Raw genomic sequence first — 270002 nt, 5'->3', positions numbered from 1 at the left:
ATAATGTATTATACTGTGTTCAGTCAAGAAATATGTTTTGTAGGGAAACATTTTCGTCTTTGATATCTTTACTTAAAAACTGGTATAAATGTTCATATATCCATACATACTATATAAGAACTCGGTGTTTTAAATTTATTCAGACATAACAAGAGTTTGTGCAGCGGTAGGATTTATTGCTGTTTCCTCCACTGTTTCACGAAATTGAGAAATTTGCGCTGTGCCACAGCTTACTGTTGTGTCTAGTTCGTCGTTTCCTACGCGTCCTTTGCACTCGCGCGGCGCGAGTCAAATGCCACGAGCTTGTTCGAACAAGATCGATGCTGTATCGAAGCTGTGGCGCATCGGGACATCTCTAGCACGTTCGAACGCTAGCATCCTTTGCCCAGCCCTAGGTTTTACCCTCTACAGCTCCCTGTACTGCCATACAAATTATTCCTGCGATCCAGTTCCTTCCCCTCGACAGCGTTTTCCACTCGTATATTCCTATTTTCCTCGATTCTGTTGAGAACCTCCTCATTACTTATCTTATCAGCCCACCTAATTTTTAACATTCGTCTATAGCACTACATCTCAAACGCTTCGATTCTCTTCTTTTCCAGTTTCCTCGCAGTGCATGTTCCACTACCATAAAACGCTGTCTCCAAATGTATATTCTCAGAAATATCTTCCTAAAATTAAGACCTATGTTTGATACCAGTAGACTTCTCTTGGCCAGAAACGCCCTTTTGCCAGTGTTAATCTGCTTCTGATGTCCTCCTTGCTACGTCCGTCATGGATTATTTTGATGCCTACGTAGCGCAGTTCCTTAACTTCATCTACTTCTTGATCACCAATCGTATGTTTAGTCTCTCACTGTTCTCACTTCTGCTACTTCTGATTACTTTCATCGTTCTTCGATTTACTCTCAATCCATATTCTGTACTCAGTAGATTGTTTATTCCATTCAGCAGCTCCTGTAATTCTTCCTCACGATGTGGAGTAAATATCGTCTTTTGCTGGGGGTTGAACACGCGTCTATTTAAGTAGTTCACAAATAGCAGCTGCCACTCAAGGGCTGCTAAACGGTCGTTTTTCTTTTAATGTTTTTGGGGTTAACCAAGTAAATATAAATTTTACTGCGTAGTTGGCCGTGGCCGTTCTGAATTTTTGTATAAAGAAATAATAAATCATCTCAAGCGCGAACTCGTCTTAAGGCAACGGTTTTTAAGGTAACTTGCCTGTGAACGCCTGGAGAAATACCAACAATTTTCATAAAGTTTACATGGCACTAACTAAACAACGTGAACTCTTCGTAGGATGAAAATTGTAGGACAATAGGAGTGTTTGTTGTTCACATGCAGCCGCGCGGTCTCGGGCGTCTTGTTACGGTCCGCGCGGCTGCCCCCGTCGGAGGTTCGAGTCTTCCCTCGGACATGGGTATGTGTGTCGTCCTTAGCGTAAGTTAGTTTCAGTTAGATTAAGTAGCGTGTTAGCTTAGGGATCGATGACCTTAGCAGTTTGGTCCCATAAGACCTAACCACAAATTTCCAAATTTCCTCAAATGCAATTAATGACAGTAGCTCTCTTGTTGACCTTGGCTCAAATGGCTCTGAGCACTATGGGACTCAATATCTGAGGTCATCAGTCCCCTAGAACTTAGAACTACTTAAACCTAACTAACCTAAGGACATCACACACATCCACGCCCGAGGCAGGATTCGAACCTGCGACCGTAGCAGTCACGCTGTTCCGGACTGAGGTGCCTAGAACCGTCATGTTGACTTTGTTACAGTTTTTTGTGAACATAAGTAAATTACATATCGATATGCCGGTCCATACTTGGTATCTATTCTCTGACCAGCTATTTTACTTAAATGCTCGAAACCATATGTAGACATAAGCGTGTCTATCTAAAAATAGATTACAATCATCTCATTCCAGCCACAAGTTTTAAATCTGATAATCAAAACTCTAAAATCTTAAGTCCGTCCGAACAGTCCTTGGAAGACCCAACGGTACCGACCGGCCGCCGTGTCACCCTCAGACTACAGGTGTCACTGGATGAGGATATGGAGGGGCATGTGGTCAGCACACCGCTCTCCTGTCCGCTATTTCTCAGTCAAGTAGCTCCTCCGTTTGCCTCACGAGGGCTGAGTGCACACCGCTTGCCAACAGCGCTCGGCAGACCGGATGGTCACCCATCCAAGTGCTAGCCCAGGCCGACAGTGCTTAGCTTGGGTGATCTGACGGGAACCGGTGTTACCACTGTGGCAAGGCCGTTGGCTAATCAAAACTAAGGTTACTTTTTCAAACAGTTTATATTTTCCTTCCTGTTGATACTACGTTATCGGTGTAGTCTACCTTCCTCCAAACAGTACCCTGAAACACCCAAAGAAGTTTCAGAGCTGTATTTCAAATAGATTTTTTGTGCGTAAAGTAAACGTTTCTGAAAATTTGACTCTCGGATAATTCAGTGGGGCGAGATCCCATTCTTCCAGTCTTGGAGAGGCACAGGAGTCGTACTCCTGGCATTGGGGAGTGGGGAGCCGTCGGGTATGACTTCAAGTCACAGCCCGTAACGACTGAGGGAATTCTGACGACGCAACGATACGTCGCGGACGCCCTGCGTCTTCATGTGTTAAATCCGTTGTGCGGATGGTATCGTGGTGTCATTGTGCAATAGGGCGGTGCTGGTCCTCACATGACAACAGTCTATACAGACGCTGAAGTGCTCTCGTCCTCATGACCGTCACAGATAGGATACGTGTTGGACCACCCCGGACGTTAAATCCGTCCCCGAGCCACTATGCAGGACATCAAGGTCCAGTTCTTTCTAAATGTGACTTGAGCTCGTTAACACTGCAATAACACCACATATTCTTTCAACGTGCGAAGGTTCATTCCGTTTCCCCCGTTCATTCCGTTTGCTCCTCCCGTTCTAAAAACTGTCACTGTCTGTGTCTGGTATTGAAGTTTAAAAAATTCTGTTGACGATATTTAACAAGCCACACGAAGAACCAACGCAAACAACAAAAACGAATCAGCATTGTGTAAGATGGCTATTTTTTATGATGTTTTTGGACACGTTAATATTTGTAAAGGAAAATGATATATTTGAAGAACTGTGGTCAGAGAAATAGCTGTTAGGCAAGAGTATGTGTCTGCGATGGCAGCACTGTGGAGTAGTAGAATCTTTGACAGTCAGTAATGGAAAGCTGTGGTGTGCAGCAGGCGGGATTCGTCGAGTGTACAGTGTTATGCACGGGCACACTTTGGGATCTATGTCAGTTGCAGAATTATTACGAGGATGAACGATGACTCAGAGCAGTGGCTGGATAGCATACGGACATAAAAAAGCTTTTGAAATGAAGAAGGTATTATTTGATGAGGCAAATAGTTTATTTTTATGTTTGTAGACTTCACCCCTCGTGGCAGTCGAGTTTTGATAATTGTTCTAGCGATTGATCTTCTGAGTTAATTCACTGTGCCATGGAAATTATTAGATTAAATGAATTTTCATATTAGTCTATAGCGGTTGTTCATTGATAAGTTCCTTCCTAACTGAAATTTCAGAACTTAAAGGCTGAGTCATGAGTTTCATTGGCATTTTCTATCAAGATTATGAACCCAATTTCCCTCGTCCATCTGTAGTTAGTACTAAGCAGTATGTTTTTAACTGTTGCGGAGTCTTACAGGTTGTTGCTTCTACCAATGCTTCATTTTACAAATGAGATTCATAATCCATGACTGTTCAGTTTCCTTTGCCATAATGTAGGTTCTGTCAGCATCTTTATTTTACCAGGTTCATATGTCACTGCAGAAATTTTCGTATGTTTCAGGTTACATTCTTATACAGGTCGACATTACAGGGTGTTTTTGTACAGTTATATTTTTTTAACAGTTCGCACTGACCAATTCTACTGATCGTGAAATAATTGGTTTGCTTATTTATTTGCTTATGAATGAGATCGGTTTTCACACAAACAGGATTCTTCTCAATTTCGTGTAAGTGATGTGGCTTTGAGCTCAGTAGCATATTTAGGTTGTCAGTTCACATTCTCTGGTTTGTACACTCCTGGAAATGGAAAAAAGAACACATTGACACCGGTGTGTCAGACCCACCATACTTGCTCCGGACACTGCGAGAGGGCTGTACAAGCAATGATCACACGCACGGCACAGCGGACACACCAGGAACCGCGGTGTTGGCCGTCGAATGGTGCTAGCTGCGCAGCATTTGTGCACCGCCGCCGTCAGTGTCAGCCAGTTTGCCGTGGCATACGGAGCTCCATCGCAGTCTTTAACACTGGTAGCATGCCGCGACAGCGTGGACGTGAACCGTATGTGCAGTTGACGGACTTTGAGCGAGGGCGTATAGTGGGCATGCGGGAGGCCGGGTGGACGTACCGCCGAATTGCTCAACACGTGGGGCGTGAGGTCTCCACAGTACATCGATGTTGTCGCCAGTGGTCGGCGGAAGGTGCACGTGCCCGTCGACCTGGGACCGGACCGCAGCGACGCACAGATGCACGCCAAGACCGTAGGATCCTACGCAGTGCCGTAGGGGACCGCACCGCCACTTCCCAGCAAATTAGGGACACTGTTGCTCCTGGGGTATCGGCGAGGACCATTCGCAACCGTCTCCATGAAGCTGGGCTACGGTCCCGCACACCGTTAGGCCGTCTTCCGCTCACGCCCCAACATCGTGCAGCCCACCTCCAGTGGTGTCGCGACAGGCGTGAATGGAGGGACGAATGGAGACGTGTCGTCTTCAGCGATGAGAGTCGCTTCTGCCTTGGTGCCAATGATGGTCGTATGCGTGTTTGGCGCCGTACAGGTGAGTACCACAATCAGGACTGCATACGACCGAGGCACACAGGGCCAACACCCGGCGTCATGGTGTGGGGAGCGATCTCCTACACTGGCCGTACACCACTGGTGATCGTCGAGGGGACACTGAATAGTGCACGGTACATCCAAACCGTCATCGAACCCATCGTTCTACCATTCCTAGACCGGCAAGGGAACTTGCTGTTCCAACAGGACAATGCACGTCCGCATGTATCCCGTGCCACCCAACGTGCTCTAGAAGGTGTAAGTCAACTACCCTGGCCAGCAAGATCTCCGGATCTGTGCCCCAGTGAGCATGTTTGGGACTGGATGAAGCGTCGTCTCACGCGGTCTGCACGTCCAGCACGAACGCTGGTCCAACTGAGGCGCCAGGTGGAAATGGCATGGCAAGCCGTTCCACAGGACTACATCCAGCATCTCTACGATCGTCTCCATGGGAGAATAGCAGCTTGCATTGCTGCGAAAGGTGGATATACACTGTACTAGTGCCGACATTGTGCATGCTCTGTTGCCTGTGTCTATGTGCCTGTGGTTCTGTCAGTGTGATCATGTGATGTATCTGACCCCAGGAATGTGTCAATAAAGTTTCCCCTTCCTGGGACAATGAATTCACGGTGTTCTTATTTCAATTTCCAGGAGTGTATTTACGATAACACCCACACGCACGCACGCACGCACGCACACACACACACACACACACACACACACACACACACACACACACACACACACACACACACAAGTAAAGGCTATTCCCCTACAGTTGTTACGCTACCAGCTACAAGCGCCGTGTGCGACAAATTGTGGCAACTGGCAGCTGAGGCAGCAGACCGATACAAGGGTGAACACAATAGAAGGTGCGACTAAACTCATTCCCTGATTCGCTGTTGCCGTGGTAGCTGTCCTGCAAACAACTAGCTGTCAATCACTTTGTAATTCTGATCCATATAATTATACAGTTGATGGTTGTGACTCTGTGACGGATGATGTGTTATGACACTACTTTTATCTGAAACGGTCGGATGACTTTTGTAAGTTGTTGCGGGTGCTATGAATCGTCTTCAGCACTAGCCTCAGAACCGTACAGTCTCTTCGATCGAACCATAATACGCACAAAGGACACCGTGTATAAGCCACTGAAGTGATGGCAGATGTGAAAGCATACTGGAAAATAGTGTTTTCTCTTCTGGTTGTTGTCGAGAAAAGTATGATATCGGCACCAACAACCATCCACTGAACCCTGTTTTCATATAGATGGTCTAATGGCTGAAACACTGCCTTTTTATAGAGCAGCAGCTATCTGGTGTCACTGATTCAGTGACGACGTGTAAGTAAGGAGTGTTTCCCTCCACGATTACTTTTCACATTAGCTCTGCGTTTTTTATTTAATTTCTTTTCATTGTCTACACAGAAATCAATAATTTTTCATTATTTTATAGATTCAGGTTACATAATATTGAGAATGGTTGTAAACAAACGTTGGAAACATTTTAGAGTAGCTGGCCATAGAACTGGAGACGTGACTTTATTCGTCGAAGATGAAATATATGAAAACCATTTTACAACGTTATCTTTCTGTTGGTTACTATATCTATGTGTTTCTCTCCTTGAACCGTAATTAAAAAATTTAAACATAATTTCAACTGCAGTCACATAATCTTCCCTGGCCAGTATCAAATCTTGTTGTTGTTACCGTTGTGGTGTTCAGTCCAAATAGTGGTTTGATGCAGCTCTCCATGCTATTCTATCGTCTACAAGCCTCTCCATCCCCGAATACCTGCTCCAAGGTACAACTGTTTGGATGTGCTTACTGTATTCAAGCCTTGGTCCCCCTCTACAATTTTTGCCCCTCCCCTCTCACACACCTCCCTCAAATACTAAACTGATGATTCCTTGATCTCAGAACATGTCCTATGAGCCAATTCTTTCTTTTAGTCTAATTCTGCCCCAAATTTCAATTCACTCAGCATCACCTCATTTAATTCGGCTACAGTAACGCATTTTCGGGGATACGGCGTCTTAATTTAAATTATTTTAATCATTAAAACGACCGGCATGTCAGCCTTGTCATACAACACAAGTAGAGATGCAATATATGAGTAATCGCATCCAGCGGTGTGTGTGTTTTGAGGAATGACGCTGTAATGTGGTCGAAACGTTGGTCATTTTTATTTTCACTGTTTTATGTAATGATGCGCCATTACTCATAGGAGGAGTTAAGTGAGTAGCTCTAATTCTGTAATGAGAACTATTTGCTTATTTCACTATTTATTTGCTATTATGTCTTTCGGTGTCGTCGAAACGATCTTCAAAAATGGTTCAAATGGCTCTGAGCACTATGGGACTCAACGGCTGAGGTCATTAGTCCCCTAGAACTTAGAACTAGTTAAACCTAACTAACCTAAGGACATCACAAACATCCATGCTCGAGGCAGGATTCGAACCTGCGACCGTAGCGGTCTTGCTGTTCCAGACTGCAGCGCCTTTAACCGCACGGCCACTTCGGCCGGCGTAAAACGATCTTCGTTTCAGAAATTACCTGTCTGTGCGCAGATGACATTGCAAACTTATTTGCTGTAATTTTAATTATATCTGGGTAACATGCAAATACATTACGTTTTTGTTGCTCAATGGGCTTCAGAAAGCCGTATCTTTCCAATGTTAAAATAGCGCTTGTAAATTACATGTTTACTCAGAAAGTATTTAAACTAAGAAGTTGAAATTTTTACCGGTTATTTACTGGAGTATTGGCTAGAACTTAAGATAGGGATTTTTGAAAATTTGAATTCAGTTGTTAGAGATTAATTTTTTCTGTTGTAATGAAAATCCGCTACTTTTTGTGCCATTCTTTGTTTATAAATCAACACTAAACCTATTTCTGAAAAAAGGCTGTGTTAAGTTACGCAGAAGAGGCTGTGTAACATTTCCTGAAAATATGAAGGAAACTGGTTTTGTAGATCCTGAGAAAACATGTATTTTGTATGAAAAATGTAACTTTTGGGCATCGAGTGATAGAGATTGGATTACCTTTTTGTGCATTCCAGGTCCATACGATGGATTGTCTTCATCTTGTGCAAAATCCTCCGCCAGCTTCCTTTTGTCCTCCTCCTGTTTACTCTGGCTTTTATTTCTAGGTTATTTACAGTCCTGTCAACAGCCCGATGACTTTCTTTGTCTAAAGGAAGCATCGTTCGTACCATGTTGAAACCTATCTTCATTTAAATATTTGAAAATACTTTGAACCTTACAACGTTGCCATCATTGAAAGTAGCAATACCGTCATACACAGCAAAGTGAAGTGTTTCTATACCAACAAACAGACATGGGGATTCTTGAGCATATAACATAACTCTATTTACACTTTCGTTGGGGTTTTGAGTTCTTCCAAGACCACGCTTTTTCAACAGTCCATTATGTCATCAGGCAGACTATGTTTATGAGTGTTTTCTCCTTTGAGACAGAAGTAATGATGTGGACATTCATCGGTTGAAAAAGTATGAAAAAAAGAGCCCAAAATAGCCTTCTCCATTTCATCGACACTGTGTGTTTTAATTAATAGATATTCCATAATAGTTCTGTATTTTGTCAATTATACTGTCAGTTAAACTTCCCTTCCCGTACAACCCTTTACCATCACTGAGCGTTTGTTTTTTGTACTAAGCTTTCAGTCGCCAAAGTCTTGATCTCATTCGTTTCTGTGCATGTACAGTATACTCAAATTTCTGCAATACATCACCATAGGGCTTCAGTTCTTGAATACATTTGAAACATCTGCTGTATGGGAAACACCCATGGGAAGCTGTATAGAAGACTAAGAAAGAGAGCAGCCTCCCCCATTCCTCCCCTTAGCGTGGGAAACGTCACTGCTAGGCTTCAGAGAAAATCATTCGCTGCCAGGCCCGAGGTACGACACTTCAACGTTTGAGAGAAGGAACTGTATGACTTCGCTTATGGGGGCAATTGGTGACTGCCATTCCGCCGCCACCACCACCAGTCGAAGACGCTGCTCTTCTCCATACAGTATAGATGTCATGCAAGCGACACAACGCAATAACCGAGAACCCAGAGAAACAACCCTGATATTTTCATTAATATAATGGGCATATTATCATTTTCTTTTAATCATAGTGAATGGAAGATATTAATTGCCTTCTAATTGTGTTTTTTCCAGCTTAACAGATACTGACTAGCTGTGGTCCATAACAGTACCTTCAGCGAAACTAAAAAGATTGTAATTTACTCTTTATACTCCTGCTGTTGGTGCGCTTAATCACTTGCCTTTTTATTATTTTTAAGTGCCACACTCATTTGCAATAGGGCCGGCCGCGGTGGTCTAGCGGTTCTAGGCGCTCAGTCCGGAGCCGCGCGACTGCTACGGTCGCAGTTTCGAATCCTGCCTCGGGCATGGATGTGTGTGATGTCCTTAGGTTAGTTAGGTTTAAGTAGTTCTAAGTTCTAGGGGACTGATGACCATAGATGTTAAGTCCCATAGTGCTCAGAGCCCTCATTTGCAATAGTCTTTTAATTAATAAATATGGTAATCATTAATCAGCTCATAGCTGCGAGCCTTTAAACTGAATGCATCATTACAATGTATAGTGGACAATTTTAGATAATATCTTAAGCTACATTATAAAATAAGAATATTGCTTCGGTCACTTTATATATACACTGAAGAGCCAACGACACTGGTACGCCTGCCTAATATCGTGTTAAACCCCCTGGACCACGCAGAAGTGCCGCAACACGGCGTGGCATGGACTCGATCAATGTCTGAAGTAATGCTGGAGGGAACTGGCATAATGAATCCTGCAGGGCAGTCCTCAAATCCGTAAGAATACGAGAGGGTAGAGATCTCGTCTGAACAGCACTTTGCAAGGCATCGCAGATAACCTCAAATAATGTTCATGTCTGGGGAGTTTCGTATCAAACCTTAGAAGGGTGTTCCTGGAGCCACTTTGTAGCGATTCTGGACATATTGAGTGTCGCTCTGTCCTGATGGAATTACCCAAGTCCGTCGGAGTGCACAGTGGTCATGAATGGATGCAGGTGATCAGACGGGACGCTTACGTACGTGTCACCTGTCAGTGTCGTATCTAGACGTGTTAGGGGTCCCATATCACTCCAGCCGCACACGCCATACACCATTACAGAGCCTCCACCAGCTTGAACAGTCCCCTGCTGACATGTAGGGTCCATGGATTCATGAGGTTGTCTCCATACCCGTACACGTCCATCTGCTCGATACAATTTGAATCGAGACTCGTCCGACAAAGCAACATGTTTCCAGTCATCAGCAGTCCAGGCGAGGCGTAAAGCTTTATGTCGCGGAGTCATCAAGGGCACGCGAGTGGGCCTTCGATTCCGAAATTCCATATCGATGACGTTTCGTTGAATGGTTCGCACGCTGTCACTTGTTGACGGGACGGTTAACCTCAGCAGTTTGGTCCCATAAGACCTTACCACTATCACTTGTTGACGGCCCAGCATTGAAATCTCCAGCAATTTGCGGAAGGGTTGCACTTTCGTTACGTTGAACGATTCTCTTCAGTCGTCGTTGGTCCCGTTCTTGCAGGATCTTTTCCCGGCCGCAGCGATATCGGAGATTTGATGTTCCACCAAATTCCTGATATTCACAGTAAACTCGTGAAACGGTCGTACGGGAAAATCCCTTCATCGCTACTTCGGAGATGCTGTGACCCATCGTTCGTGCGCCGTCTGTAACACCTCGATCAAACTCACTTAAATCTTGATAACCTGCCACTGTAGCAGCAGTAACCGATATAACAACTGCGCCAGACACTTGTGTGCTATGGGCGTTGCCGACTGTAGCCCAGTATTGTGCCTGTTTACATATCTCTGTATTTGATTATGCATGCCTATACCAGTTTCTTTGGCGCTTCAATTTATGTGGTGTCCGTTCTTTCCGCCATGTCCGAAAGAAGAGTCACCATTTTGATCCTGCATTCCCTATGAGTGAAGACAGATTGGTATTGAACATTAGTTCCGGTGGTCATTGATTTGTATCAGTGAGGAGAGCTGAAAATTTGTGCCAGACCAGGATTCGACCCTACTTCTCTTACTAGGCACTGACCACTGCGCCATCCGGACACAGTGGTGAACAAAACTGCATGGACTACCCTAGCACACTTCCCATCAGACCCAACTTATTCACACACTACAGATGTAGTGCCCCTGGTCCATTATCCTCATTACTCGCGGCATTTCGCCGACTCCCGTAAGAGTTCAAGATTAATGTATCTGCACTGAAGGTGTCATAGGCCGTCGTGGACTTAATTATTTTGCGTGGCGTCTCTTCTTTTGGACATGTCCGAAAGGGTACTCCGTGCAGCCGTGTTGATCACCAAGTCCGGATGGCGTATTGGTCAGGGCACGTGTCCAGTAAACAGGGAAGCTGGAGTCCAGTCCTGGTCTGCCACCAATTTTGAACTTTACCCATTGATATAAATCAATGCCCAAAGGCAGCCAACGTAGTTAATTTCTTTGTGTCTTGAGCAGTCACTTTAGTTTCCCAGAAATGACCTAAAGTAGATAATACAGTTTTCGCAACAGCGAAAAATAAAAGATAGAAAGAAAAACGCCGCATCATCTACATGTGTGTGCAGTGTTTCCAATATCACATCGAAGATATTTTTCCACACTATCAACTCCTTACTTTGACTCAGGAGGTTAAAGGTAAATCACATGCCAGCAACAGCTAGAAAACGCCCCGTGCTGACGCAAACACATGTCAGAACGTCAAAGCTATGAAAAAAAAGTGTGCAAATGCAGGTTATTACAAATTCAGAACTGTGATTTGCATGACCCCTACTGGCCTCAAATCTGCTGTATTTAATACATCGATAACCACTTATCACATCTACTTTGACGATGAACGTCATGACATGTGGGAACATGTAATGTCAGTCTTTGTTCTACCTGTTCCGTCGTTACATCTATCTTTTCACTTTTAATTTTGACTCTTTTCGTTTGTTTGCGTTTGTAAATAATTAGTCTAAATTAATTTTCTTATGTATCACTAAATGGTGAAGGTAAGATAAATGTTTGACGTATGCTTTTGTTACGTCTATACTATCAGATGAAAAGTTTACGGACACCACAGGGTAATGCAGAAATGACCGTCAGATGTCAGGAGAGGCGGGTCTGCCAGTATAAAAGAATGTGCATGGAATGTTTCGCAGTTGCGAATGACGACAATGGGAATCTGTGCTTTACGCGAGTTGTCGTCTTAACCGCATTGGCCAACCGTGCACGGCTCATGGGCGGAACCAAACTTCCATATATCGTCATCCCTGTAATCGCACACACATTATGTACTTCCTGAAAGGGGAGGACATCTTTAACTGAAAGTCGCTGTCCGGTATCCATGGATAAATACGATATTGAAGTGCCTGTATTGCTAAGAACAATAATGCTAGAAGGAAAGTTGCCGAGTCCTTACTAACAAGAGGTACTGCACTATCGTATAGTATAAAAGGAGGCCAGGATTATTGTGTTGTCAATATAAAAACATTAACACCAGAATGGTCGCTCAAGAGAGCGCACTAACTTCGCACGTAGACTAGCTTTGGATCTCGCCCCAGTAACACATCTATTAGGGATATTTGAATCCTCCAAGATCTGTTCAGGTGTAGTGTTGGTGATTGCGAAGTGGACACGCGAAGGGACAAACCGCAGCTAAATCAAGACCAAGCAGACCACGTGTACTGAAGGACAGGGACCGTCGATCATTGCGGGGGGAGGCTGTAAAAAATCTTATGGAGTCAGCGGACGGGATCATTCGTGAATTCCGAAGTGCTACCAGCAGTTCAGCCATTACTATGACTGTGCATAGGGAGATAAAAATAGCGTGCAGTATTCGAACAACCCCTCATGGGCCACACATTTTTGCAGTCAATGCTAATCGAAGCTTGAGGTGATATAAAGGCCCCGATACTGGGTAGTGAATGAGTGGAAACTGAATGGCTGGAAACTAGTGAGGCAGTGCTGAATAGAATTGTACTCTCTGGCAATCCCATGGAAGGGTTTGGGTTTGGTGAATGGCTGGAGGGTATTACCAGTCATCATGTGTAGTGCCAACAGTGAAGTATGGAGGAGGTGGTCCTACGGTATTGGAATGTCTTTTGCGATTAGGGCGTCGTCTACTCAATGCCTCTAAGAAACTGCTAAATGCAGAAGGATATAAACTTTTTTCATAGCATTACGAACCGAGTACAGGAGAGTAACAGGTCGAAGAGGATGAGCATATAAGCATTATAACCCACCCTGTCATAAAGCACGTTCTGTGACGCATTGGTTTGTGAACAATAACATTCCTGAAATGGATTGGCCTGCCGTGAACCCTGACCTGAGTCCAGTGGAGCACCTGTGGTATGAGTTAGAACATCGACTTAGTTTCAGAGCTCAGTGTGCAAGATCACCACCTTCTCTGGTTCCGGCTCTTGAGGAAGAAAGGACTGCCATTCCCCCACAGACATAAAGATATCTCATTGACAATGTTCAGCAGAGCTCAAGCCATCATAAAGGTGAAGAGGGACAAACGCCATATTAATGTTCGCTAACGCGATTAAATTTTATCATATGAGAACTTAGAAGGAGCGACCTATGTTTTACGCAGAAACAAGCTTTCAATACCCAGGATCGCATAATTTAGTCTTCATTGTTGACGATCTGTTTCGATAGTGGCAACTGTCACCTTTTGCTCTTCAAGTAATTTTTGTTATAAAACGTGTTTCATTGTCAGTTAGTGCCTCATACTACGTTGTCATTATGGTGAATGAAGTACAGTACATTATACATAGGTCTGTCGACAGTAAAACTATTTTTAGTTAAGGACATTGTGCACATGGGTATGTTGCCATATGTAGCACTCACATAGCCTTGTTAATTCGTGCGTTTTAAGACTGGCATGAGACACTAATTCACAATGGGACAAGTTTATAGCAAAAAATTTTTGAATACCAGTAGACGACAATTACAACTGACGAAACCGGTTGTCAACAGTAAAGACAAATTTATGCGATCTTGGTTGTTGAAAGAGTTTTTCTAACGTCCATCATTTAGCGGTTATCCACAGTGTAAAACAGACATGAACTCCAGAAGTTACGCTTCGACAAACCGTACACTCCTGCACGTGCAGGAAGCACAGCAGTTACAACGTGAGCGATAAACCCTCTCAACAGTAACTCTGCCGAGATGACAGTATTTGATTTAAATGTCGCACCGCGACCCTCTCAGTTGTGTAGTCTTTGATTTCTGCTATTCACCGATGATGGACATTACAGAATGGTTCCTTCAACGCACCGACAGCGTACACTGTGCATTATCGAGGAGGATATGTCATCGATGGGAAATAGACAGCTCTCTGCCCAACAATCATTATGTTTAGAGGTCAAATGTTGCAGAGAAGGCATTATTTCAGGTTCAACAATAAAAAATGGTTCAGATGGCTCGGAGCACTATGGGACTTAACATCTGTGGTCATCAGTCCCCTAGAACTTAGAACTACTTAAACCTAACTAACCTAAGGACATCACACACATCCATGCCCGAGGCAGGATTCGAACCTGCGACCGTAGCAGTCGCGCGGTTCCGGACTGAGCGCCTTAACCGCGAGACCACCGCGGCCGGCTCCAACAATAGAACCGACGTGCAGGTTTGTAAGCCATCCATAAAGTCCAGAACACGATGCAGCTTAGGGAAACATTAACTGTAGGGCAAAAGAAGACATTCTAAGTGACAAAGGCAAGTTTGCGGCCAGAGTATTTTAAAATGTGGTAAAAAAACGCATCGTAAGTGTGACAGCAAAGGAATTACTGGAAGATAAAGGTCGCTGAGAGAAGGGCAGAGCAAACAGAAGACGCCACAGAAAACCTAAGAATGGAATAATAAGTGAAGAAGGAATACGAAGATTAGAGCAAAGACGTGGCAAGCAGAGATAAGAAAATAAATTTCGTGAAGGGATAAGCGTACTGCAGTGCTGGGAAAGATTAAGAGACTCTTTTGTTGTTGGTGGTACAGCAGTTACCATACCTAGAGTCAAACAGCATCGAATACTGCTTTCCATTCTGCTAAAAGATATTTGTTATCCTTTTTCGTTTTGGTTTGTAGTTTAGCTACGCAAACTCTTCTGTAGCTAATCCCAGAAATCATATCTTTTTCGGCTTTGTCTTGCTGTGCTGCTACCAGCAGAGAAAGCTGGTAACTTGGTAATTTTTAAGATGTATGTTTATCAGTTAGAAAAATCTGTGGTAAGGCCTATGGAACGAAACTGCTGAGGTCATCGGTCCCTAGGCTTACACACTACTCAATCTAACGTAATCTAACTTACACTAAGGACAACACAGCCACCCATGTCCGAGGGAGGATTCGAACCTGCGACGGGGGGAGCCGCGTGAACCCAAGGCGCATCAGACCACACGGCTACCCCGCGCGCCTCCTAGTTAGAATCTTTTGTATCCAACAACTAGTACCCGATATGTGTGTAATAAAATCTGTAAGAGTGCAAAAGGTCGCTGTTATGTAAACTTTGTAATTTACTTGTGGGACTGAGTAACAGATTATAAACATTACAATGGCGGTATATCATATTTGAGCGCGAAAGTAACGCTAAAAAATTGCGCTTTAATTCGAAGTTTTAAACTTTGTGTTGTGCAACTAAATGGAAGCCCCATACCGCTGAATATTTTATGTGAAAACTCTTACAACGTTTTAAATAAAACAAACGTATTAATATTCTACATCTTTATTCTTCATATTACATATTTATTGCTAAACTTAGTCACCCTGGCGATGAACTTATTTTCTACAACGAGAGACCAATTTGTTGATACCGTCTCTGCAGTATGTTTAACCTTGTTGACGGTGGCACGACTCCACCGCTGCTCGCACCGCTTCATCACTATCAAAGTGAAGTCCTCGAAGGTCTTCCTTAAGTTTTGGAAACAGATGGAAGTCGGATGGGGTCAACTCGGGGCTGTACGGAGGACGATAGATCACAGTGAACCCAAGCATCGGATTGTTACAGATATCACTCGTGTGTGGTCCGACTTCGTCATGTTGAATCAGAGGGTGATCCATGTCTGGACCAAGTCTCTGAATTTGTGCTACGGTCGCAGGTTCGAATCCTGCCTCGGGCATGAATGAGTGCAATGTCCTTAGGTTAGTTAGTTTTAAGTAGTTCTAAGTTCTAGGGAACTGATGACCTCAGATGCTATGTCCCATAGTGCTCAGAGCCATTTGAATCATTTTGTGAATTTGTGTTTTCAGTTTCCCTGCGCCCAGACGTAGTTACGTCTCACACTGCCATGTTACACACTACAGTTCTGAGAAATCGAGCGGCAAAGGGTTGCAACTTGGGTCAGCGAAGCGAGAAAGTAATGAGCATGTCTTGTAACCTCGACCGGTATTAAGAACAGAATAAAAATTTGGAGGCATCAGTTTTCAGCACACCTTCGTAATTATTATATACAGATATTTGTGAGTGGAGGTAATAATCTGAAAGTGTTGAAGTATTTTACTTCGCTTTACAGAGGGCTGACAAGACAAAATTGCCCTGGAAAATGTTTGAAAGACTGAAACGGAACTGATCCTTGTTAAAGAACAGGAGAACTACCCATCACAAAAAATGCTGGAAGTCGTGTTATAGATGCAACAGTCGGTTGCTGTCAAATGTCTATGTATGCGAATCTCCCACTTGCTCCTAGTACTTTGCTGTGTCATTACTTTTGAGTTAGTGGGAAGAGCAGACATGTTTAGTGAGCAATTGAATGCGATATACGGAATGGTATTCATGATAATACAGCACTTGTTGGTTGTGGAGTGTTATACGAAGCACATAGAAACGTATGCAGAACTGCGCGTGAGTTTAGGACTGAAAGTGTTTTGGTAAAGCCTCCAGCAAAGTCTGTAACGCAAAACGCTTTGGGAAAAAGGCTCTGTAGCGAATAAAACTGCAACCATCCGAAAACAGTTCGAAAACCACAAAACATTGCTCGAGTGGAGGAAAGCATAAAATAAAGTCCGACGAAAAATCGACGCCGTTTATCTGTACAAGTGAGAATTACCAGACCGTCGTGCCGAAACATCCAAAAGTACCTGCATCTGTATCCTTACAAATTTGCTATTGTGCCTGAGTTAAAGTGTCTAAGCGAACTTTAGCACGTTGAGTTCTGCCGGTGGTTTTGTGAGTGAAGTGGAATCAGGACCTTTGAGTCCTCAGTTTTTAATTTCTTCAAATGAGGCATGGTTCAACCTGTCATGGTATGTCAACCTGCAGAAAATGCGCCACTATGCATCAGAAAATCCATATCGCTACTTTAAAGAGCCATTGAATTATCGTAAGACTGATGTTTCGTGCACATCGTAATAAGATCTTTTTCGCCACACTGTTAATTCTAACCGGTGTGTAAATAGTTTAACCCATACTTGGATCAGCTCACAGAAGAAAGACTGTTTGGATATTTTCAGCAATATCGAGCAACATCACACACCGTCACAACGATTTTGTCACGAGTGAATGAGGTGTCTGGTGCAGATAGGATAATTAGTGGTAGTAGTAGTGCCATCTCCTGGCCAACTATGATATTTACCTGTGGAGCAAATTGAAGGGAGGCTTAAGTGTACTGAAATAGGCCTCACACAATTGAAGAACTACAGCAGAACATTGAGAACGCTATTGCTGTTATCCCTCAGGCGGAGCTGCTACGCCTTGCCCGCATCTCGTGGTCGTGCGGTAGCGTTCTCGCTTCCCACGCCCGGGTTCCCGGGTTCGATTCCCGGCGGGGTCAGGGATTTTCTCTGCCTCGTGATGGCTGGGTGTTGTGTGCTGTCCTTAGGTTAGTTAGGTTTAAGTAGTTCTAAGTTCTAGGGGACTTATGACCACAGCAGTTGAGTCCCATAGTGCTCAGAGCCATTTAGCCAGCTGCTACGCCTTTCCCACAGTTTGATAACACGAACACAGCGCTGCATTCTCGATGGTGGCCATTTCTGGCGTCTTCTGTGACGTTCACCAAAAAGAATCGATCCTGTGTCAGCGTTATGTAACTATTTTCCTTGCTACATTTATTTTGCCCACCCTGCATTTTTATTATCCTGTACGTTGACGTTATCTCATTATATGAAACTAATTAATCCATATGTATTAGCAGTCAGCCAGTGTCATACGCTCTTTAGTCCATCGCAAATTCCAAATTCATTGGAGATGTTGTTTCGGTCTTATAATTTTTCGTTCTTGCATCGCTCGCTACATCACAGTTCAGGAGGGTGCAGCGTCGAGCGTGGCTGTGGATGAATCTCATTTGTTTCTCACGGTCTGGTGGTCATCTAACAAAAATAAACATCTCTTATACACAGGTAGGACTAAAATTCGTGCACTCTGACATCACAGCACTATTCCTCACATAAGAGTCTGCAATAAAACTTCGTCCCGTGAAAATTTCCGAAAAGAAGGACGCAAAAGAAAGGCAGTTTGGCAACACTATAATCACAGATACAACAAGCATCTTCAGGCATTACTGCGTAACTCTGTTGGCCAGTTAGTGCAGTGGGTAGAGTTTTGCGTTAGGACATTCAGTTTTCAGAGTTCGATTCAGGGCCTAGATGTAATTATTATTTTTTTATTTTTATTTTCTGAGTACTCTGTAGCCTACTGTTTTTAAGGGGTACATGGCTTACAACTACGGTTTTTTAACGTTGAACATAACAATTACAGTTCAAACTGTTACGTGGCAGTTGGCACAATGGTTCAGATGGCTCTGAGCACTATGGGACTTAAAATCTGAGGTCATCAGTCCCCTACAACTTAGAACTACTTAAACCTAACTAACCTAAGGACATCATACACATCCATGCCCGAGGCACGATTCGAATCTGCAACCGTAGCGGTCGCGCGGTTCCAGACTGAAGCGCTTAGAATCGCTCGGCCACAACGGCCGGCGGCAGTTGGCATCCAAACTATCACATGATATGTTTTATAATTTGATATGCAGGAGACAGTAGTCGGTAAAGTTAAATCATTTACGCTTCATGAAAAACTACAAACTATATTCGTTACTGCCAGTGACTGCATTGCTTATTGTTTAATTTTTCTCCTTTTTTCTTGATACAGCGAGAGAGTCTTGTTATTTCAGTAGCCTTGCAGGGGCCATAAGCTGGTTCGTGGAAGGGAAAAGGAGTAAAGTTGTTTTGTCACTGAAATCCATTCTTTCGCTTGTATAGAACGGAGGGAAATAGTCTGCTTTGTCCGCACATCCGAAGCGTCCAGAGGGCTGGGCAGCTCTCATTAAAAACTGCATTTTGCGAGAAGAGAAAAGGAATCCTTAACCTTCTTTACCTAGATACGAATCTGAAGGGCAGGAGAAAACATGAGTTTTTGTTGCGTGGGAGCAGCTGTTGAGCTCTGGTGTATCTTGCTGGAATGTTTGTTCAAATTCTATTAAGGGATCTTCATATTGGTTTAGAGAAATTATTTTGGTAGAAAGGGGGAATTCCCACGTGCATGAACACTCAGTACTTTTGGTTGGCCATGACTAAAAATCTGGCATGTAGTGAGAGAGAAATTCTGCCCTCTTCCTCGTGCAATACCTTATTGGTTAAACATGACAGAATCTAGAAGAGGAGGAATTTGTTAGACTTGTTTACAAAATTACACTTGGTCAGAACTCATAATGTCTGCTGTTGCCAATCAGCTGGCAAGAGTCTGACGCTGGCGGAACCAACTAAGTTTCTGCAGAGTAAAGTCAGAACACACTTAGCCTAGGGATGTCACAAACTGTTTCTAGGACTCGAGGCAGAGCTGCTGAGAGTGACAGAAATGTCTCTAGCTCATAGCAGAGTACAGAGGTTGAGATGCACTTGGAATTTTAAGCCACTACTGCAGCTGTCTTCCACATTCACATAGCTTAAGAGCGGTAAGCATGCGCTGTCTTTGTAGCCACCGAGACGAGGGAACGTGAAGTTTATTTGTTTGCATCAGCGTTGCATTTCACAGATCTTATTTTCACAGCTAGCCAGCTGTACCCATCGTGTGTTTGTTCAAGCTACTGTGAGACATTTTCTTTAAATCGGTATCCTTTCTCACAGTCATTGGTCGCATTCCAGATACCGCTTCATTTTGTTCATTTACGTGTCCATCCACGATCCGGAAGCTATAGCTCGTATTTCAGTTCCCTTGACCACTTATTAAATGTTTATGTACTTGATTCAATGGATAAATCGTAGTTTGATTTCTTATGACAATAAACAAATCTACTGTAGAGATCACTAGTTCCCTTTCGTAGGTTGATGGCTCCCTTCACTAATATGGACAGCACAGTTACACAGTACTGAATCAAGAAACCAGTCTTACATGTGATTTCAGTGTTACCAAATTGCTTTTTTCTGTCGTCTCATTTCTACTGAAAATATGCATGGGAAGAAATTTTGTTACAGACATTTTTGTAATGTTAGTATGCAAAAAAGAGCGCTGTGCCATTAAAGTTCGCGGATTTTTGTTCACTTTGTACAGGGAGATTCTGAATTATACGTGCCCTTTTCCACATTTTATTTTAAATATAATTTATAGATCATGAAATGGAGAGCAATGTTATGGTATGATCATAATATTAAAGTGAAATATTTTGCAAAGCCACGAAGAGAGTTATTGTGTTCACAGAAAATACTGCACGGCAAGAAGCCAATCAGGTAGTGTTGTAATGAGACGGATGAAGAAATTTGCATTTGAGAGGAAATCGTGGTTGGCCCACATCAAAGTGGACAGAAGGCTTCCAAAGGAAAACAGTATCCATTGCCACATACCGATGGCTTGCTGAGTACAGATCAAGATTAATTGTAATTACCATAAGGCAGCTGAACCCTATACGGCAGCAATTCTCCAGTTAGAGGCAGCTGGGGAGTGAACCTTTCCTGGACCTTGCAATACTACATTTATTTTATCAGGGAATCATGCTAGAAACCAAAATAAAAATAAAATCCTGCCTCCAGACTTTGTATGTGTCCCGGAAACGCCAGTGATAAGGAAATCCTTTTATTCCCGCGCCCCTCTGTACAGGATTGATCCCGAGTAAGCGTAATTTTAAGGCAATGTCTGTAAAATTATTGGTTATCATCAGGATCGCAGTGATCCTTTGAGAAGCTATGTTGCAATGACACCAGGAGTGCAGGGATGCATTAGTGGGAGATAGCTGGCGGTTGGAACCAGCCAGGTAATGGCCAAAACATTCTTCATAAGTAATGCTTACTACACCGTTAAGTATTACTTAAATGGTTCGGTGCAGTGGTTAACAACGAAAGGGAATAACCATAACATCCCTTCTCATTCCAATACATGATCACAAGAAAATCAATTGCCGAGACGTATACTTCAGGATAGTAATGTCTTATCATTCTCCCGAGTTCAAAATCTTGCTCCTCACGTGTGTGTGCTGGCGCAGTTTTTCAGGTGAGCGTAGTAGAGGACATGTGCACGGGGGTCTTTTCTGTGGGCCTGGAGTAAGTTTTCCGAGCAGGATGAAGTGGGTACAAGCGGGACAGCAGTATTTTCATGGTTCAGGAGTCGCTAGCAGATGTCTTTCGTGAACGCCGCGATGAAAATCTGTGTTTATTTTATTCGTTATTTGGGGCAAAGATCATTTTACAATTAGGACCAGATGAATGACGCAGTGCAGTTGCTGAAACACTGTTCTCAGATTCGGGAAGACGGAGTTTGCTCTGTCCAGCCATCCTGATTTCGGCTTTCCACAGTTTTTCCGCTTAATTTCAGGAAAATACTGGCCATGGCCGACCACCTGTCCTATACTCATAAAAGCATGCTTGCGTTGTTGCGTGTATGCACATTTTTGAGCTAATTATTTTCGTTGTATTACAATGATAACTCATTTGTAACTGTCAGATGATCCCTGAGTGAATAAATAAATCCACACATATCATAAAAATGTATGTTCTACATCTTCTCCTAAACCAATTTACCGATTTCAACCAAACGTGGTACACATATCATTCACCGCGTGGAAAAGAATCGCTAAGGAGGTAAAAAGCATTTACCTATCAAAAGCACTGAGTGTCCGGCGATAAAGAAGTGCAGCCTATCATGCGTCAATACCCAGACTTTATTCATCCAGTATTTCAGAATGAGAGCAATTACTAATTTTCAGTCAACTTTGCACATAATTTCAAACCTTTACCAAACTTTTTTCCGTTGACGATCTCCACAAAATGATGAAAGGGATGAAGTTCATCGCTTATATCATTTTCGTGCACCAAAACTGCCGCATCAGACATGCTCTTTTAATTTATTATTTATTTACTACTGACACATTTTGCAGATAGTATTCAAATACTCCACTGAATGTACCTACAAAATTATATCATTTTACGACACATAATTCAGGAGATGTGACGTGATGAACACTCACGTGTGAGCAACTGCAGCATAACGCATGTTTGTTGATAATTCAGGAGATGTGACGTGATGAACACTCACGTGTGAGCAACTGCAGCATAACGCATGTTTGTTGAATGAAGGGTTTCACGACCGGGTGACATGGCTGTTGATGTACTTTCTGGGATGTGAGGTCGTGGTCCAAGAACTTTTCTGCTTCTGGACCACGACCTCACATCCCGGAAAGTACATCAACAGCCATAACGCATGACTTTTAATTTTATTACTTCTTTGTTACAAACTCTAGTCACAAAACATTCCACATTCAGCATCCACACGTGCTGCTGAATGCGCAACAAAATTATATCATCCTACGACACATAGTTCAGAAGGCACGTCAAAAGTATTGGGCTACGTGAAAACTATACTGCTGGGCAAAATTCGCTGAAGGACAGATGAAACCTATGTGCAAATACGTCTGAAATATTTTAAATATGTATGAGATATATGTGACATGTGCGTATGGGAGCAAATCCAATGATGTAAAACTGCTCCTGAACTCCTGGATCGATTTCAGACAAACTTGGTACACACATTACTTACTATCTGCTAAGAAGGACATGGACACAAATATGAGGGAGAACGAGGTGGACAGAGAGGTGGGAGAAAATGGACAGAGAAATAAAAGAGGAGGAGATGGACAATGAAAAGGGGGGAGAAGGAGATGGACTGATAGGTGGAGCAGGAGATGGATAGACATAGGAGAAAATGGACAGAGAGAGTGAAGAGAAGAAATACAGATAGAAGGGGGAGTGCAGGATGAGATGGACTGAGGTTGGGGGGAGGAGGAGATGAACAGAGATGAGAGTGAGGAAATGGACAGAACTGAAGAGAAGATGGACAGAGAGAAGAAGGAGTTGCGGAGGAGATGGACAGTGAGGGAGAGGAGGAGATGAACAGAGATGAGGGTGAGGAAATGGACAGAACTGAACAGAAGATGGACAGAGAGAAGAGGGAGTTGAGGAGGAGATGGGCAGAGAGGGAGAGGAGGAGATGGACAGAGATGAGGGTGAAGAAATGGGCAGAACTGAAGAGAAGATGGACAGAGAGAAGAGGGAGTTGAGGAGGAGATGGACAGGGAGGGGGAGATGGATAGAGAAACGGAACAGAAGATGGACAGAGAGAAGAGGGAGAGGAGGAGGAGGAGATGGACAGAGAGGGGGAAGCAGAGATGGACAAAGATGAGGGTGAAGGACATGGGTAGTGAGGGGGTGGGTGGGTGGGGGAGAGATGGACTAAAGGAACTGGAATAAATACATACCTGGGGAATACTGGGTCCTCGCTAGTAAATAAAAAAAATGAACCTAACAGATCTATAGTACACCCTTAGAATTCTCTGGTAAGACGACACATAACTTTTTGTAGTACGCCCATTTGGGGTGGTAATAGAAAATATTGCTTGCCCTTGCTACTGGGACCTCGTTTTGAAGTATGTCCCAGCCGGAGATTCATCTTCACTTTTGTCTGTCTCCTGGAGCCATCAACACGTAGCTGCTGGTTACATGACACAGCTGGTGAGTGTTCATCGGAGGTGAGGGTATCATCTGCAGTGCCCCAGGGAAGTGTGGTAGGTCCGCTGTTGTTTTCTATCTACACAAATGATCTTTTGGATAGGATGGATAGCAATGTGCGGCTGTTTGTTGATGATGCTGTGGTGTACGGGAAGGTGTCGTCGTTGAGTGACTGTAGGAGGATACAAGATGACTTGGACAGGATTTGTGATTGGTGTAAAGAATGGCAGCTAACTCTAAATATAGATAAATGTAAATTAATGCAGATGAATAGGAAAAAGAATCCTGTAATGTTTGAATACTCCATTAGTAGTGTAACAATTGACACAGTCACGTCGATTAAATATTTGGGCGTAACACTGCAGAGCGATATGAAGTGGGACAAGCATGTAATGGCAGTTGTGGGGAAGGCGGATAGTCGTCTTCGGTTCATTGATAGAATTTTGGGAAGATGTGGTTCATCTGTAAAGGAGACCGCTTATAAAACACTCGAGCGTTTGGGATCCCTATCAGGTCGGATTGAGGGAGGAGATAGAAGCAATTCAGAGGCGGGCTGCTAGATTTGCTACTGGTAGGTTTGATCATCACGCGAGTGTTACGGAAATGCTTCAGGAACTCGGGTGGGAGTCTCTAGAGGAAAGGAGGCATTCTTTTCGTGAATCGATACTGAGGAAATTTAGAGAATCAGCATTTGAGGCTGACTGCAGTACAATTCTACTGCCGCCAACTTACATTTCGCGGAAAGACCACAAAGATAAGATGAGAGAGATTAGGGCTCGTACAGAGGCATATAGGCAGTCATTTTTCCCTCGTTCTGTTTGGGAGTGGAACAGGGAGAGAAGATGCTAGTTGTGGTACGAGGTACTCTCCGCCACGCACCGTATGGTGGATTGCGGAGTATGTATGTAGATGTAGTAGTAGAACATAGTGGACGATCGCCAGTCATCACCACACGTCGAGCTGCCTACAGGCTAGGCAATGCGCTATCATGCTCTGCTGTTGTTTTTCATTGTTAGCATCTCTCTCTCTCTCTCTCCTCCCCTCCCCTCCCATCCCCTCCCCTCCCCTCCCCTCCCCTCCCCTCCCCGCTCTCGCTCGCTAACCCACCCGCTGGTGTCAACCTTACAGAGATTTCTTTGTTTACATTTTTCTAACTCTTATTTTAATTTATACTTGATAGCATGTGAGCTTGGTATTGAACGTTAGTGCACTCTTTCCTCCTGATTACAGTGCGTAACATTCGTTCCCTTGCAAATATTGAATATAGAATATTTTTGGTTGAAGAGTCGAATTTGGACTCTTCCCGGTGTTGTGTTTGTGGTACTGCGCTTCCTGTTCACCTACATCTATTAGTCAAAGTGACTGGTTGATTAGCACTCGCAAGTAGGATCGAGTCACCTGCTTCTAAGGCCACAAGCTGGGATACGACTTCTGTTGGATTTCATTTGTTAGCGGAAGCGGCGGGCAGCCGAAGTGTAACGCCACAACCTCACCACAGACCTAAAGGGAGTATGACAACATTCTCTGTTTGGCGACGGGATCTTTCGAGAGGGGACTTTACTGCCCTGGCTTTGTGAGTGGCTGACGCGATCTGGCGAGCGGAAAATGCCCTCTTGACATCATGCCTGCAGATAAACCGAAGAGATGGCGGCCACGTGTGAGTGCGGCCTTTATCAGATGAAGCATCGCGGCCGTCACTCGTCTGCACACTCGACTCCGGTTCGCGCTGTCACAGGACTGACGCACCCCTTAAGGACAGCGTCTTCGTCTGCCGCTCCACACCCGGACGCTCTCGCCTCTGTACAGAAGGACGACAACCCTGACACCCAAAGGTCAGTTACCTACCTACTTACTTACGTCTTTACTATAGCCAACTAGCCACAGAATGGCCTGTTGTGGAGGTCGCCAGCTTCATTCATCCGACTTCCTGCGCCATTCACAGACCATCTTTCCGAAGTTATTTGCCTTTCCATTTATTGCTATTCTCTAATTTCTTTAATTTTGCTGTCTTCATTCTTTCCATTTTCTATGCCGTGTCTTAAGACAGGTCCTGGCTGTGATTAAAGCCATCTCTGTGTAAGTATATTCCTTCGTAAATCTGTCTTTCTTAGCAGCAAAGCAATGTTGTTTTTCTGATGCACTGATGAATAATAATCAGTAATTTGATGAGCAACAGTTCTTCTTCTTCTTTCTGCACATCTTAGGCATTTGCTTATTACGTTCTCTTTGTTGAAATTACTGATCTTTCCATCTTTTCCTCCGTCTTCCTAAAGGTCTGCCCACTGTGTAATAATTCATCATTAATTTTGGTATTCTGTCGTCTTCTATTCCTGTGACGTGATCCTTCGAGTTCCTCCTGCATTCCTTAAGCTGCTCGTTTCAGATTGTCATTACCAATTCTTCTCTGATATTAGCATTCCTCTTCTTGTCAGAGTGTACCCAGCTACTCACCTTAGGAATCGTGTTTCCAATGCTTGTATTCTTTGTTCATTTCTTTTTGTTAGTCCTAAACTCATTTCCACATGTTATTGTTGGTGCCGACATTGTTTTGTAGAAATTCAGTAGAACTTACTTTCTTACTTTAGTTCTGAGGGTTCTGTACATTGTTCTACTAACGTAATTCAGTCTTTCTACTTCCTTTTGTACGTCCCTTACTGTCACGAATGAGATAGTATTTCCTAGGAAGTTGAACGAGTTTACTTTTCTGTTTTTTGATTATTTACTATTATTTTTCCGTCAATTGACTCCTGGTTAATGAAAACCATAAGTTTTGTTTTCTTTGAAGATAATATCTTTATAACTGAGCCCTTTTTGGATAAAATATGGCAGCTCTTTGGAGAGTGTTCCTGCTATCGGCAGTCAGCAAAGTATAAAGTCATACAATAATTCCCGCTGTTGAAGTCACAAGTATAAAAAGTTAATTCACTTGTCTATTGCCTCAGTATATTCACTATAAATATTAAAAAGAATTGGAGACAATCTGTATCCTTATTTTACTCCGAAATTTATCCTGGTCTTAGATTTTCCAGTTTCTGCAGTGTCGATTTCTGATCCTCGTATTATCTCTGATAGCTTTTCCTATGCACTTTATCGAAAGCTTTCACATATTCTACGAATGATAAAAATGCGTCTCTATTGCGCTCTTCCTGTTTCTCAGTTATTTGTCTAGCAGTGAACTTATTGGCTGCGCACGATCAACTTTCCCTCAAACCCGTTTGGCCTTGTATCAGAAAAATATCGACAGTTACTACTAGTGTCTATGTTACTACTTTAGAAGATATTTTATACCCTGTGCTGAGCACAGAGATGCTCCTATAATTTATTTGCAATTACTTCTGTCTCTTTTCTTGTTTTGTTTTGAAGTTATTGTTCCATTGTTCCAAATTTCAAAGATTTCTTGAATTGTCTTATTTTTCAGCATGTGTTAATATATATTCAGCTCGTTGCTAATTCCATCGCTGCCAGGTGTTTTCCTATTTTTCATTATAAATACTGCATCTTTTATTCCTTCATTTCCATTCTGTTATATCTTCCTCTTCTTTTGTTTTTTTATAGTAGTCCATCCATTGCGTCTTAGTTACCACTTCTAATATTGCATCATTCTTCACCTTTTTATTTACGTTCCTCATAATTTTAAAAGCAAATTTCTGTAAAATATCGATATCTATTTCCACTTCCAATATAAAGCTAGCCCAGTTTCGTGATTAATTTTCCTACATACTTCTTTAGATTCTTTCGACAGTGTTCTACATTCCTCTCTATTTTCAGTCGTCCTGCTTTGTAATCTCTTCAGGTATGTCTCTTCTGTTCCTCTTCATCAATCTATCTATTCGTCTTTCCAGTAGGTCAGTATTTGATTTCGATGTTCTAGAGACTCTGCAGAAGTCTGCACTATTACAGTTTCCATTCCTTCTCTAGATCTTGGCTTTCTACTGTTTTATCACACAATTTATCCAGCTTCTACCCATAATGATTCTTTACAGAATTTGGTTTTAACAAATATGGTTTCCGATTCTTATTCTTATGGCTTGATCTGTATAGTTCATAGACCAAACGACACCTTACGAGTCGCCAGTGAGTAATATGGGACAGTGTCAGCTCCGCTTGCGCAGCGAATTGACTTCAGTGGGCTCCGCTCAAACGTTTGCCGAATTCACTCCACTATGCCATCAGAAGTGGAAGGCCGACTCTTATCTTTTCACAAGCATCCTATCTCTTTAGACTGGCGATACCAACTACAAATATTTTTGGGTGCACACGGATCAATACCAAAACGCCAGCGAAATGCACACTGGGCCGAAACTGCTGACTCACTCTTTGCAAACTGCAACACAGAAAATGCCTACAGTTGAGCGGACGCCATCTCACTTCTGACTGGCTGCAAACTGAGAAGACACATTAACTGACACCTAACGGTGATTTTCTGAAACTCCAGGCCACGCTCACTCAAACACACATTTCCCTGCCCGCACGTCACATGTTTCGTAATTATTACCGTCCAAAACAAGGTCGTTATTTTTTAAACAGCCCGTATTAGGGACCCTTAGTGTCCGGTGGCGCGTTACACAGTAATCGCATTTTATTTGATTTCCTTACTAGATTGCACTGAAAATATCTGCACAATGGTGCAGATCTCAAAGGTATCTTCTTTGTGTCTTGTTCAACAACAAACTTCTTCCATTCAATCGCGGAGCGTGCTGTTGACAACAGTAATTCCTGTTTTATCCTTCACCCACAAACTTGCTTTCGGTATTGCTGGGTTATGTCGCGAGTTTGTTTATTTCTGTGTTAGCTGAACGTTTAGAGACATAGGGTGAGTCAGGAGGATAAGCACATCCTTTGAAGGGTAGTAGTATTAGTGATTTTGAATTAAGACGTCATGTGAACATATGTCCCGTTCTTAACATTTTCTGGGGAAACGCATAGAAAATGAATCATTGTGATCTAGTATTTTGTTACATTATGCACATTTCCTCAGAAAAGATGTTCAAAAAGTCCACCGTCAACTGCAATGCATTCTGCAGCTCTTTTAAAGGAGCCACTGTGTTGCTGATGTGAGCTTCATTCATTCTGTCCTGTACTTGAGCACACGCATGTTAAATACGAGCGAGAAGTTCCTCCTTAGTGTCCGCTCACACATATAGTCACAAACAGAAGTACAAAAGTAAAATATTTTGCGGCACTAATTTCAAATCAGTAGGAAAATAAGCCTGAACCATTTTTTTTGTTGCCAGATGAGTTCCGGTATCCGGCCACTCAGCCCCCAACTGGAGGTCGTCGCTAAGAAGGAACTGGGCGAGGAGCCGAAGAGGAGGGCCAAGGACATCCAGCACATCAGGGACTGGATGAAGAAGCAGCCCCACCTCAAGGCGCGCACGGGTAAGCTCACCCCTCAAGCCAGTTGCCAAGCTGCATTCCCCATACACGTGTTCCTGCGTACTGGCCTTCAGATTAGGTACAGGCCGAGCGTGTCCCTGGTAAACGCGTTCTTTTAGATATCCCCAGAGCCAAAAGTCACATGGATGTAGATCAGGTATTATTGCAGGCCGTACATCTGGAAAACCTCTAGAGGTACCACCTGCGTGGAACATTGCATTAAGCAGACCTTTCACTGGGCGAACGACATGATGTGTCGCCCCATCTTGCAAGAAAACAGCGCTTTCCACAGAACTGCGCACTTCCAAAGAAGAAATCACCTGTTGTACAAGGTGTTCTCCATAACGTGCATCTACATCTACGTCTACATCTACATGATTACTCTGCAATTCACATTTAAGTGCTTGGCAGAGGGTTCATCGAACCACAATCATACTATCTCACTACCATTCCACTCCCGAATAGCGCGCAGGAAAAACGAGCACCTAAGCCTTTCTTTTCGAGCTCTGATTTATCTTATTTTATCTTGATGATCATTCCTACCTATGTGGGTTGGGGTCAACAAAATATTTTCGAATTCGGGAGAGAAAGTTGGTGACTGAAATTTCGTAAATAGATAGTCTTTGGGATCCGTACCAGATCGGGTTGACGGAGGAGATAGAGAAGATCCAAAGAAGAGCGGCGCGTTTCGTCACAGGGTTATTTGGTAACCGTGATAGTGTTACGGAGATGTTTAGCAAACTCAAGTGGCAGACTCTGCAAGAGAGGCGCTCTGAATCGCGGTGTAGCTTGCTCGCCAGTTTCGAGTGAGTGTGTTTCTGGATGAGGTATCGAATATATTGATTCCCCCTACTTATACCTCCAGAGGAGATCACGAATGTAAGATTAGAGAGATTCGAGCGCGCACGGAGGCTTTCAGACAGTCGTTCTTCCCGCGAACCATACGCGACTGGAACAGAAAAGGGATGTAATGACAGTGGCACGTAAAGTGTCCTCCGCCACACACCGTTGGGTGCCTTGCGGAGTATAGATGTAGATGTAGAAAAACGTCTTTGCTTTAATGACTTCCATCCCAACTCGCGTATCATATCTGCCACACTCTCTCCCCTATTACGTGATAATACAAAACGAGCTGCCCTTTTTTGCACCCTTTCGATGTCCTCCGTCAATCCCACCTGATAAGGATCCCACACCGCGCAGCAATATTCTAACAGAGGACGAACGAGTGTAGTGTAAGCTGTCACTTCAGTGGACTTGTTGCATCTTCTAAGTGTCCTGCCAATGAAACGCAACCTTTGGCTCGCCTTCCCCACAATATTATCTATGTGGTCTTTCCAACTGAAGTTGTTCGTAATTTTTAACACCCAGGTACTTAGCTGAATTGACAGCCTTGAGAATTGTACTATTTATCGAGTAATCGAATTCCAACGGATTTCTTTTGGAACTCATATGGATCACCTCACACTTTTCGTTATCTAGCGTCAACTGCCACCTGCCACACCATACAGCAATCTTTTCTAAATCGCTTTGCAACTGATTCTGGTCTTCGGATGACCTCACTAGACGGTAAATTACAGCATCATCTGCGAACAACCTAAGATAACTGCTCAGATTGTCACCCAGGTCATTTATATAGATCAGGAACAGCAGAGGTCCCAGGACGCTTCCCTGGGGAACACCTGATATCACTTCAGTTTTACTCGATGATTTGCCGTCTATTACTACGAACTGCGACCTTCCTGACAGGAAATCACGAATCCAGTCGCACAACTGAGACGATACCCCATAGGCCCGCAGCTTGATTAGAAGTCGCTTGTGAGGAGCGGTGTCAAAAGCTTTCCGGAAATCTAGAAATACGAAATCAACTTGAGATCCCCTGTCGATAGCGGCCATTACTTCGTGCAGACGTCTGACGGTACACCTCACAGGCCTTCAAAGAAGAACGGACCGAGAATAAACGTGCTTCTGAATACAGACCATATAGTCACATACTCACACCGAAAGATATAGGTGTTCGGTTTTTCCGCGCGCTCTACGAGGTTAGAATAATAAAGAATTATTGTGAAGGTGGTTGGATGAACCCTCTGCCAGGCAATTACATGTAATTTGCAGAGTATCCATGCAGATGTAAAAGCAGATACGGCGAGAGTAATGGGTCTTTGTGCACTCGGTTTAACAGTACCCTAGATTCGGCAGGTCTGTGTAATCAGTACACCCTGTAGCGTAAAATGTACCTCATCACTCCATGGAATATTGACCGACCACAACTCATCAACTTCGATCCGTGTCAGGAACCAAACAGCAAATTCAGAACGTTGCTGCGTATTATGAAGTTTCAGTTACTGCAAAACTCCCCATACTGTTACTGTGGGATGGACAATTCTCGTGACACTGCAGGAGCACTAGCGCTACCAGGGGCACGTGCTGCATGGTCAGTTACAGCAAGAGCAACTTCGTCAGTAACTCCCATCGAGATAGGACGCCTTCCTCTTCCAGGTGACACACCAGGCTCACCCGTGTTTTCGAATTTCATGATTATTTTTGTTGTGGACTGTCAAAACAGCCAATCCACAATGACGGGTAGCCGAAAGGCACGCGTTTAAACTCACGCAGGCTGGCGTGTGGTCTGGAACAGGTAAAGGAGTTATACTAGCAAGAAAAGTACGTAGCTGCTGGAATACTTAACTTTAATCCATAATTGGTGAACATCGGTCTGACGGTACATGCACCACAAGATAAATAGCAATTGATAATGGCGCCTTGCTAGGTCGTAGCAAATGACGTAGCTGAAGGCTATGCTAACTATCGTCTCGGCAAATGAGAGCGTAATTTGTCAGTGAACCATCGCTAGCAAAGTCGGCTGTACAACTGGGGCGAGTGCTAGGAAGTCTCTCTAGACCTGCCGTGTGGCGGCGCTCGGTCTGCAATCACTGACAGTGGCGACACGCGGGTCCGACGTATACTAACGGACCGCGGCCGATTTAAAGGCTACCACATAGCAAGTGTGGTGTCTGGCGGTGGCACCACAATCTTCTTTAAACCATTGGATGACATTGGGCCCATCCTCAGACTTTTGAGTCGGCGATACTCTCTCAGTGCAGCACCGTAACTGCTGCTGTTCACCCAAAACGGTTCCATTAGAGATGTTCGATCTCTCCTCTCGATATCCGTACTTTTCACTCACGTTATGGCTTGTCAAATGACAGCGTGGTTGAAATACCGTCATACAAACAATGTACAGCGCCAAATTTGCACATGCTGGCCAAATCTGGAACTAAATTTTTTGTCGAGCGAAATTCAGTTCTACGTTAATACACTGAAACGCCAAAGAAACTCGTATAGGCATGCATATTAAAATAGAGAGATAGGTAAAGAGGCAGAATACGGCGCTGCGGTCGGCAACGCCTATATGAGACAACACGTGTCTGGCGCAGTTGTCAGATCGGTTACTGCTGCTACAATGGCAGGTTATCAAGATTTAAGTGATTCTGAACGTGGTGTTATAGTCGGCGCACAGGCAATGGGTCACAGCATCTCTCAGGTAGGGACGAAGTGGGGATTTTCCCGTACGACTATTTTACGAGTGTGCCGTGAATATCAGGAATCCGGCAAAACTTCAAATCTCCCACATCGCAGCGGCCGGAAAAAGATCCTGCAAGAACGGGACCGACGACGACTGAAGAGAATCGTGCAACACTTCCGCAAATTGCTACAGATTTCAATCCTGGGCCATCAGCGTGCGAGCCATTCAACGAAACATCATCGATATGGGATTTCGGAGCTGAGGACCCACGTGTGTACCCTTGATAACTGCACGACACAACGCATAATGCCTTTTATGCCTAACCTGGGCCCTTCAACACCGACATGGGACTGTTGATGGTTGGAAACATGTGACCTGGCCGGACGACTCTCGTTTAAAATTGTATTGAGCGGATGGACGTGTACGGGTATGGAGACAACCTCATGAATCCATGGAACCTACATGTCAGCAGGGGACTGTCCAAACTGGTGGAAGCTCTATAATGGTATGGGGCGTGTGTGGTTCGAGTGATATGGGATCCCTGATACGTCTAGATACGACTCTGTCAGATGACACGTACGTAAGCATCCTGTCTGATCACGTGCATCCATTCATGTTTATTGTGCAAAAGGACGGACTTGGGAAATTCCAGCAGGATAATGCGACACCCCACACGGCCAGAATTGCTACAGAGTGGCTCCAGTTGAATTCCGCTGTCCACCAAACTCCCCAGACATGAACATTATTGAGCATGTCTGGGATACGTTTCAACGTGCTGTTTAGAAGAGATCTCTACCCCCTCGTACTCTTACGGATTTATGGTCAGCCCTGCAGGATTCAGGGTGTCAATTCCCTCCAGCACTACTTCAGACATTAGTCGAGTCCATGCTACGTCGTGTTGAAGCACTTCTGCGTGCTCGCGGGGGCTCTACATGATATTAGGCATGTGTACCAGCTTGTTTGGCTTTTCCGAGTATGTTAGCATACTAACAATAATGAAGTAACCGACGAGGTGGAAACCATTACAATGTCCTTCAACAAATTTACAGTTGTGGTACCTTATACGCAGAAAATGATATGAACTAAGACATAAGCTTTCTTTAGTGTGCAACAGATTCACCGCACAGCGCAAATATCAATATCGGGGGAATGTCAGAGAAATGTCGGCCTCGTTACACGACTGCAGTTTCCTCTGCGCAGCGCGACGCCGCCATCGGGGCATGCCACGTGGAGCGTCCACTACCACGAGGGTGTCCGTAGACAAAGCGGTGCAACACTTGTCCGACAGGTCTGGCAATCGTCTGTAGCCTTCAATGGTAGTAGGGTGACTGACCTAGCCTGTGTTTGTTTCTCGATCACTTCCTGGATGTTTGTGCACTGTAACTTGTTTTGTCTTATGTTGTCGCGTATGTAAACTCGTTTTAGAATAGTAAACTTTCGTGTACGTCTGCTTTGAAAAGTGAATCAGAAAAGTGAAAGTGGTGTGCTTTCGTAAACGCTATCTAATGAAATGAGTTGACAGATCCAACTGGAACCGTGTAACTTATTGCAATTAATTTTTAACAAAAATAATGATAAGAATTCTGCATAAAATTAAAAATCGAGTGTTGAAAGAATAGATGTTCAGAATGCTTTTGTTAAAATGCCTTACAGTTTTGCGTACATAAACTAAGTAAAATCTCGAAGACTAAATGTCACACATACTCATGCGTAACACTGCACTGGAAGAGTAACATTATCTGACAAAGCGAATTATATATGAACTAAAATTTGCTGAATTGTACCTGCTAAATTTGAAATGACAAGCTCGACTGTAAACAATTTTACTGTGCCTCACTGATTTTAAACTGGCCCTTATAAACTTTGGCAACTTACCTTGCAGCATCAGAAACATGGCACTGTTCGAAAGTGGTGGATATTAAAATACAGCATAAAAAAACAGCTAAAGAAAAATCTTGCCAAGTGCAATTCAAGGAAAAGCGACTATGCTATGCACATCATGCTTTATCTTTTGAGCGACTATTTTTCGCTAAATGCAATGTGACAATACTCAATTAAGAAAGTAAACTCTCGTGAGGGGAAGGTAGCAGAAATTCAAATTACTAAATGACTGAAAAGAAAATGGCATTCAAAACTGTATTGTAAATGTCATTCCTTAACAGTTACAACCATCTTTATGAAAATAACTTCCTATTAAAAAAAAAAAACAATACTCTGCCACGAAATCAGTTAATGAGATATTAAAGGCGTGGTGAATCTGTAAGCTATGTGAACTGATAACCTTGTTTAATCATGTCTCGACAATCGAACTAAGTAATCCGAACCAATAAAGGAAAATCATAGACATTTTCTTTCCTTTTCCGTCGTTCCTCAGTCGCTTGAAAATTCATGGGGATGTGTTCCGTCTATACAGCTAAATGGAAGGCAGTGCTACTGTCATCTTTGACACGGTGGAGAACGAAGACAAGATGAAAGAATTATTAAATGATCCCATCTACAAAGAACTAAAGGCGGACCCTACGGCGAAGATAATTGGAAAGACGCAGGCCTCGATTAAGAACTCGAGAATTTACGCTGACACAGCCAGGGGTCTTACTCCCAGAGTACCATTCTCTCCTAGAATTAACGGTGTTCCAAAGATACATAAGGAAAGTTATCCTTTGATGCCAATAGCGAATGGGATCAATTCGCCTACTTACAATTTGGCAAAGAATCTAGCGTGCAAATTAAGACGTCTAGTTGGCAAGACGGATTCTTATGTGAAGAACTCGACGCACTTTATAGAACGACTAAAGGGACAAACAATTTTACCTAAGGACATCATGGTCAGCTTTGACGCGAAATCACTATTTACGAACGTACCAGTAGATGAAACTACCCGCATCTTTCAGGAGCATGGTCCACCAGACATATGCAACCTGGTTGAGTTGTGCGTGACTTCAACGTACTTCAAATGGCAAGGAAAATACTGCAAGTAGACAGATCGTGTAGCAATGGGGTCTAGCCCTATCTCCGCTGGCAGCTGACATATTCATGGAAGCCTTTGAAACAACGGCCCTTGGTTCAGCTCCTTTACGCCCACGTTGCTTGTACAGATACGTGGATGACACGTTCGCTTTATGGCCTGATGGGGAAGAGGAGCTACACAAGTTTCACGAATATTTGAACAATATGCACGGGAAGATACAGTTCACGCTCGAAGTACAGAAGAATGGTGCAATTCCATTTTTAGGCGTCGACGTATACAGGACAACGGAGGGCACACTGGAGCACAGAGTATATTCCAAGCCCACACATACAGACAGGTATCTCAACGCCCAATCCTATCACCACCCAGCGCTGAAGAACTCGGTCATCCGTTCTTTGGCAATCCGTGCACAGCGCCTAAGTGATGCTCAAAACACAACACCTGAACTTAAAAGGCTACGCACAACGTTTCTAGTCAATGGCTACAGCCAAAAGTCGACCCACACAGCCTTGTCGACGAACACAAGCACGAAAGATAAGTAATAAATAGACAAACTGCAGCCAACAGTGCGCTTACCTTATGTGAAAAATGTTACTAATCGAATAGGCAAACAGATTCGCCGCGTTGCGGTGCAACCTGTCTTCTACAGTGGTCGCAGGATCCAGGACGTGCTAGGCTCCACTAAGGACAAGGTGGATGCACTACACACTGCAGGCGTGTACATGGTGGAATGCGAATATGGAGAGGCATACATCGGCGAGACTGGCAGGCCCATAGCAACGCGCATTCGGGAACAAGAGCGCTATATTCGTCTGTGGAAACACAACAAATCTGCAGTGGCAGAACATCAGCAAGACTGCGGAAAAGAAATAAAATTTAGAGAAGCCTGTGTGTTGACCAAGCAGCCGGTTATGACGAAACGCAAAATCAGAGAGGCCATCGAAATACTTAAACACCCTAACAACATGAACAGGGAGGGTGGACTCAGGCTTGCCCCATCTTGACTGCGGGCAACCAGAGCCCAACAGGCCGCACTGTCAACACGAGGCACGAACACTACCGGCGAGTAACTGCCGCCGCGCGGCCGACGTCCTGCATTCGGTAAACGGAAGCCAACTTCTCATTCGTCGGTGGCCACCAATCATGGTACATAACACAAGAGCCAATAGACAACAGAGGTTGCGTTCTCCCTCCACCGCAACAACCTATTAAAATAAAGTTCCCTCTCTTTCTTCCTTAAGTGACCAATGAAAAGAACTATCTTATTAAAATTACGACGTAATGGCATGCGCAGTGAACAATTATAACAAAATATAAGATCTAGAACGCACCAGTAGACCCAGAAGAAGGCCGCTGCAACCGTGGCCGAAACGTTGGTTTTTCTCCAGCAGCAGTAGTTTTATACATTATGACGCGGTACCACATCCAGAAGACTTTTATGTCGACTGACTCTGGGTGCCGAAGGCTACGCAATTAGAAAGGCAGTTTGTTTTCTGCCATATGCGTTTCGCTTTTTATTTACGAAGCATCTTCAGTGGCATATAATACATGTTTCTTTGCACATAAAATAAATGTATTGTGTAGTAGTTACAGTGTTATATTTTGCCATGTTTTTCTCTTGTTTTTCAGATTAGAAACAACTATTGTAGCACAAATATCGTGATGTTAAATTGGTGTTACTTACGATTTCCAGTGTTGTTAGTCCATATGTGTAATCCTGGAGATGTGCTCATTCGGCCCCCATGCTCCAGCTTTATTGATTAACATTTATTATAACACATCACCTGTACTTTTCATTTTGTGGTCAACATTTGTGTGTTTAGAGTGTGTAGTGTTGTCAACTGTCGCTATGTGTTTATCTTTAACCTTTTGTTTGTGTTGTGTGTGTTTTGATATTTTTCATAATATGTGAAAAGCACTAGTTCGCTTTTGTATAAAAGTAATACTGTAGAACAAAATCTAACTAGCGATTTTCATTTATTATAATGTTGTTCTACAAAGAACGTACGAAAGATTCAGTAAACATGATATTTTTCATTTCTTTTGTGTGTGTGTGTGTGTGTGTGTGTGTGTGTGTGTGTGTGTGTGTTTTGAGAGAGAAAGAGAGAGATAGGGAGAGAGAGACAGAGAAAGAGAAAGAAGGGAGGAGGGGAAGATTCATTGATTATTTACTCTGGTTATGTTACAGATGTCCGTTTGTTTTTGTTTTTGTGGCTAACGTGATTAGGAACTTATTATTTATATTCATCTGGTCATTAATTTCTCCCTTTTTCATTGCAAGAGGTCTTTGTATCTGAAAGCTTCTCTGTAATGGAAGCAGTTTCTTGTTGTGGTTGTTCACTCTAATAATTTTCACACTAAAAATTTGCCTTTCTCGAACTCACGATAATTTATATGCGTGCATGCAGCACAGCGACAGCATTTTCCGAATATCTTACCACTTTTCAACTAGGTCTTTTACAAAATCATATTTCCAAAAACCAAAATCCTCTGCCTTAGCATCTCTGTGGTTTGCTAATTACTTCCAGACCACTCGGCAGAGTGACGAACGCCCGACCCCCCGACCCCCCGACCCGCACTTACCTCAGTGTGAATGCTCCACTGGCAACGATAATGCTCAAAAAAATGTTCAAATGTGTGTGAAATCTTAACTGTTAAGGTCATCAGTCCCTAAACTTACACACTACGTAACCTGAATTATCCTAAGGACAAACATACAGACCCATGCCCGAGGGAGGACTCGAACCTCCGCCGGGACCAGCCGCGAACGATAATGCTCCTGAGAACAAAAGACACTACTGAAGACTTCTGTTTGAATAATACCCTGTGTACGAATGTGAAGTACGTCACATCTAATGAAAAGAGAGCTCACATCACTTTCACTGAATACCAAAAATGAGCTAGAAAACTTACAGTACGCCTACGACGACTTTAGCTACGCTCTGGACGTCTTTTACAGCCAACTGTTCACTTTCTGAAATCCGCCTTCGTCGTCTGCATTAACCCCCTTATTGTCCTACTGATCTCTGTGTCACTGCAAGTGTTCTGTGTCAGTACGACAGAAAACAAAGTTATTAAAAAAATTCCATTTTTCATCTTTGATTTTTATATATCCACTGTATTTTATACAGCACATTCAGCTGATATCCGTTATCTGCCGTTTTCTAAGACTACTGCTACGGTCGTACTTTCGTACCGTCACCCTCTGTGGATATCGTATCAACCTGTGTAGAGCAGTGTTGTGTGTGATATTAGTCATAATGTTTATGCATGTATCCCACAACGGCGGTAATTTTATTTTAAATCGTTGACAAGTATGGAACGTTGTTCTCGCTCGGGTCAACTATTTTAAATGAGAACGCACATCTGTGTACACACACACACACACACACACACACACACACACACACAGAGAGAGAGAGAGAGAGAGAGAGAGAGAGAGAGAGAGAGAGAGAGAGAGAGAGAGAGAGTGTAAAATTATCACGATAGCTTCAAATGGCATATCACCAATATCAGGTGATCGTGATATCTAAATAACATGACTGTATAACAAACAAGGTGGAAAATAGAATTGTCTTAATAAATTTTTGGCTGTGAACCCGATATGAAAAAGCTTTCTTACAGTAATTACTGATTTATTCCTGTCTTTGGATGAAATTAACACATATTGCATCATAACATGGATTTCCTTTCCCAATATAACGACTTAACATAAGGAGTCTAATCATCTTAGTATGCAATGGCAGATTGATGCCATGGTGCACTGAAACCGAACAGGTGCGTATCCCTATGAAAAAGAAAGTGGAAGAAGCTGGAACGAAGAAGAAAGTAAGGAATGATAAGGAACAGTATACTATGTTGAAGAACCAGAATGAGAAATCTGTACGTGGGTGCTTTACTGAGTAGCCAGTAAAGAAGAAAAAGAGAACCAGAAATGGGAAAACACAACCTAACGAGCAGGCAAGGAGAAAAAAAATTGTTTTGCACGTGTGTTGAGTGCCCTGTTTGAAATCGTGCCGGATGCACTACAGAAGACATGGAAAGTCTACGTTTGTCGTTACTACTTATCCAAGAAATGAACACCCTAAAAGTTGTTGAAACAGTAATGTGGAACTGATTACACATTTCACGTTAGTGACTAAGTTTATTTCAATATTCTAATTTCCTAACAACAAATGGCATGTAATTTAAGTGTCGAATAGTTTACTCACGTATATTTTATACATATTTCCTTCTGAAGCACACAATTCCCAAACCACCGCAGATAATTACACAGGGGGATGTGGAATGGTGTGCAATCTTATCTTTTTGATAATTACAGTTAACTGCATTGTACTGCGCTGCACAGACTTTTTCGGAAACTAACTTCCTCGTGGACGTCCGACACTTGGCGTGCAGTAGGCTTGTATTCCACGACAATTCTAGGTAGACGTTCTTGTTGTATTCTTTCTAAATAGCTACTCAAATAACTTTGTTTTTTAATTTTGCTTTCCAAATCTAAAATCGGTAGCTCTTGTCATTTATCTCTATTTAGTACTTTGTCCATCAGTGAGCAACCTTTTTCTGCCTTGAGAAATTCATCTCAACTGACCTAATGTTTCTTCTTCGCTTCTTCGATAGTACGCACTTCTCACTTCCTGAAAATGCAACCAGTTTCGTCATTGTTTTATAAAGATTCAGTTTATTTTCCTTTCTAATTTTGTATTTCAGAGGTCTATAAATCGTTCCACATGTTTATTTAAATTTGTTTCTGTGTCGTAATCCATTGTTGGGTATTTTCGCATTCTGCTCCTATATTTCCTATTTCTCTCTATTTTTCCCTTTTCGGCTTTTTCCTCAGAAAAGCCATTTTTAATTATGTGGAAATATTACCAGCCTTGTTCTTCTATCCTATTTCTTAAGATGTATATCCTCCTTTATAAATTATCTTCGGTTTGTTGCACATTTAAATTTATTTAGAATAGTAAAAGTAGAGGAACTACAGAATGTTGCATGTATACTGAGTGACTGAACCGCCCCTACCGATGTTGTTTTATGCGACCTGTAATGTTACATCTGGCCTTCATAAACCACGCGTGAGATTTTCATGTTCTCTAGCTCGCTTCGCACAAACTATTAGTCCTACTGAAAAAATGAACAGCACATTTTGTTAGGAACTTAAATGTAGTTAAATTTTCATGATATGAATTTTATCCATAGTGGATGCTGTTGATCTCCGTGATTGTTCCCTTATAGGGTGTAGAAAAATTTCCGCTACCAGTCACAATAAAAGGTTATTTATTTGTCACACGACCGGTTTCGGGCTTGCGCCCATCCTCAGGTGTTTATACATTCAATGTACATGTTTATATTGCTGGAGATCACTGTATAAAAACAAAAAAATTACTTGCTGGTGACTAAACAGATACAAGTGGGACGATTGTAAGAGGCAAGGCTGCATTAGTCGAAATATATATCTGTACTTACATAAAGATGAAGCATCACTATTAGTTTAATTTTCTACTGGTACATGTTTTCGCTAGAGGATATAGTTTCCAAGTTATTCAAGAACAACGCACAAAAGTGACTGTCACACTCCCACGCTCGGCTCCCACCTATCAGAATTTTTGTTATGCGATTCATGTCACTTTCTCCTGCCACTATACAACAATTTGCGACTGCACGAATTACACTCCTGGAAATGGAAAAAAGAACACATTGACACTGGTGTGTCAGACCCACCATACTTGCTCCGGACACTGCGAGATGGCTGTACAAGCAATGATCACACGCACGGCACAGCGGACACACCAGGAACCGCGGTGTTGGCCGTCGAATGGCGCTAGCTGCGCAGCATTTGTGCACCGCCGCCGTCAGTGTCAGCCAGTTTGCCGTGGCATACGGAGCTCCATCGCAGTCTTTAACACTGGTAGCATGCCGCGACAGCGTGGACGTGAACCGTATGTGCAGTTGACGGACTTTGAGCGAGGGCGTATAGTGGGCATGCGGGAGGCCGGGTGGACGTACCGCCGAATTGCTCAACACGTGGGGTGTGAGGTCTCCACAGTACATCGATGTTGTCGCCAGTGGTCGGCGGAAGGTGCACGTGCCCGTCGACCTGGGACCGGACCGCAGCGACGCACGGATGCACGCCAAGACCGTAGGATCTTACGCAGTGCCGTAGGGGACCGCACCGCCACTTCCCAGCAAATTAGGGACACTGTTGCTCCTGGGGTATCGGCGAGGACCATTCGCAACCGTCTCCATGAAGCTGGGCTACGGTCCCGCACACCGTTAGGCCGTCTTCCGCTCACGCCCCAACATCGTGCAGCCCGCCTCCAGTGGTGTCGCGACAGGCGTGAATGGAGGGACGAATGGAGACGTGTCGTCTTCAGCGATGAGAGTCGCTTCTGCCTTGGTGCCAATGATTGTCGTATGCGTGTTTGGCGCCGTGCAGGTGAGCGCCACAATCAGGACTGCATACGACCGAGGCACACAGGGCCAACACCCGGCATCATGGTGTGGGGAGCGATCTCCTACACTGGCCGTACACCACTGGTGATCGTCGAGGGGACACTGAATAGTGCACGGTACATCCAAACCGTCATCGAACCCATCGTTCTACCATTCCTAGACCGGCAAGGGAACTTGCTGTTCCAACAGGACAATGCACGTCCGCATGTATCCCGTGCCACCAAACGTGCTCTAGAAGGTGTAAGTCAACTACCCTGGCCAGCAAGATCTCCGGATCTGTCCCCCATTGAGCATGTTCGGGACTGGATGATGCGTCGTCTCACGCGGTCTGCACGTCCAGCACGAACGCTGGTCCAACTGAGGCGCCAGGTGGAAATGGCATGGCAAGCCGTTCCACAGGACTACATCCAGCATCTCTACGATCGTCTCCATGGGAGAATAGCAGCCTGCATTGCTGCGAAAGGTGGATATACACTGTACTAGTGCCGACATTGTGCATGCTCTGTTGCCTGTGTCTATGTGCCTGTGGTTCTGTCAGTGTGATCATGTGATGTATCTGACCCCAGGAATGTGTCAATAAAGTTTCCCCTTCCTGGGACAATGAATTCACGGTGTTCTTATTTCAATTTCCAGGAGTGTATTTCCCACATTCGACCAGCTTTTGGTATACGTTGACTGGTCTTGTTACGCCACTGGATTAGTTGCGCACTTACAAGTTGTAATATTGGTGTTTGTGAAAATTTTACGTAAAAATTTTGTGAATTCTAACGGCATAAAGTAAACAATTACATCGTTGTATTCGTCAGGCTTTCTGACTATTGAACTACTGTGCTTGTAAGGGTTAAGTATGGTTCGAACTGCCAACGTAATTAGTTTTAGAGTAACGTTTACAAAAATCGTTTTTCTTTCAAAACCCTTAATAAAGTTAAAAAAATATCCGACAATGCTAGTGACGTATTAGCTCAATCAAAGGTCGAATATCAAGAATAAGTAGTACATGTAATCGGAAATTTTTGTACAGTCGTAGATGGGATTGCCACAAAGAATATGCTGTACACCCTGACCAATGAGGGATGAATAAGGGGTGGCGGTGCGTTTAAAGAACATTTTTTTATGTTTTTCTCGAATAACACGGAAGCCCTAGTCTCCAGCGAAAATACATCCCCGCACAAAATATAAATATATTAAGCTCTCTACAAAAAGTTCTCTTCATTTTTTCCTGTAGGACTATTACTCTGCACATGTCGAGGGAGAGAATATAAAAATCTCGCTTCTGGTTATTCGAAGGCCAGGAGTTTCGTTGCGGGTTGTATAAAACGAAATCAGTAGGGGTAGCTGACTCACCCTGTACCGTTTTAGTTTACTTCTTATGAATTCCATCAAGGAACAAGAAGGTGAATCAGACACGCGTCGAATCCGCACGGTGGACTGACCAGCTTCGTCGCTGCTTTTCCGTGCTTGAATGTGCTTTCTGGGCAGTTTCCCACTCTTTTAGAGACAGATACTAGGTTGGTCCTCAATTTCGTCCTAGTTAATTGTGGGTTTTACTCACGTACCTTTAAAGATATAAAGGTATGTAAGAAGGATCCATAATTTGAAAATATGAGTATAACATTTGTTCTGAAAAGTCAACGTTTACTAATAAGACTTGAATTTTTTACCTTTTTCTGAGAAATTGTGCACAATTACAGAACCTTCCATAAGGAATCACTAAATACATTTCTCAGTTTTAAAATGTAAAGTACATGACCAGGTTACAGTATTTTCAAAAGGTAGGCATTAAGTACCCCTTACTCCCTTATATTGCGAGCGTTTTAGTTTCCATGGATTTTACTAATAAAAATAACTGCGAAACACGGACTGCGATATCGTCTTCGGCGCAGGTCATAAGTAACAACAGTAGCTAACAAATAAAAGATTGCTAACAACTCGTTATTAAGTGTGAAGAACTCACCAAGAATACATTATTGTAACAGTGCTAAACCACGATCATTTGGATTATGTTCAGATAGACTCTTATGACAGTAACGTATGTTCTACGTTTAGTATGTCGTACTTGACGAAAATATGTGTCCGATCTCTTCTCTGAAGATGATTCTTATAACTGAAGCCTATGGAGAATAAGTACACAATTTTACAGCTGATGGCGCAGTTATCCTATTTTAGAAATACTCAGCAGTCGTAGATAGTCACCTACAAGAGTTCTCGATTATGCTGTTCTAGAAACTTGGGGTTAGCCCCACGAAACTGGTCTCGTCGTATTTTATTTCATGAAGGGTTCAATCGAAATAACTACGCCAAAAACATTAACGACAGGGCTTGAGATCCAGCACTGTGTTCATTAAGCTCTCGCCGCTCAACACATCCACCTGCAAACGTTAAAAGGGCGTCACCTGTGGAATCGGATTCGGCTATAAATAGTGGCGCGAGACGAACAGTAGCTCATACTCTTGCTGGATTCGGGGCAGTGAATACAAATAACAGCAATACTCGTAGCACCTGAAAATGTATGGGTCGGTAATCGAAATATTGTGCATGAGGGAGAAACAACTGTTCAGTGGAAAACCGTACATCTACATCTACATCTATACTCCGCGAGCCACCTTACGGTGTGTGGCGGAGGGTACTTATTGTACCACTATCTGATCCCCCCTTCCCTGTTCCATTCACGAATTGTGCGTGGAAAGAACGACTGCTTGTAAGTCTCCGTATTTGCTCTAATTTCTCGGATCTTTTCGTTGTGATCATTACGCGAGATATATGTGGGCGGTAGTAATATGTTGCCCATCTCTTCCCGGAATGTGCTCTCTCGTAATTTCGATAATAAACCTCTCCGTATTGCGTAGCGCCTTTCTTGAAGTGTCCGCCACTGGAGCTTGTTCAGCATCTCCGTAACGCTCTCGCGCTGACTAAATGTCCCCATGACGAATCGCGCTGCTTTTCGCTGGATCATGTCTATCTCTTCTATTAATCCAACCTGGTAAGGGTCCCATACTGATGAGCAATACTCAAGAATCGGACGAACAAGCGTTTTGTAAGCTACTTCTTTCGTCGATGAGTCACATTTTCTTAGAATTCTTCCTATGAATCTCAACCTGGCGCCTGCTTTTCCCACTATTTGTTTTATGTGATCATTCCACTTCAGATCGCTCCGGATAGTAACTCCTAAGTATTTTACGGTCGTTACCGCTTCCAATGATTTACCACCTATGGCATAATCGTACTGGAATGGATTTCTGCCCCTATGTATGCGCATTATATTACATTTATCTACGTTTAGGGAAAGCTGCCAGCTGTCGCACCATGCATTAATCCTCTGCAGGTCCTCCTGGAGTACGTACGAGTCTTCTGATGTTGCTACTTTCTTGTAGACAACCGTGTCATCCGCAAATAGCCTCACGGAGCTACCGATGTTGTCAACTAAGTCATTTATGTATATTGTAAACAATAAAGGTCCTATCACGCTTCCCTGCGGTACTCCCGAAATTACCTCTACATCTGCAGATTTTGAACCGTTAAGAATGACATGTTGTGTTCTTTCTTCTAGGAAATCCTGAATCCAATCACAAACCTGGTCCGATATTCCGTAAGCTCGTATTTTTTTCACTAAACGTAAGTGCGGAACCGTATCAAATGCCTTCCTGAAGTCCAGGAATACGGCATCAATCTGCTCGCCAGTGTCTACGGCACTGTGAATTTCTTGGGCAAATAGGGCGAGCTGAGTTTCACATGATCTCTGTTTGCGGAATCCATGTTGGTTATGATGAAGGAGATTTGTATTATCTAAGAACGTCATAATGCGAGAACACAAAACATGTTCCATTATTCTACAACAGATTGACGTAAGCGAAATAGGCCTATAATTATTCGCATCTGATTTATGACCCTTCTTGAAAATGGGAACGACCTGCGCTTTCTTCCAGTCGCTAGGTACTTTACGTTCTTCCAGCGATCTACGATAAATTGCTGATAGAAAGGGGGCAAGTTCTTTAGCATAATCACTGTAGAATCTTAAGGGTATCTCGTCTGGTCCGGATGCTTTTCCGCTACTAAGTGATAGCAGTTGTTTTTCAATTCCGATATCGTTTACTTCAATATTTTCCATTTTGGCGTCCGTGCGACGGCTGAAGTCAGGGACCGTGTTACGATTTTCCGCAGTGAAACAGTTTCGGAACACTGAATTCAGTATTTCTGCCTTTCTTCGGTCGTCCTCTGTTTCGGTGCCATCGTGGTCAACGAGTGACTGAATAGGGGATTTAGATCCGCTTACCGATCACGCTGAAAAACCTGAGAGATCAAATAACAACGAGCTTGATCGAGAGAGTATGTTTCAAGTTGCAAGAAATTTCCGAAAAGCAGGTTGAGGGTTGGAAAGAAAATCTCCTGACGACCTGTTGGTTGGTTGGTTGAGTTGGGGGGAGGGGACAAAACAGCGAGGTCATCGGTCCCATCGGATTAGGAAAGGATGGGGAAGGAAATCGACCGCGTTCTTTCAAAGGAACCATCCCTGCGTTTGCCTGAAGCAATTTAGGGAAATCACGGAAAACCTAAATCAGAATGACCGGACGCGGGTTTTAACCGCCGTCCTCCCGAATGCGAGTCCAGTATGCTAATCACTGCGCCACCTCGCTCGCTGATCGACCTATAAGAGTTGATACGCCTGCGATTATTAAGGCTGCAAGAGGGTGTGTTTTTCAATCCCCAAAATCGTCTGCAGCGAAACGTGCTGTATCTGTTAGGCCTCCTAGGAGTGGTATCAGAAGGGTTTCACAAAAACAAAATGACGGAAATGAGCATGCGGTATTGTTGGCCGGGAGGCCTCGTCTGAGGAAGTTCGGCCGCCGAGTGCAAGTCTTATTTCATTCGACGCCACACTGGGCGACTTGCGTGCCGGTGATGAGGATGAAATGATGATGAGGACAATACAGCACCGTCCACGAGCGGAGAAAATCTCCAACCCGGCCGGGAATCGAACCGGGACCCGCTGCATGTCACCACTCAGATAAACAGGCGGACTTGACAAAAACAATTTCTGTCCCACACGTGTAAAATTATGACCACATTGTAATTATTTGAAGCCTATATTCCTCAGCTGGCAGGTCGCTGAAGTTTATCTTAAAGATAAGATTAACTATTACTTGCCACCTGCAAAAGACGAGTAATAATTAGTCCTATCTAAGAGATAAGCAGCATCCGGTTTTGTAAAATACTGAGATGGCACAATGCTGTGTTGACGATGGCGCTGAATGGAGCATTGAACCTTTAACGTGTTGCCGTCGGCGTAATGCATACTTGAACGTGTGCCTACCAGTACAGAGAAACTACACTACTGGCCATTAAAATTGCTACATCACGAAGATGACGTGCTACAGACGCGAAATTTAGCCGACAGGAAGACGATGCTGTGATATGCAAATGATTAGCATTTCAGAGTATTCACACAAGGTTGGCGCCGGTGGCGACACCTACAACGTGCTTCCTCATACACAAACAGCAGTTAACCGGCGTTGCCTGATGAAACGTTGTTATGATGCCTCGTGTAAGGTGGAGAAATGCGTACCATCATGTTTCCGACTTTGCTAAAGGTCGGATTGTATCCTATCTCGATTGCGGTTTATCCTATCGCGACATTGCTGCTCGCTTTGGTCGACATCCAATGACTGTTAGCAGAATATGGAATCGGTGGGTTCAGGAGGGTAATACTGAACGCCGTGCTGGATCCCAACGGCCTCGTATTACTAGCAATCGAGATGACAGGTATCTTATCCGCATGGCTGTAACGGATCGTGCAGCCACGTCTCGATCCCTGAGTCAAGAGATGGGAACGTTTGCAAGACAACAGCCATTTGCACGAACAGTTCGACGACGTTTGCAGCAGCGGTTACCCTTGACGGTGCATCACAGACAGGAGCGCCTGCGATGGTGTACTCAACGACGAACCTGGGTGCACGAATGGCAAAACATTTTTTCGGATGAATCCAGGTTCTGTTTACAGCATCATGATGGTCGCATCCGTGTTTGGCGACATCGCGTTGAACGCACATGTTGTTGTTGTTGCGGTCTTCAGTCTTGAGACTGGTTTGATGCAGCTCTCCATGCTACTCTATCCTGTGCAAGCTTCTTCATCTCCCAGTACTTACTGCAACCTACATCCATCTGAATCTGCTTAGTGTATTGATCTCTTGGTTTCCCTCTACGATTTTTACCCTCCACGGTGCCCTCCAGTGCTAAATTTGTGATCCCTTGATGCCTCAAAACATGTCCTACCAACCGATCCCTTCTTCTAGTCAAGTTGTGCCACAAACTTGTATTCGCCCCAATCCTATTCAATACCTCCTCATTAGTTACGTGATCTACCCACCTTATCTTCAGCATTCTTCTGTAGCACCACATTTCGAAAGCTTCTATTCTCTTCTTGTCCAAACTGGTTATCGTCCATGTTTCACTTCCATACATGGCTACACTCCATACAAATACTTTCAGAAACGACTTCCTGACACTTAAATCTATACTCGATGTTAACAAATTTCTCTTTTTCAGAAACGATTTCCTTGCCATTGCCAGTCTACATTTTATATCCTCTCTACTTCGACCATCATCAGTTATTTTACTCCCTAAATAGCAAAACTCCTTTACTACTTTAAGTGTCTCATTTCCTAATCTAATCCCCTCAGCATCACCCGATTTAATTTGACTACATTCCATTATCCTCGTCTTGCTTTTGTTGATGTTCATCTTATATCCTCCTTTCAAGACACTGTCCATTCCGTTCAACTGCTCTTCCACGTCCTTTGCTGTCTCTGACAGAATTACAATGTCATCGGCAAACCTCAAAGTTTTTACTTCTTCTCCATGAATTTTAATACCTACTCCGAATTTTTCTTTTGTTTCCTTTACTGCTTGCTCAATATACAGATTGAATAACATTGGGGAGAGGCTACAACCCTGTCTCACTCCTTTCCCAACCACTGCTTCCCTTTCATGCCCCTACGCACATTGGAAGTGTGTATTCGTCGTCGCCATACTGGCGTATAACCCGGCGTGATGGTATGGGGTGCCATTGGTTACACGTCTCGGTCACCTCTTGTTCGCAGTGACGGCACTTTGAACAGTGGACGTTACATTTCAGATGAGTTACGACCCGTGGCTCTACCCTTCATTCGATCCCTGCGAAACCCTACATTTCAGCAGGATAATGCACCGCCGCATGTTGCAGGTCCTGTACGGGCCTTTCTGATTACAGAAAATGTTCGACTGCTGCCCTGGCCAGCACATTCTCCAGATCTCTCACCAATGGAAAACGTCTGGTCAATGGTGGCCGAGCAACTGGCTCGTCACAATACGCCGGTCCCTATTCTTGATGAACTGTGGTATCGTGTTGAAGCTGCATGGCCAGCTGTACCTGTACACGTCATCCAAGCTCTGTTTGACTCAATGCCCAGGCGTATCAAGGCCGTTATTACGGCCAGAGGTGGTTGTTGTGGGTACAGATTTCTCAGGATCTATGCACCCAAATTGCGTGAAAATGTAATGTCATGTCAGTTCTAGTATAATATATTTGTTCAATGAATACCCATTTATCATCTGCATTTCTTCTTGGTATAGCAATTTTAATGGCCAGTAGTGTAGTAATATAGCAGTAAGTTTCGTAAAATGTTAGCTCCAACCTGTTTTCAGCACTATCTTCCGATTTAGAATACATAATCCATCTCCAATTCACTGAGGTGGCAGAAGTCATGGGTTACCTCTTCATATCATGTCGGACCTCCTTTTGCTCGGAGTAGTGCAGCACCTCGACAGGGCGTGAACTCCAGAAGTCGCTGGAAATACCCTCCAGAAATTTTGAGCCATGCTACTTCTGTAGCCGTGCATAATTGCTAGTGTTGTTTGCTCAGGGTGTTCTGCACGAACTGCTCGATTATGTCCCGTAACTGTTCGATTGGACTCAAGTCGGCGGATCTGGGTGGTCAAATCATTCGCTCTAATTGTCCACAATGTTCTTTAACCCAGTCGCAAACATTTGTGGCCCAATGACGTTACATCGTTATTTGGGAACATGAAGCACATTAATGGCTGCAAATAGTCTCCAAGTAGCCGAACATAACCATTTCCAGTCAATGATCGGTTCACTTGGAGCAAAGGACCCAGTCCATTGTATGTTAACACAGCCCACACCACTGTGGAGCCACCACCAGAGTCTTGTTGTGTACCTGAGTTCACGGATTCGTGGGCTCTGCGTCACTCTCTAACCCTACCATCTACTCTTACTAACTGAAATACGTATTCATCTGACCAGGACACGGTTTTCCACTCGTCTAGCGCCCAACCGATAAGAGCAAAGAGTCCGGGAGAGGCGATGTAGCCGATGGCGTGCTGTTAGCAAAGGCACTCGTGTCGGTCGGCTGCTACCATAGGCCATTAAAGCAAAATTTCGCCGCACGGTTCTAACGGATATGTTCGTCGTACGTCCCACTTTCATTTCATGACTGCAGCGTCCCAGACCTCTCGGCTAATCCCGCGCGGCGCGGTTATTTCACGCCGTGTTGCTTGTCTGTTGGCGTTGATAACGCAACGCAAACGCCGCTGCTCTCGATCGTTACGTGAAGGCCGTCGGGCACAGCATTCCTCGTGGTGAGAGGTAACACCCGAAACGTGATATTCTTAGCAGACTCTTGACGATTTGGATCTCAGAATGTTGCATTCCATTACAATTTCCGAAATGAAACGTCCTACGCTTCTAGTCCAATTAACATTCCGCATTCAAAGTCTGGTAATTCCCATCAAGTGGCCATAATCACGTCGGAAACCTTTTCACGCGAGTCACCTGAGCACAAATGTCAGGTCCGCCAATGCACTGTGTAACGTTGCTACTTTAATTTGCTATGAAAGCGGTACTGATAGACAATAAAAGCAGGTTATAGCTGTGAGCTGTCTGGGGAAGTTAACCTTGCATTACTGAGCAACTGTTTCACCAGGCATCCAGTCTAGCTTACCGAATTCCCAACCAGACTAACATTAATTATAATCTTTTAATAGTCATACGACAACCGGTGATATATATATATATATATATATATATATATATATATATATATATATATATAAAAGAGAATTTAAATAAAAAGAAATAAATCAGTTTATATTTGGAAATTTATTTTAGCATTGATCATTGAAATTTCAGCATATTAAACGTGAGTCGTAACTAAACTGGTGCCTTATTTAGGACTGTGAAAATGTGAGTTTGTAATCTTACGGAACACATCAAATAGGGAGCCAAGATTGGGAGACTACATACAACACTGCATTCATAAAATAACACACAAAGAACGTTGAAACATATGCAAGAGGAAATTAACCACAACCAACCGATTCAATTTTCACCCAAAGAAGTTGCGTTCGTAGCGCAATCCTGTCCGTCATGCAATTACCACACACTGGTATACTAAATTCATACTAACTCTCTGTGAAATCTTCCCGAAAAGAATAGCTGAGGGCTACGTTGATGCTTTCACCACATGCTTCACGTGGTCAACTTGGTTTACACAAAGAGTGTAACTCCACAATAATTTTGATAATTAAAATAAATTACATCGAGACGCAATTTACTAAAGAAAAACCTTGAACTCGTTACTATCGTCTTACTATTAACCTGATGGGTCAAACAGTTATATAAGCACGTGGTACTGGTCTCGCAAAGTACACCCCACGTGGGTTGAACATAAAGAAAGGGTGCTATATTGAAAAATATTGTCAAGACGAGACGTTATAATCACACAAGCATTCGCATTTAAGATTGATGATCTTAGTTAGAGTTACTGATCAACACGTGGTTCCACTTTACTCACAAAGTAGTGACAAAGCAACTACCGGAAGATATTCTGATATTCACACGCGAATTTAAGATAACATTAGATATTTTAGAGCTAAACCTGAAATAAAGGTGATTAAATTTTCAGTTAGGCTGAACTTAAGAAATCCATTGTCCTGCGGACTTAGCAGACACGCGCTTAGCTGGAGACCTTACCACTTCAGACGCTCGCCGCGGGCAGACTGACCTGCGCTCCTACCGAGCGTGCTTCCCAAATAGAAACGGAAGTGACCAGAGAGGCAGCTTCCTATACCAACATGACAAGGGACAGACAGGACCATACTAAGCTTAGAAACCTCTCTGCTTTTAGAAAGCGTAGCTACCTGTTCCGACGTTGGTCCTACTGTTCTCTAGCAGACAGGCTTGTCTGCTACCATCCAGCATGCAACTACAAATACATTTGCTCATTCATCCTCTCACACAGAAGGGAAGGGGGATGACAGTATTTTATCATATACAGTACATAAAAGAAAACGGATGTAGGTTCCGTATGAGACTGTGTGACATGAATTACATATAAACTGTGTTTTAAAGTGTAGTAGTGTGACAGATCATTCTTGTTTATGTGTAAAAGTAACACGTTTCACTGCTCAGTCTCCGCCCAGATAGTCAGAAACACCACAGTAAATTTAGAAGAGGAATTTATGCCGTAAATGACAACAGATTTAAGAAATTAACATGAAATGAATCCAACAGCGACCTTTCAACTGTCCTTTTTTCACCTTGCGTACGTGATGCTACCTCCATCTATATACGTCCATATCACTACCCTATGATTTATGTCACCTCTGTTCTGTTACCCTTTAAAAATTGACAGGTATTCGTGTGTTACCCTTCATTAAACCAAAATAGATATAGCATAGTGTGATAACAATGTACTCCACGTTCTGAGGTCTTCCTGGTTTCTCAAATGAATGCCACTTAATTGAGTATACAATGTATTACAGCAAACATTGTCTCTATCGGTAGGCTTTGGATGACCCTGACCAGGTCTCCCTCGCCAGTAGATAGTACATGTTCACTCTGAAAAGACTGGTTATCAGGAAGTTCTCAGAACTGCACCTGTTTATCTCCTGCAGAGACAGGTTCTCTTTCTGCACGAGCGTGATAGGTCAACACGTGGCACTTGAGCAAGCAGTGACTCAGCTCCTAATATGGTTCTCTGCTTCCCTTCAGAACAGAAAGACAACAGGTTCCGTATCTTCACAAACAAATTTCCAACGAGAAGTTGATCTCATATTGAGTAACAGTAGTTAATGTAGGCAAAGATTGATACAATTATGTGTACTCCATCCCCACTAGTACTATTAATTTCATATAAGTGTGTATCCACCAGTTGAGCAGTTTATGGATATGCGATGGTTCGAGAATTAAGTTTCAATATGCACGAGTTTCCATATTCATCAGAGTAGCTACTGTGGCGTTACAGGTGCCCAAAAGGGTTGAACCATAAACGAAGTGACGGAAGTCAAAAAAATTTCCATTTCTTGAATTGTGATGTTATATGCAAAAGGACAAAATGTTTTGGAAAACCAGTGATCACTTCTTGTTGTAACAGATGCTTTATTAAGCGATAAGATCACAGCAGTAATTTTTGGTTGTTTCTGTGGTTGACTTGTCCGAGCGTCACTCCAAAAGCAATGCACACTATTTTTTTTAAATCCATCTTTTATTCTACATGTTTGAAAGTTTTACAGTGTGTAGATACATACTTTAGGAACAATATTTTCATTTCTCCACATAATTTCCATCCCTCTCAACTGTCTTACGCCATCTTGGAACCAGCGCCTGTAAACCCGCACGGTAAAATTCTGGACCAACCTGTTGGAGCCACTGTTTGGCAGCGTGCACAAGGGAGTCATCATCTTCAAGCCTTGTTCCACGAAGAGCGTGTTTCAGTTTCCCAAAGAGATGATAGCCACATGGAGCCAGGTCAGGACTGTAAGGCATGTGTTTCAGTGTTGTCCATCCGAGTTTTGTGATGGCTTCCATGCTTTCTTGACTGACATGTGGCCTACATGTGCACTGTCGTGCACCAGCAATACATCCTGCTTTTGCCGATGTGGTCGAACAAGACTCAGTCGAGCTTGAAGTTTCTTCAGTGTCGTCACATATGCATCAGAATTTATGGTGGCTCCACTTGGCATGATGTCCACAAACAAGAGTCCTTCGGACTCGAAAAACACCACAGCCATAATTTTTCCAGCAGAAGGCGTGGTTTTGATTTTTTTTTTTCTTGGGTGAATTTGCATGATGCCACTCCATTGATTGCCTCTTCGTCTCTGGTGAAAAATGATGGAGCCGTGTTTCATCACCTGCCACAATTCTTCCAAGAAATTCATCTCCACCATTCTCGTACTGTTCCAAAAGTTCGCTACATACCGTTTTTTGTGTTTCTTTGTGAGCCACTGTCAACATCCTGGGAACCCACCTGGCACAAACCTTTTTTAACGCTAACACTTTCAGTATTCTGCAAACGCTTCCTTCCCCTATCCCAGCGTAGCGTGACAATTCGTTCACTGTGATGCGTCTGTTAGCAGTCACCAATTCGTCAACTCTCTGCACATTGTCTGGAGTGTGTGCAGTACGAGGCCTGCCACTACGAGGACAATGCTGTGCCCACTTTCATCACGTAACCTGCTTACCCACCAACTAACTGTACTGCGATCGACAGCAGCATCTCCATACACCTTTCTCAACCTCTTGTGGATTTTTCCCACTATCTCGTTATCACAGCACAGGAATTCTATGACAGCACGTTGCTTCTGACGAACGTCAAGTGTAGCAACCATTTTGAAGACATGCTGTGACGGCGCCACTCATGGGAACAGGTTGAACTAAGTTTGAAAACAAGCGGGAAGGATATATGTACACACTGTAAGACTTTCACACATGCAGAATAAAAACTGTATTTTTACGAAAATAGTGTGCATTTCTTTTGGAGTAACCCTCATAACACTACAACACAGTGCCTCATGTATTTTCAGTCACTTGAGTCTACGGTTTTAAAACTATTTTTTTGTAATTACATGTAGTTAAGATCTTTATCGGTAGTGTTGAAACTGTAGTATGATGCTACAAGAACAAATAAGGAATAAACGTGTCAAAGCTCTGTAGTAAACACATTGGTAACGTCAGGTAAATTCATACTGTACAAAGCCGTGAAAAATCTTAATTAGTACACCTCGAAAGACAACGTTGGTTTTGATCCGATGATGACATATGCCACCTGGGAGATAGTAGATGATAACAGTTCCAGTGTCGAACGCCAACAGATAGCGAAGTGGCGTAGCTACCATTGCGCCATCTGTGTCTATCCTTTAATACGGAATGCTCACAGTCATAAGGCTCAATGTGGTGCAAACTTACAGTGTGAAGCAAGCAGGCAATCAAGCCACAGGCACGCACTCGTGCTTCCTACAGCCAACTGAGCGAGTTTGAAAAGTGTCAAACTGTGACCTCCCGACCGGCGGGATGTTCCTTTCGGCGAACTGCCACACAAGTTGGGCGTGCTGCGTCAGTTGTGCAACGATTCTGGTGTCAATGGTCATGCGAACATTCTCACACCCACAGACGAGGTTTCGCACGTACGCGCAGCACAGATGCCCACCAGGATCGTCGTATTGAAGCGCAGCAGTGTCAGCTCGTACAGCTAGCACATCACAGAAAAGAGCGCCTGTGAGAACAGATACATCAACACGGAACTGTGCGAATGGGACTACGGGCATGCAGACCTCTAAATGGTTCAAATTGCTCTGAGCACTATGGGACTTAATATCTGAGGTTATCAGTACCCTAGAACTTAGAACTACTTGAACCTAACTAACCTAAGGACATCACACCCACCCATGCCTGAGGCAGGATGCGAACCTGCGACCGTAGCGGTAGCGCGGTTCCAGACTGAAGCGCCTAGAACCGCTCGGCCACACCGGCCGGCATGCAGACCTCTAGCCCATCTTCCACTCACGTCACAGCATCGACGTCCATGCCTCAACTGGTGCCGTCAAAGGGTCACTTGGAAGATGGAATGGCGCGCCGTGATCTTCAACCATGAAAGCAGTTTTTGCCTCAACGCAAATGATGGTCATTTGTGAGTAAGACGTAGACCTGGTGAGTGCTGTCTCGTAGAGTGCATTTGTCCAAGACCCCATCCCAGATATTACTGTCTGGGGTGCGATAAGTTACAACTCCCGTTCATCTATAGTGTTTCTGGTAGTTTCTGCGGTCGGTACGTGCAGAAAATTGTTGGACCAGTTCTTTTGCCGCTCTGCTGGCTGGGGTGGCGGAGTGATTCTAGGCGCTACACTCTGGAACCATGCGACCGCTACGGTCGCAGGTTCGAATCCTGCCTCGGGCATGGATGTGTGTGATGTCCTTAGGTTAGTTAGGTTTAAGTAGTTCTAAGCTCTAGGGGACTGATGACCACAGATGTTAAGTCCCATAGTGCTCAGAGCCATTTGAATTTTTTTTGTTTTTTTTGTTTTTGGCGTTCTGACAACAGGAAGGTGACGTTGTTCCAGCAGGATATGCTAACCCACACACTGCTCGTGAAACTCAACGTGCTGTGCAAGACGTACAGCAACTTCCCTGGCCAGTATGATCTCCGGACTTGTCCCCAAGCGAGCACTTGTGGAATATGATAGGGATATGATGGGGCGAGAAGTAACTCGTTCAACTCGACAACCAACAACTAAGTGAACAGGTGGAGCAGGCGTGACACAACGTATCCCAGGACAGTATTCGCTATCTGTACGATCGACTGGATACCAGTCAGGCCTGCGTTGCCGCCCGTGGAGGCTGCACCACGTTCTAATATGCGTGTTTCAGTATGGGTCGGTACCTGGTACTTCTGAACCACTTGTGCTATTGATCGGTAAATGTAATTGTTTCATGTGCTCTATACGCATTGTTGCAACAAGAAAGCTTGAGTAAAGTGCGAACGCCTGAAAGGCTGTACTAATTTTTTCCGTTAGTCTATAACAACAACATCGTGGGAGCAAAAAATGGTTCAAATGGCTCTCAGCACTATGGGACTCAACATCTTAGGTCATAAGTCCCCTAGAACTTAGAACTACTTAAACCTAACTAACCTAAGGACATCACACACACCTATGCCCGAGGCAGGATTCGAACCTGCGACCGTAGCAGTCCCGCGGTTCCAGACTGCAGCGCCTAGAACCGCACGGCCATCGCGGCCGGCTCGTGGGAGCAAGCGAGCGCAGTCATAGTAGTGTAGCCAACGTGATGAGTTGTGAATCATCTGTGGTGGCATACGGCTGCAAAGTGTTGGCGTGTTAATGCAAAATGGGGATTGTCCTGGAGTTGGTTCTGTAGTATGTGGCTAGGTAAAATATATAACCGAGCGAGCACGTGTATGGGCACAGTATATGGTTATACTTGAAAGAAGATTTGGTAAGTAAAGAAGATAACTGTGTGCATCAATGTTATTCAAGCTGCTCGCTAACCAAAGAAGTGCCTGTTGCCAGTAATGGATACCATAAAAAGTATTACGTTGCACCACAAGGAACAGGTCGTAAAGGTCAATGCGGATATACTAGGTTTTCCAGCGTAATTATTAATTTTTTTGAATATTAGCGTGTTGTGTAGTCAAATCATAAACTTAGGGAGTGAACATAATTGATCCAAGTCATTAACCATCATCAGGGTTCCCTTGTTTCACCAAAACCTTCAAGAAAGTCACAACTGAAAGAAATAGTTAAAAGAAGATAAATCCAATTACCTTTACAGTTACCTTTCATTCAAATAATTATTTGAAGCTGAGGTAGAAGTAATTAAGGTTCTTCATACAGTGTTTTACTATTACTGCAGACAATCAATCAAACCAAAAGTTATTTAAAAGCAATTTACATTTCAGTGCCAATAGTATGTTGACACTTTTGCGAACAAAGTAATTTATGGTATTATGCTGTTTTTCACAAATAATTTTATGTGCTTGTATCTTCGTAATACTGACACTGCCAATTTACTATTGCTATAAATGAAACCATTTACGACCTTAATTTGAGAAGTAACCATTAAGCAACAATAATTAGTTTTTGGTCACGTTTCTGCAAATTTCCAAACAGGTTGCATTATTGTGAGTTACGTAATTCACTACAGTTACCATAAAGTGTTGCTGGTCATTATCTATTATTTGTTAATGTAAGTGTACTCTAAATGAGCATCATTTTGTTCATGTTACAAGTCTCTTTAAACTCTAAGCTTGCGTAAGTGCATTTTGTTGAGTTGCTGCGTTATTATCCACTCCCAGCTATCACGTGACTTCAAGGTAGTGTCAGTCCTTAACAAAATTTAACTTTTGCCCTTCATTGAACTGGTTACCATGATTATTCTAGAATGTAATTTGTCTCCTCTCGAACAGGCCATGAAGGCCCAACGGTACCGACCCGCCGCCGTGTCATCCTCAGCTCATAGACGTCACTGGATGCGGGTATGGAGGGGCATGTGGTCAGCACACTGCTCTCCCGGCCGTATGTCAGAGACCGGAGCCGCTACTTCTCAGTCAAGTAGCTCCTCAGTTTACCTCACAAAGGCTGACTTCACCCCGCTTGCCAACAGCGCTCGGCAGACCGGTTGCTCAGCCTTACAAGCGCTAGCCCAGCCCGACAGCGCTTAACGTCGGTGATCTGACGGGAACCGGTGTTACCATTGCGGCAAGGCCGTTGGCAAATTTAATTTTTCAAAATTATTGCTGTCTACTGAGAACCAATGACTTATTATCATTTTTGTACTTCGGTCTTCGTTGAACTTCACAAAACCCTGGGCAGTAATGATCAAGATATGTCTGCATTTTTTGTCGTTATACATTGTTCTTCGGAACTGATAACTTGTTTCCATTAATAGCGGAACATTAAGTATAAGTGTCAAACATATTTTATACAGCAGAGACTATAGGTGGGTCACAGTCTGTTTAAAAGTACAACCTATACCGACTCAAGGTAATAACCATGCTGATTCCTAAACAATGGACACGAGTGCAGCAAATACGTACAAATATCTTGCGGTTGAAACTCACTTTTTTGTTCGTGGTTGCTTCCGTAATTACGGATATAGGATTCTGCGTTGAAGAAACACAAATTCTTCTCGCTTAACACCGAATTATGTTTCAGTAAAGTTTCACCATCGTTAATTTTCTGTAAACAAGTAAAACAGTTCTGCCTGATAACATATACAGGTTTGAGATTATAGTAGCAGTCGCATGGTTCCGGACTGCGCGCCTAGAACCGCGAGACCACCGCGGCCGCCTATTCTTCACTTCCAGAAAATTTGTATCCAAAACTGTTTGGCAACTCAAACACATAATTTACTCTGTTTTATCACTAAAATATCAATTCTCATTAAATGTAACAATACGTTCTGAGCGATGGCCTATCAACATGTCCTCTTTCCACAAAAAACAGATTAACAGTCCTCTTTTTTTAATAAATAAATTGTCTTTTTTTTAGTGCCCATACTCAAAGATTCACAACTACTATCGTTGCGGGGATTGCGCTTCACTTCACTTCAAGTACTTTTTGAATCAAATTTACATTTATGGTATTTACATACATTACTGAGCTTCTCAGAATAAAATCAGACAGAAATTAGTTAAAAAAAGGGGGGGCAGTGAGGCTCACATAACATTACAAACCGGCGAATGGTCTATCCGACGGGAGACCCTAGTCACACGACATTTACATTTTACCATCAGTTCCTGTGTCATGGAACTCTCTGCCCACATGAGGTTCCAGTAGTGTTACTAGTGTACTAACTGGTTTTTCTAAATAATCTTCACTGATTATTGTAGCTGTAGTAGCACCCCTGTAAGAAATCGAGTTACACAGTCGTACAGAGCAAATGTTTTTATGCCGGAGAGCTTCTTTTCGACTGCATTTACTGCTTGAAAATCCGGCACCTATAGAACAGTGAGAGGGCTTTCGTCACTACATACGTTTTGAAGGAAGAGTACACTGGATTCTCTATGATTTACCTAATAGCAGACTTTATGTTGAACATTTTCACCCCTGGAATGTAAGTGCAAGGAACGTGAACAAAAAAATTTTCCGTCTCGAGATACTGAAGACCAGGGTCGATCATAGTCCTAGTAATATTATCTTCTCTACATCAACAGCTCCATTCCATACACCGCTCGGATTATATTCGCCGCCACGCTTGAAGATTATCTTACACATTATTGTTTCTGAAGCCTCTTTAGTTATAGAGTCCTAGGATGCGGGAGTCTGGGACAGAACTTTAGTTTCGTCAAACAGTATTTCGTGTCTTTTTGTGAGGTTGTGCACTACAACTGAATACTTCTCCACCTCTCGATTTTTAATACGCCGTTGTTCTGCACAACGGTCGGAAACGATGCAGATGGACTGACCGATGTAATTGCTTCCGAGATCACAAAGAATGTTGCAAATTCCAGGAATCCTGAGGCTGAGACTGTCCTTAATAGGGCGTAGCATCTCCTTTATAGATCTGATTACTTGTCTTCCCAGCACTCAGCCTATTGTACTGGATGTTGCGCCGCAGAGGCGAAGGAATGCAGTCGGTGGCTAATCACGGGAATGCTCAACACTTTTACGTTTCCGTTTCTTGGAGAAAGCTGACTTCATGTCAATGGACTCTTAGCCTTTCTTTCAGAACACATACTTCAGATGATTAATTTCGGAATCTAAGTGGTCGACGTCAAAAGGGTTTTTGCTCTGTGTAACAGTGTACTTAAAGCTGCTCTCTTCTGGATTCGATAGAGAAAACTTTGGGCGTTAAGATATAAATCAGTCTACGTCGGCTTGCGATACACTGAGTGACCTGGTTGTCCAGCCGAGTTCCGTTGTACAAAAACATCTGATAACGGCTGCCTTCTCTCTTTCTATGTCTCGACGCTGAACTGGCTGTTTGGGTGCAAGCTGTTCATATGTTCCTGGAAGTGCTCAAGAGCTACTGCGTAGCGTGGCCAGACCACAAACGTGTCGTCAACGTGACGATAAAATGAAGGTAGACGAAGGGGAGCCGAATTTAATGCACGTTCCTCAAAATGGGAGCGAGCTCTGGATGTAGAGAAGAGCCAGAAATATTGTCGCAATGTTTGCTCTACTGCGGGAGCGTAGACGCTGACACCATCTGGGACAGTATGACATAATTACCAGCTAATCAAAAGCCGTCTTTGGGCGGTGCAAGGCCACCACAGCAACGGTTTGTCAGTCACATTTGTACGTTCATTCACACATAGCAAAGAATTTATTTAACTTTTATCTCCCACGGATCGTACGTTTCTCTTTGCTAGTGGTTTCGTCTATTTACAACATGTACTCACATACTTATCCATGCCTACTTTCAGTTTATTTCAATTTGTTCATCTGCATGCCCGAATTGAATTATTTACGTAACACTTTGATCTGACGAAGACGATGGAGGTAATCGTCGAAAGGTCGAGGTTTTACTCTGAACTGACATCGCAAGAAGTGCGAGAATTTTTCATACAACTGTGGTCGCCAAACTTTGTTCTCATCATTATATATACATCCGATATTCGCGTTCCTGTCATTATTGACTCTTCATGCACATTACGTTAGTAGCGCAGGGTGTACGCAAATTCTCGACGAATATATGCATCGCAAGCAGTAAAAGGGTTAATTGTTCTGCCGATGACAGAAACGATAAAACATACGTTGCCTAGTTCTTGATGGAAATAGGCTATAAACTGATTTTTAGTGGCATGAACTATTTCTGTGCCTACATACGTACTGCATCTTTTGGTCGAAGGAAGGGAAGGAAGGAAGCTTAGAGTATGTCTCGTCGACAGCACCGCTGTCAGAGACGGAGCACAAACCCGGATAACGAAAGGAGGACGAAGCTAGTTAGTTACGTGTTCCACTGATCAATGTCACTGAAAACCGTTATGATGTGGAACGTGTCAAATTCACAAGAAATGCGCACAGGAAATAAGTTTTTTTTGTTTACATTATAGTGTTATACCTAAATAATTGTATTATCTATCCCATTCCCTTAAATGGCACAGAATTCATGCATTATATCTCCAGATTTATTTACGCATATTTAAGAATTCATCTATGGTATAGAAGGAGTTGTCATGGAGGTATGATTTCAATTTGTTTTTGAAACTATTCCTGCTGCCTCTCAGACATTTTATTTCATGTGCTAATTTATCAAAAAGTTTTATAGCAGCATATTTTACCCCTTTCTGTGCCAAAGATAGGTTAAGTAAAGGATAGTGTAGGTCTTTCCTTTTTCTGGTATTGTAATCATGAATGTCGCTGTTGATTTTAAACTGGTCCATGTTGTTGTGAAAAAACTTAATTACTGAGTAAATGTACTGTGAAACAGTTGTAAGAATGAGATTTTCGCTCTGCAGCGGAGTATGCGCTGATATGAAACTTCCTGAAGTTCGAGTCTCGGTCGGACACACAGTTTTAAACTGCCAGGAAGTTTCAGTTGTAAGAATTCCTAGCCCTTTAAACAGATGCCTATAATATGTGCGACTATGAACCCCACACATTATTCTAACTTCTCTCTTTTGAGCAGTGAATACCTTTTCCCTAAGTGTTGAGTTGCCCCAGAATATTATTACTTATGACATCAGAGAGTGGAAGTATGCAAAGTATGTTAGCTTACTAATTTCTACATCCTCAAAATTGGTAATTATTCTGATTGCAAAAGTTGCTGAACCTAGTAGCTTTAGGAGATCCAAAATATGAATTTTCCAATTAAGATTCTCATCTATATATATATACCCAAAAACTTAGTATGCTCTACCCTGGCTACTGTTATGTTTATTGAAGTAATTACACTTTTTGCAGCAGAAAATTGAATGCACTGTGTTTTTTCAAAGTTCAGAGCAAGCCCCTTCGCAGAAAACCAATTAATAACTTTTCCAAAGATCTTATTTCTATCATTTTCCATCGGACTTTCTTTTACTGGATTATGCTTGTATCATCAGCAAACAGCGTCAGTTCAGCATCTTGTTTCGCATAAGAAGGGAGGTCATTCAATATATCAAGAACAGGAGGGGGCCCATGATCGAACCTTGTGGAACACATAATGAAATTTCACCCCAGTTAGATGAAGTGGCAAGCTCCTTTGAATCACTTGAAGCATATAAAGAGACTTTTTGCATCCTGTTCTGTAGCTATGACTTAAACCACTCATATGCTGTTCCATTTATACCATAGATCGGCCGTGCTTTTTTCAAATAAACAATCCTGACATTTGCCTGGAGCTATTGAGGGAAATAATGGAGAACCGAAATCTGAATGGTCGGACAGGGATTTGAACTGTCGTCCTGCCGACTGCGAGTATAATGTGTCTTTCGGTCGATTCCTTTTTCCAACACAGGGCTCTCGTCTCACTAAATATTACTTTGCATGATCATTTTAGAAGGTGCTGTATCGCTTCACACATCTCGGCTTTGCGCTTCATACTACCAAATGTTGAGTACCGTTACACGGACGTTAATCGGCTAGAACGAAGACACACCTTCATCTGGTGAGGAAACTGAATTTCACAGCGGTTAAAATTTTGAATGTGTGCTAAAGATCTTAAATCATATTGTCACTATTCAGCAGATGGTAGTCAAAATGTGAAGAAACTTTGCGAAGTTATGAATAGAAATCAGAAAGGGTCTCTTTGAGAATGCGGGTATTGCTTAAGCAGCCACGTGCCAGAGAGTAGGACGTCCAGTTACTGATCATTCTAAACACAATGCCCATTGAAGTCAATATACTACTGTCACAATGCAAGGAATTATCTGACCTGCATGTGGTGTGGTGTAACTCCGTTTGTTAAATTTACCGGTCATTTTATGTTTCTAAGATCAACATAAAATTAATTTGTTGTTCATAACATAAATTTTCACTCAAAAACAGTTGTTTCTAATGAAAATTATGACACTTTCTGCTGCATCAATAAATTGTTTGAATTTAACTGTCTCCTTTCATACCAGTCACTTTTACCCTAGTAGCTCTTAACATATCAGTCATGTTTTCACCTTTCGTTTCATGTTTATAAATTAAACGTAACATTGTTAACACTTATTGAAAGTCAGTGCCACCTCATTTTAGCTGTGACGTATAGGTTTTGTGGGAGATATGTTCCACGAACTAATCCTATCAGGTGTCTTCGAGACACAGTCCAAATTTCTTTTCAATCCTTTTAAGAAAGTAAGTTTCTTGTGCTTTCCATTTTCGCAGCAGCGGTATATAAATTGGGATAGTTTACGGGAAAACCGCCTTTTCCCGTTTTTCCACGCTGCACGTTGTTCTTTTTATTTCACTTACGCGCCCAGATGCGTTCCGCCATTTTAACGAGGCGTCTTCAACGTGTGTTCTGGGATATTAAACGATTTTTTCTCACGTATTGGTTATAGCATTAAAACAGTTCTTGGGAGTTTTTTCCGTAATAAAACCAGCTTAGGGCCCGCTGCTTCGCTCGCGTAGACACACACACACACACACACACACACACACACACACACACATATATATATATATATATATATATATATATATATATATATATGTATATATATATATATATATATATTCAGTCGACATTTTAAATTGCAACACCTAAAATGTTCCCAATAATTAAGGCCTTAGAAGCATGGTCTTTCCCGAATGTAATTCTGATCAAAAAGCGATTCTGATAGGTGGAGTCCAAGGTTTTTGTTAATCATTCTCTTTACTTTCTTGTGGCGATATTTCCATAGAAACTTTCATCCCTAACACATATTTACGAGGTGTGACAATAAAGTAATGAGACTGAAGTGAAAAAAAATGTTGCCTACCGTTTTAGTCAAGTTTAGTGTTGTCTCCTTCAAAGTAGTTCTCTTCTGATTGCACACACTTTTTCCAGCGCTTCTGCCATTGATGGTAACATTTCTGGAACTCATCTTCTGTAATATCCTCCAAGTCCCTCGTCACAGCTTTTTGGACATCTTGTGTTGTTTGAAAATGGTGTCCCTTGACCAACGTTTTGACTCCTGGAATAGAAAAAAGTCGCACGGAGCGATATCCGGTGAATAAGGTGGCTGTGGTAGCACTGAAATTTGTTTTGAGGTTAAAAATTGTTGTACTAACAGAGCAGTATGGGATGGCGTATTATCGTGATGCAAAATCCAATTATCAGCAGTGTTGGCACGGACACGAATAACTCTTTTACGAAGTCTTTCTAAAATTTCTTTGTAGTAATATTGGTTAACTGTTTGTCCAGGAGGCACCCACTCTTTATGAACAATTCCCTTGGAATCAAAGAAGCCCACAAACATGCATTTCACTTTTGACTTTGACATGCGAGCTTTTTTTGGTCTGGGTGATCCCTTTGAGCACCATTGCGAACTTTGGCGTTTTGTCTCTGGATCGTACTGAAAAAAACCAACTTTCATCACCACTGATAACACGGCTCAACAGTTCTGTATAGATTTCCATTTTCTCTAAGAGATCGGCTGCCACATTTTGCCGTGTTTCTCGCTGTTGTGGTGTGAGATTTTTGGGGACCATTTTTGCACAAATCATTCTCATACCAAGATCTTCAGTTAGACGAACCGTTTCTCAACTGATGTTCAGTTCTTCCACAATCATTTTCATGGATAATCTTCGATCAGATCGTACGAGATCATGCACCCTGGCCAAGTTGACATCCGTCCGTGAGGTTGATGGTCGTCCACTGCAGTCTTCATCTTCAGTGTTCGTTCTGCCTTCACTATACATTTTATGCCAACGAAAAACTTGAGCTCTTGACATAACCTCATTTCCAAAAGCCTTCTGAAGCTTACCGTAAGTTGTTCGTTGCGTTTTCACCAAATTTAACGCAAAAAGAAATGTCATACTGTTGCGCAATATTATGCAGTTCCATTTCCGTGACGAGAGACCCAAACACATGTTAACGTATTACAGCACAACTCATGACTGAGCAGCTGCATCGATGTGCCGCTTGGACTAGAAGCAGCTTATAGACCAAGGTCAAATATATTGTGCCTACACAAGCCTGCAGTGTTACCATATCTTGCAAAGAAAATCAGTCTAATTACTTTATTGTCGCACGTCGTATATCTAATTGAGAAGTGAAGTAACATTTTTTGTAGATTTAGCTTTGAGAACGGTTTTACAATGAAATAATTTTGCGCAGCTTTTCTACACCCATTTCACTCCCTTCAGGAGGTGAATTTCCAAAAACACCGAAATATGTAATTTTTAATTTCTAACAGAGAAGTCAAATATCAGTTTTCATAGATATAAGTTTAAAATGCTGTAGCAGTTTTTTAATAATTATTTATTTTAATAAACTTTCACCCACACTTTTATTCCCTTGGTGGCTGAATTTCAAAAAATTGCTAAAACACGTATTCTTTTTAAATTTCTGACTGAGGTGCCAGATACCAATTTGCATAGCTCTAGCTTCAGAATTACCTTCACAGCGACGTATATCCAAAAAGTCATTCTTCCCCTATTTCATTCTATCAGGAGTGGAGTTTTGTACATTCCCTTCTTAAACGATGGATAAATTATAAGATCTACATCCCCTCTAAATCTTTTGATCATAAAGAATCTTCCTTGCAGTCTTCAGACAAAACTACACGACAAAGTATAAACTGGAAAAGAAACTATATATTCATTAGCAGCTCTTTGGGGCTTCGTAATGACGTGATTCAAGTACTTAGCTGCAAGTATTCAGCCGCTCTGGAACACTGTTGTAGAAGGCAACGTAGATGCCTCCTAACATGTAACCGGCGTGTTAAAGAACTAGCAGGAGCTTCACTGAAACAAGAGGTTTGGAATTCTCTTCTACTCAGAAAGTTTTATCAGAGTGCTTTTCGAAAGACATGTGCTACACGTCACGGTCTCTTCACGCCTGAAGCCCACTGGCCTCGATTAAAACGAAGACGAAAGCAGAATTGATAATTAAATCAACACTCTACACTGCTGACAGGCGTTGATATACATCAACGGGGACAGTTGAAAATGTGTGCACCGACCGGGACTCGAACCCGTCGGTTTTTGTTTGGTCGTTGCGGACGCCACATGACATCCGGTCAAGTTCGTTTGTTGATCTGTCCACTCAGTTTTTTTATTACAGAGGCCAAGCAGCTCTCTGACTGAACACGCCGAGCTACTGTGCCGGCTATCCATCTGAGTTACCGAGGGCACAGAGGATAGTGCGACTGCAGGGACTTATCCTTTGCACGCTCCACGTGAGACCCACATTCCCAACTTAATGTCCACACACTACATTCGTGGTGCCCCTGCCCATTACACTCATTAAGGCTAATCGGCCATTGACCTTCTCCTCACACATATTGCCCGAACTCTTACGGCACTCAGTAAGATTGCCTGCCGCGAGTCATGAGTGTAATGGGTAGGGACACTACGAATATAGTGTGTGGACATTAAGCTGGGAATGTGGGTCTCACGGGGAGCGTGCAAGGGATAAGTCCCTGCAGTCGCACTATCCTCTGTGCCCTCGGTGGCTCAGATGGATAGAGCATCTGCCATGTAAGCAGGAGATCCCGGGTTCGAGTGCCAGTCCTGGCACGTATTTTCAACTGTACCCGTTGATGTATATCAACGCCTGTCAGCACCGTAGGGTCTTGATTTAATTATTACTTCGTTCTAGAGCGCTGCATGGTCACCGATGGTATCTGTTCTTTCGCACATCGTTAACGGTACTGGAACGCATACATTATGTTTTCCCGAGTAGTGCTTGCAGCAAGAATAAAAGCAATGCCCGACCCCCACAATACTCGAAACTAAACTGTATCATCTGATGATGAATCGCCAGGCGATTCGAAACCGGTCATGAGCAAATAAAAAGTGAAGAAAAAACGGCGATTGGTTGCAGTAATTCCTAACACCTTTAACAAGACAGTCGCAGTGCTCCAAATCCAGAATGGATAAAAGTTTTACAATGATTTCACTTTGCTGTTTCAGATGACCAGTGGATCGTGACGTTTCTGCGAGGCTGCAAGTTCTCCCTGCAACGCACCAAGGAGAAGCTGGACATGTACTACACCATGAAGACGGCCGCTCCGGAGTTCTACAAGAACCGAGATCCCTTCGATCCCAAAATTCAGTACATGCTCGACGCTGGGTAAGAACACCTACTGCAACTGGATCCAGAATTAATGGTCACTCTGCAGCGGAGTGTGCGTTGATTTGAAACTTACCGGCAAATTAAAATTGTGTCGCAGTCTGGGACTCAAACTAGCAATCTTTTCCTCTGCAGGCCAGTGCTCTGCCAGACATTACTCATAATCCATCCTCACAATTCATTTTCATAACCCCTTTCCAAAGTTTCGGCTTCGAATCCCGATCAGAAGCTTCAAATCGGTCCACATTCCACTGCAGAGAAAAGAATTAATTCTGGAAATGTTCTTTAGGCTGTGGCTAAGCCACTCACCACAATTATCCTTTATCTCAGGAGTGCTAGTCCTGAAACATAGGCAGCAGAATTGCTATGGTTTGCCAAGCAGAAGAGAGGTACTGGGGAAAGTAAAACTACGACAGCTGTACGTGAGTGTATCTGGACCTATCAATCGGTAGAGGATTTCCATCGGAAGTCCGTCCTCTTGGCTAAGTGGTCAGTGTGTCTGACTACCATACAGTGGGCACGCGTTCGATTCCCAGCAGGGTTGGAAAATTTTCTCCGCTCGGGGACTGGCCGCTGAGTAATCATCATTTCATCATCATCGACACGCAGATAGCCCAGCGTGGCGTCAAGTGAAAAGACTTCCAATCCAGCGGCCGAACTTCTCCAGGAAGGAGGATTCCCGGTCATCAATTCATTTTTACCGCGAAATGCCAGGGTACCTGATTAGGGTACCTGATCTGTCAGGACGATTCCTCCTCAGTCTCAACAGGAAACCTGTTTTCATGTAATTAAACTGTATGCCCTCATCCGATACACTATAAGCCAAAACTGAAAGCAGTTTAACTGCGGGAATCGTCAAACGGCCTTTACCCATAAATGAATACAATGCCTGACAGAAAGAGTGAAATACCCAGAAGCAGAAGAGGAAACGAAATGAAACTTGACACATTGCAAAGGTAGGTGATGTTATGTCAGTGATTACGGTATCGAGTCCAGGATACAAAGGACATGGCAGTGTGACACAAAGCAGTTTTATTCTCTTCTGAGGCAAGCTGCCCCTCAGCTGTTGTAACTGCTCCTTGATATAGTGGATACTGACACTGCCAAGCAGTTGACATCACACACGTGTTCCATCACATCTACATCTACATCTACATGATTACTCTGCAATTCACATTTAAGTGCCAGAATGAGATTTTCACTCTGCAGCGGAGTGTGCGCTGATATGAAACTTCCTGGCAGATTAAAACTGTGTGCCCGACCGAGACTCTAACTCGGGACCTTTGCCTTTCGCGGGCAAGTGCTCTACCATGTAGAGCACGTAGAGCACTTGCCCGCGAAAGGCAAAGGTCCCGAGTTCGAGTCTCGGTCGGGCACATAGTTTCAATCTGCCAGGAAGTTTCACATTTAAGTGCTTGGCAGAGGGTTCATCGAACCACAATCATACTATCTCTCTACCATTCCACTCCCGAACAGCGCGCGTTAGAAACGAACACCTAAACCTTTCTGTTCGAGCTCTGATTTCTCTTATTTTATTTTGATGATCATTCCTACCTATGTAGGCTGGGCTCAACAAAATATTTTCGCATCGGAAGAGAAAGTTGGTGGCTGAAATTTCGTAAATAGATCTCGTCGCGACGAAAAACGTCTTTGCTTTAATGACTTCCATCCCAACTCGCGTATCATATCTGCCACACTCTCTCCCCTATTACGTGATAATACAAAACGAGCTGCCCTTTTTTGCACCCTTTCGATGTCCTCCGTGAATCCCACCTGGTAAGGATCCCACAACGCGCAGGAATATTCTAACAGAGGACGAACGAGTGTAGTCTGCACACCAGTGGCCGTTCTGCCCTTCACTCGGAATTGCAACTCTAATCAGGGACAGACCTGAGGATCTTGCTGGCTACGAGAGTACCGTTGAGTCGTGAGATTTCCTTTTGTCACTACCAGCCATGACTTGACAGTATGGGAGTTTTACATCTGCATATATACTCCGCTAGCCACCAAGCGGTGTGTGGCGGAGGGCACAATTCGCACCAAAGTCATATTTTCCCCCCTCTGTTCCACTCGCGGATCGCGCGAGGGAAAAACGACTGTCTGAACGCCTCAGTACGAGCTCTAATTTCCCTTATCATTGAAAGGTGATCATTGCGGGATTTTAAAGTTGGTGGTAATAATATATGCTCTACATCCTCGGTGAAGATCGGATTTCGGAATTTAGTGAGCAGCCCCTTCCGTTTAGCGCGCCATCTGTCTGCAAGTGTGTCCCACTTCAAACTTTCTATGAGATTTATAACGCTCTCGCGATACCTAAATGTACCATTAACGAATCTTGCCGCTTTTCTTTGGATCTTCTCAGCCTCTTGAATCAGACCCAACTGATAAGGGTCCCATACAGACGATAAATACTCTAAGACTGGGCGAACTAACGTATTGTAAGCTATTTCCTTTGTTGAAGGCCTGCATCGCTTCAAGATTCTCCCAATAAGCCGCAATCTAGAGTTCGCCTTACCCGTTACTTCTGTAATCTGATCATTCCATTTGAGATCATTTCGAATAGTCACACCAAGATACTTGACGGATGTTCCAAAGACTCGGCATTTATTTTGTACTTGTACATTAATGGGGATTTTCGCCTTGTTATACGCAGTATGTTGCACTTAATAATATTGAGAGATAACTGCCAGTCATTACACCACGCATTTATTTTCTGCAAATCCTCATTGATTTGTTCACAACTTTCGTGTGACACTACTTTCCTGTAGACTACTGCATCATCGGCAAACAGTCTAATGCCGCTGTCAATACCATCAACCAGATCGTTTATGTAAATCGTGAAAAGCAGAGGACCTATTACGGTGCCCTTGGGCACACCTGAAGTTACGCTTGTTTCTGTTGAAGTCACCCCGTTCAGGGCGACATACTGCTCTCTGTCTGCTAGAAAACTTTCTATCCAACCGCATATGTTATCGGGTAGACCGTAAGCGCGCACTTTTTGTAGCAAGCGACAGTGCAGAACCGAGTCGAACGCCTTTCGAAAGTCGAGAAATATGGCATCAACCTGGGAGCCTGTTGTATATCATGCACAAAGAGGGCCAGCTGTGTCTCGCATGACCGCTGTTTCCTAAAACCGTGCTGGTTTCTGCAGATGAGCTTCTCAGAGTCTAGAAAGGTCATTATGTCTGATCACAAAATATGTTCCATGATTCTACAACAAATCGATGTCAGTGGAATTGGCCAGTTATTATGTGCATCCGATTTTTTACCCTTTTTATAGATTGATATTACCTGGGCCTTCTTCCAGTCCCGTGGAACTTTCCGCTGTTTCAATTATCTCTGATAGATGATGGATAAGAATGGTACTATATTTGTTGCATAGTCAACTTAAAATCTGATGGGGTACCGTCTGGGCCAGATGCCTTCCTGGCGTCTAAGGATCTTAACTGTTTTACAATCGCAGATACACGAAACACTACGTCAGCCATCCTTGCGTTTGTTCGATAATTGAAAGGGGGACTGGTGCTGCAGTCCTCTACCGTAAAAGAGTTTTTGAAAGCTAGGTTTAGAATCTCGGCAGACTATAGTCGTGCGGGGTAGTGCAGAACTGAATACGCTGCGACTCCATTCACCAGCAGTCCGTGCTTACCGTTGACGGCAACACTCCAGGCGTACCGATTTCTGTCGTGGTGTAAATGGCAGCCTAGCTGTGGGACAGTAATTGGCTAGCGCGGCTTCTGTTCGTCTCTGACCAATGGTACGAGGTGACAAAGAACGTTGCAGGGCGCCCTTTACTTGGTCTCGGATGGCAGCCGCAGATGCCTGGTGCCAATACAGTGGTTCTCTCTTCTGACGGTCACACACTGCCGACGAGAATCTTGGCGACTTGTGCGCCCGTCCTCACTCTCCCATGCAGTCCAGTACTGCGCCACGGTCACATTCCAATGCCCCACAAATCTGCATATTGCACGAGTCGACCAGCCTGCCAAATCGAGACGCACAATGAAGCCCCATTCGACCTCTGTCAGTTGCCTATAACACTGTCTCACGCGAGTACGCGCTATCTCCGTATTCTTTACAGTGATCTCTCAAAATTTCTCGCTGGTGGGCCCTTTTTATACTCAATCAGGTCTCGTTACAATGCTAAATACCAGTAATGCACACTGGTGGCCGTTCTACCTGTCACTTGGAATTGCAGCTCTAATCATTTACGTACCTGCCGATGGTGTGAATGGGTACGAAGTTACATTAACATGCGACCATGTATTCTGGGTCCTTCATTTTTTTTCAGGCAGTGTGCATAAAGAATGTCCCAGGAGGAGTGGTCAGTATTCATGGCCGTGGCGGGAACGCTCCCGCGAAGCAAAAAAGTGTGAGTAGGCTGTTTATGTTTTCTTATTGGCAACGTTACGTAGCGGTCTGTGTGAGAATCACTGGCTGTGCTGTGTGCAGTCTGTGGCTGGTTTGCGTTGTTGTCTGCCATTGTAGTGTTGGGCAGCGGCAGCTGGATGTGAATAGCGCGTAGCGTTGGGCGGTTGGAGGTGAGCCGCCAGCAGTGGTGGATGTGGGGAGAGAGATGGCGAAGTTTTGAAATTTGTCATGAACTGCTATATATATACACTCCTGGAAATTGAAGTAAGAACATCGTGAATTCATTGTCCCAGGAAGGGTAAACTTTATTGACACATTCCTGGGGTCAGATACATCACATGATCACACTGACAGAACCACAGGCACATAGACACAGGCAACAGAGCATGCACAATGTCGGCACTAGTACAGTGTATATCCATCTTTCGCAGCAATGCAGGCTGCTATTCTCCCATGGAGACGATCGTAGAGATGCTGGATGTAGTCCTGTGGAGCGGCTTGCCATGCCATTTCCACCTGGCGCCTCAGTTGGACCAGCGTTCGTGCTGGACGTGCAGACCGCGTGAGACGACGCTTCATCCAGTCCCAAACATGCTCAATGGGGGACAGATCCGGAGATCTTGCTGGCCAGGGTAGTTGACCTACACCTTCTAGAGCACGTTGGGTGGCACGGGATACATGCGGACGTGCACTGTCCGGTTGGAACAGCAAGTTCCCTTGCCGGTCTAGGAATGGTAGAACGATGGGTTCGATGACGGTTTGGATGTACCGTGCACTATTCAGTGTCCCCTCGACGATCGCCAGTGGTGTACGGCCAGTGTAGGAGATCGCTCCCCACACCATGATGCCGGGTGTTGGCCCTGTGTGCCTCGGTCGTATGCAGTCCTGATTGTGGCGCCCACCTGCACGGCGACAAACACGCTTACGACCATCATTGGCACCAAGGCAGAAGCGACTCTCATCGCTGAAGACGACACGTCTCCATTCGTCCCTCCATTCACGCCTGTCGCGACACCACTGGAGGCGGGCTGCACGATGTTGGGGCGTGAGCGGAAGACGGCCTAACGGTGTGCGGGACCGTAGCCCAGCTTCATGGAGACGGTTGCGAATGGTCCTCGCCGATACCCCAGTAGCAACAGTGTCCCTAATTTGCTGGGAAGTGGCGGTGCGGTCCCCTACGGCACTGCGTAGGATCCTACGGTCTTGGCGTGCATCCGTGCGTCGCTGCGGTCCGGTCCCAGGTCGACGGGCACGTGCACCTTCCGCCGACCACTGGCGACAACATCGATGTACTGTGGTGACCTCACGCCCCACGTTTTGAGCAATTCGGTGGTACGTCCACCCGGCCTCCCGCATGCCCACTATATGCCCTCGCTCAAAGTCCGTCAACTGCACATACGGTTCACGTCCACGCTGTCGCGGCATGCTACCAGTGTTAAAGACTGCGATGGAGCTCCGTATGCCACGGCAAACTGGCTGACACTGACGGCGGCGGTGCACAAATGCTGCGCAGCTAGCGCCATTCGACGGCAAACACCGCGGTTCCTGGTGTGTCCGCTGTGCCGTGCGTGTGATCATTGCTTGTACAGCCCTCTTGCAGTGTCCGGAGCAAGTATGGTGGGTCTGACACACCGGTGTCAATGTGTTCTTTTTTCCATTTCCAGGAGTGTATATATGATGACTATTAAGGTAAATACATTGTTTGTTCTCTATTAAAATCTTTCATTTGATAACTATGCCTATCAGTAGTTAGTGCCTTCCGTAGTTTGAATCTTTCATTTAGCTGGCAGTAGTGGCGCTCGCTGTATTGCAGTAGCTTGAGTAACGAAGATTTTTGTGAGGGGGGGACGTTTCAAAAGTTTAGTCAATATGGGCTCTAAAAATAGCTGTGAACACTTCCTCATCTTCGACATTGTGAAACAAATCTCCTCTACTGCAAGCCCTTTCCATTCTATATTTTGGGAGACGGCACTATGTTGTGATCAGTGACATTCATGGCAGGACATGTATCACGTACGTCAAATGTAGAGCTCAGAGTGAGAATGCGCGCGCCGCGCGGGGTTAGCCGAGCGGTCTAGGCACTGCAGTCATGGACTGTGCGGCTGGTCCCGGCGGAGGTACGAGTCCTCCCTCGGGCATGGGTGTGTGTGTTTGTCCTTAGGATAATTTAGGTTAAGTAGTGTGTAAGCTTAGGGACTGATGACCTTAGCAGTTAAGTTCCATAAGATTTCACACATAGAGTGAAGACGCGCGCGCTATTATTTTGTAAAAATCGGGCAGCATACTGTGGGAAAGTGTTACTCAACAGGTGCGGAGTATACCTGCTGGAGAGCATTTGTAATATCCGTGAGCAAGGAGGAATGAAAAATCTTTTGTACCGTGAAAGAGCTCCGGCACTAAGGAAGATGAATGTGATGTTACACACTGTTTACAGTCATGTTAATGAGAGGTCTTTGAGATAGTAATTTAAAAAGTCCTAGGAGCAATAACTTCCCATGTAACGTGTAACTTTCTATGAAAGTTTGTGGCAATATACAGAGTTAATTGGAAACAATGAACACTTTATTTAAGTAGAGAAGCAGTGTTTTGTTTTATAGTTACTTCATTTATAGAAACCGGTACGGAAGAAAGAGATTCGAAGCTGAGGAAGAACAGGGCACAGCATAGATGGACCCTCAGATAAATCACAAGAATTCTAAGGCTGAATCTCTACACCAATCTAGTAACGGGGTGTTGGCACAGCACAGATGGATCCTCAGATAAATCACAAGAATACGGTTATACCTGGTGGGGACTTCAACCTTCCCTCGATATGTTGCAAAAATACTTGTTCAAAACCAGTGGTAGGCACAAAACATCTTCCGAGAGTGTCCTACATGCTTTCTCCGAAAATTATTTCGAGCAGTTAGTCCACGAACCCTCGCGAATTGTAAATGGTTGCGAAAACACACTTGACCTCTTAGCCACAAACAATTCAGAGCTAATAGAGAGCATCATGACTGATACAGGGATTAGTGATCACAAGGTCGTTGTAGCTAGGCTCAATACCGTTTCTTCCAAATCCACCAGAAACAACAGCAAAATAATTTTATTTAAAAAAGCGGACAAAGTGTCACTGGAAGCCTTCCTAAGAGACAATCTCCATTCCTTCCGAACTCACTATGCAAATGTAGACGAGATGTGGCTCAAATTCAAAGATATAGTAGCAACAGCAATTGAGAGATTCATTCCTCATAAATTGGTAATAGATGGAACTGATCCCCCATGGTACACAAAACAGGTCCGAACGCTGTTCCAGAGGCAACGGAAAAAGCATGCGAAGTTCAGAAGAACGCGAAATCCCGAAGATTGGCTAAAATTTACAGACGCGCGAAATTCGGCACGGACTTCAATTCGAGATGCCTTTAACAGGTTCCACAACGAAACATTGTCTCGAAATTTGGTAGAAAATCCGAAGTAATCCATCGAACTACAGACCCATATCATTGACGTCGGTTTGCAGTAGGGTTTTGGAGCATATACGGTATTCAAACATTATGAATCTCCTCAAAGGGAACGATCTATTGATACATAAGCAGCATGGTTTCAGAAAACATCGTTGTTGTGCAACGCAGCTAGCTCTTTATTCGCACGAAGTAATGGCCGCTATCGACAGGGGATCTCAAGTTGATTCTGTATTTCTGGATTTCCGGAGAGCTTTTGACACCGTTCCTCACAAGCGACTTCTAATCAAGCTGCGGGCCTATGGGGTATAGTCTCAGTTGAGCGACTGGATTCGTGATTTCCTGTCAGGAAGGTCGCAGTTCGTAGTAATAGACGGCAAATCATCGAGTAAAGCTGAAGTGATATCAGGTGTTCCCCAGGGAAGCGTCCTGGGACGTCTACTGTTCCTGATCTATATAAATGACCTGGGTGACAATCTGAGCAGTTCTCTTAGGTTGTTCGCAGATGATGCTGTAATTTACCGTCTAGTAAGGTCATCCGAAGACCAGTATCAGTTGCAAAGCGATTTAGAAAAGATTGCTGTATGGTATGGCAGGTGGCAGTTGACGCTAAGTCACGAAAAGTGTGAGGTGATCCACATGAGTTCCAAAAGAAATCCGTTGGAATTCGATGACTCGATAAATAGTACAATACTCAAGGCTGTCAATTCGACTAAGTACCTGGGTGTAAAAATTACGAACAACTTCAGTTGGAAAGACCACATAGATAATATTGTGGGGAAGGCGAGCCAAAGGTTGCGTTTCATTGGCAGGACACTTAGATGATGCAACAAGTCCACTAAGAAACAGCTTACACAACACTCGTTCGTCCTCTGTTAGAATACTGCTGCGCGGTGTGGGATCCTTACCAGGTGGGATTGACGGAGGACATAGAAAGGGTGCAAAAAAGGGCAGCTCGTTTTGTATTATCACGTAATAGGGGAGAGAGTGTGGCAGATATGATACGCGAGTTGGGATGGAAGTCATTAAAGCAAAGACGTTTTTCGTCGCGGCGAGATCTATTTACGAAATTTCAGCCATCAACTTTCTCTTCCGAATGCGAAAATACACTCCTGGAAATTTAAATAAGAACACCGTGAATTCATTGTCCCAGGAAGGGTAAACTTTATTGACACATTCCTGGGGTCAGATACATCACATGATCACACTGACAGAACCACAGGCACATAGACACAGGCAACAGAGCATGCACAATGTCGGCACTAGTACAGTGTATATCCACCTTTCGCAGCAATGCAGGCTGCTATTCTCCCATGGAGACGATCGTAGAGATGCTGGATGTAGTCCTGTGGAACGGCTTGCCATGCCATTTCCACCTGGCGCCTCAGTTGGACCAACGTTCGTGCTGGACGTGCAGACCGCGTGAGACGACGCTTCATCCAGTCCCAAACATGCTCAATGGGGGACAGATCCGGAGATCTTGCTGGCCAGGGTAGTTGACTTACACCTTCTAGAGCACGTTGGGTGGCACGGGATACATGCGGACGTGCATTGTCCTGTTGGAACAACAAGTTCCCTTGCCGGTCTAGGAATGGTAGAACGATGGGTTCGATGACGGTTTGGATGTACCGTGCACTATTCAGTGTCCCCTCGACGATCACCAGTGGTGTACGGCCAGTGTAGGAGATCGCTCCCCAAACCATGATGCCGGGTGTTGGCCCTGTGTGCCTCGGTCGTATGCAGTCCTGATTGTGGCGCTCACCTGCACGGCGCCAAACACGCATACGACCATCATTGGCACCAAGGCAGAAGCGACTCTCATCGCTGAAGACGACACGTCTCCATTCGTCCCTCCATTCACGCCTGTCGCGACACCACTGGAGGCGGGCTGCACGATGTTGGGGCGTGAGCGGAAGACGGCCTAACGGTGTGCGGGACCGTAGCCCAGCTTCATGGAGACGGTTGCGAATGGTCCTCGCCGATACCCCAGGAGCAACAGTGTCCCTAATTTGCTGGGAAGTGGCGGTGCGGTCCCCTACGGCACTGCGTAGGATCCTACGGTCTTGGCGTGCATCCGTGCGTCGCTGCGGTCCGGTCCCAGGTCGACGGGCACGTGCACCTTCCGCTGACCACTGGCGACAACATCGATGTACTGTGGAGACCTCACGCCCCACGTGCTGAGCAATTCGGCGGTACGTCCACCCGGCCTCCCGCATGCCCACTATACGCCCTCGCTCAAAGTCCGTCAACTGCACATACGGTTCACGTCCACGCTGTCGCGGCATGCTACCAGTGTTAAAAGACTGCGATGGAGCTCCGTATGCCACGGCAAACTGGCTGACACCGACGGCGGCGGTGCACAAATGCTGCGCAGCTAGCGCCATTCGACGGCCAACACCGCGATTCCTGGTGTGTCTGCTGTGCCGTGCGTGTGATCATTGCTTGTACAGCCCTCTCGCAGTGTCCGGAGCAAGTATGGTGGGTCTGACACACCGGTGTCAATGTGTTCTTTTTTCCACTTCCAGGAGTGTATTTTGTCGAGCCCAAACTACATAGGTAGGAATGATCATCAAAATAAAATAAGAGAAATCAGAGCTCGAACAGAAAGGTTTAGGCGTACGTTTTTCCCGCCCGCTGTTCGGGATTGGAATGATAGGGAGATAGTATGACTGTGGTTCGATGAACCCTCTGCCAAGCACTTAAATGTGAATTACAGAGTAATCACGTAGATGTAGATGTAAGGCTGAATCTCTACACCAATCTAATGACGGGGTGTTATGGTGCCGGCGTCAGATATAGCTTCTTGGAGTAACAGGTCTAGAAAAGACGTTGCTCCAGCAATCAAAACATCGCCACACAAGATAAGTACAGCAATCATCACCCATTAAAACACACTCCATAATGATCAAAAATTTGTAGTAAACATGAACTCTAAAATCCATATCTCAATAACTACCACCACTTTTTCGTCTTCGCTACTGTGAAACACATCTCTTCTACTGAACAAGTGCTCATAATTTATTACAGGAAGAATTTTAGAGCCCATGTGTACTTTTCAATTTTTCTTGTTTATGTCTCTACTACCTCCTCTCAAAATACAGAAACCGAAGAGCTGTCAGTAGAAGAGATTTCTTTCACAGTATCGAATAAAAAGTGCTCATAGCTCTTATGGGAAGCATTTAAGAGCCTATGTTTATCAGACTTTTTTGCTTCGAATGGTCGTCCATGTCATATTCCTGAATATTCACCATTCTTCCTGGGACGCCTCGAATGCATATGGTCTGCCTCTGTAACTGAGGAGTCAGCATGCCTATTGTGATCGCTTTCTGCTTTTAAATATTTTAGCGATGACAGACGTTTATAACGTGCTGAGTTTTTTCTACTTAACATCTAGTGCATGAGGTTCAGCGAAAAACGAACGTGTTTTACTACAAAAAGATGTTTAAGACCTTAAGATGACAGTAAAGACTGTTGAAACTGGTTGTCTTGAATAAAAAGTATTTTGTGCGATCTTGGCTTTTTAATGGTTTTTACGAATGTCGAATGGTAAGTTGACTAGAATGGATCGTAGCTATTGGATAAAGTTGTGTTTCACTTATTGCTTCACGTTGTTGTGTTTTATTTATTGTTTCACGTAAACCAGTTCTTATTCTACAATGTCCTTGTATTTTAGCACTCAAGATGCCTATTTATAGCCGAAATCTGGATATGCAAGATTAATAAAAAGAAAACCAGTGGGACCGCGGTTGATTGCTGTGTTGCTATCCCTTCCTTAATTAAGAAAATTGTGTTTTTTATTTCTTTTGCCGGAATTTTATTAGTAGACAGTCATTTCTATATACAGAAAGTAATACAACATCCTCAGAAGAAGCAATGAACACAATTTCCTTATCTCTGTACCAAACATAAACATACCCTATCATATCGATATCATCTGACCTATCCTGGCCTCTCTCTCTCTTTCTTTCTTTCTTTCTTTCTTTCTCTCTCCCCCCTGCCGCCCCCCTTCCAGGCGCCTGCCTACCTTTCACCAACCCCGAGATCGTACTTACCGACACTTTGGAGGTAGTTTCATTTCATTTGTACGCATCACTAGAATAACATGAAGTTATTACTACAATTGTGTGCAAAACTGTAGTACGATAGTAGCTTTCGTTTCACTGCTAAGTACCATAACTCGATTAAACTTGGATTATACAGGGCTATTACAAATGATTGAAGCGATTTCATAAATTCACTGTAGCTCCATTCATTGACATATGGTCACGACACACTACAGATACCTAGAAAAACTCATAAAGTTTTGTTTGACTGAAGCCGCACTTCAGGTTTCTGCCGCCAGAGCGCTCGAGAGCGCAGTGAGACAAAATGGCGACAGGAGCCGAGAAAGCGTATGTCGTGCTTGAAATGCACTCACATCAGTCAGTCATAACAGTGCAACGACGCTTCAGGACGAAGTTCAACAAAGATCTACCAGCTGCTAACTCCATTCGGCGATGGTATGCGCAGTTTAAAGCTTCTGGATGCTTCTGTAAGGGGAAATCAACTGGTCGGCCTGCAGTGAGCGAAGAAACAGTTGAACGCGTGCGGGCAAGTTTCACGCGTAGCCCGCGGAAGTCGACGAATAAAGCAAGCAGGGAGCTAATCGTACCACAGCCGACGGTTTGGAAAATCTTACGGAAAAGGCTAAAGCAGAAGCCTTACCGTTTACAATTGCTACAAGCCCTGACACCCGATGACAAAGTCAAACGCTTTGAATTTTCGGCGCGGTTGCAACAGCTCACGGAAGAGGATGCGTTCAGTGCGAAACTTGTTTTCAGTGATGAAGCAACATTTTTTCTTAATGGTGAAGTGAACAGACACAATGTGCGAATCTGGGCGGTAGAGAATCCTCACGCATTCGTGCAGCAAATTCGCAATTCACCAAAAGTTAACGTGATTTGTGCAATCTCACGGTTTAAAGTTTACGGCCCCTTTTTCTTCTGCGAAAAAAACGTTACAGGACACGTGTATCTGGACATGCTGGAAAATTGGCTCATGCCACAACTGGAGACCGACAGCGCCGACTTCATCTTTCAACAGGATGGTGCTCCACCGCACTTCCATCATGATATTCGGCATTTCTTAAACAGGAGATTGGAAAACCGATGGATCGGTCGTGGTGGAGATCATGATCAGCAATTCATGTCATGGCCTCCACGCTTTCCCGACTTAACCCCATGCGATTTAAACCTCCTCTACCAAGAAACGTGCCAGAACTGCGAGCTCGCATCAACGATGCTTTCGAACTCATTGATGGGGACATGCTGCGCCGAGTGTGGGAGGAACTTGATTATCGGCTTGATGTCTGCCGAATCACTAAAGGGGCACATATCGAACATTTGTGAATGTCTAAAAAAACTTTTTTAGTTTTTGTATGTGTGTGCAAAGCATTGTGAAAATATCTCAAATAATAAAGTTATTGTAGAGCTGTGAAATCGCTTCAATCATTTGTAATAACCCTGTACATGGAGAGAACTGCTTCCGTATAGCACAGAAGATAACTGAAAGAAATACGCAATGAAATGAACAGAAATGGTTCCTTTATTCGTTTTATAATCACACTGAAGCCACCGTGATTAATTATGGTTTGCTGGGCATTTCAAACGGCGGGACATGGTTCCTAATGGGTTGTGTGGTCGCATGCTCTGCAACGTGCTCCCAACCTGCCCAAAAGTTGGATAAGGAGATCTTGTGGCAGGGCGTTCCAGTCTCAACCAGCGTGAGCGACAACTATTGGATAGTCACATGTTCCACACCCACGGGAATCATGTCATATTTTGGGTCTGCGGAACGTGACCTGAATCTAATCTAATTTAGCACATCCCTAGGATGGCGTGACTACGTCTCCCTCCCGGTTCTCCGGCAGGTTCATCAGTTACCTGCCCAAGGTGGACAAAGAAGGGCGGCGCATAACGGTTCTGCGCCTGGGCAGGCTGGACCCCAAGAAGGTGACCGCCGACTACCTATTCCGGCTGCTCTTCATGGGCGGCGACCTGTCCCTCAACGAGGACGACTCGGCCATCGTCTGCGGCGCCACAGTCATCCTAGACCTCAAGGACACCACGCTGGCGCACGCCGCCATCTTCACTCCATCCGCGGTCAAGAAATCAATGGCAGTCTACCAGGTGAGATATAAATAAAAACGTAAATGCTGATTTGTTCAAAACTGTTAATCTCCGACCGATTGCTTTCAAATTTTTACGCAACATTGCATTCTAATTTCTAATAGAGGCGTGTTGTACTATACCCATTTCTTTAACATGTAATGTAATCGTATTGAGATTCCCTATTATTAAATTTATAAAAAATTATTTATTACATATTATTAAAAAAGGTATATAAAATGTTGTGTTACTAGCGGGGGCCGTAATGTACGCGTTTTAGGTCACGCAGGCTGACGTGAGGTCTGGAACATGACAAGGAATTAGAATTCAGAAAGCGGACGTAATTCGTTTGATACGTAACTTTATTAATGATGAACGTCGCTTTTGACGGTACATATTCACAATATTATCTGTTCAGAATACATTCATACTAACTGTATATGGCGCCTTGTTAGGTCGTAGGAAATGACGTAGCTGAAGGCTATGCTAAACTGTCGTCTCTGCAAATGAGAGCGTATGTAGACAGTGAACCATCGCTAGCAAAGTCGGCTGTACAACTGGGGTGAGTGCTAGGGAGTCTCTCTCGACTAGACTTGCCGTGTGGCGGCGCTCGGTCTGCAATCACTGATAGTGGCGACACGCGGGTCCGACGTATACTAACGGACCGCGGCCGATTTAAAGGCTACCATCTAGCAAGTGCGGTGTCTGACGGTGACACCACATAAAACACATGCGTATTTGAATGCAACATCGTGTCGAAGTTGCAAAGCATTCGGTCAAACACTTTAGGAGTTTTACAGTTTGTATGTAACTACAAACGTAGATGTTCCTTTTTTAAAATGTTCATATCTCCGAATGTCCTTCTCCGATTGCTTTCAAATTTTGATACAACATTGCATTCGAATACTCAGGTGTTTTTATATACCCACCGAAACGTTATCTGATATGTATGTAATACGAAAGGAAACGTTATAAAAAATGTAAATGTTGGTTTGTTCAAAATAATTAATCTCTGAAAGTTCTTGACAGATTGCTTTGAAATTTTGACACAAGGGTGAATAATAATAAGGGCGTCATTTTAGATACCAAATTCTTTAATATATGGTGTATAGTATATGTCATGTAACTTTTCAGTTTTTTGTTTCAACGATTCTCTATGATTAAATTTATATAAAATTATATTGTTGTTGCTGTGGTCTCCAGTCCTGAGACTGGTTTGATGCAGTTCTCCATGCTACTCTATCGTGTGCAAGCTTCTTCATCTCTCAGTACTTACTGCAACCTACATCCTTCTGAATCTACTTACTGCATTCATCTCTTGGTCTCCCTCTACCATTTTTACCCTCCACGCTACCCTCCAATGCTAAATTTGTGATCCCCTGATGCCTCAGAACCGATCCCTTCTTCTTGTCAAGTTGTGCCACAAACTCCTCTTCTCCCCAGTTCTGTTCAATACCTCCTCATTAGTTATGTGATCTACCCATCTAATCTTTAGAATTCTTCTGTAGCACCACACTTCGAAAGCTTCTATTCTGTTCTTGTCCAAACTATTTATCGTTCATGTTTCACTTCCATACATGGCTACACTCCATACAAATACATTCAGAAAGGACTTCCTGACACTTAAATCTATATAAAATATATAAAAATAAATCTATATAAAATTATATATAATGCATATTTAAAAATAGGGAAATAAAAATCACGCATGTACCAATGAAACGTTGTCTAAAAATTTCAAAGCAATCGGTCAAAAACTTTTGGAGAATTGCGATCAGCAAATCTGCGTTTTGTATATAAGTAGAAACGCAGTAGAAATTTCAAATCTCCGAAAGTTCTTCATTAAAGTCTTTTAAATTTTAACACAACATTTCTTTCGAATACCCGCGTGTTTTTATATACAAACTGGATCGGAATCTGGTAAATATGTAATAAGTGTGTAATGAAAAACGAAACACTGTAAAAATGTAAATTTTGGTTTGTTTAATGTCGTGTTCTCCGAAAGTTCTGGACCAATTAATTTGAAATTTTGGCATAACGTTCCACTGGTATACACGCTTGTTTTTATTTACATATTTTAAAATATATGTAATACAAAAATTTCTATGAATTTAATAATAATAATCTGTTGCAAATATGCAATAGTGAAACGATGTTAGCAAACAGGAAAATTGTATTTATGCCGTATTGGTTGAAACGTCCCCTTTGAACAATTATACATGACTGTGCTTAAACTGACATAAAATATTTTTAGCGCAACGCAATCTGACTATCAAAGATCCCTGCAAAAGAATGGCCCTGACTAACATTAAACTATACCTTTCACAAATCACTTACCTCACAAAAATCTTCGCTGCTCAAGCTACTGCAATACAGCGAGCGCCACTACTGCCAGCTAAATAAAAGATTCAAACTATGGAAGGCACAAACTACTGATAGGGATAGTTAGCAAATGAAAGATATTAATAGAGAACAAACAATGTATTTACCTTGATATCATCATATATAAATATAGCAGTTCATGACAAATTACAAAACTCCGCCATCTCTCTCCCCACATCCACCACTGCTGGCGGCTCACCTCCAACTGCGCAACGCTACGCGCTGTTCACAGCCAGCTGCCTAACACTACAATGGCGAGTATTACAACAATGCAAAGCAGCCACAGCCTGCACACAGGTGGCGTTACCAATAAAAAAACCTAAACAGCCTACTTACATAGCCCCCATGCTCCCCACAAAAAATTTTGCAAATTTTTTTGGGCACTGGCCAATACATATTTGTTAAAAATTTTTTCACAATTACAATAACAAAGAAATCAAATGCACACACTTATTGATACAATGTTGGTCAAAAGCTAAAATTTTGTCACAGTCCATAAAGACAGTCCTGATCATTCATTACGGTAAAATATAGTGTTTTTCTCAAAGTCTGAGCAGTAGAAGAAAATGCACACGGAAGTAGTGGATTTCCATGCAGTCTTGAAGAAGTAGTGTTGTCCTTCCAACGGAAAGACAGTGCTGACTCTTGACATGCATACAGGTAATGGGCCACAACAGAGCAAACCCACAGCAGAGTCAGTCGTAGTTTGGAAGAATATTGGTAGGTAGGTCATCACAGAGCAGACCCACTAGAGTCCTGGTAGAAATTACGGTACTGGTGGGCCACCAGAGGTGCAGACCCACTGCAGGCCTTGTAGAAATAATGGTACTGGTGAGTCAGCAAAAGTGTAGACCCACTGTAGTCCTTGTAGAAATGGCCAGCAGCCATCTGTTGCAACTGTGCAGGTGCACAATCACCATCGAAAAGTCTTGCAGAGAATATAGCAAGTCCATAAACCACCACTTGTGCACTCACAAAGTGTTTGGAATTGTCCTTAGAACCAGCAATGCTGTTATCCAGTCCCTTGCTGAATTATTAACACACGTGCAAACACTAACAGTCCCTACTTCTCACATATTGTCCATATACTATGACCAACAGAAACGTGTGCAGTGAAATGTAACTTAATTTGAAGAACTGGTGTCTGTACAATTATAAATTTACAACATGAAAATACAATTACAAAGGTACAAAATACATCATTAAAGAACATAACAATACAGATAACATTTGTAGTAACAGAGGCTTTACAAAAGAATTGAACTAACATATACATCAGTGCAATTATGACATGAGTACATACATAAAAGATCACAATAACTTTTGAAACATCAACTTCACACATGAGCATTGAACAGAACAGAATTAATAATATCTAACATCTTTACAAAGTAAATAACATATTATTAACGCAAATTATATTTGAGGATAACAGTATTCCTCATCATAGTGAATGTAGCTTAATATTAAAAGAAGAAAAAATTCTATGAAACTACACAGAGACAGGAAGAAAACAAATACACAAGGGTACACAAACACATAGTGGGATAACACCAAAAAGAAAGGACAGGGTTTGTTGTACTGCAGTATTTTGAATTATTTCTCGGAGATCTCCCTTCATTTGTCATTATTCCCAAAGAGTCCTATCTATACCTGCTTTCTGTATTCTATTCATATTTCTTTCAAAATAATTATTTCTCAGTGTACAATACTTATTTAGGCCCAAACCGTTTTCATTTAACTTTCAAAGCATTCTTCCCCTATTCTCCATAGTTCGTTTCTTATATAGTCTACCCCCTCTTAAGCTAACTTAAATCTACTGAGCTCAGATATTAAACTAAGGGACGAGGCAATGCAGCAGCACAATATAAGTAACACAAACAGCAATGATAAAAAATACAAAAGGCAAAGCAAGCAGTATAAATTACAACTGATATAATGCAATGAGCAGCAAAAATAAAAATAAATCAATAGTAAAACTAGCTTAACAGAGTAATACAAAGTGAAATTTAGTAGCACTATGCCTGGCAAATAGCAGCAGAAATAACTTATATCTAAACATGACATAGCTCAAGCAGAAAAGATATTACAGTAAAAACAACAATGCAGATAAGGGAAATGTATATTCACATCTTAATGTCTAAGTAATTAAAGTGGTGCACCACAACAACTGATTGTAAAAAGAAATATTACCATGTACTTGAAAAGAAAATTACGTGTTACTGTTACTAGTTCCTTCTTATTGTTCTTTCCTTTCCAAGTGCTCCTTTTTTTTAAAGAATGTGGATCATAAAATAATTATTTAATAGATCTGTTGACAGAAAGTGTTCACATTAGCAAATGCATTTCATTTTATAAAAGCAATGCTGCAACACAGCTGGAAACCAGATATCAAATGAAATAAGCAATTATGTACAAAGCATAAAAATATCGTTCAATAGCTATGTGGCATTTCGTAAGTCAGTAGCTCTCAATTCTCGTAGAAAGACACTTGTCATTATCAGGTTTGCAGATGTAAGAATGTTTCCAAGTTATTATTAGCGTGTCGTATTTGCGATGTTTTCTACAAAGGAATGTCAGAAGCGAGGTTAATGGCCTCTTTCTTTTTTTTTTTCTCCACCTAATGGCTTTTTCTCCGGGCGGCTGGCCCAGCTGGGCGCCACAACGCATTACGTGCAGGTGGTCACTTAACTTTCGTACGGAAATATTTACGACAGCAGTTTCCGCTACAGTGACAGTCTCACATAGAAATATTTCACAGGTCAAGAATTAGCGTTGCAAATCTATAGAAACAAAATGCTATTGATATAACAGTGTCCAAAAAATTTTCGCCAGCATTGTGATACATTCACTCATATACACACATTTCATAACTCTTAAAGTACGATTCTTGGTTTCCAACAACCTTTTTCACAAATCAGAGTCCCTAACCACTACTCATTATTCCTTACCTTATTCGTCGACACTTCTTCAGTATTTCATCATAAGAAATACGTAGCATAATCAAACTCCTCATATACGGTATCATCATCTTATTAATCATAAACATACCTCAACAGTATAATACACATCATCGTCGTAATAATATCATAACATCTTAGTCAACTCTCAAAATCGTCGTAGCTTCCTCCAATAATTTCAAAACCTAAAATAAATTCTCTACTCATGTCAATAGTGTCATCTACCTCAAACGTACTTTAAAATCATGCTCCCTTACCAAATATATCATTCAAAGCTCTCATAGTATCACAATGATTCCAAAAAAATATGAACAGTTTACAAAGTACAGACAAAATACAGTTTCATAAGTGTGAAGTTATCCAACTGTGTAATTGCATAAACATCTGTCACTGATGTAATAAAAAAGTTTATCTCTCAGTTACATGATCAGATAGCTGTGTAATTTGTGTGTTAGAGAAATATGGTACCGATGTGTAAAGTTGTATAAGCAAATACCATATTAGCTAGGGTTCCTTGTGGTTGCCAAACACATGGTACACAAAGTAGGCGTGTACCCCCCTGAGGATTATGTAATTATACCCTCAGGTGTTACAGATTACACCAATGGAATGAAATATATCACGGAAAACTTTCTTTGTATTATTGTACTCCAAATACCTTTAAAAATAAATATTTTTAAGTACAAAATCAATCACTCAAATACGTGTCCTGTAGCGCTAAATGTGCGTCTTGTTGCAACATAATCTCTGTGGAAGTGTCGTAGTTATCGTCCTCCGAAAGCTAAGTTCTGCAGAAGTCAATGTACTTACCTCATGATAAACAAAAGTGAAATGCTTTATGTATAGATATCTTAGTTATTACGCTTATTGCCATGATGAAGAAAGTACTGTGCTGTAACGTATTGTTGTGCTACGGAAAAGGCAATCTCATTGTAGCTACACCACAAAAGTTACTACTAAAACCTGTTTTACTTTCCAGAATAAAACAGAAAACTGTGCAGATATAAAACAGATACACTGCAAAACCAACATTGTAAATTGTCACTCATTAATAGCGTCGTGATAACATCGTGTAGCTGTCACATAAACTAACCACTGTGTCCTCTGGTATCTCACAGAAAGTACTTTAAACCCAGAATGTATTTTCAAGTAAACCAAAATGTTGCATTAAAATCTCATTAGCAGTACCAGTATGTGTCCTAAGTATGTAAGCCTGATAGTCGTTACGTAATCGTGCAACTAACAAGCATGAATGTACAACTAACAATACTGTGTCGTCTGTTCATTATAACAATGCATTCGTAATTTCTGTTTCAATAAGTTCTCTTGGTTCTTGATTGGATATTTAACTTCAAACATTGTTGCATGTTAACAGATTCTAAGTCTGGCAAAGCATACTAGAAATGTGAAGTGAAACGTTTTATGGCAAAGACAAAGTTAAAAAGCAGATTATCTTTCAATAATCGGTTTTACATGTGAAATGTGGTACAATCTTTTACTCTTCAAAGTACTCAGAATTTCAGCTTGAACGCAATTATCATGCAGTATACGTCGGTAAAGAATACTGGAATTTTTCACAGGGTTAGCGTCAATGTTATTTTTCTCTGAGCCAGCCGGCGCACGTGGGTGCCTGCGGCGCGAGTCATTGTCTGTCTCTTTGTTGCCGCGCGTTGTTATTGGGATTAGGAGACCTAACTTCTACAAATTCACCGTGACGAGAGGGCCCTTCTCTGTTTGAATCCCGCCAGTTCTGATGCAATTCAGGTCTGTCGTTACGATCATATCGTCTGTCGTCATGTCGGTAGATTCCATAGTTTCTTTCTTGTCGGTCACATGGTGGAGAATTTCTCCTTGAATCGTAACTGCGCGCTGATCCGTTGCGTCTAAAGTTATTCTGTCTCCCTTGATAGTATTTATTTTGGTTCCCATAATGTCTGTTTCTCTTATTGTCTCTGTGATAGTCATTACCACGGAGAGGTGATCTTTCCCTGTAGTTATTACTACTCTGCCAACGGTTGTCATACGGGTGGTGTCTGTTTTGGTCACGATTTGTGTTGTGATAATAGCCTTGTCGCGTCCTGTTATCATTTCTTTCGTCACGGAATTGTGACGGATGTGACCTGTAGTGATTGTTTTCCTGTTTTCGCATCCCGCGACGGTATGTGTCAATTTCCAGTTCTTGTAACAATCCCTGAAATGCTTCAATGTCGTCTTTGCAACGTCCTGCTAAAATAATATGTCGTAAATGTTCAGGCAATTTGAGTAAGCAAATGCGGATGAGTTCTGAGGGGCTGTATGGGTTTGAAAGATATTGATTCTTATGCAACATGTCTTCAAAATATTTGACAAGACTGGAAAATTCAGATTGTTCAAAGTGTTTCATCATCATGATGCTATGTTTTACACGGTCTTGTGTAGCTTGAGACCAATATGCTGAGAGGAAGGCATGGTAAAACTCTCCTTCACTGTGGCAATCGTGAATTACCGATCGCATTCTTACAGCTGGTTCATTCTCTAAGTAGCTACACATAAATTCTAATCTGTGTTCCAACGACCAGTTGGGAGGAAAACAATGAGAGAATTGATGGAGCCATGCTTGTGGATGAATGTCGTTGCCAGAATTCTTAAATGTTTTGAATTTACGTGTAGTAATGAACAGCTTATAGTCAAAATCATCATGTCGGCGAGTCGCATGTCGGTCATCGTTAGGTCGTGTCGGCCGTTCCATCTCAAAATTCGGTGCACATTGCCAATTTCTTTCATAACTTCCGAAATGCCCTGTGTTATTATTTTGCGGCTTTTCCGTATTTCTAAGTCCCTCTTCCCGTGTTGGAGCGCGAGTGTCCTCTGAAATACGTAATTCTTGTATTACCTGTGTCAGCTGATCTTGTACTTCCCGGATTTCTCTTTGGTGTTGTGTATTAATTTGATTCTGATTTTGTTTGAATTTTCTTATTTGTTCATACTCTTCTGTGTCAGTGAAGGCTACGGGTCTTGTGTCATTCAGATCATCATCTACCTTTGTAGATAAGTTAGTGACCTGATCCGAAAGTTCGGCTACTTTCTCCAATAGTGAACACATTTCCTCAATGTGTTTTTCTGAACCAAGTTTCAGAGTGTCCATTTGTGTTGAAATCGAATCTACTGTGTCCTTTAAGTTTTCCTGAGTTATTGCAAGTTGTGTAACCGAATCGGTAGATGCAACTGAGTCAATTTTAGCCCACAAGGTCTCATGATTTTCATGAACAATGGCTTGCAGTTCTTTTATGGCTGCTTCGTGATTCTGTAATGCATTTTCATGCCGCGAAAAAATAGGTTGGAAATGCTCACAAATTTGTGTTTTTACGTCATTACAGACTTTTTGACATTTCGATTCAATGTGATGTAACTCAGTAGTTAAATCCTCACGTGTTTGTTCAAGAGTTTGCTCCAATGAGTCTAACTTTTGAAGATTCTGTTCCATTGCGTCTAACTTTTTAAGATTTTGTTCCATTGAGTCTAACTTTTGAAGCTTTTGCTGTGTTTGTCCCATTTGTTGTATTAATTGTAATAACAATGCATTGGTGTCTGAAACATGTTCCTCAGTGCTTTTCGGCAGTGAAGTTGCACCGGCAACATTCACATTTTGACAAGCGGAAAATGTGTCTTGACTCATTTGAGAAAACGGTGAGAACCCAAAAGCTGAGTCTGCAGTATTTGCAATATTGTGTTCTGTCATTCCCGATTCCTGAGGCGAGCTGTTGCCGACCAATCGATCGATAACGCTTCCCTGTTCACTACCTGTTTCACTGTCTACACCATTGTTTGCCGCCCGCTCCATTTCCCTATGCGCAATTACCAAATTACTACTTTGAACATTAGTTAATTCATTACTCTGCGGCGCTAACACACTGCCTTCGTCTTCACTGTCATTTCTCAGTTTACTTTGGAGCCTAGTATTACGTTTTTCACACGCCATAATTGTCACAATATTTCACACGATAACACAGAAAAGCACAATTTGAAGAGCAAAATAAAATAACATAGCAATGGAAATAATGTCTACTTAATTACCAGCGCAGCTGCGAAATACTTGGTGCAAATCTACATGCATGCCACAACTGTTTTACTGTACAACAATGAAAAACTACAACTACAAAGGAAATTCTCTCTATGATTACGCGCTACCAATAAACAAAATCTACACTAATTACACAAACTACAAGAAAAATCAGAAGATTCCAGTGAGGTATCCTAGGCTAAGGGTCGACATATGAAACGTCCCCTTTGAACAATTATACATGACTGTGCTTAAACTGACATAAAATATTTTTAGCGCAACGCAATCTGACTATCAAAGATCCCTGCAAAAGAATGGCCCTGACTAACATTAAACTATACCTTTCACAAATCACTTACCTCACAAAAATCTTCGCTGCTCAAGCTACTGCAATACAGCGAGCGCCACTACTGCCAGCTAAATAAAAGATTCAAACTATGGAAGGCACAAACTACTGATAGGGATAGTTAGCAAATGAAAGATATTAATAGAGAACAAACAATGTATTTACCTTGATATCATCATATATAAATATAGCAGTTCATGACAAATTACAAAACTCCGCCATCTCTCTCCCCACATCCACCACTGCTGGCGGCTCACCTCCAACTGCGCAACGCTACGCGCTGTTCACAGCCAGCTGCCTAACACTACAATGGCGAGTATTACAACAATGCAAAGCAGCCACAGCCTGCACACAGGTGGCGTTACCAATAAAAAAACCTAAACAGCCTACTTACATGGTTTACTATTACAGAATCTAAATTTCCAATATCAATAAAAACGACTCCAGATTAGAGAGAGGGAGGGGGGGGGGGGGGAGAGCACATGGACAGAGGAGTGGAAAGAAATGGACACAGCAAATGGGATGTAGGAGATGGACAGAGAGGGGAAGAGAGAGGAAGTAGATAGAGAGACAGAGAGAGAGAAGAAGGAGCAGAAGATGGACAGAGAAAGGGGTAAAGAGGACATGGATAAAGAAAGTTAGAGGAGATAATGGATAGAGATAGGTGAGAGAAGGAGGTTAGGACATATATTCAATTCTGATACGTATTAGAAACGTGACCTTTCTCTTTTGTTTCTTTTCCGCTTGAACAGACTGAGCCACAGCAAAAAGTGGATGGCTGCAGTATTACAGATAAGTCATTTTGTGTCATAGAAATGGTTACAAATATAAGTAATTAATACCTCGCGACCCCATTGATTCTTTTGTTCAAATATTATCGAGATATCGATAAAATTATAGATATTTCTGTTGGTACCACATAACGTATGGAACACCCCTCAGATTGGTTAGTCCACCAGAGCGCTCAGCTGTCGATGTTAGTCACCTGCCCAGGAATTTCGTAGTATCCCCTCGAGGACAAGTCTGAAGGTGTGAAATCGGGCGATATCGGCATCCAACATATGGTCCACCACGACCTACTTTTCCCCGGATACTTCAACGCACACAATCACATTGAAAAGTCAATTCTTCGTGAGTCTTTAGTGGTACACCTTTCACCAGTTCTTCCTGTAGGAAAATCAGAAATATCTATGACCTAATCAAACCAGTTATACTTGCCCATTGGCCAAACACATCCATGGGCATGTGTGGAGTAAGGATTTACTTAACCTTCTTCTTTTTATCTATGTTGGGTCACGCAGCATGAAACACTTCGTATACAGCATCTGAAATTTAATCTTCCAATTTACCTGCAACTACTTTTATAATATTTCGTACTGCAGGACTATTTCGGCGGTACTGCCTTTGTCAAGTATACCTGCGAGTATTGCAGTTGGTACATTTCATTTACTTTTGCGGCATTTTAATATGGAGCTAACTGTACATGTATACCTGGGCGAGAAGTACATATTGTATTACCGATTAATGCTTTGGTCAAGTACTTGTAGTTTTTATGATGATAAAATAAAGTCGGGTAGTAATTTGGCAGCTAGATGAACGTCCTCAATGATGCTGTATGTTTACAAAGTAGTTACAGCTAGCCAGCGGTACTGTTCGAAGTGCAGATAATTTAGTTGTTTGTGTAATTATTCGTTGTTTATTTTTTGCCTGTTGTCATATTCCAGAACGCCTGTAGAATTTTCTCGGTGATATTTATGTTTGAAGACTGTTCATTTAATATGTCGTGCCGATAAATTTTCATGTTTATAGAAATATACAATTCTTTCGGAATGTTCATGGTGAATATTTTTGGTATTATATGTAAGATTTGAAATGCAGTTTTAGTTTTGTCTGCTTTATACTTTTGGATTTCTAAATGCATGAGGAGGCTCGACTGACTGCTCTCATTTTCTCTAGTACGTTTTCTAAAACTGTTGTTAAAATTTCATCCTGTTCATCCAATGTACACTCCTGGAAATTGATAAAGAACACCGTGAATTCATTGTCCCAGGAAGGGGAAACTTTATTGACACATTCCTGGGGTCAGATACATCACATGATCACACTGACAGAACCACAGGCACATAGACACAGGCAACAGAGCATGCACAATGTCGGCACTAGTACAGTGTATATCCACCTTTCGCAGCAATGCAGGCTGCTATTCTCCCATGGAGACGATCGTAGAGATGCTGGATGTAGTCCTGTGGAACGGCTTGCCATGCCATTTCCACCTGGCGCCTCAGTTGGACCAGCGTTGGTGCTGGACGTGCAGACCGCGTGAGACGACGCTTCATCCAGTCCCAAACATGCTCAATGGGGGACAGATCCGGAGATCTTGCTGGCCAGGGTAGTTGACTTACACCTTCTAGAGCACGTTGGGTGGCACGGGATACATGCGGACGTGCATTGTCCTGTTGGAACAGCAAGTTCCCTTGCCGGTATAGGAATGGTAGAGCGATGGGTTCGATGACGGTTTGGATGTACCGTGCACTATTCAGTGTCCCCTCGACGATCACCAGTGGTGTACGGCCAGTGTAAGAGATCGCTCCCCACACCATGATGCTGGGTGTTGGCCCTGTGTGCCTCGGTCGTATGCAGTCCTGATTGTGGCGCTCACCTGCACGGCGCCAAACACGCATACGACCATCATTGGCACCAAGGCAGAAGCGAGTCTCATCGCTGAAGACGACACGTCTCCATTCGTCCCTCCATTCACGCCTGTCGCGACACCACTGGAGGCGGGCTGCACGATGTTGGGGCGTGAGCGGTAGACGGCCTAACGGTGTGCGGGACCGTAGCCCAGCTTCATGGAGACGGTTGCGAATGGTCCTCGCCGATACCCCAGGAGCAACAGTGTCCCTAATTTGCTGGGAAGTGGCAGTGCGGTCCCCTACGGCACTGCGTAGGATCCTACGGTCTTGGCGTGCATCCGTGCGTCGCTGCGGTCCGGTCCCAGGTCGACGGGCACGTGCACCTTCCGCCGACCACTGGCGACAACATCGATGTACTGTGGAGACCTTACGCCCCACGTGTTGAGCAATTCGGCGGTACGTCCACCCGGCCTCCCGCATGCCCACTATACGCCCTCGCTCAAAGTCCGTCAACTGCACATGCGGTTCACGTCCACGCTGTCGCGGCATGCTACCAGTGTTAAAGACTGCGATGGAGCTCCGTATGCCACGGCAAACTGGCTGACATTGACGGCGGCGGTGCACAAATGCTGCGCAGCTAGCGCCATTCGACGGCCAAGACCGCGGTTCGTGGTGTGTCCGCTGTGCCGTGCGTGTGATCATTGCTTGTACAGCCCTCTCGCAGTGTCCGGAGCAAGTATGGTGGGTCTGACACACCGGTGTCAATGTGTTCTCTTTTCCATTTCCAGGAGTGTATAATTTGTTAAAACTGTGACACGTAATTCTGAATGCGCTTGGATTAAGCGTATTGTGGTATTTTCGTTCCTCCAGAGTGGAGTTCCGGGTTTAGTTTGTTGGCAGTCCTGAATGCTTTCTGAATCCCAAATTTGGATGTTTCTTCTGGTGAAAACATATTTTCTGGTGAAGCGTCGATTCCGTACTGCTTGCCTCATCCCCAGATATGTGTTCTTACAAAATTTTTTGTTACTTAAATTGAAGGCGGAGGGGTGGGGAGCAAAGGAAAGGAGGGATGGATGGTCTGGGGGAGGGGATCAAACAGCGAGGTCAGCGGTCCCACCGGATAGGGAAGGAAATCGGCCGTGCTCTTTCAAAGGAACCATCCCGGCATTTTCCTGAAGTGATTTAGGGAAATAACGGAAAACCTAAATCAGGATGGCCGGACGCGTGTTTGAACCGTCGTCCTCTCGAATGCGTGTCCAGTGTGCTAGCCACTGCGCCACCTCGCTCGGTATCTGTACGAGCTGATGATATCAGCCGCATCCAGACTTTATCCAGTCTTCTAACTTGTTTGATGCGGCCCGCTGAGAATTTCTCTCCTGTGCCAGCCTTTTCATTTCAGAGTAGCACTTGCAAGTTACATGCTCAATGTTTTGCTGGATGCATCGCAATCCCTGTCTTCCTCTACATTTTTTACGCTCTACAGTTCCCTCTAGTACTGTGGAATTTACCCCCTGATGTCTTAACAGATAGCCTACCATCCTGTCCCTTTTTCTTGTCAGTGTTTTCCATGTATTCCTTTCCTGGAAGATACCGCGGAGAACCTCCTCACTCCTTAACTTACCAGTCCACTAATTTTTCAACTTTCTTCTGTAGCACCGCATCTCAAATTCTTCCATTCTCTTCTGTTGCAGTTTTCCCACAGCCCATGTCTAATTGCTACACAATTCTGTGCTCTAAACGTACGTTGTGAGAAATTTCTTCTTATATTTTAATCCCACTTTTCGACGTTCCTCTTATATCCGACTTTGCTTTTTAGATGTATAGACTGAACAGAAGGGGCGAAAGATTGCACCTCTCTCTCATACACTATTTAATCCGTGCACTTCGTTCTTGGCCTCCCACTCTTATTGGTTCCTTGGTTGTGGTACGTTTTGTATTGTAACAGAGCATTAAGTGGAAGGGCTGGGGGTGATGAGGTAGGAGTAATACAACAGTTCTAAGCATAATTTTATTGTAACTAACCATCCAGTAAAATCCACTGAAACTCTTAAAACCGAACTTTTAACAGCAACACGAAATAATTGATTTAAAACAATTTGTCAAAAAAACTTTACAATGAAACGTTTAATTTAATTTAATGTGGTACCTTGGCCAAGGAAAACTTTACAATCAGAAGTGAATATAACACATGCGCTCATCCTATCAAAATTGCTGCAGTTCCTCAGTCGTCTATCTTTGCTCAATGCAAACAGTTACAAAAGGAAACACAACTATCAGGATTTGTCTTTGGAATGAACACGAAAATAACTATCTGAGTACAGTACATATGAGTAGCATAACTAGTTTTCGAACTCCCTGTACCGCAGAGTTCCCTTAGTTAAATATACGTCACAACTGAGCCACATAGAACACGCCCGGTATTCAGATCCCTGGCCGACGACCGTTCCAATCACCACAGTTCACTGTAACTCAAAAAGGTTAATGATCGGTACTATCCACGGTGTCACCGATACCGACCAAAGGCATCTTCTGTGCGGAACACGCTGTGCAGCAGGTTGACGCAGTCCGAGGCTCCGCTCTTCCGTCTCGCTTCCTGATTGGAACCGTTCTCCACGTAGACATTTCGGATGGCTGAACGGAAAGCCTCTCCAGTTGTCTGACGAACGGGTTTCAAGCTCTGTCTCCGGCTGATACTGATCTTCGGACAGACATGGCTGCTTGTCCAGTTCCAGAGGTTGCCCCTCAGTCTGCAAGATTCGGGCGGTCGCAGAGGGTGGGCTTACTGGTAGTTGGGAGCTCCAACGTCAGGCGCGTAATGGGGCCCCTTAGGCATATGGCAGCAAGAGAGGGGAAGAAAACCAATGTTCACTCCGTGTGCGTACCGGGGGGAGTCATTCCAGATGTGGAAAGGGTCCTTCCGTATGCCATGAAGGGTACAGGATGCACCCATCTGCAGGTGGTCGCTCATGTCGGCACCAATGATGTGTGTCGCTATGGATCGGAGGAAATCCTCTCTGGCTTCCGGCGGCTATCTCATTTGGTGAAGACTGCCTGTCTCGTTAGCGGGATGAAAGCAGAGCTCACCATCTGCAGCATCTTCGAGAGGACTGACTGCGGACCTTTGGTACAGAGCCGACTGGAGGGTTTGAATCAGACGCTGAGACGGTTCTGCGACCGTGTGCGCTGCAGATTCCTCGATTTGCGCCATAGGTTGGTGGGGTTTCGTGTTCCGCTGGATAGGTCAGGAGTCCTCTACACTCACCAGGCGGCTACTCGGGTAGCAGGGGTTGTGTGGCGTGGAATGGGCGGTTTTTTTTAGGTTAGATGGCCACGAGCAAGTACAGAAAGGGCAACAGCCTCAAAGGATGCGGGGCAAAGTCAGGACATGCGGGGACCAAGCAGCAATCGGTATTGTAATTGTTAACTGTCGAAGCTGCATTGTAAAGCACCGGAACTTCAAGCGCTGATAGAAAGCACCGAAGCTGAAATCGTTATAGGTACGGAAAGCTGGCTGAAGCCAGAGATAAATTCTGCCGAAATTTTTACCAAAGGCACAGACGGTGTTTAGAAAGGATAGATTGCATGCAACCGGTAGTGGGGTGTTGGTCGCTGTTAGTAGTAGTTTATCCTGTAGTGAAGTAGATAGTTCCTGTGAATTATTATGGATGGAAGTTACACTCAACAACCGAACTAGGTTAATAATTGGCTCCTTTTACCGACCTCCCGACTCAGCAGCATTAGTGGCAGAACAACTGAGAGAAAATTTGGAATACATTTCACATAAATTTTCTCAGCATGTTATAGTCTTAGGTGGAGATTTCAATTTACCAGATATAGACTGGGACACTCAGATGTTTAGGGCGGGTGGTAGGGACAGAGCATCGAGTGACATTATACTGAGTGCCCTATCCGAAAATTACCTCGAGAAATTACACAGAGAACCGACTCGTGGAGATAACATCTTGGACCTACTGATAACAAACAGACCCGAACTTTTCGACTCTGTAAGCGCAGAACAGTGAATCAGTGATCTTAAGGCCGTTGCAGCATCCCTGAATATGGAAGTAAATAGCAATATAAAAATAGGGAGGAAAGTTTATATTTAGCAAGAGTAATAGAAGGCAGATTTCAGACTACCTAACAAATCACAACGAAAATTTCTGTTCCGACACTGACAATGTTGAGTGTTTATGGAAAAAGTTCAAGGCAATCGTAAAATGCGTTTTAGACAGGTACGTGCCGAGCAAAACTGTGAGGGATGGGAAAAACCCACCGTGGTTCAACAACAAAGTTAGGAAACTACTGCGAAAGCAAAGAGAGCTTCACCGTAAGTTTAAACGCAGCCAAAACCTCTCAGACAAACAGAAGCTAAACGATGTCAAAGTTAGCGTAAGAAGGGCTATGCGTGAAGCGTTCAGTGAATTCGAAAGTAAAATTCTATGTACCGACTTGACAGAAAATCCTAGGAAGTTCTGGTCTTACGTTAAATCAGTAAGTGGATCGAAACAGCATATCCAGACACTCCGGAATGATGATGGCATTGAAAGAGAGGATGACACGCGTAAAGCTGAAATACTAAACACCTTTTTCCAAAGCTGTTTCATAGAGGAAGACCGCACTGCAGTTCCTTCTCTAAATCCTCGCACAAACGATTCTACACAGAGTACGCAAAAAGACTTGCCCCCATTCTAACAGCCGTATACCGCAAGTCTCTAGAGGATCGGAAGGTTCCAAATGATTGGAAAAGAGCACAGGTAGTCCCAGTTTCCAAGAAGGGTAACCGAGCAGATGCACAAAACTATAGGCCTGTATCTCTGACATCGATCTGTTGTAGAATTTTAGAACATATTTCTTGCTCGCTATCATGTCGTTTCTGGAAACCCAGAATCTACTCTGTAGGAATCAACATGGACTCCGGAAACAGCGATCGTGTGAGACCCAACTCACTATATTTGTTCATGAGACACAGAAAATATTAGATACAGGCTCCCAGCTAGATGCCATTCTCCCTGACTTTCGGAAGGCGTTCGATACAGTTCCGCACTGTCGCCTGATAAACAAAGTAAGAGGCTACGGAATATCAGACTAGCTGTGTGGCTGGATTGAAGAGTATTTAGCAAACAGAACACAGCATGTTGTTCTCAATGGAGAGACGTCTACAGACGTAAAAGTAACCTCTGGCGTGCCACACGGGAGCGTTACGGGACCATTACTTTTCACAATATATATAAATGACCTAGTAGATAGTGTCGGAAGTTCCATGCGGCTTTTCGCGGATGATGCTGTAGTATACAGAGAAGTTGCAGCATTAGAAAATTGCAGCTAAATGCAGGAAGATCTGCAGCGGATAGGCACTTGGTTCAAATGGCTCTGAGCACTATGCGACTTAACTTCTGAGGTCATCAGTCGCCTAAAACTTAGAACTAATTAAACCTAACTAACCTAAGGACATCACATACATCGATGCCCGAGGCAGGATTCGAACCTGCGACCGTAGCGGTCCCTCGGTTCAAGACTGTAGCGCCTAGAACCTCACGGCCACTCCGGCCAGCGGATAGGCACTTGGTGCAGGGAGTTGCAACTGACCCTTAACATAACAAATGTAATGTATTGCGAATACATAGAAACAAGGATCCTTTATTGTATGATTATATGATAGCGTAACGAACACTGGTTGCAGTTAGTTCTGTAAAATATCTGGTAGTATGCGTGCGGAACGATTTGAAGTGGAATGATCATATAAAATTAATTGTTGGTAAGGTGGGTACCAGGTTGAGATTCATTGGCAGAGCCCTTAGAAAATGTAGTCCATCAACAAAGGAGGTGGCTTACAAAACACTCGTTCGACCTGTACTTGTGTATTGCTCATCAGTGTGGGATCCGTACCAGGGTTGACGGAGGAGATAGAGAAGATCCAAAGAAGAGCGGCGCGTTTCGTCACAGGGTTATTTGGTAAGCGTGATAACGTTACGTAGATGTTTAGGAAACTCAAGTAGCAGACTCTGCAAGAGAGGCGCTCTGCATCGCGGTGTAGCTTGCTGTCCAGGTTTCGAGAAGGTGCGTTTCTGGATGAGGTATCGAATATATTGCTTCCCCCTACTTATACCTCCCGAGGATATCACGAATGTAAAATTAGAGAGATTCGAGCGCGCACGGAGGCTTTCCGGCAGTCGTTCTTCCCGCGAACCATAAGCGACTGGAACAGGAAAGGGTTGTAATGACAGTGGCACGTAAAGTGCCCTCCGCCACACACCGTCGGGTGGCTTCCGGTGTATAAATGTAGATGTAGATGTAGATAGATGTAGCTGGCTCCAGCCGTCCCTCATGGCAGTCGGCAGAAGGCGACACCTGAGTGGCGCCCACATTGTAGTATTGGCGCTGGAAGGTTGCGCGCGGAATTCAAAGGCGGCCGATATGTAGCGATGATACCATTGGCACAGTATATTGCCCCTATTTTTCTCAGGATTTAGAACATCTTAGGCCATTTTGAATAGTGGAACCCTGTTTCCAGTTCGACAGATCCTACGAACGTCTTACATTTTTTGTCAGACTTGCTTCTATTGTCAAGCGCAACGTGAGAACTGCCTCTGGTGCTTTTATTTATTTTTATTTATTTATTTATTGTTCCGTGGGACCAAATTAAGGAGAAGTCTCCATGATCATGGAACGAGTCAATACATGAAATTATAACACGATATTAGAAACAGATGAAATGAAATATAAAAAAACATATTCAGGTGACAAGTCGTAAGTTTAAACGAAGAAAATCAACAATGTAACACTGGAATTTGCTTAATTTTTTAGCTCTTCCAGGAGCTCCTCGACAGAATAGAAGGAGTGAGCCATGAGCAAACTCTTCAGTTTAGACTTAAAAGAGTTTGGGCTACTGCTAAGATTTTTGAGTTCTTGTGGTAGCTTATTGAAAATGGATGCTGCAGAATACTGCACTACTTTCTGCTCAAGAGTCAAGGAAGTGCATTCCACATGTAGATTGGATTTCTGCCTAGTATTAACTGAGTGAAAGCTGATAACTCTTGGGAATAGGCTAATATTGCTAACAACAAACGACATTAAAGAAAATATGTACTGTGAGGGCAATGTTAGAATTCCCAGACTATTGAATAGGGGTCGACAAGAGGTTCTCGAACTTACACCACATATAGCCCGAACAGCCCGTTTTTGAGCCAAAAATACCCTTTTTGAATCAGAAGAATTACACCAAAAAATAATACCATACGACATAAGCATATGAAAATATGCGAAGTAGACTACTTTTCGTGTTGAAGTGTCACTTATTTCAGATGCTGTTCTAATGGTAAATAAAGCAGCATTCAGTTCCTGAACAAGATCCTGGTCATGGACTTTCCACAACAGCTTACTATCTATCCGACCGCCTAGGAACTTGAACTGTTCCGTCCTGCTTATAATACGCCCATTCTATCTGATAAAAATATCGGTTCTTGTTGAATTGTGAGTTAGAAACTGTAAAAACTGAGTCTTACTGTGATTTAGCATCAAATTATTTTCCACAAGCCACGAACTTATTTCATGAACTACATTATTTGATACTGTTTCAATATTACACACAAGATCCTTCACTACCAAACTGGTGTCATCAGCAAACAGAAATATTTTTGAATCACTTGTAATACTAGAAGGCATATCATTTATATAAATAAGAAACAGCAGTGGCCCCAGCACCGACCTTTGGGGAATGCCCCACTTAACAGTGCCCCATTGGGACTGAATATCACTACCACTCTCAATATTACGGAGAATTTCCTTCTGCTTTCTGTTCTTAAAGTAAGAGGCGAACCAGTTGTAAGCTTCTCCCCTTACTCCATAATGGTCCAACTTCTGCAGTAATATTTTCTGGTCAACACAGTCAAAAGCCTTCGTTAAATCAAAGAAAACACCTAGCGTTCGCAACCTTTTATTTAATCCGTCCAAAACCTCACAGATAAAAGAGAACATAGCATTTTCAGTTGTTAAACCATTTCTAAAACCAAACTGAACATTTGACAGCAAATTATTTGAATTTAAATGCTCCAGTAACCTTGTATATACAACCTTTTCGATAACTTTAGCAAACGATGGCATAGAAATAGGTCTAAAATTGTCAAAATTATCATTGTCTCCCTTTTTATAAAGTGGCTTCACTACCGAGTACTTTAATCGGTCAGGAAACCGACCACTCCTAAAGGAAAATTTACAGATATGGCTAAGTACTGGGCTAACATACGTAGAACAATACTTCAGTATTCTGCTAGATACCCCGTCATATACATGAGAGTTCTTGGTGTTTAGTGATTTAATTATTAACTCAATCTCCCTCTTGTCAGTATCATGGAGGAGCATTTCAGGTAACAGTCTCGGAACACTTTTTTCTAAGAGCGCTATATGATTCCCTGTTGGGACTAGGTTTCTATTTAGTTCACCTGGTATATTCAGAAAGTGATTATTAAATACTGTACATATATGCGACTTATCAGTAACACGGACATTCCCACTACGCACTGACTCTGTATCCTCGACTTGTCTCTGCAGACCAGCCACTTCCTTTACGACTGACCATATGGTTTTAATTTTATCCTGAGACTTAGCTATTCTATCTGCATACCACATACTTTTTGCCTTCCTAATAACATTTTTAAGCACCTTACAATACTGTTTGTAATGGGCTGCTGCATTTAGATTTTGACTGTTTCTAACGTTTTGATATAATTGCCACTTTGTTCTACAAGACATTCTTATCCCTCTAATCAGCCACCCAGGCTGCCCGTTTGTGCCAGTACCCTGTTTTGAACGTTCTAACGGAAAGCAACTTTCAAAGAGCACGAGAAAAGTCTTGAGAAAAGCATTATATTTATCGTCTACTGTATTAGCGCTATAATCATCTTGCCACTCTTGTTCCTTGAAAAGGTTTACAAAGGTCTCTACAGCAACTGGATCAGCTTTCCTAAACAGCTGATGACTATATTTAACACGTGTTGCAGCACAAAAATCTTTTAGATTTAAATTTGTGCATCATGATCTGAAAGGCCATTCACCTTTTTGCTAACAGAATGCCCTTCTAGTAATGAGGAATGAACAAAAATGTTATCTATGGTTGTTCTACTGTTTCCTTGCACTCTCGTTGGAAAGAATACGGTTTGCATAAGATTATATGAATTAAGGAGGTCTACCAGCATCCTCTTCCTTGCACAATCACTTATACAATTAATATTGAAGTCACCACATATAACTAACTTTTTGTATTTCCTATAAAGTGAACGAAGAACGTCCTCTAGCTTTCGCAAAAATGTTGTGAAATCGGAGTCTGGGGATCTATAAATAACAACAGTTAGAAGTTTAGCTCCATTAAATTTAACCACACCTGCACAACATTCAAACACCTTTTCAGTGCAGTACTTTGAAACATCAATTGACTCAAATGGGATGCCGTTTTTCACATACATGGCTACTCCCCCACACCGCAAAGAGCTCCTCGTAAAGCTGCCAGCCACCCTGTATCCTGGTAAAGGAAGCCTCTGAATTATCTCCTTATTTAAAAAGTGTTCAGATATACCAATAATTTCAGAGTCAACATCTATAAGCAGTTCACTAACTTTATCTCTAATACCTTGTATATTTTGATGAAATATACTAATTCCCTCATTACTCGGATACCTAAGCTTTGTCAAAAGTGGTTCCTTTGTTAGAGAGACTTCCCTTAAGCAGGAATACCTATCAGCTGACTTCAATCTAAAAAAGGTGCAGCTCTAACACCCACTACTGCAGGAATTTTCCTATGAGTGATCCCACCAACCCAACCTATGCTGTCACCTATAAGCTTTGCCAACCTCCCCTTCCCATACCTGTTGAGGTGCAGGCCATGTCTAGTGAAACCCGTCCTGCTGATAGACTCCACCGACACCACTGAAATGTGACCCATGCTTTCTGTCATCAGCGCACCCCCAAGTCTCATGTTATTACGCCTGACGGCTGTATTAAGATGAGGCCGATCGTGACGCTGAAACAGTTCCACGAAATGCACATTCGTGTTGCCAGTCTGAGGGGCTATCTTTTCCAGGTCACCATCTATGTCATACTCCCCATCCCTATCAATACTATTACCAGCCCCACCTACAATCACTACCTGATCCTCTTTAGTAAAATCCCTACATAAACCCCCTATGTTAACAGTCACCTGAGCCAATCCTGCATTAGGCTTCACAATGCTGGTGACCTGGTACTCACTCCCCAGCACTTCCTGCAACTTCTGGCCTACACCTCTGCCATGAGAACTACCTAACAGCAGAATCTTCTTCTTCCTCTTCGACTCTGCTACTGTTCTAGCCACCATAACTACTGAGGTCTGCTGCATACGTCCTACATCTACAGCTACTAGAGATTCCTCTCCATTAGACTCTGACAGCTGGTCATATCTATTGTAAACACTAATAGTAAAACTGTCTGAAAATTTTCTTCTCCTAACAGATCCCTTGCCAACAGCCAGCTCCCATTCCCCAACCCCCTTCTCCCTCCTCATCCTATCTAGCTCCTCCTGTGCGTTTTTCAACTGCACCTGAAGGGCACAGATCTTACGCTCCTGCTCCTCTATCAACTTACTCTTGCAACATAACCTGCAGTTCCAGGAGAGGATCTCACCAGAATGCCCACCGGCTTCCCCACTGCATTCCCCGCAGTGAAAATACTTCGAAAAAGTCTCACACCGCAATCCACTACTCACGAACCTACGGCAAAGCCCACACTTGTCACTCATGGTAAAATTTTACTTTTTCTATGTTCCGCTACTGCAATAAGAAGATGTTAAAAACCCGACTACGATAATCACAAACTTACTCTACAAGGGAAGTAACTACTATTATTAACAGTATTAATAAACAACAAATGTGAATATAACAAAAGACTAATACAGAAAGAGAATCAAACGTCTAATGACACAGTAACGAAGCTGAAAACAGTTCCCAAAAGGTTCTTTTGAAATTATTTCACCAGAAAACACAAAAAACACCGGTTGAAGACTACTAAAGTTCCTAAATAAACCACTATACACAAACAATTAATTAGTACTTAGACTATACACAAACAATTAATTAGTACTTTTAACCCTCCTAAAGCCAAACTGATCGTCATCTATCACATTCTCAATATTCTTTTCCATTCTTCTGCACATTGTTTTGTCACCAACTTGGATGCAAGAGCTATTAAGCTGATTGTGTGATAATTATCGCACTTGTCATGTCTTGCAATCTTGGGAATTGAGTGGATGATTGCTTCCGAAAGTCAAATGGTATGTCGAGAGTCTTATACTTTCTGCAAACCAACGTGAACAATCGTTTAGTTGCCTCTTCCCACAATGACTTTAAATATTCCGATGGAATGTTTTCCATCGCTCTCATCTTGTCTGATTTTAAGTCTTCCAAAGCTCTTCTAAATTCTAGTACTTGATCACCTATCTCTTCTCTATCGATTGCTGTTTCTTCTTGTATGACGTAGTGAGATAAGTCCTCTCCTTCGTGGAGTCCCTCAGTGTTCTTTCCACCAACCACTCTATCCTCTGTATTTAATGTTACAGCCCTTGCTTTTAATTTCACCGATGGTTATTTTGACTTCATTATGCTGAGTCACCTTCTAACAAACATTTCTTTTTTGATTTCTTCACATGCTTCCTGCAGCCATTTCGCCTTAGCTCCCCTGCACTTCCTATTTATTTCAGTCCTACGTGACTTGAATTTCTGTATTCTTGAATTTCCCTGAACATTTTTGCTTTTGCTTCTTTCGTCGATCAATTAAACTATTTCTTCTGTTATCCATGGTCTCTTCGCAGTTACCTTTCTTGTACCTACGTTTCTCCCTGCAACTTCTGTGACTGTCCTTTATAGAGATTTCGACTCCTCTTCAATTGAAATGCCTACTGAACTATTCATTCTAGCAATATCTATAGCCTCAGGGAACTTAAAGTGTATCTCTTCATTCCTTAGCACTTCCGTATCCCACTTCTTTGCGTATTGATTCTTCCTGACTGGTATCTTAAACGTCAGCCTACTCTTCATCTTTATCAAATTGTGATGAATCTATATCTGCCCCTGAGTACGCCTTACAACATATTATTTCGGAATATCTCCCTGACCATGATGTAATCTGACTGAAATCTTCCTGTATCTAGCGGTCTTTTCGAAGTGTACCTTCTCCTCTTTTGATTCTTCAACAGAGTATTCGCTGTCAACATCTGAAACTTATTGCAGAACTCAATTAGTCTTTCTTCTCTCTCATCGCTACGACCGAGGCTATATTCTCCCGTAACCTTTCTTCCACTCCTTCCTCTATAACCGCATTGCAATCGGCCATGACTATTAGATTTCCATCTCCCTTGAGGTACTGAATTATCCGTTCAGTATCCTCGTATACTTTCTCTATCTCTCCATCTTCAGATTGCGACGTTGGCATGCGACCTTTTGTTGTCGGTGTTGGTTTGCTGTCGATTCAGATGAGAACAACTTTACCACTAAACTACTGATAGTAACTCACTGTCTGCCCTATCTTCCTGTTCATAAAGAATCCTACTCCCGTTATATCATTCTCTGCTGCTATTGACACCCGTCTCACCAAAAATCCTTGTCTTCTTTCCATTTCACTTCATTGACACGCACTGTATTTAAAGTGAACCTCAACATTTTCTTTCTCAGATTTTCTAGCTTCCTCGCCGCGTTCCAACTTCTGACATTTCACCTGCCGACCCGGAGTACCCTATCTTTCCTTTCGTCGGTTATTCAATTTTTTTCTCATGGTCCCTTCCCCTTGACAGTCCCCTCCTGGTGACCCGAAAGGAGGACTAGTCCACGATCTTTTGCCAATGGAAGGTTCATCATGGCACTTTTTCAATTACAGGCCATACATCTGATGGATGTACAGTATCTTTCTTTTATGCAGTGATTTCCTTCTGCATCCTCATGCCGTTTATCATTGCTGATTCTTCCGACTTTTAGGAACAGTTTACCACCCCAAGGGCAAGAGAGTGCCCTGATTCTCTGTCCGTTACTCCATCCTCTTTTACAAGACCGTTGGCAGAACGAGGGTGACGTCTTATGCCGGAAGTCTTCGGCAACCATTGCTGATGGTTTTGAATCACAATTTAAGCATCCGGGGCCGAGACGTTTTGATTACTAATCACGCCAAATTAGTGTGCTCCTATACATGATATGAGTGTGAGCTATTTGAAGTGATACAGGGTACTGATTCCTCTGTTACGTTTTTGATCTGATACCGAAACAAGTAACCTATATGAATAATTAAAGTACGATCCAGCACGACTTTTTGTATAAGAACGTGATGGTCACAGACCTCTATAAAGACTTCATGTCTTCCTTTACCATGTCGGTCCACGGATAAATAACGAAAACTATCTTGGCAGAGGTCTGACGACTTTTGTAAGTGCATCGATGATGACACACAAGCACATCAAGTCTCTGATAGCTTCACATAAACGTCTTAGTTCAGGTCGGGTCTGTCGACGGGGAACACCATACAGTGGAAGCTACGTAGTTAGACTGTTCTTGAGTTGTTCTGCATAACAAGTAGTAAAATGCAGCGCAGTTCATGTCATTTCCTTTCGTTTTGTAGTACATATGAGATATCCATCAAAGCTACGTCCGCCCCCGGTAGCTGAGTGGTCAACGCGACAGAATGTCAATCCTAAGGACCCGGGTTCGATTCCCCGGTGAGTCAGAGATTTTCTCCGCTCAGGTACTGGGTGTTGACTTGTCCCAATCATCATCATTTCAACCCCATCGATGCGCAAGTCGCCGAAGTGGTGTCGTAATCGAAAGACTTGCACCCGGCGAACGGTCTACCCGACGGGAGGCCCTGGTCACACGACGTTTTACTTTTATCAAAGCTGAAGGGAAAAACAGACGTTGCAAAGGAGTAAACATGCTGTGGCCATTGCTGCAGTTTCCTGTAAAGAAAGAGATAGTGACCTATTTCAGCGTGAGGGAATTTGCGAAGCTGTTTGACTTAGAAGCGCGAAAGACAGAAGTCATTCACCACAGAATATTTATCCATAATTGTCAATCAACTATAAGGAAATCATTCTCCTCCCCCTCCCCCCAATGCTGACAAATAGTTTCTGACAAGGTGACAGCCTCTTCACCGTTTTGAGGTTTGTCCTGATTCTGATTACCGTCCTTTCTGGTGGCTCCATGTTACTTCTGTCTGACTCTTCACGAGGAGAACAGCGTCAAGTAGAGGCAAATGATCTATGAAAAGAGTATGAAAAAGGCGCTGTAGCGTAATTTTCAAAGCTACTGCGAATAAGTCGGCTGCCAAAGAAAAGAGCGCTTCATGTCTAAGGCTGCCCTCTCATATTGCTTCTTGTTGTTGTCAAAAAAAAAAAAAAAAAAAAAAAAAAAAAAAAAAAAAAAAAAAGAAACCGGCTCTGAGCGCTAAGGGACTTAACATCTGAGGCCATCAGCCCCCGAGAACTTAGAACTGCTTAAACCTTACTAACCTAAGGACGTCACACACATTCATGCCCGAGGCAGGATTCGAACCTGCGACCGTAGCGGTCGCGCGGTTCCGGACTGAAGCGCCTAGCGCTCGGCCACACTAGCCGGCATTGTTCTTGGTGTTGTTGTTGTCATAGACCCGAAGACTTGTCTGATGCAGCTCTCGGTGCTAGTCTATCTTCTCTACAAAATTTCTGCTCTCTACGTTCATTTGAGCTAGCTTATTGTAGTACATTCATGGTCTGCCGTCACAATCATCACCTTAACAGCTACCAAATTAACTATTCCTTGACACCTCAACCGACCCCTTCTGCTAATGAAGTTTTACTATAAATTTATCTTGAGTTTTCATTGTAGTGAATGGGAAGATAGCACCCGTGTCGTTATTTGCAATTATGAATAAACTGGCCTCTGGCTACAAGGATGGTTATTAATTTCTTTAAAGGCTAATTGATTTCGGGAGGGCGAACTGCATCTTCTGGGGCATCTTGAAATATACATGTAACCGATGTTAGGTATTATTTTCTCGATATCACAGGCAGCTGTCATCACCGATCAGCAAACGTGCAAGACCCGCGTCCACAACACCACTCAAAATTACACCTGCCGGCCACTGAGGTGATACCGGAAAAAAATAATACTTCACATCAATGAAACGTATCTTTGAAGGTGCATCGGAATGTGGAGATGACAGTCCAGAAATGATTTAGACGTTAAAAAATTAAAAACCATCCTTACAGCCAGAGGCTAATTTATTTATGAGTGTGTCATAAATTTCTTTTCTCTCCGATTCCACTCATTAGCTTTTAATTAATCATGCGATTTTCTTATTCATTTTTCATCATTATTCTGTAGTTTCACATTTCGAAAACTTCTCTTCTTGTCTATTTCTTACCCCTCCTGAAAGCTTATTAAAAGCGGAATTTCTGTTACAGTGCGCATGAGGAAGCATATGTTATGAAAGAGCACACCCAATCCTGTCTCCTTTTATCAGTTACAAAGATTTGTGAAAAGCATTTGAGAAGTGGAAACCGTCTCGCAAAACGCTCATACTGGCCCAGTGGTACAGTGTCGAAATCAACAACCTTTGTCATGGACATTAAAAGAGAATGGTCTTGTGTTTATAGTCCGTGTGCCGCTATCTACATGGCAGGTGTTCACTTGACACCAGATATGTGCCTTTTCGAATAAAAAAGGGAAATCTTATCATTGATAGTGTGGCTGGATAACAGGTGCTGCAGACGCCAATTCAGGCGAGTCTTTGCACAAATACACTCATGTTCAGAAGAAAAGCTGAACACCTTGAACAACTAGAGCTAGGACATTCATATTCACAGGACATGTATGTACATTAGTATGTTCTGCAGTAATCATTAGCATTTGACCCATGTCGACATCACGGCGCAACACCACTACCGGTAAAATGTACCTACGGCCCTAGTTTTTACTAGAAAACCGAAGTTAATGGATCAGTGTGACTTGGGCAGATGTGCAGGATGCCTCGCAGACGTATACGCGAACCGCACCGCCAAATCAGTGAGTTTGAAAGAGGGCGCATTATTGGCACGAGAGAGTGTGATGCATTCACCTGCGAAATTGCTGCTCGTGTGGACGAAGTGTTTCAGCTGTGCAACGAATGTGTTCAGAATGGTTCACGAAAGCCGCAGAACACTAAGAGATGGATCTGCATCCTCCTCTGGCGCCACAGTGGAACAGTCTAGCATCGTACACTATCAGCGGTTACAGTAAGTCGCCGATTACTGCGACATGGGTTAAGTGTTCGTCGTCCACTTCTCCGCCTACCGTTGACGAATGTGCAGAAACATGCTAGACGGCAGTAGTGAATGGAAGGACGTCACAGGAGACAGGAATGGCATCAGACGGTGTTTTCGGACGAATCCAGGTTCTGTTTGTTTGAAAATGATGGACGTATTTTGGTTCGCTGCTGACATGGTGAGCGGCATCACAGTGAGTGCATTCGCACAAGACATACAGCCCCAACTCAAGGCTTTATGGTACAGGGTGCTATACCTGCGGAAATAACTTCCTGCTACCCTTAGCCATACCCTTTCTGTACAAAACAGCAGACGCAATTTTTCATCAAGTCATTGCACGACCACGTGCTGCTGCACAAACACATGCCTTATTGTGTGTCAGAGGATGTCAATGAAAAATGTGTGGGATATGGTGAAACGACGGGTGCAGCGCTGTGACCCAGTGCCAACCACCACAGATGAACTTTTGGAGCAGTTGAATGTAGCATGGATGGCTGTACCACAGGACGCCATTTGCGCCTTATACGTGTCGATGCCATCACGCGTGGAACAAGTTATCAGGGCCCATGGCGGACCCTGTGCCTGCTACGCAACAGGACACGTGCTGAACCGTACTGAAATACTAATCATTTCTGCAGATCATACTAATGTAGAAGTCCTGCGAACATGAACGTCCAATCTCTTGTCGTTCAAGGTGATCTGTTTTTTTTTTATGAACATGAGTGTAACTGTAATACTTGAAGTAGTAGAGTTGATTCACGACTCACGATGCACTGAACTCGGCTAGCTACAGAAATGCTGTGTTCTTTAGGGAGAAAATGCACTTTTTTTGCTTTTAGCCTCCTATCAGATGGTCAGTGCCCTTTGCCCAACTTTCTGAAGTGATCTGTTTCCATCCCTGGGAGGTGTGCAAAATATTAATCTATGCCTCTCTTTGCCTTTTCATCCGAATAGAAACGTATTCCAACCACAAGTTTATTTGTATGTTAAACAAAATAACTGCTTGTATCCGTACGGCGTACTTACGCTGTCGTAACGCTCAGCCGGTGCACGCCTATCATCGAATGCTGTGCATGAGTAATACACATCTGTAGGTGTTAACTGTTCGCTGATTAGATTTCATGCTGTTCTTCTTTCCTCTTCGCTGCTCCTTCACAGGGATCCCTCAGCATCTGACGCCGTTCACGCCGCTTATGTGCCCTACCAGCCTTGGTAACAACACTAAACGCGAGGAACACTAATACACTCTGGTTGCAGCTCTAATCATTTTCATACCGGCCCACGGTATGTACGTGTACGAAGTTACATCGAAATCCCAACATGTCTTCTGGAAGTTTCACTTTCTTTTTCAGGCAGTGTATTAGGAACTCACGTATTTCCGGGACCGATTAAGATGTCATAATTTTGTTTCAACTCAGGAAACTTGCAAAAATGTCATGAATAAATGACATAGTCTCTGCTTGTAGCTATTTTTATTACAGATAGCTGGACATACTTTGCTATTTCAGATGGACATCTGGGAACTTCTAATTCTGGGATTGTGAATTTTAGTGAGATCCACTTGTGCAGATAATAAAAAAAGAAGTATCAAATCTCCTTCGAGATAAGTGGGAGCATGTACGACCAAGAATCGGAGTATCTCAAAACGTTGATTAGAGATCTGAAAACATACTGTCAGTCTCCGCGCGGCGTAACGGCGTGGTCTAGGGGAGCAGCTCGCCACGGTTCGCGCGGCTCCCTCCGTCGGAGGCTCCAGTCCTCCCTCGGGCATTGGTGTGTGTGTTGTCCTCAGCGTACGTTAACTTAAGTTGGATTAAGTAGTGTGTAAGCCTAAGGACCGATGACCTTAGCAGTTTGGTCCCATAGGAATTCACCACCACTACTGTCAGTCGGTTTAAAGATAAAGTCAAATACTGTATCGAAATATTTCAGTCTCTAAACCAGTTTCCACTCATCAGTCACTTTGTAGCCCATGGAATGATTCTTCGCTTAAGGCTCTGTCAAAACATACGTACGTTTGCTTTATGAGCGTGGCGCCTACCCGTGGAATCTACTTATGGATATAAAACTATTGCGAACACAAATTATTCAAATATAACTCCTGCTCATACGAAACAAAATTTTGTTTCTCAGATTTGCATATATCATGGCAGTATTTAGAAGTGCCTTTTTTAGTTCAAATTTTTTCAATCAGTGCTTTCCAGCCTGATTTCTAAAAGCAGCAACATCAGAAGTGGTAGACATACTGTCAATGACTTTTTGTGACTGTCTTTGTTTCAGGACGCGTACCCCTTCAGGCCAAAGGCGATCCACTTCGTGAATACTCCAAGCTTTTCTGAAGCCATCACAGGACTCTTCCTGCCACTCATGAAGCCCAAGCTCAGAAAGAGGGTAATTATTTTACAGAAGACTAGTTCGAGTACTCAGTTTCTCCCGGGTATAGTTAAGGGTCACTTTTACATAAATGTTACGTTTTATGTTACTAAATAAGCCAGCGCAATGCCGGTAGTTCGTAATTGCAATTTCTGCGTGCTTCGATTCGTCGATTCCCGGGAAGAGCGTTCATTGTTTCATTGTTTCTTTCCTATCGCAACTGTTCTTTTCATAATGTCTCTTTTTAATACACGGTGGTGACTCACGTCAGCCGCGCGGGCCTAGCCGAGCGGTCTTAGGCGCTGCAGTCATGGGCTGTGCGGCTGGTCCCGGCGGAAGTTCGAGTCCTCCCTCGGGCATGGGTGTGTGTGTTTGTCCTTAGAATAATTTAGGTTAAGTAGTGTATAAGCTTAGGGACTGATGACCTTAGCAGTTAAGTCCCATAAGATTTCACACATTTGAACGTTTGAATTAAAGTCATGGCAGAGCGATATGCACTTATACAGATGACGGTAGGTATAAAAGGACATTGCATTTGCGGGGCTGTCATTTGTAATCAGGTAATTCATTCGAAAAGATTTTCGACGTTACTATGGCCACATATAATAATTCCAATCCCAAAGAAAGCAGGTGCTGACAGATGTGAAAATTACCGAACTATCAGTTTAATAAGTCCCAGCTGCAAAATACTAACGCGAATTCTTTGCAGACGAATGGAAAAACTGATAGAAGCCGACCTCAGGGAAGATCAGTTTGGATTCCGTAGAAATGTTGGAACACGTGAGGCAATACTGACTCCACGACTTACCTTAGAAGAAATATTAAGGAAAGGCAAACCTACGCTTCTAGCATTTGTAGACTTAGAGAAAGCTTTTGACAATGTTGACTGGAATACTCTCTTTCAAATTCTAAAGGTTGCAGGGGTAAAATACAGGAAGCGAAAGGCTATTTACAATTTGTACAGAAACCAGATGGCAGTTACAAGAGTCACGGGGTATGAAAGGGAAGCTGTGGTTGGGAAGGAAGTGAGACAGGGTTGTAGCCTATCCCCAATGTTGTTCAGTCTGTATATTGAGCAAGCAGTAAAGGAAACAAAAGAATAATTCGGAGTAGGTATTAAAATCCATGGAGAAGAAATAAAAATTTTGAGGTTCGCCGATGACATTGTAATTCTGTCAGAGACAGCAAAGGACTTGGAAGATCAGTTGAACGGAATGGACAGTGTCTTGAAAGGAGGATATAAGATGAACATCAACAAAAGCAAAACGAGGATAATGGAATGTAGTCGAATTAAGTCGGGTGATGCTGAGGGAATTAGATTAGGAAATGAGACACTTAAAGTAGTAAAGGAGTTTTGCTATTTGGGGAGCAAAATAACTGATGATGGTCGAAGTAGAGAGGATATAAAATGTAGACTGGCAATGGGAAGGAAAGCGTTTCTGAAGGAGCTAGAAGTGTAGGGATATTCCACTTCGGAAATCCTTGGAGAAGTCAATATTCCGAGATCCACAGTGTCAAGAGAGTGTCGAGAATACCAAATTCCAGGCATTACCTCTCACCACGTACAACGCAGTGGCCGACGGCCTTCACTTAACGACCGAGAGCAGCGACATTTGCGTATTGTCAGTGCTAAGAGACAATCAACATTGCGTGAAATAACCGCAGAAATCAATGTGGTACGCACCCTTTAGGACAGTGCTGCGAAACTTGGTGTTAATGAACTATGGCAGCAGACGATCGACCTTAGGGCCTTTGCTTGACAGCAAGAAATCGCCTGCAACGCCTCTCGTGTGGTCGTGACCTTATCGGTTGGGCCCTAGACTACTGGAAAACCGTGACCTGGTCAGATGAGTCGAGATTTAAGTTGGTTAAAGCTGGTGGTGGCGTTGTAGAGTGGCGCAGACCCCACGAAGGCATGGACCTAAGTTGTCAACAAGGCACTCAAAAACTCGTGGTGGGTCCATAACGGTGTTGGCTGTGTTTACATGGAATGAGCTGGGTCCTCTGGTCCAACTGAACCGGTAATGGACTGTCAAAAGTGCGTGTTCGGCTACTTGGATAGCTTTTGTAGCCATTCATGGACTCGATGTTCCGAAACAACGATAGAATTTTTGTCGAAGACAATGTGCCGTGTCACTCGGGCACAGTTGTTCGCGATTGGTTTGAAGAACATCCTGGACAGTCCGAGCGAATGGTTTGGCTACTTAGATCGCCCGACGTGAATTCCATTGAATATTTATGGGGCACAATCGAGAGGTTAGTTCGTGCACAAAATCCTGCACCGACAACAGTTTTGCAATTATGGCCGGCTATAGATGCAGTACAGCTCAATATTTCTGGAGGGGTCTTTCCAACGGCTTGTTGCGTCCATGTCACGTCCAACTGCTGCACTACGCTGGGCAAAAGAAGCTCCGACACGGTATTAGGAGGTATCCCATGACTTTTGTCTCCTCAGTGTATAGTCACATTGTTTTACACTTCGAATTTCTTTTTCTTCCTTTTAGTTTCCCAAGCCGTCTTATCTCTTTGCTGTTTCAGGCGAGATTATGTAAATATTCTCTAACGCTTTGTTCTTTTAGCGACGGATTATCAGTTTTTATTGGTTCCTAAAATAATTCTGACAGAGCGTTATATTTAGAACAAAGCATTTACAATCCCGGTTCCAGAATATTCCTAAAAATGCTAGAACTTTCTATCTTGCTCGCAGTGCTTCTCCTTCTCTTCTCTTCTCTTCTCTTCTCTTCTCTTCTCTTCTCTTCTCTTCTCTTCTCTTCTCTTCTCTTTTCAAACAATAGGTGATTCGACTTCTTCGACCACAGAGGAAATTGTTGCTATCCTTTCCTTAGTCTTCCACTGTATCCTTTACCGACTGTATGTTAAAATTTCTTCTGGTCTTCTTCCTTCTTCTATTCTGCCCGGATGTGAGATGCATCTTTCTTCACTTTCATTGATTCTGTCTCTATTTTAAAAATATTCAATTTTCCTCATTTTTAAGTCCATCCGGTCTAATGTAGCCTTTCATAGGTTTGAAGAATTTCATTTCGGTTTTTCTGGATGTTACCGAAATGTTCAAAACTCGTTACCCATGTGTCTGTCACAGCGTTCACTTTGCAAAATTTCATACGCGTATGTTTCTCATTTTTGTAGATAATTTCCTTCGGCTAGTTCGGCGTATGAGCTAGTACTTATCCAGTTTGTGACCGATGTCACAAAGACCAGAAATTGGCTTTTACAGGCTAATATCCAGTACGAACAGAAATAAGCCTTGGTCACAGACCAATTGAACAAGTGTCTTACTTCCAATGCCTTGTCTGTGACATGACTTACTACAATGATCATGACGTCGATCATAAACTGAGTAAATATCAGGGTATAACATCGATCAACATCTAGGAAAAAACATGAATGAAATTTTACAAAGTGAAGGCTGTACCAATTCAGATCTATGGTCCAGTGTCACGGATAACGAATTATAAATAGTAGTAAGATGGAGAGACCAAAAATTAAATTCCCGAGATCCCTGGAAAGCTGTACGTGTGAGATGTGCAGGAATAACTTAATATTATCCAAACAGAAGACACAATCTTCGAAAATAAAGAAAGAAGGATTTGTTTATGAGTTTTTTTCCTACCACTCATTATTTCCTTTTGTTCATCCTTTTATTCACATTCTGCAGAACATGTTTCGGGAAATAATTACCAATTTCACATGTTTTTACCGTGTGTTATGCGATTTATTAGTGATGCTTTCGATGTATGAGGTGCTGCATTGTTCTGTTATCCGTACCGTAAAAACACGCACAATTTTTAATCCATGATGGATTTTTACATAGAGTTCATTGCGGATTCGGAGAGAACTTCTACTAACGGTTTTCTTGTGGTCCACTTGTGCAGAAACTCACAGATATTAAACATCACATACAATTTTCTGTGGATGGTATACAACAGCAGCAGCAAACGTACTAAAAAAACAGTTACAAAGATATTTTTACATACAGTCAACAAAAAGAACGCTATGGGTCGCCCGCAGTCTGTGATATACTATACTTTCGTACAGATGTTCACCTTAATAATCGGAATCATTATTTGGTACTTATTTCTGTGTATCAGCATTTTTGTTTAGGCATATAATGAAAATCACTGATTCACTTTCCAGTTTTTCAATTAACATTTGGTCTTCACGTTTTTTTGTCTACAGTTCTTCTAACAGATCCATTTTAGACCTTTACTTTGTCGGTGGAGTACTCTTACATTTTGTCATTTTTTCCATGTTAGTACCCCGTATTGTGTGTGTGTGTGTGTGTGTGTGTGTGTGTGTGTGTATGTGTGTGTATGTGTGTATGTGTGAGTGTGTTTGTGTGGCTATTGCTGATGTCGTGATGTTGTAGGTGTGAACTTTACAGTGCTCTGTAGACGTGTCGTAGAAGTCTCTGCCAGTTTGTCCTAGGTGGAAAAAGTAGCAGTTCTGGCACGTTATTTTGTATATTCCAAAATCTGAATACGGGTCACGATTACAGTTTATTTTTATATTAGTTTCTCTTGTAAGTTGTTAGATTTAAAAAATTGAGCTTTTATTGAGTGTTTTAACATATTTGTAGTCTTTCATGCTATTGTACCAATGTGTGGGATGCCAGATACGCATTCGTTTTTATCCTTATCATCTTTGGCGTCGTTTTTGTATGGTAAAAATGGCTCTGAGCACCATGGGACTTAACTTCTGAGGTCATCAGTCCCCTAGAACTTAGAACTACTTAAACCTAACCAACCTAAGGACATCACACACATCCAAGCCCGATGCAGGATTCGAACCTGCGACCGTAGCGGTCGCGCGGTTCCAGACTGTAGCGCCTAGAACCGCTCGGTCACCCCGGCCGGCTCGTTTGTGTATGGATCTTTATTTTGCGTAGTGCTGAGTCAACGATGGAAGCAATGAAGCCATTGGCAACTTCAATCTGTTTCGCTATTCTTATTTCCTGTTGAATGTTTCAACGATATTTTAGTTTCCCTGCGCAGCGTTAACCTACACTGAAGTGACAAAAATCAGGCGGTATCTCCCAACATCGTGTCGGTCCTCCTTTTGCCCTACGTACCGCAGCAACTTGACGCGACATGGACTCAGAAAGCCTTCGGAAGTCCTCTGCAGAAATAATGAGCCATGCTGCCTCTACAGCCGTCCATAATTGCGGAAGTGTAGCCGGTGCGGAATTTTGTGCACGAACTGACCTCTCGAATATGTCCCATAAGTGTTCTGTGGGATTCATGTCGGGCGATTTGGGTGGAGAAGGCAGTCGGCCACTGCGTTGTCCGTGGTGAGAGGCAACGCCTGAAATTTGGTGTTCTCGGCACGCTCTTAACAATGTCGATCTCGGACTATTGAATTCCCTAACGATTTCCGAAATGGAATGCCCTGTGTATCTAGCTCCAGCCACCATTCCGCGTTCAAAAATCCTGAATACCCGTCGTGCGGCCATAATCATACAGGAAAATTGTACAAATGAATCACCCGAGTGCAAATAACAGCTCCGCCAGTGCTCTGCCCTTTTATACCTTGTGTACGCGATACTGCCGCCATCTGGATATGTGAATATCATTATCCTATGACCTTTGTCCCCTCAGTGTATATGCCGCTTGTTTACGGATGTTTGAACGACATGAAGTTGCATGGACTGTGGTGTGGGACACTGCATTTTTCCTATACATTTTCAGCACGCATGTATTGCTGTGCTTTGTCATATTTAGGTCTACGTATCTGATACTTCTGTGCAGTTGTTGTTGCACTGTACATGTAATTGTCTAGTGTACCGTGTCGGAGTAGTTAGGCATGTCCACTATACACGGTGGTCCATCGATCGTGACTGGGCCAAATATCTCACGAAATATGCGTCAAACGAAAAAACTGCAAAGAACGAATCTTGTCTAGCTTCAAGGGGGAAACCAGATGGCGCTATGGTCGGCCCGCTACATGGCGCTTCCATAGGTCAAACGGATACCAACTGCGTTTTTTAAAATAGGAACCCCCATTGTTTATTACATATTCGTGTAGTACGTAAAGAAATATGAATGTTTTAGTCCGACCACTTTTTTCGGTTTGTGTTAGATGGCGGTGTAATAGTCACAAACATATGGCTCACAATTTTAGACGAACAGTTGGTAACAGGTAGGTTTCTTAAATTAAAATACAGAACGTACGTACCTTTGAACATTTTATTTCGGTTGTTCCAATGTGATACATGTACCTTTGTGAACTTATCATTTCTGTGAACGCATGCTGTTACAGCGTGATTACCTGTAAATACCACATTAATGCAATAAATGCTCAAAATGATGTCCGTCAACCTCAATGCATTTGGCAATACGTGTAACGACATTCCTCTCAACAGCGAGTAGTTCGCCTTCCGTAATGTTCGAACATGCATTGACAATGCACTGACGCATGTTGCAAGGCGTTGTCGGTGGATCACGATGGCAAATATCCTTCAACTTTCCTCACAGAAAGAAATCCGGGGACATCGGACCGGCTGAACGTGCGGGTCATGGTATGGTGCTTCGACGACCAATCCACCTGTCATGAAATATGCTATTCAATACCGCTTCAACAGCACGCGATCTATGTGCCGGACATCCATCATGTTGAAAGTACATTGCCATTCTGTCATGCAGTGAAACATCTTGTAGTAACATCGGTGGAACATTACGTAGGAAATCAGCATACATTGTACCATTTAGATTGCCATCGATAAAATGGGGGACAATTATCCTTCCTCCCATAATGCCGCACCATACATCAACCAGCCAAGGTCGCTGATGTTCCACTTGTCGCAGCCATCGTGGATTTCCCGTTGCCCAATAGTGCATATTATGCCGGTTTACGTTGCCGCTATTGGAGAATGACGCTTCGTCGCTGAATAGAACGCGTGCAAAAAATCTGTCATCGTCCGGTGATTTCTCTTGTGCCCAGTGGCAGAACTGTACACGACGTTCAGAGTCGTCGCCACGCAATTCCTGGTGCACAGAAATATGGTACGGGTGCAATCGATGTTGATATAGCATTCTCAACACCGACGTTTTTGAGATTCCCGATTCTCGTCTGTCTGCTACTGGTGTGCGGATTAGCCGCCACAGCAGCTAAAATACCTACTTGGGTATCATCATTTATTGCAGGTCGTGACTGACGTTTCACATGTGGCTGAACACTTCCTGTTTCCTTAAATAACGTAACTATCCGGCGAACGGTCCAGGATACCGAGCAGCATACATAGCACTCGCCCGTTGCGCATTTTGATCACAATAGCAATACATCAACACAATATCGACCTTTTCCGTAGTTGGTAAACGGTCCAGTTTAACACGGGTAATGTATCACGAAGCAAATACCGTCCGCAATGGCGAAATGTTACGTGATGCCGCGTACTTATACGTACGTTTGTGACAATTAGAGCGCCATCTATCACAAAGCGAAAAAATTGGTCCAACTAAAACATTCATATTTCTTTACGTACTACACGAATATGTAATAAAAATCTGGGTTCCTGTTTAAAAAAAACGCAGTTGATATCCGTTTGACCTATGGCAGCGCCATCTAGCGGGCTAACCATAGCGCCTTTTGGTTTCCCCCTTCAAGCTAGACGAGTTTCGTTCTTTGTAGTTTTTTCGTTTGATGCTTATTTCGTGAGATATTTGACCCGGTCACTATCAATGGAACACCCTGTATATTTGTCATCTCCTTTACTAGCAGTAGTGTGTCATCTACACATCTCCTATGGAACACAGTTTTCTTTTGGCTGTTAAACAATTTTTGTCCCCAATTACTTGCATTTACGTCAGCTATGGTAGCAGATGCACACGGTCGCATTGCTAGGTCATCTGGCTGCTTGTAAATGCTGACGTTAAATGAAAAATAGTTGTAATCTAGGATTATCTGCAGGATTTCCCTGAATTCAGTAGTAGTGTATGTGTATGCAAGTTCCTTATGTTTCAGAGTGTTATTTTTGATTTCTGCTACATCTTCTTGTACAGGTATGTTTGAGTAAATGCTGGTAATGTTCAGCGATAAAAATTTAGTATATTGAGGGAGTTCTGTCGCTTTTTGTTCTGCAGCTAGTATTATGTTGTTTCATTTGTATAATTTTTCATCAGTATTTTATTCAATTTATGTGAAGTTTTTTTGCTGGTTTTATTAGATTACATTATTTACGTTTCTGGTTGTGATCTTAAATGTGGTATCTTTGGGTTCATGCATAAAAGGTACTTATTTTCAGTTTCTGTCAACAAAAAATGAGTTTTCCTTAGCTTATCCGTAATTTTATTTTGAGCTTGCTTCAGTGGGTGTTTATCAGTGTCCTGAATGTTACTGTAATAATGTGGAACAATATATATGTTTTGTCTACGTACTCTACTTCGGCCATCATAACTACTGTATTGCTCTGACCGCCGTTGAAACTAAGGATTTAGTGATTTTCACTTTATTATTCCTGTATATTAATGTTTTTTTATCCTTTGTCGCATATGAAGATCTCAACTTTTACTTCCTAATTTCTTTTTCAAGAAGCTTGCTTACTTTATGATCTATTGCTGCGCTTCTGTTTTAATTGAATTTTGCAGCACCAGTTACATTTTTACTTGCAACTACGGTATGCTGATGGTTATTGTATTTTAGTGCTTTTTAGGGTATATTTTCCCCCTGGTCGAACTTTATGGCTCAGATGGCTCTGAGCACTAAGGGACTTAACATCTGAGGTCATCAGTCCCCTAGAACTTAGAACTACTTAAACCTAACTAACCTAAGTACATCACACACATCCATGCCTGAGGCAGGATTCGAACCTGCGACCGTAGCGGTAGCGCGGTTCCAGACTGTAGCGCCTAGAAACGCTCGACAACTCCGGCCGGCCTCGAACTTTATAACTGTATTGTTGATCACTACGCACAAAGATGCATGTTTTAAAATCAGCGTGTTCAGTGAATGGTTGCCCGGTTTCCATTGAACTTGGTGTCGGTGGATGTGGTATATTTACATGCTCATGGAAACAGAGCTGCACTACATGCACAACAAGACATAGGCGTGTCAACTAGTGCTACCGCCTCACCTACCAACATTATCCCCATTAGCAATGAGCTGATTGGTGTTCGACTTAAGGACTGCGCTTCCCATGTCTCACATGCACTCAGGACTTTCTTGTTGTCGTGCTCTTCAGCCACCTGACACTTGACGTCTCGAAGTTCGACCACAGTACTTTCATCAAGTAAAAATTTTTGAAACATTTTATCTTTTTTCATTTGGAAAGTCTGTGGTTATGTTAAAAAAATTTTATATAAAGAAACAGTCCCAACCGCATAAAGATGTTTACTTATTTACTGATAACCGGTTTATACCAAAGTTCTGGTAGCAGTGGTTATGTCCATCTTAGAGTGGTGTCTGTATATCGCCATCTTCACCAGACGCGATGGGTATTGTTTTCTTTTAAGTATTCTTTGATGTACCGTGTTCCTTTTTGTGCTTGTATTTTAATTCCCCTAAGTATATTCATGTTACTCTCTTCAAAGGGTGGATATCTGATGAAGGCCAGAACAGTGACCGAAAATGGTCAGCAGTAAATAAAGAAACATCTTTATGTAGTTGTAGGCAACGGCCTTGCCGCAGTGGATACACCGGTTCCCGTAAGATTACCGAAGATGGCCGCCATTTGGATGGGTGACCATCCGGGCCGCCATGCGCTGTTGCCATTTTTCGGGGTGCACTCAGCCTCGTGATGCCCATTGAGGAGCTACTCGACCAAATAGTAGCGGCTCCGGTCGAAGAAAACCATCATAACGACTGGGAGAGCGGTGTGCTGACTACACACCCCTCCTATCCGCATCCTCAGCTGAGGATGATACGGCGGTCGGATGGTCCCGATGGGCCAATTGTGGCCTGAAGACGGAGTGCATTTTTATGTAGTTGTGACTGTTTTATTATATAAAAAACTTCAATCAAGTTATAGGTGCCACAAATTTCAAGCCGTTCGGCTAATTTCATATTTCGTGGCTTTTTCTAAAATGGATCAGAGCGCCTGGATACAATAAAAATTTACACTTTTCCGTACCCTGAAAAGTCTCAAAAACTTTGTATGTTCAGACAGTTTTTTCTCAACACCTATCTTTTTTACGTTGAATGCCTCCTAATTAGAAGAAATTCATCTCCACAGTTATTATACATCGATGTCTACCGTACTGAATGTCTCTATTCTGATGGATGTGATTTGCAGGTTGTGATTCACTCGAAGCTGGAAACGCTGCTGAAACATTTCAGTAAGGATATGCTTCCCGACATTTACGGAGGAGCAGCTGGCACCTTTGAGGAAGTGACGGGTGAGTACCGACGCATTTTTAACCACAAGAGTTTCTGCGGCCACAGTCAAGCACCAAGTGCTTCGCGGACACTAAGCAGTATGGTTGCTGATGTTCAGATACTCAACAAAGGGCTACTATATATGATTCGTTCACTCTAAGCTCTATACTTTCCAAAGTACACTCATGCTCGTAAATTAAGGATAATGCTGATACATCGTGAAACAACGCTCTGGTGGGCGGTTTGCGGGTTTCAATCACCTCGGGGTATGACCATGCGGTGCATTTGACCTGCGGTCGTCGCACGGTGGCGCTGGCAGCAGCCCACATACGCAGAGGTGTATTGGTGCATGTCAGAGTACGGTGAAGCGAGTAAGCGTGCAGACGTTTTCAGACGTGCTAATGGGGACTGTGTGTTGAAAATGGCTCAAAGAACACATATTGATGACGTTATGAGGGGTAGAATACTAGGGCGACTGCAGGCTGGTGAAACACAGCAGGTCGTAGCACGGGCCCTCCGTGTGCCACAATGTGTGATCTCAAGACTATGGCAACGATTCCAGCAGACAGGAAACGTGTCCAGGCGCTACAGTACGGGACGTCCGCAGTGTACAACACCACAAGAAGACCGATATCTCACCATCAGTGCCCGCAGACAGCCACGCAGTACTGCAGGTAGCCTTGCTCGGGACCTTACCGCAGCCACTGGAACAGTTGTCTCCAGACACACAGTCTACAGACGACTGAACAGACATCGTTTATTCGCCCGGAGACCTGCAAGGTGCATTCCTCTGACCCCTGGTCACAGGAGAGTCCGTAAAGCCTGGTGTCAAGGACACAGTACATGGTCATTGGAACAGTAGTCCCAGGTTATGTTCACAGACGAGTCCAGGTATAGTCTGAGCAGTGATTCTCGCAGGGTTTTCATCTGGATTGAACCAAAAACCAGATACCATCCCCTTAATGTCCTTGAAAGGGACCTGTATGGTAGTCGTGGTTTGATGGTGTGGGAGGGATTATGATTGGTGCACGTACACCCCTGCATGTCTTTGACACAGGAACTGTAACAGGTCAGGTGTATCGGGACGTCATTTTGCACCAGTATGTCCGCCTTTTCAGGGGTGCAGTAGGTCCCACCTTCCTCCCGATGGATGATAACGCACGGCCCCACCGAGCTGCCATCGCGGAGGAGTACCTTGAAACAGAAGATATCAGACGAATGGAGTGGCCTACCTGTTCTCCAGACCTAAACCCCATCGAGCACGTCTGGGATGCTCGCGGTCGACTTATCGCTGCACGTATTCAAACTCCTACGACACTTCAGGAGCTCCGACAGGCACTGGTGCAAGAGTGGGAGGCTATACCCCAGCAGCTGCTCAACCACCTGAACCAGAGTATGCCAACCTGTTGTGCGGCCTGTGTACGTGTGCATGGTGATCATATCCCATATTGATGTCAGGGTACATGCGCAGGAAACAGTGGCGTTTTGTAGTACATGTGTTTCGGGACGGTTTTCTCAACTTATCACCAATACCGTGGACTTACAGATCTGTGTCGTGTATGTTGCCTATGTGCCTATGTCATTAGCGCCAGTTTTGTGTAGTGCTACGTTGTGTGGTACCACATTCTCCAATTATCCTTAATTTATGAGCATGAGTGTATTACATGTAAAAATATGATTGACTGCACTAATATGAGGTTTGTCCGGAAAATACTTATAAAAGTTGAATAATAACTTTATTTTACAATTATTCAGGTATTACAATATGGTCTGCTTCAAAGTACTCGCCCTGAGACGTGATACACTTCTGCCAACGCCGTTTCCACAGTTGATAACATTGCTGAAAGTCTTCACTTGTGATGTTCAGTTGCCGTGTCGTTTCCGCCTTGATGGCTTCCACATCTTCCAAGTGCCGCCCCCAAAGCAACATTTTGCATTTCGGGAACATGAAGACGTCACACGGGGCTAAATCGGGTGAACAAGGCGGGTGGTCTGTCACGGTGATTGAGCTTCGGCCCAAAAACTCGCGCACAACGAGCGACGTGTGAGCGGGCGCATTGTCGTGATGAAGGATCCACCTGCCCCCTTTTGCCAACTCCGGTCGAACTCGGGCCACACGAGCTCTGAGACGTGTCAGAACTTCAACGTAAAAATTTCCGTTCACTCTCTGGCCGGGAGGGACAAATTCTTTGTGAACAATGCCCCTAGAATCAAAGAAAACAAGCAACATTTTTGTTCTCGGTTCTCCTGCTATTTTCCATTCCCTGCTTTGAGATTTGAGCTCGACATCGAATTCGTAAGCCGGCCGGTGTGGCCGTGCAGTTCTAGGCGCTTCAGTCTGGAACCGCGCTACCGCTACGGTCGCAGGTTCGAATCCTGCCTCGGGCATGGATGTGTGTGATGTCCTTAGGTTAGTTAGGTTTAAATAGTTCTAAGTTCTAGGGGACTGGTGACCACAGATGTTAAGTCCCATAGTGCTCAGAGCCGTTTGAATCGAATTCGTAAAACTAGGTCTCGTCTCCAGTGATGACTCTGTTGAGAAAGTCCCCTCGTTCCTCTGCTTCCAACCAATCCTCACAGCACTCAACCGTCTTTGTTTTCTGTTCTGGCGTCAAGAGTTTCGGTACGATTATCGCACACAGTTTCTTCATTTCAAGTTTTTGTGTCAGGATTTCGTGAACGATTGTTTTGGGGATTGACAGCTCGTCAGCAATCATTCTGACTGTCAATCTATGGTCTTTAAGAACACAAGCCCGAATTCGTTCAACATTTGCATCGGAACTCGATGTCGACGGGCGTCCTGGGCGAGGGTCATCGTTCGCTTCTTCTCGGCCATCCCGGAACCTTCTTAACCACTTGTTCACGGTTGGTTCCTTCAGAGAATTGTCTCCGTAAACCTGTTTCAAACACTCAAAAATCTCACGGCCGTTCTTGCCTAGCTTTGCAAGAAACTTGATGTTGACGCGCTGTTCCTCAATCAGAGAGAGCTCCATGCCGACGGCAGGTGATAAAGGGTAACTGTCAACAAGCTGCCACACACTCCCACCTTCATGCAGAGTGCTCTGACTCGATCTGAGAGTTGATGGGATTGATTACAGCAGTAGTCCCGCCTGGCAGTGACTGCAACCTGTACCATAAAGACATTATTCAACTTTTATACAAACCTCGTTGAACCGTTAACTCATCGAGTTTGCGTTTGCACTGGCCGCAAGACACACGTTCACGTAGTAGTCTAAAGTTCGTTCCACATGTGCTGTAGCAACATCCTGCCCATTTTCAACACAACAGCTCGGTCCTTAATGGTCATTTTGTACCCGGGATAAGTGGAGGGGGGTCAGAGGAGGTGGGGCAAGGGCACAGAGCCACATCATCCTCATCAGTACGCCCAATCCGGCGATGCGGAAGTAGGTTGTTTAGGTAGTGACGAACACCGATGCTCCAATGAGAGGGTGTCCTGTCTTTTTGGAAGACGAAAGCCTCGGAAACAGCAGTCAGGTGTGGAAACAAACACAACTACAACGTATCACGGTAAGAGGTGCACATCAGAGACTTGTCACAGAAGAAGAACAGCCCACACCGCTTCGTCTGTGACACTGCACAGAAAACGTGAACCATCGCGAACCTCGATCATGTTCCACAATTTCTGAGGATTTTCAGAGCCCCACACTCTCATATTGTGTCGGTAAATCTTTCCATGTAAATGGAAGGGTGCTTCGTCGCTGAATATCAGCTTGGAGGCCAAATGTTCTCTTTCCTTGCCCTGTCGCCATTTTGTCAAGGCACTGAACTCGTAACGCCAACAGGTGGTCACAATGCAAACTCGGAGAGTTTACGGTTCTTTCCATGCGTCAACCATATTTGTACATGTAATATTTTGCAAAATACAGAACTCTGAAAGCGAATGAATCATTCATACTAGCCCTGTGTTTTACAAGGAGGAGCTTACCGTCAAGCACTCTCATGCCTAAATGTGATGACTCACACAAAAACGTCGTCTGCATAAGATCAGTCGTTTCATGAAAGAGAAGTAGTCAGATTAAGTGCGTTAATGAATATAAGAATTTTACTGGCCTACGACACTAAGTGCCCGGTAAAAAAATGTCAAGTATCGGGGAGACATGTTTGAATACGACTTCGTACATGTACAGACCATCGGCGGGTGTGGAAATGATAAGAATTGCATTTTTCTGTGACAGGTAGAACGGTACGACGGGGCGGTAAATAAAGAAGTGCAGTTGAAGAGAGTTCACATGAATGTGCATATAAAAACGTTGATTAGAAATGTTATTGCAAATTTTGACTCTCACTTAAGTCTCAGGGGATGAGTTCCACACTTGGTGCATTAGTACACTTCCACACCAGCGCATTAGTTATAGTTTTTGAATCAATTATTCACTCAGACATGAGTACAGTTTATGCTAGGGAACAAAAATTAGGTGATTGTTATAGCAAATACAGTTTTTCACGACACAGTTTAATCACTATTTCTTGGCGTTGTTCTATTCTTTCACACAATGAAATTAGCACTGGTGAGACGGTTTACAGTTTTACTTTAATAATAATTTGACTCCGAGCCCCCAATAGCAGTAATGTAGGCTGCTATAAACGAAAATTACTCAATCAATTCGAACAGAACCACAAGTCCCACTGTCCTCTTGTTCTAGCAGTTTTGGCGCGAAATCACAGATCGCCACATGTTCACTTATGCCGATGTATACCTCGTAATTCGTACTCACACAAATAATCGTAACACTTCCAGTTCACCAAATATATGCTTGGACACTTGCGCTATCAAACAATACTCTATATCGAAATAAATCGGCGCGATAAAAAATTCTCAAACGACTACATGGGCCACCCTCAAGTGGGGCTCGCTCGCCACCCACCCTCCAAAACGACTGACCAACGACTGACTTCTGACCAAGATGGCCGGTCGCTTATATAAGCTCGGATGTCCACCCCACCCCCCCCCCCCTCCGCCCGGTTATTTAAGTACCAATCTCACCAGTTAAGGTTACAAATTTTGATACATACATCCCTGGACAGAAATAAGTACACCATCGGAACCGCGCTAAAAAGTACATCTCACCAACTACTTTACATTAATTTTTAGGATTATTCCATCGCCCGTAAATCAAATTTTAGTTTCTGCAAAAATTCGCCACTTAGCACAAATTTGTTTGTTGACATCTTTGCTGCAAAGTTTTAACAAAGAACTGCATATAGCACCGTTTTTAGATGTAATATATAGCGAACCATACATTTCGCTGCTTATAATCTTCATATCTATAATAATTAATTAATTATGGGCGATAAATGTTAATAATAATTTGCAAACAACGAAAACTATTGCAACTTAAGTGTACAGTATAACTTCACTAGTTTAAAATACGTGTGATGCCACCCAAAATATTATATAGTGCCGTTCTTTATGTCATGATTTTTCTATTGAATTTTATAAACAGTTTTCCCTCAAACTTTGTTTATTGCTCTTTACGGTTTTAATTATTTATGAATCTTAACATATGGCTACGGCACTCGATCCGCTATGACGAAACGTTTTTAATGAGTGCTCGCTCATCCCTGTAAGTTGTTATCTACTATTTTTATTAATCTTTCAGTATTCGTGATATCAACCGATTTTGAGGTTACTATAACTTTTGCGTCTCTTGACTTGAAATAAAGATCGATCTTTCAGAAGGTGCATATTGCTGACCACAATCCACTGCTGCATCTCTCTTCACCGTAAGTTACATAGTTTTCGCGTATTGCGCGAAAAACCAAACAATACCCTAAGCTGCGGGCCATGTGGCGACGGAGGCGTCCCACCGACCGTTGCAAATCTCGCGCGGGCGCCTTACCAACAATTAATTTTATATGATCATTCCACTTCAAATCGTTCCGCACGCATACTCCCAGATATTTCACAGAAGTAACCGCTACCAGTGTTTGTTCCGCTATCATATAGTCATACAATAAAGGATCCTTCTTTCTATGTATTCGCAATACATTACATTTGTCTCTGTTAAGGGTCAGTTGCCACTCCCTGCACCAAGTGCCTATCCGCTGCAGATCTTCCTGCATTTCGCTGCAATTTTCTAATGCTGCAATGTCTCTGTATACTACAGCATCATCCGCGAAAAGCCGCATGGAACTTCCGACACTTACTGCTAGGTCATTTATATACATTGTGAAAAGCAATGGTCCCATAACACTCCCCTGTGGCACGCCAGAGGTTACTTTAACGTCTGTAGACGTCTTTCAATAATGCTCGATCTCATAGGGCACTGATGGCTGATGTTTTTTTGGAAATGGAAGATATTGCACTCATGGCGTGGTCTGCTCGCTCTCCCGATTTGAATCAAATGGAGCATGTCTGGGATGCACTAGGGAGAGGCGTTGCGTCATGTCAGCAACCACTAACCGCTCTCAAAGACTTGTGAGCAACTCTGCGGGAAGAATGTGCGTTATTGCTTCAACATGAGATTGATGACCTCATTCACAGCGTGTCCCGTCTTCGTCAGGCCAGTATTGGTGCAAGAGGTGGTCACACCTCATACTGACCACCTTAACCGGTTGTCAGAATGAGTTTGCAAATCCATTAAGATGGGAAAAAGCAAGAACATTTTTTGTCTACCATTATGCTTGTTGCAGTTGACTACGTTCTGTACTCTTTACATTGTGTCTACTTTGCTATCACTGTTTGTACTGTTTTGCGGCAAATAAACAGAACCTTGCAAACTTTCCTTTTCTTGCTTTAATTTTAGACACCAGTGTAGTTGCCCAGATACTTTTGATCAGATAGTGCATGTTAAAGATTTTTCAATCGTTAAAATTATCTGTAGCTGTTCATTATTCTTTATTAATCTCGATGCGTTTCGGAGGCCTATATGGATCATCAAATACAAGAATTTTATCTAACGGCTATCTGAGTCTAGGAAGTCACAAAGTACTGAGAGTTTTATTTTTAACACTTATGATAAGTGCGGCCCTCGTCTCTGTGCCTGATGTTGCAGCCCCATGGCGTAAGCAGCTGGAAAGCTTCGCTGAGTACCTGAAGGAGGACGAGAAGTACGGCACGGACGAGTCCAAGAGGATGGGGAAGCCCAAGACACGCAGCGACCTGTTCGGCGTCGAGGGATCCTTCCGCCAGCTGGTCGTGGACTGATGGGCAACAAACCTACCTCTTCCCGAGAGTGTCCATATGCACATCTTTCATGTTCTGTTCTCAATCGCTTTGAATCAATAACACTGTCATCTCTGTGAGGAACTGATGTGTATATGTAAATCATTTGTAAAATAGGTATAAAATAAAAGACTGCTCTATGAGCCAAAACATGTTTACGTTTGCAGCGACTTGAAGGAGCTGCGCCTCTGACACTTCCACACTTCTGTTGCCCAATACCTCCCTCCGCCTCCTACTCACAATTTTACTCACCTCCCATCTGCCTTTCCAACTCAGCCACTAGCAATGAATGCCGCACTCAGAGGCTCGCTCGATACGCTAACTGCGTCTGCGTGCAAAGACCGCGGCTTTCACACGTCTTTAAAGCCAAGACGAAGAGAAACAGGTAAGTACGCATTCTCTGAATCACTGTTTTGCACATAGACACTCCAGATATAAAGTATTTTTACTGTCAGATCCTTAAAATGTTCTCCTCATGAAATACGCTGCCGGACATTAAAACTGCAAAACCGTAGAGGCGACCGTTTCCAACATCAGATGATCATTCTGGCGTGAAGTACACTACAGGCCACGGCACGCCAGTGATACGCATTTCTGCACAACCACACAAACTACGAGCAGATAAATATAACTAAAACTAAGTTTACACAGTGGATTTCTCATTCAGAAATTCCATTTGAATGTTGGTTTTAGAAAGGATAACATTTTCCACCTGCGGTGTAATTACATTTGTGTAGTTACCACAGTCGCGATATCGACTTACGGTACCAGTTTCCATGGGTAACTTTAAGGACCTAAATCGCCTAAAAAACAATACGGCTAGGAAAAATTCGGCATGAAAAAATTTATAAAAACAGGTTGTTTTTTTAATTGTAGCTCTTCCTATCCCACGAAGTCCGTCAGTGTACCGATTCATTTGCGTCAGTGTCCGCGTGTCATTCATTTTTAAATATTCTGTTCGCGTAATATGAATTCTTTTATTGTTATTTCATCACACTTGCACCATGGGGGCTGAGTCAATATGACAGCGGTACAAAAATTCCGCTGGTCAGTCAAAAGCTTTAAAAACAACTACTAGTATGATTAGATTTCAGCTGCATAATGGTTTAATGGTAATGAAAATCAGCGCTAGACCGGGACTCGAATCCTGATCCCCAGCTTATCGTCTCAACCACTTAGTCTACCGAAGCAAGCCTCCAGAACCGACCCAAACCTCCATAAGTTACCGCGTGTGTAAGTCCTAGAGACGTGCTTGGCTAGATCAAGTAGTTAAGGCGATCGCTCGCAATAAGCGCGAAATCACAGATTGTCATTGTCACTAACCCATTGTGCAGCTGAAGTTTCAGCGTATTCGCAATTGCGAATACATTTAATTCATTCATACAGCTGTCGTTCCCCACAGTGTCTGCTCCTTCATTCACTACTGGCCATTAAAATTGCTACACCAAGAAGAAATGCTGATGATAAACGGATATCCATTGAACAGATATATTATACTAGAACTGGATTGTGATTACATTTTCACGCAATTTGGGTGCATAGATCCTGAGAAATCAGTACCCTGAACAACCACCTCTGGCCGTAATAACGGCCTTGATACGCCTGGGCATTGAGTCGAAAAGAGTTTGGATGGCGTGTACAGGTACAGCTGCCCATGCAGCTTCAACACGATGCCACAGTTCATCAAGAGTAGTGACCGGCGTATTGTGATGAGCCAGTTGCTCGGCCACCATTGACCAGACGTTTTCAATTGGTGAAAGATCTGGAGAATGTGCTGGTCAGAGCGCCAGTCGAACGTTTTCTGTATCCAGAAAGGCCCGTACAGGACATGCGACATGCGGGCGTGCATTATCCTGCTGAAATGTAGGGTTTCGCAGGGATCGAATGAAGGGTAGAGCCACGGGTCGTAACGCATCTGAAATGTAACGTCTACTGTTCAAAAGTGCCGTCAATGCGGGTGATACGCCAGTATTGCGATGACGAATACACGCTTCCAATGTGCGTTCACCGCGACTTCGCCAAACACGGATGCGACCATCATGATGCTGTAAACAGAATCTGGATTCATCCGAAAAAATGACGTTTTGCCATTCGTGCACCCAGGTTCGTCGTTGAGTACACACCATCGCAGGCGCTCCTGTCTGTGATGCAGCGTCAAGGGTAACAGCAGCCATGGTCTAAGAGCTGGTAGTCCAAGCTGCTGCAAACGTCGTCGAACTGTTCGTGCAGATGGTTGTTGTCTTGCAAACGTCCCCATCTGTTGACTCAGGAATCGAGACGTGGCTGCACGATCCGTTACAGCCATGCGGATAAGATGCCTGTCATATGGACTGCTAGTGATACGAGGCCGTTGGGATCCTGCACGGCGTTCCGTATTACCCTCCTGAACCCACCGATTCCATATTCTGCTAAGAGTCATTGGATCTCGACCAACGCGAGCAGCAATGTCACGATACGATAAACCGCAATCGCGATAGGCTACAATTCGACCTTTATCAAAGTCGGAAACGTGATGGTACGCATTTCTCCTCCGTACACGAGGCATCACAACAACGTTTCACTCGGCAACGCCGGTCAACTGCTGTTTGTGTATGAGAAATCGGTTGGAAACTTACCTCATGTCAGCACGTTGTAGGTGTCGCCACCGTCGCCAACCGAATGCTCTGAAAAGCTAATCATTTGCATATCACAGCATCTTCTTCCTGTCGGTTAAATTTCGCGTCTGTAATACGTCATCTTCGTGCTGTAGCAATTCTAATGGCTAGTAGTGTACATGCATTCACCTCCAGACATTGCATATTTCATCGTACAACACAGACACTGCATACATAATTTCATACTAAGACAAGGTCGCGACAAAGATAGTTAATATCTCTCCCTTTGTAGGAATAACAGCAATTGTGCAAGTACAGGACGTAGGCACTCGGTGACGTACGGAGGCTTGGGTCACTCCTGGAGGCGTGATCGGGTAGCCTAAATGGTTAAGTCGACCGCTCGCGATCAGCAGGAAACTGGGTTCCACTCCCGGTCTGGCACAGATTTTCATTGTCACTAGGCAATGTGCAGCTGAAATCTAATCGTATTCGCAATTGTGAGTACATTTAATTCATTCCATTCGGCTGTCGTTCGCCGCAGTGTCTGTCTCTTCAGACATACATGCATGTCTGATGGACTTTACATTGTACATCGTATAATACAGACACTGCATACACTACGGAGTAAATACGGGAAAAAGCTGAAAATGTTACAGGTGTTTTTTAAATCTATAAAAGGATTAATTTTGTAGGCATGTACATAAAATTGATACTTGACATTCTTTGTTGTTTAAATTAAAAACGAAGGACTAAAAAAGATAAAAAGTATTTAAAACTCATTGACCAAGTGATGACATTCTTTTGAAAAATAGCACTGCGTTTTCAGTAAAAGGTGGACCTGCAGTGAAAAAAATAACATAGTTATCTTTTGGGTAGCATCTACCGAGACGAAGGCAGCTGTTGTTGGTATCAATAGTGGGAAAACAGAAAGAGTGGATGCAGGGTCATGGTATCGAGAAAGGATGACGAAAGTGGAGAGAGAAGGGATAGGGAGGATCCCTGAAATATTATGGGATAAGTGGGTAAGAGCTATAGTTACAGTTGGTCGGACGAATGAAACCGCAGCTTCACCTCACGCATTGCCCGACAGGGTACAATTTTCTTCTCTTGACAGAGTAATGCTTCCGTCTTTATTGAGATACTCGGCTATTCAGAACTAGTACTTAATGAACTGACTTCCCGTAATACATTAAGCGCCAATTCTGAATGATCGCTTACCTCAAAAAAAGACGGAAGTGTATGTCATTTTCTCGGAGAGGGAGTAGGTTGAATCTGTGTTGGAAGAGGAATTACTGTAGAGAGTGTGGAGATCTAGGGACGGTGGGATGTGTTGTTGTCGGTGCGGAACAATTCCAGGATTAATAATAGCAAGGGCAACAATGGGGATATTGGAATCTAGTTCACAGATAGTGTAGGATACTTGGAGGTGTTCGACGTGAGGTGAGGACGCTGGAATTTGATGAGATGGTAGAACATTCACGTGAGGGAAATCTAGTGCATGAGGAAAGTCAGACGGAGTGCGTGATTTACAAGAATTTGGTTGGGGTGATCGAACTTTATTGAAGCGAATGTGCATGCTACGTGGAGAGGCTAGAGAAGATCAACGTTTTGTAAGTGTGGATTGTAGTGGACGGTTGCAGACCTCATGTTCGGTCGGTTAGCACTTTCGGTAGCTTTCGTGTACTGGGGGCTTTCTGTTGGATAGTTAGTGGATGAGGTTTACATGTTAGCTGCCGATCTAGAGTCAGACCAAGATATTTTAGTGAATTAGTTACCTGGACATTTCGGTTATAAATGGTGATGTAAGAGACATGGGTACAGAAACTACACGTGGCTCGTACTATAATTATTTCCTTTGTATTGCAGGGATTTATATTCAGGAACCACTGGTGACATCAGGAGGAAAACGACAAGATAGAGTTGGAGCACCGTAGGGATTTCTGAAGTATTGGGTTGGGGGTCAGGAATGCAGTTCCATCAGCGTACTGAAGGAGGTTGGGTTGGGCTGAGGCGTTGGTAGTTTTGACATATCAGCAGTGTACAGGATGCAGCACACATTCAGCAGGATAGAAGAATCAGGAATTGTTTTGTTTTAATAATGACGAAGGATGAATGTTTGGAAAGGAACACATTAGGCGAACATAGTGAACTAGGAGTATATATGTCTGTTGTAGTGTATATGTCTGGAATTAGGAAAGGAGACACTGTCTTAGGCTTCTTCAGGGGCGAGGGGTTCGAAAGTTACAGATTTCCTGTTGCTATGTTGATGGCATGGGAGATTATGAGGCACAGGAGTTCGTATTCAGAGGAGAAGTTGATACGGAAGACACACCCGTTGACAGGAAGGGGTAAGTGTTAGTACAGGCCTTTATGGCTGTGTTGCGAGAGGACGGATTCGAGGACTTTGCTAAACACCGAGATGGGGCTGATGGGTCGGTAGGAGGAAATATTGCCAGGGGTTTGTTTGATTTCAGGAAAAGTAGGATTTGAGAGATTCTCTGCAGTTCAGGTTAGTTGCCTGTGCAATGGTTACTAAGAACGGATTAGGACATTGTTTCAGGTGCCTTTATGTAATGCAGATAATATTGTTGCGTTTTTTATGCAATACTTTTTTATTTCTTACGCTGTGACGGGTGTGTTCAACTCTGTCTGTGGTTGATTACCCTTTTTGAGGAAGCTGGGAGCAAGCGGAGAACAACGGTGTCTCTGCGATACTGGACTTGTAACACCTATTTTCGATCTATTTTCTATCTGTATCGATATTTATATATGAATTTCAGTGCTGCATATGTAGCGTATTGTGTTTGTCATCGAAATTCTTTGACTATGTAGACATACACTATGTGACCAGAAGTATCCGGACACCTGGCTGAAAATGACTTAAAAGTTCGTCGCACCCTCCATCGGTAATGCTGGAATTCAATATGGTATTGGTCTACCCCTAGCCTTGATGACAGCTTCCACTCTCGCAGGCATACGTTCAATCAGGATCCGGAAGGTTTCTTGGGAAATGGCAGCCCATTCTTCACGGAGTGCTGCACTGAGGAGAGGTGTCGGTGTCGGTTGGTGTGGCCTGGCATGAAGTCGGCGTCCCAAAACATCCCAAAGGTGTTCTATAGGATTCACGTCAGGACTCTGTGCAGGCCAGTCCATTACAGGGATGTTATTGTCGCGTAACCACTCAGCCACAGGCCGTGCATTATGAACAGGTGCTCGATCGTGATGAAAGATGCAATTGCTCCTCTACAGTGGAAAGCAAGAAGGTGCTTAAACCATCAATGTAGGCCTCTGCTGTGATAGTGCAAGGCAAAACAACAAGGGGAGCAAGCCCCCTCCATGAAAAACACGACCACACCATAACACAGAGGAGATAGAGAAGATCCAAAGAAGAGCGGCGCGTTTCGTCACAGGGTTATTTGGTAAGCGTGATAGCGTTACGGAGATGTTTAGCAAACTCAAGTGGCAGACTCTGCAAGAGAGGCGCTCTGCATCGCGGTGTAGCTTGCTGTCCAGGTTTCGAGAGGGTGCGATTCTGGATGAGGTATCGAATATATTGCTTCCCCCTACTTATAGCTCCCGAGGAGATCACGAATGTAAAATTGGCGCAACACACGCTGGCAAATGACGTTCACAGGGCATTGGCCATACTCACACGCTGCCATCGGATGGCTAAATTGTGCACCGTGACTCGTCTCTCCACACAACGTTTTTCCACTGTTGAGTCGTCCAATGTTTACGCTCCGTACACCAAGCGAGGCGTCGTTTGGCATTTAGCGGCGTGATGTGTGGCTTATGGGCTGCCGCTCGACCGTGAAATCCAAGTTTTCTCACCTTCCGCCTTACCGCCATAGTACTTGCAGTGGATCCTGATACAGTTTTGAATTCCTCTGTGATGGTCTGGATAGATGTCTGCCTATTACACATTACGAACGTCTTCAACTGTCGGCTGTCTGTCAGTCAATAAAAGACGTCGTCCTCTACGCTTTTGTGCTGGTACGTGTCCCTTTACGTTTTCACTTCACTATTATATCGGAAACAGTGATCTAGGGATGTTTAGGAATGTGGAAATCTCGCGTACAGACGTATGAGACAAGTGACACCCAACCACCTGACCACGTTCGAAGTCCGTGAGTTCCGTGGAGCGCCACATTCTGCTCTCTCACGATGTCTAATGACTACTGAGGTGGCTGATATGGAGTACTTGGCAGTAGGTGGCAGCACAATGCTCCTAATATGATAACGTATGTTTTTGGGAGTGTCCGGATAGTTTTGATCACAGAGTCTATTTCAGTTATGTGAACTTTTTGAACGATGCTGTTTAAAAGTGCTTGTGGATTTAAATAATTACTGAAATGATTGTTATATAATGTACCGTAAATGACTTGGTCCATAGTTAGGGAACGTCTGGTTGAATGTAAAAGATGTGGGGAAGCCCTGCAGGTACGGAGTGGAAAAGGTGTGGTTGGCGCACAAGTAGCAATTCGTCCTTTGTGACAGGTAAGGAGTCTGATTTGAGCAGTGCTGTGGTCAACATATCGATAACAGCAACGGATCATTGTGATCGCATTCATGCAGTTTTGAGGCCAGAGGAGCTGGGCCTCGGATGCTACATTTGGTGATATTATTACCATGGCATGGGTTTTGACCCTCTAAAAATATAATTTCGACGCCAAGAAGATGTGTAACAGGGCGAGACCAACAGTACTGCCATGACTGCATCGCCACCATGTTAACAGCCACTGCAAATTACGCCACCAGTACCACCAGCCTTCCACTAAATTGTTTATATTTGATACTCTGTAAATGGACCAGGTATTTGTGAAATTTGGTTGATTCTAATAATAATCGTGGTGTTGCTAAAAACTCTATCTTACATCCGTGTTTATCCCAAATCAGAAACCTGGATAGGAATCCTGTCCTAGTGAATTCAATTACGAGTATCCTACGTTATTATGGAAAGACTTATTCTGCAACTGTAAAAATAGTTGTGCTTGCTTTCTAATGTGTTTAAAGTGCAGTTTTGTAGCTTGAGAAATACTCCACTTCCAGTGCATTTTAAAATCAATCTGCAATCATTTTCTTAAATAATTTGTCTTACTTGAAACTATTCCTGAAAATAGTTAAATTGTAAATTAATAGAACAATAATATTGATCTCAAGTGAAAAAGGTTATTAATTGTATTTATGCACTTTGAGCAGAATTACAAAGTTTCATCAGAGTTCATTTCATGAGAAAGTGTTTGAACTTGAATTTAATGTTGTGTTAACATTTGCACAGCCGACTATATTTTGAGTAAGTTAAAAGACTGCTTATCAAACTACATTTGTTATTTAAAGGATTCTTAATCAATAATTATTGATGGGAATCCTTACCATTTCTCATACATACTAGTGCAGTTTCGTTAAAGAACGTGGGTTCTTCAAATCATGAAAGTTTAAGGGCTCTCATGAGCTAGACTAGTTAGTTAATGAAGCAAAGCAAAGGCTCCTTCAGAGCCAGTGTGGTTAGATCTGCGTTCTGTTTAACTTCTTCAGACTGAGCTTAAGAAAGGAATAATTACTGTGTTACCTATTCAATTGATAGTTGGTTAATGCACAGGCATAGAGACCCTGTATTAAGCAATGATGTTACAGAGTGAGATCATTAACAGACCCCCTGATTTAAGTCATAATCATTTCATGCTCTTCCTTGTTTAGTATTGCTATTAGTTTCATGTGTGTTTGTGATTGGTTCTATAAACTGCTGCATCTAGTTCATTTACGGTACGTATTTTTGAGGGGCATATGTTACTGTTTGCTATCTCATGGGCCATTTGTTTGACTTCCAAGTACATTTATCTGCAAGGTTACGTTGCTGTGTTGTAGTGTTAACATATATAAAGAAAGAGTTAGTGTGTGTGTGTCATGGAAGGTTAGATTAGCCTTAGCACTGCCTTCTGCTTTATTATATTGCTTGACACAAGAATGCCTAATTAGGCTGGCGACCGATTTTAATACATAATATTATAACTTGCTTTTGTGCAGGGAGAACGTCTGTTCCTGACTCACTTGTTTACTGTTGTTTATAATTTGCTAAAGTGTTTCGGAAACAAATTGCAGTCTGATTGTTCTGTTCCCAATCGCTTTTCCCATGGCCACAACTTTCTCAAAAATTCCTCGCAAAGGTTTAACATTAGTATCGATTGCCGTTTAAGGTGGTCGATGATACCACTGCAGACTGTAGTGAATAGCGAGTAATGAAACTGAAAATCATCAGGAATTGTAAAGTCGGAGGGGTAGGATGCAAAGTAATAAGTTTTGCTAAGAGCGTCAGGTATTGATTGTAGTGAGGATGTGGATAATGAGAAACGAAATTGCTGCCTTTCAGTCGGTGGAGAGCCAATGATTGGAGGTGTAATGTGACAGGACTACCCATAATGTAAAAAATAACGTAGCGCTTCATTAACACATGAACCTTTTTTTCACACTGCGTGTGAATGCGTGAATTCACTTACCGTCTTGTAAAAACATTACTTACTATAATAACTGACATCAAATCAATGTCATCTGTCAACATAATTTACAGCTTGCAGCCACCGGTTATGATACTTAACGACTAAACTTCACATGTTTCCTTTGCCACACCAAATCAAGTGTTGTGACATGTTTTTGGGAGCAGCTTCAGCGGTAGACTTGAAGACATGAACATAAATGACGTCCTTCTCGTATCATAAGACTTTGTTTTACAGAATTCTTATTTTCAGCTGTTAAATGACACACGAACCCAAAAAGGTTGAATGAAAAAACATGTTGAAATTATATACAATATTCACAGTATATAAATATTTTCTGCAGAATTTACCACTGTGTACGGGACACAAAACAGCCATTGTTATTAAGTAATATCTTTGTTCTTACGACTTACAAGAAAGCGATATATACGATAATATTTCAACATTCCCAATGAAGTTTTGAAATAGAGTGTATCTGGTCTCCTTTCCTCCCTCATTAGTGGTATCATAGCTTCGTTGACAAATAACTTGAAGAAATACAAATAGTTACTGTTATACAGTTTTATTGATGCCAAGACGGGTTTCGAGTTTTGCCGCATCTACAATCTCCATTGTATTTTTAATACTGCAGATGCCACATGCAAAATTATTCATTTAGCTACCACATACCCAGTGTCTTATAATTGCATCTTATTTACACTTAGGTTCTGCTACCTTTGGTCTGTAACTTCTAGTTCCTTGTATCGGTTTTATGTACATGCCACATACTTTTAGATTCTCTGTTGTACTGGTGCATCACAGTATTTGACATCTTGCCCACATTTGTGTGTTATCATCGAATTATATATGGAAATACTTCAGAAGATAGTTGTGTATGGGTTTAGTATTAGTGATCTACAAAATTGCTACGAACCTATGTATGACAGAGAAAAGAAAAAAATGAAGCTCAGGTTGTTAACAATACATTGATTAATATACCATGCGTGTAAAGGATGACTTTTTCTTATTCACATTTGTCGCACAAATAAACACTAACAGGAAAATATTCACTGTCCGACACTGTCACACTAATTTCAAACAATATGACTGTCTTCGGCTAGTATTACCGATAACATTGTTTCCACAGCAGTGGGATTGCAACGCTGAATATATTTTGTGGTATGTGGAAGTCCGATGCCGGCCTAAACCGGTTATTTCGTTTTGAAATTAGTGTGAATGTTTCGGACAGTAAATTAGTTTCAAAAAAGTCACTAGTTTCCAACTCGACTGGAATGTAGTTCTTTGCAAAACACTAACATGCAAGATTAATGATATGAAAGTGAAAAAAATTAGCAAGTACCTATGTTGAAGAGAAACTTTAGATGGTTACCTAATTAGTCAAACAGTGACTGTTTGGTAACGTTAATACGACGATAAATAACTTGACACGAATGATACAAAAGTAATACGGCTTGGTTTCCGTAAAGGCTAGATCATATCAAGGACAGTATTTTGAGGTTTACCTGTGCTAGCAGTGTAATGACGGTTTGGAGAGTACAGAAAGCACAGTAATCTACTGGCAGTAACACGTAATGACTAGTAGCACACTTTATATACAGTTAATGGACGGAGATATTTGAATCACATTCAGGAATCAATAAAACAAGAAGTAAAATGACCTACTTTATTGACAGTTACTAGACTGTCACCCTGGACAGTGGAATACAAAGATGCCGCAAATTTTTGTTATTTTTATTGTTTGTAACTCGGAGAAAGTTATTATACACGGCAAAGTCGAGGGAAACATTGCAAGGAAGGCCAGCTAGACGATCTATGGACCAGGTAAAGGTGGACACGAACATGGGAACAGCTACTCCGAGACCATGGAAAATGGCTGAAAGGCTGTTAACGGGGTCGTCTGATGCATCAGCAACATACAAGTATGAAAGACGGAGTATTGATGATAATTCTTTCATTTACTGTTGTTTATTATTATGTCTTGATAAGGCTATACTTGACGCACCCGACATAAACTTAGTAGTAATAAAGATATATATCACGCGAACTGAAGATGGGTTAAAACCTAAACGCATCACGTATTCTATGAGCTTTGCATCGTACTGAATAAAATACTTGGACTAATAAATTTTTTATCGAGCGAGCAGTAGAATAGAATCACTGAAAACGTATTTCATATCTGACAACGCTGTGCAATGCCGTGCCGATCATTCAGAATGTGTGTTGAACTGAATAAAAGAACTGAGATATAGAGCAGTCAGAAAGACGAAACGAATATCTTTGCAGCACCTGAAGTTTTATTTAGCTTATTTAAGAGATTGTCGTGGGGAACTTTCGGGTACTTTTATTAAACCATTATTAAACACAGACCCCGAATTGTTGTGCGAAGTTATCGGCTGAATCCCTTGCTTCTTTCATCTTCCACCTTCTATCGATAGGTGAAGGTGTCTGCGCCTTCCATCTCGAGCAACACCGTTTGCAGTTCTATCTGGCAGGTTGCAGAAACGGCAGGCGCTCTCCGTTGTGAATGGAATGCTGCCTAAATACAGAATTACGTTTCATGTTCACTGCGCACTTGCAGCACACGCTTTTGTGATATAGTTGTTAACAAAGGAGTAGTCACAAACGTTGATATAACTACAGCTACTGGCTCCTATTTTTCTGCTGTATATCCTCAAGTTGCACATTTTACTTTACCTTTTTTGTCGAAACTGTGATGGTAATTTGAATGTCAACAATTTATAACCAGTAATAAGTTCTTTATGCCGAAGCGTCTTCTTCTATTTCACGATAATGAACGAGAAGCCCTTCTTCGCATGTTTACGATGTCCTCTGTCAATCCTTCCTGGTAAGGATCCCATGCCACTCAGAAAAGAACTGACAAGCATAAAGTAGGAACTATCTGTCTGTCGCGTGTAAGTATTCTTTCTAATACACTGAGTTGATAAAAATCACTAGATACCTCATAACATCGTGTTGGACCGCTTGTTGACCTGAGTAGTGCAACAACTGGACGTGAAAGTCGTAGGAAGTCTTCTGCACAAATATTGAGCGATGCCATGCCACCCATAATTGTGGAAGTGTTACCGGTGAACGATTTTTTGCACGAACCGACCTCTCGCTTATGTTCCATATATGTTCGATGGAATTCACGTCGGGTGATGTGGGTGGCCAAGTCATCCGCTCGAATCGTTCAGAATGTTCTTCAAACCAGTTGCGAACAGTTGAGGTCCGGTGACCTGTTTGGGAATATGAAGTCCACGAAGGGCTGCAAATGGTCTCCAAGTAGCCGAACAGAACCATTTCCAGTCAATGATTCGTTCCGTTGGACCAGACGACCCAGTCCATTCCTTGCAAACATAGCCCACACCATTATGGAGCCACCACAAGCTTGCACAATGCTTTGTTGACAACTTGGTTCAAAGGCTTTGTGGGAACTGCGCTTCACTCGAACCCTACCATCAGTTCTTATCAGCTGAAACAGGTACTCACCTGAACAGGCCACTGTTCTCCGGTCACCTAGGGTCCAACCGATGTGGTCACGAGCCCAGAACGATGACGTGTTGTTAGAAAAGGCACTCGCCAATTAACGGCAAATTCCGCCGCACTGTCCTAACGAAAACGTCATCGTACGTCCCACATTGACTTCTGCCGTTATTTAATGCATTATTGGTTGCCTGTTACCAGTGAAAACTCTACGCAAAGCAGCGCGGGGTAGCCGCGCGGTTTGTTGCGCCTTGTCACGGCTCGCGCTGCTCCCCCCGTCGGAGGTTCGAGTTTTCCCTTGGGCATGGGTGTGTGTGTGACGTCCTTAGCGTAAATTAAATTAAGTTAGATTAAGCAGTGCGTAAGCTTAGGGACCGATGACCTCAGCAGTTTGGTCCCATAAGACCTTGCCACAAATTCCCAAATTCTCTACGCAAACGCCGCTGCTTTCGGCTGTTAATTTAAGGCCGTCCGCCACTGGTTCGTCCGTGGTGAGAGGTAGTAATTGAAATTTAGTATTGTCGACACATTCTTCACACTGTGCAGCTTGGAATATCGAATTCTCTAACGATTTTCCATATGTCTAACCACTTCGCGTTCGAAGTCTGTTAATTACCGTCGTTCGGCCACAATCACGTCGGAAACCTTTTCATATATATCATCTGAGTACAAATGAAGGGCTTAGTTCAATATTGGTACAAGTCCAGTTTTGTTCATTCTGAGATACAGAGTCCTAAAGTTAAATGAGCGCTAAAATATCTGCAATTGAAATACCAGAAATATTGAAGTATATATGAATATTTCTGGTATCTCAACTGCAGATATTTCAGCGCTCATTTAACTAGGACTCTGTATCTCAGAATGAACAAAAATGGACTTGTACCACTATTGAACTAAGCCCTTCAAATGACAGCTCCGCCAATGCACTACCCTTATATGGATGACTTTTGTCACCTCAGTCTAAAATGCAGTCTTTTATTCGTCTTCCGCACATTTTCAGTCGGGTCACTGTTCGTGACAGTAATCCAGTTGAAACCGATAAGCGTCATATTTGTTTGGTTTATAGAGTAATCGATATTTAATGTATATTTTATAGTACAGTTGTGGCCTACCTGGCACTTATTCTTGTTCACGATCAATTACCACTTTTATATCATACATTTTCGCGTGCTGTGGAACCTTGAAAACTCTTCAGTGAAAATTGGACATTCTGCACACAACGAACCGTCTGAAAGGGAAAATCCTACTGACCTGGGATTGGTGAGGAGCGCAATAAACACATATGCTCGGGAGCACTCACCTTCAACCGTGGCGTCGCTCTGAGAATCAGTAGACAGTTCCTCCAACTCATTTACCTGTTCTGCTTTCAATGGCGGGGTAATCTTGAAGTGCGCTTCCTCTTACCGCAATACGGTCAAAAGTTAAAGCTGACAGCTCAGTTGAAGAGGAATGGACATCTCTAAGAAGGACAGTCACGGAAGTTGCAGAGAAAAAGTACGTACAAGGACGGAAATTGCTAAGGAACCATGGGTAGCAGGGGAAATGCTTCAGTTGATAGACGAAAGGAGGTGGTACAAAATGGCTCAGGGAAAGACAGAAATACAGTAAGAAGCGCATGGAAGGCAAGCCTAAGTGGCTGCAAAAAAGATGTGTAGAAGAGAAAAACGACGTGACCGTTAGGAGGACTGACACACCGTGTATAGAAGTTAGTAGAATCACTGATGAAATTAAAGGGAAGAATGCAATGGCAATGGCAATTACGCAGAGGAAAGAGCGGTAAGTGGAAAGAGTACAATGAACACCTCTGTGAAGGGTAGGAGTTACGTGATGACGTCGTACAAGAAGAAACTGCAATCGGGCAGACATAAAGGATTCAGCACTAGCCGTAATTTAAATCAGATTTTGAAGACTTGTGATTAAATCAGGCACAAGGAATCGATAGGGAATTTCTAAAATCACTAGGGGAAGGGGCAACCAAATGACTGGAAGGGGCAACCAAATGACTGCTCAGGAGTGAAGAATCTAGAGACTGGCGACCGTCAGACTTTAGTAAAAAAAGTCAGACACACAATTCCTAAGACAACGAGTCCAGGTAAGTGTGAGAATTGTCGCACAATCAGCTTAACAGCTCACGCAGCCAAGTTAGTAACAAGAATAATATAGAGAAGAATGAAAAAGAAAACTGGCGATCTGTTAGGTGTCTATTGGTTAGGCTTCAGGAAAGGTAAAGGCAGCTGTGAGGCATTTCTGACGTTAAATTTAATAATGGAAACAGGACTGAGGAAAAATATATACACGCTCATACCGTTTGTCGACCCAGAAACGGCGCTATATATATATATATATATATATATATATATATATATATATATATATATATATATATAGCGCCGTTTCTGGGTCGACAAACGGTATGAGCGTGTATATATTTTTCCTCAGTCCTGTTTCCATTATTAAAGTGAAGTATTCCACCAGCTACGTCCGTTTTTTCTAAATTCTAATTTCCTTGTCCTGTTCCAGACCTCACGCCAGCCTGCGTGAGCTAAAACGCGTGCCTTTCGGCTTCCTCTAGCAACACGGTGTTGGCTCTCCTGCCAACCACAACATATATATATATATATATATATATATATATATATATATATATATATATATATATGTTGTGGTTGGCAGGAGAGCCAACACCGTGTTGCTAGAGGAAGCCGAAAGGCACGCGTTTTAGCTCACGCAGGCTGGCGTGAGGTCTGGAACAGGACAAGGAAATTAGAATTTAGAAAAAACGGACGTAGCTGGTGGAATACTTCACTTTAATCCATTAATGGTGAACGTCGCTCTTGACGGTACATGATTCACAGTATCAATAGTAACTGGTAATGGCGCCTTGCTAGGTCGTAGTAAATGACGTAGCTGAAGGCTATGCTAACTATCGTCTCGACAAATGAGAGCGTATTTTGTCAGTGAACCATCGCTAGCAAAATCGGCTGTACAACTGGGGCGAGTGCTAGGAAGTGGGGCGCTCGGTCTGCAATCACTGATAGTTGCGACACGCGGGTCCGACGTATACTAACGGACCGCGGCCGATTTAAAGGCTACCACCTAGCAAGTGTGGTGTCTGGCGGTGACACCACAATATATATATTGTGTAAGAAGTTCGAAAGTACTGTATGAGAAAGTAGGAGTAAGTTATAGTAAAAGACAGTCAACATGCAATATGTACAAGAACCAAGAGGGAAAAACAAATTATTGAAGAGCAGGGGCGAAGTCATCGGATGAACAATGGTGTTTACGCACATCGAAGAGGCAATAACGGTAATAATGGGAAGATTGAAGAGTGGGATTAAAATTCAAGGTGAAAAGGATACCAAGGACATCATATCATTGCTATCCTAAGTGCAAGTGAAGAATTACGAGATCTGTTGACTGAAATGCAGTCTCATGAGTACAGAATATAGGCTGAGAGTAAACCGAAGAAAGACGAAAATAATGAGAAATAGCAGAAACGAGTATAGCGAGAAGATTGACATCAAAACTGGTGAATTCTGATGCCTTGGAAGCAGGGCGAAGCAAGGACATAAAAAGCAGACTATCACAGGCAAAAGAGGGCATTTCTGGCTTACAGCGTGTATAGGCCTTAATCTGAAGAAGAAATTTCTGAGACTTTACTTTTGGAACACAGATTTTATGCTAGTGTATCATGTACAGTGACAAAACTGGAACAGAACAGAATCGAAGCGTCTGAGATGTTGTGTTACAGACCAATGTTGAACATTAGCTGGATTGATAAGGAATTAGGAGGTTCTCCGCTGAATCGACAAGGAAAGGAACGTATGGAAAAACTGGCAAGAAGAGTGGGCAGGATGATAAGACATCCAGTCGAACGAATTCTTGGGATCTGCATGGGATATGGAAGGGGTGGTGCTATTTTACCACTAAAAATGTTTTGATGCTATTTACCAAAACATTTTATTTCACGTTTAACTATTGGAAATTTGTGGTAAGGACTATGGGACCGAACTGCTAAGGTCATCGCTCTCTAGGCTTACACACTAATTAAATTAACTTAAACTAACTTACGCTAAGGACAATACACACATCCATCCCCGAGGGAGGACTCGAACATCCGACGGGGTGAACCGCACAAACTGTGACAAGATGCCCCTGACCGCACGGTTACCCCGCGCGGCAATTATTAATTTACTGAAAATTCTTACCGGTAATTACCCTTAGCAATAGAGGAAGGAAAACACCGTAGTCCTAAGTGTCAACTGGGTGATATCACCTTTTCTGATTCACTTCGTACACGGCTTCACTGTTATCTCGGAACACAACTATTGTCAGGTTGGAACCTCACATTGGCTCTATCGAGATTAAAGGAAAATCGAACTATTCAGCACCTTCTAGTTTTCTAAATATGACTCTGCAGGTACTGTTTGAGTTTTTGCACATGATTTCACACAAATATTTAGATTTTTGCTAAATAATACCTCATTTAAGAGTCCTGTGAATCTGCTGGTCGCCGGCCGTTGTGGCCGAGCGGTTCTAGCCGCTACAGTCTGGAACCGAGCTACCGCTACGGTCGCGGGTTCGAATCCTGCCTCGGGCGTGGATGTGTATGATGTCCTTAGGTTAGTTAGGTTTAAGTAGTTCTAAATTCTAGGGGACTAATGACCTCCGATGTTAAGTCCCATAGTACTCAGAGCCATTTGAATCTGCTGGTCGTGGTTGTCTGTTACACTGCGTTGTTTTGTTCATTGACGTGTGCTTCTCTAGTCTATAGGTTCTACAACTTTCTAAAATCGATTGCACAATGTAAATGGAGAGCTGTATGGGTTAATGACTTTTGTGGCTGGTAGAAGAGATTCAATCCTCTATTTTAACATTATTTCATTCAGTTCCATTCGAGGTGTGGTACTTCTGCATCTACATAAAACCGCGCAACCCACCATACGATGCATGGCGGAGATAATGTTGTACCAGGGCTAATCACTTGATTCCCCTTTACAATCGTAGATGGAGAGAGGGAGAAATGATTGTCTTCATGCTTTCATAGGAACCCTCGTATTTCTCATCTTGTTTTCGCGCTTCTTTCGATAGGTGTAAGTTGGTGGCGGCAGCAGTGTCGCACTGCATTGTGTCGCAAATACCGGTTATCTGAACTTCCTCAATTGCGTTTCGCGAAACGAACGTCTTCTTCGGCTCAAGATTTCACGCAGCATTTCCGTAACAACACGTTGTGATGGAAACTATCAGTAACAAGTCTAGTACCACCCCTCTGTAGCGCTTCGATGTCTTCCTTTAATACGTCCTGTTAAAGATAGAAAACACTCGAGCAGTGTTCCAGAATGGTCACACATGTGTTGTGTATTCAGTCTCTTTTGTAGATTAGGTACACTTGCTAAGATTCTCCCAATAAACTGAAGTCGACCTTTTGTCTTCCTCACAAACGGGCTTCGCGTTCCATTTGGAACGTTACGTCTCGGTATTTGATCGACACGACTATTTCAGGAAACAGTTTATCAGACCAACAAGAGAAGCAAACAGACGGCAACATCGTAAAACCAAAAAATTATTAACTCGGGAATACATTTGTCAAGGTAACATACACTACTGGCCATTAAAATTGCTACACCAAGAAGAAATGCAGATGATAAACGGGTTTTCATTGGACAAATATATTATACTAGAACTGAAATGTGATTACATTTTCACGCAATTTGGGTGCATAGATCCTCAGAAATCAGTACCCAGAACAACCACCTCTGGCCGTAATAACGGCCTCGATACGCCTGGGCATTGAGTCAAAAAGAGCTTGGATGGCGTGTACAGGTACAGATGCCCATTCGGCTTCAACACGATACCACAGTTCATTAAGAGTAGTTACTGGCGTATTGTGACGAGCCAGTTTCTCGGCCACCATTGACCAGACGTTTTCACTTGGTGAGAATGTGCTGGCCAGGGCAGCAGTCGTACATTTACTGTATCCAGAAAGGCCTGTACAGGACGTGCAACATGCGGTCGTGCATTATCTTGCTGAAATGTGGGGTATCGCAGGGATCGAATGAAGGGTAGAGGCACGGGTCGTAACACATCTGAAATGTAACGTCCACTGTTCAAAGTGCCGTCAATGCGAACAAGAGGTGACCGAGACGTATAACCGATGACACCCCATACCATCACGCCGGGTGACACGCCACTATGGTGATGACGAATACACGCTTCCAATGTGCGTTCACCGCGATGTCGCCAAACACGGATGCGACCATCATGATGCTGTAAGCAGAACCTGGATTCATCCGAAAAAGTGACGTTTTGCCATTCGTGCACCCAGGTTGAGTACACCATCGCAGGAGCTCCTGTCCGTGATGCAGCGTCAAGGGTAACCGCAGCCAGCGTCTACGAGCTGATAGTCCATGCTACTGCAAACGTCGTCGATCTGTTGGTGCAGATGGTTGTTGTCTTGCAAACGTCCCCATCTGTTGACTCAGGGATCGGGACGTGGCTGCACGATCCGTTACAGCCATGCGGATAAGATGCCTGTCATCTCGACTGCTAGCGATACGAGGCCGTTGGGATCCAGCACGGTGTTCCGTATTACCCTCCTGAACCCACCGATTCCATATTCTGCTAACAGTCATTGGATCTCGACCAAAGCGAGCAGCAGTGTCACGATACGATGAACCGCAATCGCGATAGGCTACAATCCGACCTTTATCAAAGTCGGAAACGTGATGGTACGCATTTCTCCTAGTTACACGAGGCATCACAACAACGTTTCACTAGGCAACGCCGGTCAACTGCTGTTTGTGTATGAGAAATCGGTTGGAAACTTTCCTCATGTCAGCACGTTGTAGGTGTCGCCACCGGTGCCAACCTTGTGTGAATGCTCTGAAAAGCTAATCATTTGCATATCACAGCATCTTCTTCCTGTCGGTTAAATTTCGCGTTTGTAATACGTCATCTTCGTGGTGTAGCAATTTTAATGGCCAGTAGTGTATTTAAGTGATTAACGTAGCAAGATAACAGGTTAACGTAAGCGCGAGATAAACCATTGCAAATATAAATGCTGGTAGATTAGCAACCGATGTAACCGCCAGAATGTTGATTGAAAGCATGCAGCCGTGCACGCATTGTGTTGTACAGGTGCTGGGTGTCAGTTTGTGGGATGGAGTTCCATGCGTATTGCAGCTGGTCCGCCAGTACAGGGACGGTTAATGCGGTACATGGAGTTGTCGTCCGGTGATGTCCCATAGGTACTCGATTGCAGACAAATATGGCGATTGCGCAGGCCAAGGAAACATGTCGACAGTCTGTAGAGCATGTTGAATTATAACAGCGATATGTGGGCGAGCGTTATCCTATTGGAAAATACCACCTGGAATGCTGTTCATTAACGGTAGCATAAAAGATCGAATCATGACGCTGATGACCTGTTTTGCAGTCAGGGTGTGTGGGTTAAACACGAGATTGCTCCTGGTGGCTCTGAGCACTATGGGACTCAACTGCTGAGGTCATAAGTCCCCTAGAACTTAGAACTACTTAAACCTAACTAACCTAAGGACAACACACACATCCATGGCCGAGGCAGGATTCGAACCTGCGACCGTAGCGGTCACGCGGTTCCAGACTGTAGCGCCAGAACCGCTCGGCCACCAGCGGCCGGCTTGCTCCTGGTGTCATATGAAACCGTACCCCAGACCATAACGCCATACAGTCCAGGATCCTTTGTTGTATGATTATATGATAGCGGAATAAATACTGGTAGCAGTTACTTCTGTAAAATATCTGGGAGTATGCCTACGGAACGATTTGAAGTGGAATGATCATATAAAATTAATTGTTGGTAAGGCGGGTACCAGGTTGAGATTCATTGGGAGAGTACTTAGAAAATGTAGTCCATCAACAAAGGAGGTGGCTTACAAAACACTCGTTCAACCTACACTGGAGTATTGCTCATCAGTGTGGGATCCCTACCAGGTCGGGTTGACAGAGGAGATAGAGAACATCCGAAGAAGAGCGGCGCGTTTCGTCACAGTGTTATTTGGTAACCGTGATACCGTTACGGAGATGTTTAGCAAAGTCAAGTGGCAGACACTGCAAGAGAGGCGCTCTGCATCGCGGTGTAGCTTGCTGTCCAGGTTTCGAGAGGGTGCGTTTCTGGATGAGGTATCGAATATATTGCTTCCCCCTACTTATACCTCCCGAGGAGATCACGAATGTAAAATTGAGCACGCACGGAGGCTTTCCGGCAGTCGTTCTTCCCGCGAACCATACGCGACTGGAACAGGAAAGCGAGGTAATGACAGTGGCACCTAAAGTGCCCTCCGCCACACACCGTTGGGTGGCTTGTAGAGTATAAATGTAGATGTAGGTGGAGATGTAGATGTATCTAGCACGCAGACAAGTCGGGCACGGGTCCTCAGCTGGACTCCTTGTAACCAACATTCGGCCATCATTGGCACCGAGACAGAACCAGCTTTCATCAGAAAACGCAACAGACCTCCACCCTGCTCTCCAATAATCTCACGCTTGATACCACTGATGTCGCAAATATCGGTGGTTTGTGGTCAGTGGAATACAAACTACAAGGCAACTGCTCTTGAAGTAACCGATATGTAACAGTTCGTTCTGTCACTGTGGTGCCAACTGCTGCTCAGATTGCTGCTGCAGATGCTGTACGATGCGCCAGAGCCATAAGCCGAACACGATGGTGTTTCTTCTCTGTAGTGCCACATGGCCGTCCGGAGCCCATTCATTATCGTGACCACCGCCGCCAGCATTCATATACAGTGGCTACATCCCTGCCAAGTCTTTTTACAGTATCGCAGAAGGAACAGCCACCTCCTCGTAGCCCTATTGCAACACCTCGTTCAAACTCCATGAGGTGTTGATAGTGGCATCTTTGCCGCCTTAAAGGCGTTCTCGACTAACATCAACTCACCACGTCAGATGTCAATGGCAACTACGGCTGAACACCGTTACTGCTTGTATTTAGTGCCAACCTCATCTGCATCCTCATAGTGACGCTACTAATGTCACTCTTATGATGCGGCTGGCGTGAAATTTGAATAGACATCATATTTTAGATGTAGAAACACGTCTACCAATTCTCGTTTATGTCCTTCTTGGTGTTGCGACTTTTTCCCGTCATTGTGTTTGTGCTAACACATACGGCAAATTGTCGCCATCTGAACAGAATTGCACTGCATGTAGAAGAATTCTGTATGTAGGCAGCACACAAGCCTCAAATAGCGGAACTAAAGCACTTAAAGAATTTTAAATGCTGAATTGTTGAAATGCATTCATGTAACACCTTAAGCTGCTGTTTAATTAACTGACCAGTTTAGGTCCAAGATCCTTATCCTGCATCTATTGTACACACATCTTGGTACATGAAAATTACAGATGAAATAGAGTTTTGAAAATTGTAGTAAAAATACAAACAATACTTACAATTTCTTCTTAACAGCGAGAGTTATATATATACATGAAGAAACACAATGTCAAAAGTGTAGTATTTCTAAATAATATTTGGTCACGTAGAAGAAAATGTATAGTGTGTCAGTTACAAAATAAAACGGCAACGTTTCACGAGCAACCATTAGCGTAAAACATCGCTAACTTGTAAATAATGCCGTATATTTAGTTCTAATCAAATAACCCTATGACTGGTATTACCTTAGTAATGAGATATCACGAAAATTCGCAAAATATCTGTAGAAACAGCTTCTACAATGGAGGGATGTGGACTAACTTGATTGGCGAAAGTATTCCCAACCAAAACAATACAGTCATTTTATTGAACGTAGTTTAACTCTAATTTCAAAAGAATTAGGTCGTCAAGCGAGACTGTGCTGTTCAAGAGCCACGACTATCAGTGGAAATATAATTTTATCTCTGTGTATGCTGCAAAAGGACTCCCAGCCAAGTAAGTGACACCAGGTACTGTAGAGTAAGAAAGTCACGGAAGTTTCGTGATATACCGTCGTGCTGTGTACTTGTAGAACAACAAGAGCGTTGTGCAGCGTTAGTAAAAATGGTTCAAATGGCTCTGAGCACTATGGGACATAACATCTGAGGTCACCAGTCCCCTAGACTTAGAACTACTTAAATCTAACTAACCTAAGGACAGCACACACATCCATGCCCGAGGTAGGATTCGAACCTGCGACCGTAGCAGCAGCGCGGTTCCGGAGTGAAGCGCCTAGAACCGCTCTGCCATAGCGGTCGGCACAGCGTTAGTAGCACATCATTAACTTCCACAAACCTGACTAGAGATAAATCTACCTGGTATCCGTTACAAGACAGGATGTCAGTTGCCGGATGCCCATGAAGCAATTACAGAAATTAGTAATGATGGAAAATTAATATTTACGTAACCAATTCTTGGGAAGTAGCCGGCAGCATAGATATAAAACGAGTATCAATTGAAGGAGCAACTGAATAGTTTGAATCTCTTGGGCAGACAGCCTGACCTCACGTACATTGCAAAATTTAAACAGCTAGTAATTGGTCTGGGTAGTAATTTTGTGCCTTTTTTGGGAGAACGGATAACCATTCAAAAGCTAAAAGTTCCTTTTTGATGACAGTAAACAATACCGCACGCGATTTCAGTGCATTTACAGGAAGTTCTTCGGGTGGTGTAGGTCAAGAAATCATCAACTACTAAACAGTGCCGGTGTTGTGAAACTACACTCAGTACCTTCCGCCAGTCAATTAAGATGTTTTTTGAGGCGATGTCCACTTTGCTTTTCCAAAACAGTGCAACCACAGACTTCATGTCTCACGGAAGTTCAGTACAATAAGTGTGAACATGTTCTCTAAATAGTAAAGCGAAATGTAAAAATCTTTAATACCATATGTTTGATATTTTCACACTGGGAATTTGCAGCAGAGTCATTAGTAACAGGTATATTTTCTTTTACAATTGGTCTGACATTTTCTTCAATGTCAGTTCTCTTATTGGTGCTGGTGGCATTCCAATTCTAAATACACTGTTAAGTCTGCCGTCTGAGCGACACTGTATGAAGCTTTACACTTGCTGTTAGTCGACTTTACTTAAATAGTAAATTTCGAAGTGAGAAACAGAACGATTTCTTTCCAGGCTATGCATGTTTAAGGGTACGGGTCAGCGGATGGACGGGCCAATGCCGAAGGCAGATAGGCAGCTGAGCGGGTGTTATTCTGGAAGAAAGAAATCACCAGAACTTGAGACGAGGAGGTCGGCATTTCACTTTGAATAAGCGATTGTTATTCGCTTTCCACATGTAGAGGGTGACGTCACTGATAGTAACAGTAAACCAGAAGGAAACAAAAGAGAATGTCATAAGGAGTGACAGTTACCAGAGATATCATAACAAAGGAGTTTATTCAATGCAGTCAGTAAAAGAGTCGCATCTCCATTGGCAAAAGATTCCGGATTAGTCACCCAATCAGATCTCTGGAAGGGTTCTCCCAAGGCAGCGGTGGCCACGAGATAAATATTGGATAAATAACGAAAGAGTAATATTGCACCAGTCAGAGGGTGAAGTCCCAAAATATGAATGTGCTGAGGGTGCCAGGACACCTGTAAAGGGAAATGCAAATTCTCCGCCTATGTTTAGCAGGCTTCAGTGAGGTAAGATTCTAAGACCGTAAGGATTTTTGGTAAGACCAATGCAGGGTGCTACCAACAGCAGTATAAAATAGGGCAAACAGAGTATAATTAGTTATTATTAGAAAGGTCTAGCGTAGAATAAGTTACTGAGAACAATTAATTGAAATGATTATTCTCATCAGATTCAGCAGTAAACCACGCGAACAACTATAGGACCAGAATGAGATTTTCACTCTGCAGCGGAGTGTGCGCTGATATGAAACTTCCTGGCAGATTAAAACTGTGTGTCCGACCGGGACTCGAACTCGGGACCTTTGCCTTTCGCGGGCAAGTGCTCTACCAACTGAGATACCCAAGCACGACTCACGCCCGGTACTCACAGCTTTACTTCTGCCAGTACCTCGTCTCCTACCTTCCAAACTTTACAGAAGCTCTCCTGCGAACCTTGCAGAACTAGCACTCCTGAAAGAAAGGATATTGCGGAGACATGGCTTAGCCACAGCCTGGGGGATGTTTCCAGAATGAAATTTTCACTCTGCAGCGGAGTGTGCGCTGATATGAAACTTCCCGGCAGCGTGAGTCGTGCTTCGGTAGCTCAGTTGGTAGAGCCCTTGCCCGCGAAGGCAAATGTCCCGAGTTCGAGTCTCGGTCGGGCACACAGTTTTAATGTGCCAGGAAGTTTCATATCAGCACACACTCCGCTACAGAGTGAAAATCTCATTCTGGAAACATCCCCCAGGCTGTGGCTAAGCCATGTCTCCGCAATATCCTTTCTTTCAGGAGTGCTAGTTCTGCAAGGTTCGCAGGAGAGCTTCTGTAAAGTTTGGAAGGTAGGAGACGAGGTACTGGCAGAAGTAAAGCTGTGAGTACCGGCGTGAGTCGTGCTTGGGTAGCTCAGTTGGTAGAGCACTTGCCCGCGAAAGGCAAAGGTCCCGAGTTCGAGTCTCGGTCGGGCACACAGTTTTAATCTGCCAGGAAGTTTCAACTATAGGACCGGTACACAAACAGATGTCACGAGCAGAAGATGAACAGACAGACAAAGTACACTGAGGGACGAAAGTCATGGGATACCACCTAAAGTCGAGTCGGACCTCCTTTTTCCCGGATTGGTGCAGCAACTCAACGTGGCATGGTCTCAACAAATTGGAAGCCCCTGAAGAAATATTGAGCCATGCTGCCAGCATAGCGTCCGAAAGAGTTGCCTGTGTAGAGCTTTGTGCACGAACTGATATCTCGATTTTGTCCATAAATGTTCGATGGGGTTCATGTCGAGCGATCTGGGTGGAGAAATTATTAGCTCGAATTGTCCAGAATGTTCTTCAAACCAATCGCGAGCAACTGTGGCCCACTGACACGGCGTATTGTCATCCACAAAAATTGCATCGTAGTTTGGGAAAAGTAAATCTATTGAATGGCTGAAAATGCTCTCCAAGTAGCCGAACATAACCATTTTCAGTCAATGATCGGTTCAGTTAAACCAAAGGATCCAGTCCATTCCATGTAAACACAGCCAACATAATTATAGTGGCACCATCAGCTTGGACCGCTACAGTCGCAGGTTCGAATCCTGCCTCGGGCATGGATGTGTGTGTTGTCCTTAGGTTAGTTAGGTTTAAGTAGTTCTAAGTTCTAGGGGACTTATGACCTCAGCAGTTGAGTCCCATAGTGCTCAGAGCCATTTTTGAACCATCAGCTTGCACAGTGTCTTCGTGGTAACTTGGGTCCAGGGCTTCATAAGGTTTGCGCCACACTCGAACCCTACCGTCAGCTCTTACACACTGAAATCGGGACTCATCTGACCAGGACATGATTTTACAGTCGTCTAAGGTCCAACCGATATGATCACGGGATCAGAAGATGTGCTGCAGGCGTCGTGCTGAGAGGAAAGGCACTCGCGTCGTTCGTCTGCTGCCATAGCGCTTGCACTGCTCTTTTATACCTTGTGTACAGGATACTACCGCCATCTCTATACGTGCATATCGCTAGCCCGTGACTTTTGGCGCCTCAGTGTTTATACGACGGTTGGAACTTTAACAGTGGCCACTGTTTATTTACAGCTCGTACAAAACAGATACGTGTTTCAAAGTATTACTGACCTTCAGAGTAGTCACCAGCATTGTGTATAACCCGTTGCCAGCGTTGTGGAAGTCGTTCGATACTCTTAGCAGTGCCAGTTGCGTTGACAGTTCGAGCGGCGCTGTCTATTGCCCGACGAATTTGTAGAAGTTCTGAAGCGAATGCCGTGAAGCGTTTCCTTCAGTTTAGAAATCGAGTTGAACTCACGAGGGTTTAAGTCAGGGGAGTGCAGTAGGTGGTACAGCACTTAGCAGCCCCATGAGTCAAACAAATCAGCAACAGCTTGCACTGTACGTCCTTGAGCATTGCCCTGCAAAATGATCGGCAGGTCCTGCAGAAAGTGTTATCACTTCTGTCTCCATGCTGTTTCATTTTTGGAACACAATCTACGACCAGCTTAGAGACGGAAGTGATGAAATTTTCTGACCGTCATTTTGCAGGGCAGTGCTCAAGCACGTGCAGTGCAAGCTGTTACTGATTTGTTTGACTGATGGGGCTGCTAAGTGCTGTACCACCTACTGCACTCCCCTGACTTAAGCCCTCGTGAGTTCAACTCGATTTCTAAACTGAAGGAAGCGTTTCACGGCTTTCGCTTCAGAGCTGTCAGAGATTCGTCGGGCAATAAACCGCGCCGCTCGAACTGTCAACACAACTGGCGCTGCTAAGAGTATCCTACGACTTCCACATCGCTGGTAACGGGTTATACACAATGCTGGTGACTGCTTTGGAGGTCAGTAAAACTTTGCAACATGTATTTATTTTGTACGAGCTGTAAATAAATAGTTGCCACTATTAAAGTTCCAACACTCGTATGTTACTGAACGTATAATTTAGTATGTAAAAGGAAACGAAAATATATTAATCACGGGTGGTTATAACAGTGCAGTAGGGAGAGAGTAGAAGAAAGTGATACATGAGAATATGGGTTCAGTAGTAGGTATAACTTAGTAGAAAGATTAAGTTTTGCAACAAGTTTCAGCTAGTAACAGCGAATACAGTGTACAAAATCAGAAGAGGTGAAAGTGTACATGGGAAAGGCCCCGAGACATGGAGAGATTCCAGCCGGATTACGTCATGGTAGTTTTCTACCATGAGACCGAGACAGTATTGACGCTTTTGCACTCTTGTGGAGAGCACAGCCTACCGAAATTTAGAGACAGTCTAAAGCAGGCAGCTTCAAATGGTTGCAGTGATACGAAACAGTGGGAACTCGACGACGACTATTCCAGAACGAAGAACATGGAGCGAATCAATACACACTGAAGCGCGTAATCAAAAGGCAAATTTAGTGATGTGGGAACGCAACGAGTTGAACACAAGAGATTAGTCGTTTTTAGAAGGGATGTGGCTGGCTTTGGTCTTTTTGCACAGGCTGCAGTATGCTAACTGGAAACTGTTCGTCAATTCGTAAAGAGAGAGCAGCTTTTTTTCTTTTTTTTCTCGTGTTTGGAAAGGATAATACATGTGTTTGTTATAAGTCTGTAACAGTTTGTAACAATTAAAAATGAAATTTTCCCAGTGCTCTGCTGTTTCTTTATGAAAGATCTCTGCAGAAAGTTTGATTAATTCAATTCTACTGTAAAATAGAACACTGAAGATTAGCTACTTATAATAATCAAAAAGTATATTTATCACTGATATAAAAATAGTAAGCTACTTCAGAGTGAATTTTCGCTTTTCAGTGGAGTGTGCGCCGATATGAAACTTCCTGGCTGATTACAGCTGTGTTCTGGGTAGGAAATGGAAACCATGACCTTTGCCTTTCGTGGATAAGTGCTCAACCAAATGAGCTACCGTGCACAATTCACGACCCCTCGTGACAGCTGTACTTCCGCCTGTACCTCATCTCCTTCCTTCCAAACTTCAAAGATGTTCTTTTGGGGGACTAACACTGTAGGAGCGGGCACGATAGCTCAGCGTGTAAGATCAGAGGACTGACAATCCTCTGTAATAAAAAGACCTGAGTGATGTCTTCATCGATGGAATTTGAGAGGTGTCACACGGCATCAGCTGTCCAGTAAAAATAACGCAAAATGACGAAGATACAATAGATAGAACGAAAAAGAAACAAAAACTGATGAAACACACGGCAGCGAAAGGCAAAGGTCCTTGGTTCGAGTACCGGTCCGACAGACGGTTTCAATCTGCCAATAAATTTCATAGTAAGCTAACGTTTATCGTCTGGATCTTTAATAAGCTGTACGAACGAAAATACTCATCACCAGTTCGATGAAGCAGAAAACAAATAATTGCTCTATTGCGACTGGCGATCAATCTATACTACTATACAAGGACAAGTTGTAGTTTAACGTTGTTACCAAAAATCTCGAAAAGTTCTTGACCATTTCCCTCAGATTTTTACTCGATATTCTAACATGCGTTCGGACGGGCATACACGCATGCTCATGAATTAAGGATAATGCTGATACATGGTGAAACAACGCACTGGTCGGCAGTTTGCAGGCTTATATCACGTCGGGGTATGACCGTGCGGTGGATTTGACCTGCGGTCGTCGCACGGTGGCGCTGGCAGCAGTCCACATACACACAGGTGTGTTGGTGTATGTCAGAGTACGGTGCAGCGAGTAAGTGTGCAGACGTTTCCAGACATTCTAATGGAGACTGTGTATTGAAAATGGCTCAAAGAACATGTATTGATGACGTTATGAGGGGTAGAATAATAGGGCGACTGGAGGCTGGTCAAACACAGCAGGTCGTAGCACGGGCCCTCCGTGTGCCACAAAGTGTGATCTCAAGATTATGGCAACGACTCCAGCAGACAGGAAACGTGTCCAGGCGCTACAATACGGGACGTCCACAGTGTACAGCACCACAAGAAGACCGATATCTCACCATCAGTTCCGGCAGACGGCGACGGAGTACTGCAGGTAGCCTTGCTCGGGACCTTACCGCAGCCACTGGAACAGTTGTCTTCAGACACACAGTCTACAGACGAGTGAACAGTCTTGGTTTATTCGCCCGGAGACCTGCAAGGTGCATTCCACTGACCCAGCCCGTAAAGCCTGGTGTCAAGAACACAGTACATGGTCATTGGAACAGTGGTCGCAGGTTATGTTCACGGACGAGTCCGGGTTTTCATCTGGCGTGAACCAAGAACCACATACCAACCTCTTAATGTCCTTGAAAGGGACCTGTATGGAGGTCGTGGTTTGATGGTGTGGGGTGGGATTATGATTGGTGGACGTACACTCCTGTTTGACAGAGGAACTGTAACAGGTGGATTCCACCTTCCTCCTGATGGATGATAACCCACGGCCCCATCGAGCTGCCATCGTGGAGGAGTACCTTGAAACTTAAGATACTAGGCGAATGGAGTGACCTGCCTGTTCTCCAGACGTAAGCCCCATCGAGCATGTCTGGGATTCTCTCGGTCAACGTATCGCTGCATGTCTTCAAATCCCTACGAAACTTCAGGAGCTCCGACAGGAACTGGTACAAGAATGGGAGGCTATACCCCAGCAGCTGCTCGACCACCTGAACCAGAGTATGCCAACCCGTTGCGCGGCCTGTGTACGTGTGCATCGTGATCATATTCCATATTGATGTCGGGGTACAGGCGCAGGAAACAGTGGCGTTTTGTAGCACATATGTTTCGGGACGGTTTTCTCAACTTATCACCAATACCGTGGACTTACAGATCTGTGTTGTGTGTGTTAAGCCGGCCGGGGTGGCCGAGCGGTTCTAGGCGCTACAGTCTGGAACCGTGCGACCGCTGCCGTCGCAGGTTCGAATCCTGCCTCGGGCATGGATGTGTGTGCTGTCCTTAGGTTAGTTAGGTTTAAGTAGTTGTAAATTCTAAGGGACTGATGACCTCAGAAGTTAAGTCCCATAGTGTTCGGAGCCATTTGAACCATTTTGTGTGTGTGTTACCTATGTGCCTATGCTATTGGCGCCAGTTTTGTGTAGTGCCACGTTGTGTGGCACCACATTCTGCAATTATCCTTAATTTATGAGCATGAGTGGAGGTCACGTTTGTTTTGATATATTTGGTATATAAATACACTAACGGAAAAAATCGCAACAGCAAAAATAATTAAAGCAATGTAATCTCATTTCGAGAATACATTTGAGTAGTTAACATATTTAAGTGAGTAACATTGCAAGTGTTGTGTCTAGACAAGACAGCCTAGACACAGTGAGAGGAAGCCGAAAGGCACGCGCTTAAACTCACGCAGGCTGGCGTGAGGTCTGAAACAGGATACGTAATGAATGCTTTAAAGAAAAGTACGTAGCTTCTGGAATACTTAACTTTAATCCATAATTGTATAACATCGCTCTTGTACAGATATAATCTCCATTTCAATATACTTGGTGATGGCGCCTTGCTAGGTCGTAGAAAATGACTTAGCTGAAGGCTATACTAACTATCGTCTCGGCAAATGAGAGCGTGATTGTCAGTGAACCATGGCTAGCAACGTCGGCTGTACAACTGGGGCAAGTGCTAGTAAGTCTCTCGAGACCTGCCGTGTGGTGTCGCTCGGTCTGCTATCATTGACAGTGGCGACACGCGGGTCCGACGTATACTACCGGACCGCGGCCGATTTAAAGGCTACAACCTAGCAAGTGTGGTGTCTGGCGGTGACACCACAGCAAGATCATAGGGTAATGTAAGAGCGAGATAAGCCATTGCAAATGTGAAATGCTGGTACATTAATAACCGGGCATGTCAGAAAGAGCAGACATCACGCATTCATATAATTCATTTGCCTCGATGAGCAATGAATCCACCTTCTTCAGTGCGAATGCACAAATACGTCCGACCTCCTGTGCGCTCTCTGAGTAGCGAATATGGAGGACATGGACAGGACTGCGGGTAGGCGGCACTAGATGGGACTGTGGATCGGCCGAGAGGCGTGCCGCGGCAGTCCGTGCACTTGCAATGACGTCAATGGGTGGCGCAGGAGTTAACGCATCTACTTAGTAAACAGGAGATCCCAGTAAGGCTCACATTTTCATCTGTCGCCGCCGCTGCCGTGTAATGTCCCGATAAAGCTGATTTCGCTCATCCCTCCTCTTTCCTTTCCTCCCCGTAATGTATTACAGCTGTGGATTCCGCGTGGTAGACATATCCGAAAGAACAGACACCACCCATCCATGTTATTGATTCGCCTCGATGGGCAACGAATCCACCCTCTTCAGTAGACCTCCCGCGGAAATCTAGACGGGAGTGTGGGTGGAAGAAGTGTGCCGAGGTATTCCACGCAGATGTTATAAACACTGTGTCTGGGTGGCACAGTGGCTAAAGCAACAGCCGAGTAAGCAAGAGATCGTGGGTTCGAATCCTGGTCCAGCACGCATTTTCATTCGTCGCCGCTGGTTCCACATCATGTCCCGATGCAAATGACATCACTCATCCCATCCCTTCCCCTCCATCCACCTTAACTTTACAGATACTAGTCTTATAACAACTTCCATTAGAAAGAAAACGTAATGTTTTTAACGGAATTATTAAGTGGTTGTCTATAAACAGACTCTCCCTTAATTTTGATAAAACCTCTTTGTACACAAATAGTCATATCATCAATTGACGAGGCACATGAACAGCAGTAAGAAAATACGGTAGAACGCTGTAAAGTTTTCGTTTCACAAACTGATAAAACTTAGAAGCATATTATTGATCTTCTAAAACAGTTAGGTTCAGTTACTTTTCTTCTTCGTACTATTGCTAGTCTTGGAAACAAATCAATCAATCACCTAACGTACACTAATTGCCATGAAAATTGCTACACCGCGAAGATGACGTGCTACAGACGCGAAATTTAACCGACAGGAAGAAGATGCTGTGATATGCAAATTATTAGCTTCTCAGAGCATTCACACAAGGTTGGCGCCGGTGGCGACACCTACTACGTACTGACATGAAGAAAGTTTCCAACCGATTTCTCATATACAGCAGTTGACCGGCGTTGCCTGGTAAAACGTTGTTGTGATGCCTCGTCTAAGGAGGAGAAATGCGTACCATCACATTTCAGACTTTGATAAAGGTCGGATTGTAGCCTATCGCTATTGCGGTTTATCGTATCGCGACATTGCTGCTCGCGTTGGTCGAAATCCAATGACTGTTAGCAGAATATGGAATCGGTGGTTTCAGGAGGGTAATACGGAACGCCGTGCTGGATCCCAACGGCCTCGTATCGCTAGCAGTCGAGATGACAGGCATCTTACCCGCATGCCGGTAAAGCATCGTGCAGCCACGTCTCGATCCCTGAGTCAAGAGGTGGGGACGTTTGCAAGACAACAACCAGCTGCACGAACAGTTCGACGATGTTTGCAGCAGCATGGACTATCAGCTCGGAGGCCATGGCTGCGGTTACCCTCGACGCTGCATCACAGACAGGAGCGCCTGCGATGGTGTACTCAACGACGAACCTGGTTGCTCGAATGGCAAAACTTCATTTTGTCGGATGAATCCAGGTTCTGTTTACAGCATCGTGATGGTCGCATCTGTGTTTGATGACATCGCGGTGAACGCACATTGGAAGACTGTATTCGTCATCGCAATACTGGCGTATCACCCGGCGTGGTGGTATGGGTTGCCATTGGTTACACGTCTCGGTCACCTCTTGTTCGCATTGACGGCATTTTGAACAGTGGGCGTTGCATTTAAGATGTTTTACGACCCGTGGCTCTACCCTTCATTCGATCCCTGCGAAACCCTACATTGCAGTAGGAAAATGTACGAACGCATGTTGCAGGTGCTAGTCGGGATTTTCTGGATACAGAAAATTTTCGACTGCTGCCCTGACCAGCACATTCTCCAGATCTCTCACCAATTGAAAACGTCTGGTCAATGGTGGCTGAGAAACTGGCTCATCACAATACACCAGTCAGTACTCTTGATGAACTGTGGTATCGTGTTGAAACTGCATGGGCAGCTGTACCTGTACATGCCATCCAAGCTCTGTTCGACTCAATGCCCAGGCGTATCATGGCCGTTATTACGGCCAGAGGTGATTTCTCAGGATCTATGCACCTAAATTGAGTGAAAATTTAATCACATGTCAGTTCTAATATAATATATTTGTCCAATGAATATCCCTTTATCATCTGCATTTCTTCTTGGTGTAGCAATTTTAATGGCCAGTAGTTAATTATTGATCTTTTAAACAGTTTAGTTCAGTTACTTTTCTTCTTCGTACTATTGCTAGTCTCGGAAACAAATCAATCATTCACCTAACATATTTTTCATACTTGCACTTAATAATGCCTTTCGGAATAATTTTGTGGGGTAAAACGTCACTTAGAAAGAAAATATTGACTGCAGAAAAGCGAACAGTAATGACCTGCAGTCATCTTGTTCGTACCTGTGCATAGAAATTTTAGCAGCACTTAAAAAATTCATATATTAGTTGCTGAAATTCTTTATAAACAATCCATCATAATTTGAGAAGATTATTGATGTCCTGGCTTTAGAAGATAAAATTACACATTATTACAGCTGGCAGTTGCTCTGAAACAAGTTCAAAACGTATCAACAAAAATTTTTAATTAGTTGACTGATATGTCTGAAAGGTAATAAAAAGGTTTTTTAAATTAGTACCTAAAATGATTTATTTCTGGACAGCTTCTTCCACTCGATGCGAACACTTTATTTAAAAATTGGTAACCTGTAAAAAAAAAATTACAAATCTTGTTTCAAGTGTGGTATCATGGGTAGGACGGGAAGCAATATTGAAGGAGGATTTATTCTACCAGGGTGAGTTTAAGATGTATAACAAACTAAAAAAATAATACAAAATATAATTATGGTTATAAAATTTTGGTTCTATCTTCTCATTCTGTACCGAAACAAAACTTTGTCAAGTAATACACTAATGTCGTTAACTCTGCTGTAATTCAAGCAAGGTGTAATTTTCAGTAGACCCTATCTGCCGTTACACCGTACAACAAATGTTATCCAACCTGTGACAAAGTAACACGAAAAACTAGTATGGGCCCATGTGTAGAGAAGTTTAAACTGTGTAAGCAGGAAACTTACGATTACCAATAACTAAAATTTGTGACTGTGATTTTCCCCACTGATCCAACGACATTAAGTGCTTTTGAACATTTCTCGCCAATCTGTACTAACCACGTTACTTCATTGTGTTTACTTATCAGGTCAGTCAATTACCAGCTCCCACTGCGTGTCAAGAATGTTATTTGTAGGACTCATTAGCGATTCCCGTGCACGCCTGCCTTGGCGCAGGAAGTTTGGTTCATTCACCACCCCACCCTTCCTTCCATTGTACTTCACGATACGAATCGGCGTGGGCCAACATTCCGCCAGCTGACGTTGCAGCAGGGACACACGGAGCGCAAAAGCTCTCAAATGTTCGACTGTTGCCTTCGTAGAGAAGTCTTGTTGTTGTTAACTAGGATGTTTTCTGTTGTGGCGGTCTCCAATCCGAAGACTGATTTGATAGAAATCTCCACGCTAGTCTGCCTTGTAGAAGTCCCTTCCCGTCTGCATGACTATCACGACAGACATCCTTTTGAACCCGCTCACTAAATTGGTCTTGGTCTCCCTCTACAGTTTTTATCCGACACACTTCCTCCCGTACCATATCAACTGTTCATTGACAGCACAGAACGTATCCTATCAACCTGTTCCTTGTTTTAAGTTCTGCCATGAAGCTCCTTTCTTCCCGATTCCATTGAGTGGCATCTAATCTTTAACACTTATTATACTCAGTATTCTACCGTAACATCACATTTCAAAACATTCTATATATTCTTCTTTCCTGTGCTGCTTATAGTCCACGTATCATTACCATATAAGTCACCTCTCCAAATATTTCCAGAAACGACTTCTTGACCCTTAAATTTATGTTCGAAGCTAAAAATTTATCTTTCTCAGAAAAATTTTCTTGATGTTGTCTTCATTTCGTATCATCTCATCGTAGGTTATTCGGCAGCCCAAACATCATAACACATGTTCTATTTTCACTGTCTCATTTCCTAATCTAATTCCCTCAGTATCGTCTGATTTAAATCAACAAATACTTTCAAAAAATATTTTTTAAAGTTAAATTTATAATCGACGTTAACATGTTGCACTTTTTCAGAAAAGATTTTCTTGCTATTCTGCCACGGCCAGTTAGTTTGCCACCCAAACAGTTAAACTCAGTCAGACTTTTATTGCAAACAAGTTTCTTATGTTGGCCGTTTTCGCAGCAGCTCTGTATTAACTGTAGCAGTTCAAAAGAAAAATGCCTTTTTTATGCTATACATTAAGTTTTTTTCGTTTAGCTTATGAACCTAGAAGCGTTACGTTATAGTTAAAGGCATCTTCAGTGAGAATCCTCAAATATTACATGATTTTTTTTGTTTTCACATACAAGTTATCGCTTACACGTATAGGTCATAGATCTAAAACAGTTCATCGATGTTTTTACAACTAAACGGAAATCTACTTGCAGATCAGGGTTTATTCATTGTTTGTAAGCCAAACAGGTTCCTTTCACGAAGCAAACTGGCTGAATGTTTGCAGTTTCCTTTGCAGGCACTCTTTTTGAAATATAGCACTGTTAACTGCCATTTTCTGTGGCTGGAGTGTCATTGGTTCTGTGCGTTGCCAACTTTCTCAGGTTCTGCTTTCCAATTGTTTTTTCTGCAACTATAATTTATTTATTTTCACAGGTTTTTAGTGTTCATTATTATTACAGTTTTTGTTTTTCATTTATATACTTGGGACAGAGAAGGGATTTGTCACCATCTATTGGGATTACTGTCTATTATATGATCAGTCAATGTAAGCAGCGAGTGGTTAGTCATATTCACTCGGTTATTTAGTAGTGGCAACTTTTTAGCCTTGGTTTTACATGTGTGATAATTTTCTTGTTGGGTTAGAAGGTGTCTTTCGTTATTTATTCCAAATATTTTCATTTATCTCTCTCTCTCTCTCTCTCTCTCTCTCTTCTAGTAGGTTTGCGATTATTTTCTCTTAAATGCTCTGCAAAAGTTGAGTGGCTGTCCCATATTTCCATGGTTTGATATGTTCTTTGTATCGGGTATCGAATGTTTTGCTGGTTTGTCCTAAATCTTTCGTCACTTGTTGCGTTGCAGTTGGCGTATTCTGCTTTCTGGTAGATGTATGTGTCTTTTGTTGTTTTTGGAATGTATATTTGGATGGAACTGTTTGTTTTGAATGCTATATTTATGCCTTGTCTTTTGAAAAGTTTTTTTATTGTTGTTCATCTTATAACCTCTTTTGGAGCCTCTATCCAGTTTTTGAAGAACTGCATTTTAGCCATCAGCTGTACGAGCCATTCTTTATTCTTTACCAACTTGGTCGTTGCGACCATTATCACAGAAAGAAAAAGCGGTACATCAGATAGATAAACAACTCAGTTTTCCTTTAGATGAACCCCCAGAGTTATCAGATGTTTAATTAACAACATGTAGTACACCATGGCTCTATACAGCATAAGAGTGGCCTCAAAACAACTCACAACCAAAAATGAAAGAAATAGCGTGAGGACTGATATCAGTTAAAAGCTTGGTTTGAGATCAGCCCTCTAGTTATTTGTTTTATGCTCTCTTGTGAGTTATTTTGAGACCACTTCGTTCCATTGGTATTCCAAACCCTTTGCCGTCTCCTTTTTTCTTGCTGGCTCTACGTGCATTAATAATAAAAGGGGAGATAGGATCCTGTTTCACTCCCTTCTCAACCGCTTCATCCCCTTCTTGTTTTCCGGCCCTTACAGCTGAATTCTGCGTCCTGTATGAACTGATAAAAAAAAATAAAACTACAACTTTCTATACTTCATCCCTATTTAGAATTCCGTAGTGTTTGTTTCATCCTACAGAGTCAAAACCCTTATGTAGATCGCCGGACTGGGTGGCCGAGCGGTTCTAGGCGCTACAGTCTAGAACCGCGCGACCGCTCCGGTCTCAGGTTCGAATCCTGCCTCGGGCATGGATGTGTGTGATGCCCTTAGGTTAGCTAGGTTTAAGTAGTTCTAAGTTATAGAGGACTGATGACCTCAGAAGTTAAGTCCCATAGTGCTCAGAGCCATTTTTGAACCTTATGTGGAACTACAAATTCTATAAATGTGAACTTGTCCTCCTTCGTCCTATCTTCTAGGACAATTCTTAGGGTCAGTATTGCCTCGCCTGTCCCTACACTTCTTCACGATTATGAGTTCGAAATGCTCTAAAACTATGGAAAAGTCGGAAAAATGCTGCAAGTTTCGAAGAGGAGGTCATTACTTTTCAACACAAGGAACTTGTATCTTGTGAGGAGATATTTTCGAGATTCAGAAAATATTGTCTTCCAGCGTGATTCTCAGCTATACAGTTCGCAGTATCAAGACTACTCATGTAACGGCGTAATCGCCAGCACCAGTATTGTACTTGGCACAGATGGTCCACGCCCCCAGCTCTCGCGCACGAGTATCAGAGTTCGACGAACATGTTTACACGTTATCTGTAGGTAACTGGTTGTTCGCTGCCGTTGAGGTAACTTTATACGCGAAGTCAGATTAGTTCGATGTGGTTGCATCTGGCGAACTAAAGGCCACTACATAGGATGACTTGTCTCATCAATCTTTCCGAACACGACACTGGTACTGTGATTCGGACTACACTGCTCCTGGAGATAGCCATGTTCGTAAAGAAAGACGAATACTTGTCAACAATAGTGCCGATGATACAAAGGCCAGAGTCAATTTGAATGTTATTATTTCGTTCAGATGTAAGGTGTCTGTTCTTTCGGACATGTCCGAAAGAAAACACATATACAAATATATGCGCCTTGACGGCAAGTAACAATCATTCAGGGCTGATGCACTCTTAGTCAGTGGGAATCAGCGTAAGGCTGCGAACATCATGGTAACATGGATTCCGGAAACAGCGATCGTGTGAGACCCAACTCGCTTTATTTGTTCATGAGACCCACAAAATATTACATACAGGGTCCCAGGTAGATGCTATTTTGCTTGACTTCCGGAAGCCATTCGATACAGTTCCGCACTGTCGCCTGATAAACAAAGTAAGAGCCTACGGAATATCAGACCAGCTGTGTGGCTGGATTGAAGAGTTTTTAGTAAACAGAACACAGCATGTTGTTCTCAATGGAGAGACGTCTACAGACGTTAAAGTAAGCTCTGGCGTGCCACAGGGGAGTGTTATGGAACCATTGCTTTTCACAATATATATAAATGACCTATTAGATAGTGTCGGAAGTTCCATGCAGATTTTCGCGGATGATGCTGTAGTATACGGAGAAGTTGCAGCATGAGAAAATTGCAGCGAAATGCAGGAAGATCTGCAGCGGATAGGCACTTGGTGCAGGGAGTGGTAACTGTCCCTTGTTGTTGTTGTTGTGGTCTTCAGTCCTGAGACTGGTTTGATGCAGCTCTCCATGCTACTCTATCATGTGCAAGCTTTTTCATCTCCCAGTACCTACTGCAACCTACATCCTTCTGAATCTGCTTAGTGTATTCATCTCTTGGTCTCCCTCTACGATTTTTACCCTCCACGCTGCCCTCCAATACTAAATTGGTGATCCCTTGATGCCTCAGAACATGTCCTACCAACCGATCCCTTCTTCTGGTCAAGTTGTGCCACAAACTTCTCTTCTCCCCAATCCTATTCAATACTTCCTCATTAGTTATGTGATCTACCCATCTAATCTTCAGCATTCTTCTGTAGCACCACATTTCGAAAGCTTCTATTCTCTTCTTGTCCAAACTATTTATCGTCCATGTTTCACTTCCATACATGGCTACACTCCATACGAATACTTTCAGAAATGACTTCCTGACACTTAAATCAATACTGGATGTTAACAAATTTCTCTTCTTCAGAAACGCTTTCCTTGCCATTGCCAGCCTACATTTTATATCCTCTCTACTTCGACCATCATCAGTTATTTTGCTCCCCAAATAGCAAAACTCCTTTATTACTTTAAGTGCCTCATTTCCTAATCTAATTCCCTCAGCATCACCCGACTTAATTAGACTACATTCCATTATCCTTGTTTTGCTTTTGTTGATGTTCATCTTATATCCTACTTTCAAGACACTGTCCATTCCATTCAACTGCTCTTCCAAGTCCTTTGCTGTCTCTGACAGAATTACAATGTCATCGGCGAACCTCAAAGTTTTTATTTCTTCTCCATGAATTTTAATACCTACTCCGAATTTTTCTTTTGTTTCCTTTACTGCTTGCTCAATATACAGATTGAACAACATCGGGGAGAGGCTACAACCCTGTCTTACTCCCTTCCCAACCACTGCTTCCCTTTCATGTCCCTCGACTCTTATAACTGCCTTCTGGTTGCTGTACAAATTGTAAATAGCCTTTCGCTCCCTGTATTTTACCCCTGCCACCTTTAGAATTTTAAAGAGAGTATTCCAGTCAACATTGTCAAAAGCTTTCTCTAAGTCTACAAATGCTAGAAACGTAGGTTTGCCTTTCCTTAATCTTTCTTCTAAGATAAGTCGTAAGGTCAGTATTGCCTCACGTGTTCCAGTGTTTCTACGGAATCCAAACTGATCTTCCCCGAGGTTGGCTTCTACTAGTTTTTCCATTCGTCTGTAAAGAATTCGTGTTAGTATTTTGCAGCTGTGACTTATTAAGCTGATAGTTCGGTAATTTTCACATCTGTCAACACCTGCTTTCTTTGGGATTGGAATTATTATATTCTTCTTGAAGTCTGAGGGTATTTCGCCTGTTTCATACATCTTGCTCACCAGATGGTAGAGTTTTGTCAGGACTGGCTCTCCCACGGCCGTCAGTAGTTCCAATGGAATATTGTCTACTCCGGGGGCCTTGTTTCGACTCAGGTCTTTCAGTGCTCTGTCAAACTCTTCACGCAGTATCATATCTCCCATTTCATCTTCATCTACATCCTCTTCCATTTCCATAATATTGTCCTCAAGTACATCGCCCTTGTATAGACCCTCTATATACTCCTTCCACCTTTCTGCTTTCCCTTCTTTGCTTAGAACTGGGTTTCCATCTGAGTTCTTGATATTCATACAAGTCGTTCTCTTATCTCCAAAGGTCTCTTTAATTTTCCTGTAGGCGGTATCTATCTTACCCCTAGTGAGATAGGCCTCTACATCCCTACATTTGTCCTCTAGCCATCCCTGCTTAGCCATTTTGCACTTCCTGTCAATCTCATTTTTGAGACGTTTGTATTCCTTTTTGCCTGTTTCACTTACTGCATTTTTATATTTTCTCCTTTCATCAATTAAATTTAATATTTCTTCTGTTACCCAAGGATTTCTACTAGCCCTCGTCTTTTTACCTACTTGATCCTCTGCTGCCATCACTACTTCATCCCTCAAAGCTACCCATTCTTCTTCTACTGTATTTATTTCCCCCATTCCTGTCAATTGCTCCCTTATGCTCTCCCTGAATCTCTGTACAACCTCTGGTTCTTTTAGTTTATCCAGGTCCCATCTCCTTAAATTCCCACCTTTTTGTAGTTTCTTCAGTTTTAATCTACAGGTCATAACCAATAGATTGTGGTCAGAGTCCACATCTGCCCCTGGAAATGTCTTACAATTTAAAACCTGGTTCCTAAATCTCTGTCTTACCATTATATAATCTATCTGATACCTTTTAGTATCTCCAGGGTTCTTCCATGTATACAACCTTCTTTCATGATTCTTAAACCAAGTGTTAGTTATGATTATGTTGTGCTCTGTGCAAAATTCTACCAGGCGGCTTCCCCTTTCATTTCTGTCCCCCAATCCATATTCACCTACTATGTTTCCTTCTCTCCCTTTTCCTACACTCGCATTCCAGTCACCCATGACTATTAAATTTTCGTCTCCCTTCACAATCTGAATAATTTCTTTTATTTCATCATACATTTCTTCAATTTCTTCGTCATCTGCAGAGCTAGTTGGCATATAAACTTGTACTACTGTAGTAGGCGTGGGCTTCGTATCTATCTTGGCCACAATAATCCGTTCACTATGCTGTTTGTAGTAGCTTACCCGCATTCCTATTTTCCTATTCATTATTAAACCTACTCCTGCATTACCCCTATTTGATTTTGTGTTTATAACCCTGTAGTCACCTGACCAGAAGTCTTGTTCCTCCTGCCACCGAACTTCACTAATTCCCACTATATCTAACTTCAACCTATCCATTTCCCTTTTTAAATTTTCTAACCTACCTGCCCGATTAAGGGATCTGACATTCCACGCTCCGATCCGTAGAACGCCAGTTTTCTTTCTCCTGATAACGACATCCTCCTGAGTAGTCCCCGCCCGGAGATCCGAATGGGGGACTATTTTACCTCCGGAATATTTTACCCAAGAGGACGCCATCATCATGTAATCATACAGTAAAGCTGCATGCCCTCGGGAAAAATTACGGCTGTAGTTTCCCCTTGCTTTCAGCCGTTCGCAGTACCAGCACAGCAAGGCCGTTTTGGTTATTGTTACAAGGCCAGATCAGTCAATCATCCAGACTGTTGCCCTTGCAACTACTGAAAAGGCTGCTGCCCCTCTTCAGGAACCACACGTTTGTCTGGCCTCTCAACAGATACCCCTCCGTTGTGGTTGCACCTATGGTACGGCTATCTGTATCGCTGAGGCACGCAAGCCTCCCCACCAACGGCAAGGTCCATGGTTCATGAGGGGGGTACTGTCCCTTAACATAGACAAATGTAATGTATTGCGAATACATAGAAAGAAGGATCCTTTATTGTATGATTATATGATAGCGGAACAAACACTGGTAGCAGTTACTTCTGTAAAATATCTGGGAGTATGCGTGCGGAACGATTTGAAGTGGAATGATCATATAAAGTTAATTGTTGGTAAGGCGGGTACCAGGTTGAGATTCATTGGGAGAGTCCTTAGAAAGTGTAGTCCATCAACAAAGGAGGTGGCTTACAAAACACTCGTTCGACCTATACTTGAGTACTGCTCATCAGTGTGGGATCCGTACCGGGTCGGGTTGACGGAGGAGATAGAGAAGATTCAAAGAAGAGCGTCACGGAGACGTTTAGCAAACTCAAGTGGCAGACTGTGCAAGAAAGGCGCTCTGCATCGGGGTGTAGCTTGATGTCCAGGTTTCGAGAGGGTGCGTTTCTGAATGAGGTATTGAATATATTGCTTCCCCCTACTTACACCTCCCGAGGAGATCACGAATGTAAAATTAGAGAGATTCGAGCGCGCACGGAGGCTTTCCGGCAGTCGTTCTTCCCGCGAACCATACGCGACTGGAACAGAAAAGGGAGCTAATGACAGTGGCACGTAAATTGCCTCCGCCACACACCCTTGGGTGGTTTGCGGAGTATAAATGTAGATGTAAAATGTAGATGTAACGGGCAGGGCACACTGCGTCTCTAGTGTGCCACAAATTGCGAATTTTGGTAGTAAGGGAAGCGACCTCGGATAGCCGAAGCAGATGCCGGCACGGTCGTGTCGCAGCTCAGCGTGTTCGGTGAGCGAGTTAGCTGCCTTCTGTAATAAAACAAATTGAGTGAATGGACCAACGATGAACTTGAATGGATGTCCGCCCCGGAAAAATGCAACGAACAAAATGACATAAAAAACGGTCAAGGCGGCCTTCAAGGTCCGGGTTCGACTCCCGGTCCGGCACATATTTTCACTTGTCGCCGTTGACGTTATCGATGCCCGATTGCGGCAAAGATAATTTCAGTTTCCTCATATTATTTTGTGCCTTAGGCCTAGAACACAAAATGATTGTATTCCTAGTAGTGCTGTTCTTCATAACGTCTAGGTATCTCGTGTATCAACAAAGCTTCTAGTACGGCGTAGGAAGTTTTCCCGTGCATGCATGCCGCGTGGGATTAGCCGAGCGATCTGAGGCGCTGCAGTCATGGACTCTGCGGCTAGTCCCGGCGGAGGTTCGAGTCCTCCCTCGGGCATGGTTCAAATGGTTCAAATGGCTCTGAGCACTATGGGACTTAACATCTGTGGTCATCAGTCCCCTAGAACTTAGAACTACTTAAACCTAACTAACCTAAGGACATCACACACATTCATGCCCGAGGCAGGATTCGAACCTGCGACCGTAGCAGTCGCGCGGTTCCGGACTGAGCGCCTAGAACCACGAGACCACCGCAGCCGGCCCCTCGGGCATGGGTGTGTGTGTTTGTCCTTGGCATAATTTAGGTTAAGTAGTGTGTAATCTTAGGGACTGATGACCTTAGAAGCTAAGTCCCATAGGATTTCACACACATTTTTTGTGCACGCGTCCGACACTTGAAAGCGTCGGTCTGGCGTTCTCCAGGGAGGAACTCCGTACTCCACTGACGACGAGCGGCAATAGGAAGCGTAAACCAGTTGATCAGGTGACCCGGTTTCCACTGAACCATGAGCCAGTCATTATGTTTCTATATCCTACTGTCATCGTTTCTGATGACTTCTCAGTAATAGCTTATGTAGGAAGCGTCTGCTCTGGTAATGGTAATAACACGGAGACTAATTAGCAAACTTGGTAGCATAAATGTTCAGAGTATGCGGAGCACGATTTCCATGCGTCACAACGCCACCGTCCAGTTCCAACTATCAGGATATCGTGATTCATAGTGTCAACCACCTGACCAGTCGCAGTGGACTTGTTGGCCTGTCAACATGAGCTTGGACAAAAGGAGCAGGGTATTACTGGTGAAACTCTATTATCAAAACAACAGTAAGGCTGTAGTTACACTTCGAGAATATCCCCGGCTGGAAGGATTACGGAAGGGTCCTCTTGCTCCACCTGCTGTGCTGAGCATGGTGAAGAAGTTCGAATCAACTGGAGAACTGGGCGTCGTTCCGGGAAGAGGCCACCACAGATGGTTGATGAAATCGCTGTTGCTATGGCAGACAACGCTGCGCGCAATTTCCGATCGTCAGGCGGTGCGCGTGCTGTGTCACGACAGCTGAACATCCCGTGGTCCACTGTACGGAAGGTGCTTTGAACCATCCCCAAATTGTATCCGTACAAGATCCATGTCGTACAGCGGCTTGCACCACAGGATGCACAACGAGTTGTTGAGTTCGCTCTCCACTCGCCCCGCAAGGATTGAAGTTGGCGAGAACTGGACCTGGACCATCCTATGGACAGACGGTGCTCATTTTTCTCTGACGGTTGAGGTGAACACACAGTACTGCCGAGTGTGGGGATCTCCACCTCCAGTCACTACGCATGGAGTTCCTCTGTATGGTGAACGTGTCACCGTATGGTGTGGCTTCAAGGCTACGTTCATCATTGGCCCATTCTTTTTTGAACAGGTTGGCGCTCAAGGACCAAAGGCGTGCAGTCTGAGTGGCCAGCGTCACTGTGGTATGCTTCGCCAGCATGTCATACCCGCACTGCAGGAGCGAGACCCATTGAACTCAACAGTTTCCATGCAAGATGGGCCCACCGCACATCGCTTGTGAATTTCACTTGATTCTGCGAAACACATTTGCAAACGATGAAATTATTAGGTAGCCAGCATACCTGCGGGCATGCTTCGTTCTGCTGTGCAGAATGCAATCCTGCGCTTTCAGAATCTTCTGGACAGTGATGGGCGCCATACTGAATACCTTTTGTAGCAGTAATGGTACCGGTATGTCATGGTATGATGTACCGTAGCAGCACATTAAAAGTGTTTCAACTGAATTGATTCTGCGTTATTTCTCTTCCCCATGTCCTTGACGTTAGTAGTACCAAGTTTGGTCCTCGTATGCTAATTAGTTTCCGTGTTTAACGTATTAAACAGAGATAGTTTAATTATAACCCCCTATATTTTTTCTCCTTTTATTATTCTTTATATACAATGAAAAATGTTATTGCATTCAATTATTACTAATACATCTATATTAAAAAAAATGTTTCAGTGTATCTTTATGTGTAATTACTGTAAGGGTACCAGTTCCGATTATCAAAACTGAAGATTCGAAGGGTAGGGTCACTGAGGACAGAGACGGTTTTTGCTGACGAATGACGCATAGCATGACCCGTGGATTGGCTTTCTTGCCTGAGGACGAGGTTAAAACATTCAGTTAATATTTGCCCACAGTCAATGTGAATTGCTACTGAGTAAACTGTGAACGGTCCTGGTCAACTAGAGACGGTCATGTGAAACCCAGCTCGCGCTATTCGTCCACGAGACTCAGAGGGCCATAGATACGGGTTCACAGGTAGATGCCGTGTTTCTTGACTTCCGCAAGGCGTTCGATACAGTTCCCCACAGTCGTTTAATGAACAAAGTAAGAGCATATGGACTATCAGACCAATTGTGTGATTGGATTGAGGAGTTCCTAGATAACAGGACGCAGCATGTCATTCTCAATGGAGAGAAGTCTTCCGAAGTAAGAGTGATTTCAGGTGTGCCGCAGGGGAGTGTCATAGGACCGTTGCTATTCACAATATACTTAAATGACCTTGTGGATGACATCGGAAGTTCACTGAGGCTTTTTGCGGATGATGCTGTGGTGTATCGAGAGGTTGTAACAATGGAAAATTGTACTGAAATGCAGGAGGATCTGCAGCGAATTGACGGATGGTGCAGGGAATGGCAATTGAATCTCAATGTAGACAAGTGTAATGTGCTGCGAATACACAGAAAGATAGATCCTTTATCATTTAGCTACAAAATAGCAGGTCAGCAACTGGAAGCAGTTAATACCATAAATTAACTGGGAGTACGCATTAGGAGTGATTTAAAATGGAATGATCATATAATGTTGATCGTCGGTAAAGCAGATGCCAGACTGAGATTCATTGGAAGAATCCTAAGGAAATGCAATCCGAAAACAAAGGAAGTAGGTTACAGTACGCTTGTCGCCCACTGCTTGAATACTGCTCAGCAGTGTGGGATCCGTACCAGATAGGGTTGATAGAAGATATAGAGAAGATCCAACGGAGAGCAGCGCGCTTCGTTGCAGGATCATTTAATAATCGCGAAAGCGTTACGGAGATGATAGATAAACTCCAGTGGAAGACACTGCAGGAGAGACGCTTAGTAGCTCGGTACGGGCTTTTGTCAAAGTTTCGAGAACATACCTTCACCGAAGAGTCAAGCAGTATATTGCTCCCTCGTACGTATATCTCGCGAAGAGACCATGAGGATAAAATCAGAGAGATTAGAGCCCACAGAGAGGCATACCGACAATCCTTCTTTCCACGAACAATACGAGAATGGAATAGAAGGGAGAACCGATAGAGGTACTCAAGGTACCCTCCGCCACACACCGTCAGGTGGCTTGCGGAGTATGGATGTAGATGTAGATGTAGTAGTTCCTGCGTGTGCAGTGGACGCAAATAGGAGGGTCGCTATTGAAACAGCTACTTGAACATTACGATGACATTGCTTTGATCTGAATAAGCCCTTAACTGTCCAGTGCGTCACTCCGTGAGTAACAGCTGTTGCGCGGGTGCCGCGTAATCAAACATCCTACACACAAATGCACTCCGTAAATACACCAGTGCCGTGTATATCAAATAGTGCACACTCTGGAACTGTAAACCCACTTGAAGATTCCGATGACATTAAATTTGACACAGTTGACACAATCCACAGATATTATAAAAATGTACACCACTGGGCATTAAAATTGTTACACCACGAAATAGAAATGTCGTGTGACGACGGCCTCCCGTCGGGTAGACCGTTCTCCTGGTGCAAGTCTTTCGATTTGACGCCACCTCGGCGACTTGCGCGTCGATGGGGATGAAACGATGATCATTAAGACAAATCAACGCACAGTCACAGGGCGGAGAAAAACTCCGACCCAGCCCGGAATCGAACCCGGGCCCTTAAGATTGAAAGTCTGTCGCGTTGACCACTCAGCTACCGGGGGCGGACGATGACGGGCTACAGAAGCGAAATTTAACCGACAGTAGGAAGATGCTGTGATATGCAAATGATTAGCTTTTCAGAGCATTCACACAAGGTCGGCGCCGGTGGCGACACCTACAACGTGCTAACGTGAGGAAAGTTTCTAATCGATTACACATACACAAACAGCAGTTGACCGGCGTTGTCTGGTGAAACGTTGTTGTGATGCCTCGTGTAAGGAGGAGAAATGCGTACCATCACGATTCCGACTTTGATAAAGGTCGGATTGTAGCCTATCGCGATTGCGGTTTATCGTATCGCGACATTGCTGCTCGCGTTGGTCGAGATCCAGTGACTGATAGCGGAATATGGAATCGGTGGGTTCAGCAGAGTAATACGGAACGCCGTGCTAGATCCCAACGACCTTGTATCACTAGCAGTCGAGATGACAGGCATCTTATTCCCATGGCTGTAACGGATCGTGCAGCCACGTCTCGATCCCTGAGTCAACAGACGGGGACGTTAGCAAGACAACAACCATCTGCAGAACAGTCAGTTCGACTACGTTTGCAGCAGCAAGGACTATCAGCTCGGAGACCATGGCTGCGGTTACTCTTGACGCTGCATCACAGACAGGAGCGACTGCGATGGTGTACTCAACGACGAACCTGGATGCACGAATGGCAAAACCTGATTTTTTCGGAAGAATCCATGTTCTGTTTACAGCATCATGATGGACGCATCTGTGTTTGGCGACATCGCGGTGAACGCACATTCGAAGCGTGTATTCGTCATCGCCATACTGGACTATCACCCAGCGTGATGGTATGGGCAGCCATTGGTTACGCGTCCCGGTCACCTCTTGTCGGCATTGACGGCACTTTGAACAGTGGACGTTACATTTCAGATGTGTTGCGACCCGTGGCTCTACCCTCCATTCCATCCCTGCGAAACCCTATATTTCAGAAGGATAATGCACGACCGCATGTTGCAGGTCCTGTACGGGCCTTTCTGGATACAGAAAATGTTCGACTGGTGCCCTGGCCAGCACATTCTCCAGATCTCTCACCAACTGAAAACGTCTGGTCAATGGTGGCCGAGCAACTGGCTCGTCACAATACACCAGTCACTGCTCTTGATGAACTGTGGTATCTTGTTGAAGCTGCATGGGCAGATGTACCTGTAGACGCCATCCAAGCTCTTTTCGACTCAATGCCCAGGCGTATCGAGGCCGTTATTACGGCCAGAGGTGGTTGTTATGGGTACTGATTTCTCAGGATCTATGCACCCAGATTGCGTGAAAATGTAATCACATGTCAGTTCTAATATAATATATTTGTCCAATGAATACCCGTTTATCATCTGCATTTCTTCTTGGTGTAGCAATTTTAATGGCCAGTAGTGTATGTATGTTCCACTTCTTGCCCTAGACCGCTAGACCGCTTTCAACTCAACTTGGTACTCATATATCTTCCTGTCTGGCAAGAACCACTGTGGGGTAGGAACCATCTACCTCTCGAAGGAGAGACGGTGGGGATGAAAAAGAAGAGTAGCTCACGAAACGCTATATTCATCCAGTGTTTGGGAATGAGAGAGCTTAGTGACTTGCAACAAACTCTTCACATAAATTTAAAGCCTTACGACACTCCACAAAATGATGAAAGGAAAAAAAGATTTTCGTTGTGCATGCAGTGAAACTGCCTCATCAGGCATGATAATTTACTACTTCTTTACTACTAACTCTAGATGAATTTTTGGACCGTATTCAAAATACCGGGCAACGGCCTTTCCGCAGTGGATACACCGGTTCCCGTCAGATCACCGAAGTAAAGCGCTGTCGGGTTTGGCCGGCACTTGAATTGGTGACCATCCGGGCCGCCATGCGCTATTGCCATTTTCGGGGTTCACTCAGCCTCGTGATGCCAATTGAGGAGCTACTCCACCGAATAGTAGCGACTCCGGTCAAATAAAACTATCATAACGACCGGGAGAGCGGTGTGCTGACCACACGCCCACTAGCTCTATTCGCAACAAGTTCCAGAAGCAGTATCTACATACATCACTTTATGTAGCTGCAAAATCATATCATTCTGCGACTCATACTTCAGAAGATTAGATGTCATAAACATTGAGCTGCATGAAAACGAAACTGCAGGGCGAAATTCGCAAGAGATACGGGTGAAATATGTATTCAAATATTTTGTGAAATTTTATTTGAATCAGTAGATTTGAGAATAATAATATTGTCGATGCTATTGCTTAGACAGTAAAATATTTAACTGATGGTTCACTTATTATTATATTTTTATTTCTTGTTAGAAGTGGAATAAATGGAAGTAAGTTGATCTGTCGACCTGTATTGTACGAACCCGGACAAGGCTGAGGGAAAAAAGCTCCACCCAAATTTCTGGATCGATTTCAGCCGAAGTTGGTACACATGTTATTATCTGAAAAGAAAGTGGAAGGAGGGGGGGGGGGGCGAAATGATAAAATGGTGACGGAGAGAGAAGATGGTAAGACGACAGAGAGGGGGAAGGAGGAGAGAGAGAGCGGGAGCAAATGATGGGCTGAGTGAGAGGGAGGAGGGAATGGACAGAGAAAGGGAAGAGGAGGATATGAACAAATAAGAGGGATGAAGTGGAGACAGAGAGAGGCAGGAGGAGGAGATATAGGGAGAGGAGGAGATGTGCAAAAGACAGGGGAGACAGATAAAGAGACGGGGAAGGATCAGATGGACAGAGAGAGAAGTTGGAGCAGACGGACAGAGAGGCGGGAAGGAGCAGATGGACAAGGAGGGGGTGGAGGAGGTGGGCAGGAAGAGGGAGAGGAGGAGATGATCAGTGACAGTGGAAGAGGAGATAGACAGAGAAAGGAGGAAGGGGGAGATGAACTAATAGAAGATTTGAATAAATACGTACGCTGGCAACGTGTGGTACTCAGTTAATTTACAGTACAACACGAGATGCATAGGTCGACCGCGCCAGTGAATTTTGGGTGCCTGAATACATTTACTGGCGCCTGCGTACTTATTATTCATAACATAAGTCCTATATGCTTGTGTAATCTACGTTTCTTTAATTCTCTTGGTTATAATTTTCCATACTTGGGTAAAGGTAGAACTGTAAATTTGTGGTAAGGTCTTATGGGCCCAAACTACTCAGGTCATCGGTCCCTCAGCCCATGCCCCAAGGGAGGACTCGAACCTCCGACGGGGGAAGCCGCACGGACCGTGATAAGCCGCCTCAGACCATGCGGCTACCCCGTGTGGCAGTAAAGACAGAAAAAAGAAATTAGAATTATATTAATACCGTCAGCTGCTCACGGGCGTTGATATATATCAACGGGGACAGGTAAATTGTGTGCCCCGACCGGGACTCAAACCCGGGATCTCCTGCTTACATGGCAGACGCTCTATCCATCTGAGCCACCGAGGGCACAGAGGATGGTGCGATTGCAGGGACTATTCCGCGCACGCCTCCCGCGAGACTGTGAGTCTCACCTTGTGTGTCCACACACTATATTCGTAGTGTCCCGCCGCAACACACTCATTACTCGTGGAAGACATTCTTACCAATTCCCGTAACAGTTTGGGGAATATGTGTGCATCCGCACAGAAGAACAGACACCTTATCCATATAAGTATATAGTTCTGGCAATACCGGCCATGACCTTCTTATTTTGTGCGGATGCACACATATTCCCCAAACTCTTACGGGACTTGATAAGAATGTCTTCCACGGGTAATGAGTGTGGTGGGGTAGGACACTACGAATGTAGTGTGTAGACATACAAGGTGAGAATATGAGCGTCGCGGGAGGCGTGCGTGGAATAGTCCCTGAAATCCCACTATTCTCTGTGCACTCCGTGGCTCAGATGGATAGAGCATGTGCCATGTAAGCACGAGATACCGGATTCGACTCCCGGTCGGGTCACACATTTTCACCTGTTCCCGTTGATATGTATCAATTCCCATGAGCAGCTGACGGTATTAATATAATTCTAGTTCCGTTCTAGACGCCTGCAGGTCATCAATGGTGTCTTTTCTGTCGGACATGTCCGAAAAAACAGACACCATATCCATATAAGTATATATTGAAGATAGAGAACGAATGCATGAGTTCAGCGTCGTTAATTTTGTGGTGGATAGTAACTTTAATTTTTCTGTACATTGAGCAAGAAGTAGAGGAAATTAACGAGAAATTCGGATACAGAATTACTTTTCAGGGAGGCGAAAACTTAGAGGTGTGCCGAAGACGTTGTAATTCTTTGCAGGTGACAAAAAACTTAGAAGCTGAGTTGAACGGAATGGTGTTTTTCTTGAAAACAGGTTTTTACAGGAACACCAACGAAAGTAAAAGAATAGTAATGGAATCTATCCGATTTAAATCACATGATTCTAGGGGAATTAGATTAGGAAATAAACCAGGGAAACTAATTTACGAGTTCTATTACTTGGGCAATAAAATAAAGGACGATGGCAGAGAGGGTAGAGACGATAGTAACATGACATGGAATAGAAAGAAAGGCTTTATGTGTTAGGAAGTCTTTCCTGAAAGTATCTGTATTGAGTTAGGTCGTATACCGAAGTGAAACGTAGACCACAAATAGTTCATCCGTATCTGGCCCAATAGCAGACATTTTCATAAACTACGTAGAACAGAAATATTAAGCAGCGAGGAATATTGCTTAAAAATACAATATACTACAAAAGATTTGTAGATGATACCTTAATTTTACTCAAATGTGACACCAAAGACACCAATAACATCTCAAATTTGTTTACTAATGTGCACAAGAAAATAAATTTCACCGATGAATACCAAAAAACTATAGCAGTAATTTTCTATATTTGTGCATAGAAAACAAATAAATAAATATAAAAGCAGGCGCAAGTTCAAGATACATAGAAAAAAGACAACCTCCAGCAATACAATCCGTGCCATATCGTGTCACCCAGACGAAAACAAGAAAGCTACACACAAAACGATGATACGCAGAGCAAACAAAATCCCAATAAACAAAGCGGACAGGGAGAAAGAATTAGACATCATTAAGCAAACTGCAGTGGATAACGACTTCCCCAGCTCAATGATAGACAGTATGCAGAGACGAATAACAAAAAAGAAATTCCTGGGTGTGTAGAAGGAACTAACAATACAATCAATTGTATCGTTACCTTACCTTACGTAGATAACATTTCTCAAAAAATAGCAAACCTATTTAGGTCACTATAGTGAAAGTAACTTTCTCCACGAACAACAAACTACAACAGAAACAAGTCCACACCTTAAACAATAAAAACTTCTCAGGCTCAGGAATATACAAAATAACATGAAAAACTTCCTCACGCTACTACATTGGACAAAGTGGCAGAATTTTTCAAATTTAGACACAATGAACATAAACAGGTTACAAAATCAGTAATAGCGATACACATAAAAAGCACTGGACACCCATTCGAGACAACAGAAGAAGATCTTAAAGACACTCCACCTCTTCCAGAAATCTCATAAATGGATTTAATGGAGGAGGTCGAAATTTTTGTACATCGAAAACCGCAAGGAGAAAAAAATCCTCAACGACAGACTAAATAGTGGATGAGTTAATTTCTTCAGCTGTTTCTCCGGCATATGATAACTGTAACAACTTTCATAAATATGTAAATTTCGTCATTAGAAAAAAGTGATCCCTTACTTAGTAATCAGTATTGGTGAAAATACGTTTTATAATTTACAACATTATGTATATATATAATTTAACCCAATAACATCGTAACAACTCTGAATTTATACCAACTTTTTGTAGAGCATAGTGTCGTAATATCTTTGTAGCATGTTTTGTAAACAAACAGTATGAGTGGTGATTTGCATGAGTATACTGTATAATGGAGGAGACACAATACCTGTAAGTAGCCAAACTAAAGTACAATTGTGAACACTAGCGTTTAAAAATAGTCAATGATTCATTTTGTAGGATTTTTCGAATTCAATATAACTTCAAAAACACGCAAGAGAGGCAGAAAATCACACAAGCAAACATCACCAACCATATCCATCTAAACAAATGTACAAATGCGCTTAAAAATGAGGATAAATTCTCGTAACTCGTTGTGCTCAGCATAAAAAAATTAGTAACTGCTGTACACTCCTCATTTAAATCACGAAGTTCAGATACACTGAGAACGCAAGGTTTAGAAATGTGGTACTACAGTAGAACGCTGAAGATTAGATGGGTATACCGAACAACTAATATAGATTAATGAATTGGTTCGGAGAAAAAATAAATCTTTTTATCTCATAATCCCACACGTGGAATTAATCTCTCTTGACTAAGACACTCAAGTACATTCAGTTAACACAACGAGATTGCGTCATCACCTGATAACGCGATTATTTACACTATGTAAAATTTAGGTCGACCATCTCGTTGTGTTAGAAAGTATGCCACGGACTGTGGGTAAACAACATAAGAACAGAACGATGCCTTTTGCATGTGTTATTACAGAAGGATAATGAAAATTTAATGGACCGCTAAGAAATAAGGAGGGTCTTCAAAGAATCGGAGAGGAATGGAAAACACGGAGAACTTCAGGAAGGAATAGGACGATAGGGTAAGTGTTAAGACACTTCTATGGTACCAAATGGCGCCGCAGAGGGTAAAATGGGCAGCGCAAGACAAAAATTGAAATATATAGTACGAATAATTGAGAAAGTACGCCTGGAGTACGGCATTGTATGATAGTGAAACATGGACTGTGGGAAAACCGGAACAGAAGAGAATCGAAGCATTACAGATGTGGTGCTACAGACGAATGTTAAAAATTAGGTGGACTGATAAGTTAAGGAATGAGGAGGTTCTGTGCAGAATCGGAGAGGAAAGGAATATGTGGGAAACACTTTTAAGGAGAAGGGACAGGATGATAGGACATACGTTAAGACATGAGGGAATGACTTCCATGGTTCCAGAGGGAGCTGTAGAGGGCGAAAGCTGTAGAGGAAGACAGAGATTGGAATATATCCAGCAAATAATAGAGGACGTAGCATGCAAGTGCTACTCTGAGCTGAAAAGGTTGGCACAGGAGAGAAATTCGTGGCGGGCCGCATCAAACTAGTCAGAAGACAAAAAAAAAAAAAAAAAAAGAATTGCGGAAGTAGGATGCAAGTGTTACTATGAGACGAAGAGATTGGTGCAAGGGAGGAAATCACTTATACGGCTGATTACCTAAGGAAAAAAAATTCTGCTTATGTGCAGGAGCAGTACTTGTTGCGTGAAAGGCACTATCCACAGGTTGCCTGCACACATCACACAAGTGTTCGACTATAAACGTGCATAGTGGATGTAAACAAAGATTGAATGAACCCATTATAGAGTCAAGGCTGTAGCAGGTAACGGACGCGATGGACGTTGCGAACGACCGATACGTCGCAGCCGCGAGAAGAAAACCTTGACGTCATGGAACTATTTGAGCGCAATGGGTTACGAGAATTAGCTATTAAGTTCCCTGTTACAGTGACAAGGGACGAGTGGTACTGATATGTTTCAAAGTACTGAAATTTTAGCAGTAAGAAAAAAAGTATTCTTATAAAAATTGAATAGTTCTCTCATTACTGTCCAAAGACTAGGTCAGTGGTGACCACTTGCGTTTCTGTTGGTGAATCCTGAGATCTACTTGTCGTTTATTTTAGCTGGCATTAAACTGAATTTTCACTAACAACTCAGATTCCCAAATTCACAACGCCGATGGATATGTCTTTCGTTTGCTGGGGTTGTACGCCACGGCGTCTTATGTATTTTTGAGGCGACCTTATGTAAACAACAAACAAGCACCACTAATAATCTTGCTTTATTATCCTGATTTTAAACAATGTGAGGCAAATGCACCGCAAGACTAAAGTACAACCTTCACCCAGGGTAAAGACAATGCAGTGAAATGTTGTACAGGTATCTGCACAACACATTTGAACAGAATGCGTTTTATACCAAACCATGAGGACTGGCATCAACATACCAGTTGACCTGAAACCTATTTGAGGAGAGGATTATCAATTGTGGTCAATGTTTTGAGATTCTGTGTGATGTCAGATCTTCTCAGTAGTATTTTAGGAAGAAGATTTTAATTTGTTTTCAGAGTTGTTGTTTGATCTATTATTTTCCCTACTACACTATTTTAAATTTTTTTTGGTTATAGTCTGTGCATTTTAAACACAAACTGCCTTGAGACATACGTCATTTGGTGTTGTGTGTGAGCGTAAGTGAAATTGTGTGTCTCATGGTGCCTGAGGATTACATTTTGTATTTTACCTTTTGATGAGTACTTTTCGCAAAACAAAAACACATTCGTATCCAATTAGTTGATTAAGAGCATTGATGACTTCGCTGTTGCGCGGCCCATACATCCCACCACGAACACCACCACCACCACCACCACCACCAAGAATCTCACCACAACAACCACTCAAGCAAGTGTTGCTGCCAAAAGAGGTGCCTTTTCAGTCGAGACCGCTACTTTTATTCTAGAGTGTAGTAGCAGCATCGTTCTCTTGCCGTCACGCATTCCCCACAGAAGGACTGCGACGTATTTTATGGCTCAGCTTAAATATCATCTGTATTTATGTTGGTGGCTAGTAATGTTTTGACTGAAGGGGTGGAAATGGCTGGAAACACACAAAAAGAAAAATCAGTAAAAAAATGCTAATAAGTTAATCTATCAGAATACTATCTTGTCGTACATCGAACGATTCCGTTTAATAAGAGGATTACAAAACTAGTTGGATTTCGTCAACGTAAAGCATTTAGTATGTTGCAAATATGTGTTTACCGGTCTTTTCATTAACAAATAGTAATTAAAAGATCCTCTTTTAAGTGAAACTGGTTGTCAAAAGCGAGGTATTTTTAACCTCCTGTTTCGACTGAATTACATCAAGTACTTAAAAACCTTTTTCCAAAATTGACAAAATTAAGATCAGCGATGTTCTCATGCCAGGCTTCGCAAGATTAAGTAATAGAATTAGGTCTCCACAAAACCAGTTATATCACTGCGAACAAGAGGCGGTTCTTTCAGTACATGTTAGTAAAGCTAGTTTCTGAAAGAGAAACCAAATATGAAAAATGTTAAACACATGAAGAGGGCTGATAAAATGAATATAAGTAAACGGGTCAAGATGAAAAGGGACGGGGGCGGATAACTGCATGCAGTTTTGTATAACTGCCAAAAGTGTCTGCTGTCTTTCATCAGAACCAGCTTCTATTACGAAGAATTTTGGATACGAAGATAATCCCAAAAGTAAGGTCTCCTATATTTTTTATAAGTCCATAGACCTGTTTCTTTCTAGAATGGTTTACATCAGTTTACAGCTTGAACATTTAGCTATTTACGACATAATCACAATTTCTGTCGATGCATTTTTGTATACGCTGTGGCAGTTTTTGTATGCCCATGTCATACCACCTAGCCGCCATGCTGTTCGGAAAGTTATGAACCTCTTATTTCACCTCGTCCTCGGAGCTGAATCGCTTTCCGGCCAAATGTTCTTTTAACCTAGGGAACAGGTGATAGTCACTGGGCGCCAAGTCAGGACTATAGGGTGGGTGGGTGATTATGTTTCACTGAAACTGTTGCAGGAGACCAATGGTTTGCCGAGCGATGCGTGGGCGAGCGTCGTCATGGAGAATGTGTACGCCCTTGCTTAACATTCCTCTTCTCCGCTTCTGAATTGCCCGTTTAAGTTTTTTCAGATTCTCACAGTACCTGTCAGCGTTAATTGTGGTCCCAGTGGGCATAAAGTCGACCAACAATACCCCTTTCCGATCCCAAAAAACGGTTGTCATGGTTTTACCGGCAGGTTGTGTTTGTTTGAATTTCCGCGGCTTTGGCGAAGAAGGATGCCGCCACTGGCGTGATTGTTGCTTGGTCTCAGGTGTAAAGTAGCCCAGGTTTCGAAACCCGTGACAACTGAGTCCAGACAGTTGTCCTGATCGGCTGTAAGTCGGTGAAGAAATGCGCGGGAAGCATCAACTCGTTGCCGCATGTGGTCCTCAGTCAGCATGCGTGGCACCCATCTTGAGCACACCATCCGGTAGTTCAATGTTTCCGTTAAAATTCTGTGAGCGATGCTTTGGGAAACCTCAGGAACCAAAATGGCTCAAATGGATCTGAGAACTATGCGACTTGACATCGGAGGTCATCAGTCACTTAGAACTACTTATACCTAACTAACCTAAGGACATCACACACATCCATGCCCGAGGCAGAATTCGAACCTGTGACCGTAGCGCTCGCGCGGTTCCAGACTGAAGCGCCTAGAACCGCTTGGCCACACCGGCCAGGGTGATCCGCCGATCACGCATGCTTTGCTCAACCTTCAGCACTGTCTCTTCAGAAATTGACGCTCTTCCGCTCCTTTGTTCGTCGTGAATTTCTGTCCGACCAGCTGCAAACTTACGAACTTTTTTGACATCCATGCACAACTCACCATACGCGTCCGTCAATTGGCGATGGATTTCAATCGGCGCAGTGCCCTTTGCGTTCAAAAACCGAATAACTGCGCGCAATTCGCACTTGGTCGCGGTAACATCCAACGGAAGCTCCATTCTCAACGGCTGCCAAGCCAAGACTGAGCGCCTCAGCGCGGCGTGCGCGTGTTTAAACACAGCGCGTGAAGCACTCTTCACAACAGTGTGACCAGCTGCCACACAAACAGAGTTCTGTACTTATAAAAAATAGGAGACCTTACTTTTGGGATTACACTCGTATAGTGAAAAAAATAGAAACGGTGTTTATCTGCAGCAGCGGCTTTTGAATGGAACGACTTATCGCAATGGGCCTCGCATTTATAGAAATCGCGGCCATCTGAATAGTTAGTTATACGATATTTCACTGCCTGAGTTATTCTGATTACAATGCAAAGTGCGGCGGCTACATCCTGTATGAAATACATTAAACGTATTCGCAATCGCGATTAAGGACAACCATCACCTGTAGAATGGAACGACGACAATGCAAATTCTTTTCCGGACCGGGACTTTCAAGTACAACGCCTGAACTGTACGGGAATAAACATAATGGATGTACGAGTCCAGGTCGTAGGCGCATGGATGGCGACATATGACGGTCTGGTTGGAGCCGTGAGTCGCGCAGGGATAGTCAAACGACAAGGCGACCGCTAGCTATAAGCGGAAAATGCTGCTTCGAGTCCCAGTCCGGCACAAATTTTCACTGTTGCCATTCGCTTCTACAGCTGATGGTTGTCATTATTCGCAATTACGAATACATTTAATGATGATTTAGTTGGATAATTTTGCACCACAAATAGCACTGATCTGAAACGAATCATTTTACATTTAGATCGCAAATTAATTTGTACATATTGTTAGATGCTGAACGTTTCTAAGTTTTTTAAAGTATATACAGACGTGAGTAATTCCTACCACTACCTTTTACACAGAACAATAAAAGAAATTCTTCTACGGAGCAAAAGGAGTTGTCAAGGAGCAACTTTCTCAATTCGTTTTCACATTTTACTCTGCTATCTGCCAGGCTGGGTAAGTGATCAAAACCTTTTCTCGCAAGAATGATTCAAATGGCCCTGAGCACCATGGGACTTAACATCTCAGGTCATTAGACTCCTAGACTTAGAACTACTTATACCTAACTAACACAAGGACATCACACACATCCATGTCCGAGGTAGGATTCGAAATTGCGACGGTAGCAGCCGCCAGGTTCCGGACTAAAGCGCCTAGCACCTCTCGGCCACCGCGGCCGGCATTACTCGCAGCATTGTGCACCCTTTTATGTGCTAAAGACAACCTTAATGTGGAGCAGTGAATGTCAGTTTTCCTCTTGGTATGTTATTATGTACATCATTGTTCCTTCTGAAATGCAGTGAATCATTTACAATAAATTACATGAGAGAATAAATACACTGTGAAACAGTAGTCAGAATGCCCAACTCATTAAACAGATATCTACAAGATGGTAATGACTGATGGCCACTTATTAGCCTTAAAGCACCTTTTGGAGCAATGAAGACTTTCTTACAGACGAGTTATCCGAGAACATTATTCCATATGAAATTACAGAATGAAAATATGCAAAATATGACACCTTTTGATTTGTTTCTCCCGAAGATTTGCAGTGATTCTAAGTGCAAATGTGGCTGAACTGCTTTTTCCAGTTAAATTCACATCAATAAGGGCACCTGAGAATTTTGAAGTTTCAGGCCTATTTATTATTCCCTCGCTATGTGTCATATCTGTTCAAAAAATGGTTCAAATGGCTCTGAGCACAATGGGACTTAACGTCTGAGGTCATCAGTCCCCTAGAACTTAGAACTACTTAAACCTAACTAATCTAAGGACATCACACACATCCATGCCCGAGGCAGGATTCGAACCTGCGACCGTAGCGGTCGCGCGGTTCCAGACTGAAGCGCCTAGAACCGCTCGGCCACCACGACAGGCTCATATCTGTCATTGATGTACGATCCGTAGATGTGCTGATCTGAATATGTTCAATCTCTTTAAAATTGAAGTTGAGACCAGGCGTAGAAAACCAGTCAATGATACTTCTATGTTTACCATTTCTTCTAGTTTTGTGTGTATACTGAGACTCATTACAATACCAGTGTCATCTGCAAAATGAACTAATTCTTATTATTTGCTTAACAGCAAAGACTAAGTGACAGACGTATGTTAATTGTGAATTATACTGAGCTGTTGAACGATAATAGAGCACTTGCCCGCGAAAGGCAAAGGTCCCGAGTTCGAGTCTCGGTCGGGCACACAGTTTTAATCTGCCAGGAAGTTTCAGATCAGGATGCTTTTCCAATGCTTTCCGTGATTCGTGAAGTCCAATTTAAGATACATCTCTGCCGCCATCGTAGAACACGATGCCAGGCGTTGTCTCTAATTCGCCAGCTCTGGAGTGAATTTTGAGCCCAGAGTCAAGTACAGTGTTTAAAGTAACACGAAATCGGTGTTTACCTCACGCGTACCGCACAACTGAGAACACGCGATATCGCTTGGGAGATAACGCACGCGCTTTTCACAGATAAAATCAAGCTATCATCCAGAGCAGCAGTTTGATTATCTGATAATGGTGCCGCTATAACAGCGGGTGATCCATTTCTGTACCGCAGCTGCAAAAAAGCAGAGAGGTGAGGTAACTAAGTCACGCGTCGTTAGAAGATAAGGAAGGCGAGTCTCTCAACGTGACTACACGATACGACGTGCAGAATTTCAGATAGCTGTTACCTCCACAGGTATCCTGCGCAATTTTTCCGTCTAAAACTACTAGAAATGACTTTTGTCAGTTGCCAACTGCCCAACGGAGTTTTGTAAGTCAGTTTCAGTATCAGTGTTTAAATTCTTCGCAAGATCACGTTCCAACTTTTGTAGGAAGTGCTGGTACTAGATTACAATATTTACGCATCCATCGCTAAGATCCAACGATATTTTCTTCTTTTACTTCTTCTTCTTTCCAATGAGACTTAGGCCTTAGTGACCTTGACTGGCTTCGCAATATGTTTATTCCCATTCCACAATCCTTCTTCTGACTGGCTTGTATCTGCTTGTTGCTTTTGGTAATCCTCCTATTTGTGGGCACGAACCGCAGTAAAACGACTGAAGTCAAGGAGAACTTTCCTAACAACTTCTAAGGCACTTGGAACCACTGTCGAGAAAGATAGATTGCAAATGCGGAGGGCTGCGATGTACCTTCATCCTGGCTGGAATATAGTTTCAGAAACGCTAGCTCCTGGCTATGATAAGAAATGGGCGAACTGAGATGTGGGGTTGGCAGGTCAAATATTAATTTGGCCAGATAGGGCATCACTGATCAGTATGATATTCAGTACGACTGTGGGAAAGACCTTACCGTTCATCATACGCTTCAGTACAGGCTATATCCATCCTCTTGCACAGAAGATTAACTTCATGAAGGAGCAGAAAATGCACTGGAAGTAGCCAAGTTTTGGGCAAGAGTAATATAGTCACAACATTGTACAAGGTGCCCGTGATATAGGGGTAGCTTCTTTTATTAGGAATCAAAACGTCCTCTGTGCCAGGTTCGAAATCCGCCAGCGCTTAGATTTTGATTAATAATCAGCACTTTCCGGCCGGACTCTCATTATGCCAACGGTTTTGTCAAAGAGAGCGGAGGAGCGGACAGAGGTTCAGGGCACTCTCTTGTCCTTGGGGGTGGGGGGCATGAGGATACAGATGGCGATGGAAACCTCCTCATTAAAGACACATAACTTGTACCCACAGGACATGTGTCTTGTAATTGAAGAGTGTCATGATGATCTCTCCATTGGCAAAAGATTCAGGAATAGTCCCCCATGCGGAGGGGGCAGTGACCATGAGAAAACAATTGAATAATCAACGAAAGGATAACGTTCTACGAGTTGGGGTGTGAAATGTCAGAAGCTTGAATGTGGTAGGGAAGCTAGAAAATCTAGAAAGCGAAATGCAAAGGCTCAGTCTAGATATAGTAGGGATCAGTGAAGTGAAGTGGAAAGAAGAGAAGGATTTCTAGTCAGCTGAGTACAGGGTATTATCAGCAGCAGAAGAAAATGGTATAACCGGTGTAGGATTCGTTATGAATATGAAGGCGGGGCAGAGAGTGTGTTGCAGTGAACAGTTCAGTGTTAGGGTTGTTCTTTTTAAAATCGACAGCAAACAAACACCGACGGCGATAGTTCAGGCTTACATGCCGACGTCGGAAGCTGAAGATGAAGAGATAGAGCGAGTATATGAGGTTATTCAAAGGGTAATACAGTATAACAGTAATAATGAAATATCGTCGAAGTAAATCTGGTGATGCCGAGGGAATTAGATTTGGAAATAAGACACTTAAAGTAGTATATGAGTTTTGCCATTTAGGGAGCAAAATAACTGATGATGGTCGAAGTAGAGAGGACATAAAATTTTAGACTGGCAATGACAAAGAAAGCATTTCTGAAGAAGAGAAGTTTGTTAATATCGAGGAAAGTGTTAAGTGTCAGGAAGTCTTTTCTTAAAGTATTTGTATCGAGTGTGGCCATGTATGTATAACACTCGCTTGCTATGACACAAACCAATGTTAGCCTGTGGGGGAATTCTGAGTTTTGACCGCGTGTTTGTCTAATAGATAAAGGGTATCGGACGGTAATTTTGAATATGTTGCATTTTATATAAAAACTAAACAGGCTTTCCTTTGAGGATAATGAAAGTAGGAAAGTTCACAGGAATGAAACAATAAACGGTCGCCAGCCCAATTAGGTGCATTAATTTGAAATATTATCTTTAAGAAAATTGAATATTAGTTGTTGAAGTGACTTTCATTAAGATGCCCTTTGAATAGCACTCTGGATACACATGAATACAGGGCGATCTAAGTTGTGGGTAACAGTAGTTGCCATTAACGCACAAAACAGCGATCAGAAAGCAAAATTATACCCAACTCATAATAAAAAGAGTTACAATCACGATCATTACGTGCCTCAGTACTGAGATGTTACTGCAGGAAGCACCGAACTAAGTTGGACGTGGAGGGGCTTCTGACTTGACTGACATATAAATACCACAAATAAAATTAAATAATGCTACAATTACACTGTTTATATTCCCATTTATAAAAATGTATCAGATTTATTTAGTAGCAATAATATTACAATTATCTTTCTAATAGGAGAAGAATATGGTGGGGAACCTTAAACTGATACTGTCTCACTAGCCAAACTCTATGATTATTTCTGTAACAAAATTCAATTCAACTAAATTCAGTTCCTAGTCTCACTTGGAATAGTTTATGTTTTCATCCTTCAAAGCAAATTACTCAACACTGATATCGATTAACTTTAAAAAAAATCGTTCATACTAGCAATCAAGGCTAAACTATGTTTCAAATAACGTTAAACTTATGTGCCTTTTCCATCACCTGTGAAGCAGGTATTTTAGACAGCAACATTTACACAGTCTGGCACTGAATTTTAGCACATTTAACACACAGAAGTAAATTACTAGTTTGTTTAAAACAGGATACTCGATTTTCTGAATACTTAGGAGGGGATTCTACATACGTTCATGATTAGGATAAAAGATACGGTTGTAAACACAGGTTTATAGCACTTGGATTATTATTGAAAACACTCACACAAATTAACTTGTCCATGCTCTGATACATATCTGTATGCTTGAAGTTGGTGGAGCAGTAGCGAAGTTATGGTGGCAAGCGACGTGGCGGCTAACTGTACTCACGGCTCTTTACAATTTCTTCTTGGCGACGGATTTTTAACGTGTTAGAGCCGTTCCTTATTGCCGAGAGTACCATGCAACAACCAAATCCACATCCGAGGCAAAATTCCTTGGAAAACGGCTTCCAAATGCCTCCATTGGCACCCTCCATGTGTACTGTGCAGCGGCTAGCCACTGACTGCGTACCGTTCCTACCAAGGAGCCGCCCAGTTCGACCGCCAAAACCATTTTTTACATCGCTCCAAGCCACTTCCGTTGTGGAGAGACTTCCTACATCTTTTACGTTATACAACACAAGTGTCCTAAGCTTGAACCAGCTTTCAGTATACAATGTTTTCTTTACAAACACACATATATTATAAAATTTCATTATTTTAATCATTATTTAGTTTTTTTCCATACATACATTACAAACTTTAAATTTCCTGTCACAAATCAATGACATTAAGTAACAAAGAACAAACACTTCATAAGCACAGATACACAGTTACATAGTATAAACCTACTTCTAATCGATATAGGTGTTACATATGGAAGTGAAATATGGACGATACATAATTTAGACAAGAAGAGAATAGAAGCTTTCGAAATGTGGTGCTACAGAAGAATGCTGAAGATTAAATGGGTAGATCGCGTAACTAATGAGGAGGTATTGAATAAAATTGGGGAGAAGTGGAATTTGTGGCACAACTTGACTAGAGGAAGGGATAGGTTAGTAGGACATTGTTCTGAGGCATCAAGGGATCACCAATTTAGTGGAGGGTAAAATTCGTAGAGGGGGACCAAGAGATGAATACATTAAGCAGATTCAGAAGGATGTCGGTTGCATTAGGTACTTGAAGATGAAGAAGCTTGCACAGGTTAGAGTAGCATGGACAGCTGCATCAAACCAGTCTCTGGACTGAAGACCACAACAACAGTAAGTAAAGCGAGATGAAAATCTAATAGGAGTAGAAGAAAAGGTTACATGACAATACGGGCCTGGGACAAAGAATGAGAGAGAAAAAAGACTAATTGAGTTCTAAATTAAATTTCAAATAGTAAAAGCGAATACACTGGTCAAGAATCACAAGAGGAGGAGGTATAATTGAAAAAGGCCGGGTGATATGCGAAGATTTCAGTTAGATTACATCGTGGCTAGACAAATATTTCGAAACCAGATACTGGATTATAAGGCGTACCCAGGAGCAGATATAGACTCAGGTCAAACTGTAGTAGTTATGAAGAGTAGGCTGAAGTTCAAGAGATTAGTCGGGAAGAATCAATACGCAAAGAAGTGAGATACAGAAGTACTAAGGGATGACGAGATAAGACTAAAGTTCTCTAAGACAATAGCTTCAACAATAAGGAATAGCCCAGTAGGCATTACAGTCGAAGGGAAACGGACATCTCGAAAAAGGGCCATCAGAGAAATTGGAAACAAAAACATAGGTACAAAGAAGGTAATTCCGAAAAACCATAGGTAACTGAAGAAATACTTCAATTGATCGATGAAAGAAGGAAGTACAAAAATCTTCAGGGAAGTTCATGAATACAGAAAAATAAGTCGTTGAGGAAGGAAATAAACAGGAAGTGCAAGGAATCTAACACTAAAGAGCTACATGAAAAATGTGAAGAAATAAAAAAAAATGATTGTCAGAACGACTGACTCAGCATAAAGGAAAGTCAAAACAACATTCTGCGAAACAAAAACCGAGAATGATAGGATTATGACTGCAACGGGAAGTCCACTGTTAAATGCAGAGGAGACTGCAGAGTACACTGATTGCCTCTACGAGGGTGAAAATTAGTCTGATGTGACAGATGAAGAAACAGGAGTCGATTTAGAGGCGATATGGGATCCAGTATCAGAACCATTATTTATGAAAGATTTGAAGGACTTAAAAACAAGTAAGACTGAAGGAATACATAACATTTGATTAGAAGTTCTAAAATCATTGGAGGAGGTTGCAACAAAACGATTATTCATGTTTGTGTTTGGAATGTATGAGTTTGGCCACATACCATCTGACTTTCTAAGAAATATCATCCACACAATATCGAAGACTGCAAGAGCTGTCAAGTGCGAGAATTATCGCACAATCAGCTTAACAACCCATTCATCCGAGTTGCTGACAAGAATAATATACAGAAGAATGGAAAAGAAAATTGAGGTTGTGTTAAATGACGATCAGTTCGACTTTAGGAAAGGTGAGGGCACCAGAGAGGCTAGACCAAAGAAAAATAAAGACACGTTCGTAGGGTTTGTCGACCTGGAAATGGTGCAAGATGTTCGAATTATGAGAAAAACGGGTATGCTCTAGGGAGAGAGGGTAATATACAGTGTGTACAAGAGCCAAGAAGGAATAATAAGAGTGGACGAACAAGAACGATGTGCTTGGATTCAAAAGGGTGTAAGACAGGGAAGTAGTCTTTCCCCCGTACTGTTCCATCTGCACATCGAAGAAGCAATGAAGGATATAAAAGAAAGCTTCAGGAGTGGAATTGAAATGGTGAAGTGATATCAAAGATACGATTCGCTGATGACATTGTTATCCTGAGTGAAAGTGAAGAATTACATGATATGCTGAATGGGTTGAACATCCTAATGAGTACAGAATACGGATTGAGAGTAAATCGAAGAACGTCGCAAGTAATGAGAAGTAGCAGAAATGAGAACAGCGAGATACTTAGTATCAGGATTGATGGTCACGAAGTAGATGAATTTAAGAAATTCCGCTACCTAGGCAGCAAGGCAACCAATGACGGACGGAGCAAGGAGGGCGTGAAAAGCAGACTAGGACTGGCAGAAAGGGCATTCCTGATGAAGAGAAGGCTACTAGTATCAAACATAGGCCTTAATATGAGGAAGAAATTTCTGAGAATGTACATTTGGAGCACAGCACTGTGTGGTAGTGAAACATGGCCTGTGGGAAAACCAGAACAGAAGAGAATCGAAGCATTTGAGATGTGGTGCTATAGACGAATGATGAAAATTAGGTGGACTGATAAGGTAAGGAATGACGAGGTTCAGCGCAGAATCGGAGAAGCAAGGAATATGTTGAAACACTCACGAAGAGAAGGGAGAGGATGATAGGACATCTGTTAAGACATCGGGGAATACCTTCCATGGTATCAGGGATAGCTGTAGAGGGCAAAAACTGTAGAGGAAAACAGAGATTAGAATACATCGAACAATAACCACTTCAGAGACCCACAGTACCGTCGCTCTGCCTTTATTGATGGAGGATGCGGCTTTGAACTTTTTCTTCGAAGTGATGAACTCTTGTTTCAGCTCCTGTGACGTTGTTCTACAAAAATTGTGGCGATTGGCTTCGCTACGCGCCAGCAGTTCCGCACTGGAGGTTCTTCGTTGCTCTTTATGGTGCTCTGTTAGGCGGGGAGGAAACCAGCGGGCACAGGCTTTTGAGTACCACAACTAGTGTGTCAGCACTAACAGCAGAGATGACCAGTTATGCAGCGAGGTATTTGAGTGTGGTCCGTCGATTAGCACAAATGAAAGTGTCCGCACATTCCAACATTGCAGGAGATCGGTCAGGTTTGTGCAGCCTTGTTGCGATGACGATAGACGCCTCATCCAATGACTAGCAGTGCTCTTGCTCGCTCTCAAGTCTCCGTAAACATTTTGTGAACGCCTACGAATATCTGCAGTGCTCTGGTTTTCTGCCAAGAGAAACTCAGTGACGGCTCTTTGCTCGGGACGGGCCTCCATCACAGACGACATTTCGAATGCTACGTTTAGCGCCCCCACCTGTCGGACCTCCATGACACTTTAGTGGCTCAATCGTGAATATTCCACCACATCCCACAAGTCTCTTCAACCGGTATGGAGAAATGCTGGCGAGAGAAGCGCTGAAAGGATGCGGAAACTTCAAAGTAGGAGGACGTCTCATCAACACCATCAAGTATGCAGACGACCTGGTAGTGCTCGCCAAAAATCAGAGACAGCTGCAACACGTGATGAACAATTTGGTGGAAACGGGAAGAAAATACGGCATGGAAATCATCATCGAACAATCAAAAGTGATGCGCATATCAAAACGTGAGAAACACTTGAAGATAACTGTTGACAATCGGGAACTGGAAAATGTGAATCAGTTCAAGTACGTGGGAAGTTTATCACAAAGGATGCCCACTGCAACAACGAAATCCGAGCAAGAATCGTCATGGCCAAAGCTGCTTTCAACAAGAAGAGGACTCTGCTGACCACCAAATTGAGTTTGGCATTGAGGAAAAAACTGATAAAGTGCTACATTTGGAGCATTGCACTGTATGGAGCAGACATGGACCACGAGAAAGAAGGAGAAAAAATACTTAGAGAACTTTGAAATGTGGTGCTGGAGGAGAATGGAAGAGATCAGGTGAACAGATCGCATAAAAAATGACGATGTACTGCGAAGAGTAGAAGAGAAGTATTCTGCGCACAATTCTTCAGAGAAAGGCCAACTGGATTGGACATGTACTTAGACACGAGGGACTCATACATGATGTCATCGAAGGGAAACTCAGAAGAAACGCAGGACGAGGAAGAAGAAGAATTCAACATCTGGACGACATGAAAGATGGAAGGAGATACAACAGACTGAAGGAAGAAGCTGAAGACAGGAAACAGTGGAATCAGAAATTCTCTGTACGAAGACATGGACCTGCCACTAGGTAGAATACTACATAATAATAACAATAATAATAATAATCCCACAACAACCTCCACATTTTTCACCCTAAACTGGTCAAGAAAAAAATGTGTTTCATTACTTATTGGATACCCCTTGTACAACCCACAACCTGGGCGACCGCGGGTTTTACGTTGTAAGATCGCAAGTCAAGCATTCAACTTTAATTTTCAGTCGGAAAGAGTCGCACTTCTTCTTTAATGGATTTGTGAATGAACATAACTGCCAAATCTAGTGGTCGTAAATTCCTTGCAAGCTTCAAAAGAGGGAAATGTATCCACAATGACTGTCAGTTTTCTGTATCTTTTGGGTTGGTTGGTTGATTTGGGGGTAAGAGACCAAACAGCGAGGTCATCGGTCTCATCGTATTATGGAAGGATGGGGAGGGAAGTCGGCCGTGCCCTGTCAAAGAAACCATCCCGGCATTTTCCTGAAGCGATTTAGGGAAATCACGGAAAATCCAAGTCAGGACGACCGGACGCGGGATACATTTTGGGTGGGCGGCATCAACGGCTCTTATTTTTTTTAAGACAGGGAAGGAAAAGCTGTGGAAGTCAATAAAAACCGATATCGCGCGATTATAAGGGAACTTTTGTGGCTTCATTTCACAGGAATTTCGCGTACTGGTGACCAAAAATGGCCTTTTCGATTTTTTGCTTTGCTAGTGTTCCATAGATTTCGTGTTTGTTTTGAATACAGTCAGAGAGTCCCTTTAGTCAACCATAGTGCCAGTAGTGCTAGTGTTTGTTTTCAATACAGTCCAGAGACAGGTAGTGCTATTTTCATTGTTTTCTACAAGAAGTGGCTAGCAACCACAGTTTAGTCAGTTTAGTCAGTCGCCTTTAGTCAATTAGCAGTCTACTTAAAAGTTGATTAACTCTCTACAGTAAATTGATTTCTTAGGATGGATAGCATGTGTGACTGCTGTGTACGGACGCAGGAGGAGCTGGTCACTATTCGCGAACAGCTGAATGTGTTGATGGACGCAGTCAGCCGTCTTCAGGCTGCTGCCTCGGAGTGTAGCGGCAGTGAGGAGTCTGGTGCGTCGCATGGAACACCCCAGGTGCTACATGCTTCACCCACTGTCCCTGCTGTCGAGACATCTTCGCGGGTACCGGGTGCGGTTGGGCCACCCTCTCCCCAAGGGGAGTGGCGGGTTCAGCAGCATTCACGGCGCACGAGGCGGAGGGTCAATGTGGAGGCTGGCCGTGTGACATCGCCCGCTCTGCCTGTGAGTGGACATGTGGCCGCTCCTTCAGCAAGGTCCGAGCAGGCACACGGGGGGACGGGTTTATTAGTTATTGTGAGCTCCAACGTTAGGTGGGTGATGGAGCCCCTTAGGGAAATAGCGGAAAGGTCGGGGAAGAAGGCCAGTGTTCACTCTGTCTGCTTGCCGGGGGGTCTCATCCGAGATGTGGAGGAGGACCTGCCGGCGGTGATAGAGAGCACTGGGTGCACCAGACTGCAAATTGTTGCTCATGTCGGCACCAATGACGCCTGCCGTCTGGGTTCAGAGGTCATCCTCAGTTCGTACAGGCGGTTGGCGGAATTGGTGAAGGCGGAAAGCCTCGCTGGCGGGGTGGAATCAGAACTAACTATTTGTAGTATCGCTCCCAGAACCAATGGCGGTCCTCTGGTTTGGAGCCGAGTGGAAGGCTTAAACCAGAGGCTCAGACGATTCTGCGAAGATCTGGGGTGCAAATTTCTCGACCTCCACTATCGGGTGGAGAAATGTAGGGTCCCCCTGAATAGGTCTGGCGTGCACTACACGCCGGAAGCGGCTACAAGGGTAGCGGAGTACGTGTGGAGTGCACATGTGGGTTTTTTAGGTTAGAGAATTCCCTCCCTAGGCCCGACAAGACGCCTCCTGAGACGCAGCAAGGTAGGAGTAGGCAAAATGCAACAGGGAATAACAATACTAATGTGCTAACAGTAAACTGCAGGAGCGTCTATAGAAAGGTCCCAGAACTGCTCTCATTAATAAACGGTCACAACGCCTATATAGTACTAGGGACAGAAAGTTGGCTGAAACCAGACATAAACAGTAATGAAATCCTAAACTCAGATTGGAATGTATACCGCAGAGACAGGCTGGACAGTGAAGGGGGAGGCGTGTTTATAGCAATAAGAAGTGCAATAGTATCGAAGGAGACTGACGGAGATCCAAAATGTGAAACAATTTGGGTGAAGGTCACGGTTACAACAGGCCCAGACATGGTCTGGATGTCTCTATAGGCCCCCTGGCTCAGCAGCTGTTGTGGCTGAGCACCTGAAGGATAATTTGGATAATATTTCGAGTAGATTTCCCCAACATGTTATAGTTCTGGGTGGAGATTTTAATTTGCCGGATATAGACTGGGAGTCTCAAACGTTCATAACGAGTGGAAGGGACAAAGAATCCAGTGAAATTTTTTTAAGTGCTTTATCTGAAAACTATCTTGAGCAGTTAAACAGAGAACCGACTCGTGGCGATAACATATTAGACCTTCTGGTGACAAACAGACCCGAACTGTTTGAAACAGTTAACGCGGAACAGGGAATCAGCGATCATAAAACGGTTACTGCATCGATGATTTCAGCCGTAAATAGAAATATTAAAAAAAGGTAGGAACATTTTTCTGTTTAGCAAAAGTGACAAATGGCAGATTACAGAGTACCTGACGGCTCAACACAAAAGTTTTGTCTCAAGTACAGATAGTGTTGAGGATCAGTGGACAAAGTTCAAAACCATCGTAAAATATGCGTTAGATGAGTATGTGCCAAGCAAGATCGTAAGAGATGGAAAAGAGCCACCGTGGTACAACAACCGAGTTAGGAAACTGCTGCGGAAGCAAAGGGAACTTCACAGCAAACATAAAATAGCCAAAGCCTTGCAGACAAACAAAAATTACGCGAAGCGAAATGTAGTGTAAGGAGGGCTATGCGAGAGGCGTTCAATGAATTCGAAAGTAAAGTTCTATGTACTGACTTGGCAGAAAATCCTAAGAAATTTTGGTCTTATGTCAAAGCGGTAGGTGGCTCAAAACAAAATGTCCAGACACTCTGTGACCAAAATGGTACTGAAACAGAGGATGACAGACTAAAGGCCGACCGAGCAAGGTGGCGCAGTGGTTAGCACACTGGACTTGCATTCGGGAGGACGACGGTTCAATCCCGTCTCCGGCCATCCTGATTTAGGTTTTCCGTGATTTCCCTAAATCGTTTCAGGCGAATGCCGAGATGGTTCCTTTGAAAGGGCACGGCCGATTTCCTTCCCAATCCTTCCCTAACCCGAGCTTGTGCTCCGTCTCTAATGACCTCGTTGTCGACGGGATGTTAAACACTATCCACCACCACCACTAAAGGCCGAAATACTAAATGTCTTTTTCCAAACCTGTTTCACAGAGGAAGAGTGCACTGTAGTTCCTTCTCTAGATTGTCGCACAGATGAAAAAATGGTAGATATCGAAATAGACGACAGAGGGATAGAGAAACAATTAAAATCGCTGGAAAGAGGAAAGGCCGCTGGACCTGATGGGATACCAGTTCGATTTTACACAGAGTACGCGAAGGAACTGACCCCTCTTCTTGCAGCGGTGTACCGTAGGTCTCTAGAAGAGCGTAGCGTTCCAAAGGATTGGAAAAGGGTACAGGTCATCCACGTTTTCAAGAAGGGACGTCGAACAGATGTGCAGAACAATAGACATATGTCTCTAACGTCGATCAGTTGTAGAATTTTGTAACACGTATTATGTTCGAGTATAATGACTTTTCTGGAGACGAGAAATCTAGTCTGTAGGAATCAGCATGGGTTTCGATAAAGACGGTCATGTGAAACCCAGCTCGCGCTATTCGTCCACGAGACTCACAGGGCCATAGACACGGGTTCCCAGGTAGATGCCGTGTTTCTTGACTTCCGCAAGGCGTTCGATACAGTTCCCCACAGTCGTTTAATGAACAAAGTAAGAGTATATGGACTATCAGACCAATTGTGTGATTGGATTGAAGAGTTCCTAGATGACAGAACGCAGCATGTCATTCTCAATGGAGAGAAGTCTTCCGAAGTAAGAGTGATTTCAGGTGTGCCTCAGGGGAGTGTCATAGGACCGTTGCTATTCACAATATACATAAATGACCTTGTGGATGACATCGGAAGTTCACTGAGGCTTTTTGCAGATGATGCTGTGGTGTATCGAGAGGTTGTAACAATGGAAAATTGTACTGAAATGCAGGAGGATCTGCAGCGAATTGACGCATGGTGCAGGGAATGGCAATTGAATCTCAATGTAGACAAGTGTAATGTGCTGGGAATACATAGAAAGATAGTTCCCTTATCATTTAGCTACAAAATAGGAGGTCAGCAACTGGGAGTAGTTAATTCCATAAATTATCCGGGAGTACGCATTAGGAGTGATTTAAAATGGAATGATCATATAAAGTTGATCGTCGGTAGAGCAGATGCCAGACTGATTTTCATTGGAAGAATCCTAAGGAAATGCAATCCGAAAACAAAGGAAGTAGGTTACAGTACGCTTGTTCGCCCACTGCTTGAATACTGCTCAACAGTGTGGGATCCGTACCAGATAGGATTGATAGAAGAGATAGAGAAGATCCAACGGAGAGCAGCGCGCTTCGTTACAGGATCATTTAATAATCGCGAAAGCGTTACGGAGATGATAGATAAACTCCAGTGCAAGACTCTGCAGGAGAGACGCCCAGTAGCTCGGTACGGGCTTTTGTTAAAGTTTCGAGAACATACCTTCACCGAAGAGTCAAGCAGTATATTGCTCCCTCCTACGTATATCTCGCGACGAGACCATGAGGATAAAATCAGAGAGATTAGAGCCCTCACAGAAGCATACCGACAATCCTTCTTTCCACGAACAATACGAGACTGGAATAGAAGGGAGAACCGATAGAGGTGCTCAGGGTACCCTCCGCCACACACCGTCAGGTGGCTTGCGGAGTATGGATGTAGATGTAGATGTAGATGTAGATCGTCTTACACCATTGGCGTATGTCAATGCTGAAACGTCTGCGAGCTAAAAGAGAAAATTCGACATGATGTTGCGAAATGCTAATGGCATCTTGTCAGGCACTCATAGCGAATTTCGCGGACGGAAAATTTCGAGCTTTGACACTTGGTTCGTGTGACCCACATAACGATGACAGCCTTGCGAAATGTCAGCTTTCGGAAGATTCACTGTTATCAGATTACTCGTTCGTGTCAGTATCTTTTTAGTTCACCCCAGAAATAATTTTCCATGATGCATACAGCGCAGAGGAAGAGGTCGTGTGCCAGACATCCTTTTCCATACCTCAAATGGAAGGGTGTAATGTACGTGGCTATTTATTTTGTTAATGAATCTTGCAATAAATGAAAGTCTTCATTTGATATATGAAAACAGGCATGTTTTTTTTCTAAGAACTTATAAAAACACTGAGACTATATGTAAGAACAGAATGGATGAAGAAAACGGGTTTGCGAGCATCTGGAAGTCATTATTTCGTGCTAGAACTTGTTTTCTAAAGCTCTGCGTGGTATCCTGGTACACAAATCCGTGCTGTCGCATCAGAGTCTCATGGTAGTGCTGTATATTCGCGGCGTTTATTACAATGCGCCAGCAGTGCCAGAATAGCACGTATGCTTGGTTCTTCGGACCAGTAAATCGCTTATTCAAGACCTGTACAGAGCTCTTTTTCTGGGAGCACAGTGCTGGACGCGTTACCTTAAGCTATTCTGTTCGCAAAGTGACTTCTTTACAATACTGGGCAAAGTATACCAACAATTTATTTCACGAACGTAAATCGAATTACCAAGGCAAATATAAAACTTCCTGGCAGATTAAAACTGTGTGCACCGACCGAGACTCGAACTCAGGGCCTTTGCCTTTCGCGGGCAAGTGCTCTACCATCGGAGCTACCGAAGCACGACTCATGCCCGGTCCTCACAGCTTCACTTCTGCCAGTATCTCGTCTCCTACCTTCCAAACTTTACAGAAGCTCTCCTGCGAACCATGCAGAACTAGCACTCCTGAAAGAAAGGATATTGCGGAGACATGGCTTAGCCACAGCCTAGGGGATGTTTCCAGAAAGAGATTTTCACTCTGCAGCGGAGTGTGCGCTGATATGAAACTTCCTGGCAGATTAAAACTGTGTGCCCGACCGAGACTCGAACTCGGGGCCTTTGCCTTTCGCTGGCAAGTGCTCTACCATCTGAGCTACCGAAGCACGACTCACGCCCGGTCCTCACAGCCTTACTTCTGCCAGTATCTCGTCTCCTACATTCCAAACTTTACAGAAGCTCCCCTGCGAACCATGCTCAACTAGCACTCCTGAAAGAAAGGATATTGCGGAGACATGGCTTGGCCACAGCCTAGGGGATGTTTCCAGAATGAGATTTTCACTCTGCAGCGGAGTGTGCGCTGATATGAAACTTCCTGGCAGATTAAAACTGTGTGCGCGACCGAGACTCGAACTCGGGGCCTTTGCCTTTCGCGGGCAAGTGCTCTACCACCTTTCTTTTTTTTTTTTTATTTATTTTTTTTTTTTTTGTTTTTTTTTAATACCGACCGAGACTCGAACTCGGGACCTTTGCCACTAGCGGGCAAGTGCTCTACCAACTTTTTTTTTTTTTTTTTTTTTTAGGAGAAACAGAAACCTTTATTATTCACAAAATAAACATAGTACGTCCTGTCACATGATAACTGTTCTGGAAGGATCCTTGCTGCCGTCCTACCATGCAGCATGAAATAACAACAAAATCGAAGTGGGGCCACCTCCGGCACCCTAAAGAAAAGTATTTTGGATATGAAAACAAAATTTGAAATACATCCATTTGATAACTGTTCAAGCGGGAGTTTTTCGCAAGTCGCATACTCGCATAGTGTTCTTAGTCGATCACTTTAACTTGGTCGGTTTCACAAGACAGCACCGCCGCTCATCTTCGCGCACCCGGCACACCCCAGGTATATGCCGGGTCCGCAAAAACCGTTACTAGGAAATTGGCATACCAATCCTTGTACTTTTGTAGCCGTAATAGTTTTTTTTGTGTGTCCATCTTGCAAGTATTGCCAGTAATCCAGGACGTTCAGTAAGTTCGTACGTGTGTCTCTGTAGATGTAATGGACCGTCATACCTGTGATCCACGCCACCGCGTTCGTCTTATGACGCGGAAAATACGTTTCCTCTGGAAAAAATACTATGTCAGAAGAGACTGCTGTATAGATAGTGCGCCGCATGAACGCTATTATCTTTCTTGCGAGAGTCCAGACAGCCAATGCCTCGCCGCAGACCAACCGATGGTCGTCCGTATCCAGCACGCCGCATTGCTGACACAAGGGCGAATCCGCCAAATGTATTGCGTACTTTTTATCATTTGTAGGGTATTTTCGGTTGACGACAAGGTACCATGTTGATCTGACTGATGTAGGTAGGTGGGGGTGGTGGGCCGTGCGCCACACCACGTGCCAATTAACAGCTGGATGTTTGCGTTCCACCCTATTCCGGGCGATCTGTCGAAGGAGCAGATGGTACACGTCCTTCGATGTCGACTGTCGGGTCGTCGGTAAACGCTCTCGAACGTAACTGTGTTCCAAAATATTAAGCATCGAACAAGGCTTGAACTCAGAACCTGTTGTTTAGCAGTTAACCACCTTAACCATTACGCGAACGGAGCTCGTCGCACCTGAGCTACCGAAGCACGACTCACGCCCGGTCCTCACAGCCTTACTTCTGCCAGTATCTCGTCTCCGGTGCAGACAGTTTTAATCTGCCAGGAAGTTTCATATCAGCGCACACTCCGCTGGAGAGTGAAAATCTCATTCTGGAAACATCCCCTAGGCTGTGGCTAAGCCACGTCTCCGCAATATCCTTTCTTTCAGGAGTGCTAGTTCTGCATGGTTCGCAGGAGAGCTTCTGTAAAGTTTGGAAGGTAGGAGACGAGATACTGGCAGAAATAAGGCTGTGAGGACCGGGCGTGAGTCGTGCTTCGGTAGCTCCGATGGTAGAGCGCTTGCCCGCGAAAGGCAAAGGCCCCGAGTTCGAGTCTCGGTCGGGCACACAGTTTTAATCTGCCAGGAAGTTTCATATCAGCGCACACTCCGCCGCAGAGTGAAAATCTCATTCTGAAGGCAAATATAATTCACAACTTTGAGCTACCGTATCTGTGTCATCTCCATGTGATTCAAGTAAAGAAGAGATCGTTTCTTTGTCATAAAAAATATTTAAATATGAAGAAAATTCCGCTCATTGAGGTGGTGCCCTAATACTGCTTTGCGCTAAAACAGAAGAGTTTAGAAAATGCTTGCACTATGGCGTTTAAAAATGAACATGAGGGGACAGCAAATATATTACGTACTGCTATTAATCGTGAAAAAGAATCAAGAATCTATCTTACAGTGATTTTGAGACCGAAATTGACCTTTCAGAACTTAACCCAGTTGACGTGAGCCGCATTTTACATTCTGAAAATGCGCATACTAACATGTTAATCACATTGAAAAAAATAAAAAAAACAGTGATTAAAACAGTTGCTAAAACATGATCAAAGATTCATTAATTATTGATGATAGCTCAACAATTATTCAGTTATCATCTTTAATAATTTTTTTTTTTTTTTTTACAAACCAACTCGCCGATGTGAGAGAGCCACAAATATTGATATAGTTGAACTAAATAATGTTACTGCTGAAGGTATTTCTAACCCATTGCTAAACTGTTTGGAATCTATGGGATTTTTTAATAATATCCTGGAAGAAAATCTTATTTCCATTGCAACAGGTGAAGCAGCAGTGATAATGGGAAGAAGCAAAGATTTGTTACATTAATGAAACGTCATTTCCCACAAACTCTGTTTTGGTATTGTACTAACCACAAACTTAGATCGTCAGTTGGTGATGTAAGAAAAAGAGACTTCCTACGACACGTGAATCACTTCAGGTCTTTCGTAGACAAGCTATATTCAGTGTAATACCAGTCACCGCAGAACGCTCGAGAAGTAAAGAAGCATGCAGAGCTACTTGAAACCAAAATTCTGAAAAATGGCCGACTCTCGGGCTCAGGATGTTAGCATCGAGCCTTCAGAAGCCAGCCAGCACCGTGGGAAAACTTGCGAGAAGGTGATCAAGGCAGGAAGTCAACTGAAAGAGGTATGTACAAAGGTTTATTGAAGTGCTTCACTAAAGTTGATTTCATTCTCGACTTAGCTCTAATGTGTGATGCCCCTCAGGAATTATCAGAACCAAGTCTTGAGCTACAGTCACGAGACATCACACTGTAATCTGCCCAGCGGAATATCAGAAATCAGCTATTGGTGTTCGAAGAAAGGAAAGCGAGCAGTGGTTACCAGTGCTGTGAAGCTCTCACAACAGTAGAAGAGCTGACCTTGAGAGTAATTAAACTGGAAAGAGGAAGAAAAAGCAGAGTCTTGAGCACTGCAGGTTTTGTGATGGTATGAAACGGCGGAAGGAGGATCGTCTTGTACACACAGAGGACATTGCTATCTCTGAATGCGAGAAAGAGATGGACTCATCAACCTGGCCTGAAAATCCTGGAACAGTATATGGTGAAACAAGTACAAAACCTTAAGTGTCGCTTAGGGCTTCCAGAGAAAGGGATGATTAGAGAATTTCGGGATTATTTCATGGAGAAGAAACTGCCAGCATCCCTCCGTCCTCTTCTCAGTGCTATGAAATTTGTACACATGTCTACTAGCAAATGTGAACATGAGTTTTCAGAAATTAATCTATTGTCACACTTCCAAGAGCTTCATTCTGTCTTTCTGCCGTCAGAAATCAGTCGTTCGTTAAAGTGGTTGGTCCTCCACGGCGTATGTTTCAACCTAAGGATTATGTAAGCTCTTGGTTAAAGAAAGGCATACGTCTTCCTACAGATACAAAGAGTAAATTAAGAAGACTTGAAGACGATAGCATCCATGAAATGATATCAGTTTGGATCTTAAAGTCACCTTGCTAGGTACCGTTAATTACGACGTAGTTTTATAGTTAACTAAACAATCGGCTACATTCAAAACCTTTGCAATTGTCGCTCCATTATACCTAGCGAAAGAGTTGCATCAAACTTTTTTTTATTTACGTAAGGAGCATAGCCGTGTACTAGTTCGTTTAAGAAAGTCCTACACAATAACATAACAGAGATTTACTTCAGGGATGAAGTAAAAAGATATTGACATGAACGACTAATCAGATAAAAGCGAATCTTCCGAACGTTGACATTTCGCAAGATTGCCATCGATATGTGGGTCTCACGGACACACGTGTCAACACTCGAAATTTTAGAACCTTGCTAATCTTTAAGTGTCAGTTTGTGATGTAATTCCAACTGTTTGCTTACTTACATGTACAGCAGATCGATTCCATCAACAAAATGCTTGATTATTTGCAGAACAGAATTTCTTTGGTTGATAGCCTAACGTTACATAGAAATTAAATTTTAATTGTGCGTGATTTTTCTTCTTGTTTTCAGTTATTTCACACTAAATACTTCTTTTTCAGTTGGATAAGTGTGAGTGAATCAAATGTGCACGTCTTGTTCTCAATTATGTCGACCGTACCTATGTCGCAAGACAGAGTTCTTAGGGACACAATAGACTTTGTAGACCAACACTTCATTAAGCTGATCCATCATACCCGGCATTTAGTGATTTTTACAGGTCGTACAGCGCCATTTTGTTTATGTCACAGTCAGAGAGAGTGTGATATTGCGGACGACACATGATGTCAAACTATTTCGGCACAGACAGCTGAATCCTAGAAATCAGCTATATCTCAGCAGATAAACCTCAGCCACGAATGGTACAACTTAATACAGCAAATCTGAAAGTAAAGTTAATATAAATTACAATAACATCTAGCACATGTTAATAATGAACTCATATAACCATAGGATGAGTTTTTATTATAGGGCAGGACAGGATAAAAGGTAATCAGAAGATTAAAGATGTGCTAGGATGCATTTGACAAAATAAATATGTTATTCAAAACCAAGATCTATTGTGTCTAGAAAGAAAACTTTACTCTTATATTGCTAGTTTTGTTTTTGAAAACATTGCTGGAGGAAGCAAGTGTTCAAAATTTAAGATTTGAAATTAATTATAAAAGTTTATGACGCAAAGGCACGCTCATTAGTCAACAGGGTGACCTGTTTCGATCACCACACGATCATCTGCAGATCTTCAGAACTGTAATATGGTACAGGGTATAAATTAGAGTGATACATAATAAGAATTTAAAATTAGCTACACGATTACAAAACAATAGATATACACATACTGATGGACAATGGCTGTACACGGTGCAGAAACCACTGAATGATGATAGTCAACTTATGGAGAAAGCAGTGCAGCTATTTCTTAAACACTGGAGACTCCATCTACAGCTCCTAACGTGACATCCTCCTCCAGCATTACTTTTCCTCAATAGTAGTTGTCGATACCAGTATTATTTTTTGAATTTTGTCCAGGTCAGTATTATCTCAGTTGCTTTTCTGAATACCTTCATGTAACTTTACACCCAGTATGTTATATTTCAAGCTAAAATTTATGAAAAGGAATTGCTTTGTAAAATATTTTAGTTTCGATGTTATAATCCACTGAACACTATTCCTGAATGTAGAGTTAAAATTATTTTTTTATGAAACATTTGAAATTACGAATTAGTTCCACACTATAATTTATGTTATTAATTACGCAATCCTCTACTGTTTTCTGTGCTTATTTCTGAATTCATTTATGAAATAACAGTCGAAATTAATAATGTAACAAAACTAGTAGGAATTCATTTGTTAAGAAAAGTCGTAATCCCTGTGGATTACTGTTATTTCCACAGAGTGAGAGAGTCGTAAGCTTGCCTCTCATATGATCGGACGTATTTTTGTATAAGTGCGAACAATGAAATTTCAGCTTTGTTAATGTGAAAAATCAAAATACTGTATGATATACTAAAATATGAGGAAATATATAAAAAACATATTTACATAAAAAATTCTGCAACAACAACCTTCCAACTTATTTAGTTCAAACTAATCACGAAGACCTGATGCAGATTTTCAGCTGCAAGAATCAGACCCCTAGACAAGAAAAGCTGGAGCCTCTAAACATGACAAGCTAAGTAAACTTGAAAGTTTATTGTACACTTCGCTCCTCTCAAATCTCCTTAAAAGACTTTGCTTATTAATTACTTGGACTGGACATTGTTTAATGTGGGCAATAGATGGAACAAGGAAGGAGGGGGGAGATTACAAGCTGAAGCATGATGTCAGCATTTATCAATCAGATATATATATCGAAAGAATTATGTACAAAAAATGTATTTATTAATAAGTAGAAGCTCAAAATTGTGTACAACAATTTTATAATAATGAAGAAACAGCTTGTTAATGCAGGCACCCGCCAGGTTAGCCGAGAGTGCTAATGCGCTGATTCCTGGACTCGGGTAGGAGCGCCAGTCCCAGATCGAATCCGCCCGGCGGATTAAAGATGAAGAGTGGTGTGTCGGCCAGCCTGGATGTGGTTTTTAGGTGGTTTTCCACATCCCACATGGTGAATACGAGGCTGGTCCCCACGTCCTACCTCAGCTACACGACTCGCAGACATTTGAAATACACTCCTGGAAATTGAAATAAGAACACCGTGAATTCATTGTCCCAGGAAGGGGAAACTTTATTGACACATTCCTGGGGTCAGATACATCACATGATCACACTGACAGAACCACAGGCACATAGACACAGGCAACAGAGCATGCACAATGTCGGCACTAGTACAGTGTATATCCACCTTTCGCAACAATGCAGGCTGCTATTCTCCCATGGAGACGATCGTAGAGATGCTGGGTGTAGTCCTGTGGAACGGCTTGCCATGCCATTTCCACCTGGCGCCTCAGTTGGACCAGCGTTCGTGCTGGACGTGCAGACCGCGTGAGATGACGCTTCATCCAGTCCCAAACATGCTCAATGGGGGACAGATCCGGAGATCTTGCTGGCCAGGGCAGTTGACTTACACCTTCTAGAGCACGTTGGGTGGCACGGGATACATGCGGACGTGCATTGTCCTGTTGGAACAGCAAGATCCCTTGCCGGTCTAGGAATGGTAGAACGATGGGTTCGATGACGGTTTGGATGTACCGTGCACTATTCAGTGTCCCCTCGACGATCACCAGTGGTGTACGGCCAGTGTAGGAGATCGCTCCCCACACCATGATGCCGGGTGTTGGCCCTGTGTGCCTCGGTCGTATGCAGTCCTGATTGTGGCGCTCACCTGCACGGCGCCAAACACGCATACGACCATCATTGGCACCAAGGCAGAAGCGACTCTCATCGCTGAAGACGACACGTCTCCATTCGTCCCTCCATTCACGCCTGTCGCGACACCACTGGAGGCGGGCTGCACGATGTTGGGGCGTGAGCGGAAGACGGCCTAACGGTGTGCGGGACCGTAGCCCAGCTTCATGGAGACGGTTGCGAATGGTCCTCGCCGATACCCCAGGAGCAACAGTGTCCCTAATTTGCTGGGAAGTGGCGGTGCGGTCCCCTACGGCACTGCGTAGGATCCTACGGTCTTGGCGTGCATCCATGCGTCGCTGCGGTCCGGTCCCAGGTCGACGGGCATGTGCACCTTCCGCCGACCACTGGCGACAACATCGATGTACTGTGGAGACCTCACGCCCCACGTGTTGAGCAATTCGGCGGTACGTCCACCCGGCCTCCCGCATGCCCACTATACGCCCTCGCTCAAAGTCCGTCAACTGCACATACGGTTCACGTCCACGCTGTCGCGGCATGCTACCAGTGTTAAAGACTGCGATGGAGCTCCGTATGCCACGGCAAACTGGCTGCAACTGACGGCGGCGGTGCACAAATGCTGCGCAGCTAGCGCCATTCGACGGCCAACACCGCGGTTCCTGGTGTGTCCGCTGTGCCGTGCGTGTGATCATTGCTTGTACAGCCCTCTCGCAGTGTCCGGAGCAAGTATGGTGGGTCTGACACACTGGTGTCAATGTGTTCTTTTTTCCATTTCCAGGAGTGTATGTTTGCACTATTTCATGGTTTACACTAGACACAGACAGCTCGGGTACATTGAATCCATCCCGGGAGGGGAGGGGGGGGGGTACGGGCTGGTGGCAGGAAGGACCACCCCTTCAATTAAACATTCCAAATCCGATCTTAACCATGCTGACCCTGCGAAACCTGCGGGACACAGGCACAAGCAAAATAAGAAAAAAAGAAGCTTGTTAATGTAGTTATTGTCAAATAAATATACTAAGAACCTTAAAAAATGAAACAACTAAACGTGGCATTGGTTGTGTATAGGTTGCCGTCTATGGGCATGCTGGAAAAATAATTACGAAGTTGTTGGTTTCTATCTTCAAGCGTTCGTTAATTCAGTTCTTTCAGCACCTTTATGACACACTGAAACAGGACAAAAAACCCTACGAGCATTCGTGATGTCCTTGTCTGTGTACGTTCAATATCCTCTGTTAGCTCTGTTTGGCATGGATCCCATATATTGATCTATATTTTAAGATGGGTAGCACGAATAATTTGTAAGCAATGTCTTTTGTAGACTGGCTGTACTTCCCCGGTATTCTACCAATAAACCGAAGACTGCCACCCGTTTTGCTCACGGCTGAGCCTTTGTTATCGTTCCATTTCATGTCTCTACAGACTGTTACACCAGATTATCTGAATAAGTTGACCGATTCCAGCTGTAACTCAGTGATAATGTAGCCGTTGGATACTATGTTTTTCTATTTTGACAAGTTAATATTTTACATTTCTCAACATTAAAGTTCTCAATCTTTGAACTATTTTGAAATCTTTTCGAAATCTAACTGAATATATCTTGAGATTTTATCGGGCAGTTCTCCATTATAAATAACTACATCATCTGAGATTGTTATTAATATTATCTGTAAGGTCAGTAATCTGCAGGGCTACTACAAATGACACATTCGTTTACGAAGTACAGTCTTTTCCAAAGTAATACATGTACAAATATGACTTGAACGGAACCGTTATCTTACAGAGTTTGTGGTGGTTCAAGTGGCTCTGAGCACTATGGGAGTTAACATCTGTGGTCATTAGTCCCCTACAACTTAGAACTACTTCAACCTAACTAACCTATGGACATCACACACATCCATGTCCGAGGCAGGATTCGAACCTGCGACCGTAGCGGTCACGTGGTTCCAGACTGCAGCGCCTAGAACCGCCGGCTACAGAGTTTGTGTTGTGCCCACCAGATGGCGTTCCGAGAGCAGTGCCTTGACAAAGTGGCGAATAAGCCAGAAAAGAGTTTTGGTGTGTTGGAATATGGGAGACCCGTTACAAAAGTGGAACGTGTGTTCAGACGGGACATCGCAGCAAACTATGAGGCAGATTTTGCGAGGGCGGTTACATTTCAGGCTGCATCGTCTGCAGATCCTGCAACAATTAAAACCGGAAGCTTTTGGATCGCAGTGCACGAAGCAACTGAGGTTGAACATTTCGCCTCCAAGCTGATATTCAGCAACGGAACAACCTTCCGTTTATCTGAAAACCTTTATCGCCACGATGTAGAGCGTAGGGCACTGAAAATCCTCATTAAATATAGACGCATAAATGAGATTCGCGAAAGGTTAACGTTTTATACCCATTGTCGAAGACGAAGCTTTATAAGCCATTTTGCTTCTGTGAGAAGACTGTGATGGTACTTACCTTATCGAGATCTGACTGAATACATCTTGGGATTCTTTCAGGCAACTATTCATTATAAATAGCTACATAATCTGCGAAAAGTTTGAGGTTACTATTAATATTATCTGAAGGGTCAGTAGCGCAGTAATAGCATATCTCTTACCGTGATATGTTGCAGATGTGCTTGTTTCCACAAATGACCACTGATTCAGCGAATTCCAACAAGACGGGGCCCTCACTCATTGGAGCATCGATGTTCTTCGCTGCCTAAACGACGAATTTACGCATCGCTGGATTAGGCGTAGCGGCTCTGTTCCCGTTGGCCCTCCATTTCGCCTGACCTAAAGCCTTGTGACTTTTTCTTCGAGGGCACGTTAAGGATCGTTTTCGTTTACTCCCACTGCCAAGAACTCTGGAACAGATCAGAGAACGCATCAACGCTGCTATGATGGCCATTGACCGGATGTTCCTACAGAAGGTGTGGAACGAACTTGGCTGCAGCTTGGAAGTGTATCGTGTGACCAGAGGAGCACTCACAAAATATTTTTACAGTATCAAATGTAAACTTGGTAAGTTTGCGGTTCTATTCACACATCATTCATATTTGTACATGCAATACTATCGAAAGTATAGAGCTCTGAAACCGAGTGTACCATTTAAAGTAACCCTGTACAACATAAACATCAAGAGTTTCAACACACTTCCCTGGAGCACACCTGACGTTACCTCTACAGTTGTCGATGACTCTCCATCAAAAATAACATGCCGTGTCCTTCCTGCCAAGAATTACTCGATCCAAACTTGACCTGATACCGCATATGATCGTACTTTCTACAGGATGTCCCACTCGAAAGAGGTCCCACAAACAAACATTTCCTTAAATCACACTTAAAATACTTTGCATAAAAATCAGGAAATAATATTAAATGCCTGCCGCGGTGGCCGAGCGGTTCTAGGCGCTTCAGTCTGGAACCGCGTGACCGCTACGGTCGCAGGTTCGAATCCTGCCTCGGGCATGGATGTGCGTGATGTCCTTAGGTTAGTTAGGTTTAAGTAGTTCTACGTTCTAGGGGACTGATGACCTCAGATGTTAAGTCCCATAGTGCTCAGAGCCATTTGAACCCCATGTGTGGTAACTGTACATGAAATCGTTCAAAGTCATTAGAGACTGTAGCGCTGTGATCAGTTTAAAGTTACCATTTTAAGATACGTTCATCACACTCAATCCCGCATAGATTTTCACGTCAGGTAGCCTTGCATTTTGACATGAAAGGATTTTGCACTATGTGGTCAGCTCGATGCACCAGTGCGGTCTATCGTTCAGCAATCTTGCTTCGTCACTGCCCTGATGCCCTCGCCGCCCATATTTGCATACATAAGGACATTAATTTAAACCAATTGTCTGAATGCGGAGTCTGAATTCGTAATCAGCACGCTGGCAATTGGTGGGCAGAACGTAACGGCTTAATGTGAAGCAATGTTCTATAATTCGCAGCTTCGTAGAGACATGCTACGTTATCTCCTCTAGAAACTTTACGTCATTTGCAACGTTTTTCAAGTAATCAAATGTAGAATAACGTTTATTTATATAATACGAAGGACGTTCAATAAGTAACGCAATTTTTTTTAACTCGACCAGTTTTGATCGCAAAAAGGTGGGATCTGTTGCGGGACATGGTGGAATATTCCAGCTTCAGCCCATATAGTTTCACGAATTTCCCATAGGTGGCCGAGCTATAGATAGCTTTCAAAACAGTGTTTCTAACGGGCATGCGTTCCAAATAGAGCTGACACTGAGTTTCTTTTGGTGGAAAACCAGAGCATCACGTATATGATCAAGCACTTGCAGAATTTCTACTGAGACCTGATAGTGAACAAAAGCACGGTGAGTCGCTGGGCGAGGCGTTTGTCATCATCGCAACAAAGTCGCGCAAACCTGATCGATATCCCGTGTGCCGGCCGGCCGCGCACAACTGTCACTCCTGCGGACAGTTTCATTCGAGGTGATAACAATCAAACCTTGCTGCTCAACTGGACGTCCCTGTTGGCACTGCTGCACACTCGTTTACCAACTGAGAAACTAAAAGCCGTATGCCCACGGGGTTCCTCTCTGCCTACCAGAAGGCAAAGAGAGCAACGAAGGACCATCTGTGCGAAACTGCTTGCGAGTTTGGAGGCTGATCGTCACAATTTTTTGTCGAATAGTCGTCACGGGCGATGAAACATGGGTTCATCACTTCGAACCAGAAACAAAATGGCAACCCATTGACTGGCGCCACACCATGTCTCTCTACCGAAGAAAAAGTTCAAACCGCACCCTCAGCCGATAAAATCATGGCGACAGTGTTCTGGAACGATGTCCTCGCTCGTGGTGCAACAATCAACTCTGAAGTGTATTATGCCGCCCTCAGGAAGTTCAAGAAACGACTTCAGCGTGTTCATCGCCACGAAAATGCAAACGAATTTCTCCTTCCCCATGACAACGCAGGGCCTCACACAAGTCCGCGCACACGAAAGGGGCTCACAAAACGTCACTGCACTGTTCTTTCTCATCCGTCCTTCAGCACGGATCTAGCACCTTCTGACTTCAGTCTGTTTGACCCAATGAAGGAAGCAGTACGTGAATGATGGCCGATAAAGCCGACCTGCTTTCAGAAAAACATGTGTTTCTTTGAAACTTCCTGGCAGATTAAAATGGTGTGCCGGACCGAGGCTCGGGCTCGGGACCTTTGCCTTTCGCGGGCAAGTGCTGTACCATCCGACCTACCCAAGCACGACTCACGCCCCGTCCTCACAGCCTTACTTCTGCCAGTACCTCGTCCCCTACCTTCCAAACCTTACAGAAGCTCTCCTGCGAACCTAGCAGAACTAGCACTCCTGAAAGGAAGGTCCCGAGTTCGAGTCTCGGTCCGGCACATAGTTTTAATCTGCCAGGAAATTTCATATCAGCTCACACTCCGCTGCAGATTGAAAATCGCATTCTGGAAACATCCCCCAGGCTGTGGCTAAACCATGTCTCCGCAATATCCTTTCTTTCAAGAGTGCTAGTTGTGCAAGGTTCGCAGGAGAGCTTCTGTAAGGTTTGGAAGGTAGGAGACGAGGTACTGGCAGAAGTACGGCTGTGAGGACGGCGCGTGAGTCGTCTTTGGATAGCTCAGATGGTAGAGCACTTACCCGCGAAAGGCAAAGGTCCCGAGTTCGAGTCTCGGTCAGGCACACCATTTTAATCTGCCAGGAAGTTTCATATCAGCGCACAATACCGCTGCAGAGTGAAAATCTCATTCTGGATGTGTTTCTTTACTTACTGATTGCCCCTCGTATGTAATGACGTGGGCAGTACTTCAAAACTGAGTGAAAAAGGAAAATTGCTAGTAGGTATTTGTCATTGTGAACGACTGGTGCTACCAAGCCTAACCGCAATCGAATCGCTTAAGGGAAGGACTGGAGTTCCAATCTCAGTGCGATAATTAACGGCTTAAATTGCGCATAATTTCCATAAACCAGTTCAGGCGAATGTTGAGAGATACGGTGGTTTCATTTCCTTACTGTGCTCTTAACCTAGGTGGTAATTCGTGTACTGCTCTCTGTTCATTTAGCGATCGAAGCATGAAAACTTGAGAACATAAACTGATTTAGTTCAGACAACTTCGGAACTAACCCACGACATGTAGACAGTAGTCCATAGAAATCTGTTACTGTTTTGACCGAACTGCAACTTTATTCGAATTACTGATGGCTTAAAGTCTTTCCAACTGATCTACTAAACATCTGTCAGACAGTATGCTCATTTTCAGGCATAACTCGTCTACAGCAGATGAGTTAGCGTGATGAGTTAGTTTAAGTTAGATTAAGTAGTGTTTAGGCTTAGGGACCGATAACCTCAGCAGTTTGGTCCCATAAGACCTTACCACAAATTTCCAAATCCCCCCCCCCCTACCCAGAATTCTATTTAGTAACTTTCATTATCTACCACACATTTCAAAGGCGTGTGTTCCCTTTTTATTTGTACCGGTTAGCATCCACGGTTCATTTCTACAGCCGACAAATGCTATCAGAAAAGATCTCTTAATACTTAAATTTATACTAGTGACTCGTCCCGGCTTCGCACGCATAGCGGGAATAAATTATGCTCACAGACGTTATTCGTGAATCGGCCCACCGACTAGTGAAACCCGTATCGAAATCCCTGTAGCACTTCCCGAGATTAGCCGTCACATACAGACAGAAAAACGCTCGGTGGTGTTTATCTTATAGTAAGTAATAATTAAATGTTAAAACATACATATTTTTAAAAAAAACTCTTTTCTTGCTGTTGCCAGTCTGCAATTTATGATTTTTCTACTTCAACCATAGTCATTTTGATGCCTAAAAAACAATACCTATTTACTGTTTTTAGCGTACCATTTCCTATGTAATTCGCCTCAGCAACGCCTGAATAAATTCGAGTATGTCCAATTGTCTTAGTTTTGTTGATGAGCATCACTCGACCTCTTTTTTTAAGATACTATACGTAATGTTCAACTGAATTAAGTCCTGGGTCGTCTCTGACAGAATTAAAGTGCTTTCGCAAATATTCTACTTTTACTGGTTACCACCATACTGAATTAATAACGGGTAGCAAGTCGTGTTAACCAGTTTGTTGTAGGAAGAGCCAAAGCTGCAAGATACAGTTTTTTTATTTAATTGATGCCTAGTTTCTGGTTACCTGAACTTATTTTCCAATCATCTTATGAGACGGAATGTTAGAATTACAATTTGTCCAATAAACAGTTCCAGAAATTGAGTGCCTATTACAGGGTACAGAGGATACTGTACCGCGATATACGTACCAGACAGACAAAACAGTACTATCAATTAGCAGCTACAAAAACTATTTTTAGAAATCGTCACTTCAATGATGCAAACAGAAGTTGAAACGCTAGGTTGTGTCTTACGTTACACCGAATACTAGGACCCATAATAGTGCATGACAATATAACATAGCTATTTAATCCAACCTAGGGACAGTGTAAAATACAACCTTTCGTCTTAACTTTTGTGTGTAGCGATGGAGTGTTAATTTAATAAAAGTTGTAATAGTTGTACATTCTGTTATGTTTGTTCATGGTTTACGAGGATATTTAATTCGAAACGTGATGATGATTTTTAACGCCTTACTGATTTGGTTCCTTTCCACACTATTTTATGGTTTAAAATGTTGATGTTGATGTTATGTGTCGCTACAGCCTACGGCTTTTGTTTGCCTGCCTCACATGTGGCGCCGCTGTGGTTTGCTATTTATTGCAAAAATGTTCAAATGTGTGTGAATTCCTAAGGGACCAAACTAGACTTACACACTACTTATACTAACTTTAAGCTAAGGACAACACACACACACGTGCCCGATTGAGGACTCGAACCTCCGGCGGACGGACTGTTTATTGCTTCTAAATGTCCTGCTGCTCTGAAAAATGTTAAGGAGCTGCAGTGTGGTGCAAGTCAAGTAGTTGTTCTATTTTTAATGATTACAAACTGCAACAAAGAAATTCCCTGCGTCGTGATAGGGCGCCCACTACCCGAGTTTTTTTGTGGCCGCGTAGGAAACCGACCATTAGATGTATGTTTATCCTGCTATTGTTCATAGAAAAACTTGACTTTGGCGTAAGAGCATGTACAGCCTTAACTTTCGCATGATATTACGGAAAAATGTGTTGCCTGTCTTGGTAAATATAACCTGGCACAATATGCTCTATAGGCACTCATTTCTGGCTCTGAGCACTATGCGACTTAACTTCTGAGGTCATCAGTCGCCTAGAACTTAGAACTACTTAAACCAAACTAACCTAAGGACATAACACACATCCATGCCCGAGGTAGGACAGGATTCGAACCTGCGACCGTAGCTGTCGCTCGACTCCAGACTGAAGCGCCTAGAACCACATGGCCACACCGGCCGGCTACTCATTTCTGCAACTGTTTATTGTACAAATTGTAATTTTGACTTTACGCCTCTGGTAACTGGAAACTAGTCGTCAATGAAATAAAAAGACTGTATCTTGTCGTTTTTGCTCTTCCTATACTAGATTTAAACTTTTTATTTCTTCTCCCAGAAATTTAATTCCTTGTCCAAATTACTCTTCCCTTTTCCTTTACTGTTTACTGCGCACAGTACATCATGCTTACTGCAATATTACAAAACGAGGAGATCGTTCGGTGATAATGTAGTACTATGTTACTGCGAAGAAGGGTTTTTAAATGCTAAGTTTCTGAATTGCTCTTTCGCGGTCTCCTGTCTGGACCCCAGATGTGTGTTGTATGGAGCACGGCGCAGTCCAGAGCGAAGACGTGACGAGAGCAAATGGGACAGATTGGCGAGCGAGCACGTGACTCGGCTGCCAGAGATATAGGAGCGACTATCGGTCGAGCCGTCAGTCGTTGCCTCTCCTCCAAACTAGCACCAGATTAGCAGACCAACAGCCTCCGCGGTAAGTACCCACAAGGGCTACGTTTATCACCCAGTAGAGTGTTACCTGTGACAATTTACGCTCCGTACAATCGTTAATGTTTGCCACGCTTTTTCGGTGTCCATCCTGCAGGCAGTATTGTACGCGTGTGCCTCCAGTCTATTTCCCTCCTTGTCGTTACAGTGTCATTTCCTGAACGTGCTTACAAGGAATGCATACAGGCAACGGGTTACCGGTTTTGCTCATCTTTCACACGGTTGTAGTACACACGCATGTGACAAATGCTGCTCTGGTATAATGTAAAGAATTATCGAGAAACCGAAGTTCAGGCCTTAATGATCATGTTGATCATACGAGAGCAGTTTAATTCGGCACACTAGACGACTGTTGCTTTCGAGTATAGGCATTTTTTTTTCTAATGTTCCACCAAACACTTAGCTCGAACAGAGAATCATATTTTTATGGAAAAGACCAAAAGTAGGTCATTGTGTGTAGCCTTGGCCTAGGTCTAGTCGAGATATTAGTCGTGATAAAATACACATTATTATAAATACATTCGTGCGTGAATTGTAAAGGACGGCGGAAGAAAGTGCTAAAACCCAAGAGAGCATAGCTTTTAGTTACTGCGTGCTGTATTTTTGATTAAATCTGCGTATCGTATATCAAAATGGAATTATTTGTAGCTTCTACGAATTGTTGCACTACTTTTAACCTATGTAACCTGTCACATGAGTAAGAAGATTGCTAATAAGTACTAGTTATTTGTAATGTTGTCCCGCTATTGTTGGTTGATACAGTCTCATCAGAACGTACCTAGAAAAGATTTGAGAACAAATAGGTTTTTTTTTTACTATCTTACATCAGACTAGTATACAGAAGTCGCTAAACATAGGAAAGAAGAAAGAGTATTATTCACGAAATAACAATTTTTAAAGTGACTGGCTCAATAACGAAGTGCTTCAGATCTTTCGTGTTAGATTGCCTTTGCAGTAGAAAACAGAATACTAGAGGATCAAAACTTCTTACATGTGTAGAACTCCGAAAGAAATTGAGCTTTTGTCTGGTGTAATCACAACCCTATTAATGCAATATCGGATTTTTCACTTTTTTCATCATTATTCTCTTGAAGACTTTCTAAACCGTGAAGATTTATGGAAGGTATGTGATAAACAACTTTTGTTTTGTTCATAGACTGTCGTCCATTATATTTTGTTGCTACCACTAGAATGGTAGCAACTACCTCTCTGCCTCACTTTCGTAATGAAAAATCTAAGATGTCTTTGCTTGACGCTTGACCTTCATTGACAACGTCACCTGGTTTCCACACTTCTTCCGGTGGATGTAGATTGTGCTCCTTCCTAAAAGTAAATATATACTAACGTTTGTAGAGAAACGCAACAAGATAAAAATAGTCGTGACCCACAATGTTTAACGTGAGAGCCGAAACAAATATATACCTCGAACACGTTTATTGTTAAAGTTTTCTGAGATTATTGTATCTCGTCATATTGTAAAAATCTGGATAAAACCAACTTTTCGGCCACGGTTACAATGGCCTCCTCCTGGGTCTCACTTCTAACCGTGCCTGGAACGTTGATTTCACCAGTAAAGTTTTTTACATTATTACACGGTACGACAGGAAACTTTTGTCAACTGGGTCTGGCTACGGAAGGGTACGCAATCCTACGTTTCTTATAGATTTTTTACAAGGTAAAACGAACCAGTGACTGAGACATTACAGGCATTCACTTACACGTGTGTATTACACTAGCGAACCCCTCATTGCTTCGCAATTGCTAAACATATATGAGAATGGGATATACATCCTAAACTTCTTCCGCTACTCTCTCTGCCAATCTCCCCTGTCGCCCCCCCCCCCCCCCCCCCTTAGTCTTTGCCCCTCAAGCCTTTTGTCTTTGTGCATAACCTCTTCCCAACTCTGTCCATCCCCGTGCCCGTGTGTGTGTGTGTCCCACCAACTTTCTGGTCATATTCTTCTTCCCCCCCCCTCCCCATCCACTAACCCACTGTCAATTTCCTCCCCCTTCCCTATCTACCTCTTACCCCTTTCTCTGATCTAGAGCCTTGCCTATTACCGTCATTGCAAACAAAACCTTGGAGAATTAAAGTCACTTGAAAACAAAGGGAAAATCGGCTGGGTTCATTGGTATAAAGGGAATAGGAGAGATTTTCAGCTGATCGATCAGTGACAGCTTGCCGCATAGTTTTAATATGCGAATGAGTAGGAGTACAAGGTTATGGACAATTCATATCCCACAGTAATAATCTAATCGCAAGCATATAAGCCGTATATACAACTTTCCCCTTCATCTGTAAAACAGGCAGCGAGAAAGAAAAAAATACAGCAAACTGTGTATACGATTTTGTTTGAAAATATATGTAAGGAGAGAGAATATACCAGGTGTGTCTCCTGAGAGCCGTCAGGCGCATTTTATCTTTTCTCGGCGGATATTTACATTTACATTTTCGTTTTCGCAGACTGTATCTAGAGCCAACGCAAACAAATACTGCCCATCACGTCTTTGATGCGACGACCAGAGTCAACTGAAATCGTCGGTTTGTTTCCCGTTACAAACAAAATTATTAATCAATCCGAATTGTACGTCCCCATTAGCAACAACGCTCGCTAATTAATCTATCCTATTATCTGTATATATCAGTAGGGACAGTAAAGCAGAAGAACAAACAGCAAACCAGGAGCGATTCGGCAGCGCTGCGTGCTAGGCGGTATGAGTCAGTGCGGGTCGGGGCGGTGGTGCCATTGCGGGAGCACTGGGTATCCTAAGACTTTTACTGTCCCTGGTGATACGTATTGAGAAAACAAATTCGCACTATCTTCTAATGATTTCCGGGTATGCAGCCGGATCCCGTCGACATTCTGCCACGATATTTCGGCCCAGAGACGTCCGGCCATCATCAGGTGAGTACACAACTACTGAAGAGCCCAGGTGCAGTCGCGGTATTTATGCCGAATCTCGCGCAAGTGAAATGTACCTGGGCTCTTCAGTAGTTGTGTACTAACCTGATGATGGCCGGACGTCTCTGGGCCGAAATATCGTGGCAGAATGTCGACGGGATCCGGCTGCATACCCGCAAATTATTAGAAGAAGAAATACGCCGGGGAGAACTTCAGAAGTCACATCAAATTCGCACTAGTTTAATCTGAGAAAACCAAAAGTTAGCTTTAAAAATAACTTTGTTTGAAACGGTAAACAAACCGGCGCTTTGCGTCGACACTGGTCGTCGCCTGAAAGACATAATGAGCTGTATTTGTTTGGGCTGAACCCAATTACTCTCTGCAAAAACGAAATTGCAAATGTCTGTCGAAATATCAGAGAAAATGCTCCTGACGACATTCGGGAGACGCCCTGTGTGTGGGAGAAACGGTGTGATGGTTAACACTCCCTCCTACCGTAGTTGAAATAGACTGCAGGAAAGAAATCTAAACCACCTACTTTAACTGCACAGCATGATCTTTCTTGTGGTAGATCTTAACAAAGAATCTGTTGTTCAAAAATTTACACAAGTTAATGTTTTTTGGAGTACCGTGTAAAAAAAATTTGAAGGACGTCTACCTTGTACCCTTACTTTTGGTAAAAGTTGGACGACTTGTCTGTACAGATGTAGATCAAATTTGTATACTGCTAACATTAAAGAACTCCTTCCATATTTTCACAAATGCTATGTGCAAACCTTTTGGATTTAGACTAGCGCCAATATAAAGCTACACCACACATAGGTTTTTCAACATTTCCTGGTGCGTAATCAGGATTTACATCCCTCTCATCAAAAAAGGGACGACTGCAGTCAGTAACCTCTTTACTAAACACCTATAGCTTTACCCGATTACAGATTTCGTGACTGCTATGTTGACACTTTGGCAGGGCACTGTTCTCAAACAAAACAAATATTGTAAGGCAAAACTTTGTAGGTAGCCTGTATATACTTTCTAGCAGTTCAAACGGAACTACTAGTTGCCGGCATGTAGTGCATCTGAACCCACGACAGACAAATTCTGAATAAATTAAAAGTTCGCCTTTTCTTCCACTGACCCCCCTCCCCAATTAAAAATTTATTGAAATATAGTTATTACACACAAAATTCTTCGTTGTCGTTGGTAGGCCGACAGCGTTTGTAGTGGTATCTCTCACTGGAGTATGAGAAGACACGGTACAGACTTGAACAGATCAATTTACGAATGCTGGCTTCTGGCACGCACATTTGATTTTTAATACAAGTAATGATATAGGAAGATACACTTCATTAATATTTAAACGGAAGGGGCATTCATAAATGGAGATTGACGCACACTACGCGTATTTCAAAACAGTCCCGCGAATACAGGAGCGGTCAACAAGTACACTACCAGGGAGAGATGACAATTTTGTCGGCTTCTGAAACAGCAATGTGCAATTGCCGGTTGCGCTAACGTCACTCGACCACTAGCGCTCTCGTATAGACAGCATGCTAATAAAACTTTGAACCTCGATTTCTGGAAAACGATTCAGAGACGCATGGAAGTAGAGCAACAGTTATTCAAGCCAAATATGCAGGTACTATAATACTGCAAACAATGGCCGAAACGGGTAACTAATCTGTTTCCCTTGTTAGATTAAAGATGTGTACGTAATCAAATGAGACTATGAACACACTGGCACAGAGCTGTACAGTACTGTACCCTCTACCCTAGTACGGCGCCCTCCGCAATACGAATTGTGCTAGGGTAGTCCGTGCAGTAGTGCAAAGCCACCGTGCCTGAGTGGTGTAGTGGTTAGCGCATGTGCCTAATAAAGAGGAGACCCGGACTAGAATCCCAGCCTTGGTACAAATTTTCGTCACTTCAGTCTGCTTACATAAATCATAAATATTTTCGACTTGAAAAGGCCTCTGAACCGTATAGCTTCATCTGATTAAAGCCCCTTCGCCTAGGTCTGAAGCAGGATCCCTGTTTAGTTCGATGCCGAAGTGGTGTTCCAGTACAGTTGGAGTACCTGTGCAATGCGTTTGATCTTAGGGCAATACCAGGTGGGCTGAGACATGAATGGGAATTTGTATTGAGAAAGGAGGCGTGTTAGCGCAGTCGGTGCAGTCAGTGTGGTGTAGCGGTTAGCGTATCTGCCTAGTGAGAAAGAGACCCTGGTTCGAATCCTGGCCTTGGTACAAATTTTCATTTGTCGTTCGTCCACATACATACATACATACATACATACATACATACATACATACATACATACATACATACATACATATACATACATACATACATACATACATACATACATACATACATACATACATACATACATACATACATACATACATACATACATACATACATACATACATACATACATACATACATACATATACATACATACATACATACATACATACATACATACATACATACATACACATACATATACATACATACACATACATATACATACATACATACACATACATATACATACATACATACATACATACCGAGCGAGGTGGCACAGTGGTTAGCACACTGGACTCGCATTCGGGAGGACGACGGTTCAATCCCGTCTCCAGCCATCCTGATTTAGGTTTTCCGTGATTTCCCTAAATCGTTTCAGGCAAATGCCGGGATGGTTCCTTTGAAAGGGCACGGCCGATTTCCTTCCCCATCCTTCACTAACCCGAGCTTGCGCTCCGTCTCTAATGACCTCGTTGTCGACGGGACGTTAAAACAACACTAACCTAACCTAAACCATACATACATACTTAATCTGAATACCAATCTATAACCATTCTTCTGCATGATATATTTAACTTGCATGTAATTTGTATGTATCGAACTGATATGCAGAACAAGCATGGCATGTGTCTAGATGGTATGAGAAGCAGCCTACAAACAATTCTTATGCTGATCATTTCACTATACGAAATTACTATTCAGGAGTCAGTTTTCTGGCTCATCTCGCAAGCTAGCGAGTTACGGCACAAATTTCAGGACATACTGCTCGCTCGCAGATGAAGTTTATCATATAGACAAACTTCTCTAACGCCCCTAATCTTCAATTTTCCTTATCCGTAATGGAACATACTGACGAATATGCAACATGAACCTTGCAGTATGTTTCATTGCATGACTTTCATGCATATTGTAATAGAATTTCTGTATAGCATTTATAGCGCGGCACATTGACTGCTTCGTATAGCCGCACTGGATAAATTAAAAAGTTTCAATAGAGCAGGTTAATTTCAGGAGCTGAAACTTATTCGCGTATCCCACTAACTTTAATTTAGGGTAAATTGTTTGATAGAGCCACAATAGCCGGACGGTATCCGGATACCTCTATGTAGTGCGCACCTGGCCACTAGATGTCACTAGAGGCGCAACTAAACTAACTCGGCCCGAACAGGCCATGAAGCCCAAACGTTACCGACCGGCCGCCGTGTCATCCTCAGACCACAGGCGTCACTGAATGCGGGTATGAAGTGACATGTGGTCAGCACACCGCTCTCCCGACCGTATGTCAGTTTAAGACTGGAGCCACTACTTCTGTCAAGTAACTCTGTTAATCTCAGAATGGCTGAGTGCACCCCGCTTGCCAACAGCGCCCGGCAGACCGGATGGTCACCCATCAAAGTGCTAGCCCAGCCCGACAGCGCTTCACTTTGATCTGACAGGAACCGGCGTTACCATCGCGCCAAGGCCGTTCCAAAGCCAGTACAAATAGATGGAGTTGTCAGTAGGGAAGCAGTAAAGGCAGAACAGGTCGGTCAGCTGAGGTCAGTCACTTTGAACGCAGCTAGAGTCATTGGATGTCACCTGACTAACAAATACGGTAGGTACATTTCAACCCTTCAAAACCTACCAGTCGACTGTTGGTGGTGATTGTAAAGTGGAAGGCGGAGGAATAAGCGCAGCTAAACAGACTACGCTGACCTGATGTACAGACGAACAGGAACTATAGAGGATTGCAGACGTTGGTTGTAAAAAAAAAAAAAAATTGAATAAAACGCATGAAACCGCGGAAGTAATCTCTTATGAATTTCCAAGTGCCACTAGCAGTCCAGCTAGCGCAGAGGCTGTTCATAGGGACTTAAGTAGGTTGCACGACAGTCGAGTAGCTCCGCGTAAGCCACGCACGTCTGTACTCATTTCTAAATCACGCTTGAGCTGGTGTAAAGAGCGACGTCGCTTGTTACACTATGACCGGGAAAAGTGTGATTTGGAGCTCTGAATCACGCTATACCGTATTTCAATCCGGTGGAAAGGTTTAGGCTTAGCGAATGCCTGGAGAATGTTACCTGCCATCACGTGCAATGGTGACAATGAAGTGAGGAGGAGGTAGTGGTAGAGTACGGAGTGATTTTCGAAGTTAGGGTGTGTTACCGTATCGCACTTCAGAAAACGCTTTTTTATATCACCATGACAAAGCATCCTCTCAAACGTTTTGGTGACAATGACATTCTTAAAATTACCTGACCTGCCCAGAGTTCTGACCTGAACCCAATTAAACACCTTTGGGGTGAGACTGGACGTCCACCTCGCTCCATTCTGAGCGTCCAACATCACTATTATCTGTGATGTCGGCTCTTGAGGACTGGTATCGTGTATTTTTCTGATATATGAAAAATGTTTAAGAATTTGAAACTGCTGAGCATCATAATTCTTATACTTTACGAAAGTCCAGAAAAGTTACTTTTTTCTTTATTCACAAATTAGCATTAGGCTACTGGCTGAAACATGGACTGCCTCTGCAGCTTGGTATCTTGCATCTACAGAGGCGCCTACGAGACGCACCTCTTCGTGAAGTCAGGATAGCAGATGGATACCTATGAAGCGTCTCTGACTGTAGTAAAACATTGTCAAAGTTCAGTTATTTATTAACCATTTTTACAGTCGTCTTGTTCCACACCGGCCTTATAGTCGACGCATCATTCAGCCGCGTGTTCGATTCCCGATGACGGCTGCTGTGTCCTCGTCTGCGAGTCTAGGCGAAGGGGGAATGACCTCAGGCCGCGGCGAGCTGCCGGCGCGGCTGTGGTCCAACACGAATGGTCTCGTATTAAGAGCTGGAGTGTGCTTTATCCCATTCAAAGTTCTATGTTGACCCTTGATGACCCATCCGCGATGTGTTGTTGTCGCAAGTCGTGTGGTTGGTCGATCTACTTCCTTCGGGCCACGTAGGTTCCAGCACCCATAGGTGTCTAAGTGCTGAGCAGGAACGTCGACTCCACGAAGCCCAGCTGCCAGTTTCCGCGCGGAGGTTCGGTGCTCTCAGCACTCCGCGATGTGGTGGTGTCGGCAGTCGGCCAGCTCCTCTGCCAGCAATGGTAGGCGGCGAACGGGTGAAGACGGTCACCTCAGGTACACCTTCGGCTCGTTCGTAGACTGTTTTGGAGTATTTAGGACATTGATTCGCTATTACTGTGAACGCCATCGATCCGACGGATTAACTCCTCGGGAGCTGGAGGCGATAACGCGAGGCTATCACGTGATGGTCAGTTCCTAATGACAGTGTGTACTTACTCTGCTATATTCGCTTAACAGGCTCTTAAATGCTGCGTATGGTTCTGATACTGGTTCTTATGAAATAGGTACAGTTTCTTTCGATGTCTCTTAAGAGCTAACCAATATGTATGTCAACTTTCCGTTGATTTTGTCCTGTGCTATTTTTTGATCTCTCTCTCTACGCGGTGTTGTAAAGTGCTGAGACCTGACCCAATTGCTGGCTCTTTCTGTGCCTCTGTCATGACCACACGTTGCTTGTAGCAAGTTGAAAGAGTTTTAATAAAATTTTCTAATTTCCAGTCCTCTTACTACTATGTACCGTAACACGTCTACCTCTTCGTACACACAATTGGCCAGTTTCAACCATTGACTAACACTGTTCGAGGAATTAAATTATAATGAATCCAGACCTTTAGCTCCTTGCAGGCATTGATAAGTACCAACGGGGACAGTTGAAAAACGTGCGCCCCCCCCCCCCTCCCCCGACCGGCACTCGAACCTGGGACCTCCTGCTTAGATGGCAGGAATTTGTTTTCGTCCATGCCGTGTTTTGTACTTTCTTGTTAGTTCAGTATCCACATTTGAAAATCATTTTGCTCATTTACGTCCTCTTTGATTTTGTACAAGGCATTAGCTCTTCAGCTTCGAACTGACAGTGGCCTCTGCTTATTTTTTTAGGTGTAACAAGAGTCACAGTCCCTCCTGTGAAATATCCATGGAGTTACTACAATCATATCAAGAAGTGAATAAATATCTGAAGGTATTAAAACTAGCCGATGGCAGTACTTCTTCGACCTTACGTTGAGTGTGTATAATGCAGTTACTGAATAAAAGACCCCCCCCACCCCTCTCCCCACCACCACAAAGTCATTGTAGAGGTTAACTGCGGGACAGTCAATTCAAAACCTTCCTTTGGCCTGTTTATCGAACTTGTTAACTTTACCTAGTAGTATGACTAGAGGACACAGTCGTGCAACAGTCAAGTCTCTCCACCAGCCTCAAGAGTGACAACACTCCTCTTACCATAAAATACTGCAGGATTTATTATCTAAAAAATGCTTGTGAATAAGTAACTTGACAGAATTCTAACGTTTGAAAAACATGCTCAGAAATTCTAAGAATGTTTACCACAATTTTTTATCCTTACTATCCAGATAAAACTCAAAATTACTTCCATCACGTAATATGCATGTAAAGTTGGTAGCATATCTTTTTCGAGGTCTCTAATAATTATCAACAGCTGAAATACAAGCATCCACGCTACACAGAACTCCCAAGATGCAACTGTTCACGTTGTTGAAGAAATTCTCACAGTGCAGCGCAACATCCCATTCTCTTGGTCTCAAGCGTTACGAACCTGCTAAGCACAGTGTCTGCGAGAAAATGCTTCTCGCTATGCAGATTCAGCAGTCTGCTGCAAGCGTTACAAACCTGTCGAGCTCATCTGTAGAAGGTTAATTCATCAACTCCGCAATTACTATTACATACAACGTGCGACAAAATTTTAAGTACCTTAGAGCAGACTTACTGTAATCCATAGTTTCAATTCCCTACGTGTACATCTAAATCTATACTCCACATGTCGCCTTAGGGTGTGTGGTGAAGGGTACTTCGCGTATCAGCGTAACTGCCCCTCTTTGGTAAGCCTCCGTGTCAGCTCCATTCTGTCTAATTTTATCTTGATAGTCTTGTCTGAAGATGGAAGTAGGAAAGCATTGTACTGACTCTTCTAGAAACGTACTCTCTTAGAATTGTTACCAGTAGACTATGCCGTGTCGCAGAATGCCAGCGTCTGCTGCTGTAGTTGGCTGAGCACCTCCGTAACGCTTCCATGCTTACTAAATGAACCTGTAACGAAACGTGCTACTCTTCTTTGTATCATTTGTATTCTCAGACCGACGAGCAATTTTTAAGTATTGGTCGAACGGGGTTTTTGTAAGCTGCCTTCTTTTTGGGCGGACTGCACTTCCTGAGGAATCTTCCAGTGAATCTGTCTGGCATCTGCCTTGTCTCTGATTAGTTCCATATCGGCTTTCTACTTTAAATCACTCCGTAAGCGTACTGTATACAGGTTTAATGAGGATCCCTGGACAAACTGTAACGCTTTGTTCTGGGATACCAACTGATTATTTTTGGTATAAGGGACCCACCGTCTCCGGCAGTTCGTTACAGGGTAATAACGTACTTATGTTTTATTTGGCTTATTACCGCAGTTTTTGTTTTTGAGAAAATGCCCTCGCGACAGTGGAGAACCCTGTAATATGCAATAGCCAAAACGCGAAACACAAGCTTGAGGGGGCAAGAGTAAAGAGGGAATGGCTGTTCTCACTAAACAGTACCAAGAGTTAGTTTCCAGAAAAAAAAAACAGCGTACACATTCGACATTTTCACTGCAGTTGTCAGTGCAATACGTATACAAATCCAGCTGGAACAAGAAACCGAACGGAAAGCAAAATTCTCAGAAGGTACCCCGGAACAACCTTCCAAAGTTTGTCGGTGTTGTGGTTCACCCTGTATTCCATGTGTGTGTGTGTGTGTCTCCTTCCAGAGACTGTCATAAAGTTAATCTGCATATTCATGTATCTATGTATCTATACATGCAGTTAATCTGCATATGTACAAAAGACAATGTCCTGGCTAACTCATCGTCCAGCCCAAACAGTTAAAGACAAAATTTACATTTGGGGTGAGTGTTAGTTTTGCAGGTAAGAGACCGGCGAACAAGATCTTGACCCACCGTGACAAATATCCCTTGCGTGTTTCGGATCACGTAACAGGCAACTGCTATTCTGGCAGCTAATTCCATCTCCATATCCACTGGCGTCTCGTACACAAGTGACTTCAAATATCCCCATAGGAATTAATCAAGTGGATTCGGGTCAGGTGACCTCGCAGGCCACGGAATAAGTCCTCTGTCCAATCCAGCGACTAGGAGATTCAGAATTGAGATTGTTGCAGACATGCACACTGAAGTGATGCGGTACAGTCATGTTGTACGCATGATCTCTCGCGACATGGGACAATGTAAACACAACAGAGCCGCCTTGTGGAGAAATAAACAGAACCTGCATCATGACTTCCTAGGAATAAGGCTGTCCTTGTTTCCTTGCACGAAATAATTAACTTGTAAATGAAGAGCACAGTACGTGTAAACGTATACTGTTGTTAGATGTACAGAAGCCGGAAAATTGTAATGCTAGACAAAGCGATAGAAAAGTTCACTTCCATATGTCCTTAAGCTGAGTTCTCGGACCCCAGGTTCCCTGCCTCGTATTGTTCAGTGGAGCATTCTCTGTTCTTTTACATTTTTGCACCCTCTTAAGAAAACGCCCTGTATAACAGAATCATCCGCCAAAAGTATTACGTGGCTTTCAACATCCGTTAAGTCATTATATAAATGAAGTAATGATTCCCTAGCAAGCCATTGGGTATGCCTGAAGTTACTTCCGAAAAGAAGGGCATGTTGTGTTCTGTTAGCCAGAAACTTCACACAGCTGGTCTGATATTCCGTACACTCTTATTTTGTTCCTTAGACGGCCGTGTGGAACTATTCCGAACGTCTTCCTGAAGTCGAGGAACACGGTATCAGCCTTGCCACCGGTATCGGTGGCTTCCTAGGTCTCCTGGGGGAACACTGCTAGCAGTTTCGCGCGATACTTGTTTCTGGAACCCATGCTGATTCCCACATAGTTTTTCGGTTTCTAGAAATGTCCTAATAAGCAAACGTAGAACATCTTCCAAAATTCTTCTACAGACTGGTGTCTCGTGAGTTTGTTCCACGAGCCTTGTAGGAAATGGTAGTGACTTGCACCTTTTTGCAGTACTAGGGACGCTTCTCCCTCGCTACTTCTAGAAGACTTCTTTCGCATGAACTTCGCAAACCCGTATTGATATCCTTTGCTCTGTTGAGCGCTTTCGTTTGCTTTTCTATCCTGTGGTCACTCACTTCGATGTCTGCCGTTTCGACGTTCGTACGACGACTTGGAAGAGGAACCACAGTACGATCTTCTGCAGTGAAACAGTTTTGGAAAAAGTTTAGTGTTTAGACATTCTCTGTCGTCCTGTTTCGGTGTCTAAACACATGGTTCCCATTCGTTCACTGATTTAACAAAAGATCTAATGTTTTTACGACTCTGTCAAGTCGGTGGATAGAATTTTACTTTCGAATTAGGCTGAATGCTTCACGTGAGCCTAGTGTGCCGCTCTACCAAAACAACGGTTCAGTAGTAGACGGTACGACTATCGGTAGCACCGGTAGCATTGGTAGGGAAAGGAACATAAATGAAGGTATAACAGAGAAACGGGGAGCCGACGGCTTCTTTTTGTTTTCGTTTGAGTGTTTCTTTTGCACACAACACTTCCAGTGCCAGTTCATTGTGAATTTTATATCCTTAAGAATATAAATTGCATTTTATAAGTGATAAAAATTAATTGATCACGCAACTTCAGCGCTTTTATGTAACCGAAGCATTTATTTTTACGTTGTTTTGTACTTACAAGGGAACCTCCCCATCGCACCCCCCTCAGATTTAGTTATAAGTTGGTACGGTGGATAGGCCTTGAAAAACTGAACCCAGATCAATTGAGAAAACAGGAAGAAGTTGTGTGGAACTATGAAAAAAATAAGCCAAATATACAAACTGAATAGTTCATGCGCAAGGTAGGTAACATTAAGGAGTATTTGAGCTAAGGAGCGCCATGGTCTCGTGGTTAGCGTGACCAGCTGCGGAATGAGAGGTTCATGGTTCAAGTCTTCCCTCGAGTGAAAAGTTTACTTCCTTTATTTTCGCAAAGTTATGATCTGTCCCTTCGTTCATTGACGTCTCTGTTAACTGTAATGAGTTTAGTGTCTGTGTTTTGCGACCTCACCGCAAAACCGTGCGATTAGTAGATCAAAGGAGTGCCGCTCCAATGGGAACCGAAAACATTTGATCGCAAGGTCATATGTCAACCGATTCCTCCACAGGAAAACACGTCTGATATATTCTATACGACACTGGTGACGGCATGTGCGTCACATGACAGGAATATGTTGTCGACCCACCTAACTTGTACACTTGGCGAATGGGTCAAAAGATTCCTCTACTTTGCCCCATTTAGGTGTTCTTGTGGATGTGATAATCACTCCCAAAAAAGTGATGAAAACATAAACTGCAACAGTTTCACAGTCGCACAGTTTTCCCTGTGCTCTGTCGAAACATATGTTTTTAAAGTTATCAAATTTTTCCGTGTGTAGACCCTCAAATCCTGCATATGTCCAAGCAAATCTGAACATGTCCTAGAATTTTGGAGAGCGAAGTTGATTATGTGTGAGTGCCTCAACTTTGATAATTTTGTCAAAATAAAAAATCAAAATTTTCGCTCGAGGGGAGACTTGAACCAAGGACGTCTCGTACCGCGGCTGATCACGGTACCACATCACACCTGATCTGAGATAGTCCTTGATGTAGCCTATCTTCCCCATGGACTACAGTTTGTATATTTTGCTTATTTTTTTCATAGTTCCACACAACTTCTTCATGTTTTCTCGATTGATCTGTGTTCAGTTTTTCAAGGCCTATCCACTGTGCCAACTTATAACTAAATCTGAGGGGGGTGCGATGGTGAGGTTCCCTTGTTAGAACGTTCATCATGATCAAAGGCAGGAGTTTCCTCTTGCCGATAAATGCGGAAGTTGTTCATGAATAACAGAAACATGCTTTACCCCAGTCGACAAAGTGTTGAAGCGATTTTTAATACTTTTTGTTTAAAGTTTTTATTTTGCTTTTTCACCTTTTCTTTACTTTTACTACAGCATCCGCGAGTTTCACGTTGCACATTAACAATTGTCGAATAAAAGCTGAATTAAACGGTCACAATTTCAATGTTGCTATAAATAGTTCATTATTCAGACTGAAGGATAACTATGCAGAACAAAAATGTTCCTTAGGTTACCCAGCCATTTAAATATCCTCTCTCAATTTCTAAATGGTTCACCGCCTCCGATTTTTAGGGGAATCTAGTAAGACACTGATCGTATGCATGAAGAAAACGATCGTTGCCAGGTAACGACCGATAGGTATGCAACACACCCAATGTACAGGTAACTCGGATACCACTTTAATTAACCAAAGCTACTAGGAGAACTACCGTAGTGAGCACTAACTTACAGTAATCTACGGCATCCAGTGGCAGTTTTACCACTCTACCCGTGGCTCTCCTTACGCTAACTGTGGCGTCCTTCAATGCTTGCTTGTCTGTAAGGCTTTGGCAAAGTTTGAATTACCAGTGAAGCTCTCTATTCTTTCGTAGCAGCTTTGTAACACCTCTGTAGAACCACAATGGGTCTTCCCATACCTCACAACTTTGTTCGGCACATTAACTAACATACATAGTACAACTCTTGACCTTTGTGACCGAGCGAGCTGGCGCAGTGGTTAGCACACTGGACTCGCATTCGGGAGGAAAGGGTTCAATCCCGTCTCCGGCCATCCTGATTTAGGTTTTCCGTGATTTCCCTAAATCGTTTCAGGTAAACGCTGGGATGGTTCCTTTGAAAGGGCACGACCAATTTCCTTCCACATCCTTCCCTAACCGGAGCTTGTGCTCAGTCTCTGATGACATCGTTGTCGACGGGACGTTAAACACTAATCTCCTCCTCCTCCTCCTCCTCTTCTTGACCTTTGTCCATCGATGCTGAATATTTTCGATGTTGGAGACTACTCAGGGAAACTGACACTATTTCTTATCGTTCTAGTTAAGCAGAAATGTCTTCCGACCGTTCTTTACATTCCTATTTACAGCCGTATTAAGCAGTGCTGTAACAACCTTATGACAACTAATTCACTTTTCTACGCTACCTGAGAAGCAGAGGTCGAACCTGTTTGTGACCAGTAGATATTACGGCTCTCCACTGAGTTAGAGATATCATACAAAATCGTCACAGAATCATTCGAGCCTCTGTTAAGTCTTCAACCAGAGGACCGCATCCGGTTCTAGGAACATTCTGCAAAGTGCTAGCTAGCTCTGATTCGTGCCGACGTGAGACAAGATTTGTAGCCGGGTGCATCCAATGCACGTAGTCGCTGCAGACAGAACCTCCTCCACACGCGCAGGAAAACAGGGATTGGTATACATCTCAGCAAATAACTGAGGACGTAGGTCACAAGTGGTACTCTGGAATGAAGAGGTTCGTACAGAAGAGGAGGCCGCATCAAACCAGATAAAGACAGATGACAAAAAGTGCATCTTATATCACCGACGATCTGCTCATATCTATTAAGATTCTTTCCTTCTACTTTCTCTACAATTACACATCTCAGGAATGTCAGACGTGCAGAACTATTTTACCTTTCCTCTTCATTACTTTTTATTGACGACGTTGCTTATTCGATCAATGTGTCTCATATCCAAGCAAAGTTTGTAAAACCATACTCCAAAACCATACGATCCTGTTATTTCTCTATTTGTCAACGGTACTCGACCATATTGGCATCTGCTCCAAACATATCTTCCCACGAATCCTTTTCTGTCCAAAACAGTTAAATTTTTTGGGTGTTGTTACCTATTTCTCTTTATAGAAAGCCTTTTTGCCTTACTCATGTCTTGTTACTGTATGTTTCTCGCATGTTTCTTCATGTGTACTAATCCTAGATAGCATAATTCGACATCCTGTTGAGGTGTCTCGTCAGTGTTCAACATTTGGCAGTATAGCTAGCTCACCTACCGTCCACAACCACTTACTTTTATTTATGTGTGTAATACAGCCATGATCTTTCAATTTATGCAGTTACCGTACCTCGTATTACCTGAAATAATTTATTCGACTGTTGTCAAACTTATTTTAGTCATTTGCTCCATTTATAGTCCCATGGTGGATATCTGAAACAGATTCTGTGGTAAAATATCAGCTTAATGTAATGTCCATCGTTAGTCAGCCACACTTTTGCCGCAACGACAAATGGTGTCGTTCAGTTGTAGAACATCTTCTGGTCTGTTTAAATAAGTGAGAAGGATGTGAAGCACAGTGATAAGTTATCACTGTAGTCCACACATGTGATAAGACGTAACAATGTGTACGATATCATATCGGTTGTGGAGCAATCCGGTTCAGGTGTCGCGTCTCTAAGACGCTGTGGTAGGGAGAATAAAACAGAGTTTTGTACAGAAGAATGGAGCGAAATTTTGAAGTGTTACCGTCTGTGTGGTGTACGTCTAGAGAGCAAAATCTATACGAACGGAATAAAACAATTGCAGACATGAAATTAGGAGCAATATAAAAAGATAAAGATAAATTGCAACACAAGGAGTATTGCAGTTCCATATCGATCAGTTTATATTTCAGTCCTGCTTCTCGGATGTGGTTCTTTTCACTAGTACTCCACCATAGAACGTCGGTTCCTCGTGTCTCACGAACACTTAGGTACGACATTCATTCTTAAGCCTGTTTTTTGGTTCTACTCTCTTCACCGCCGGGCTGGTCCCCTCGGTCGGTGTGTGTGTCCATAAGACATCTTTATAATGTTAAAAAAGATAAATTGATAAAATAACTAACCTGTCGGGTGGTTAATTTAGTACTGGTTGAAACTGTGAGATACTTTGTAGAGGGAGACAAGGGGCTGAATAAAACAAGCAGGTTGAAAGATAATGGAAAAAAGTAAAAGGAATAATCCTCGGAAATTCTGGAAGAAAACGGATGCTAATTTTAATATTTGTAAACAAAATACGCTATAGAAAAACTGCAGAAAGTAACATCAAAGGTGGAGTACCAGATATGGCGAAACCCATTACTTGGAAAAAGTGCACCATAACAGCAAAAAAATTGCCACTGAACATGGAATATGGGACGATTTTACAGGTACACCCTTTCCAATATCTTGGAGGGTTTATACTGCCATCAGGGTTGAACAATAGGGCGAACCTAGGAAGAACATTGAAACTTCAAAAGGCATTCAGAACCACGCGGAACCAATGTTAACAAATTAGTAACATCACACAATGCGGAATAGTGGCATTACAAAAACGTTAGTTTACCGGAAGCATTATGTGCATCAGAGGCCACAGTTGTCGGTAGGCTCCTTAAAGCTGCGAAAACTGGAATTTACGTTCTATATACTTAACAATTCCTTAGAAACGGAGCAGAGGTTTGGTAAAAGACGTAACACAACTAAATAACAATATTGAAACGTCATTTCGCAGCACAATTTCGCATTATTACTCGTTTTTTTTTCCTTGCGTGGAAATGTTCACATCATACGTCTGCGACGCATTTTACTAAAAATGTACACTATTTCTGAGCTCAACATCTCTCATTATGGTTTTCAAGCAAAAGATGAGAATTTTCGGTATATAGAATGGATACAAAACATCATGATCCTGAAGTTCGATGGTAGTTCACGTACTGTTAGATTACAAAATAATAAATATATATATAATGTGTGTGTGTGTGTGTGTGTGTGTGTGTGTGTGTGTGTGTGTGTGTGTGTGTGTGTGTGTACAGTGATCGGTACAGGGAACTACTAATCTGTCTACATCAACAATGTATAAACAAATTATCATACACTAGGGATAATCAGACTGTCGTCTTTCTTCATGGTTGCCCTGAATTGTCAGGATTTCTGTTGTAAGGCTGCGGCCGATTACCTGAGCCACGCTTGTAAGATCTGTATTTGAGGTTCTGTATATCTATTTCTTTTTGGTCTTAAACTCTAATACAACGGCAAGTAACATGGCGAAGTCATGGGGGGAGGCAGAGAGAGAGAGAGAGAGAGAGAGAGAGAGAGAGAGAGAGAGAGATATACGGCAGTAGCGTCGCGTACCTAAGATATAAAAGCGCAGTCGACTGGCAGAGCTGTCCCCCCTTTTCCTTTTTTGCCTCTCCTCCCTCCTTGTTTTTCCCCCTCCTCCTGGTTTCCCCCCCCCCCCCCCCCCTCCATCAGCCTTTGGATCGGGAGTGCCATATTTGTGCCGCCATTTTCGTGCAGTGTTTTACGGTGTGTTTTTCCAGTGAGTGTTCCGTGTTGTGTCTTTTGGGAAGTGTAGCGAACAGCCATCATACTGTCGCTGGCTGTGCTTGTTTCTCTCTTGCGAACAGAAACCACTGTCGCCATGTTTTTTAATTGTCTGTCTACTATGTTACTTGTCTGATTCCTGTGTATTTTATCAACATTGCCAACCCCTTTTGCTTTCTGTTTTAACTTTCCGCATTTTTACGCCATTTTACACTTTAAATCACCATTTTATCGCCTGTTTTCCTTGTTTCTTTCTTCAGACTTTTTAAAAAGTCTGTAGGCTGTAGAGCAGCGTAGTAAGCTGCTGCCAGCCCGCCCCCTTCGGGGGGGAATTGAAAATCAATAAAGAAAAAAAAGCAGAGCTGTCACTTAGCAGATTCGTGTGAAAAGGTGTCCAACGTGATTACGGCCACACGACGGGAAGACATTGAACGCGGAATGGTAGTTCGAGCTAAACGCATGGGACATTCCATTTTGGAAATCTTCGGGAATTTATAACCCTACCCCCATACTATTGTAATTTAGTATGCTTTTATCTAAATAACAGAAAAACCTTTGTCTATGTTGTCACGTATACTATACCCCAACAGAACAAAAGTCGTGTTACGGGAAAAGCCACGTATAACCCTCTTACAAAAATTTAGTTTCCAAATAATATACACTATGGAAGGACATTTGTTAGTGGGAAAAGCCAATCAATAGTTACCCTTTTTACAGGATTTGACTGTTTGATGTGTTTAATGGGTAAGTAAATCAGACTATTTCATTCTTTTCCTGAGATTTTACCCAGCAGTTAAACAGAAATGCAGTAAGACAAGTATACTGAAACTAGGACAACTAAGGTCAAAGTTCATTTAGAGGTTCAAATATGTACTAATGGTCACCAGCCTATCCAGGCAATGAAACAGTTAAGTATTGGAAAAGCAGATACCACACCCTTATACATTACGTTTTAAAAAGGAGAAAAAGCCCAGTAGATAACTTCAGGGAAGCTAAAAAAAAAAATTTGTTCTGGGGAACATACAATCATTTTCTATAATAAACTTAAATACTAAAATACGTAGGTAGTAAAGCACGCATTTTTATACTAATCATTTCACTTCAAGAAAACCTCTTTCTTACTGGAATTTACTTTCTAAAGCTGTTCTTTGAACTAACTCTGTATAGTCATTTACCAGGTTCTGTTAACTTGGCTACACTCTGATTCAATTTTACGTAAGCAAACTTTTACTATAACACTCTGACATAGTCGAGAAAACACAAAACGGTTTTCAATTTTATATTAACTTGACACTAAGTCTGTAAATTAGGATACCCTGAGTCAGCAAACACCAGGAAGGAACGCTATATAGGTGTAAGATTAGGATGAATGACAGGGTGAACTACTTTCTTTAAAGTTAAAGAATGATTATTTAAACGGAGTTTAAATTAATGGTTCACGCTGTACAAAAGTATAGTAATATAAAAAGTCTTATCTGGTGGCTATAGGCTTGGGTGTGGCGAACAATTATGGCGGCTACAGTAGCCACAGTACGGCCTGAAAGTCTCTTGCTGTATGGGCTCAATTTCTCGTCTTGATGTCGTTCAATTCCACGTACAGTAACTCAACAACTCGCAGCTATGCCTTAAGCAGTTTGCAGTCTCCATCCGAGGCATTTTGTGCTAATTTGTAGGAAAAGCTTCTCCTGCTCTACAAAGGTTTGCCTCAATCACTGCTGCCTACAGACTGTCTTACTTCCCGCGCTTGCTCTAGGTAGAGCGCCAGTTCGCCCTTGCCACTTTTTCCACTCCCCAGAGCCACTTTCTTTTGAAACAAAAGATCACTGGCATTTACGTAGCACCTATTTCTTATATTGTTGCTAGGCGTGACCATTTCTTAAATTGCCAAATTTACAATAACACGAACAATTTGTAGACACGAATATTTTTAAATACAGAAGGTCAACAGAAAATTGTTTGGCGTAATAGACAATTAACATGGTATTTTACATACATTATTCACATACAATACAATACAAAGAACTTAAGTCTCCAGTATAGTACACTTTACTTTTCTTATACGGAAAATATAGTATCAATATGCGAAAACTTTAAAACAAGAAATAATAAAAATTTAAATGAACTATGAACAAATATTGTTATAAATTCAGTATTCAGAGGTCAACAGTGCCAAGAGTCTGCCAAGAATACCAAACTTCAGGCATTACCCCTCTGCACGGACAATGCAGTGACAGTCTTCACTTGAAGACTGACATCAGCGGCGTTTGCGTAGAGTTCTCAGTGCTCAGACAGGTAACACTGCGTGAAATAAGAGCAGAAATCAACGTGTGACGTACGACGAACGTATCCGTTTGGATAATGCGGCGAAATTTAGCTTTAATTAGCTAAGATAGCAGACGGCCGTCGCGAATACCTTTGATAACGGCACAACACCGCCTGCAGCACCACTCCTGGACTCGTGTGACCATACCGTTTGGACCTTTGGCGACTGAAAATCCGTGGCCTCGGTAGAATAGTCCCAATTGCAGGAGGTAAGAGCTGATCGTTGGGTTAGTGTGGTGCAGGCCCCACGAAACCATGGACCCGACTTGTCAACAAGGAACTATGGAAGTTTGTCTGGGCGCCATAATGGTATGCGGAGTGTTTAATTGCAGTGGACTGGGTCCTCTGGTCAAACTGGACAGATAATTGACTGGAAGTGGTTGTGTTCCGCTACCTGTAGACCACCTGAGCCATTCATGTACTTAATGTTCCCAAACAACGATGGAATTTTATGTATGACAACGTGCCATATCAGCGGGCCACAATTGTTTGCGATTGATTTGAAGAACATTCTGGACAATTCGAGCGAATGATTCGGTCACCCAAATCACCCGAGATACGTCTCATAGAACATTTATGGGACACAATCGAGAGGTTCATTTGCCCACGAAATCCTGCACCGGCAGCACTTCCGCAATTACGGGCGCCTATAGTCAGTATGGCTCAATATTTCTGCAGGGGACTTCCAGGGACTTGTAGTGTCTATGCCACGTCGAGTTGCTGCACTACACCGGAAAAGTGGAGATGCGACACGATGTTAACAGGTACCCCGTATCTCTTATCACTGTAAAAGTGGTCCACTGATTAACAAAACCTCTACTACTAGATTAACATGGAGAGCTGCATCAAACCAGTCACCTGGAGAAAATGACGACTAAGTTAACAGAAAGCTACGCATCTGATACTCGTCCCATTCAAAGAGCAGCTTCTTTGCTTTTTTTGAGTGACGTGCTTAAATTTCGAACTCTCTCGGTATGTTGCTGCTGCAGTATGATCCTGAGCTTCACGAGGTTTAAGTGCGTTTTAATACATGTGGCTACGTGTTTAGTCCGTCCTAAGAACAACTCATCGCAATCCAGACGCTTCATTTTATGCACTCCAGATGCAAATAAAGCCGCAGACTGAAATATCAGCAACGTTTGATATCACAAGGTTCCCATCGGCTGTAATGTTAGATCAGTATACTGTGTACGTAATTTGACATTTACAATTGTTCTGATTTCTCACAATGAGCTTGTCGTTTGGATGTTCCACTCACAGACATAGATCTCCAAATCACTCTGATATGCACCACTCCTTTATAGATGTCAGCATTTAGTTCCGTGCGCCTCGGTGACTTACAAACGCCATGGTACAGCTCTGATACAGGTTATTATGCAGCTACTATTAGTATGAAACACTGTTATTCGCGGTACACAACACAGCCCAGGTGCCTACCGTTTTAATAATAGCCATAAAATGTGGTGCAGAGAAGCATCTTATCTTTCATTATAAAGCTAGTCCCGGTCACGTTCCAGCCAAACTTCTTCAATTGCGAGTAGATATAGTCTGCAATGACTGCCGAAGATTCCCGGGGTAGTGAGTCACCCACGCCAACGACCTCGTAAAAGAGGGTGGACGAGAGGACAGGAGTTTCACGGCAAGCACTTGCTCCTGAGATGGGTAACTGTCCCTGAAAGGCAAACGATTCAGCACTGATAAACGATATGAGGAATAGAAGATACTAGAAACGACTTCGTTAAAGACACGTATTGTTCATCCGCAGAACATGTGTAATGGGAAAACTGTCCATCTTCATTGCCAAACGAGTCTCACTTAGTCCTCCATTCGGATATCTGGGAGGCTATTGCCAAGGAAGAGGTAACCACGAGAAACACACTGAATAACCGACGAAAGCGTAATTATTGTAACAGTTGGAAAGCTGAATGGCAGAGGTCTGAACGAGATATGAATCTAACAAGGGAAATGTAAAGGGGCAGCCTGAAATGGCGAGAGTCAGTGTAATGAACTGGAAACAAAATGATTTGTCATGTGGCAGTATCAAGTGAAGCGAAAAATGGTACAAAGGTTAGATTAATTATGAATTGCAACGTCAGTCTGAGAGCGAGTAACTGTGAACAATTCAGTGATGGGATTATTCCAATCAGAACAGACATCAAACCAACGCCAACGACAATAGTTCAGACGTACATCCCGACGTCACAGGCAGAATATTGGGAATTACAGAAATCATATGGGGACATAGAATGGATAGTTCAATATTTGCTGCAATTTTCATGTGAGTGAAAGGTTGTAGTAGGGGAGCAGTAGAAGACATGCGGTACATGGTCTTTCTTTTAGTAGCAATGACGGAAAAGAGATTAATTTCCGTAATAAATTTCAGCTAGTAATGACGAATACAATGTTCAAAAACAAGAAAAAGAATTTGGAAAAGACCTGGAGAAATAGATGAATTAAAACTGCGTTACGACGTGGCGAGATGGAGATCGTGAAATCGGATTTGGATTGATAATAGTACATACGGACAGATATACACTGGTGTCTAAAATTAAAGCAACAAACTGAAATTTTGCAATCTTGCGTTTATATTTTCCCTAAACAGTATAAACAAGTGAGGATAAAGTAGAAAGAATGTAAAGAAGACAACATAAACAACTGCAACATGGATAGCGGTAGACAAATAGCTTCATTTTTTCCAACTTAACGAATTTTAATACACACATTCAGACAACCGGTTAATGTGTTCAGTATGGGGTGTGACCATCTTTGCCAGCATTACAAGCCTTACAATGACGGGGCATGCTGCCAATTGTCATCAGTCTCATGTTGAGCCAATAACGCCCATTCTTCCTGTACAGCTGCTCGCAGTCTCGGAGAGTGGTTGGTGGAGGCTGTCGTGATGAAAGCCCGCTCCCCGTGCATCCCAGACGTGCTCCATGGGATTCAGATAGGAAGAGAGAGCAGGCCACGCCACGGGTGCAGTATCTTAAGTTTCCAAGAAAACTCTGAGGTCGAGCATTATCGTCCATCAGTGGGCCACAGCAGGCCGCAACCCCCGCAAGTGGAGGTCCCAAGACTTCGCCAGGATACATGGCAGCAGTTAAACCTTGCCGATTCACCCACACAATTTCTCATGGAGAGGGGTTAGTGGTCGACGTTATCCCTGCCCACACCATTAGGGACCCTCCTCGATATAGGTCTCTTTCCCCTAGGTTTTGATCCCGAAATCGTGTTCCACGTTACCTCCAGATGCGAATTCATTGAAAGTCACACTCCACACTAAATCGGGTCTCATCAGTGAAAATATTGGCCCACTGTTCGACAGCCCAGGTGGCCTGTCGACGACTCCACTCTAGGCGTTTCCTTCTGTGAAGACGCGTCGGAGGCAGATATACAGCAGGTATCAGACAATAAAGGACACTTTGCTGAAGCCTTCTGCACACTGTTTGCCTCGGTGCAAAAATTCCAGTGGATGCTGCGAGCTCGCATGCCAGTTGCCATGCAGTACTAAGGCGGTACTGTCCTACCCTTACAGCGAAGTAACGATCCTCCCTCCTGAAGTCGCAAGTGGTCGGCTCTGTCCAGGTCCGGGATATAGTTTCGATCTGTCCGTCCGTCCGTCCGTCCGTCCGTCCGTCCGTCCTTCCTTCCTTCCTTCCTTCCGTCCGTCCGTCCTCTGGCCCTCTACCGCAGAGTGTTTGGTAGGCATCTTCTCCGTGCCACACTGCACCGTCTGTGACACTATACAGAGCGTTTCTGGACGTGGGGCTACCCAGCAAACACTGCCTCGTTTCATGCGTGCCCTGACGTCATCGTTGGTAAGGTTGTCCGTTGACCGGACTGCCATCTTCAGTACAGGATACGTTCGTGCAGACATCTAGTTGACAGTTCGTATGATTAAATCGTAAATTAGACACAGGAGTTGAGGGGGAAGGGGGGGGGGGGTGTGGCAAGTCTCTGAAGGGTTTGGATACACCAGGAGGCTCAGTTGGCAAATAAGGGACTGCTATTGTAAATTAAATTTTGTATCATCTAAAAAATAAGAGCATTAGCCCTGCGCCACCATAGCCAAACTAGCTGTTTCTTTTTACTTCGTTCCATCATTTTAGTGTTGCTTACAAAGAAACTGCATACAATCATATTTAAAGTTAAATATTGAATGTATAGTATTTTCTTCCGATGTTCTACCCTAAAGCAGTGACGCAGTTGAAAATGTGCTTTGTTGAAATATCGTTGGAAATCATACCGAAACATTACCCCCAACAATTGTGTACTTAAACAGCTATGAAACTTCGTAATAATTTAGCAAGATTGCCAACAACATTCAAAGATAAGGCACTTCTGATTCCATCACAGCGCGATTTTACACAAAATACACAGCAATTATTTTGAATTCAAGAGTAAACACACAATTTATTTGCATGCACTTGTCCTGGACGAATTTTGCAAGTGAAGAAATGAAATGATATAGAAGAGATACATTGACCATGCTGATGCTTTTAATTGGAGGTAATGTTCTTTTGTTCATCCATAGAATAGCCATCTTATATACCTTACATGGGAACACTCATGTTACTGATGTGACATTAATTTTTGGTCAAGGAAGCTTGGCCTTCAGTTTCATCTCACAGAACTGGAGTCCAAATAATGGAAATTTCATCGGAATATTGGAGCTGTTAAGTGACTATGAACCAGTTCTTTTGAAACTGGAATGCATTTACAAGTGCAATATCTATCAAGTGATATTCAGAATGAATTTATTTCTAGTTATGCCCATCATGTAAAGAGCAATCTTGGAACAGACACGCAATATCATTAAATTATTGTCGATGCAACAAGTCCTAATTCGTGTCATGTTGAAGAGACAACATTCATCCAGCGTTAATTTACTTGAATACGGAATTTCAAAAATATGAAATGAGTGAATGGATTTTAGAATTCGTAGATTGTAATCAGAAAACAGGAGCTGCATTTGGCATTTAATTCGATCAATACTTACGAGACACAAAATTCCTATCAGTGAATGACGCGGTCAAAGTTATAACGGAAGTAATAAGAGAGGGTCTTATAAATAACCTTGGACACGCCTGCTTCGGGAAATCCTCTTCCACACTTTTCTCTGGGTACTTGTCATAACATTGCGTGGAGTACATACAGCAGAGAGTTATCATATATAGCAGATAATTTTTTTCGGCATGATTCAGCTTCCTTACAACCTGTTCAGTTGTAATCCACAACGATGGGAAATTCTGAGACAGTGTTTTGGCCTTTCTTTATATTCCATGTCTGATGCCCCTTGCGGTGCTCAGATTGACACTGCAAAACCAACTGCTGCTCGCTTGAATAATAGTGCTATTGAAACTCAGTTAAATTTGTCAGTTAGAACGCGTTGTATAGGGTGAGGGGTTTTGGATTATGTGAGATATTCAGTGTTGAGCAATATCATCAATGTAGGCTAATGTTGTTGGTACCAATTGGCTACAAAAACAAGTTACAAGAAGCTCGATATACTACCATTAACGGTGAGGTGAAACACTTAATGAGCTCTTAACATTTTAATGTTCGGATAATAAGTTGCCGTCTCTTTAATCTAAGAATAGATGATCAATGCAGCTAGCCGCTATCTCTGTGTAATGTCTTGTCTGTATAGACGTCTATCTGTTGTCTTTAAGATCCCTTCACCTTCACACACAAGTCTATACAGGCCCTCCCAGTTCTTGGCTGATCCATGATAAGACAGGCGAAAACTTAGACTAATGGAGGATTATTAGTGTTATCTCTCTTTTCATTCGCTCTCTCTTTCTCTCCTTTATCTATGTATAGTTTTTAATATAAGATTTCATTACGTGACATAGTGATGAAAAGAATCCATCAAATAGAATCTTTGGTGGAGTCCTTCGTCTTGGTAAGCAGTGGCTGGCTTGCTGTAAGATATCTTTACATTTATTATTACTGTTAAACACTGCAGTCAGTCGTGAGAATCAATCGTTCGGACAATTTGTTCCTTTTACGAAAGATTGCGAATTCCAGATGTGTACGAAGCCTTTTTGGACGATTTTACACACACACACACACACACACACACACACACACACACACACACACACACACAGTGATTGCAGGCTCTCTTCGACACAGCTGAAACTTCCGCACTAATTACAGGGCCAACGTGATCAACAAATGATTCGGAAAAAAAACTCTTTCGTTCATTCACTCCAGAACAAAAGTCACAAACCTTATTTATGGAGGAAATCGTGTATTAAATCCATCTCCATTACATGTCCAGATCTCCGGTGATTCCACGCCTTAATTATTTTCCTTTTACAATCTTTCTCTTCAAAACAAACCGCTAGCGGCACGAATGTTTATTGGCTCGCTTTAGCGAGAGGAAAAACAGAATATGTATCTCTCAGAAACACGTCAATCCCTCAACAGATACTCCAGAAGCTGTACTAGTTACCCCTCTAACAACCATGGAGAATGCATATATGCATATCTGCTATTTCAAAGAATAAATGCACTAGAAAATACTTTGGCGTCGACGAGCTGTCGCCGCATATATTACTAGAAAATCAGATCAGATAACTTTTCCAAAGTGAATGAATGTGAATGGTTTGATTGAAAATCATTAATTGGTGCGTGGTAGAGGGTATTTGCTGTGGGGACATTACAAGCTTATCAAATAGCTCAATATATCTTGGTGAAAATTGACACCGTACGTCATGAATCTAAAGTTGTAGCCCTGTATTTCTAAAGTTGTTGCGCATTGACATCTTGAAGTGGATTGGCGTGAACTCAAATTTTTTAAACATAAATATTTTTGTCATTGTTGAGAATCTAGTGTCTAACATGAAAACCTGAAGATTTTAGATAAAACACTTGGATTTCTATGAAAATATACAAAGATAACAATCAGATTGATGAGACATGCAAGCTATTTATCAACGAATATTATGTCACAACACATTTACAGGAATAAATTATATATCTGAAAACAGTTCACAGTTCAAAGTTTGGCCACATTACTTGGGATCCATTAGACCTCTTCAACAGGATCCCAGAGTTTAAAATTCCAAGCTTATTTCCAAATGGTTTTGAAGCTATGCACATATTTTATTCTTTCAGTGAGTGTAGCTCCGTCTCGTGTTAAGAATTCCCAGATGAACTATGCGTCAACATGATCTCACAGATCCACCTGAATAGAGTTTCTCTAATCAACCAGCCTTTAATGCTGTGGTTGAAACACATCATAAAGGTCCTTGGGTGTGGTCTTAGGTTCCTGATTACTGTCTTCATCACTACTTTTCAAACCAATATTTATTACTATTACTTCAGGCACCCCTCCATAGAAACGTCATGGTGCTTGTATTCTTTAACGAAATACTTAACCATTGCACCGTCATTCACCAGATTCTCACAGTGGGAAATTAGAGACACAGTTTAAGACTTTTTTTTTACTACATTCCAAATGTTTTTTGACTGCAAAAGTACATTATACAACGTGTCACAACTACTTCTAGTTCTCTGAAATAATAGAGGGCACTAGTCAAACATTTTTGTTCATGAAGACATATGCAGAAACGTGTAGTTCTGAAGTTGCACTGGGATGAAGGAAGCTCTATACTGTAATAAGTATGGGAAGGGTTTCAATGCAAAACTAGTGTCAAATTTAGAGCACTATCTTAGCAATGACACTTCAGCAGTTTTGCTACAAACTGTTTTCTACGAAATCATCATAATTATATTTAATATTGCAATTATATTTACAAATTGTGTTTAAGTTTGTAGATACCGCGATCCATGGTAAATGATCGAAAATGTGTGTGGAAATCAGAAATATGAATGCAGGAAGTGTGCACGGGAAAAATAGGTACTGGAGACAGTGTCAGTCTGTAATTGGAAAGTCTCTTTCCGGACTTTCGCAGATAAAGAATCTTACGTATTTTAAAACCTAAAATCAAGTAAACAAATTTTTTCACATAAGATATTTTGTTACGTATAACAAACTTCGGTAGTTCTTAGTTTATGTGGTAAGGATAAAGGCTGAAAGAATAACATCTAAAATTTGAATGATGAGCACTGGCTTTTCATAGGAAACGTAGCATTTGCAGACACTGTATTATTGATAAGTAATGTTTATGTTGAAATCGTCTACCACATCAAACGATTAGGATAAAGTGTGTGTAAACTTTCTGCTCTACATCGGAACACTTCGCGCTATTCCTTCTGGGACGCATGCTCTCTAAAGGCAGTGCAATGGCGTGTCACAGTCTATGTAGCTTCCTCGAATGTTTACAGGATCTGTAACACAGGAAAACACGACGTCCAACACGGAATCGAACTTAGTTCTGTTAACAGTTGTTCGATGATACACGTGTGTACCACCGCACGTTTTTCAACCCATTACGCCATCAACGACTGTCAGGTCGCTGGAATTCCTCTCGTATCACAGTACACATTACAGTTGTGAATATACGTTTACCGTTCAATAAGAAAGAACATTTATTCTATTTCATCCCAATAAGTATTTTTTGTGTATCTACAATATTCCCCGAATTATGTTTAAACCATCTCAAACCTTCATCATGACTAAAACTGGTTTTTTATATCTGGATCTGGGGCCAAATCACACGTCCTACCCGTGTCACAGTCCTGGTTCTCAGGGGCCCAGTCAGCGATGACAACAGACATTTTAGCTGAAGGATGAAAACCTCCAAAAAGCTGGGCATTCATATGAGTTAAAAGCAACCCGCCGCTAATGAGAATGCAATATTTAAACGTCTATAATCGAGCAAATAACCACATTTATCCTTTTCCAACGTTTCTGAAAGTTTCTGTGATCATCACGGACCATATATATATTTGACGCATTGTGTATGTGGGAGGTTGTAAAAGCGCTGAAGATGAACATTTTGGCAATAAAAAAAGGCTATGTAAAGTGAGAGATCCACTATGAACTGCCTACAGTACTGACTAAATAAGGTACTGTGCCACCGAGTTCTTTTTGTCTATCTCGTATGAAATACTTTTCGTGTTGCCGTTGCAGATGGATTTGACACCCGAACTTCAGAAGAGAGCTGAGCAGGACCTGAACGAGGACCCCAGGAGGCGAGGCGAGGACATAAAGCACATCAGGGACTGGCTCAGCAAGCAACCACACATTAAATCCAGGACAGGTGAGTTGCAGAAAGTATATGCTAAGCCGCACCAGATGTGTCAAAGGCAGGGAGGGATTAGCGAAATGAAGTTTCCCTATGTCACTGGAGTACTTGCAGCGAGTGCTTAAATTGCGGCAACGCATATGACTAAAGCGATCAGTGGTGCAGTGTTTCCAACAACAGAGTGACTAACTTAAAGTGCTCATGAACGTCCTGAACTAGGCTGCCCAGACGGCGATGTAAAGTAAATCAGAGGAAGGAAGAATGTTACCAGAATCTGAGCTGGGTGAGGAGGGAGGGCGTTAAGTGGGGCGAGGACTGGAAGTAACTAATAAGACTTAGTTACCGAAATAAAACTCAAAACTATTGAAATACTGTTTTTATTCATTAACAAACTAACAGTATCACTTCACAACTGGCACCTACGTCTTGCGAAGTTGTTATTAAGAGAGTATAGTTCGTAAGAGACACGTATTTTCTGTCAGGAAGGTACTCTTCATGTTGCCTGGTAACACAAAACCATCACGAACTGGAGGCAGAAGGCTACTGGACTCTTTTAGGATCCAAAGCCTTCTGGCATTCACGGTAGCAACGGGAATATCTGGGAACGGTGAAAGAGTTGGTTGACACCTCACGACAGATTGCTCCGGGTACACTTTGTGGCGAAATAAACAAAAAAATTTATTGTTTTTTAACTTTAGAATTTTTTAAAGGCTTTTTTACGGATTGTATTGACTGGCTTGAATGCGGACAAATACAGTGCTGCGTGAAATATGCCTGTAATATAATTTACCATTCCGATTAATTACATTTTGAATTCTACGTCATTGTTGATTTAATCAGAGTTCTCACCTTAGACGTAGAATTAGTCCTTCTGCCACAATATTAATTCATCAGTCGCAATCGAAGCTCTTCTCTTTGTTGACCGTGTGTATCTTCCTAAGTCGGCATCGGTTCACTTCACGAAGACGGTGGAAACCAAGGAATACAATGCTACGTTGCTTTAAATAATTTTCGTAACACTTCGATACTTCTCACTATTTTTTTATTCACAAGACAATAAAACTTGCTCAGCTCGTCGCACAAACCATAATTACTAACAATATGGCTGCCTTTCTGCACACACCAAAAATTACGTCCATCCTCCACGAGGCAACAATCGAAAGTGTCCCTTAGCTCCTTCTTGGAGTATGAAACAAAAGAGAATCCAATGTGAACATTACAAAGATTATAACCTACATGCCTCTCAATTTAATCTTTGGCGCAGCCTTTAAGGTATTGTATGTCTCTGCGTCGGAATGTGTCATTACAACTGCCCCCCTACTGTATACTCTCAGTAGAAAATTTTATTTGGTTGACAGGATACAGTAGTCGACCTTGCAATTCATAGGTTTGGGGGTCTTTTATTTCCAAACTTCATTTCTATTGTCTCATTTTCATGGCACTGTGAATTCTTTGGTATTACTAAGTGTGCGTCAGTTTTTTGGTATACTTATGCTAATATTTACAAACCTTAATCCTAATATACAAAGTTTTGGTCAATACTAAGAAAACATCATGTGGTAAAGTTTGTACAATAAAATATACAATGAATACAACGTTATTTACAAATGTTTCCTTCCTCATCAGAGGTGAAAATTAAGTCCTTGTATTGCCTTCTGTATTTATTCTGAGGCGACGAGCTTTGTTCGCTAGGCCCAATGTTGAATATGGGCGGGTGATACTCGCGCCTGATTGTTTGGTCGTCCGTTAGCGGGCGAAGTTGGTTGAATGCACGCGCCCGTGCACTGAATATACACCGACGTGCGGGTACCGTCGAGACTTCCGAACCTCAGCATCCGTGTGCTTTTGTAGTTCCTTCCAGTACTTAGACTGGATACGACGAGGTACACTGGAATATGTGCCCCGCAGAACACACCACACTATGTGCGAGGCGGAGGGCGATCCCGTCGATGCAACTCCAGGTAAGAAGCGTACCATGTCAAACTTGTTTGGCATTGTCCTTTCCTATTGTGACGCCATGGGTCGTTTGACGATACAAGCTTCAATTTTCGATGTCACTTGTTTAGGCTCGCTGGCACTTGTAACGTAGCACTGCTTTGCACAATTTTAATTTCTACCCAAACCACTCTTACAGCGAGTATTGCGATCGAAACTTTCTTTTACACTACACTTTTTTTTCGCATTAACCCCTTTTACCTATTGTACCGAGATTCATTTTCCTCAATACTTCTGGTCAATGTACATAATTATTCACGAATTTGTAAGTCACGGGACTTGGTATGAAGTACAATGTACATCACATACAATGGAATAACATATAATACATACAATACATTGTTTACATTAACTACATGAAAAAACTATCGACTAAAATGGAAAAATTTTTTGACCACTCATAGTGGCTTCTTCGTCTTGGATTTTACTGACACACACATACGCCTTTTCCATTAATCTGTTAGAAGGAACAAGTCCTTTGTTTTCCTTCTTGAACTCGAGTATAAGTTAAGGTTTACCTCCGCTACGTATTCTTCATACGCAACGACATGCATCAGCATGCAGAGAATACACCTGTAGCCGCTCCACTGAAGCTTGGGAAGGGAATTTTCTACCTTCTACTTAGGGTAGTGGCAACGACTACGTGTATGCTGCGGTTTTTTACGTATAAAATCTGAAAATGCACGAAATAATCATTTATATGCCGCATAACCCTAGTATGTACAGTGTTTTGGGCGTAAGCACATTCTGGTGTGCTTGTAAATCATTAACCCTAATAAAACTTCATACCTTAACATGGACATATAAACAAAATCTTGATGTTCAGGGTGTAGCTACTATTAATATGTACAGTGTTTCATAATAGCGGCACGCCCTTGTGTGCGTGTATCATCTTCAATTAAAGTGCGCTTATAGGCGTCTTGTGTTATCATGGGAGAAAAAATACAGACATTTTAATACATCGGTTGTCATGAAAATCTATGTACACGAATAATCCGACTTTCATAGCTTCAGTGCAGCATGAAATTCTGTATGACTTTTTTTTTTCATAGTTTATTTTATAGACGATTCCTTTGCTTACAGGTCGTCCATCACACTACTTACCTGTTTCTCGTACAGCGGCGATATCATTTTCATTCTTTGTGACTGTAAATCGTTATATGTATGAAAGATATAATTTTAACATGATTTATCCTTTCATGTTTCAAGTGGGTAAAGTAATTCATACCTTCCTTGTGCATACATGAGTGAAGCATCGCTAATGTTGCACTTTGTATCAGGTTTTTCGTGTTTCCTCGTAAAATCGTAGAGTCTTACGGTTTTAATTAAGTTATTTCTTGATGTTAGGTATACATGTTTATAAGAGGTTGTCTTAGTTTAATTTTCCTTAAACACTTCTATGTTGTTTAGGTTCCGTACATGTACAGAGCTTCTTCCGCCTTCCACACATTCATACATACGTTTATACACACAAAAAATATCTACCACTATAATATACACATTGCTGGTGGGGCCCTTTTTCGGTACCCTGCACCATTCCCTCAATATTCCAAAATAATTCAGGGTGTGCTGAGCATCGTCCCCCTCATACTAATAATACTTACAACTAAATATTTCTTCTTACATACATAACTGCCTTACAGTCCATTAATGCGCAACATTCCCTATTTTCCTCCTTTACACTTTAGCTTTCGTACATGTACCCTCGTGTATAGCTTATATATTCTACAAAGTTGTTTGCTGAGTGCTTTAGGTGTTTCCTAACGTTGTGTTTCTCTCTCTATAAATCCTAGGTATTTGTTTTGAGAGCGATTCCGTTCATTACTCACGCTGCATAGATCTGTTTATTATTTTCCTATTTTAAAGCTTGTCATTCTTTTCCTTAGTCACAAAAATTCACACGTTTACCTTGTTGTTCATTCTGAAAATAGCTAGCTACTGTGTAATGTAAATGTATGCGTTATCTCTTTGCTTTCCTCTTTGCTGCTTTTTCCCTATATGTAATTGTTTTTTGTTCTCGTGTACATAGCCTTTCTTCCGGTTATATATCTGCATTATTTGTTTATTTATTTTCTATTTTCTTTCTCCTTCTGTACAAGCTAAGATTTTTACTCAGTATAATATATTACAATACCGTCCATGACCAGTATGTACTTGTATGTTCACTTTTATTAGTAGTACCAGCTTATAATTAAATTTTCTGAACTACTATTTACAAGACTTGTGTACCATTTTCTTTCTTGTTTTCGAATGGCTTTCATCTCTGTGTCTCATAGTAAGCATGGTCTCAAAACTTTTAAACGTTCCGCGCAAGCGCGCTTATGTACCACGACTGGACTGTATGCGCGGGGAAAACTCTGCATTGTTGGTGAACATTATTCGTGATAGCAACCATCGTGTAATAGTCACGTGACGCCTGGACTCGACCGCGCATGCGCCTTCGCGCTTTGTATACACTCAGCTGATCGGACAGGCAAGGGGGAAGATTTCTCCCCGGCTCGCTGCCTACAGCGCGGCCAATGACCTCGTCTTGACATGCAGCTATCGCGTGCTCATGAGCTGAGCGTTGGATTGCAACTTCGACGCGTGGTTTGTTGCTCGTCTCAAGCGAACAAACTCTGACCTTCGCGCTAATTTGTCTTCGTTCCTCTCTCTTAAATAACTGAGTTAGACTACAAAAGTACCGTATGGTTTATTTTATAGTGTTAAAGACTCACAGGAACACATGTTCCATTAGATGTGGTTAACTATGCATTGTTCAGCTGGCATATGGCCCCCAGTTGATTACTAGTTTCGATGTTTAACTGAAATTTCAGTTATGTTTTCTAGTTTAATGCATGTTTTTCACTGACTGTCTTTTTCAATGTACTTCTTAAACTACGAACACCGGACTTACTTTTTTTTTTTTTTTTTTTTTTGTGTTCGCAAGTTTCTTAGGTTAATGACAGCAATTTTACTATGTGAGCCAAGGTTGTATAATTTCAATTTTGCTAAAATTATATATAACCTTTAATGAAAAACTTCATTGATATGCTTGTGGGGGTATAACCCTTTCATCTTGCCCGTTCGTGTGTTACCTAACAGATAACATCGTGGGTGGGGTTTGTCTATTATAATGAAAGGGCCATCATACAACGACTGCCACTTTTTGTTTAATGCCTTAATTTTAGAGGATTTTAGGTGGGTACGTAATAGTACTTCCTGTCCAATGTTAAATTCTGTAACCTTTCTTATCTTTTTGTTGAATTGTTTTTTCCTTATTTCTGCTTGTTCTTCCATCTGTAGTAATGCTTGACGTACCTTTTCGTCTAGTGTTATTTCCTTTGTGGCTAATTTAGGTAAAGGTTTAACCCATTCGTCAAGTTCTGTGCCTTGAAACATTAACTCTGTAGGTGTAAATCCTGTTGAAGGATGAATTATTTACAATATGCTGAAAGGGGGCTATGTATTCCACCCACTTTGTCTGTTTATTTGGTATATAAGTTCATATAAAGCGATTAAATTCTTTAAAATTTCTCTCAACCGGGCTCGATTCTGGGTGAAATTTGGATACCAATATATGTTTTGTTTTGCGATTCGAGAAATGTTTTCCATTTATTACTAGTGAAGTTTGTTGCATTATCAGTTAATATAATTTTCGGTTTTCCCACTAGTGGTATGTAGTCTTCTATCATGCGTTTGATTATTGATCCCGACAGTACTGCTTTTATAGCATACATTTTTAAGTACTTTGTGAAGACATCATAAAATGCGATCACATATCTAACTCCTCCCCTAGCTCGTGGATATGGTCCTGCTGCGTTCACGGAAACTAGTTCCCTTGGTCTAGTTGGAATGATAGGGTGTAATACGTCCAAACAAGATCTATTAAGATGTTTAACCTTCTGATATACTGTACACTTTTTTATTATTTGTTCAATCCTGCGTCTGAGGTTCGGGAAGTAACAATACGTTGATATTTTCGCTGTACATTTTGATACCCCATAGTGTCCCCATACTGTGTGTGTGTCTTATCAAATTGTCTATGTATTCTTCCGGGATGCAGATACACCAGGTGTTGGATTGTGGATAGCGCCTGTAGAAAAGAACATCGTTTGACATTGTGTAATATTGTTTCAATGTACTATTGTCATCTGCCTGCAGTTTTTGCATAACTTGTCTCCATCTATTGTCTTCCTTTTGTAGTTTGCCCATGTCTTTACACATCTTTCTGTAATATTGTTGAAATGGGCCATCATGCATCAGAAAACTCTAAAATCGGAAGTCTGTTCGATCAATTCATTGAACTCGCTCAAACCTTGTGGCAAGCGCGATAATGCGTCGGCAATTACATTCTGTTCACCCTTGATATAAACTATCTCGAAATCAAATTCCTGGAGGAATAAACACCAACGCGCAATCCGTTTGTGCAACAATTTGGATGTGAGTAAAAACGATAGTGCTTGATGGTCACAAAACACTCGTGTATGCCTTCCCCAGAGATAGTACTGAAACTTGCGGAAAGCCACACTACAGCTAACGCTTAAAGTTAAGTTGCCGAATAGGCTCTTTCACATTCCGTTAACGTTCTACTGGCAAAACTAATTATGTTTACTTTCTGTTTTCCATTATCATCTACTAATTGGAACAGACAAGAGCCTAATCCCTGACATGAGGCGTCCGTGCTCAAACAAAAGTTGTAGTTCATGTTAGGATGCTTCAGAATGGGTGCATTTATGAGTGCCTATTTGATTTTTACGAAATCTTCCTCACATTTTTCTGTCCACAACCATGTGTGGTTTTTCCTTAAAAGGTTGAGTAGGGAATCACTATTCAGTAACTGTTTGGGCACGAATTTTTCGAAAAAGACGTGAGCCCCAGAAAAGCTTTCAATTGTTTACGTGTTTGTGGTGAGGGGAAATATTTTATGGCATCAAGCTTTTTTTTGGATCTGGTAAAATTCCGCCTGGTGAAATAATGTGGCCTAAAAATTTTATTCGATCCCTTCCGAATTCGGACTTCTTAAAATTTGCTGTGACGTCATATTCTCGGAACTTTTGGAACACTTTGTGTACCAATTCTACATGCTCTTGCCAGGTCTCCGTGGCTATCAAGAGATCGTCTACACACAACGTCACTTTGCTAATCAGTTCTGGACCCAATACTCTATCTAAAGCCTCTATAAACACCCCAGCACTCACGTTGAGTCCAAATGGCAGTACTTGGAATTGATAGCTTCTGCCAGCATGAATGAACGCAGTATATTTTCTGCTATCACTATGTAGGGCTATTTGCCAATACGAAGCCTTCATGTCAACGGATGTTAAATACTTCACTCCATGAAATTTAAGCAATTGCTCATCTAAGTTCACCGGCCTAGTACGTATTGGTACGATGATCTTATTAATTTCCCGCGCATCAAGTACTAATCTGACTGACCCGTCAGGTTTGCTGACAGCTATGATGGGACTGCAGTACGGTGAATGCGAAGGTTCTATCACCTTCCACAGAACCATTCTATCTATTTCTTTGCGAACCGCTTCCTTCTTTGCCCATGGTATCGCATATGATTTATGGCAGTACGTTTTATGTGGGTAGACTTTCATTTTGTATTCATACTTTTTGATTATTGTCGGCTGTTTTCTAAAAATGTCTCGGTATTCATAAATAAGATCTGATAGTTCATTTTGTTGAGTTTCTGAAAGACAAGTGGATTTCACTACCTTCTCGTGGGCGGCCTGTTCGTTAATTATTTCCGTGTCTAATTGTTCGGGGAAAGGAATATCTATCAATAAAACTTGTGGGTAAACTAATTTTACTTCAGCTTGTTTCTGTAATTGGCCATTACGATCTATTGTTGACTTTACAAGATTGACCTTCACACTACGACTGCCCACTCGGAAATAGCAAAGTCCACTGCCTATGTCGATGTTCACTTTATACTGCCGGAAAACTTCCATGCCTAAAATACAATTGACGATTAACTTGTCAACGATTAACAATGTACAGTTTATCGTGACATCGCTAATGGTAACAGGTATTTGCGTCTGCCACTTAATACTTCTTGACTTGTTACCTATAGCTGTCAAGATTTTACAATTTTCCGTTGGCAACACTGGTACTTTTAATACTTTCGAAACTTCTTTAAATAAACTGTTAGAAATAATATTCGTAGATGCGCCTGTATCTAAAATTACGTTGGTAATTATAGTTCCTATCTTTGCTGTTATTACAGCCTGCACGAGGTCACTTACCTTGTCCGGTGCTTTCATCTCTTCTTCACATAGATCATCTTCTACGGTCGCATCCTGATCATATCTTAAAAATAATTGTTCAAGATGTAATGTGTGCTTGTTTGTGCCCCCTGTTGTCAAATCGGTCGGCCGGTGGGGCTCATTGCGACCGATTGTTGTTTACCGGGGGAGACAACGGCGTTGCTTCAGTACTGTCCGTTACCTCTACGAAGTGTACTGAGTGGTTATTCTGTCGCCAATTAGTTTCCGGACCGCTGCGTGCAACATTTTCTTGCGACCGGCCGTCGCTATTCCTCCTTGGTCTGTCATTCCTATTACTGTAACTATTGTAATTTTCACTTGTGTGCCGCCTTTCATCACGCGGGCCTGACCAATCATTCACGTGATTTCTATCATTTCCATACCGGCGTGGACCGTAATCTGTACTATAGCTTCGGTCTTCACGTCTCTGTGGCGCCGAATTCCTCCGATTTCCGTAATTCCAGGTTCCATTATTTGGCCTTGTCGCATACGGATGCCAACTGTGTGGGTTTTGTCCACTGCCATTAAAATGATATCCGTTACCGTTGTTTTGATTGGTTCCGGAATATTCATTCCGATTACTTGTGCTCGGCTCTTCTTCGTATATTAGATCAATTGAGTCAAGCACGGAAAGAAAGTATTAAAGGTCGTTCTCCGGTATGGTTAACAATTTTTCGCGTAAGTTCGCGGGTAGTCTGTTTTTCAGAATTTTGAGAACATCTACGTGCGGTATTGGATTGTTCCAATACTTATTCAAGTACTTTTCGAAGTACTTTCTCAACCCGCCGTTTTTGAGGTTGAACGGTTGTGGGTTGAATACCTCACGTCGCAGTCTTTCTTGGACCCCAGCAGACCAATATTTCTCCAAGAAAGCCCGTTCAAATTGTTAGTAGGTGACGCACTGTTCAGCCATGTCTGTGGCCCACAAAAGTGCGTCGCCTTGTGTGAAGCCTACTACATATCTAATCTTCTGTGCCTCAGTCCAGTTTCTTGGTAAGACATTTTTAAATGCTCTTACAAATACGACTGGATGAGTTTTTATGGATTCTGTGGAGAAAACTGGAAACTGTCTGTTTCAACAGGCTCTCATCGACTAGAATCGTCGAGATGCAAGGCGACACGCCTACTGCCTGTTGCAGCACCGCGTTTGGCGAATAGCCATTGTTTGCCTGCGCCGGTGCGTGCACATACGCCGGACTGGGCGCGTGATGTTCTGCGTTATTGACATCGTAATCTGGCACGGGCGAATAAGTGTCGCGCTGCCTGTTCCTTGACGTAGGCAAGTCATTTGAAACATTCAGTCTACCAGCAATTTCCTTGCGTATTCTGTCCTCGGCTACTTTGATTTCATTACCTAATTTTTCAAAAAGTTTTGTTTCCCGGTCAGTTATTGATTCATTTACATTACCGTTTTCTAAAGTTTCATTTATTTTGATAATGTCCGCGTTGATACGTCGAGTCTCCTGTTTCAGAAAACCGACTTCTTCGTTAACTTTATTAACTTGGTCAGGTATTTCTTCACATGCGGACTGTACTCTTGTTAAATTTAATTGAATAGCCTGTACGTTTTCATGTATTTCTTTTTGTACGGTTTGTGTTTGATTGTGTGTTTCTACTATTTCTGACAGTTCCTGTTTGTTTGTAAGATCTGACAATTTCTTTTCTAAGTCATTTGCCAATACATTGTATACACTATTGACGGTTTTGATGACTTTGAAATCGATCAAAAGATCGAAGACATTGGCGAGTTTATTTAAGCGTTGATCGAAATGTCTGTGTATATTTTCAAATTGCGTGTTTACACTTGAAAACTGCTGTTGGAACCCAATTTCCATGTTTGACAATTTTGTGTTTGTCATGTTGTGGCTTATTTCTAGATTCGCCAGTTTTGTGTTCGTTGTGCTGTGACTCATCTTTAAATCAGATAATTGCTCGCTCACATTTGACATCAGACTATATAATGCCCCAAGCGTAACTGATGAAGCTTGTGTGTTGTTATTTATGCCATTATTTGTTGCCATTGTTTCTCTGCCACGCTCTGATTGAATCGAAACCGGGCTAGGTTCACTGATTTCACGCGAAATATTTTCATCTGATCTGGTAATCGATGCTTCATCGACTGTGCACAAGGTTTCATTTGCAAGTGGTTCGTTATTGTTAATCCCTGTGGAGTGCAATTGAATTGTATTTACTTCTAAATTATGTTGTGCTGAAAAACTAATTGTCATCATTTACGTCACTATTGTCAGAATCGGTGACGTGTCCATGAACATTTGTCAAATTAAAGTTCTCCGATTCCATTGTGGAGATATTATTTTTATCTGTACTTTACTGTTAATCTAAATCTTTAAATTCTCTCGCAGTTGAATTAATAAAAATATCTCGCGATTATTTGTTGCGCGTCGGAAATTTACAAGATGGCGCACTACGTCTTCTAATTCTGCGATTGTTGAACATAAAAAAGTAATTATCAAAGTGTAATTGTGTGTTGCCACAAACACTACAGGATTTTAATATGGAAAGGAAAAGGTTCTGCTTTAAGTGGAGCTAAGCCAAGGTGCAGCCACTGCATGCGTTTGCGCTTTCCTACCTTAATTCCGGCTGAGCTGCGTCACTCACGATTACGTTAGTTTTGTAACTCCTTGTCCTTGTTCCTTCTGGTTATTGTGCCATCCGTTTATACAGTTAATATTGTTTCACCTTATTCGTCATTTTCCATGTGCGTCATGTAACAGAGAAACAGTAATTAGTACAAGTACATTTGTAGCACAACAATGAAGTACTTACTCATTGTTCCACCAGCACTGTCCCTGTCAGCGGTCGCCAGTGTGGCGAAATAAATAAAAAACATTGTTTTTATTGAGTTTTTAACTTTAGAATTTTTTAAAGGCTTTTTTACGGATTGTATTGACCGGCTTGAATGGGGACAAATACAGTGCTGCGTGAAATATGCCTTAATATAATTTACCATTCCGATTAATTACATTTTGAATTCTACGTCATTGTTGATTTAATCAGAGTTCTCACCTTAGACGTAGAATTAGTCCTTCTGCCACAATATTAATTCATCAGTCGCCATCGAAGCTCTTCTCTTTGTTGACCGTGTGTATCTTCCTAAGTCGGCATCGGTTCACTTCACGAAGACGGTGGAAACCAAGGAATACAATGCTACGTTGCTTTAAATAATTTTCGTAACACTTCGATACTTCTCACTATTTTTTTAATCACAAGACAATAAAACTTGCTCAGCTCGTCGCACAAACCATAATTACTAACAATATGGCTGCCTTTCCGCACACACCAAAAATTACGTCCATCCTCCACGAGGCAACAATCGAACGTGTCCCTTAGCTCCTTCTTGGAGTATGAAACAAAAGAGAATCCAATGTGAACATTACAAAGATTATAACCTACATGCCTCTCAATTTAATCTTTGGCGCAGCCTTTAAGGTATTGTATGTCTCTGCGTCGGAATGTGTCATTACAACTTGTAGCTTGTCTCCGTATTCTGGCTTTCTTCCAACTGATAATGAGTTAATACGTGTCCGTCTACTAAGGTTGTTTTGCTTGCGAAGTTTAGATTTTCTTTCTAGGGTGGGAGGGGGGGGGGAGAAGGGGGGCGGAGGGGGGGTATACGGGAAGTGTAGCAGCTGTCTTCCCTTGTCCCATCGCTGTGTAGGTACCTGGAAGCGACAGTTTCACGATAAGCGGTCCCGCAAATGTCAATGATGGAATTAGAGATTCATTGTAAGAGACAAACCCCAACGTTTTAGCATCTCGCGGTAACAATTGTGAAGTTTATTCTTTTATAATGAAGCTACACTAATTCCATTAAATAATCTCGAACTGATTATCTGCGAATGTCAATACCAGGGATAAAATGTTTCAAACTAATGGCCTTACAGTATCTTACTGGAGACAGTGAAAATTTGTTCATGATTATTTGCAGATTTAATTAGGGATGGGATTCTTTCCTGGTGCTCTGTCAACAAAATTGGTAGCAAACTAGTCACCTTAACTGTCGGTTTTCTCGATACAGACTCTTCAGATTATGACTGTTGTGCTTACGAAAGAAGTTTGGCGTCATGTATAAAGGTAGCGGGAAGCGAACCTCCTTGCAGCTGTATTGACGATGGCGTGCTTGCAAGCATGCAACTGACCTGGTTGCAGGACGATGAAATGTCTGACACGAAGAATGTGGGGATCATAATATGAAACGAGTAGCTATCATCTGTTAAAATAATACACACAGCAAATACTAAACTGTGATGAGAGGCTTGGCACTGAGTGCAGTTCTGATTCTGTTAACATAACTCACCGTACGATGACTAATTGAATAGTACACTCATGGACTTCTGTCAGTTGACACTCTATTAGTTCAGTTCGGTAAAACTTAAACATTATCCAGATAATTAGTAGACAGTGTGCTACTTGATATTTTATTTTTGTATACGAAGTCTGTTCAAAAAATTACGGAACATTCGTAATTTCGCGCCAGTGGTGTGTTGGACCGAAGTGAGGCTGGTACCCCAGCACACACACCTGTGTTTAATGTGCGACTGCCGGAAGTTTCATTGTTGTATGTCTGTTATTGTTTAGTGCTGTATTGAGTAAAACGTTGTCGCACAGTTTGTGAATTTCTATACGGTAGAGTTAGAGGAGCAATGCGTCTGCGTTAAATTTTGGGTGAAACTCAAGGAAACCTTCAGAGACACACAGATTGACGCAGGAAGCCTACGATGATGAGTACTTCAGCCGTACTCCGTGTTACGAATTGTTCACTCGGTGTAAAAATGTCCGGACGGAAGTTAGATGGCCCTCGTTCAGGACGCCCTTGGACGTCTGCCCACGACGCTCCTGTCAGGAACGTAAACGAAATTGTCCGTGGCGATCGAAGACTGACTGTCTGAAGGATTGCGGAAGAACGTAACATTTCCGTTGGATCATGTCATGAAATCCTGATAGTGTCTTGGAATGCATCTGTTGCCGCCAATTTCATCCAGAGGCTCATGAGTGAAGACCAGAAAGCCCATCGCGTTTCAATCTGTTAAGAGCTTTTGAATCCGCCAAAATGAGAGATTTTTCTCAAGAGAATCGTAACTGCTGATGGAGACGTGGGTCTACGATTATGATGATTATGATGTTGGGACGAAGGTTCAGTCTTCACCCAATGGGTCTGGAAAGGTTTTCAAAGACAAAAATAAGCTCTTCGCGTCAGATCAAATGTCAAAGCCATGCAGATAGTTTTCTTTGACTTCGAAGGATTAGTGCATAATGAATTCGTTCCACAGGGACAAACTGTTAATCGATGGTACTATCGGGACGTGTTGCGACGCCTGCGAGAATATGTGAGAAGGAAGTGGCCTGAAATGTGGCGAAACAACTCATGGCTTTTGCATCACGATTATGCACCCGCATATTCACCCCTTTTGGTGGGTGACTACTGCAAGAAAAACGAAATCACTGCCTCATCCCCCGTACTCTCCAGATGTGGCCCCCCTGCGGACTTTTTTTTTTTCTTCATTTCCAAAGTTGAAAACTTCGTAGAAAGGACGAAGTTCGCAACGATAGACGAGATGAAAGGCAATTCGCAGACAGCGCTTCGCGCGAGCCAGCAAGAGGCTGCTTTCCGAGGTGGAAACGGCGTTAGGAGCAGTGTAGTGTATGAACTGTGGAGTGTATTTCGAAGTAGACCATGCACAACAAAAGGTAAAACATAGAAAAATTTTGTGGACGAAGCGTCGGGATTTTTTGAACAGAACTCGTACAAGGTTATTTCGGCTTTATTGCCTTCACCAGTATTGTGCAAACATAATTTATAAAGGTTCTTCATTGGGTGTTCTACTCCCGTCCTGACGTTGTAGACAGTGAAAGTATCTAACCAAAATTGTATCCTTTTATTCTGTGAATGTATCAATGATAAGACTGTTCTAAATTAATTATTCAACAAACCTGCATCTGACTGCGTCTGTGAACTTGTTTCTTGCACTCCTCCCTTTTGCCAGAAGTGCAACATGTATCTGACTCAGCATTCAAGTTTAAGAGAATAATGCCGTTTGTGCACTGGCATTAAGATGGTCCTGGGAAATTAACTTTTGGCCCTGATGTTTACTTCGTTCTTTCATTGGTGGGTAACTTTAGTTTACAACTCATTTTCATATTCAATACCAGCAAAGGATGTGGATTATGATTCAGGCTGTTAGATTTAAACACAATGTTGATCTCAATATATATATATATATATATATATATATATATATATATATATATATATATATTGTTAAACTTTTAAGTCGTACACACAACCTACTATTTCAAACATTTTCGTAGCAAGAATCACTCTTACAAAAAATTTTACGAAACGCTTACTGCGTCAAACATTGGACATAGAAATCCTAACTCTGAACATTATCTAACAAAAACCAATTTCAAATGATTATATATCTTCCCTCATTTACGTGCTAAAGTTTGGTCAGGGGCAGCGACCTACCTTAACGCTCTCTGCACACATCTGCTTCCTCCGGGCACCTACCTGCGACTCCCCAGTTTTTTTACTTTGCACCCCCGGCTCTCTTAACCATCGAAGATCCTCCTACTCAAAGATATTATACTCGTTCCACCTTGCGGTTGGCAACTACCGACTATTTTCTGGAGCTAACCTGATCAGACCTTAGCACATACCTTTCAACAGACATTTGTAACTGTGATTAAACTATTACCGCTGCCCGTAGTTGCTAGAAATAACTAGAAATAACATGTTTTAATAACGTTTTAAAACTGATCGGTGATTTGATGTTGCACGTGTATTACAACTTTCCTGTTGTTTTGAAGGTCATAGAAATTAAAGTTCAATAGCTAGTTGGTTATGTTTACTGAAAGATATTTGTTGTTTCTGGTCGTGTGTCTGTGGAACTTTAGCTGATGTGTTTGTAATCTCCTGTAGTTTTTTATCCTTTATACCTGTAAAAAATTTCAATAATTTTTTAAAAATGTGGGGATAATCCTCAGTGCGTATATACACCTCAAATTCCTCCGCAATATTCATGATTGCACTTTGCGGATTTTGTGCAAGATTTGTAGTGCATCTCAAATGCTGTCAACTTCGTGTTTTTCATTTCTGAGGTGTGTAAAGAAAGTTCATTGCTTGTTATTGGTTTCCCTCATGTGTTCTCTGAATCTGACCTCGGAATTTCTTCCCATCTGTCCTACATAAAAATTTTGTATTCTTATTGTAGTTAATTTTGTAAATTTGTCTGAGTGATTCTGAAGTGTGGATTTTTCTGAACGTAGTTTCGTGCTAATATTACTAGTCTGAAGGCCAATTTCACATCTGTATTTATTTTTAGTAGGATGTTTATTTTATCGTATAGTTTCCTCATGTAGTGTGTTGGAACGTAGGTGATCTTTTTAATGTAGTTTCTTTCGTTAGTGTTATTTTTATTTACAGGTCTATTTAGGATGTGTTTCTTTGTATATTTGTAGACCAATATTAGGGTCATAATGGTTCGTGGGTGTCATCTGTTGCAGTGTGCTCATTACTTCAGGTATGGGTCCCCCTGTTGCACTGGCAGATTTAGGATTCTGTTTGTCATGGAATGAAAGAATGCCAATTTGTGAGATTTTGGGTGTGTAGATGTATGATTAGTTATTCCATCTCTAGAGATTGGTTTTCTGTCGATTTCGAAAGTGTGTTTTTAGTTGTTGGTTACTGTGGGAACCAGAAGGTTTATCGATTTGTTTTTAAAGTTGTATAGTCAATTACTTTTTAAGCCATTGACTTCCGCGACTATAGTTTGTATGTCGGTCATTTCCTTTTATGAATAGCAATGTGTTGTGGACATGGTGCTAGTAGTAATTTTTTTAGAAAGGTTTCTTGTGAGCTGAAGAACACTGTTCACAGTTGGTTAAAAAATAATCTGCTATGCTTTCAGCAATGTTACTCCGTACAGGAAGGTACACATTTCGACGCTCGGCGATTGTTGTCTGATGAGCAGTCTTTCAAAGTTGACCGGTCATAACTGCGGCGACTTCATTGAATTGGTCCGCGGTTGGAGCTGAACAACAACTCGATCTGCAAGAACGGTGGAAGGACGTCCATCTGCGATCTGCAGGGTGGTTATAACTGAACTTTCGCTACTTCAGCCAGTATAGACGGAAAACTATTTGCCGTATGGGTACCCAACTCCATAGGAATGATGTTCAGACTATGCGCTTCAGGATCCGCGTTGTTAGTATGAGTGTCAGGATTTTCCGTTGCGTGCCGGTTCTGTTTCGGTGATGCAGGACTGAAACAATGCCGTCATTGTGAACTGCAGTTGCAAATAGTAAACATGGGTCCGGACAAGGTGAGCACGGCTTTACTCGTTAAGCCGTCTTGGCAAAACACCAATAGCGATGCTGTTCTTAGAGTATTGACACATTGGTCGTGACGTCTGTTACCCCGTAACACATTTTGAAAAAATCGAATCATCGGCCGATCGTTCCAAACTGCGTGGCCACAAACATCACCAGATTTGAATCCGTGTATTTCTCGCTGTGGGGTTACCTCAAGGACGGAGTTTATCGACGGGATACTAACACATTTTTGGAGGCTGAAGATAATCAGAGTGAAGAAGGCAGCCAACATCCCACCCGAGATGTTTCGGGCAACAGTAGGGTAACCTCTAGTGCCTTTCCAGCGTGTCGTGGATGCAGCAGATTGTCACATCGAGCAACGTTTGTAAAGTGGCAAGTAAACATCGTATGCACTGAACAAATTTTATTCTCCCACGTGGGAATTAAAAAGTTTCTTTCAACAGTTTTTCTTTGTTCGGCTTGTCCTTACAAATGTTTCCACAGACTTCCAATTTCAAACGATCGCTCGTTTGCCATGAGGTATTCCCAACTACCGGAAGTTTAACTGTAACCACCATGGATTTTGTTGAAGAAAATAGTTCCTGGTATCAGCGCCCTGTGTGGTGGTGTTAAGAGTGCCCTCTATGTGGTGACTGATTGGAGCTATGTGGCTCGACTCTGGAGAATGCCTGACTGATGGTGCTCTTGTCATTACGGTTGTGTACCATGTGTGACGGTGGTCACAGCAGTGATCTTCACGCTATCCATGATTCCTCTGAGTTCGTAACAGATTTTCTACATGTTCAGCAAGTGAGCAAGGTGGTTTGGAAGTAAGGAACAGAACGAAAAATTTACAATGTTCTGTAGCGAACGTAAAAACTTCAATAGTTGAAGAAAAGCGTTCCGTCTCCAAACAAAAGAAGAATCATTTGAAAATGACCTATTCCATATTAAAGGCGAATTAGAATTCCACCGACAAACCATCAGAGCTGGTAGTATGTACCAAAACTAGAAAAAAACATCTAGTAAAGATGGGCTCTAAAATGCATACGTTAAGAGTTACCAGCACTTGTTCATTTTCGCTACTGTGGAATACATCTCTTCTACCCAACAAGTACTCGTAGCTCTTAAGGTACGAGGTACGCATTTTAAAGACCATGTTTACTAGAGATTTCGCTCTTGGTTCGGTCTCTACTAACACCCCCTCAAAATTTGTCGGTAGAGTTCTGGTTGTGTGTGTGTGTGTGTGTGTGTGTGTGTGTGTGTGTGTGTGTGTGTGTGTGTGTGTGTGTGTAATGACACTGCTAACCTAATTACATGCACAAAATCCTAGTGAAAAACTCTGTATACTTGCAGGATAATCGAAATACTTGGTTCAGACATGCGGAACATGCACATCAATAAGGGAAATCTGTCACCACTAGCTTAAAATTCCAAAATTACTAGCAATTTACCAGTCAGTATTGTGTCAAGATAGTTAAGTTTTTTTGCATTACCTTATGCAAGAAGTATCTTAAATTTTATAAACTCATTCATGCAACAAAGCTTAATCTTCACTCTTTTGTTTCCTGAACAAATCTGTTGATTTTTGACGCACAACAAAAAATTCTGTTAATTTATTCGTGTTGGGTCTTGTGAATTCCATGGCCGTTAACAATACTTGAATTTGTGGCTGATTGCGTCATCCTTTTTGAATGTTTTATTTTACTGCCACAACTGGTTTCGGGCTACTATGCCCATCTTCAGATGGCTAATATTTCTCGTTGAGATGTTTTGGTTAACAGCATATCGTCTGCCCCACAGTATATTCCAGTAGATGATAATTGGTTTTGTTATAAAGAAAACATCACGTGTATAACACATGTGCGATGCTAACTAGCATTTTAAGAATATTGTGAAGTGTGCCACAGTAACTTTCAATGTGTGTGATGTGGTGGATTTCAAAAACGTGTACATAGAGCTAGAGAACCACAAGAAACATAACAAAACGAACCATCATCTACTGGATTATATTGAGAAGCAGAAGACATCTGTTATCCAAAACATCTATGTAACGAAAAATGTGGGCATTGCAACCCGAAACCGGTTATGGCAATAAAATAAAACATCCAAAAAGTATTTCCGGCTGGTTGCGTCATTCAGAAACTAAAATAACTTTCTCCCTCATCATAATGTTTTTTATTTATTTTCCTTTCGTTACCCAAGGCTGCGATCAAGAAATAAGATTCTGCTTTTGTTTGCAAAATCATAATACACTATTATGATGGTACTTCAATGGGATTGAGGCGCAGGCTTCCAACTTAGAGCATGCGACATCTTTAAAGACATTGTTCTGGGCCACAGAAGCTTTGCAGCACGATTTCTTGTCGCACACCAAACCCTGGCACCGCCAGTTAACATGTTGCATGGCATTTGTGGAAAGGTATTGCTTAGTGTTGCCGTGGTCGCCGTGCTACTCCAAAACGAGGGCGTTGGCAGTGGGGAGGAAGTTATGGCGGGTCGCGTCAAATCAGTCAGAGTAATGGCCCCTGCTTTACCAACGAAGGTCGCTTGTTGTTGACTGTTTCACCGGTATCTGAGATTCCCTTTCTCTGCAGATGACGCGTGGCTGCTGGCGTTCCTGCGAGGCTGCGAGTTCTCGCTGGAGAGGACCAAGGAGCGGCTGGACAATTACTACACGCTGCGCTCCCTCATGCCGGAAGTTTTCGATAATCGGGACCCACTCGGCAAGGAGCTGGTGGCCGCAGTCAGCGCCAGGTAGGTCTTTCAACTTACAGATTGTCCTACAAAATTCTCTCGATATCAAAGATGGGTCATGCCTGTTGCAACTGGAGC

General features: G+C 42.9%; 2 protein-coding genes, 1 non-coding gene and 1 pseudogene across 3 annotated transcripts in view; 2 read left to right on the top strand and 2 right to left on the bottom strand.

Annotated features, from left to right (window-relative positions):
* Positions 1-2148: 2148 nt before the first annotated feature.
* Positions 2149-2266, bottom strand: LOC126419975 (5S ribosomal RNA; annotated as a pseudogene).
* Positions 2267-29036: 26770 nt separating this feature from the next.
* LOC126419773 (retinol-binding protein pinta-like) lies at positions 29037-130659 on the top strand. Its single transcript, XM_050086946.1, has 6 exons — positions 29037-29181; positions 67938-68097; positions 81820-82078; positions 112983-113093; positions 123319-123421; positions 130418-130659. Exons 1-6 carry the CDS (start codon positions 29037-29039, stop codon positions 130567-130569), a joined length of 930 nt encoding a protein of 309 aa, XP_049942903.1. The 3' UTR covers positions 130570-130659.
* Positions 130660-180933: 50274 nt separating this feature from the next.
* Positions 180934-181008, bottom strand: Trnat-ugu (transfer RNA threonine (anticodon UGU)). The gene has a single exon. It is a non-coding gene; the product is annotated as a tRNA-Thr (tRNA).
* Positions 181009-220540: 39532 nt separating this feature from the next.
* LOC126418754 (alpha-tocopherol transfer protein-like) overlaps positions 220541-270002 on the top strand; it is a 176092-nt gene continuing 126630 nt past the window's right edge. The window contains exons 1-3 of the mRNA XM_050085679.1: positions 220541-220618; positions 250470-250599; positions 269765-269924. Coding sequence (XP_049941636.1) covers positions 250470-250599; positions 269765-269924 — 290 coding nt within the window. The 5' untranslated portion in view covers positions 220541-220618. The remainder of the gene's footprint in view (positions 220619-250469; positions 250600-269764; positions 269925-270002) is intronic.

This window comes from Schistocerca serialis, chromosome 9 (assembly GCF_023864345.2).
Source record: "Schistocerca serialis cubense isolate TAMUIC-IGC-003099 chromosome 9, iqSchSeri2.2, whole genome shotgun sequence".
NCBI classification, from domain to species: domain Eukaryota; kingdom Metazoa; phylum Arthropoda; class Insecta; order Orthoptera; family Acrididae; genus Schistocerca; species Schistocerca serialis.
This window is presented reverse-complemented; position numbering and strand designations above follow the sequence as displayed.

Bases quoted from the DNA above. Each gene is read 5' to 3' on its own strand.
- LOC126419773 (XM_050086946.1), top strand. From the start codon at position 29,037: ATGAGTTCCGGTATCCGGCCACTCAGCCCCCAACTGGAGGTCGTCGCT. The intron at 68,098-81,819 runs GTAAGAACACCT...GTTCTCCGGCAG, and splicing joins CAGTACATGCTCGACGCTGG to GTTCATCAGTTACCTGCCCA. The intron at 113,094-123,318 runs GTAATTATTTTA...TGTGATTTGCAG, and splicing joins AGCCCAAGCTCAGAAAGAGG to GTTGTGATTCACTCGAAGCT.